At 36.4% G+C, this 288358-nt stretch overlaps 11 protein-coding genes and 1 long non-coding RNA gene across 34 annotated transcripts; 7 read left to right on the top strand and 5 right to left on the bottom strand.

Annotated features, from left to right (window-relative positions):
- The first annotated feature begins 1910 nt into the window (after window positions 1-1910).
- Window positions 1911-6122, top strand: LOC135156649 (uncharacterized). Its single transcript, XR_010295708.1, has 3 exons — window positions 1911-2002; window positions 5314-5436; window positions 6045-6122. It is a non-coding gene; the product is annotated as an uncharacterized LOC135156649 (long non-coding RNA).
- Window positions 6123-28012: 21890 nt separating this feature from the next.
- LOC129276859 (G-protein coupled receptor 52-like) lies at window positions 28013-29026 on the top strand. Its single transcript, XM_054913258.2, has one exon. It carries the CDS (start codon window positions 28013-28015, stop codon window positions 29024-29026), a length of 1014 nt encoding a protein of 337 aa, XP_054769233.2.
- Window positions 29027-43461: 14435 nt separating this feature from the next.
- LOC129276848 (uncharacterized) lies at window positions 43462-44475 on the top strand. The gene has a single exon (XM_054913248.2). It carries the CDS (start codon window positions 43462-43464, stop codon window positions 44473-44475), a length of 1014 nt encoding a protein of 337 aa, XP_054769223.2.
- A 7579-nt stretch (window positions 44476-52054) lies between these two features.
- Window positions 52055-58893, bottom strand: LOC129275642 (proton-associated sugar transporter A-like). Its single transcript, XM_054912149.2, has 6 exons — window positions 58133-58893; window positions 57272-57424; window positions 55332-56231; window positions 54854-54964; window positions 54109-54317; window positions 52055-53515 (listed from the first exon to the last, which is right to left on the bottom strand). Exons 1-6 carry the CDS (start codon window positions 58509-58511, stop codon window positions 53303-53305), a joined length of 1965 nt encoding a protein of 654 aa, XP_054768124.2. The 5' UTR covers window positions 58512-58893; the 3' UTR covers window positions 52055-53302.
- An 8259-nt stretch (window positions 58894-67152) lies between these two features.
- On the bottom strand, window positions 67153-68127 carry LOC129276849 (alpha-1A adrenergic receptor-like). Its single transcript, XM_054913250.2, has one exon. It carries the CDS (start codon window positions 68125-68127, stop codon window positions 67153-67155), a length of 975 nt encoding a protein of 324 aa, XP_054769225.2.
- A 1363-nt stretch (window positions 68128-69490) lies between these two features.
- LOC129276850 (rhodopsin, GQ-coupled-like) lies at window positions 69491-70597 on the bottom strand. The gene has a single exon (XM_054913251.2). The coding sequence runs from the start codon at window positions 70595-70597 to the stop codon at window positions 69491-69493; it is 1107 nt and encodes a 368-aa protein (XP_054769226.2).
- Window positions 70598-85846: 15249 nt separating this feature from the next.
- Window positions 85847-89772, top strand: LOC129276862 (uncharacterized). Its single transcript, XM_054913262.2, has 2 exons — window positions 85847-87592; window positions 88832-89772. Exons 1-2 carry the CDS (start codon window positions 85860-85862, stop codon window positions 88926-88928), a joined length of 1830 nt encoding a protein of 609 aa, XP_054769237.2. The 5' UTR covers window positions 85847-85859; the 3' UTR covers window positions 88929-89772.
- Window positions 89773-107775: 18003 nt separating this feature from the next.
- Window positions 107776-117805, top strand: LOC129276407 (tetratricopeptide repeat protein 36 homolog). Of its 2 annotated transcripts, XR_010295693.1 has the most exons (4): window positions 107804-108003; window positions 112654-112833; window positions 113570-114089; window positions 115186-117805. XR_010295693.1 is itself a non-coding variant. In XM_064109451.1 (3 exons), the coding sequence occupies exons 1-3, from the start codon at window positions 107883-107885 to the stop codon at window positions 113830-113832; spliced, it is 564 nt and encodes a 187-aa protein (XP_063965521.1). In that variant the 5' UTR covers window positions 107776-107882; the 3' UTR covers window positions 113833-117805. The 2 variants fall into 2 exon arrangements, 1 of the variants encoding a protein (XP_063965521.1); XM_064109451.1 differs by having other exon boundaries at window positions 107776-108003; window positions 113570-117805.
- A 944-nt stretch (window positions 117806-118749) lies between these two features.
- Window positions 118750-146623, top strand: LOC129276408 (ER membrane protein complex subunit 1-like). 3 transcript variants are annotated; one of them, XR_010295624.1, is made up of 24 exons: window positions 118750-118891; window positions 120942-121132; window positions 121964-122075; window positions 123670-123795; window positions 124554-124689; window positions 125035-125181; window positions 125983-126144; window positions 128173-128241; window positions 128479-128574; window positions 129298-129391; window positions 129841-129966; window positions 131125-131180; window positions 132767-132970; window positions 133863-134027; window positions 134571-134741; window positions 135323-135542; window positions 135997-136107; window positions 138112-138224; window positions 139356-139435; window positions 140663-140793; window positions 141278-141435; window positions 141775-141850; window positions 142448-144410; window positions 144773-146623. XR_010295624.1 is itself a non-coding variant. In XM_064109061.1 (23 exons), exons 1-23 carry the CDS (start codon window positions 118788-118790, stop codon window positions 142606-142608), a joined length of 3009 nt encoding a protein of 1002 aa, XP_063965131.1. In that variant the 5' UTR covers window positions 118750-118787; the 3' UTR covers window positions 142609-146623. The 3 variants fall into 3 exon arrangements, 1 of the variants encoding a protein (XP_063965131.1); XR_010295623.1 differs by having other exon boundaries at window positions 142448-144416; XM_064109061.1 differs by having other exon boundaries at window positions 142448-146623.
- A 1685-nt stretch (window positions 146624-148308) lies between these two features.
- LOC129276866 (E3 ubiquitin-protein ligase TRAIP-like) lies at window positions 148309-165607 on the bottom strand. Of its 2 annotated transcripts, none has more exons than XM_064109547.1 (11): window positions 165502-165607; window positions 160951-161131; window positions 159235-159367; window positions 158415-158582; window positions 156925-157019; window positions 156268-156381; window positions 155734-155821; window positions 154629-154807; window positions 153305-153503; window positions 151829-151984; window positions 148309-151076 (listed from the first exon to the last, which is right to left on the bottom strand). In XM_064109547.1, the coding sequence occupies exons 2-11, from the start codon at window positions 161043-161045 to the stop codon at window positions 150963-150965; spliced, it is 1341 nt and encodes a 446-aa protein (XP_063965617.1). In that variant the 5' UTR covers window positions 161046-161131; window positions 165502-165607; the 3' UTR covers window positions 148309-150962. The 2 variants fall into 2 exon arrangements, with proteins under 2 accessions (XP_063965617.1, XP_063965618.1); XM_064109548.1 differs by having other exon boundaries at window positions 160951-161085; window positions 165502-165571.
- A 5637-nt stretch (window positions 165608-171244) lies between these two features.
- Window positions 171245-232080, top strand: LOC129276867 (protein ELYS-like). 4 transcript variants are annotated; one of them, XM_064109858.1, is made up of 39 exons: window positions 171245-171325; window positions 179144-179300; window positions 180784-181037; window positions 182102-182375; window positions 183242-183265; window positions 186370-186550; window positions 187475-187600; window positions 190539-190629; window positions 191477-191642; window positions 193545-193686; window positions 194074-194161; window positions 195209-195364; window positions 196228-196359; window positions 197354-197444; window positions 198176-198262; window positions 199555-199695; window positions 201574-201678; window positions 202005-202104; window positions 202947-203073; window positions 203837-203950; window positions 204271-204372; window positions 204570-204760; window positions 206759-206853; window positions 207832-208016; window positions 208826-208973; window positions 209360-209507; window positions 210126-210206; window positions 211080-211235; window positions 212332-212395; window positions 214646-214778; window positions 216481-216537; window positions 217574-217673; window positions 219355-219725; window positions 222377-222658; window positions 223748-224037; window positions 224552-224879; window positions 226398-226562; window positions 227204-227501; window positions 228016-232080. In XM_064109858.1, the coding sequence occupies exons 2-39, from the start codon at window positions 179180-179182 to the stop codon at window positions 228221-228223; spliced, it is 5922 nt and encodes a 1973-aa protein (XP_063965928.1). In that variant the 5' UTR covers window positions 171245-171325; window positions 179144-179179; the 3' UTR covers window positions 228224-232080. The 4 variants fall into 4 exon arrangements, with proteins under 4 accessions (XP_063965928.1, XP_063965927.1, XP_063965930.1 ...); XM_064109857.1 differs by having other exon boundaries at window positions 217571-217673; XM_064109860.1 differs by lacking the exon at window positions 183242-183265.
- Window positions 232081-235662: 3582 nt separating this feature from the next.
- LOC129276409 (NAD kinase-like) lies at window positions 235663-273852 on the bottom strand. Of its 16 annotated transcripts, XM_064109253.1 has the most exons (12): window positions 268147-268218; window positions 267325-267480; window positions 266809-267151; window positions 260375-260461; window positions 256239-256368; window positions 254063-254171; window positions 250779-250967; window positions 249891-250042; window positions 248044-248143; window positions 245305-245462; window positions 244837-244919; window positions 235663-243438 (listed from the first exon to the last, which is right to left on the bottom strand). In XM_064109253.1, the coding sequence occupies exons 3-12, from the start codon at window positions 266943-266945 to the stop codon at window positions 243228-243230; spliced, it is 1356 nt and encodes a 451-aa protein (XP_063965323.1). In that variant the 5' UTR covers window positions 266946-267151; window positions 267325-267480; window positions 268147-268218; the 3' UTR covers window positions 235663-243227. The 16 variants fall into 16 exon arrangements, with proteins under 16 accessions (XP_063965323.1, XP_063965320.1, XP_063965327.1 ...); XM_064109250.1 differs by lacking the exons at window positions 267325-267480; window positions 268147-268218 and adding an exon at window positions 273663-273852; XM_064109257.1 differs by lacking the exons at window positions 267325-267480; window positions 268147-268218 and adding an exon at window positions 273754-273852.
- Between the last annotated feature and the right edge of the window lie 14506 nt (window positions 273853-288358).

The following is a 288358-nucleotide window of genomic DNA, read 5'->3' as shown; positions in this document are numbered from 1 at the left end:
AGCATAGATACCAGAGTAACTCTCTGCAAAAATTTGGTGAAAATGACATGGACTTCATTTTAAATGTGGAACGTCCTTAAAGCGGAGGCCTTATTTCTTCTTGAGGGATGGGCTTTCCGCTATTTCCCAAATGACTTCCTTGATTCCACATTCAAACCACCTGGATTCCTTGTCCAATTGTTACGATACTGCAACAAATAACAATGAAAATTTAGTTTTGAATTTGATTTCCTCTTTTTATTACAGGAAATATATCAACCAACAAAACAAAAAATCTAAATTAAATTAAATTAAATCTAAATAAAATCCAAGTTAGTTAACGAAGATTAATTTAATTAAATTTCACAATCTGGCGATGATCTACTCATCCTTAATCTTGCCTTATTTAAACTATGGGATTCTTATTTGGGGTGATACCCATCAATATTTATTAGATAAATTGTTGCTTTTGCAAAAGAAAGCACTTCGTATTATTCATAGTACATGTTTCCGTTCTCATACGGACCCACTTTTTCTAGAAAGTAAACTGTTGAAAGTCAAAGACCTGAATTTACTACAGTTAGGGCACTTCATGTATAGTTATAATAATAATGCACTTCCCCATATTTTTGATGCCATGTTCCCTAAAAATCAATTTTATCATAACTACCCCACGAGACACTCTGATGAACTTCACATTCCACTTTACAGAACTTTACTGGCCAAAAATTATTCTGGAACTCACTCGCTAATAATGTTAAAGACAGTGTCTCCTTGAATTCATTCAAACGTAAACTCAAACTAATCCTGCTTAACTCCTATAATTCTTCGCAACGGAACTAACACTTCATTATCTTGATTATAATCCTTACATTTTTCACTTTTATTGTTTTATCTTTTTTCATCTGATATTGTCCAGTTATATCTTTTGTTATTTCACCAGATCAAGCAGGTTCATGGTCAGCCTTTTCCCATTCTTAGTTTTACTCCTTTTTAAAAAATAGTTGTCTTGTACTGTCCTGTCTCTTGTTTTGTCTTGTCTTCTATGTCTTGTCATCCCTCTCTCTGTTTTTTTTTCTTCTATTTTGCGCAACATATCCTTTACAACGAAGACCTCTTTGTGTGAAAAGCTTTGCATTTGTTCAGTAATTATGTTTCCATCAATATGATTTCTTTTTTCTCTTTTTCTTTCCTGTAAAACATGCATGTACGCATATAATAAGTCGACTATAATTTCTTCATTTCCAAGGGGGATCCACACTTTACAAGCTTTGCTTTTTAGTGGATCCCCCTCATTTCCATTTATGCTCTATATTATACTGGGGTTTTTTTGTCTGTTTTACGAAGTAAGAATGCCCTTCTGTAAAATTGTATTTGATTTGTATTGTTTTATATTACTTTGTATTATGTTTTGAATGGAAATGAAATAAAAGAATTGAATTGAATTGAAAATGATGAAATTGATGTTGAAGCACGATGAATAACAATAGTCACCGTAACGAGTTGAAATGTCTGTGAAGGCAATGTTGATGATGACAAATAATCAATTTCAGCAATCCATGGGATGAAAAGCGTTCATGAAAACAGGTTGATGATCTCGATAAGAACTTAGAATTCCTCTCTCAAAGTAACTGCAAACAGTTCATTGATGGCTTGCAAATAATTCCACAGGAGATAAATGTTGTTTTCCAGTTGGAAATAAACTATGCTCTGACATAAAGTCTGGCGTGAAACTCTGAGTTCTGGGCCCTGTTGCAAAAAAATTTATGTCATTATGACATAAATTTCGATCATGACATAAAAGCATGCATAGCTTATGCCGTTGACATAAATTCTGTTGCATAAAAATATTTATGTATTGTTTTAGCTTATGACGCGATTTAATCATCATTACATAAACTGAATAGTCATGAACGAGCCTGTTGACATAAACTTGGCATAAGTTGTCATTTTTCAGCCGCAGCAAGTTCTTGCGAAAAAGGATCATCGGCTTCCCATTTTGACGGGATAGAGGCATATTTTGGTATGTATCCAATTTCATTGTTATATATCATAGATAATAGATCTATCTCACGTTCTGACTAAAAATTAAAGTTTCTTAGTATAAAGAGATATTTTAAATTAATCATTATCGCCGTCAATTTTATGCAATGATTGCTTGTAAACTCTCCGGCTGCTTTTAGCCGTACAACGCCGGCAGTGCTAGCCGGAGGTTCCGGCGTCTGACACAGACAAATAATGCATAGAATCAACACCGTCAGAAAACAGTTTTAAATGATCTTCACGACATTGGACATTGTTTTTAAGGTTCCTGTGTCGGATGAACATGCGTGTCGGATGAACATGCATGTCGGATGAACATGCGTGGAATGAACACCGACAGAAAACAGTTTTAATTCATCTTCACGACATATTAGACATTGATTTTTAAGGGTTTTTTTAGAGCACCCCCGCCCTTTCTGGAAAATTCTAAATCTAGTCAGTATATTGGTAGTCTTTCTAGAGTCTAAATTATAACGTTAACAAGTTAGATCTAGTCTAGGCCTAATGTTAGATTCGACTAGACTAGTCTAGACCCTCTAGTTAGGGCCTAGACTAGAGTCTATCCAGCTCTGTCACTCACTGACCGTCGCGTCAGAGCCAGGCCCTAGACTTTCTAGCCCTCAGTAAAGTCTAAGACAAACTAAGTAAGAATAAGTTAGGGCCTAGCCAGGCCAGACCTATAATAAGTTATAACAGAGCCTATGTTAGTAGATAAAAAAGAATTAGGCTAGAGAGTAGAGCCTAGGTATGGCCTACCTCAAGCGAGGGTTCGTACATGTATAGGCTCCACTATAGATAGTACGTACTTCACTACCGCTACCGTCCGCTCCACTATCAGATACAAATGAGATAGGTTGAGTGGAGGGTAGCGGTAGTAAAGTGTATTGGAGCCTATAGTATACGAGCCCTCGCCTGAGGTAGACAGGGCCAGGCCCAAAGCCTATATTAGCTATATTAGCTTGGCCCCTTTTAAGTTCTAGTCTAGATCTGCAGTAGTCAGTAGATATATTCTGATCTAGTTTTCTATCTAGGGTCTTAGTTAGACTTAGACTAGTCACTAGACCTCCCAGGTCTAGATCTAGATCTAAGAAATTTTAATTTGTCTTGGTTAGCCGAGCTGGCTCTACCATTGTATTACTGCTTTACTAGATCTACATGTAGGCCTACCCCGGTTTGGGCCTTGGTTCTGGCCAGGGAATGAGGTGGTGCAGCCCTGCCCCTGGACCGGGTCTGGCTTGGGTTCCTTCCATTCATGCTTTTATTATAGATCAAAATCGAGACCTAATTCGGGACCCAATCTAGTTTAGCAATACAAGAGATCTGAAATAGATGTAGCTCAGGCAGAACGAGCGATTGCTTGTAATTTATTTGTATATTCTAGGGCCCAAAATTGAAACTGTCTTTGCATCATTAGTAAGCTAATCATTTGTAGGGCCTATCTATCATAGATTATCTAACACTATGGATCTACTAGAACTACAAATGTTACTCTAGATCCATTCTATGTCTAATCTTAAGCCTGGCTTCTTAACTCTGACATTAAAATTCAAATTGAGTCTAGTACTGTAGGTTCTAACTTAGACCTTTGGAAGGCGGGGCCTCTGCTGCCTACGCTACGGTGGTGGAGCCCCCTGGGTTTATGATAGAGCTATGGAATAGGGTAGTCTAGCTCTAATATTGTTTTCTAATGACAGGGGTAGAGGCCTAGATCTAGTCAAGATTCATCAGTTGGAAGATGTGCACTACAATAACATGTAGAGTATTAGACCCTAGCCCTAGGAGCGAGTTGGGGGGGGGGGTCCCTCTCTGTTAAGCAAAAAAAAACTGAAATGATTGGTGTGTATTGTGATAAAATAATATAGAAAACCCTGGGACACCCTCTGTGTTAACAAAGACTGGAGACTACTGAACAGGATGGGAAAGAAGGGGGGGGGGAGAAGAATTACGCACTGAACTAATTAATTCAAACACTGAACTGAAAAGACATGTAATTTCACAAAAAAACTTGTCTGATGAGACTGATGACTACATTGTATGTTGATATCTAATATAGATATTAATGTACATCTTCGATTTATATTTTAGACTCTTCCAATTTTAACAAAAGCAATGAGTTGAACATGCAGTCAAAAAAAGAGATCTACATGTATGTATCCTCTGTGTTTTCTGATTTGAATATATGCTCTGCAAGCTGGCTGCTGGCCTGTATACAAGCTACCTGTTTGCTAAGTTTAATACACTTCTAAGGATATAGTGCACATTTTAGTTCTTTGATTTGTTTAACAGGTTAAAAACCTTATCAAATGCCTTTTCTATAAATTTTAAACCAATGCACAAGTAATATGTTTGGATAAAAGGCATTTCCATTACCGGTAACTACAAGATTTGGTTTCTGATCTGTGGATAAAAATAACCATGATAATTGAAATTCTCTTGGTGACTGTTATCAATAATTTTTTATACTATTTTCTATTTCCTTTACCTATTTACTCTAAAGGATTTTTCAGATAAATTATTAAAGGGGTGCTTTTTTTTAGAAAAAAAAAACCTTGGCAATTTGAATTTTTAAAAATCCCAAATTTTTGTATAAATAATAGAATTATAAGGCCTACAATTTTCTTACCTATCAAAACCTATCTTCATTAGAAGTATTCACATATTGCGTGTGTAAATCATTTTTCTAACATATTTTTCTAACAGAAAAAAGGAATTTGAAGCCTTAATGAAACACTTGTACTCTCCTTGCAATATTGCATCCTAAGTGATAAAGGTGCAAAAATTGACCTTGTCATTATTGTTTGCACCCAGAAATGTTCGTTTGCACAATAAAAGGGGCAACATTTTACCTTTTAAGGTGCATAATAATATTACTTAAACATTAAAAATGTTCAAATCTTTTAACCTTTATTACATGGTTCAAATCTGCTACACCCATAAAGGTGCACAAATGAGCATAATTGCGCTCATTGGCACTCCTTATTGTACCAACCCCTAAGGTTCAAATTTGAACCTTCTTAGTGTTTTCATCAAACCATTTCAAGGTTGAATGACTAGACCTTATTTGCCTTTGATTAGTATTCTCAATGCACTCATGGATAGAATTCATTTTTACACAGTTCTGAAAATAGCCAGTGAAACTGTCCCAACACCCCTGTCAAATATATTTGACAAAATCTGTAATGATTAAAATATTTTTTTTAAAGAAGGAACTTCAGTTGTTTATTCAAAATGTAAATATGAATTCATTCTCATATGTCACTATTAAAAAATTTGTATTCACTTTCCTAACAGTTGAACCACACAAACGGTGAGAAGAGGTAGAAATAAAGAGGGGGATTGCAACTGGAAGGAGATGGAAGTCCAGACACTCTGCCACTGTGTGCCATTGAACAAGAAATCTCTTTTAGTATGAAGGTAAGTTTTTATATAAAGGTGTGTTTATTGAATATTCTACTTGTAAATACAAGTATACTATACGGTAATATTTATTCTAATTTATTTTATTGTTTTTAAGAGCGGTTGTAAATGTGATGTACTGTTATATATCATTCATTTTCAAATATGAATCTCTTTTACAATTCATCTCATACAATTCATCTCAACAAAGAGACTAACAATGTGAGCTTACAAGCATAAACACAATATAAGTGCATTTAGGAATAAAATAGTGGTAGGAGTAGAAGGGAGAGGTCGCAAGTTGATAACATAAACATGACCTTGACCTCAATTTTGTGTTGTTGTATTTTTTCGCCAAATATGAACATTTTCTCCAATGACTTGATTGAAATGAAATATATTCTTACAACCATATAAGGGTATACAAAATAATATTCGGAGACTATTAACCCATTTTTTATTTTACATTATATACATTTTTGTTATTTAAGCCTGTGATTGCAATCTCAAAAGGCTCTTTCATAATCTTGAAGAGATACATCATACATGCACATGTATGTGAACACTCTACTATTATAAAGTTGAGTTGCTAAAGTTGTTTTCACTTATTATTCTTATAATTTCAGATTATTCAAGAGTCAAGACTGTTGAAGACGTGACGACATGGACCTGGTTGCACATGGCAAGGGAACTATCTGGTTGTACCCTGAAGTATTCGCTTTAAGATTTGAAAATTAGCAAAAGTACTAATTTTCATTTTTTCAGAGATAATAATCATTATATTGACATTGTGGATATCTTTTTATGATTGTTATCATAAATTATTATAATGTTAATGATGATAGGTCATAATAATACAAATGAATTATAAGTAGAAAAGAAGACAACCAAAAATGAGGAGGAAAAGAAGAAGATGAAGAAGAAAAAGAAGAGGAGGGGTGGAAGAGGAGAAAAGGAGAAGAATAAATAACATCACTGTGAGTTCCTCTTCATGATATTACATAAATATTTGTCTCTTTTAAATGAAAATATTTATTAAGCATAAAAATAGGATTTAGTTATTCTTGTTTTTTAAGACGTATTATTATGTATCATGTTTGTAGTTGTACACTTGATTGAGGTACATGTATTGTATTCATTTAGGATATAAATAATATGTTTTATTTGAATCCATGTACCTCTTTAAAGGACAAGTCCACCCCAACAAAAAGTTGATTTGAATAAAAAGAGAAAAATCCAACAAGCATAACACTGAAAATTTCATCAAAATCGGATGTAAAATAAGAAAGTAATGACATTTTAAAGTTTTGCTTAATTTCACAAAACAGTTATATGCACATTCTGGTGGGTATGCAAATGAGGTGACTGATGACGTCATCCACTCACTATTTCTTTGGTATTTTATAATATGAAATATGGAATATTCAATTTTTCTCCTCATTGTCAAGTGAAAGAACGATTAATTCCTCCCTGAACATGTGGAATGAGCATTGTTTAATACTATATGATCAGTCAAGTTGTTCCTTATTGTCAAATCTATAAAAAAAAAAGAAATATAGTATAATTCAAACAATGAAAAACAAAAGAAATAGTGAGTTAGGGACATCATCGACTGTCTCGTTTGAGTTGTGCATACAATGTTTTGTGAAAAATAAGCAAAACTTTAAAATGTCATAACTTTCTTATTTTACATCCGATTTTGATGAAATTTTCAGCGTTTTGCTAGTTTGATTTTTCTCTTTTTATTCAAATCAACATTTTCTGGGGTGGATTTGACCTTTGAATCATATCTATACAGTCATGATTAAAGGACATGGGACAGGTAACAAGATTACATTGTTTTACAAATTTTAGTGTGATTTTATTTTAAAAGTAATAAATTTACATAAAATGTCATTCTTTTTGCTTCATCTCTTTGTTCGTTTTTTTTTATTGAATCGGGAGGGGGTGGAGTGTGGTAAAAATATGATTTGCCCCTCAGAACACACTTGTTTCCCTCCTAAAAATAGTAATTAATATTTGTAGAAAATTGTATGATTGTTTTTTTATGAACTCTGAATATTGTCCCATAAATTGTCAAATTAGGAAAATAATTGATTGAGATGAAGATTTGAAGTAGGAAGGGCGAGAAATTAAAAGGAAATTCATATAAAAGTGAGAAAGATCCAGAGATGCAAAGATATATATATATATAGGGAATAATGAGAGGGGGGGCGAGGTGAAGTAGAATGGGAAAGGGAAAGAAAAAAGTACTATAAATGTGAAGGAGTCATTAACAGAGATAGATGTATTGAGAATTGAAGAGATAAGTTCCGAGAATGATAGTGGGCCAATCTCGGAGGGAGGATGATAATGAAAGGGGAAAAGAGGATAAAGCATTTTTTTTTGGGGGGGATTACATTTGATGAGAGAGAGATAGACAGAAAATGGCCAGGTGCTCAAAGATGAAAAAATATAAATGATGGGTGACAGTGGTATTGACATATTATATAATGTTACCATGGCAACACGATTTCCGACACATGTAAAAAAATGTCCTGTATTTGTCTTTACCTCGAGACCAATGTGTGAGCCAAATTTCATGAGAATTGGTTGAAAACTAATCAAGTAGTTGGAACCAATATATTTTTACCCAATTTGGGGCTTATAATATGTTGTAACCATGGCAACACAACTTCCAACACACACAAAATATGTGTCTCTCACACCTTTACCTCTCACTCAATGTGTGAACCAAATTCCAAGAGAATTGGTTGAAAATTTATGAAGAAATTAAAACTGAAAGTATTTTACCAATTTTTTGTCATATAATATGCCGTTACCATGGCAACATGATTTCTAACACACAAAATAGGTTTTGGAGCTAGGGGAAGCAATCGCAATTCCAACACCAACGCCAACACCGGACTTGAAGTCATCCAATGTGTGTACCAAATTTCTTGTTTAATCACATCTGAATTAAGCACAAAAGGGGCGATTCTAGACTGAAAGTCAAAGTTATTATCATTATTTCGGGAGGGAGGGGTGGTGCTTGAAAAACATGAGACGTTGATATATTAAATTATAATATTATTCTAAGGAAAATGTCCTATCCTAAAAAAATAAGCACAATAACTTTTATGCTTAGGCCTAGCTTTGCTTATAAAAATAAGGGAAATATTTACGATAATTATATTTTTTAATATTGAAAGAATACATCTTAGGCTATCCAATGACACAAACATTATTTCGAAACTCCAAGTAAAACTCAATATATCATCAAAATTACAAAGGGCATAATTATAAAAAATAATCCTAAAATTACCCTTAAGTCACTTATTGCAGGAAGCCGCAGGTTATGTCTTGATTTTAATCACGACATAAATTTATGTCATTCAAATGGATTTATGTCATGATGTTATGTCGTGATTTATGACATAAAGCTTTATGCAACGGATTTATGTCAATATTTGTGTTTATGTCATGATTTATGCTGTATGACATAAATCGTGACATAAATCATGACATAAATCAATACATAAACTTTTTTGCAACAGGGCCCAGGGCCCTGTTGCAAAAAAATTTATGTCATTATGACATAAATTTCGATCATGACATAAAATCATGCATAGCTTATGCCGTTGACATAAATTCCGTTGCATACAAATATTTATGTATTGTTTTAGCTTATGACGCGATTTAATCATCATTACATAAACTGAATAGTCATGAACGAGCCTGTTGACATAAACTTGGCATAAGTTGTCATTTTTCAGCCGCAGCAAGTTCTTGCGAAAAAGGGTCATCGGCTTCCCAATTTGACGGGATAGAGGCATATTTTGGTATGTATCCAATTTTCATTGTTATATATCATAGATAATACATCTATCTCACGTTCTGACTAAAGATTAAAGTTTCTAAGTATAAAGAGATATTTTAAATTAATTATTATCGCCGTCAATTTTATGCAATGATTGCTTGTAAACTCTCCGGCTGCTTTTAGCCGTACAACGCCGGCAGTGCTAGCCGGAGGTTCCGGCGTTTGACACAGACAAATAATGCATGGAATCAACACCGTCAGAAAACAGTTTTAAATAATCTTCACGACATTGGACATTGTTTTTAAGGTTCCTGTGTCGGATGAACATGAATAATGCGTGGAATGAACACCGACAGAAAACAGTTTTAATTCATCTTCACGACATAGACCTATTGGACATTGATTTTTAAGGTTTTTTTTAGAATTAGACTTTTAGAGCACCCCCGCCCTTTCTGGAGTCTAAATTCTAACGTGAACAAGTTAGATCTAGTCTAGGCCTAGCGTTAGATTCGACTAGACTAGACCCTCTAGTTAGGGCCTAGAGTCTATCCAGCTCTGTCACTCACTCACTGACCGTCGCGTCAGAACCAGGCGCTAGACTTTCTAGCCCTCACTTCTCAGTAACTAAGACAAACTAAGTAAGAATAAGTTAAGGCCTAGCCCAGGCCAGACCTATATATTATAAGTTATAACAGAGCCTATGTTAGTAGATAAAAAAAAATTAGGCTAGAGAGTAGAGCCGAGGTATGGCCTACCTCAAGCGAGTGTTCTTACATGTATAGGCTCCACTAGGACTAGGTGGAGCGGAGGGTAGCGGTAGTGAAGTGTATTGGAGCCTATACGAGCCCTCGTCTGAGGTAGGCAGGGCCATGCAGGCCCTAGACCAAAAGCTTCAGTCTCTGTATTTTGGTTGTTCCGCTGAACTGCGTTGGCTCACTGGGGATTACAGTAAAATGTCAGAAATTGTTGAATAAATCCCCAGAAACGACGGTTATTCCTGTCTATGCAGGCCCTAGCTATATTAGCTATATTAGCTTGGCCCCTTTTAAGTTCTAGTCTAGATCTGCAGTAGTCAGTAGGCCTAGATCTATTCTGATCTAGTTTTCTATCTAGGGTCTAAGTTAGACTAGTCACTAGACCTCCCAGGTCTAGATCTAGATTTAAGAAATTTAAATTTGTCTTGGTTAGCTAAGCTGGCCCTACCATTGTATTACTACTTTACTAGATCTACATGTAGGCCTACCCCGGCTTGGGCCTTGGTTCTGGCCAGGGAATGAGGTGGTGCAGCCCTGGACTGGGTCTGGCTTGGGTTCCTTCCATTCTAACCCAGGGAACTCCCGCCCGCTGCGCGGGCGGGAGCCCAGGAGCTTACCGTGTATTTGACCATACTCACGGGACTATGGTGATTTATGGTCTAAATATTTCTCAAAATGAATTGTGAAAACACAAATTATGCACTTACCACGATTATATGGATGAAGGTCTAACGAGTGGCAGTTTCCTGACATCTGGGCACAGACTGGAACCTCAAAAAACGAAAAGTTCTCTCCTTCTACCCCCGTCTCGATCGGCCATTTTTGTTATGAATTGTAACAAAATGGCCGATCGAGACTGGGGTAGAAGGAGAGAACTCTCCCTAGGTTACTTCCATTCATGCTTTTATTATAGATCAAATTCGATACCTAATTCGGGACCCAATTTAGTTTAGCAATACAAGAGATCTTAAATAGATGTAGCTCAGGCAGAACGAGCGATCGCTTGTAATTTATTTGTATATTCTAGGGCCCAAAATTTAAACTCTTTGCATCATAAGTAAGCTAATCATTTGTAGGGCCTATCTACCATAGATTATCTAACATTATGGATCTACTAGAACTACAAATGTTACTCTAGATCCATTCTATGTCTAATCTTTAGCCTGGCTTCTTAACTCTGACATTAAAATTCAAATTGAGTCTAGTACTGTAGGTTCTAACTTTTTGGAAGGCGGGGCCTCTGCTGCCTATGCTACGGTAGTAGAGCCCCCTGGGTTTATGATAGAGCTATGGAATAGGGTAGTCTAGCTCTAATATTGTTTTCTAATGTCAGGGGTAGAGGCCTAGATCTAGTCAAGATTCATCAGTTGGAAGATGTGCACTACAATAACATGTAGAGGATAAGACCCTAGGAGCGAGTTGGGGGAGTCCCTCTCTGTTAAGGAAAAAAAACTGAAGTGATTGGTGTGTAATAAAGGTGATAAAATAATCTAGAAAACCCTGGGACACCCTCTGTGTTAACAAAGACTGGAGACTACTGAACAGGAAGGGAAAAAAAGGGGGGGGGAGAAGAATTACACAATGAACTAATTAAGTTAAACACTGAACTGAAAAGACATGTAATTTCACAAAAAACTTGTCTGATGAGACTGATGACTACATTGTATGTTGATATCTAATATAGATATTAATGTACATCTTCGATTGATATTTTAGACTCTTCCAATTTTTAACAAAAGCAATGAGTTGAACATGCAGTCAACAACAAAAAATAGATCTACATGTATGTATCCTCTGTGTTTTCCGATTTGAATATATTCTCTGCAAGCTGGCTGCTGGCCTGTAGACAAGCTACCTGTTTGATAAGTTTAATACACTTCTGAGGATATAGTGCACATTTTAGTTCTTTGATTTGTTTAACAGGTTAAAAACCTTATCAAATGCCTTTTCTATTAATTTTAAACCAATGCACAAGTAATATGCTAGGAGAAAAGGCATTTCCATTACCGGTAACTACAAGATTTGGTTTCTGATCTGTGGATAAAAATAACCATGATAATTGAAATTCTCTCGGTGACTGTTATCAAGAATTTTTTATACTATATTCTATTTCTTTTACCTATTTACTCTAAAGGGTTTTTAGATAAATTATTAATGGGGTGCTTTTTTTTTGAAAAAAAAGCTTGGCAATTTGATTTTTTTTTAAATCCCTAATTTTTTATATAAATAATAGAATTATAAGGCCTACAATTTTCTTACCTATCAAAACCTTTCTTCATTAGAAGTATTCATATATTGCGTGTGTAAATCAATTTTCTAACATATTTTTCTAACAGAAAAAAGGAATTTGAAGCCTTAATGAAACACTTGTACTCTCCTTGCAATATTGCACCCTAAGTGATAAAAGGTGCAAAAATTGACCTTGTCATTATTGTTTGCACCCAGAAATGTTTGTTTGCACAATAAAAGGGGCAACATTTTACCTTTTAAGGTGCATAATAGTATTACTTAAACATTAAAAATGTTCAAATCTTTTAACCTTTATTACATGGTTCAAATCTGCTACACCCATAAAGGTGCACAAATGAGCATAATTGCTCTCATTGGCACTCAGACCATTTCAAGGTTGAATGACTAGACCTTATTTGCCTTTGATTAGTATTCTCAATGCACTCATGGATAGAATTCATTTTTACACAGTTCTGAAAATAGCCAGTGAAACTGTCCCAACACCCCTGTCAAAATATATTTGACAAAATCTGTAATGATTAAAATATTTTTTTAAAAGAAGGGACTTCAGTTTATTCAAAATGTAAATATGAATTCATTCTCATCTGTTACTATTAAAAAATTTGGTATTCACTTTCCTAACAGTTGAACCACACACACGGTGAGAAGAGGTAGAAATAAAGAAGGGGATTGCAACTGGAAGGAGATGGAAGTCCAGACACTCTGCCACTGTGTGCCATTGAACAAGAAATCTCTTTTAGTATGAAGGTGAGTTTTTATATAAAGTTGTGTTTATTGAATATTCTACTTGTAAATACAAGTATACTGTACGGTAATGTTTATTCTAATTTATTTTATTGTTTTTAAGAGCGGTTGTAAATGTGATGTACTGTTATATATCATTCATTTTCAAATATGAATCTCTTTTACAATTCATCCACATCTTGTAATAATTTCATCTTAAATTTACTCACAAAAATGGATGATATCAATCTCATTAATTTTTTTTGGAAAGTCAAGTTTCAATTGACAACTGAGCTCTCTTAATATTTCAATTAATGACAATATAATTATGGAATGCATTCTCAAAAATATGTAAGAGCAAAAACAATGTAACACGTCAAAATTAAAACAAAATCTAGGAAGACTATAGGATCCATTCTATTGTAACAATTATTTTCCACTCAACTTTTGCAAGAGATTCAGATTCAGTTGATTTATATTTTTCATTAGAATCTCAACAAAGAGACTAACAATGTGAGCTTACAAGCATAAACACAATATAAGTGCATTAAAGAATAAAATAGTGGTAGGAGTAGAAGGGAGAGGTGGCAAGTTGATAACATAAACATGACCTTGACCTCAATTTTGTGTTGTATTTTTTCGCCACATATGAACATTTTCTCCAATGACTTGATTGAAATAAAATATATTATTATAACCATATAAGGGTATAACAAATAATATTCGGAGATTATTAACCCATTTTTTATTTTCCATTGTATAATTTTTTTATCTAAGCCTGTCATTGCAATCTCAAAAGGCTCTTTCATAATCTTGAAGAGATACATCATAAATGCACATGTATGTGAACACTCTTCTATTATAAAGTTGAGTTGCTAAAGTTGTTTTCACTGATTATTCTAATTTCAGATTGTTCAAGAGTCAAGACTGTTGAAGACGTGACGTCATGGACCTGGTTGCACATGGCAAGGGAAATATCTGGCTGTACCCTGAAGTATTCTCTTTAAGATTTGAAAATCAACAAAAGTACTAATTTTCATTTTTTCAGAGATAATAATCATATTGCCATTGTGGATATCTTTTTATGATTGTTATCATAAAATTATTATAATGTTAATGATGATAGGTCATAATAATACAAATGAACAATAAGTAGAAAAGAAGACAACCAAAAAGGAGGAAAAGAAGAAGATGTATCATGTTTGTAGTTGTACACTTGATTTAGGTACATGTATTGTATTAATTTAGGATATAAACAATATGTTTTATTTGAATCCATGTACCTCTTTAAAGGACAAGTCCACCCCCAACAAAAAGTTGATTTGAATAAAAAGAGAAAAATCCAACAAGCATAACACTGAAAATTTCATCAAAATCGGATGTAAAATAAGAAAGTAATGACATTTTTAAGTTTTGCTTAATTTCACAAAACAGTTATATGCACATTCTGGTGGATATGCAAATGAGGTGACTGATGACGTCATGCACTCACTATTTCTTTGGTATTTTATAGTATGATATATGGAATATTCAATTTTTCTCCTCATTGTCAAGTGAAAGAACGATTAATTCCTCCCTGAACATGTGGAATGAGCATTGTTTAATACTATATGATCAGTCAAGTTGGTCCTTATTGTCAAATCTATTAAAAAAATGAAATATTGTATAATTCAAACAATGAAAAACAAAATAAATAGTGAGTAAGGGACATCATCGACTGTCTCGTTTGAGTTGTGCATATGTTTTGTGAAAAATAAGCAAAACTTTAAAATGTCATAACTTTCTTATTTTACATCCGATTTTGATGAAATTTTCAGCATTTTGCTAGTTTGATTTTTCTCTTTTTATTCAAATCAACATTTTTCTGGGGTGGACTTGACCTTTCAATCATATTTATACAGTCATGATTAAAGGACATGGGACAGGTAACAAGATTACATTGTTTCACAAATTTTAGTGTGTATTTATTTTAAAAGTAATAAATTTACATAAAATGTCATTCTTTTTGCTTCATCTCTTTGTTCGTTTTTTTTTTATTGAATCGGGAGGGGTGGGGTGTGGTTAAAATATGATTTGCCCCTCAGAACATACTTGTTTCCCTACTAAAAATAGTAATTAATATTTGTAGAAAATTGTATGATTATTTTTTATGAACTCTGAATATTGTCCCATAAATTGTCAAATTAGGAAAATAATTGAGATGAAGATTTGAAGTAGGAAGGGCGAGAAATTAAAAGAAAATTTCATATAAAAGTGAGAAAGATCCAGAGATGCAAAGATTACACTGTATAAGGAATAATGAGAGAGGGGGGCGAGGTGAATTAGAATGGGAACAGGGAAAGAAAAAGTACTATAAATGTGAAGGAGTCATTAACAGAGATAGATGTATTGAGAATTGGAGAGATAAGTTCCAAGAATGATAGTGGGCCAATCTCGGAGGGAGGACGATAATGAAAGGGGACAAGAGGATAAAGCATTTTTTTTTTGGGGGGGGGATTACATTTGATGAGAGAGAGATAGGAAGAAAATGGCCAGATGCTCAAAGAAAAAAAAAAAATAAATGATGGGTGATAGAGGTTTGGATCAAGGGATACAGGTGACATGAACATGCCCCAATTTAGGAACAAAGCTTTGATGAGTAGTGACCCCTCATGTTCACTCCTCTTGGAATTTGGACAATAAGTGGGCATTTTTTTTAAGTGCCCCCCCCCCCCCCCCCCCCCGCTTACTCGCTCCATCTCCAATTGCCAGTTTTGGGCAAGAAAAAACCATCTCTTTTATTTTATCTTGGCAAAAAAACCCAAACCATCTGATTAGATTTTTGGTCGGAAATGAAAAAAAAAAAATATTTAGGCCTATTTATCTATTTATTTTTTCTGTCAAATATTTTCTTGACGAAATTACCCCATTGTGCTTTCAAATTTGTAACCCTTGCCCCAACTGCACTGGCAAGAGGGTTCCATGACACGCTTATAAAATAGACAATTGAAATTATAAAGAAATAAAAAATAATGAATAAATTATTACAGGGATATAAGCATGGTTGTCATTCGGTGTTCATGGTTTGGGGATGACTGACAAATATTGTTCTCTGTGAAGGAGTTTTCTTTAGGTATAGGGGATGGCTTTAGAAATTTAAATTTCTATGGGGCAGACATGGCGTAAATGGCAAATTTCTAAAAACTGCGAGCGAGCAAAACTTTTGGGTAAATTAAACTAGAACTATCAATGAAGGTGATTAATACCCCTGCCCTACGCCGTTACCATGACAACAGTTTCCAACACATGGGAAAAAATATGTCTTGTCCATCTTTACCCAAGACCTACATGTATGTGTGAGCAAATCATGAGGATTACTGATGAAGTAGTTTGAACCATACAATTTTTGCCTAATTTTTGACATATTATATACTGTTACCACGGCAACACGATTTCCGACACATGCAAAACAAGTCCTGTATATATCTTTACCTCGAGACCAATGTGTGAGCCAAATTTCATGAGCATTGGTTGAAAACTAATCAATTAGTTGGAACTAATAGATTTTTACCCAATTTGGGGCTTATAATATGTTGTAACCATGGCAACACAACTTCTAACACACACAAAATATGTGTCTCTCACACCTTTACCTCTCACTTAATGTGTGAACCAAATTCCAAGAGAATTGGTTGAAAATTGATGAAGAAATTGAAACTGAAAGTATATAACCAATTTTTTGTCATATAATATGCCGTTACCATGGCAACATGATTTCTAACACACAAACTAGGTTTTAGAGCTAGGGGAAGCAATCGCAATTCCAACACCAACGCCAACACCGGACTTGAAGTCATCCAATGTGTGTACCAAATTTCTTGTTTAATCACATCTGAATTAAGCACAAAAGGGGCGATTCTAGACTGAAAGTCAAAGTTATTATCATTATTTCGGGAGGGAGGGGTGGTGCTTGAAAAACATGTGACGTTGATATATTAAATTGTTATATTAAGGAAAATGTCCTATCCTCAAAAATTAAGCACAATAACTTTTATGCTTAGGCCTAGCTTTGCTTATACAAATAAGGGAAATATTTACGATTATTATTTTTTTTAATATTGAAAGAATACATCTTAGGCTATCCAATGACACAAACATTATTTCGAAACTCCAAGTAAAACTCAAAATATCATCAAATTACAGAGGGCATCATTAAAAAAAAAATCGTAAAATTAACCTTAAGTCACTTCTTGCGGAAAGCCGCAGTTTATGTCTTGATTTTAATCACGACATAAATTTATGTCATTCAAAGGGATTTATGTCATGATTTTATGTCGTGATTTATGACATAAAGCTTTATGCAACGGATTTATGTCAATATTTGTGTTTATGTCATGATTTATGCTGTATGACATAAATCGTGACATAAATCATGACATAAATCAATACATAAACTTTTTTGCAACAGGGCCCAGGGCCCTGTTGCAAAAAAATTTATGTCATTATGACATAAATTTCGATCATGACATAAAATCATGCATAGCTTATGCCGTTGACATAAATTCCGTTGCATACAAATATTTATGTATTGTTTTAGCTTATGACGCGATTTAATCATCATTACATAAACTGAATAGTCATGAACGAGCCTGTTGACATAAACTTGGCATAAGTTGTCATTTTTCAGCCGCAGCAAGTTCTTGCGAAAAAGGGTCATCGGCTTCCCAATTTGACGGGATAGAGGCATATTTTGGTATGTATCCAATTTTCATTGTTATATATCATAGATAATACATCTATCTCACGTTCTGACTAAAGATTAAAGTTTCTAAGTATAAAGAGATATTTTAAATTAATTATTATCGCCGTCAATTTTATGCAATGATTGCTTGTAAACTCTCCGGCTGCTTTTAGCCGTACAACGCCGGCAGTGCTAGCCGGAGGTTCCGGCGTCTGACACAGACAAATAATGCATAGAATCAACACCGTCAGAAAACAGTTTTAAATAATCTTCACGCCATTGGACATTGTTTTTAAGGTTCCTGTGTCGGATGAACATGAATAATGCGTGGAATGAACACCGACAGAAAATAGTTTTAATTCATCTTCACGACATATTGGACATTGATTTTTAAGGTTTTTTTTACTTAGAGCACCCCCGCCCTTTCTGGAAAATTCTAAATCTAACTTTTAGTCAGTATATTGGTAGTCTTTCTACTTTTTCTAGAGTCTAAATTCTAACGTTAACAAGTTAGATCTAGTCTAGGCCTAACGTTGGATTCGACTAGACTAGTCTAGACCCTCTAGTTAGGGCCTAACTTAGAGTCTATCCAGCTCTGTCTGTCAGTCACTCACTGACCGTCGCGTCAGAGCCAGGCCCTAGACTTTCTAGCCCTCAGTAAAGTCTAAGACAAACTAAGTAAGAATAAGTTAGGGCCTAGCCCAGGCCAGACCTATATAAGTTATAACAGAGCCTATGTTAGTAGGCCCTAGATAAAAAAAAAAATTAGGCTAGAGAGTAGAGCCTACCTCAAACGAGGGTTCGTACATGTATAGGCTCCACTATAGATAGTACGTACTTCACTACCGCTACCGTCCGCTCCACTATCAGATACAAATGAGATAGGTGGAGCGGAGGGTAGCGGTAGTGAAGTGTATTGGAGCCTACTATAGTATACGAGCCCTCGCCTGAGGTAGGCAGGGCGAGGCCCAAAGCCTATATTAGCTATATTAGCTTGGCCCCTTTTAAGTTCTAGTCTAGATCTGCAGTAGTCAGTAGATCTGATCTAGTTTTCTATCTAGGGTCTTAGTTAGACTTAGACTAGTCACTAGACCTCCCAGGTCTAGATATAGATCTAAGAAATTTAAATTTGTCTTGGTTAGCTGAGCTGGCTCTACCATTGTATTACTGATAGATCTACATGTAGGCCTACCCCGGTTTGGGCCTTGGTTCTGGCCAGGGAATGAGGTGGTGCAGCCCTGCCCCTGGACCGGGTCTGGCTTGGGTTCCTTCCATTCATGCTTTTATTATAGATCAAAATCGAGACCTAATTCGGGACCCAATCTAGTTTAGCAATACAATAGATCTGAAATAGATGTAGCTCAAGCAGAACGAGCGATCGCTTGTAATTTATTTGTATATTCTAGGGCCCAAAATTGAAACTGTCTTTGCATCATTAGTAAGCTAATCATTTGTAGGGCCTATCTATCATAGATTATCTAACACTATGGATCTACTAGAACTACAAATGTTACTCTAGATCCATTCTATGTCTAATCTTTAGCCTGGCTTCTTAACTCTGACATTGCAATTCAAATTGAGTCTAGTACTGTAGGTTCTAACTTAGACCTTTGGAAGGCTGGGCCTCTGCTGCCTACGCTACGGTGGTGGAGCCCCCTGGGTTTATGATAGAGCTATGGAATAGGGTAGTCTAGCTCTAATATTGTTTTCTAATGACAGGGGTAGAGGCCTAGATCTAGTCAAGATTCATCAGTTGGAAGATGTGCACTACAATAACATGTAGAGTTCAGGGGCCGCGGAACGGTTTTCAAAGGGGGGGGGGGCTGAGCCAAAAGTGGGGGGACTGACCATGCTAAAAATCACAATCATATGGTCATTTTTACGTTTTTGTACACGGTTTTGGGAAAAAGTGGGGGGGGGGGGCTGAAGCCCCCCAGCCCCCCCCCCCCCCCCGCTTCCGCGGCCCCTGGAGTTGAAGAGGGGGGGGGGTCCCTCTCTGTTAAGCAAAAAAACTGAAATGATTGGTGTGTATTGTGATAAAATAATCTAGAAAACCCTGGGACACCCTCTGTGTTAACAAAGACTGGAGACTACTGAACAGGATGGGAAAGAAGGGGGGGGGAGAAGAATTACGCACTGAACTAATTAAGTTAAACACTGAACTGAAAAGACATGTAATTTCACAAAAAACTTGTCTGATGAGACTGATGACTACATTGTATGTTGATATCTAATTTAGATATTAATGTACATCTTCGATTTATATTTTAGACTCTTCCAATTTTTAACAAAAGCAATGAGTTGAACATGCAGTCAAAAAAAAAATAGATCTACATGTATGTATCCTCTGTGTTTTCTGATTTGAATATATTCTATGCGAGCTGGCTGCTGGCCTGTAGACAAGCTACCTGTTTGATAAGTTTAATACACTTCTGAGGATATAGTGCACATTTTAGTTCTTTGATTTGTTTAACAGGTTAAAAACCTTATCAAATGCCTTTTCTATTAATTTTAAACCAATGCACAAGTAATATGCTTGGAGAAAAGGCATTTCCATTACCGGTAACTACAAGATTTGGTTTCTCATCTGTGGATAAAAATAACCATGATAATTGAAATTCTCTTGGTGACTGTTATCAATAATTTTTTATACTATATTCTATTTCTTTTACCTATTTACTCTAAAGGATTTTTCAGATAAATTATTAAAGGGGTGCTTTTTTTAGAAAAAAAAAAAACCTTGGCAATTTGAATTTTTAAAAATCCCAAATTTTTGTATAAATAATAGAATTATAAGGCCTACAATTTTCTTACCTATCAAAACCTATCTTCATTAGAAGTATTCATATATTGCGTGTGTAAATAATTTTTCGAACATATTTTTCTAACAAAAAAAGGAATTTGAAGCCTTATAATGAAACACTTGTACTCTCCTTGCAATATTGCATCCTAAGTGATAAAAGGTGCAGAAATTGACCTTGTCATTATTGTTTGCACCCAGAAATGTTCGTTTGCACAATAAAAGGGGCAACATTTTACCTTTTAAGGTGCATAATAGTATTACTTAAACATTAAAAATGTTCAAATCTTTTAACCTTTATTACATGGTTCAAATCTGCTACACCCATAAAGGTGCACAAATGAGCATAATTGCTCTCATTGGCACTCCTTATTGTACCAACCCCTAAGGTTCAAATTTGAACCTTCTTAGTGTTTTCATCAAACCATTTCAAGGTTGAATGACTAGACCTTATTTGCCTTCGATTAGTATTCTCAATGCACTCATGGATAGAATTAATTTTTACACAGTTCTGAAAATAGCCAGTGAAACTGTCCCAACACCCCTGTCAAATATATTTGACAAAATCTGTAATGATTAAAATATTTTTTTTAAAGAAGGAACTTCAGTTGTTTATTCAAAATGTAAATATGAATTCATTCTCATCTGTTACTATTAAAAAATTTGTATTCACTTTCCTAACAGTTGAACCATACAAACGGTGAGAAGAGGAAGAAATAAAGAGGGGGATTGCAACTGGAAGGAGATGGAAGTCCAGACACTCTGCCACTGTGTGCCATTGAACAAGAAATCTCTTTTAGTATGAAGGTGAGTTTTTATATAAAGTTGTGTTTACTGAATATTCTACTTGTAAATACAAGTATACTGTACGGTAATATTTATTCTAATTTATTTTATTGTTTTTAAGAGCGGTTGTAAATGTGATGTACTGTTATATATCATTCATTTTCAAATATGAATCTCTTTTACAATTCATCTCATACAATTCATCTCAACAAAGAGACTAACAATGTGAGCTTACAAGCATAAACACAATATAAGTGCATTTAAGAATAAAATAGTGGTAGGAGTAGAAGGGAGAGGTCGCAAGTTGATAACATAAACATGACCTTGACCTCAATTTTGTGTTGTATTTTTTCGCCACATATGAACATTTTCTCCAATGACTTGATTCTTACAACCATATATGGGTATAAAAAATAATATTCGGAGACTATTAACCCATTTTTTATTTTACATTATATACATTTTTTTATTTAAGCCTGTGATTGCAATCTCAAAAGGCTCTTTCATAATCTTGAAGAGATACATCGTACATGCACATGTATGTGAACACTCTACTATTATAAAGTTGAGTTGCTAAAGTTGTTTTCACTGATTATTCTTATAATTTCAGATTGTTCAAGAGTCAAGACTGTTGAAGACGTGATGTCATGGACCTGGTTGCACATGGCAAGGGAACTATCTGGCTGTACCCTGAAGTATTCTCTTTAAGATTTGAAAATTAACAAAAGTACTAATTTTCATTTTTTCAGAGATAATAATCATTATATTGACATTGTGGATATCTTTTTATGATTGTTATCATAAAATTATTATAATGTTAATGATGATAGGTCATAATAATACAAATGAATTATAAGTAGAAAAGAAGACAACCAAAAAGGAGGAGGAAAAGAAGAAGATGAAGAAGAAAAAGAAGAGGAGGGGTGGAAGAGGAGAAAAGGAGAAGAAGAATAAATAACATCACTGTGAGTTCCTCTTCATGATATTACATAAATATTTGTCTCTTTTAAGTGAAAATATTTATTAAGCATAAAAATAGGATTTAGTTATTCTTGTTTTTTAAGATGTATTATTATGTATCATGTTTGTAGTTGTACACTTGATTGAGGTACATGTATTGTATTCATTTAGGATATAAATAATATGTTTTATTTGAATCCATGTACCTCTTTAAAGGACAAGTCCACCCAAAAAAAAGTTGATTTGAATAAAAAGAGAAAAATCCAACAAGCATAACACTGAAAATTTCATCAAAATCGGATGTAAAATAAGAAAGTAATGACATTTTAAAGTTTTGCTTAATTTCACAAAACAGTTATATGCACATTCTGGTGGGTATGCAAATGAGGTGACTGATGACGTCATCCACTCACTATTTCTTTGGTATTTTATAATATGAAATATGGAATATTCAATTTTTCTCCTCATTGTCAAGTGAAAGAACGATTAATTCCTCCCTGAACATGTGGAATGAGCATTGTTTAATACTATATGATCAGTCAAGTTGTTCCTTATTGTCAAATCTATTTAAAAAAAAAGAAATATAGTATAATTCAAACAATGAAAAACTAAAGAAATAGTGAGTGAGGGACATCATCGACTGTCTCGTTTGAGTTGTGCATACAATGTTTTGTGAAAAATAAGCAAAACTTTAAAATGTCATAACTTTCTTATTTTACATCCGATTTTGATGAAATTTTCAGCGTTTTGCTAGTTTGATTTTTCTCTTTTTATTCAAATCAACATTTTCTGGGGTGGATTTGACCTTTAAATCATATTTATACAGTCATGATTAAAGGACATGGAACAGGTAACAAGATTACATTGTTTTACAAATTTTAGTGTGAATTTATTTTAAAAGTAATAAATTTACATAAAATGTCATTCTTTTTGCTTCATCTCTTTGTTCGTTTTTTTTATTGAATCGGGAGGGGTGGGGTGTGGTTAAAATATGATTTTCCCCTCAGAACACACTTGTTTCCCTACTAAAAATAGTAATTAATATTTGTAGAAAATTGTATGATTGTTTTTTTTTTATGAACTCTGAATATTGTCCCATAATTAGGAAAATAATTGATTGAGATGAAGATTTGAAGTAGGAAGGGCGAGAAATCAAAAGGAAATTTCATATAAAAGTGAGAAAGATCCAGAGATGCAAAGATTACACTGTATAGGGAATAATGAGAGAGAGAGGGGGGGGGGCGAGGTGAAGTAGAATGGGAAAAGGAAAAGAAAAAGTACGATAAATGTGAAGGAGTCATTAACAGAGATAGATGTACTGAGAATTGGAGAGACAAGTTCCGAGAATGATAGTGGACCAATCTCGGAGGGAGGATGATAATGAAAGGGGAAAAGAGGATAAAGCATTTTTCTTGGGGGGGGGGGGGGTTACATTTGATGAGAGAGAGATAGAAAGAAAATGGCCAGGTGCTCAAAGATGAAAAAATATAAATGATGGGTGACAGAGGTATTGACATATTATATAATGTTACCATGGCAACACGATTTCCGACACATGCAAAAAAAACGTCCTGTATTTGTCTTTACCTCGAGACCAATGTGTGAGCCAAATTTCATGAGAATTGGTTGAAAACTAATCAAGTAGTTGGAACCAATATATTTTTACCCAATTTGGGGCTTATAATATGTTGTAACCATGGCAACACAACTTCCAACACACACAAAATATGTGTCTCTCACACCTTTACCTCTCACTCAATGTGTGAACCAAATTCCAAGAGAATTGGTTGAAAATTGATGAAGAAATTAAAACTGAAAGTATTTTGCCAATTTTTTGTCATATAATATGCCGTTACCATGGCAACATGATTTCTAACACACAAAATATGTTTTGGAGCTAGGGGAAGCAATTGCAATTCCAACTCCAACGCCAGCACCGGACTTGAAGTCATGCAATGTGTGTACCAAATTTCTTGTTTAATCACATCTGAATTAAGCACAAAAGGGGCGATTCTAGACTGAAAGTCAAAGTTATTATCATTATTTCGGGAGGGAGGGGTGGTGCTTGAAAAACATGTGACGTTGATATATTAAATTATAATATTATTCTAAGGAAAATGTCCTATCCTCACGAATTAAGCACAGTAACTTTTATGCTTAGGCCTAGCTTTGCTTATAAAAATAAGGGAAATATTTACGATAATTATTTTTTTTTATATTGAAAGAATACATCTTAGGCTATCCAATGACACAAAAAATTATTTTGAAACTCCAAGTAAAACTCAAAATATCATCAAATTACAAAGGGCATAATTATAAAAAATAATCCTAAAATTACCCTTAAGTCACTTATTGCAGAAAGCCGCAGTTTATGTCTTGATTTTAATCACGACATAAATTTATGTCATTCAAATGGATTTATGTCATGATGTTATGTCGTGATTTATGACATAAAGCTTTATGCAACGGATTTACGTCAATATTTGTGTTTATGTCATGATTTATGCTGTATGACATAAATCGTGACATAAATCATGACATAAATCAATACATAAACTTTTTTGCAACAGGGCCCTGATCTGATATAATGATGTCCTTGAAGAAACTGCCAGCTGATATACATAAATTTTCACTATTCTGCAATCTTCTATTATTGTCTACAAAAAGAACATTCTGCCAATTTCTAAAGCAGTCTAATTTTAGAACTTTCTTGAATGACCTCAGTGAAATTAACAATGTAAACAACATAGCTAATTCTATTTGCCATTTCACTGCCACAAGCAGTATATCTTAGTACATTCCAGAAATAACAAAGATCATTCTGTCTCATTAAATAGCATGCCTATCAAAGCTTTACTGAGACATTCTGGAATATTCTTAATCATTATATGCTATGAATATCCTTTAAGAGGAGATAACTAAATACATGAATGTAATTTCTCTTACAATTCTTGTATACAGTGCGTCCCAGAAAAAACGAAACCTAGATTAAGCGATGATTTATCATGAATTAATCAGAAAACAATAGACAAATGACCTACCAATGTAAAGCTTAGAATCTCCTCCCTTTCATCTGATATTACTTAGATTATTCCTTATTAACCCATGGGTGAGCAAAAACAATTTGAAGAAAGGATACCAAAAACTCATTTTGCGGGGGTATCTGAATTTCAAAAGGAAAATCACATGCCTAAAAAGTTCAATATCTGCTCTTGTATTTAATACCTTAATCACAAAAAATGGTCAAGAAGTAAAAAAGTTATGTTCGCTCGAAAGAATGCTTGTATTTCCATAATTTCATGAATTAAACGTGTTTTCACCGGTTTCCAACAGAAGCTATCGCATGAATAGCAAAAGACTAAGGCTGCGTTTATGCGACCTAAAGCCAGAATCATGATTTGAATCATGATTTGAATCATGATTCAAAACACAAACATGAATCACAATATCACAGAATCAGCGTTTAGACGACCTTCATTCCAATGCTGTTTCTCCTGAGATTCGGGCCAATCCAGTGCGCATCACTAGTGCGCAGTTTGACAGAGAAAGTTTTTCGCACGTGTTTCGGCTCTCGAAAAATATTTTGCTTCCAGAATTCAGTCTATACCTCATTTTGTTTACTTCTATCATATGGGGTCCATATGCTTCTATTCATCTTGTTAGTTTATCCAAAATGGTGTTCGGAAGTGAATTTCAGCGTAGATCCAATTTAATATTGATACTGTATACTCAACAACAACTGAGATCATTGTCTGTCCAGTTAATTCATTTACTAGAACTTGAAGTTGAAGACATGACCAAAAAATTAACAGTAGTGGACGATGCGATGACCAACACAGAACTTGAAAATGACAAGAAATGCATGCATAGTAAATAATCATGTACATACAATGATCATATAGAGCGCCTTGAGCTTGGTAATAGTCAAACCGAAAGTAGCCTTACACCGTGAGGTCATACAGAATCATGATTCAAATCACGATATCGTTTATTCGAACATTTTCGTACGTGATTCTGCAGAAACGTCTTTCCAAACGCCCCTTTTTATCGTGTTTCATGTTTGTGATTCTAATCATGATTATATTCAATTTCGACTAAACGCAATCGTGATTCTGCAGAATCATGATTTGAATCATGATTCAGATCATGATTCTAGGGTAAAAAAGTGGCGGATAAACGCACCCTTTATGCATGGCTGATCGTCAACAAACGGAGTGTCAAGTGAGTTTGAACTCTTGCCTGTAGAACCTCTTAATTTTATGAAATTATTGAAATTCAAGCCTTTATTTTAAATAACCAGAACTGTGTCATTTCTTGACCATTTTCTGTAATTGAGGTATCAAATTAAAGAGCATATATTGAACTTTTTAAAATGTGGTTTTCCTTTGGAAACCCAGATACAGCCCGCCAAATGAATTTTTGGCATCCCCTTTTCAAATTGTTTTTGCTTACTCATGCGTGAATGATAAATAATCTAGGTAATTTCAACTGAAAGAAGAGATTCAAAGCTTTACAACGGTAGGTCATTTGTCTATTGTATTTGTGATTAAGTTATGATAAATCATCGATAATTTCGGTTTCATTTTTTGTGGGACGCACTGTATAACACAATATAATAACTTCCAGTTTTTTTTTAATTTAATTTCTCATATTGACCACGACTGGAAAAATGAGAAGAATTTACATCAGTTCATACGAAGTCAGAAATTGTTGCCCGAATTGGTTATCCAGTTATCCGAATTTTACATGAATTCAGTTTGTGGGTTTATCTAAAACGGTGCCCCCCCCCCCCCCCCATGATTGTTCAAGTGAATAAAGGGACAAGGTGGAGGTGAATACAAAGAAAAAGAAAAAAAGGAAGAATGGAGACAGAATAGCAGGGCAATAGGAACGATTTTTACCGGGGGTGCTAATGTAAATTTGAAAAGCAAAAGAAAAAAAGTTTCCACAACAAAATGGAGAATCAAACTGGTCCCGAGAACTTTGAAGAGCAAATAACATAAATGAAAAAGTTCACTTCGAAATGAAGGTCATTTTGGTTACATTTTTACAAACCTTCCAGAATGCCTGGGGATGGAGCGCTTCAGCACCCTCAGCACCCCCCCCCCCCCCCCGCTTCCCAGGGCCATGCAAAAAAAGAATCAAGAGAGATTTCATTGAATTGACAAAAATTACGTCATCTTTAGGTCGTCTTTCTCCCTCAACCTACCACAATATCATGGAACCTTTTAGCATATAAAGCCACCACTGAACACTATTATTATCGAGTAATATACCTTTATACGGGTTTTCACTACCTTTCACATTTTTTCAGAACCAGATAAGAATCCGATTTGCTGCAGATTAATATTCATAGATATTACTCAATTAATGCGCATTTTTCAAAATAAAGAGAGCATGATTTTCATTTCAATATCACCATCTCATTGATCCGATCCTCTTACCTACATATCACAGCGTGTGTTATAAAAGAAATAATAGTTTTCAGCGAGAGAGATAATGAACTTGTGAGTCGCCTTGTCCATTAATCACTTTGTATCTAGGCGAAGCCACGATTCGATTGAACGGCCGATTATTATTTGCCTTTCATTATCAATCTCTTATGCTTACAGATGCCTTGAGCATATCCGGTGCCACAAGTTTATTTCGCAATTCTGTGAAGTCATCATTCTGTCAAATTATCGTAATTTTTTTGCCATTAGTGTAACGACACTTCCTTCACTTATTCAGTCACCAATGGTGGTAATTCGTAGCAAGTACGGCTGTTGGATACCTCAGTTGAAGGTCTGAGTATGAGCACGATGGCGTCTTCTAATTCTAGCTCTGAATATATTGAGACGTATTCCACGCTCTTTTACCTTAATGTAGCACAACTTCCATTGTCTGTCCTTGCAAACGCCTTTACATACTGCATTCTTCGCCATTCAACAACTGGCTTCGACTCTGTGACCAAAATGCTTCTCAAGGCACTGACCTTATGTTATGCGGCCTACGGGGTTGGTCAGGCGATTACATCACTCCTCCAGATTGTTCCCATGTCTGCCAATGCCAGATTTGCCATCTGCGTCTACCAAGGTGTGTTGACTTTTCCTTGGTTCTTCGTGACATTAACTGTTACCTGTCTTCTTAATCTGAACCGATATATAATGGTTGCAAAACCCCTTCGGTACCATCACATAGTTACTGATCGAAGGGCCGTTGTAGTCATGTCCTTGGCCATAACTTCCTCGATTCTTCTGGCCATTGTGGGATTGCCTATACCCAAGACACCTTCTGGAGACTTCATGATGAACTTCTGTAAATCAAATATGGATGCACTCAAAGGCGATTTCGTCCTGATTTTCTGCGTTTTCTTCTTGCTTATGGCGATGTTCACGTCAATCGTTACAACATCGAGCTTGCTGGTCATTGCCCGAAAGCAATCGAAGGCGATTGCAGATGGGGAGATCGCGGTGACTGCAGCGGTTAGCACGGTTAATCAGCGCAAGGACCGCAACGACACCTCAGCTTATGCTGGAGAGGAAATGGCAGCGACTAGGAGACAGCGTAAGAGCAACAGAAGAGCACTTTTGACCATCTTTTTCCTGAACGTTGTCGTCTTTTTCTCTTGGTTACCTCTCGCCATCTTCTTTGTCTTGTTAGGCGTAGGTGTCAATCTTCCTCCAGTCTTTGGAAGTGTGTATATGTTTCTGTCTATGTCTACATCGTGGTGGCATTGCCTCGTTTACCTTATCACAAATAGGATGTTCCGGGAGACAGCCAAAGATGTCTTTAAGAAAACACTCAGAATATACTGCTCAAATACCACAAATTAATATAGATTTATTAATGCTTCGAATGACATCATTTCTTTCTGTTATAGTGCTATTTTTCTGTGAGGAGAATTTTGACCCTTGAGAAAGTAATCCCTTAATTAATCGTAACTTAATCAATTTCAATTTTAGTGGTTCGTGATGAGTTATTTTTTTACTTTCTTTTTAGGAGTGGATGTGAAATGATTTGTTTATTGATATACTGAAGGTACAATAAAAAAGCACATTTATAATATTCTGAGAAAATGACATTTCATTGACTTTTACCATATACGATATGTAGTAAAGCTGCTCGCATCTGAAATCACAAATCAAACAATAAAAATTCTAATAATTTTTTATTCTTTGATGGATTTTCTTTAAACCTTCGCCAATAATTGTTATTGTTTTTCTGCCATTGTTTACAATGAACTTTTTGGTCTTATTAACTTTCCCTTTAAGTATTATGGCAAAATGTATCACAAAGTGAGATTTTATTTCTTTCAAATGGAAAAACTAATTTACATGAGCGATGTTACCTCCGTCTCCTATTTTTTTATTTTTTTATTATTATTATGATTATTTGGGGGGAGGCTCATTACACGCCTCATGTCACCTCTAGACGGAATATTTCCTCAACCCATTCTTTCAGCATGTTGAGTTTTTCCCATATATTGTAAGAAACTTCTCTACAAAACTACATGTAGATATATTAAATGACCCGTGCAGTGGTGATTATTTGTCATACCTAATAAGTTTCCCAGTTGTATATATGTCTGAAAACCTTCCTTTAAAACTGTTATTGTTTCCTTGACCAGCAAATACTATGATACAAAAGGCTCAATGTATTAGACGACTCCAGGACTCCACCCTCCCGGAAGTGAGATCTTTATCATCTGAAAACTTAAAACCCACATTTTTGTCTCACTTGGTTACACGGGCCTAATTACAACTGGCAGGCAAAAGATATTTATTCGATCTATCACCACTTTGGTGTAATGAGTTTGTGATCTAATTCTAGTGGATTCAACTTTTTTCATCAAATTTCCTCTTTTTTAGTAAAGTCGGAAAAGAAATCGTTATAGTCAATTAAGTCCCTTAATTTAAGATTATGGTAACTTTCACAATGTTAGCAGGGCTCATCACCAGGCGATATTTTGAAAACCGTGTCAACAAGAAAATGCCGTTAGCTTTAACACAAAATGGTATTCTAATATCTTGAGCTGTAAGAACGATATAAGTACCGAAATAATGCCATTATTCTGTTCGTTCGGGCAGAAGCCGTGATACAGAATACAAATATGGTAATTTGGGAGCAAATGAAGTTAACGAGTTCAGCCTGCTTAAAAATCACCATTTGCATGGGAGAAGTAATGCTGCGTTTGATTTAGTCATTAATTTCATTTCAATCTGACCTCTCCTCAGAAAATGAAAGTATTTCAATCGAAATAGAGGGATATATGTTTCAGACAGGCAAGTATATATACATTTTCCAACTCATTTTTGTAAACATACCATGTAATTCAATGATACCCCTATTGAATTTCACAAGATATTATATAACGACGTGGACAACCAATTTGAAATAAAAATATTATAATTCAGTTTACGGGATGGGGTTGTCATTTTGGCACGTCGGACAAAGCTTTTTGATTTCAATGTTTTTCAATAAGCGTATAAAATCGCACAGAACGTGTTTTGGTGATAGGTATAGGCTAAAATTATTCAGGGCCTTTGCTTTCATAAACTATGAACGTAAGGAAAAGAAGATTTGTCAAATAATGAGTTTTATTATGCGAGGATTGAGTTGGCAGACAATATAAATTCAGATAAGAAGCACCACAAAATAATCACTTAACCAGTGCACTCTTAAAAATTTGGGTAATAAATTTGCTCAGATAATAATTGCCCAGAATATATATATATATATATATATATATATATATATATATATATATATATATATATATATATATATATATATATATATTATATTATATTACCAATATATATACCTAACACAGTGGGCAGTATGTTGCCCAACATTAAAATGCACAATAGAGAAACGAGTAGAATATTGACTAAAACGAAATATATTATTCAATATGCCATGTATGTGATAAATGCTGTATTTTGATATTCAAAATGGCCGCCAAAGGCCCTAAAAGTATTATGTACAATGAGAGAGGACCAAAGAAATCACAAGAGTGAGGACTGAAATACATTTATTTGTGATGAATAAATGGGATACTGTCTAAGACACACGGTTTTTAACGGTTTTTTAAATATATCATTCAGGTTTAAAGTTTGTGTTTAATACTGTATTTTGACTTTCAAAATGGCCGCCATAGACATTGATTGTATTATGTACAATGCGCACTAGGAAATAATTTTTCACATGAGTGAGCACCATAAATGCACGTAATTGTGATCTTTGGGTAAAATATTGTCTGAAAGCATAATTTCTAACAAGATTTATCAGTTCTTCTGCCAGGTAGGTGATAAATACTGTATTTTAAAAGTCAAAATGGCCGCTACAGGCCCCAATAGTATTATGTACAATGTGAATGGGGACAAATGATTTTAACATATTTTGGCTTTGCCTGACTAAATGGTGTTGTATGAGTGAAATATTGTCTGAAAACATGATTACTAACGAAATATATCATCTAAAATTTAGGTGATAAATGTTATATTTCAAAATTCAAAATGGTCGACATAATTTTATGCCCTTTTGTGAAAATTATCTGTCCTCGTTCAACTTGTACATAATACAATAAGGGCCCATAGCGGCCATTTTCCATTTCAGAATGCTGCATTTATCACCATAAATGCACCAGATATGATGGGGGCATCCCGATAGTCCGCGGGTCCGATAGTCCGCGGGTCCGTTAGTCCGCAGGTCCGATAGTCTGCGGGTCCGATAGTCTGCGGGTCCGTTAGTCCGTAGGTCCGATAGTCCGCGGGTCCGTTAGTCCGCGGGTCCGATAGTCCGCAGTGTGTGTAAAATTATGATCAGATTTATCAAATGTCATCGAGAGGTCCAAAGGTCAAATGATACGAGACCATGGGGTTTTATCAGGTGCGGATCCATAGGGGGGCGAGGGGGCCTTGCCTCAACCCCCCCCCCCCCCCAGCTCAAAAAAAGAGATGGAAAGAGGGGGAAAGGGAGAGAATTAAAAAAGAGAGAGGAAGAGGGAGAAAGGAAGAGAAGAAAAAAAAAAAACAAGAGAAAAAAGAGGGCTAGCTGTGCTGCTTTTGAATGCGAATTTACCCACCGTTAATTGCATCGAAAAGTTACATGGCAAATGTTTTTTTTTCTTTATATTTTTAAGGGGAATCAACTCTCATTTCCTTGAGAAGGTATGCACATATCCCCCCCCCCCCCAGAAGGTCACACTTCTTTTGTGACAAAAACATGGGGGGACATTTGATATTGTGTCCCCATGAAAAAATCAGCTCGCGCTCTGCTATTGATTTTCATGATGAAAAATGAATTGTATTCAAAATGCCCAGATTCTGTCTATCTCTAAGGCACGCGCACGCATGTTTTTTTAGATAAGCAGCTTGATCTGATTACAAACGTGCTAAAATTATCCAGTTTCAGATCAGAATATCAAAAAATTTCTGCTTGCGCTTTGCGCTCGCATTATTAATGTAGGAAGATACCAAAAATTACCCATCCTTTTTCATGATTGACAAAACATGAATCGAGTGTCCCGTTGGGGGGTTTGAAATCTCATCTTTTTAGATTGGAATATCAAAAATGTTCTGCTTGCGCTTCGCGCTCACATTATTTAATCGTTGATATATGCATCGTCGTAATGGCTAACTGCAAAACGTACTTAACAGGTCCCTTTCGACCAGGCCAGAACGCATATTTAACATTTCTGCCCGCGCTTGGTAATTATCTAGTTACATACGCGTCCTGTTCAGGTTTAAAAACATTGCCCAGAATGTTCAATTTACAGGACTAAATACATGAAATTTCATTTTTTTAGCTTGCATAGGACTTATGAGATTATTACACATTTATGTTGTTTATAAAGTAAAGCTAGGAAATGACTGTTAGGACATGGGCGTCCCCCCCCCAAAAAAAAAAAAAAAAGAATCACGAGCAAGAAAAAAAGGAAAAGGGATTAGGATGAAATATAATATTATTTTCGAAATATTATGTCAAAATCTATCACAACCTTGTATTTTTGTAATAAAAATGTCAGCATATATGCTTGCTCACTTCGTTCACTGGCAACTTCTTATTAATTTTATGCGATACGCCATATCGAGCCCCCTCAAATTTGTTGGCTCATTACACCACTGGGACAACCCCTTCAAAGAAACAAAAACAAAATCAACTTTGAGCGGCCAAGCGGGGAAATATGGGTGAAAAAATTGACCCCCCCCCCTCCCTATTGGCGGAAGCTGGGTCCGCCCTTGACTTAGGCTTTCAGGATAAAATAAATGAAAATTTTAAAAAAATCAGATCGCGCTTCGCGTTCTCATTTTTTATTTAGGCTTTGTGAGAAACCTCAATGTGTTTTTAAGAATAAAATCTCAGATTTTCTTGAACTTCTCCCCCCCCCCCCCATTTCATTTATCTTGGTGCCCTGTACAAAAGTTCAACAAGCCCCCCCCCCCCCCATGCACCCATGCTGAATAAATACGCCACTGATGAGGAGAATGAGTCGATTGCTTCGAGGTTGCATTATTCCCAAGAGGTTATCATTAATATCATTAAAGGCTATTCTAAAAACAGTAAAGGAACTACAGCTCCCGTCCACACAATATTCTACTAGGGCCTACTCTGGTGAGAAGTTAAACCAAATTGAAACCCCCCCCCCCCCCCAAATTCGCTCGCGCTTCGCGCTCCCATTGATATTGCATTATATATTCATGGATTTTCTTCAAGAAAACATTAAAAAATTGGCCTTTAATTGCCTTTTTTTTAATGTGCTTATAAGATAATTCAAAATCCATTCAAGGCACTTCAGTTAGCCTGGCCGGGAGGGTGTGGGCGCCATTTTTCGAAAAGTACACATGGGCGCCAAAAATCAAGTCAAATTTGGGCCCCCTCCCCACGAAATCCTGGATCCACGCCTGGGTTCCATAACAATAACCAAATCAGGGCAATCACCCCCTGACAACTACTTCAAGGAAAATATTATCCCCATATTATTACCGCCGGGGACTGTTACCCCCCGGAAATTTACCCTCCAGACAATTACCCCTATTACGGAGCCTTGAAAATGCCATCGACATGACGACATAGCGTGATACTTTTTCTTGCCATGTCTAATTAACATGATTAATATATTAATTCGACATGGGGATATATTCTATCTTGTCAAGTCGATATGTCGACATGGCGAGGTATGAAGTGTACAAGTCCCGGTGTCGGAGGCGAAAACGTCCGACCAGTTTAATCCGTCTGCGCGGATGAAAAATCCTAGAGTATTTCAGGGGTTTTTGTCCGCGGGCAAAAAGACCGTGCTGAGTGGACGAATTCTCCACCGAGGGGCGGACGTTTTCTCCATGCGTAGTCTTTGTTTTAAAGTCGTCATAACACATAAGGCTTCATGTTTTGCACAGCCTGTCAGCCTCTCCGTATATTGGACCGCGTATTGGCGTACCTGGAGGCCGTTTCATAAAGCTGATCGTAAGTTAAGAGCGACTTTAAGAACGACTGGTGATCCTTTTCTTGTGGTAAGTGACGGTTCACCATTATGTTCATTAGTGATTATTTAGCGCGTAAGAAAGGTTCACCAGTCGTTCTTAAAGTCGCTCTTAACTTACGAACAGCTTTATGAAACACCCACCAGGAAAATTATACCCCCAATAGGGTTAGGTGGTTACTTTAGGGGAGTTAGGGGTAAATTTATTATCAGGCAAGAAGGCGATCCTCATGTATATTTATGAATGTGGTGCTAGTGTTAGGATGATTCAGCCGTTTTGGGGATCCTTGAGAATTATGCTTTACATACACAACAAACAGTTGCATATTTAAAGGTCATAATGAGATCACTCATTATCAGGCAAACATTTTACTATTTGCCCCCAAAATCACGTTTTTAGAACTTCGAACTGTCTAAAAAAAACAGTGATGTACTGTAACTCAGCTGGATGTTATACATAGGCGGATCCAGGGGGCGAGGTCCCTACTGGCGGAGCAAAAAAAGGGAGAAACAAAGAAAAAAAGAAAATGAAGGGGAAAGAAAGGAGAAAAAAAGAAGAGGAAAAATAGGAGGAGGGAGACGAATTAATAAAATAAGGTCAGGGGAAGACTTGGAAAATGATTTAAGATATATATTTCATGTCACTTTATTAAATTTTCGCTCGCGCTTCGCGCACGCATAGCCTGTTTGATGAGATGCATATCTTGCTCAATAGGCTGATATGTATTAGGCTCAAAATATCAAGTTATGAAGTCAATATATAAAACATATTTCAGCTCGGACATCGAGCTTTTATTATTTTGTTTGATTTACAAATTTATTTTTCTTTAAGTGCTATGTAAAATGCCCGTATAATGGTGTGAATATCATTTGCAGCTTTTTGCGCTGTGTGCTCGCATTTAATGATTTACCAAGAATGCCTATACATATTGTCTTTGTTTATTCTATAAGATTCTTTATGTATTAATTCTGTAACAAACTACTTAAAATCCCCCTTTAATGACAGTTTAAAAAAAAATCGTCTCGCGATTTGCGCTCGCATAGATAGTTAAAAACATATCAACTCATAAATCCTATTCCTAATTAAAAAAGTGCTTAAATATCCAGTTTTACGACCTCAAATTTCAACAAATTTCACTAACTCATTAGGCTTATTACATTAATTATATGATAATAAAATTGTCATGAATTCCTAATAACCTAACCTTACAATTTACGGGCGTAGACACGAATTCCTTTCTTTTGTGAGTAAGGGGGTGGAGTATTCTTAATCGGTCGAGTGGGACGTAATTCTTTTAAGGGGGTGCAATTTCATAGTATAGATATATGGACTGCTTTGAGAGGCATGGTTGTTTCTAGAGGCTCAAGGGGACTGCAACGCTACTATGCCCGAGGGCATGGTCTGGCCGGTGCAGTACCCGCGAGCCGAAAGAAACAACCATGTCTGGAATATAAAAGCAGTCCATATATATTTTATGAACCGAATTAAACGTTAGATCTAGTCTAGGTCTAGGCTAGATCTTAAACCAGTTAAGCCTAAAACTAAAGCCCTAGCCCATGCTAACGTTAGGCCCAACATGTTGTTACTTAATGTTAGGCCCTAACTCAGCTCTGACGTTAGGTCTCGAAGTCGAATATCAAAGCAGTCCGTAGAATGGCGGTAGGCCTAGATATTTTAGGAACCAAATAAGGGTCTCAAATAGATCTAGATTCTACAGTAAGCCTACGTCTTAAAATAAATCTGCAATAGAGTCTAACTTTAGATCTACGTCAGATCTACGATTAACATTAGGTCTAACTTAGTGAGATCTAACAGAGTCTACTCTAAGAGTCTAACTTCTGAGCCGGTTCTAAGCTAACGTAGGCCTAACGTTAGACCTTACGCCCCAACCTAGCTTAACGTTGTCGTTTGTCATACCTGGCTATAAAGTGCAATGACCGTCTTATCTTTTCAGCCGACTCACCTTTTGCGAGCATGCATTTGATTTTGAATGAACAGCTGCAGCAAAACTTGATGATTGATACATCCGTTATGTCCTTAATAAGTTAATCTTCTTTTCATTAATGCCATATTTTTTAAACAGGAATAAACAAGCAAAACTCAGAGATCAGCATCGTTCCATCGATATGTCATATCCGTTGCGCGCACTTGCGCAATAAGCGCGTAAATGTGCGAATTGTCTAAAACTTTCGATCAAATCGCGCGGATATTTATGGTACCCGCAATCACCGCAGGAAACAACATTTTGCACGCAATCAAATGGAGATCTCAGCCAAATTTTGCCATGCCCGTCGTTAAGGGGCGTATCAGGGGGCCACGGGCAGAAATCTTGTTAACTATGCCCGTTGCCCTTGGTAACCACCTTAGTTTGTTGTTTTTCAGGCATGGTTGATTACATGACCTCAATTTCGACCAATCAGAGGAACGGATTATTCGACATTCTTAAAGAGAGGTTTATAATTTGTTATACATACACTCTAAAAAAAAGTTTACCCAATATTAGGTAAAATGGGAACTGGGAACATGCATGTTGGTTGGGTAAAAAGATACCCAATATTTGGTAAATTTTACACAATGTTGCGTTGAAATAGCCCAATATGGGGTAAAAAATACCCAGCAAACATGCATGTTCCCTTTTTACTCAATATTGGGTAAAATTTTACTCAGTAAAATAATAGCAATCTTGTAAATAATATGGGATAGCAACCACACCATAAATAGGGAAGTTCACCCTGACAAAAGTTGATGTAAAAATAGCAAAAAAAAAATAATAAAACAATATTGTCAAAGGTCTAAGAAAAATTCCATCAAAGGAAAAAAGTTATTATAATTTTTATTATTTGATTTGTGACGTCATATGTGAGGAGCTTTCCTGCATAATCGAATGGTAAGAAATAAATGAAATGTCATATTCTCAGAAAATTGAAACCGGTTTTATTGTATCACCAGTACATCAATAGACAAATTATTTTACACCCTTTCCTAAAACGAAAAGAAAAAATAACTTATTACGAGCCATCAAAAAATTAAAATTTCAGTGCATTTTCTAATACATAACATAATAGTCCAACTGCTCGTTTATGACGTCAAAATCCGAAACTTAAAATCCTAATAACTTAAAGTTTTTCCTCAAACCTTCACTAATATTTTGTATTATTCTTTCAGCTATTTTACAACAAATTTTTCTTAAGGGATCTCCTTTGAAATATACACTGCACACACAAATTGTGTTCTTAATTATTTGAAGGCTATGCATGTTATGACACGATTGTTATTGTGATGACACCATTGTCACGGGGGGTTCTTATTTTTATTTGGCAACCAGTCAAATTTGACTATTTTCGCCAACATAAATATTATATTATTAACGTTTGTTTTCTTTGAAAAAAAGTAAATGAATAGAGTAAAATTCAAATACAGTATTTATTTCTTTTTCCTTTCTTTTTTCTTTATCTTTTTTATGTCTTTTTTATAGGATATCTACTAGGATTTAAAGTCGAGTAGGTGTGCCTCACAATTTAAAACCAGGGCTTTTACTGAAAATATGTTATATAGGCCTACTAGTATCCAAGTAAAACCTAGGATGGAGATGACAGAGAAAGAAATGAGGAAAATCATAGCTCCAATCCTACGGACACCATTGTCAGATAGCCTGTGATTCAGACACCCTAAAAAATCGTAGCTTGCGATCCAGTCGCCGAAAAAATCGTAGCCTGTACTCCAGTCGCTGAAAAAATATGCGGGCGTAATCTCCGGAAAACACGGACCTTTTCAGTGGGCAAAACGTTTTTTACGTCCGGGCGGACGGAAATGCCTGAACAACATCAGGTTTTTTGTCCTTCGCATTTGCAGGCGTTTTCACCGCACGGGCATAAAAACTTGCTACACCGGCGTGAATCCCGATATATCGCCATTTTGACCTATAACTTGTTACAAGTTGACTTGGCAAGATAAAATATCTCGCCATGTTGACATAAAAGTTTTTATAAGTGTACTTGGTAGGATTAAGGATCTCGCCATGCGGACATAATAAACCTATTTAGTCGACATGGCAAGATAAAGTATCTCACCATGTCGTCAAGTCGATTGCATTTTAAAGGCTCCGTACTAGGGATAACTGGCGTCTCGAGGGTAAATTTTCGGGAGGGGGGTAACAGTCCCCGACGATAAAAATATGGGGATAATATTTTCCTTGAAGTAGTTGTCAGGGGGCAATTAATTGTCCTTTGGGGCATCGTTATAGAACCCCATCGACTCGTATCATTGGCCTTTTGACCTGTTGATCACATTGGATATCACCATAATTTTACACACACCGCGGACTATCGGACCCGCGGTCTATCGAACCCGCGGACTAACGGACCCGCGGACTAACGGACCCACGGACTATCGGGCTGTAACCGATATGATATAGCTCGTTAGGAAGCATGGTTGTAGACAATATTTCACTCTTACATCACAATTACATGCAATACTTTAGTCAAGCAAAGCCAAATTCTGTCACAATTATATGTCCCAAATTACAATGTACATAATAGTACTTTTAGGACCTATGGCAGCCATTTTGAATTTCAAAGTACAACATTTGTTACCACCATGACCAATATGTGATGTACTTATTTAGAAATCATGTTTAAGACAATATTTTTACTCATACATCACAGCTACATGCATTTTATGATTCTCACTCTTGTAAAAAGTAGATTCCCTATACGCATGTAATATAATTTAGTTGGGGCTTGTATCAGTTATTTTGAATGTCATAATACAGTATTTATCACTTACATGGCAGAAGAAATGCTATATCTCATAATAATCATGTTTTCAACTAATGTTTTATCATACAACAGGGCTTAAGGGATTTCATAGTCAAGTAAATCCAAATTCTTACAAAATTATATGTCACAATTTACATTGTAGATAATACTGTTAGGGCCTAAAGGGGCCATTTTGAATTTCACAATACAGCATTTATCTCATGCATTACAAAAGAAATGACATGTTTTGCTAGAAAACATGTTTTCAGACTGAGTATTTCAGACATTATTTTACTCGGTGATCAAAATTACATGCATTTTATAGTTCTCACTCGTGTGAAAATTAATTTCTCCAATCGCATTGTACATAATGTATAATGGGCCTATGGCGGCCATTTTGAATGTCAAAATACAGCATTTATCACATAAATTGCATTTATATTTCGTAAAAATTATGTTTTTAGCCAGTATTCCATTCGCTTATCTTAATACTAGTAATATGCATTTAAGCACTCACCCTTGTGATTTTTTTCCCCCCATAAACTGTCAGGGCATTTGGTGGCTTTTTGAACAGTAAAATGCGTCATTTATTACATACATGACATAACAAAAGATACATTTCGTTAGCAATCATGTTTTCATCCATTATTTCACTAAAAATCACACTTACTCGCATTTAGTGCTCACTTTTGTGAAATTTAGTTTTCCCCCATTAATATTGTAGATAATATAAAATACAGGGGTCTATTGCGGCCATTTTGAATATCTAAAAATAATTTTTGTCAAAATTTATTTTTTCAGAGAGTATTTCACTCCTGCAACACATATACATACATTTTATAACCAATGTGCGGGAAATTTTATGATTTTCATGGGTAATTTGCATATTTTGGCGGCCATATTGTATTTTACCAATTTGCTGAATATGCTTAAGGTTACACGAGTGAAATCATTCAGATTCGTAATCAGCAACCTCGAAATGACAAGAAACCATAAAAAAATTATTGTATATATGAAAAAACAAGGTTAGGTCAATTTTCTATGGGGCCTATCCTGGACTGGAGGCCTTCTTTTTTGTTGAAGGATGGGCTTTCCACTATTTCCCATGAAGGTGGCTTTCTTGATTCCGCATTCAAACCACCTGGATTCCTTGTCCAATAATCATAATAAATTCCAGGGTTTTTTTTTTGTTTGTTTTTTATTACTTACCTTGACCACGACTGGGTAAATGAGAAGAATTTACATCAGTTCATACGAAGTAAGGAATTGTTGCCCGAATTGGTTATCCGGTTATCCGAATTTTCTATGAATTCAGTTTGTGAGTTTATTTTTCTCAAAGCGTATGATTCCTTAAAGAATACTGAAAAGTTCGAATCTATACACAATTCTTTAATTTAAAACGGTGCCCCCCCCCCCCCGATTGTTGAAGTGAATAAGGGGATAAGGTGGAGGTGAATAAAAAGGGGAAAAAAGAATGAAGAAAGAATAACAGGGCTATGGAAAGGATTTCTACTGTTGGAGTTGATGTAAATTTGAAAAGCAAAGAAATAATGATAAAGGTTTCCACTACAAAATGGAGAATCAAATTGCTCCCAAGAGATTTGAAGAGCAAATAAAAAAAAAATAATAATAAAAAAGGGGAGGTTCACTTCAAAATGAAGGCCATTTCGGTTAAATTTTTACAAATCTCCCGGGATGCCCGGGGATGGAGAATGACACATGCAGCACCCCCAAGGAAATTTTTTTGAGTGCTTCAGCACCCTAGCTTCCCAGGACCCTTCAAAAATGAATTAACCAAAAAATGACGTCATCTTTAAGTCGTCTTTCTCCCTCACCCTACCACAATATCATGGAACCTTTTAGGATATAAAGCACCACTGAACACTATTATTATCGAGTAATATAATTCAATATAGGATTCAGTGGTACAGACAATCCTTAATTTTATCCTTAATTTATAAGAATCATTTTTTTTCAATGTTTAACTTAATAGTTGCATTTGACAAGGTCATAAAAACTGTGCATCTTTTGTGGGATCCCACTGGTTCCAATTTTTTCCTGACTTATGATTTTCATTACAGATCGAGCATGCAATCTTAAACACATAGGAGTAATGCCGACATTTTTTTCACAAATTATTATTACCTCCTATTAAAGCCTCTTTATTTATTATGTATGTATTGTTTAGCACCCACATGCGTTATTGTGATTCTTTGTTTCTTATTGAAAAAAAAAAAGTACAAAAGAGCTGGAGATCTACTTACCAAATTTTCTGTTCCAGATTCACAATTAGTTGAATCTTTAATCACACACAAACTTGAATATTCCTTGTACTATTTCTCTAAGGATTTCGCCGTTATGTTTTTTCTTATTTTTTCTCCCTTCTCACAAGTTATGATACTACGAAGACCGAATTCCTCTTCGAAAAATCAACAACATGAACGATAGGTATTGAATGTGTTAAATATTATTTTTGCATATTAAAATTGAGCTAATGGCAGGTGTCTTGTTTTTTTCTTTTGTTCATGTATTCTATTTATCGAAAAGAGTTCAAAGTCAAAGTGTGGGGGTGTTCTTCATTTATCCTAAGAAGTATTCAAACCCGCAAAAAGACCCAGCCGGAATTAAAAAAAAGGGAAAACATGATCATTTAGGCTTGACAGATATCCACCTTTCTATAGGTTATCAACTATCTATTTGTAACGTGAAAAGAAATAATAACCATACAATCAGAAGACTCATTTTTAATTGCAATATCATATTTTTTTACAGTTACTGAGTGTCGCGTGCCACTAAATTCAGAACACAAAAGTTTTCATTGCCCGTGCTCGAAGATGATGTCTATACACGAAATATTATTCCTTCCAATATTAATTAATAATTTAAATCGGTAAAGGTTTAAAGCATAGATAAGCAATTATTTGAGCACGAACCAAGTGCTGACTGCACTTTTTTAATTAGGAAAGACCTGACAAGTTCTTTTTCAGAATTATCGGAAGCCAACAAATCTTTTTTCAGTGGTTGGTTTCTACTTCATACATCAGTCATATGTTTAATATAATTTTTTAAAAGCCAATCTAAAGCTTTTGTATAGAGTCGTTAATGTCCGTCATACTCAGGTATCATCAAATATTCTAATCTTACAAAATTGTCTTGGCCATGGAATATTCTGTCAACCTTTTAAATTCAAATTTGAAATTTTGACATATCTAGCAACGTCTCTCAGTAATCAGTAATTTTTATGTTACAAATAACACTTTAAGCATATGCCTCTTAAAGAAAGTAATTGGATACTCAAAAGTTACACATAATTACAGCCCATTCATCTTAAGAAGTGGGTTCATATACTATAAAAACAATAAACTGATATTTTGTCCAAAATGTTTTTACAATAGCGTTGAAAACAAAATTACAGTCATATTCTCAAGCACTAAAAGAAATATGCTTCTTGATCATCTGAGATGCTCAGGTAGATTTTCAAACCTTTATACGGGTTTTCACTACCTTTCACACTTTTTTTCAGAACCAGATAAGAATCCGATTTGCTATAGATTAATTGCAATTTCGATAAGTACTCAATTCAATGCGTATTTTTTTTCAAAATGAAGAGAGCATGATTGTCATTTCATTGTCACCATCTCAGTAATCTGATACGCTGACCTACATATTTTAACGTGTATTATAAAAGAACCAATATTTGTCAGCGAGAGATAGTGGACATGTGAGTCGCCTGACCCATTAACCACTTTGTGTCAAGGCAAAGCCATGAAGCGATTGAACCGCCTTTTATTGTGCCTTTCATCATTAACATCTTATGCTTACAGATGCCTTGAGAATATCCGGTGCCACAAGTTCATTTCGCAATTCTGTGAAGTCATCATTCTGTCAAATTATCATGATTTTTTTTTTGCCAATAGCGTAAGCAACATTATCGACGGCACTCCCTTTACTTAATCAGTTACCAATGGTGGTAATTTGTATGAAGTTCGGCTCTTGGATATCTCAGTTGAAGGTTTGAGTATGAGCACGATGGCGTCTTCTAATTCTAGCTCTGAATACCTTGAAACGTATTCCACGCCGTTTTACCTTAATGTATCACAACTTCCTTTGTCTGTCCTTGCAAACGCCTTTACATACGGCATTCTCCGCTATTCAACAAGTGGTTTCGACGTTGTAACCAAAATGTTTCTCAAAGCACTGACTGTATGGTATGCAGCCTACGGGATTGGTCAGGCGATTACATCACTCCTCCAGATTGTCCCCATGTCTGCCAATGCCAGATTTACCATCTGCATCTACCAAGGTGTATTGATTTGTCCTTGCTTCTTTGTGACATTAACGCTTACCTGTCTTCTTAATCTGAACCGATATATAATGGTTGCAAAACCCCTTCGGTATCATCATATAGTTACTGATCGAAGGGCCGTTGTAGTCATGTCCGTGGCCATAACTTCATCCATTCGTCTGACCATTGTGGGATTGCCTATACCCAAGACACCTTCAGGAGACTTCATGATGAACATATGTGAATTTAATGTGGATGCACTCAAAGGCAATTTCGTCTTGATTTTCTGCGTTTCCTTCTTGCTGATGGCGGCTTTCACATCAGTCGTTTCAACAGTGAGCTTGCTGGTCATTTCCCGAAAACAATCGAGGGCGATAGCAGATGGGGAAATCACGATGACTGCAACGGTTAGCACGGTTAATCAGCGCAAGTACCGCGATGACACCTCAGCTTATGCTAGAGAGGAAACGGCAACGACTAGGAGACAGCGTAAGAGCAACAGAAGGGCACTTTTGACCATCTTTCTCCTAAACGTTGTTGTCTTTGTCTCTTGGTTACCTCTCACCATCTTCTATGTCTTGTTAGGCGTTGGTGTTAATTTTCCTCCAGTCTTTGGAAGTGTGGTTGTGTTCCTTTCCATGTCTGCAACGTGGTGGCATTGCCTAGTGTACCTGATCACAAATAAGATGTTCCGGGAGACAGCCAAAGATGTCTTTAAGAAAAAGCTCAGAATATACTGCTCAGATACCACAAAATAATGTAAATGCTTCAAATGACATCACTTTCTTTTGTTACTGTGTTTTTTTTTCTGTGACGTTGAATTTATTTGAGAATTCGATTCTGGAATTTGGACCCTTGAAAAAGTAATCCCTCAATTAAGCATAACTCTCCGTGGATTTCAACATTTTTTTAACATACATGGGGTTCGAACACTCTGATGGAAGGATGGACAACCTCCAAGAAGCTAACAACTGTTGGAAGCAGTAACCGCAATAGCTGGTAGATATAGTCCCGAGTGTAAATACTTCGGAAATGATATGAGAATCTGTACGCACCAATCATTGATTCAGGCACAGAGGGTTTAAGCATTCTGCCAACGTATGGAGTCAGGGCTTAAATTGAAGAAGTTGGATATTCGCCAGCTGATGATGTGATCGATAGAGAATGGTACTTTGTGCAAGGAGACGACGTATTTGGCCAGCTACTCTCATCCACACATTGAAATGAGTAAATTGCCAATTCGTCCACTACCAACTCGTCCACTCACCACATGACCTACCTTCATTTAGTCTAATGCCATTCCGTCCACCAACATTTCGTCTAACAACCATTTGGTCTAATAACCATTTTGGTCCAATCATCACTTAGTCTAGTCTCCATTTCGTCTATTACCATTTCGTCTAATAACCAGTTGGTCTAATACCCATTTTCTTTTCATTCATTTTGCACAATTAACACTTTACTTTAATTATTAAACAAATGGTATATGGACCAAATGGCAATTGGACCAACTGGTTATTAGACGGAATGGCATTAGACAAAATGAAAGTAGACTATGTGGTGAGTAGACGAACTGATGATGGACCAAATGGTAGTAGACGAGTTGGCAATTGGACGAATTGGCATTAGACGAATATGAAATAAACCATTGCTACAAGCCCCCAGCATCATACGTAAGATAACATGGATACTGTGAAGTATTGCAAGCAGTAGAAGACAGGCTGTCTATCTGATATTGGCAGAGGAGAAAGTTTTTTTTTAACATTATTCTTAAGAACTAACAAATGCCTGGACAAACGATTAGAATAATTTATAAGAACTTATGTGCCAAGACATAATATTCAGTAATAGTTCTTGTTTGTGTTTTTTTGTTTGTAAGATCTTCGGCCCGTTGCATTTGAACGCAATTTTTTTTTTTATAATTTCAAAATAGGTACAAATATGAGCTTCTGATTGGTTGTAAATCAGGGGACATCCCGATAGACCGCGGGTCCGATAGACCGCGGGTCCGTTAGACCGCGGGTCCGATAGACCGCGGGTCCGATAGACCGCGGGTCCGTTAGACCGCGGGTCCTATAGACCGCAGGTCCGATAGTCCGCGGGTCCGATAGACCGCGGGTCCGATAGTCCGCAGTGTGTGTAAAATTATGATCAGATATATCAAATGTCATCGAGAGGTCCAAAGGTCAAATGATACGAGGCCATGGGGTTCTATCAGGTGCAGATCCATGGGGGGCCGAGGGGGAACAGCCTCACCCCCCCCCCCCCACCCCCAGCTCAAAAAAAGAGGGGGGAAGAGGGGGGAAGAGGGGAAAAGAGAGAGAATAAAAAAAGAGAGAGGAAGATGGGAAAAGAAGAGAATAGAAAAGAGAGTAAGAAGGAGAAAGTAAGAGAAGAAGAGAAGAAAAAGGGGAAAGGAAAGACAAGAAAAAAAGGGATAAAAAACAGGGGAAAGAAGAGGAAAAAAGAGGAGGGAAAAGAAGAGAAGAAAAGAAAGGAGAAAGGAAAAGGAGGAAAAAGAAGAAAAAAAAAGAGGAAGGAAGAGAAGAATATTTAAATAGAGGAAGATGGGAAGAAAGATAAGAAAAAAGAGAGAGAGAGAGAGAGGAAGAGGGGAAAAGAAGAGAAGAAAGAGGGAGAGAAGAAAAAAAATTAAAAGAGAAAAAAGGGGGAAAGGAAAGAAAAAGAAAGGGAGAAGTAAAGGGGAAAAGAGAAAAAAGTGGAAGAGGGAAAAGAAAGAAAAGAAAAGAATAACGAAAAGGGGGAAAAGAAGAAAAAAAAAGAGGAAGGAAGAGAATAATATTTAAAGAGAGAGGAAGATGGGAAGAAAGATAAGAGAAGAGAGAGAGAGAGGAAGAGAGGAAAAGAGAAGAAAAAAAGAGAGAGTAAGGGGGGAAGAGAGGAAAACGAGAAAAGAGAGATTAAAAAGAGGAAAAGAAAAGACAGAAAAGGAGAAGAAAAGGGGGAAAGAAAAGATGGGGGAAAAGAGAAGAAAAGGGGGAAAAGAGAAGAAAAGGGGGAAAAGAATAGGGGGAAAGAAAGAGAGAAAGAAAGAGAAAGGAAGGAAGGGGAATGAGGATAAGAGAAAGAAAAAAGAATGAAAGGGAGATGGGAAACGGAAGAGGGAGATGTTGACCTGGGGAGCGTTTCATCAACATTTTTGTCCGACAAGTTGTCAGATCTGATATCTTTCCTTAATTTTGATTGGCTGAGAGTCACTGTTTCTATGGTAACTGTCGGATAAAAGGGGACTTGTCGGATAAAACGTCCGACAAGTCCTTTCATGAAACGCTCCCCTGGACGTCGATTTGATGGCGCCAAAATGACGTTCGAACTATGGGGCGCCGAATTGATGTTCGATCTAGCGGGGCACCGAATTGATGTTCGAACTAGGGGAGCGCTAATTTGAATTTTGACCATAATGCGACAAATACATGTTTTAGAGAGGGGGAGGGAGGGCAAAGTTATTTTTCACATGGGGCCGCCAAGTTTATGTTCAACCGGGGGCGCCAAATTGACCTTGAACTTAGAGGGCTTCATGCAAATTCATTTTCGACCGGGGGCGCAACATTGCTCGTATTGCCTGTTTATAGTAAAATATATGTCCTGCCCAAAAAACTTAAATTAATGCGGCTGAATTAAAATATCCCGTTTTTACGATAACAGAAAAAACAATGTTTTCGAGTTTTAAGTCTGTTTAGCGAGATAGATACCCTGTTCAGGGTAACAAAAAAGGGTTATTATCAAATTCAGCTCGCGCTACGCGCTCGCAATATTTGATTAATGAGTTATGCATCCTCTGCTTCAATCCCACATGTAAGTGTTAGTGGTTTTCAAGTCAACATACATAGGCCGATCCAAGGGGCAAAGATTTTGCCCCCCCCCCCCATGGTGACGCAAAAAAGGGGGTATGAAACAGAAAAAAGGAAGAGAAAAAGGACAAGCAATTAGAATAGGAACTATACCTTAGTCCTTCCTATTAAAGTCAGTATATACAAAATTGAGCTCGCGCTTCGCGCTGGCATCAATAAATTGTTTAGTCATATACGCATCCCGACCTTACAGGGTTTTTTTATGCGAACGAGCAGCACAAGCTGAAAATATTTGATATTCTAACCTGACAACTGAAAATGTATTTTTCATTTCATCATTATAAAAGTTTTCATCTAGCGCTTCGCGGTCGCATTCATTTCTTAATAGATATGCATCGTGTTCATCATAACAACTACTAACATAGGCGGATCGAGGCCGCCCGAGGGCACACTCCCCCCTATTGACAGAGCAAATAAATTGTGAAAAACGGGGAAAGAAAAAAAGGGGGAAAGAAAGGGGAAAAAAGAAGACGAAACATAAAAGGAGGAAGACGAGTGAATAAAATAAGGTCAGGAGAAGACTTGGAAAACAATTTTTTTTAAATATTTAATGTCACTATATTAAAGTTTCGCCCGCGCATCGCGCTTGCATTGCCTGTTCGATGAGATACATATCTTGCTCAATAGGCTGATATGTAGTTTAAAATATCAAGTTTTGATATCAATATACAAAACATAATTCAGCTCGGACATCGATCTTTCATTATTTTGTTTTATTTACCAATTTATGTTTTTAAGTGCTCTGGAAAATGTCCGTTTTATGGTTTGAATCAACATTTTGTGCGCTCGCACTATTTGCCAAGTAGGCCTACCTATTGTCTTTTTGTAGTTCATATAAGATTCTCTAAATATACCTTTTCAGGTGTCTCGATTGTAAAAAAAAAATAATAAAGGCCTATGAGCTAGCGCTGTGCGCTCGCATTTTGATTGGTGAGTTATGTATACCTATATATTAATTCTATTTAAAAAAAAAATCCGGATCGCAATTTGCGCTCGCATTATTTGCTAAAAATATATCAATCAATGAATCCTATTCATGATTACAAAAATACTTAAAATATCTAGTTTTCAGGCCTCATGAACTGTCAACAAATTTCACACACTCATTAGGCTTAACAGATTAATAAATATGAAATAAAATTTGTATGAATTCATAATTGTCCCTTTTTCAGAAATGAATATCAACAAGTTTTAGGAAAAGAAATAGAAGATAGTCACCATTCATGATGACAAAATGTCCTTAGGCCTAAAATGTCTCGATCCTAGGTCAAATAAATAATAAAATATCAGCTCGCGCTTCGCGTTCACATTATTTATATAGTGCTATCAAATTTCCCTATATACACAGTGCTGTAAACAGTGCTTAAATTGACCCTTTTCATATCGGAATTTCAAATATTATTTTCAGCTCGGGCTCTGCGCTTTCATTATTGATTTTTATGATGGAAAATGAAATGTATTCAGATTGCCAGGATTCTGTCTAACTCTAAAACACGCGCGCGCATGTTTTTGAGATACAAAGCTTGATCTTATTCAAAACGTGCTAAAATTATCCAGTATGGAATCAGAATATCAAAAATTTTCTGCTCGTGCTTTGCGCTCGCATTATTATTGTAGGAAGATACCAAAAATTACCCATCCTTTTTCATGATTGACAAACATGAATCGAATGTCCCATTGGGGGATTTGAAATCTCATCTTTTTAGGTTGGAATATCAAAAAATGTTCAGCTCGCGCTTCGCGCTTGCATTATTTAATCGTTAAAATATGTATCGTCTTAATGGCTAACTGCAAAACATCCTTAACAGGACCCTATTTGACCAGGCCAGAACGAATATTTAACATTTCTGCTCGCGCTTCGCGCTCGTGGTAATTATCTAGTTACATACGCGTCCTGTTCAGGTTCACAAACATTGCCCAAAATGTTCAATTTTCAGGACAAAATACATGAAATTTCATTTTTAGATAACATAGGGCTTAAAAGATTATTACACATTTATATTGCTTATAAAGTAAAGCTAGGAAATGACTGTTAGGACATGGGCGTTTTGCCCCCCCCCCCCAAAAAAAAAAAAAAAAAGAGAGAGAGAATCAAGACTTAGAAAAAATAGAGAGAAAAGGAAAGGGATTAGGATGAAATATAATATTATTTTCCAAATATTATGTCAAAATCTACCACAACCTTGTATTTTTGTAATAAAAATGTAATAAAAATATCTCGCCATGTTGACATATTACTTTTTATAAGTGGCAGAATAACGTATCGCGCCATGCGGACATAATAAGCTTATTTAGTCGACATGGCAAGATAAAGTATCTCGCCATGTCGTCAAGTCGATGGCATTTTAGAGGCTCCGTATGGCGTCTATAGAGGGTAAATTTCCGGTGGGGGGGGGGGGGGTAACAGTCCCTGACGATAAAAATATGGGGATAATATTTTCCTTGAAGTAGATGTCAGGGGGCGATTGTCCTTAGGGTCATCGTTATAGAACCCCATGGACTCGTATCATTGGCCTTTTGACCTCTTGATGGCATTGGATCTCACTATATCCTGATCATAATTTTACACACACCGCGGACTATCGGACCCGCGGTCTATCGGACCCGCGGTCTATCGGACCCGCGGTCTATCGGACCCGCGGACTATCGGACCCGCGGACTATCGGACCCGCGGTCTATCGGACCCGCGGTCTATCGGGCTGTAACCGTAAATCAAGTTGCATTTGATTTCTTGAGTTTTATTCCATTTAAATCTTTCTACAAAGAGTCTTATGAAATGTTACATTACAAAACGACCAAATATATTTGTATTGCACGTTCGTAATTTTTAGGGAGAAGAAAGTACTTAAAACTTTTGCTTGGCCAAGTGCCATGACGGTCCACTGTGCGTTCAAGAAGTACATAATAATTTCTTTCTTATTATCAGTGATCACTTCTGAAAGAATTCTCAATCGGTAAAATTTAAAGAAAAATAATACATCACACTAACCATGTTAACCATGGTGACTACAGCCATGTGTTTTTTACATAATTTTACATAAGACTATGTAAATATTAAGTATAATAATGTATTTTTATGAGCATTATAGCAATGATACAGATTGTATGTTAAAATTATTTTTATGTGATATGAAAGAACGCTTGTATGGGTAATGTTTGAAGTCATATTTGATTATAATTATGCCTCAATAAATTTTGATAAAGTTGTCAAGAGAGATACTGACAACAAATATATATTCTATATGAAGACGGTAACCATGACAACCAAATTCACCATAACCTGGCACATTTTAGTGGTACACTTTACAATGAAATAATATATAGAACTCAACGCACCTCATATTTGTTGTTTCTAAAGGCTTTCAACTGTCAATATGTGTCAATGATCGTCCCTGACAAACTGTCGGGTCTCATACTTGCAATATTTTGATGATTGATTTCATTTTTTTCATGGGAACTATGCTCTTATAAAGATTCTCGTAAGAACGTTTATTTCAGGAAATAGAGATTGTGTAACATACTCCTTTTCCCTTTGGCATAAAACAATAGCAATAAAACTGTTAGCGATGACAAAATTATTAGGGGGAAAAACTATTCAATTTCAAAATCGATTTTAGCGCACGAAATTCGGCTTTGTAGGGGGATTTTGTATCATTCTGCAAGTGTTATACATTTCGATATTAAAAGGTAATCAATAAATCCACTTTCATGATAATAGAGTTCTCTAATCTATGATCTTGAATTTTCTGACCCGACCATAATCTGACAGTAGACGTTATGCATATGACGTCACAATTTCGAATCGTCCTCCACAGAGAATAGATAGTTTTTGCATTACCTTCGGAGCCGCTCTCTACAACGCACAAATTCCTTTGAAAATGCAAGTTAAATCACAATGGAGAGCTGAGAGTCTTTTGTCGAAAGTTGGTGCACCGGGAAAGCAGCGTGGTCTCTTTCTTTTGGAAAATCCTGAATCCGCCCCTGCTCTGGAAAACCAAATATTGCAATTGTTCGTCCGGTGCAAATCTTCGGATGATCTGCTGCGCCGGTCCACCAACTTTCGACAAATCCTCAACTATCAATTGTGAGTTGACTTGCCTTTTCAAAGGAAATGGTGCGTTGTCGAGAGCGGCTCCGAAGTAAATGCGAAAACACTTTATAGATGCACCAGCTGAAGGTCGTCAACGCATGCCAGGCAAATGGCTTCACCCTCGAAGATGACGGCGCGAGGACGTTAATGCGCAAGGTCAATGCTCATATTGTCGATCGGCGTGTGCACTGTTTTCTAAATGTGTTGTTGTTGTTATGGTATTGTTTTTTTTTCTTTCCCTAACTCTCTCTCTCTCTCTTTCTCCTACTTCTCTTTCTCCGGTCCTCCGCCCTTCATTTAAAAGAAAACAACACAGCATGCGCAATATACGACATCAACATACTGAAATAATAATTTAGACAACCATACGAGTCATTAATTCATTGAAGAGTATATTCCCAAAAAATATTTTATGCATGTTGTATTCAACTCTCATTTTGCCTTACTTGAATTATTGCATCCTTGCCTGGGGTAACGCTGCTAAAGTTCATTTAGATGGGCTATTGAAAGTCCAGAAAAGGGTAATTAGACTAGTTTGTGGAGTAAGTTCACGATCTCACACTAATATTTTGTTTTATGAAAACAAGTTCCTAAAATTTACATGACATATTTGATCTCAACCTCGGTTGCATTATGTATCATTTGAATAAACGAGAACTTCCACTTGCCCTTGATTCATTATGTGTTAGAAATTACCAAATCCATTCTTACTTTACAAGACAAGTTTCTTTTCTCCACTTGCCATTGGTCAAAGCTAGTTTTCGGCTAATATACATTTGTTTATTCAGGGCCAAAATTATGGAACTCCCTTCCTTCTTCATTGAAGCAATCAGTTAGCCTTAGTGTTTTTAGAAACAAGTTAAAGACAGATTTACTGAAGAAATATTTAGATCAGTAAACGAATGCCTGCTTGTTATATCTCGTCTAACTTTATAAATTGTATTCTTCCCACAATTATCTATGCAAAAATAGAGCTCTGCGTATTTTCTTTATTTTTTCCTCTTTTCTTTCTTCTTTTCGAATTTCAGATTTTTATACTCTAGGTCTTATAGAATGTTTGCATTTCACTTTTTTGTTACTTTTAGTGTATCTTTTGTAAATATGTATATCTGTACTTTGGTTATTTACTCCAATTTCTTGTTTGCTTGTTCTATGATGTTTTAAATGATTGCTAATGTAAGTTTTTAACATTCTGGTGGCCTATGGCCCACAAGCTAAGCTTCTTAGTAGGTCACCACGTTTCATTTCCATAAAAAGCAGTGCATGTATTATGTATATTATCCTGTAATTATTTTACTTTTGTTCTTTCCTATTTACTTGTATCGAAATAATTTACTGTTGTTATTGTTGTTGTTTGATATCGGAATTGAAACGAAATAAAGATTCATTCATTCATTCATTCATTATTATTCCAATAAAGTAAAATAAAGTGAATTCACACAATCTCTTACTTTGTCCAAACCGACAAAAATGACTTTGTCCCATTATATTCACCGATAGTGATTATTTCTTTTATTTTGATGATTAACGGCGACTCGAGTAAAATGTTTAAAATGCAATAACTATATCTTCACAGCTATGCTGAAAATGTCTAGCTCTCTCCACCAAAACACTGTTCGAGAATCATAACTCGTAACTTAAAAAACAAGCTGAGAGGATAGACGAAATAAAGGCTGTAGATGAAGCAAAGACGACGAGGGCGAGTCGAGTACCGGTCGAATGGATGATGGGGCCGAGCAGCGTGGAGACCGTGATTTGCGCGAATAGGACCTGACTTCCCAGACCAGCCAGATCACCCGACGTACTGCGAACCAAGCCACCATCAGGATTTTTAAACTGAAAAAAAGAATAACAGTATAAACCTGTGAAATCAATTGAATAAGAAACACAAGACTGGTAAAAGGGCAAAATTAAATCAGTTGACTTGCCTTGATTGACTCGAATTGAAAATGATAAACATGATATTGGGGAGAAATAAAATTCATTTGATTTGTTTGTGTACTTCGGTTTTAGGGCAATAAAATATGAAGAGGATCTTTGTTGCCTTGAAGAGGATGAAAACTGACGAATACTTGAGTACGGGGTAGCGGAATGCGGAGTAACGTTGGGAGTACAACCCACCCCCTCCCCCTTCAATAAACCAACAAAACTACACGTTATCATCTGATTTCGTTTTTGTACGGTCAGCCATCTCTCCACCTTCATCTCAACATCCCCCGCCCTAAAAGATAAACTTTTCAGTGACCACTGGTAATTGTTCTCGGGGCAACACTGTTAGTAAACTTCTGGCAGATCAGTGCTGAAAACTCAACGTCAAAAATGAACATGATGAAGACGCAGATCGAGTTAAAAAGCATTTTCCACTTAATTTTTAAATCTCTACGCAGCCTTTCTTCCTTTGAAAATGAAATTAGTGTTAAAAACTGTACCTTATCAGAGCGATGATAGGCTGCGATGATACATTCTGGTATCCTTGTGATTACAGCTAACTTGATTCCGAACGTCACGCATAGAGAGATGGTCACGAATGGGTAACTGATTGTCAGGAACATCGACCCAATACCGACGGCGTAAATGAGTTGACCAAACACGTAAATTGTTCGCAGGCTCCAGCGTTTTTCGAGAAATTTGAGCACAACTGTAGATTGTTAGGGGAATGTAAACAAACAAAAAATTAAAAACGTTGAAAAGCTTTTTAATATTTGACGTATATTAAGGTAACGAATGTATGTTTTTTTTCTAAAGTGCAGGATGATGATGATGATGGTGATGACGACGACGATCATGATGATGTTGATGGTGATGATGAATATGATGATGACAAAGGTGATGATTGTGATGATGATAACAATGATTTATAAATGTATATACATGTATATATATATATATATATATATATATATATATATATGTATATGTAATTGTGACGAAAATTATCCTTGAAATAAAAGTTTATATTCAGGAATGTTGGAAAAACTTATAATAATGAGATCATTTCGTAATTAATAAAAAAAGAATAAAGAATATATCAAGGTACATATCATGGCCCCCAAAACATAATAACAACATAATAAAATGATAATGGAAACATTGATAATGAGATCGGTTTGTAAGTTGTTTTTTTTTATAAAAGAAAAAAAAATCATTTTGAACGAGGATGAAATAAATACGTACGGCTAGAAATAGCAGCGGAAAATGAGAATACACACAGCCCCCAACATCCCATCTGTACACCATGTTGATATCTGGAGTAAGCTGTGGAGTTTGAAGAGGCGCTGGGATCACCTGGAAATAGAAATCAGATTGATGGTGGGTGTTTAATAAAAAAGTTGTTCGTAAGATATTAAGACTGGTGATCATTTTATATGCTAAAGGATATATCCTTGTCACCTAGCACCTAAGAACATGGTCCAATGGTGCGTAACGCTTCCAAAAAAACGTGTCGGACCTTCATAATAAAATTGTTATTTTTCAAAGCAATATTTTTGGAGTGAGATTTTTTTCTGGCTACATTTTAAAAACAGTCGATTTTCTCAGACAAATTATTTTTTTACATTACACATACATGTTAAGGAAACAATAAAAATGGAGTTGAATAGAACCGAAGTAGTGACCTGAATTTGATCTAAACAAATCACATAGATTTCCTTACCAAGATATACAGTACAGCCCATGAAATCGGTGAAGTATAGAAGCATCGTTAAGAAGGCTATCCAAGAGATGTAATTGCAGAACATCAACTTTCGGAGATCACATGGCATGAATATGGCTGACATCATCAAATGTTTGACGGAAATTGATTCTTTCTCATCCGATGACCACATTCTCTCGTCATCAGAAGCAATACTGCTTTGAGCCACAACGCTAATTCCATGGCTGGATGCATTACTGTGTGTTGTCGATGTCACGGGTAAGATCGCAGCCGGACTTCTGGCGATGGAAAAACGATCCGTACGGACGTCGCAATTGACATCGACGTTGAGTCCGTTATCTGTGCTCGATGCTGACACCCTGGAGGGACCTCCAGCGCAGTTTTCGTGTATTTGAGCGTCATTGCTGTCTACATTGGGGAAGAACTCTAAATGAGATGGCTCGGGATTTCTTGCAGCCGATTTCTTAAACCGATCCACATCATATCCACGCATACTGTGATCCCTTACCGTTTTTCTAGATCGTGCGTTCCTTTTTAGGGGACATTCAGGTGGGGGTAGATCAGACTGAGCTACGTTGTTTCTTTCGCCAAGTAAAGGCTGTCTTTCATCTACATTTATGTTAACATGTATGGATGTATTTCGAATTGACGATGGTTGTGAGTGTTCGTCGTCGTTATATTCATAAGAAGTGTATGAAGCCGGCGTAGATATCATTGACGTGTTCGTTTGTTGTTCGTGTGCCACCTCGGGAATGCTGAAGAGTGTAAGTGCCAGGCTGATCGTCAGGAAGGCGACGTTGAACAGGCAGATGACGCGTAGTTGACTACCCAGAGCTCCCCCGACAGATGTCGACATCCAATCGATGGCTACGAAGATGTATCCGACCCCGCCACCAAGACCTGAAATGGGAGGAAAGACGTGCTTGTAAATATTCAGAGAGAAAATATGTTTCATATACGCTCTAAAAAAAGGTTTACCCAATAGTGGGTAAAATGGGAACATGCATGTTGGTTGGGTAAAAAGATGCTGCAATGTTGTGTAGAAAAAGCACAATATTGGGGTAAAAAAAATACCCAGCAAACATGCATGTTCCTTTTCTACCCAATATTGGGTAAAATTGTATTGAATGTTTTTAGAGTGTAGACTGAGAGCCGGCTAAAAATCAAAACGCCCTTATACCTAAAATATAACTGTACGAGAGATTGAGACCTTAGGCAAACATTATGTAAGGTTCTTGTTTACAAATATCTCCATGGTTTTACTGTACGTCTGTAACCAAACCTACACTGTTTCGGGTCATACACCAAAAAGAGGTAAATATTTCGATAATTAAACTATGGACAGCCTATTATTTGACATGAAATTCCCTGTAGAAATAGGCTCTAAGTTGTTTGAACACCATCATGATGAACAACACAATAAATTAATCCTCTATCTTTATGGTCTCATGAGAGCAGTCTTTTTTACATGCGTCGTTCCTATGTATTCGATGTAAATACTCGAATAATTTAATACGAACATTAGAACATTTTATTGAATGACTCATAAGAAAAATTGTACAGTTCGCCTTGATGTGTGAACCACTATAATTCTTCAGCCATAAGTTTAAGGTATATTAATCATTTTGATTCTTTGTGTGCTTAAGTTACCAATTGACAATCGCGTTTAGCTGCTACTATTCCTGTTTTATATTGAAGACAGTGATACATAGGGAGAACAGGAAGCAGAACAGAAGAAAGTGCTAAAGGAGATCAATGTTGAAGCAATCAGAAGTAAACCCGACCCTCATTTGCTTATAAAATGATCATTGCCATGTTTAGTGCATGTACAACAGAATTAGAATCTTGCATGTTGCATAAAGTAAAATCAGATTAAAGATTTGATCATTTAGACTACATTTGATTCCTTTATGCATGTTAAGAGTTTATATAATGTATACCTGAAAAGATTATTCGGATGTTGATTCCTGTGATGACGTCGTCCTGGTTACATACGTCGACTAGGTAGGCCTTTGATGGTATGTCACTGGCGTTGCTGCAGAAGTCCACGAGCACAAGACCAAAGACAGTCAGAAAAATACAAGCCAATCTGTCTGTAGACGATTGATTAAAAAGGTGAAACGATTATCCATGGAGCTAGAGAAGCTTACTGTAACTTTAAAGTATAATTATAAAGAAAACTTGTCTTGATTTATCTATTTGGGTCTGCTATAAGCATCTAAAGGATGGTCCTCTTGAAAGATCTACTGCACGAGGATTTTTGACTTTCTATGACAATTTCACCTAAAAGTGGTTTCGGCTCCCTGGGTAGATGCATACATGAGGGATGCGTAATGTGTCTTAAGTTGTTTATTACCCTTGGAAGAAAATCGTGGTCTGATAAGATGATTGCTACATTCAACGTAACGAAATCATCACCAAACCAGCCGGTGTGATATCATTGGAAATAACGTAAAATGTTTCGTCAGTCTGGAGTAGGTTTGACCGATGTCAATGTAGCTGTTAGTTCCAAACCGATAAAGTGTATCGGACCAGAAAAATATGAACATGCCCTCGCTACATTATTTGTCTCTACATGTAAATCGTATATATTGTAGTGTTCAAAGAAGTGACCCTTCATATAGCCGTAAGTAAAGTCAAATAATAAGATAGTTTTCAAGTAAAATGAAATATTGTAGAATTAGTAACACCGCTAAATCGGGAATAAGCTGTTAAGCCAAATCGATGGTAGACGACTCAGCATGGGGAAGAATCAGCAGGTTTTAGGGGGGGAAATAATTGGACCATATAATGCAGCATACCTTGTGTGTCGTCAGTGATGATGAATCCAATGTCTCTTCCGTTCAGGAAGAGGACAACCCCGACGATGAGACCCATACCAAGAACAAGAAGAAACGGTCTCCTGCGTCCCCAACTGCTCCTGCATCTCTCACTGGTAGCCATGATGATAGGGGAGATGAAGCACCCCATGACTGGTCCTCCAAGCCATCCAATCCCGAACAACTGGTTCGAGAGACCAAGGGAAAGGAGCAGAGGAGTAGCGAGGGATGTTGCAACTGCATATCCGAAGGCTACACCGAAGACAGCTGCGTTGAGACGCAGTAGTTGCCATAGTGTTTTCTTTGGTTTTCTGCGTCTCAGGTACTGGGAGCCATGAGGGTGTTGCTCGTCTACGTCCATACCTGCGACGTTGCCAATTAGCTCAATTCCTTAGTCATATTTGTCTCGGTATTGTTTATCGCTAACACGGCTAGAAACAAGAAATACATCTCAAATTTTACTCATTTTGTGAAGGTTGTGAAAAATCGTTGATACTGCGGTACGTGACTTGATATCATTTTTTTTCCAAACGATGTTACACTGACTACCACTCAAGCACAAGACTGTAAAACGTATTGTAGCAATTGGATGCTGTTCTTTCTTTTTATCAAAGGCGTCTAATACCTCGGTCACATTTGTTCTACGGCGGCCGTACGGCGAGTCGAAAACAGTCGTTTTAACATTGTTTTGTACCAGCTAAATATAGATGGTTTGAATAAAATTGAATAAAACGGCTGTTTTCAACTCGCCGTACGGCCGCCGTAGAGCAAATGTGACCAAGGTATTAGTGCGTAAACATGGGAGCTTTACTCTGTACACAAACCTTCCTAGGTCTCTACCTCGACAGCCTAATCACTTTGTTTAAATATTAACCCAAAACATTACCTTAGCGATGTTTGTCTACCGCAATTGCAAACTGTACTGATATGTCCTAATAAACATCAATAAACATGATCAGTGCATGATGTGAAAAATCTCTTTCACTCTTGGAATGTATAAACGTAGAGACGTTCGTATATTCTAAAAATGCTTACAGACCTGTAAAAAGAGGTGTACGATTAACTTAAGAGAAAGCAATAAATGTCATTATATAATTACATGTGTTGGGAATTTATCCTGTGCTTTCGTTTTGTACAATATCTAGAAGGAGAAATGAATATATCATCGACAATATCCAGAATCATTCATATCGACAATATTGTGATCCCTCAAACATGTCAAACTGGTTGCAACAACCTTGAAACCATCCAATTTGAACTGAAAATCTCTCTCAAACAACTGTGTGTATAATGTGTTGTATTTATAGGAATCGGTGCCTTTGAATGTTTTTCACAGATAAATGGAGCTATAAAAATGCTGTTGATCATCAACATAGGCGGCGGAAGCGGGGGGGACCTGTCCCCCCCCCCCCCTAAATTTGAGGAGGGGGGACGATCCCCCCTAAATTTTTAGTTGATAACCTTTTTTTTTTTTTTTTTTTTTTTTTTTTTTTTTTTTTTTTTTTTGGCTTGTCAAAATTTTTGGTTGGTCCCCCCTAAAATTTTGGTTGATAACCTTTTTTTTTTTTGCTTGTCAAAAATTTTGGTGGTCCCCCCTAAATTGTTTGGCTTCCGCCGCTACTGATCATCAACATCATCATAATGGATATTTTACCAGAAGTCTACATGTATAGCGGAACGGCCCCCATATTGTAAACACACAACAAATAGAAATACACTATAATAATGTTAATTGAATGTTACAAAAACATGGGAGTCACATTCTTAAATAATGCTTGAATTTTTTTTTTCAGAAGGGTCAAATTTTGAACCGCACTATCACAGTTTCTTCACGCTTTCTTCCTCTTTCCATCTCTCTCATCACCTCTCTTGCTCCATCTATTCACTACATAATAACTCACGCGCATACATGCATCCCCTGTCCTTCTCTCTCTCTCTCTCTCTCTCCCTCTTTCACTTTACATGTTTCATTCAATTTGAAATAAAGATTATCAGTTAAACCTCATTTTGTTTTCCTTTTCTTTTTTTTTTTGCTCAAAACTATTCAAAAATGTAATTCACAAAGTGCCAGTGCATTTTAATTAGGGTTCCAAATTGTTACAATAATACTTCTGACGTGTAATATTGATTACTTGGTAATGTTAGATTTTCAAGATGAAATAATGGGCCTTTTTATGATAAAGAAATGCACAATTTCTTTAACTAGTTTACTATAAGCCATTCAAATGGAATGATTTCAGAAGCTTTAGACCACTACAAAAATTGTGTTATAATGACAGGTTTTATAAGATAGTCCCAGAATTTATTTGAAGTCTATCTACCGATTTTGTTTTGAAAAAAACACGATACAATCTACTTTTCATCATTAATCATTTATTTAACATCTATCAAGCAAACATAATTACCCAAGAATGATAGAATAAACAGACTTGATCACGATTATATATAGCATATACAGTACTTGACCAAGGAAATATAATCACGATACGCGTAGCTGATGTGGCCCTATATGGAAAGCCATTTGATAAGTCAAAGCCGGTTCCATTCCATACTACCTAACTGTATGTTAAATATAAAGCGTACAACAGTATAAACAAATTGACATCATGTGTACAATTAGAAAACGATAACATCTTGAAATTACACCCCTTTTCCTTTCTTCTAGAATAGTCAGTCTGGCACATCCAAAGATAATTGGAGAGTTTTTTTAGTTTCAATATACGTTTTATAAACATAAAAGTAAAACGTTTGTGCCATTAGATAATTCGTTCCATATACCCGGCCTTTTAAAACGAAATGTTCTGAAAAACACAAAAGCCAAGCATGGGGCATATATGTTATTCAATTCTTGTTAGGAAAAAGTTTAAACAACTATCAGTCATCAGAGTAATGAGCCAAGATACAAATGGTATAAGGGTTTTTTTTTTCCTTTTTATTCCAGAGAATAAAAAAGAACCTTTATTTCATAATATAAACAAAACAATAACGAATCTAATTATTTTACATAACTCTTTTACATACAATATTTTACATACATTCATTCTTTTTACATCTTGTCCACATAACGCACACTATTTTATATAAAGAGTACTAGTGATGCCTACTTCATGAAATAATTTAAAAATAACGACCACTTCTGATGGAATTTCTCACATTGATTGTTTTTCATAAAAAGGTAGATTAAAATTAGGTTATTTAATATTCATTATCATTTTATATATATATGAAAGCGAGAAATTAATAGAATGGTATTAAAAGCACAAGGAATAAATGATATAATTCCAAATAAACACAATTCTCGATCAAGCTGTAAATTAATAAAATGGTATTAGGTTGATGTTGTAGCGTGCCCCTGTAATCCAAGTTATGTGGGAAAGTTACAAATGCAGAGGTTAGCGGTTCGAGCTCTGGTCACGCCTTTCGGATGGTGAAGTTAAAGGTCGGTCCCAGACGTAGATCATCATATCTGATTGATACACGTTTGACAAAACTCAATATTAAAACACACTATCAGGAGCGTTTTGTTAAGTCGAATGTTGTAACATCCCACATTTCAGATCCCTCAAATCCCTTGACAATAATTTCTTAATCACATCACACATTAGTGTTAAGAAATGTTGGTATTAGATTTCAAATTACCAAATCAATGATAACGATAATACTAATAAACAATATAAATGATGCGGATTTACAAAGCACACACACATCGTTTAAAGACATTCATGGTGCTTGCCCAGCAATAGTTCTCCTGCAAAGCTTCAAATTATACAAAATCTAAAAATTAATCCTAAATATCATGATGAAAAGGTTAGAAGCGTTTGCTAGTTATGTACAGTTTTTAAACACTGGCAGAATTCCTAGCTACCTCCTGGTGGCATCCGGTGCCCTCCTGATTGCTGCTGCATTCACCAACAATTTAAGAGACAAGTCAGGTCGAATCAATACTAACCATTCTAACATGTTTCATTACAGGAGCTCTAACAACTGAAGACACTAGTCCCCAACAGGAAACCAATTAGATCAATGAGTGATGAAAAACAAGATCAAGATGTGTGTAATATACAAAACATTTATTTCTTTAACGATGGCATGTAGGCCCTACTGTAGGACTAGGACAGCGAAGTGACCGGGGGAGTAGATTCCAAATAATGGCCGCGGTATACGAGAAGGACACAATTGGGACCTTTCGCAAACCTCACGGACGCTAATATTAGGGTCCTCTAACACAAAAGTTGACGCTTAATCATACACTTGATTTTTAAGATTGATTGTACATTATAAATTATTGAATCAAACGTAGAAAACTGCTCTACAATCAATGCTAAGCTTTGTGTTACAGGGGGGTTACAGGCCCTACAGATCTGCTTTTCGTGTGCAAAATTCTTTCCTGCGACACCTGCACCATACATGCACGTATTACGACTGATAGTCATCATCGTATAGATTATGACATATGGATAAGAAAGTGGTTTTCAAACAAATCGAGTACGTATTGAGTGAGGAAAAGTTACTGAATTGAGGCTTAGATATAGATCATTACAGTCCATCGAATCGATTTTGCATTTAATGTGGATTATTGGTGGATCACTGGCAATTGATTCCATGGGTCAGATCACCTCTCCAGCCGAAACATTTCGCATGCGTTGATATGTACACAGCATGCAGTATGCCAAATTCGTCTGAACTTCAGTCGATTTTGCGGGTTTTTTTCTTTTTTCACTCCTTCTACACAAACGATATGCCTCTAGCACACAATGTAATGGGCATTACGTTTTACTTTCCCCAGATATGGGGGATTAGATTCAAATTCCCGGGGGGACCACTTCCATTGATAAGTGGATACCAGGCGCGACCATGGGGTTTCGAAAATCACCCTAAACAAGGGAAGCAAGTCTTTTCCAGATTATGAAAATGCATCTCTTAACAAGCATTTAGCTTGTAAAACCATACAAGTTTTGGAAATATATCCCCCTTTTCAGTATTTTAAACATCGTTTTTCGACACCCTTATAACGTTACATAGGCCTATACGTAACGTACTTGACCACTCTTTCCCTTTTTACGCGAGGTCGCGCCTGGTATCCACTCTTCAATGGAAGTGGGCCCCCCGGGCGGCCTCTCGAGCTCTGGGCGGAATCAAATGTGGCTCTAAATCGGATATATCGCTGTTACCATAGTAGCAACCAGAATGTTGCACACGGAACGCAGATTGAATGTTTCCGTTCCAGATGCAAAACGAAAAAAAACATCATGTCACACAATTTGCATTGCAGGACAGAGTTTTACGACCATGACGACGGGCCCAAAAGTCTCTTCCAAAATCAACTACCGTTGTAAATAAGCGTTCGCGTTCTCGAACTAAAGGTCGGGAATATCCCCTTAGAACGTATATGACGTATACCTTGGTCACATTTGTTCTACGGCGGCCGTACGGCCAGTCGAAAACAGCCGTTTTAACATTTTGTGTACCAACTACATATAGGTGGTTTGAATTAAAATTAATAAAACGGCTGTTTTTGACTCGCCGTACGATCGCCGTAGATCAAATGTGACCAAGGTATTAATATTATGTTTAGCTAATAAACCGTTTAATCACACCTTTTTCTAGTTAAACTTACAAAAAATTGCGCTTTCGGGCACCCCAGTTGAAAAACACGTTGACTAAATATTATGCTTCCGAGCTAATAAACCGATAATCACTTTTTTTCTCTTTGAACCCAAAACAATTTTCGCCTTGCAGCACCCTAATTGAAAACCACAATACCTTTCGAGTCCAAACCATAAGCGCATAAATAAAACTCAATGTTGTGATTGGTGCCAACGTTTACCAATTGGCACAGACCGAGATGAAAGTGCAAGGTGGTTTTATTACTCTGTATTTATACATCGGCGGATCCAGGGGGTGGCGCAGGGGGCGCGCGCCCCCCCTAATATTTGAGCGGCGCCGCTCAAAAAAAAAAAATAATAATAATAATCGGCGTCATCTGGTTATAAATCGGCGCAAGTCAAGAAAAATCGACACTGCCAGAACCGGCGCCAATCAAGGATAATCAGCGCCAACTAAATCGAAATTGGCGCCGGGCAAGAATTATCAGCGCTATTTGGTTATAAATCGGCGCCAGTCAAGAAAAATCGGCACTGCCAGAGTCTTAACCGGCCGGCACCAATCAAGGATAATCAGCGCCACCTAAATCTAAATCGGCGCCGGACAAGAATAATCGGCGCCATCTGGTTATAAATCGGCGCCGGTAAAGAAAAATCGACGCTGCCTGAGTTCTTAACCGGCGCCGATCAAGGATAATCAGCTCCACCTAAATCCAAATCGGCGCCAGTCAAGAATAATCGGCGCCTCCTGGTTCTAAATCGGCGCCAGTCGATTATGAATTGCCGCTGCCTGAATCTTACGTGACGTCTGTAAAAATAATCAGCACTACTTGTTTAAATCGGCGCCGGTCAAGACAAATCGGCGCTGCCTTTGTCTTAACCGGCGCCACCTAAATTTAAATCGGCGCCGGTCAAGAATGATCAGCGTCCCCTGGTTCCAATAAATAGGCGCCGGTAGAATAATGAAGAAGGGCCTATTGCCAACCAAATCTAGATCGGCGCCGGTCAAGAATGATCAGCGGCACCTAGCTGGTTATACATTTTATTGTTAAATGGTCATAACGAATAACAAAGCTTATCGCATGCCCTTACAGAGTGGACTGGGGCGGGACAGTTGCCCACAGATGTCATGAAATCTTTAATTTGTTATATTAAGAAATCCCAGAATCATACAAAAATGTAGAGCAAATCCTTTAATTTTGATCTTATTTTCCAATGCTTTAGTAAAAAAAGGTCAGTCACTTTTTTTCTTTACACATTCCACATTGTGCCACCTCTATGGCCTTTAGTGTAAGACAGCTACTCTAGTGTTTTATGAAGATGATTCGATATTTTAGTCTAAAACGTTGCTTATACTGGGAGTGTCTAATTACGCAACCATGCAGACGTATATTAGTTAGACCTTAAACCACTAAACATCATTTTCAATGTAAAAATACAGTTTGTCAATACCTTTGTTTTAACGTTTAAATGTTTACGCCACAAAATTTGATTTATTTTCATCTTCCATTAAGTTAAATATTATTCATCTGATCACTCAGGAAGAAGTTTGAAACAAAAATAACGATACCTATAAAACTGGAGAACTTTTTCCAAAGCTCTGTCTTGAAAGATCTCTTTCTGAATTCAGCTCATAAGCATTATATCCAGGTTCATCAAAGTAATTAGATACAAATTACTCATCATTACAAATTGCATTAGATTTGATGAAAAGCATCACAATATATAAGTCTGTATATAGGCCTAAACATCATGTACATGAAAATTGAATGATAATATATAAACCTGGATTGGTGATGTATTACAAATATTTCATGATGACTTGTAGTATCATTGTATATGCAGTGGCGTCGATCCGGGGGACAGGGGCGATCGCCCCACCAATGAAAATATTGGGTTTGGGGGGCAAACATATCGTTTTGCCCTCCCCCAATAGTTCCGCATGTGCAAAAATAAAATAAGATGGTAATGTTACACAGAAATCAGCAAGTGAGATCGAGCTACACAACTCGTTCTTTATTTAAAATCATGCAAATTGTCCGCTTTTAAGATTGGAATATAAAAGTTTTTAGCTCGCGCTTCGCGCTCACATCATTTCTGTAGCAAAACCCCATACTTTTCATCATAAAATATATGTGAATAGAATGTCCCGTTTTCAGTTCTAATCAGAAGAACTCCCGCTTCGATTTGCAATAATCTTTTGTTGGATATAATCTTGTTCTCTATTAAAAACGTCCATTAAACTGTCATTTTTTCAGATCGAAATATCAAAATTTTAAGCTCGCGCTTCGCGCTCGCATCTATTGTTTTTTTTAGATACCCATCTTAATCATTGGTACCAAAATGCTTAGAATATAAACCTTTCTGGTCAGAATATAAAGAAATTTTAGCTCGCCCTCGGCACTCGCATTATCTGTGTAGTGAGATATGTATCCTCATGAGTTACTACAAACAGCCCTAAACAGACACCTTTTTTTCCTTTTTTCAGGTCAGTATACTATAAAAATTTCAGCTCGCGCTTCGCGCTCGCATTAATTTGTTGGTGAGATATGTGTCTCTATCTCATGAGTCATATAGATATGTATATATATATATATATATATATACACCTTATTCTTTTATGGCGCCGGTGAAGTGCAAAAATTTGTGCGCCGCTCCGCAGTGCGCCCCCCCCCCCCCTTTCGCAAAAAGCTGGATCCGCCTATGTTATATATAAATCACTCGGATGTCGATGAAGATGGGAATTCGAGCTCATTTCAGCGGACTTGAGTGTATCTCGAAATGCGAAACCTCCGGGTGGACACGGTGCATGCCAGCAGCATATTCCAGCTATCTAATCCACCTTTCAAGGTAGGTTGTGTTATTATAAGAAGCTATCGAATCCGCCAGCATGAATTTGACTTTGGATTATCCGAATGAACATGGCGCTAATTCGAGAGGTTTCTATATAAACACACTCTTTCTACCTTGACGGGCAAAAAAAGTCGGCGTATGCTTGTCAGTATAAGCCGTGTGCTGAATTCGAGGGGACTGACATCCCTTCGAATCAACCGGAATGACCTCGAATTTGGATCCTCAGTATAAACACGACTAATGACCGTCAAACCAGTAACAATCATTAGTCAACATTCGGGAACACGAAACTTCTTCTTCTTTTTTTTATCTAGATTTGAACAAACTAGGCGATTATATCGGTCTTTATAGAGATAAATGTCCATTTTGATGTGGCTAAATATTCATTACATATTACTACTTTAAACATTTCAAGATGAAAGAAAGAAAAATTGAAAGAAAGAAATAAAAAAACAAGAAAGACAGAAAAGAAAAATATAGGAAGGAAGAAAGGGTAGAAGAAATGAAGGAAGAAAGAATGAATTATCAGAACGAGAAATGAGCTCCCTAGCGCTGGGATAATCTGGCCCAGAATTTCTGAAGGATAGCCAAGGCTGTTTCACGAAACAACTTGTTAGTTGTGATATAAACGAGCCAATGCCAGCAAGTTGTTGACATGATGGATATCATCATAACGCACTTCAAGATTGGTGACACCTTGACACCGCTAAAGGCAAGGCTGTAGAAGATAGTCAGAGGGATCCATGAGACAATGACCACAATGTTCAATATAAATATGGTCAAGAAGGCTCTCCTATTACGAGAATGCTGTCTCTTCGTGATTGCAGCCACTCTGTCACTCCCATCCGATTTGGAATTAGCAGCCGATGTGTTGACGGTCTGAAGGCTCTGGTGGGTGACATGGGTCTCTCCTGAACTACTGGAGGCTCCTTTAAAGGTGTGTTCTTGAAAACCTGCAATGGCTTTCGACTGCCTTCTGGAAATACACAACAACCTGACTGTCGAGGTTATTGTTATACCAGCCACTAGGATCACGTAGGCAATCAAGAACATGAGATAGTAACTGCCTTTTACTTTTTCTTCGTCCTGCGAGCACAAGTGTCTGTGAAACTGTTCCGCGGGAGTTCCTGGAAATGGTGCTATGATTGTGGTTAGAAGTAGGGATTCCACTATTGCTATTCCAATAGCCACTGATACTCTGTGATCAGTTACTATCAAGTGATATCTTAGGGGTCTTGTGACCGTGATATAACGAATGACGTTCAGGAGACAAGTTAAAGATAGTATAAAAAAGAAACACAGATAAAGGAATGGGCCATGGTAAAGGCAGACAATGTCTCTCTTCGCGTCCGTTGAGAGGTGAAGCTGTGCCTGCGATACCAGTGCTTCTCCGATCCCGAGGACAATGTTCGCTATCGTAAATGACTTCAGAATTTGTTTCGTAACATCGTCAAAACCACTCGTCTCTCTGCTTAGGACGCTGAAGGTAAATCCATTTCCTAGTACTGAAACAGGAGCCATCACCAAAAGGCAATAATATAAGGAGACAATTTCTGGATCGTATGTCGGAATTACCAAACCAGGGTTGGTACCCGTACTTGTAATGTTTACGCTATTTGCAAAACTTCTGGTGTTACGCATGATCATCATTGACACAAATAAGAAAGGCTGCATAGAACTCAAAATAGACCTCCACTTATTAGGATCAGCTAGTTCTGCGAGTGAGAAGGAGATTCAAGCGCGGTTGGAGATATATTGAAGCAGCCACACGAATGTATAGCGAGCCTTATCATCCATTATGTTCACCGTCAATCATAATGTTTATTTTTAATATGTGAGAGATTGATCAAATGGGGATAAGCAAACTGAAATGAATTTGCAACCCTTTTATTGACCGTCCTAAAGAAAAGAAAGCAAGTTCATTACGATGGGTTAGCAACCTAATTACTTTATGGCGATTTCACGTCAAACTATCGGTATCATTTTAAATTGCTCGAATTTCGAATGTTGATCGAATCTTCAATGTTCAACGGACTTGAAAGAGAGACAGAAAAATACAACTTATACCTAATTAGCTTCCAGTAGTCAAAGAAGAACGGGGGCACTTGGTTCATTGAAGGTAAAAGGAAACTGATTATTACATTAAAAAGGTGAAGCTTTGCTCCGCGATAAGTACCCAGTCAAACATGAATGTGGCTAATGTGGGGAGCACATTTTTTTCTCTTCTTACAGAAATACACTGGCGCAGCCGCTGACTTTTTATATTCTGCTGCAGATTGAAGCGTCAGGAGAAGAAAGCAGCCGTGCCCCCTCTCACACCGTCCAGCTCATGGTCATATGAGACGATGTATATGTTGCATCATGGAGCTAGTAGCTCCATGGTTGTAATAAAAAAAATTAAATAGCAGTAGTAGTATCATCATTATTGTCATCATTATCATCATCGTGATTATTAAGCAGGGCCCTTGGAAGGATTCCTTTAGTGGGGGTGCTGAAGAAAAGTTGACAAGCACAAAAAAGGGGTTTCACTACAAAGTGAAGGCAGTTTTGGTGCCAAGAAATTTGACCAAAAAAGGAAAAACATAGGTAAAACTAAAAGATTTTGGTCATTTTCCTTATATTTATCAAATTTGCCACACCTAATTCATGGGGGTGCTGGCTATGGAGAATAATACACGCAGCACCCCTGGGAAAATCTTTCGAGGTGCTTCAGCACCCCTAGCATCCCGCTTCCCAGGGCCATGTTGTTAAGTGAAAATAATTCAGACGCCAAAAAATGCCCCATATGTCCCGTATATATGTATACAAACATGTACGTCGTACGATAGGAGAACTTTTTTTTTTACTGACACACCAACGAAAACAACCGATTCCTACGTCTGTACTACCAGGATAGATTGGCCCGGAACTTCTTGAGGATGGACAGGGTTGTTTCACGAAACACCTTGTTGGTCGTGATATAAATCAGCCAATGCCAGCATGTTGTTGACATGATAGAGATCATCATAATGCACTTCAAGATTGGTGAAACCTTGACACCACCAAAGGCAAGGATGTAGAAGATAATCAAAGGGATCCATGAGAAAATGACCACAATATTTAGGGTGAAGATGGTCAAGAAAGCTCTCCTGTTTCGAGAATGCTGCTTCTTCGTGATATTAGCCACTTCGTCGCTTCCATCTGAGTTTGAATTACTAGCTGATGTGTTGACGGTCTGTATGCTCTGGCCGGTGACTTTGGTTCCTCCCGAACTGGAGACCACATTACCAGTATGTTTGCGAAAACCTGCAATGGCTTTCGACTGCCTTCTGGAAATACCCAACAGCCGGACTGTCGAGATGATTGTTACACCAGCGCCTAGGACTACGTAGGCAATCAAGAATATAAGATAGTAACTGCCCTTAGTACCGTCCTCATTCTGCATACAGGAGTGTCTCTGAAGTTGTTCTGCGGGAGTTCCTGGAAACGGTGTCATGGGGATGGTCAAGAGCACCGATTTCGCTATGACCACTCCAATCATTACTGATGCTCTCCGATCTGTTACTATCAGGTGATGTCGAAGGGGTCTTGTGACCGTGATGTAACGATTAATGTTCAGGAGACAGGTTAAGCTTATAGTCAAAAAGAGACACATATAGATCAGTGGCGCTTGGTACATACACACCTTTTCTTTCACGTTCAGGTCTAAAGGGGCAATCTGTAATAGAGACACCAGTGCTTCCCCTATGGCGAAAACAGCATAGGATGCGGTTAACGAGTTCAACATCTTTTTCATGACATCATCAAAGCCACTCCTGTCATCCCGAAGTATTTTGTATGTTAGTCCATTTCCCACAACTGCAACAGGGGCGATCGCTAGAAGAATGTAATACAAGGCTGCAAGACTTGGGTCGTATGTCGGGATTTGCACTTCGTAAGGCATGTCCATCGTATTATCTACCATGTCTACATCGCTACTGCTACTTGCCAAACTTCCAATTCCTGCATCCATGCTACGTGACAAGCTTTCATTTTTGAACAACTTGCTACTTGCCGAAATTTCCGGACTTTCACTTCCGAAATCCATCATTTCATTTTTAACATTTGTCTCTAGCAATGTCAAATGCTCCTCTTGGTTTTATCGAGGACCAAAACAGGCTCTTTGAAGCTCATCTCGGCTCATGCCGATCCGCTCAAGCAATCTACGTTAAAGATTTTTTTTGTAAAATCTTCCTCTAAAAAGGTTGCATAGAACTCAAAATAGACCTCCACTTATTAGGATCAGCTACTTCTGCGAGTGAGAAGGAGAGTCAAGCGCGGTTGGAGATATACTGAAGCAGTCACACGAATGTATTGTATAGCTTGCCTTATCATCCATCATGTTGAACGTCAATCATAATGGTTATTTTTAATCTGTGAGAGATTGATCAAATGGGTGTAATCAAACTGAAATAAATTTTCAACCCGTCTGTTGAAGCTCAACTTAGCTCATGCCGAACCGCTCAAGCAATCTACGGTAAAGATTTTTTGTAGACTGCATCAACGGTATAAATAAATACAGATTTATATAGCTTTCTCCACCTATGAAAATCATTCTGATTCTATATAACCCTGATGAAATATGCAAAATCCAATCAAGGTGTATTAAAAATAAATACTACTACAGAGTAAAATAAATAATTCATGATGGACGACCGCATTTTCATCGCGATGGGATGTCAACTGCCACAATTATCCCCGTCATATCGGGTTAGCTATAAAAGCACCACTTTTAAGTGGTGCTTAAAAGCCTACAATCGCTTTCTAGCTAGCTTTCAGATGGCATTCTAAGCGGCACCACTTTACTTGAAATTGAATGATTTCGTCTGAATCACGCATCGTACGCAGAAAGCAGGGCCCCATTTCACAAAGACTTTTTATGATAACAAACGCACATTTGCTATCACAAATTTACTATCAGCCAATCGGATTGAAGGATTTCAGTAGGTTTTAACCGTTATTATACCATCAAACTTTGATAAAGCCCCATTCTAAATGCGAGCCAACATTGAAGGGGTGGTGGTTCTTAAGCCATCCTACCAAACTATACGTCATTACCCTCTGTGAAATGTCAGAAAATCGAGCTCAAGTTTTCTGTAAAAAGAGAATTAATGGGTTTAGCAACAGTATACAATATATATAACGTTGACTAGGCCGGATGTGGAGCTCTACAGTTATGATATCCAATTCAAAACAAAATAGTTCATATACTATATTCTGGCAAAATGTATTGAGAAGAACGATTTTCAACTTAGTGGGAACGGAACAACGTACTGGCACGGCTTATAGATGTACACTCTAAAAAGATGTTGGGTACAAGTGCTCCATGAGGGTAGTTATGTGTCCAACCGAAATTGGCAATTTCTTTGGGCATTTTTATTTATCCAGTGTGATGAAAATTTTGCCCATTCTAAAGTAATTACTGCTTAATTTTTAACCTTACTGGACAATTATGCTTCCCGCATTGGGTAAAATACTGCCGCAAATTGGTTGGACACATAATTGCCCTCGTAGTGGTACAAATTTTACCCAATATTTTTACAGTGTAGTTGAGAATGGTCTGGGGAGGGTTTGGATGTGAAGGATAGTTTATAATATTATATCATATATAAGCATATTTGTTCAAGGTATCCCCACTCAGTGTTTCAGACAAATTCTGGCCATCACATAGCGCTAATACTTTTTTAATAGAAAACCGTACACAATAATACACGATAAAATGTTCAAATGTACTAAGTTAAATATCAACTAAGCAATTCAATATTGTAAGCATCTTCAGAAAGGAATCGTCTGATCTGTTTCATTTTCTACCAGTTTCAGACCCAATTAGGACAAGCTGTCTTGGATATGATTATCAATAAGTGAACGTTATTTTTAAGTGCTGATTTATTGTGGGGGTTAAAAACACTATTGATGAAGGTAGATCACTCGTTCTTGAATATAATATTTGGAAAACGTCACAAGCGACATTCATTAATGTTGAATCAAATGGAAAGAGAGACACAAAGAAAATCTATTCCATTAGCACTTAGGCAGGGCGGTGCTACAGGGGGGCGTGCAGAGGGCGACCACCCTCCCTATTTTTTAGTAAAAATAAAAGAAGAGAATAGTAGGGAGGAACGAGGTCCGTCTGTGAGTGCTGGGGCTGGTTTCTGGAGACCTTTAATCTCTCTTTTTCTTATTTCCTTTTCTATTTCAATTTCCCCTATTTCCTTTAAATTTAACTGGTTCATGCTCAAGTTGTTATTTTGATTTTTATATGCTATGCAACTACAAGAATATTTATTAGGAGGCTGCACTCTACAAGCTCCGCTTTTTAGCAGCCTCCTCCATATCCAACCTGATATGTAATAATCTTGAATATAATTTTTGTACAGGAATACTTGAAATATGTTTTGTTATTTATATGTTAAAATGTACAAAATAAACTGTAATTGTTGAAAATGGAAATAAACGAAATGAAATGAAATGAAATGAAATGAAATGAAATAAAAGAAAATTTATAAGAGAGGATTTAGTCCTTTAATTTTATATTACCTCTATATTATCCTTGTAATCTTGTAATCTTATCACGGCCCACCCTTCCCCCCCCCCCAAAAAAAAAAGTATATATATACTGGAGCCCCCCCCCCCCCCTATACCTAGGTAGCCAAATTCGCCATCAGCATCGTGAAAGGAATAAGGATAAATAAGCGATGCGCTTTTTATGATTTTGGTTAGGAAGTAAGGAATGAGCATGGTGCTTATAATTTAATAGACTTTCTATATTCAATGGAATTTCGATAAAGGTACTCATCTCAATGGCTAGAATCGAATTACTGTCCAAACTTAACAATTCATTAATAATTTTATAATCCAATCCAAATAAAAACTTGTTTTTAGAGGAAAAAGAAAAATGAGACAAGCTAATAAGTGAAAATTTGAACAATTTCTGAACTTCTAAAACTTGTTTAAAAAAAAATAGTAATCATTATACCCATGGATACTTCAAATTGGTCATATATGTTAGGCAAGGACTACTTTTCCATGTACTCCAATACATAAAATGGCTAAAATGTCGGGGGTTCAAAGGTTTTACTTCATATTACTTTTTTTTTCATGAGGACATAAAACAATATTCTACCTTGGTTATATTTAGATTACTGCCCCAGGAGAATGGGTAGTCAAATTACTCGTTTTTCTTCAATTTTCCGAACATCAGGGGGGCAACTGCTACGACGGGGGGCGAATACCCCAATGCCCCTTTGTGTAATGAGTGTGGAAATAGCGCCCAAAGATGTATAGTAAACCTTTCGCAGAAGGAAAAAAACATCTTCACCCACTCTGTTGCAAATTTATAAGAAATGAAATTAAACGACACCGTAAAAAATATTTAAAACAATATTATTTGTTGTTCGGTTACTATAGCAACCAATGAAATGAGTTTTAATAAAATAAAAATAATCTCTGATTCTCATGCATTCAAAATGCGGTTACTTTTGTGTTACTTCCCCGTCTTTTTTCAGAATTATGCATATGGTCTTGAAGACTTGTTGACCGGGACGTCCCCGGCTGTATAGGACGTCCCTAGTTGGTCAGTAAAAAAGTTTTAAAAAATTTATCAGAAGTAGGATATTACAGGTTTACGAACCCTTACACACACATACATGAAATTGGAGCGTTCCTTCTGAGTGCAAAGAGGTGTGCGTTCCATTGGTGCGCGTGTGAGTAAATGTGCTCTGCGAGTGTGCGTGCGTGCGAGGATGATTTCGCAGACGCATTACAATCAAATATGTAATCCATAGTTTTTTTATGATTCCGGGGTAGCTTCACTCATTTCAAAGTCATTCATCATCCAAACAGATAAAATACCCAGTTTGAATCAGAAACCATGACAGTCGACTTTCTGATTACATTCGATAAAGTTGATTCCGAAATAGACTTGTCAGCTTTCTTATGGTGTATTTATGAAGACGCAACAACGGACTACAGTCAATCGGAGTCAGTCCCTGCAACATTTATTGGTTCCAGCTTTTTAAGTTTACATCTGTCTCAGATAAACGAATGGATTTAGGAGTCGGTCACTGTGAAGGTTTTGCTTAGAGCTTTTTCAAGAGTTTCTTTACCAAGATTACTGCCTCCGCTTAAAGCAATAATACTTATTTGATGAGTCGGTTACTGCGAAAGACTTTCTTTGAACAGTTTCACGAAAAGATAACTATTGACCCGGTTAAACAAACCGAAGTGACTAAGGAGTTGGTCACTGCGAAAGTTATTAATTCGAGTTTCTTTACGAATAATACCTCTAATTCGGTCAAAAAAAAAGACTTACACTATTCGCCCTGTCAAAATCTGTCTGTGCAATTTATAGGTAAGTATAATCTGTTAAAAAGTTATAAAGATAATGATTAAAAAAAACATTAGGATCGAACACATCGTATATATATATATATATATATATATTTGGGAGGTCATTGTCACCTCCTTTTATCGAAAATTATTTTCTTGATATGTAAGCCTTTATCCTTTCTATTCTTGCACTTTCATAATTGTGGTGACGTCATAACAAGTGATTGTGACATAACAATGATGTCCTCACTTGCGCGATATTTTTTTTACCGCCTGCGCCTCCAGTATGTTTTTTTTTTTTTTGTCATGATGGTGATGCTGTTTTGTGCGCGGTTCCATGACCACCATAATCATGAATGTTATTATTTCAATTCTTGTCACTGTGAGCTTTATTGTATCCCTGGAGAAGACGTGTGTTTAACGTCGAAAATTTGGACTTCAAAATAAACTCTGTTGGAACTAAGTACAATGCATAATACCACTTTGCCTCTTTTATCTCATCTATGTCCAACACGCGGAATGTAATATCGTTATATATATATATATATATACTTAAGCCAGCTTTTCATTTTGACATTGGAAAGAAACAAGTCTTGTTATTTATAAAGTACTACTTTTGATAAGCTACACTGTAAACATATTGGGCAAAATTTTAACCGACACGAGGGTAATTATGTTTCCAACCAATTTGGGGCAGTATTTTACCCAATGCAAGAAGCATAGTGTCTAGTAAGGTTAAAACATAGGCAGCAATTACTTTAGAATGAGCAAAATTTTAATCACACTGGACAAATAAAAAAGCCCATAGGAAATGCCAAATGTTGGTTGAACATATAATTACCATCATGGAGCACTTTTACCCAATATTTTATAATATAAATGTATATTTTTAATTTGGGCAGATCTACTTTAGAGTCAGTGAAATATAAATAGGCCTTAAGTTATCCTCTTACTTTAAAACATCACAATTATAATAATAATATGCATTTATATAGCGCAAAACTATTTCTATATATTCTATTGCGCTGCAAGAGCTTCCCAGATCCTTACATACTACTGGAATAGATGAGTTTTTAATTTTAATTTGAAATTATGTAAATTTGTTGAATTCCTAATGCCGAGGGGAAGTTTGTTCCATAATTGTGGGGCTGATATAAGAAATCGCCTAGTGTTGCTTTAGTCTTGTGTGAGGGTACTTGCAGTGTGAGTGTATCTTGTGAGCTACGAAGCTGATGGTCATGAGATCGGGATTTTGATTTCAAGAGGTCTGAGATACAACGAGGGGCCTGACCATTAAGACCTTTGAAGACAATCATTTTTTTTTTCCATATTTTGGAATGCGCAATTTCATTTATTATGAATGAGAAGTTACACGTAAAAACAGATGTCTAAAATATGGAAGTAATATCCATTATTGAAATTAGTGATATTCTGATTCATTGTAAACGCAATTATTTTGTCATTCATAATATAAAGGTATAACTTTCATTTAAACATTAATTCATATTACCTTTTATATTTTTTAAGAATAAACAAATACTGTTGTTCAACAGTAGCGATTTTTTTTTCTCGAGAACAATACAGCATTTTATTTTCTTCATAACCATGGTAACAAAAATGTAAATTGTGAGTAAAAATGAGGATGATATCACTTTTCTACCTTAAATCCAAATTTTCACTGAAAATATCCCCCCTCCCACCAAAAAAATAATAATAAAATAAGAATTAAAAATTTTAAAAAATGTAAAAAAAAATTATTGATTATGTTACCATTCTCCAGTCCACAAATGTGCTACATATCTTAAATAATTTATGTTACTGTCACATCAACGAAACTGACTCCAAATAGACCAATGGATTGTTAGTGGTAATAAAATTGTAGATTTTGTCGATTTGTAATCGGTTTCGTAGGTGTAACTGTAGAATGAGCAACTGCCACAAAAAGATCAAAAAAGCTTCAGTCCAATCCACATGACTAAAGCTCACGATGGTCAGATTGAACTATACTATTCACACCAGTTTTGTTTATGAGCACTATAGAGATAATCAGGTCGACCTAACTACCACATTCATTTAATAATTGAACACTTACTGCAAGTGAAATCTGAATGATTAATGTCCCCCATTGCATGTTCAAAAGCAATACAATCAGGTTTTTTAGAGATTAACGGATCCAACATGCAGGGGGAAGCAATACTAATATTAATATTGTCCTTTTTTCTAACGCACATCTCATCCACACTCAAAAAGCACATTTACTCACAAACGCACCAATGGCACACACACTACTTTGCAATAAGAAGGAACGCTCCAATTACATGTATGCGTGTGTAAGGGTGTTTGTAAAACTGTATTATCCTGCTTCTACTGACCAATTAGGGACGTCCTATACAACCGGGGACGTCCCCGGTCCGCAAGTCTTCAAGACCATATATATAATTCTGAAAAAGACGGGGAAGTAACATAAAAGACAAAAGTAACAGCATTTTGAATGTGTGAGAATCAGAGATTTTTTTATTTTTTTAATTCAAAACTCATTTAATTGGTTGCCATAGTAACCGAAAAACATATATTTTGTTTATAGTGTCCTTTATTCTTAATTTTTATTTTTATAAATGTGCAAAAGGGTGGTTTATGTACATTTAAGGAGTTTATATTGTAATAATAATTTAAAAAAACACACACACCAAGATCACAGAATACCAGTGATCCTTACTGGAAGGATTATGAACATCAGTACGCAAAAAAATGGGCCCAACATTTGAAGCATTCCATTAGGGGGCGAGGTGAGGAGGGTCTTTTCTGCGTTGATCATACAGGCCATAAATCAAACAAACAAGTAATGAAATTTATTGATGTTATCATCGATATTATTGTTTTTATTACATGGATAGTCGTTACCATGATAATACATTAAACATATCAGACTTCTGTGTTTTCATAATAATTATAGCTGTGATTGTGTCCACTTAGGTTGATTAAGCTGGTTATAAAGCTTCATAATTCCAAAATGCAATTGTAGATATATTTTTTTTATTTAAATACCCAGCAATTTTGGAGGTTAGCGAAACCCTTTTTAAATATATACCATTAATATTAATAAACAAAAATTATGCATTGAAACTTTACAGAATGTAGTTTTACCAAAATGTAAATCTTTATAATCTATCATTATTCCAATGAGGTGGTTTAGATTAGTACATTACATTTCATTCTTGAAGGATGGGTTTTGGTTAGAGCAAAGTTGGAGTAATCATTTTTAATTCAACAATGACTTCAAAAAACATACTGAGTGATCCAAATCGATGAGAAATACATGTTTGAGGGAATAAGTGCGTAATAATAATAATAATAGCCAGTTTTTATATAGCGCTTTTCCCAAATACAGCTCAAAGTGCTTTCCAGCATATTATTACACCTGTCATTGGATTCATTTCAATCCCGCAAGAAAGTGCACAATTTCCACTTGCATTCATCGCAGCCTCAAAAGGCGCTAGCAAATTCAAACATACAGTAGCTTTCGCATCCTGCCGGGTACCCAATTAACACCTGGGTGGAGAGTGGCAAATGCAAATCAACGTCTTGCCAAAGGACGCTAGCGTCGGTTGGGATTCGAACCCACGACCCTCTGATTGAAAGGCGAGAGTCAGAACCGCGACACCACCACACCTCGCGTACCACTCATACGTGAATATTTACACCTATAAATGATTATTTATTATCTTTGTGATTAGGAAATGATGGACGGGTTATCATCGCACGGCTGTATTTGCAATTCGTTTAGATTTTGACAGGCTGCTCATAACAAATTGTTAATTAAAAGAAATATTTTTGGCCAACCTGGTGCAGTACTTTGAACGAGTTTACCTGCTTGCGCTTGCTTTCAAAGAAATAATATTCAATTGCACATTAACTCCTAATTCAGTCTAAATTCACTTCTTCCTTTTTTATTATTTTTTTTTTTTTTTTGGGGGGGGGCTCATCGGTATTATAATATGCTTACTAATATTTGCATAATGGAAGATTTTTCATACGATGAATAAGAAGGTTCAAGATGGTATAGGCATTTCATTCTCAGCCAATATCCATGCTCCTCCTCTAAAATATCAATAGTTTTACGTCACCACGGTAAAAGACCTATCATCATAATCAGGTTCCATTTTTTCTGCCGGCCTACAGGTAAAGAGTAAATAAATCTTCGGTTAAACGATCTCGATTTAGGATGTATATCAATTGACCATATTTATCTAAGAGTGAACAGTGAAAGCTAATATTAATTCAGCTCGGTGGATATATCAACAAATTCAGATGAATGCTGTGGACAACGGGAAAGTACTATGGAATCTATATATTATGAGATTAAGATGTTTCCGAACTCATTAAGAGTTGACCGCCTGCTGGGAATCATTAAATCATTGCTTAGTTCAAGGTTTTTTTTTCATCGATTTAAATTGTGTAGGGGCGGTGTTCTGAGGTAGGGTCGATCGCCCCCCCCCCCTCCCCCCCCCCCCCCTCCATGATTTCCAAATAGTGAAAGATAACTGGAAAAGAGCAAAAATATAGAAAAAGGGAGAAAGAGGTAAATAGATTGTGTAACACAACAGTACTATTCAATTGCCACCCCCTGCCATAATACCCCGGCGCCGCCCCTACCCTTGTGCTTACCTTATTCCTTATTTGCTAGTTTGCCATTCTCCACCAAGGTGATGTATGTATATCTGGCCCCCGTCTTACATAGAGTTACGATTGATCCGAACAATCACATGTATATTCATGCATTCATTGTTTTCTTGAAAATTCACTGCGCTTCTCTTTGTTGACAAAGGACATTGTGCAAATTTCCTGTATAAAAAATTATGACACTGTTGATTAGATCAATCGTAACTCTTTGTAAGACGTGCCCCAGGTTTCACTGTCATATAGATGGACCCCCAGACGTTTCTCCACTAAGAAAAAAAAGAGAAAAAGAAAAGGAAAGAGAAAAGAGTGAAATGCGATATCATTTTCTGAATATTCATATGTAAAATCTATCACGGAATAATTTTTTGTATGAAAAAGGTCAAATGAAAATGCCTGTACGCATGTCTGGCCCCCTATTTATTATTTATTTTTTTTGCTCATTAGGCCACTGTCCGGTTTGAAGAATATGAAGGCAGCTTAACATTTTAAATGCCCTACATACCAGTCTGGAGTGACATTTCCTGTCTGTAAAAAAATTATTTTGTCAATTAAACTTACTTTAAAACACGTCAATGTATTTCCAAAATACTTTACCTTTATCTGAATCTTGCATAGCGTTCCCCTCAGAAGTAGGACATACTGTGTAAATACAAATTTTATTTACCCCTCTCCTGGAGCAGAAAAGTATGTGATATTTCGAACTTAATCCGGGGCATCATGCAATATAAAATGCATTTTGCATCGTAAACATTTTCCCAATTATTGGGTCTGTTTATCCGAAGCCCCCCCCCCCCAAAAAAAAAAGGGTAGGCCGAATTGCCCTATGAGAAAAATAAAACCGATAGGATGTTTTCCATTTCATCTAAATCTGTTACAAAAATAAATAAATATATATATAATTAGATACATAGATAAATGAATAAATGAAAACAGCAAAACCCTGTCAAAATAATGATAAATATAATGTAACAATAATAGAAATATTGAAAATATTAAAGACTTTCGTCTGAAAATCCCCTTAAGCTATCAATTTCATGATCATCTTGGGGGATTTTCGCTGACAGATTTAACTGGAAATAATGCGATATATGATATCATCCCGCATTATGTTTCGAAGGACCTTGTAACCCCCTAAAAAAAAAATCCCTTTATTACATTTATTGATATTTTAGGTTATAATGTGTGAACTATCCGTATGTGCATGCCTCGATTATCATATTTCCTGGTACCATTGATTGCGGATATTTGTCTTTCTCAAATAATACATCATCCGGGTAAAGTCGGATGTATAACATTGTAATTTATCATGAAAAGCTGATATGTTTATCTTTTTTTAAACTTCCACCCCATATAGTCTTGTATCTGTCTGATGCCCATTTAGTGATAAAGCGTGTAAAAAGAGCTATATAGGGTATAACAATTTGAAATAGATTTTTTGACTGTTGATATACATGTAGGCATTTTGTAGTAATGTAACACAAAAAGGTGTAGGGGAGTGTGCACGCGCCTGTGTGTGTGAACGTGAGCGTATTTGAGGGTGTGTTTTGTGCTGAATGATAGATAAATTGATTTATGAATACGGTTGTGTGTGTCTGAGGGTGTATCGGTATGAGAGAAAGGGTAGTTTTTGTGGGGGTGTGTGTGCGTGTGTGGGGGGCATAATGTCTTATGTAGGTAATATCTAGAAGCCAGTTGGAATGGGGGGCTAACATGGAGGATGTATGAATATTTTGAAAGTGCCCAGGTTCAGGGAGTGTGTGTGGATGTGGGTGATGGATTTGTAAGTATTTTGCGAGTGCGGCGTTCATGATCGTTTGTTGGAAAGTGAGTGTGTGGGGGGCTATGCGTGTGTGTCGTGTGTAAATTATGTACCGTGTGTCTTAATTTTTCACCAACGCACTCCCGCATATGGAATTATAAGTATACGCTAAGATCGTTGTCTATGCATCATATCAAATTATAATGTGTGTGGTGGCCATCAGTATTAAAATAGGCCTATTTATTTTATACACCCATAACGTTCCAAGAGACCAACTTTAAAGAGAGATTATGAATGATCGCATCTCCAAAATGTTTTATTGACTTATAATTATATCATCATGCGGTATAGACATAAATGATACCCAATATTATATGAAAGAGGCTGGGCGGTACATGACTCCCAAATGATCCACTGACGAATAGAAAGCAAGAAAAAAGAGAGAAGAAAATAATAGAATAGAATAGAATAGAAAAGAAAAGAAAGGAAAGGAAAAGAAAGGAAAAGGGGTTCAATTGGATATTAGGAGTTTTTCAAAGATTTGTAAATTTTGCCCCCATAAGCTGTCTTCGGCCCACTAAAAAAATTGGTCTTAACGATGCTGCTTTTTATACCAATGAACCCTTTGATTTAATGTGTAAGTGGGGGGAACTATTATTCGTTGGTCCTAATTGTTTAAAACTTGATCATTGTTTCATTTTAATCCCAGTCAGTATATCTTGATGATTTAATTTAATATTTCTCTAAATAAATATATAAATGTCAGTATAAAAATATACATATCTTTACTTTCAAATTGGTATTTTCATGATACCGCCAACTTGTATGGACAGATTATTTCTAGAGGTAACTAGCATAAATTCAGATAGTTACATCATACTTAACTTATAAACTTTAATTGTTGATGCCGTAATTGTTGCATCAGTACAGCACTACTGTTAATTATCCTCTTTATTTCTTTACTATTTCTTCTCATTATTGGTAATATTTCTCTTCATTTGCACAGCATTGTGAATAATATTATAATTGTAATTAGTACATTTGTTATTCATGTTATTGTTGTAGCGTATCAAATCATAAATAAAATACAATGGTTTTGTCATAATTGCTCACAGGAAGGTTTCATAAATACATATCTACCGTTCTCCCTGAATGCTTTACATTTACACATTGATTCCCATTAGGTTTTCCCTAAACAGCAGTTAGTCTACATCGAATTGGCATTTATTACGAAGACAAAACTCGACTAATGAGTTTGTCAATAACAATACATCCCAAACTATTTCTTTCATCCTGTGGGTTTTTTCATAGAAAATCCATCTCATTCTGTGAGAATGCGGAATAACTTGCCATTGTTCTGAGGAGCCTTTTTGTACAAATCCTGTAATTAATGTTATCCTTCAGAACCTTTCTTCTCGCATAAAAGTAATTTACTCTATTGTTCAACTACAAGGTTTTGGTGATTATATCTCCTCTCTTTGTACGAGCATTATATTATTTTAATAAGTTAATTATAATCCACTCCCTTTTTTCTTTATCAATTTCTGCTACAATGCGCAAAGGAAATCATAGGAGTGTGTGTGTGTGGGTGTATGTGTTTGTGGGAAGTGTATGTGAAGGTAAAACTTCTCTGTGAAATAGCATTGAGGGTGAAAGCGACTTCTGAAACATTGGAAAAAGAAAAGTAAACTTTGGGGAGAATAGGGGCATTTATTAAGCAAACAAAAAAAATCGGCTGATGAGTTTGTAATATTACAGTACCTTGTCAATAGCAATAGATCCCAAGCTTGCCAATGAAAGCCTGTGAGAAAATGGAAAGAAATTCCATTATTCTGATGAGCCTTTAAACAAATCCCTTAATTAATGTTTTCCTTCAGAACCTCTCTTCTCGCATGATATTATACTGTTTAGCTACAAGGTTTTTATTTTGTTATCTTATTAGTATATCTCCCCTCTTAATACGAGCATTATATTAATGTTATTATTAGTAATCCTATCAATAATTATAACCCGCTCCTTAGTTCTTTATTTCCTGCAACAACGCACAAAGAAATTTATAGCGGGTCTATGCAGGAGGTGTATGAGGAGGTATAGTAAACTTGTCTGAAAAATAACATGGAGGCTGAAAGCGACTTTCGCAATATTGAACAAGGGAATGGAATTTTTTTAAAGAAAGGGGTTATAGTTTTACCAGCAAGGCATCATGTTTCCATATTCTACTTTTCCCGACTTTCTTTATATTTCTTCTATCATTTGTTTCATCAAAAATCAAAAGGGCGATCGCCCTTTTGTCCCTGCCCCCTGTAGGATACATGTATAATATGCTAGTCTTCCCACGATTTGATTTCACTCATATAGTTCTATCACCCTTCAGTCCAGAGAAAACACATTTGACGTCTTTCTTTCTTTATTGATTAATTTTATATTGTTAATAAGAGTAAATAAAGATTAATTCCACCCCCGCAATATTCCCCATTCTTCTTCATACTATTAGTGGAAAAATTAGTGAAAATGCTCTTTAAAATATAGGTTAGTGATGATCGTACTTTAATTGATCAAGAAGCTGTACCACTATCAGTTTCTGAGGTTTCATTAGTAGAGTCGGAGTTTTTAAAATAGAATATGCCGTATAATGTTGACTGAAATGGTTAGCATAAAACCTTCATTTGAACATTGGGTTAATAAGTCAGTAGTTTCGTCCTTGTGCACTATTTCTTTTTTACTTGAAGTATGAGTAAACACCTCAAATGTGTATGTTTAAAAAAATATTGATTGATACAGTATAGGATGGTAAATTTTCACGTACTTTGAAATATGAAATACGACCTCTGTTTCATTGGAATTTCGAATCAATTCGCTTTATCATGTTTATGGGAATAAAACGCACAATTTAGCTGTACCTTATTACATATTGCCGATCCGATTCTTTTTTTTAGTCCAGAGCTTTCGGTCTTAATTGGAATTAAAACCTATTATGCAAAGTTAATTAAGCAATCGTTGATCATTCGTATGAGCAATCGATCGATAAAGTAAACGGAACAATTATCGACTGATTTCAAGCGCGGGAAGAATACCGCAATGTTTGATAATCACCAAGGTATGGAATGCATATTCAATTAAGCTTCTTGGCCTTTCACGCCACAGTCATACGGGACCAACTCCAGACCGATCACAGCTTACGTTCTTATCAATGACATACCATTCCATGATGTAAAAAAAATAATCGTTTTTGTTGGTGTAACTGTGCATCTATCGGTAGATCCATATCGCTTATTGTCATTCATCAAAATCTGCTGATAGGAGTAACGTTTAACACAGTGTGGCATTTTAGTGGTTCATGGAAAACATTTTCATTATGATGTCCATCGTTTCCAAAAATATATTTATGTGTTAAAACAAAAATCATTCAATGTTCTGTCGGTATTGAAACTAAATGAGGCAATCTCGAAATTAATTAGGCCCACTGTTCATATGATGTAATTTTGTAGATATAATTAAATAATTATCATCTATATTTATTTATTTATTTATTTATTTCTGATATTTTGACAGGGTAGCCCATTCACCAATAAGTAGTGGTCTTCCATGGGGCCCTGAATAACAATAAACATATTTACAAAATGCATAACGTATGTACAGAATGTTACGGCATTAAAATTCACATTAGGATTTGAATGTAAAACGAAACATTAACAAACTTAGCAGCAAACAAAACGCAGACGGACACTCGTTTGACGTATAATCAAATATCAATAAATCAAATTAACTAAGAATGACATCTTGAAAATACTAATGATATACACCAAATCATCAAGGTCATGCTAACACAAAATACGCACAACAGTGGATGTTCCGCAAGTTATTTATAAATTGCAAGTTCTTTTAAACATTCTCTTAAATGAAATGACAGAAGGAGCTGTTTTAATTGAATTATCGAGCTTATTCCATTCAAATATTGAAGAAACAATTGGACTACACTTATAACAATCAGTGCGAAGCTTGGGCACGCGTAAATATCCACTGTCTCTCTGTCTGGTATGATGTTCATGTACATCATTTGGATTGGTTAAGTTTACCTGAAGGTAAGAAGGTGCTGTATTATGAACACATTTATATATCATCAAAACGCGACTGAGCTCAAATCGTTTGTCTAGTGTCATCCATTTAAGACTTGCGAACAAATCAGCCGACGTATATAAGTATTTTTTTCTGTTAACCAATGCAGTAGAGCGTTTCATCAACAGTTATAGTCCGTCATGTTGTCAGATCTGACAACTTTCCTTGATTTTGACGGCCAATCAGAAACACAGTTCCTACAGTGTACGGTCAGCTGAAACATTCGTCGCCTGACATCTGAAAAGTCCTTTCATGAAACGCTCTCCAGGTTTTCATTTACATTTTTCTTTTATAAAAAATATTTGCCTATTCGATTGGTTCAACGTCTGTTTGTTTGTTTTTATAGTACGTAATGGCTGAGCCAGAACCGGAAATCAACGTTGAGCCAGAAACCCATGTTGAGCCTGAGCCGACCGTTGAACCTGAACCCAACATAGAACCAGAACCCAGCGCAGAGCCTGGAATGTTTGGAGAACCAGAACCCAACACAGAGCCTGAAATCTTTGGAGAGCCAGGTCCCAGCACAGAGCCTGAAATCTTTGGAGAGCCAGGTCCTGAAGTCAACGATTATGGACCAAATGGTCATCTCTTTGGAAACCAGACACCAGATGCCGAACCGCAGTATGACTTTTCCAGCACCTTTGGAATCTGGTGGGATCTTCATTGCTATGGACTAGGGGCAATCTTCTTGTTGATTGCCATCTTCGCTGTCAGATCAACCATCCTCATGCTGTGCAGAAAGCAGGGCAGAGTATCCAACACCAAACCGTTCCTCCTGTTTGTCAATATCCTTGTGGTTATTTTATGTCTGCTCAGGGCGCTCTATCTCTTTGTAAATCCCTACAATGTGTCGGGATTCTTTCCAGTTGTAGTGAACAATATCCTCTTCAATATCCCGTTCCCATGTATGACGACTTGCTTCGCGATGATCCTGTGGGTGCTTCGTGAAGTCGGACAGGTCAAACTGACGGTGCAATCCCGCAGCAGGAGCTTGAGGGCGCTTTTCACCATAGCCGTCACTCACCTAGGTTTGGTGATCATCGTCAGCGCAATAATCGAACTTACGCGAAATGAGATCTTGTTGATTGTGATGTGCCATGGGTTCTTCGTCGTCTGGGAAATATTTCTCTGCTGTTCTGCAATCGTCCTGATGTACAGGATCAGCAAGGCGATCAGGGAGACGGGGAAAACTCTGGTCAGTATTTCAACAAGAGGACGTTCGCCAGCTCGCAAAGACAACAAGAATGATGAGAACATGAACATACGTAAAGTGGAAGAGTCAATGGATGAAAACTGTGACAAATCGTCTTCTGATCGAACACTTGGCAATACTTACGACAAAATCAGCAACACACAACTTACAAATCCTTATATTAGGCCTATTGATGGCAAACCCGATGATCTTGAAAAGCTTGATTATAAAGTCAGTAAAACCTCCTCTCAGCAACAGCTCGATCCTGCTTTCTTGGATGTCGGGACAAAGGAAGAAATCACAAAAAACACGAATACTAACGGAAATTGCGACGGCATGACTTCTCCTGCTTCGGGTCCTGGTAAGCCTATTCGGTCAACAGTGTTCGGTGTTGCAAGAAACTTTCTTTCTTCCCTCTCTCGATATGGCAGCAGCCGAGCCAAGATGGAAATGAATGACACCAAAGGACTCTCCGTCGTGTCATCTGAATACTTTGCCACTTCAAAAGATGGCGACTCCATTAAAACTACGGATCACCGACCAACTAGTTACAATTGTGACTCCAAGAATACAATGGACATGAAAATACACCAGGACTCAGGTCACAAGCTGTCCTTCAACCGGAGACAGAGCATCAAAACCAAGCAAACTGGACCTCCGGGACAACCGAAGCATCCTCAACGAGGCAACAGTCGTTCAGCTCATTCTACCTCGACAGACATGGGCAAGAGAGCGAGACTGACGAGGAAGGTCACCCGAATCACGGTGGTTACTACTTTGACCAGTTGCATCGCAGCCATCCTCAACCTTCTCTTCGTCTTGTCTGTGTTTCCCGGTACCCACATCCTAAAGAATTCTGAATATTGGCTGTTTGTTTTCTATAACTGCTTCAGGTAAGTGCAATCTCTGTTGAAATATTTTTTTTTCAAAAAAAAAAAAAAAAAAAGAGGGAAAACCTTTTTTTCAATCAAATGAAACGGTCGTGTTGCCCTCTTCGCCTCCACCTTTCCAAACCCAAACCTCTGTCAAATTCCCTGGCGCCTTTATGATTATAGTGCACATAATTTTTTTATAAAAAATATAATATTATAGCAAAAGAGCCGGCACAATTGTTTTTAAGAAACATTTATTTTTAAGTAACAACATTTAATTTTAAGAGAAAAAAAGGAAAGGGAAGACAAAAAAGGGTAAATCAAACTAACAAAAAAGCACTTTGATGTAGATAAGGAAAACGAGTGTGTTTATGGGAATAAGAAATTGATCATATTTAGCACTTGTAAAGAATACTAGTATGCCTATTATCACATTCTCCTCCTATTTGTCTTCATTTTGGCATTACTTGAAATATCGTATTAGGCGGTCACCAACTGTCCCCTATCGCCTATGGCATGTATGGCACCGAACCTTTTGGTGGCAAATATCATCTCAATTCCGATACGGAAATTAGCTCATGAATAAAACAAAGTCATTTTAACGATGGAGAAAGCACTTCAGGCTATTAAAAATTATCGCATTTTTTTCAAAAGTAGGCCCTATGGTGCGATTTAAAATACGTTAATAACACGCTTTTGATTTAAGAAATCTAAGAAGAATAAAATCCTTAATAAGCTTGTGTGGAAAACAGACAAATCAAGGGGTATAAAGATCGTTGACAGTTTGAGAGCCACCCACATCCATGACATTAGACAAACGATAAGAAAGTTATGAGATTTTTACGAGTTGAGATTTTATGGAGATTGCCCCTTTGGCAAGGCAATGATCAAAATGTTTGATGTCACACATCATTGCAACTCATTAATTTGTACACTGATAATATATTCCAAAACATCTAATGTATTTGGAAAAAAACATCTGAAAAGTGGGTGTTTAAGTAAAAATATAATGAATTATTTAAGTGTGTCATGACATATCGCATTGCCAATGTGAGGATGCCCATAACGCATTGTGATTTCAATATTCAAAAGCTCATAAACTTTCTTATATTTCCTCCAATTGTTCTCAAACTTTCGTTCCTCTTATTCGATTATTTTTTCTTATAAAAGCAAACTTGATTCTAGAATTTCATTTTCCTTTAAGCATGTTAAGCCAATTTATCACGCTGCATCTATTTTTATGTCTCTCATTCTTTGCAGGGTCACTGAGATTGCTATGGCTTGTGTCATACTTTACTTTGTAGCTCAACCCATGCCCAAATCAAGGACACAGGCAAGATCAACGGTGAAAAAATAACTTGTAAAGGGGGTGAAGCAATGTTAGGGCCACCGCACACCTTACGACTGGTCCACGGACCGATTTTCGAACGAATTGCATTTCGCTCATTTTCTGAAAATGTGAATGAAAAAGTATATCTTTATTTGAAGTTCAAATTAACTGAAAGAATATTGATAAAACAAATTTGGATGATTGGAAGCCTATATTTTGGAGTAAAGACCAAATTAGTTTCAAATCGATCCAATCGTACGATTGATATGACGTCAATTCGACTAGATATTAAATTCTTTTTTATTTTAATGATAATGATAGCATAGTCACATATTTGAGCATAGGTATTTGTTAGATGATTTAGAATATTACACAGTGCGATATTCCGTGTCTCAATATGAGCATTAAATTACGTTCTATTCCAAAATCGGGTGGCAGACCAATCGTAAGGTGTGCAGTGGCCTTAAGATACATCTCTCAGCGTGTCATAAACATATGGAACGATTCATATCCAGACGTCATCACTATCACCTTTAGATTTAGATTTAGATTTAGATTTATTCATTTTCCGTTCACAAAGCACAACAAAATCAAATACATAGTCAAAATTTACAGTAGTACAACATAAATCAGAATAAGGTATAAACAATGAGAACTAATGCAAACTAAAGTAACTTTGACTATAATAACTATATAAAACAGAACGGAGGGGCTTGCCAAGAAAAGCGAAGCTTGTATGGGAGGCAAGCCCCCGTAACTTAGTTTCAATACGTATATTACAAAACTATAGTATAAAGGAGAGACGGAAGACAGTTTAAAAGGAGGTTATACAAAATATCGAAAGTAACAAAGAAAGAGTGAACCAAATTAGAAAAAAATGATAATAGTAATAACAATAATAATAATAAAAAAATAACATTATGGTTACAATAATTGTGATTATGAGGGAGGAACAGAGAGGCAAATGTAGGGAGAGAGGGGGTGCAGGTACAATTGGAGGTGCAAGGAACATGGCAGGTACGAAAACAGGTCGGCAGGCAAGTTGTATGCTGGGAGGTAAAAAAAAGTTTTTTTATATAGTTTTGGTTATATGGTAGATTGACTTGTTTGTGTAAAGTATTGGCAAATAAGCATCTTTTTAAGGTTATGTTTAAAAATTGTGATACTTGGGGATTCCTTAAAGGCGTTGGGCAAGGAATTCCAATATACGGGACCAGAAAAGACAAAAGAATTTTTTGCAAGTAAAGTTCGGGTTGGAGGTAGGTGATAAGAGTTTTGTTGTCTTGTAGGATAATCGTGTACAGAGGAGTTTTTGCAGAACATAAATGAAAAAATTGCGGGGAGATCATCTTTATTTAGTTTGTACATAAATTGGCCGAGTTGGAACAGATATATATCATTAACTTTAAGGATTTTGTTTTCAAAAAATAATTTATCTGTGTGACATCTGAAATGTGTATGAAATATTATCCTAAGTGCTTTTTTCTGTAACAAGAGTATCCTATGTAATTGTGTTTGAATTGCACAACCCCATGCCAAAATACCGTAATTAATGTATGGTAATATTAAGGTGTGATATAGTGTAAGTAGTGTACGAGATGGAAGAAAAAATTTGAGCTTGTTGATAATTCCAATATTTCTTGAAATTGTTTTGCATATATTGTCGATGTGTGGTTTCCATGATAATTTATTATCAATAAGTACACCCAAGAATTTTGTTTCAGAGACATTTTCAAGGACAGTGTTTTCAAAAATGAGATTGTCGGGCAAACTATTTATTCTATTACTAAATAACATGTAATTGGTCTTTTGTAAGTTAAGTGAGAGTTTATTTGCCTTGATCCATTCAGTCACATGCATGAGTTCAGAGTTAACAATCCTAATAAGTTGGTTTATGTTATCATGAGAAAAGAAAATGTTGGAATCATCAGCAAAAAGTATGAATGAAAGTAAATTTGAAGTTTTGTGGATGTCATTGATGTATGTGATAAAAAGAAGAGGGCCAAGTAAGCTACCCTGTGGTACCCCGCATGTAATTGGAAGGTTGGATGAATTGTGATTATTTATTGATACAAACTGAGTCCTATCTGTAAGGTAGCTCTTGAACCACTCCAAGGCCTTCCCCCTAATACCGTAGTGAGATAGTTTATGCAAAAGGATTTCGTGGTTAATGGTGTCGAAGGCCTTGGAGAAGTCCAGGAAAATACCGACAGTATGACAGCCTTTATCAGTGGAAGTAGTGATTTTGTTAATGAAAGATAAAATTGCATGCGAGGTGCTGTGATTTTCGCGAAACCCAAACTGAAAGTCCGAAAAGATATTGTTTTTTTTAAAGAACGTACTAGTTCGTGTATGGACAAGTTTTTCAAGAATTTTCGATAATGAGGTGAGCAATGATATGGGACGGTAGTTGGAGACTAGCTGATTATCTCCTTTTTTAAAAAGAGGGACTACTTTTGCGATTTTCATAAGATTGGGTACCTTTCCTGTGTTCAAAGAAATATTAAAAGTATGCACCAAAGGATCGACGATAGCCAAAATAATTTTCTTAAGTAGGAAGTTGGAAATACCGTCAAATCCCGGGCACTTTTTGGACTGCAGACTGTTAACAATATTTATAATTTCTCTTGAACTTGTAGGATTAAAAAATATGGAGTTTGGGTTTGGGTTGTCGAGAAAATTGTTGTAAGATTTATTCGTTTGAGGAATTTTGCTTGCTAAATTGTTGCCAACTTGTGAAAAATATGAATTAAACTCTCTTGCTATTATTTTATTGTCATCAGTGATGGTATTGTTTGATTTTATTTTTGTAATTGTAGAACTCTTCTTTTTATTGTTTAATGCCCCATTGATGATTTTCCATGTGTTCTTCATATCATTTTTGTATAAATCGAGTTGAGAAGTGTAATATTCTTTTTTCGCAATACGGAGTAAAGATGTAAGAGTGTTTTTATATGAAGTGTACTTGTAGCGAGATGTATCACTTGGTTTAGTTATGTATTTATAATATAAATTGTTCTTGCGGTTGATGGATCTTAAGAGTGATTTAGTAATCCAAGGGTGGATAGGGATCTTTTTATAATTTGATCTTCTGTTAGTTGTAAGGGGAACATGGGTATCTAGAGAAGATGTTAGTATGGTAATAAAACAGTTGTATGCATCGTCAGCGTCCGATGAGTCATATACAGTAGACCAGTCTGTTATGTTTAAATCATTAATCAAATTGGTTATGTTGTCGTCAGTTATCTTTCGGAATGTAGGATTAAATGTTTCTTTATTGACACTTTTGTTCGTAGATAATTTAGCAAAAATTGGAAAGTGATCAGAGATGTCACTAAGAATAATACCAGCTTTATGATTTTGTCGAATTGTATTACTGAAAATGTTGTCTATTATAGTGGCTGAGTTATTCGTCACTCTTGTCGGCTTAGTAATAAGGGGCAAAAAAGAATGTGATAGAAACATTTCAAGAAACTCTTGCGAGGTGCTATTAGTGTTGCAATTTACTAAGTTAATATTGAAGTCACCCATAAAAAAACAATCTTTATTTTTCAAAAGAGGATTTAGTAGAATTTCATTCAGGGTTTCTAAAAAAGCATTGGCATTTGAATGTGGAGGTCTATAAAATACACCTAGCATAAAGTTTTTACCCCTTGGATTTATGATTTCAACAAAAAGTGTTTCTAAAACATCGTTAGATATTGTCATGTTAGCTATAAGAGTATAATCGTATTGTTGCGGTATGTAAAGTGCGACGCCACCCCCTGGTCTTCCTGTTCTATTATTAACAATCAAATTAGAATTGGGGAGTGAGAAGAGGGAACATGGATTGTCCGAGAACCACGTTTCAGTTAAACCAATGAATGACGATTGCGGAAACTGGTTGTTATCTAGAAATAACTTAAGTTTATCAAAATTTTTGCTGGCACTGCGAATGTTTAAATGGAGAAGAAAGGGGTTTTCCTCCGCTTTATCTGACGTAACGAATGATCTGAAATGTTGTTCTGTGAAATATTGTGATGTAACGAGCTGCCCGCATTGATCATTGGAATCGAAAGTGTAATTAAGATTAGCGGTATTGTTATTCATAAAATTTCGTATGTGTGTATCGTAGTTGGAATTTTCATGATTATCTAATGTTTGAGTAGTGCCACGTTGCGCCGAGAGAGACAACAAGTCATCATTGTTCAAGAAACTAAATGGAAACTTAGTTAAGTCGGTCATTAAAATGGGAGGAATTAAACAATAGTACCTAACGAATAGAATACACTATGCCATATACTTAACTACCTTTAAATAGTTTACAAAAAAACAAAAACAAACAGACAAACACAAAAACAAAAAGACAAACAAAAAACAAACAAAAAATGAAAAAAAGAAAGAAAGCAAAACGTAAGTGAACAAAATAAGAAAATAATATAGACAACAAAATGTTCATCCTGTATCCGTCTCTCCTGTAAAATTATGACATAATAAAATCAAGTGAGGATACATCAGTACAAATTAGAAAACCGTATACTAGTAACCAAATACAAGATTTAAGCCTAAATGATCAGGAGAAAGCAAAATAGATCGATCAACCATCAAGCGAACCGAGACTACAGATATATTGGTCTCTATACTGTAAATTTATATATATAAAAAACAAAAAAATACCGAAGATAATCGATTGGAAACAAATTAAATTTTTTTTTTTCCATTTGCAAACCATACTTTTTAAAACAATATAAATAGCACGATTCCGTTACTCGAACAGACGGTATGAGGTTGCGTAAGCTAGGTCGACGCAGAAAAATACATATTTTCAAGATAATAATTTGAGAAAACAATTAGTTATGATTCTGAAAGTAAACAGCTGGGTGTTTCAGAAGGCTAGACGGAGCTACGAACGGCGTACGCACGACTGACTACCCTTTATTGAGAAAATCAGCAATTATGAGGGGTATAAATGAATAAATAATAAATAAAGGGGTATAGATGAATAAATAAATAATGAGGGGTATATCCGTAGAGTTGCCCTGTGGGTATATCTAGAAGAAACGTGAAGATAGTGCCACCAGTCGCGCGCGCAGCCGCGAGCAGCCCACGAACAGCCTTATGAAATGGCTCCCTGAAACGAAAAAAAAAAAAAAAAAAAAAAAAAAAAAAAAAAAAAAAGGTAGTTCAGTTAGGCGAAAACGCCGAACGTGAAAGAATCCACGTGTACAATATTGACTAACTGCATTCAACCAGCACAACCGTAGAACTTTGATCTAAAAAAATTACTCAAACTTCAGAATGAGTATTAATATATAAATATATTGATATGACATCCAAGGTAGCATCTCCGGAAATAAGGATTTATAAGTATGAGTGCGCCTAGTCAGAAACTTGTGCTTTTTTGTTTGTTTGGATGGGCAATGATAAATGTTCTCAAGCTGAGAGGGTTGGACTCACTCATGCGTCAACATGATAGGAGATGTGTTTACAAATGACATTATAGATGTGTATACAAATCACATTATAATAATTATGCAGGTAAACCCGGTACTTTTTCAATAACCTTGTTTGTTTAGATACGCAATGATAAATTTTCCCAAGCTCAGAGGGTTGGACTCACTCATGCGTCAATTACAAATGACATCATAAAAAATTGTGCAGGAACATCCGGTACTTGCTCAATAACAGGTAAAAAGTTTTGATTTGGACAGTCATTGAATGAAATCGGATTAACCGACAAAGTGCGACTTCATTCCGATCACTGTACAATAAGTATATTTCCAAAGACAGAATATTTAGAACCAAAAAGCATCACGGAATGATCACGGAACATAAGGCACGATGTATACCAGACCCTGTACTCACGCTTGTAAATTTGTGAACTCAATTCCTTGTCAATCGGCAAACATATTGTTATGCGAAGAGATAAAATGAGAATAAATACGCAAAACGTATATATGTCTATGCACATTACTACCAGGGAAATTTTAGTAAAACTAGAAACATCAAGTTTTTACATTTAGTCTAAATGCCAGAGCCACTGCTTAATTGGTAGCTAATTACTCTATCAGGAAAAAATTGGGACATTTTCATTAACTAAAGGCGAAACATTGTGGAAAAGCATCCCTATAATATGAACCACTCTCTGGTCGACTTTGCTTACAAAAAACATTGACAATTACATGAGAGAGAACCGGAATATGAAGCAAGCATAACATGAAAACGTGACTGAATTTGCAATTGAACCTAGCGTTGAATTCAAGGGGTTGATAACAGATAAATTAAAATGAATAAAGTTCAGTACCTCAAGCTGAGGATTATGAGGTCGAGTATGAATGATTGCTGTACACAAAAATATCTTTGTGGAAAGCTATAAGAGTACGTTGAAGTCAACAGTGCAACGTGGAACCCTTAACATTCGAAAACGGACTCCCAAAAACAAATAAAACAAAAAACTGTTTGCAACATGCCAATGGCTGTTACCATTTACTAAATAAACTAAAGTAACATGATGATAACCCAAGAAAGTGTTGCATGCCGCTCATCTCACAACTGAGATCTCTGAGCCCACGAACAGCCCGAGGAAATGCCCCCCCCCCCGAAATACAATTTAAAGGGGAAATATGTGCTAAATTAGAGGAGATCGCCGAACGTTCATGGTTCCACATGTACAAGGTTGACAGGATTAATTCAACATGACAACTACAATTCTGACATGTCCGATCGCAATGTCGTTCGAAGAATAATGTACAAAAATGGAGTGCGTCCAACCGGAAACATAAAAACATAGCTCTCTAGATGCACATTCGCTAAGAGGGAAGTATGTCGGGTTGGACTCACTCATGCATAGGCAGCAACAAATGAAAAGTGTTTTAAAGAGACAACACTACCAAATGTGAAAAAGTAAAAGTTTTCATTTGAACTGTCACAAGCATCAAATTGACTGGTAAAACCTTTTCTTTCTAATGACTTTATAATACATTAATAAAGAACCATAAAGGATCAAGGAACATGGAAAGTAAGGCACGGTGTACCAAACCAAAATCGTTGTAAAATAAAAACAGTCACTCAATTTGTTATATATCCAGGTACAGTATGATTATGCAAGGATAATAAATAAAGATCAATCATCCCCAAACTGCATCATGTAGCAGTAGAAGATTGGTACTGTAAAGTCAGCAACTGAAAATTTAATGCTTAACGCTATGACCCGAGGTAAATGTGTTTTAAAGGAATTATGTCGTATGATGCGTTTTCATTGACAGGAAATTAAATGGAAAAATGAATGTCAAGGTCAGTGCTTATACATGGGAACAGTCATGTTTGTTGAGTAAGATTAATTCGAAGGTGTGTAATTTATACGAAGTGTGTAAAAGAACAAAATTAGTACATCTTTTATATCTTTCCACCAGCAAACAGGCGTGTTTATACTTTACTAACCCGATAATGGGTCAATTTTTATTCATAATGTTTGGTGAGCGAGTGTGAAATGTCAGGTTGTAAAATGCACTTTAAGTTGTTATATTTTATGTTTGCAATAGATCAGTAGTCACAGAAGCTATAGGTACCTCACTACTATTCCGGAAACGAGATGCTGAATTGCCGACGGTATACATTGATTCTATATGTTCTAACATCAAAATTAATAAGATATTTTGTCAGTCAATCGCTCCCTCCGCTCTGCTAGTAAATACTAAATCACATTCTGCGGATATGCTGTTTAAAATAATATGATCGAGGAATATCTTCACTCGCTACTGTCGCTCGTATAATACTTTATTGTAGATGTAGTATATTTTTAATCAACAGGATTCAGAGAGCATGTTTAAGGAATAGTATTAGGCCTAATTGTATATTCTGATGATAACCCCATTATGATAGGGGTGGTGGTTTTGGGGAGCAGATGAAACAATCCTTCCTTCCAGAAAAGATTCCTATTTGTCCTCGATCGCTTTGACCACTATAGTATTAATGTTTATTGTACGACCTACTCTACGATGATTTTGGAAAGCGAAGAATCTACATGGTGAGGTATAAATCTCCTCTCTAGTAACAACAACAACAACAATAATAATAATTCTATAGTAATAATGATAATTAATTTGATAATTAATACTCAGTGGTAAATTGATGGTTAATCTATTAGGTAACTTATTGATTTATTTATAAATTGATTGATAAAATCAATAGATGAATAAAGACATATTGGACAAATAGAATCAAAACAACTAATAATGATAAAATTGAACAATAACTTTAAAAATCTTAAAGAGAAAAGTGGTCTACAACCTGTCCATCTTCGCTACCCGATACGCTCTGTTAACATGGTTAACCATTTGTGCTATAGGCCTCTAATAATGTTTTTAAAGTGTAAGTGCCAGTTCGAAACGATATGTTGTTTTTTGTATCAAAAAGTTTTTATTGACAACTTCAATTCATATACAAAATAAAAGACATATAACAAATAGAAGTTTGATGTCTTTACAAATTGATAAATACCTTGACAACTCATAAATTTAACACCATTTTTCTTCCCTTAAGTGTTACAATAAAACAAAATGTCAGACATCTTCCAATTCATAATTAAAAATAACATTGATGATAATGATATGAATTAAGAATAAAACTTCTACAATAAATTCAACATATTGAATTTTTTCCATTGTCAAATATTAACATAAAAAAGAGATTTTTCAAATACACAAAAATAAATCATTGATAAAACCTAAACAATTGAAGCAATCAGCTTGAATCATTTAATCAATTATGTATGGAAGATCAAATTCATGTGCAATTATGTTGCAGGGAGAATTACAAATGTTTAACAGAGAAAATTTTGAACAACTTGCAAAAATATTTGAAACTGGCCCATCCCGATTGTTTTCTAAGTGTTATCTTAATATATTTCTATGTCTCAAACATGATTTCTGGTGTAACTCATTTATTGATTTGGTTTGATCGAAACGCCAATAAGATTGGTTTATTGTGTGGTAAAGTAAAACGGAAAACAAGTGAGAAACAAGGCAGAGATTCTAGAAAGAAAGAAAGAAAGAATGCAGGAGAAAAGAAGTTAACATAAACAAGTAAGAGGGAGGAAGAAAGAAATAATTAAAGAAAAGGATAGAGAGAAAGAATGGAAGGAAGAAAGAATAAAGAGAGAAAGACGGAGAGAGAGAGAGGGGGGAGAAAGAAAGAAATTGAGAGATAGAAAGAAAGAAAGTCTTGCTTTTGTGTAACTGTTCTTCACATTCAATTCCACTTTTCTTTCCTTAACTATGGCTGTTAACACCAATGCTCCATTTCACTATTTGGATAATGATAAAATATATGACGCTTTTCAGTCCGATCTAGATACTAATTTCAATGAAAATTCAAATAAAGCTTTTCACAATTCCATTGCCCAGTCCATGAACTCCCTAAACAATAATCTTGATTCTTCTCCGATCCAAATATCAGCATGCTCCTTCCTTTAATTATTCAGAAAGTCAAGTTGCAACTCAACATTTAAACGACACTAAAAATTGTTTTTTTAATGCTACATTGCAATATTCGCAGTGTCAATAATTTTTTGATGCTTTGCATTCCCTTTTACTTTAATTCGAAACTCAACTGTTCGGTTATAGGCTTGTCAAAAACCTGGATTTCTTCTGAAACTGATTTAACATTTTTCTCACTTCCCATTATGCTCAATAAGAACTGCTTTTTACTAGGTGATTTTAATGCAGACCTCTTAAAATATGATTCAGATGCATTCATACAAAAATTCATGGATTTATTCCTTACTGTGGGCTTTTTACCATCAATTACTAAACCTACCAGAATTTCTACCAACTCGGCTAGTCTTCTTGATAATGTCTTTACGAATGTACGACTTGCGCTGTCATCTGGCATTATTTCCCTCCGATCTATCAGATCATTTTCAAATATTCCTCCATTTCCAACTCAATGATAATTTCTCGGCGAACTCGAATTCTTTTAATATACAATGTGATTTTCTGAAAACAATGTAGAACACTTCATGCAAGAGCTAGAAAACATAGACTGGTCTGGAATCTACACTATAGAAAATGCAAATGATGCCTTTGAATCATTCATGAGCCGAGTAATAATATCTTCAAAGATGGATCATTGTTGTCCTTAAATCCGAAAAAAAAATCTAACTACAAAAAGATTCCAAGATCCTAATGGAGTTTCAATGGTATTTTGCGATCCATTAACAGGAAGTTTGAATTGTAAATTTATTTCAACAGTACTTGATTCATTTTTCTAAGTCATGAGTAATTGAAATTGATAACGCAATTCAGGATATAAACAATGAAAACAATAGAAAAACCAAACAAATGAGTGTCTCATGTGTAATAACATTCGGGGTTTTACAGGAGGCAGATAAAATGAGTTGAATCTATAGAAAGGGAATGAGAAAGGGAGGAAGGAGAAAAGAGAGAGAGCGGGGAGCAGGGGGAGGGGGGATGAGCAAAATGATAAAGAATGAGAGTTTAATAAATTATGATATTCATCATGATCCACAGTAATGGTTCAGTAGTATACGAGAAGGGGACATTAATTTATTGCTGGTCAATGCGTAATTTTCATCAATCTGTCACCATATCAAGTGTCAGGGGCTGCGGAAGCGGGAGGGCTGGGGGGGCTTCAGCCCCCCCCCCCCACTATTTTCCAAAACCGTGTACAAAAACGTTAAAATGACCATATGATTGTGATTTTTTGCATGGTCAGCCCCCCCCCCCCCCCCCCACTTTGAAAACCGTTCATGTACATGAAAATTGAATGATAATATATAAACCTGGATTGGTGATGTATTCCAAATGATTCATGATGTAGTATCATTGTATATACAGAGGCGTCGATCCTGGGGGGGGGGGCAGGGGGGCGATCACCCCACCAATGAAAATATTGGGGGGCAAACATATCGTTTTGCCCCCCCCCCCCCCAATGATTCCGCATGTGCAAAAATAAAATAAGATGGTAATGTTACACAGAAATCAGCAAGCGAGATTGAGCCACACAATTCGTTCTTTATTTAAAATCATGCTCAAATTGTCCGCTTTTCAGATTGGAATATAAAAATTTTCAGCTCGCGCTTCGCGCTCGCATCATTTCTGTAGCAAAACCCCATACTTTTCTTGATTAAATAGGTGAATAAAATGTCCCGTTTTCAGTTCTAAACCTCAAAAGAACTCCCGCTTCGATTTGCAATAATCTTTTGTTGGATATAATCCTGTTCTTTATTAAAAACTTCCATTAAACTGTCATTTTTTTTCAGATCGAAATATCAAAATTTTAAGCTCGCGCTTCGCGCTCGCATCTATTGTTTTTTAGATACCCATCTTAATCATTGGTACCAAAAATGCTTAGAATATCAAGCTTTCTGGTCAGAATATAAAGAAATTTCAGCTCGCCCTCGGCATTCGCATTATCTGTGTAGTGAGATATGTATCCTCCTCATGAGTAACTACAAACAGGCACCTTTTTCCTGTTTTCAGGTCAGTATACTAAAAAATTTCAGCTCGCGCTCGCATTAATTTGTTGGTGAGATATGTGTCTCTATCTCATGAGTCATATAAATAAATAAATACACATGTATATATATGTATGCATATGTGTGTGTGCGTTTTTGTGTGTGAGTTTGTTTGTTTTGTGTGATCGAGCGCCTTTGGAAAGTTGATTCATGATTTTGCCCCCCCCCCAATCTGAAAAAAGGATCGACGCCCCTGTGTATATATATATATATATATATATATATAAAGTATAAAAAAATTGTATCTCAATCAATATACAAAAGCATTGGCCTCATCGCAATAAAAGGGTTAGTACGCGAGATTTTGAAATCGCACATAACATGCATAATTTGTGTTACTTTTTGCTTGTTTCTTTTTTTAATAAGTTTTTCAATCTCTCTCTATATGTGTTTTAGAAAGATTATATGTTTAAGGACGTTCCACAGTTAAAATGAAGTCCATGTCATTTTCACCAAATTTTGCAGAGAGTTACTTTGGTATCTATGCATTATGAAAATGCAAACAATAATATAGATTCATGTGCTTATTTTTTTTCTACGGGTCTTTAAAGTCGCCGTAGTTGAATGATATGCAATCTTGCGCAATCAAGAGAATTTTGCCTCTCTTAGACCTCACGAATTCACCAAATGAGTTTAAATCATCTTTACATAGTGGATATCGCATCAAACTTCATCAAATTTTCAAGATATATAACAAAAGTGTATACCAAAGTAAAAGAAAGCCTTTTGATTGGTAAAACTATATCTATTTGGAGTCAGCAGCGCTTTCATTTGGCAAGAATGGTGCAAAAACTCGGAAAAAGCAAATCTTCAAAGACGTGAATCTACTCAAAAATTTAAAAAGTATTTTGTAAACTGCACTTTTTTCAAAATCCATGTCATTTTCATCAAATTCTGCTAATTTGTAGAGGAATGCATATCGAAGGTGTAGGGAAGTTAAAAATATCGGGTCCATGTGCTCGTTGTTTAACTATGAGTGTCCAAAATGATGCGAGTTGGCATGAAAATCGCCGAAAATGCGCCCAAAACGTGCAAAAGTCTAATAATATCGTCTAAAATGCGAATGGTTCCGTAGTTTTGCCCCCGAACATTCAAAATCCATGTCATTTTCATCATACTCTCTAGATTTGTAGAAGAATATATTCTGAAGACATTAAAATATTAAAAATATGGGGTCTATGTGCTCGTTTTTAAACTATCGGTGTCCCAAATGTTGCAAATTGGCTTGAAAATCGCCTAAAAAGCGCCGAAAGCATGCAAAAGTCTCTAAGTAATACCCTCTAAAATGCAGATGGTTCCATATTTCGCTCCCAAACATTCAAAATCCATGTCATTTTCATCATACTTTGCACATAGATACTTTAGCACCTGAATATTTCAAATATACAAAAATTTACATGGGTCCATGTGCTTGATTTTTTGCTATAGAGCTTCAAAGTTAACCCAAAATGGATGATGTTCTTAAGAATTGCGCATCCAAAAGAATTTGGCATTTTTAGACCTCACGAGATCGCAACAATGAGTTGAAAGCTCTATTAATCAGTCAAAATTAATCTATAAAGATTTCATCAAATTTTGCAATATGATTAATAATTGTATCCGTAAGATGGATAATTGATTTATATTGCTGTCAATTGTTTGCTCATTGAAGTCTAACAACACTCTCACTTCTTAGAAATTGCGGGAAAGTTACTTAACCTAAAAAATTTCGAATTTCAATAACAAACTTGAGAAGTAAAAGAAATGCTGCACTTTAGTCAAAACCCATGTCATTTTCACCAAACTTTGCAAAGTTGTAGAGGAAGGTATACCTAAGAGGTGCAAACATTAAAAAATATGGGTTCATGTGCTTGTTTTCAAACTATCAGCACTCTTAATAGAGCAAATTTGCTTCTTAAAACACCCGAAAACGCGCCAAAAGCTTTGTATCTATGTGAGGAAAAATTCCGAACCACTTTTCCATTTATTCAAACTCGGGGTCATATTCATCATACTTTGCGACACTACAGAGAAACTATTTTGAAATTGTAGAGGAATAAAAAAAAATGGTCCATGGAATATTTCCAGTTTATTAGCTTCATAAAATAACACATCTGATCTGCAGTTAGTGCAGATAAGGAGAAAAATCAGCTCACATTACCTACAGCTGATTAATCACCAGTTCATCCATTGTGACGTCAGCGCGCAGAGTGTAAAATATGCGCAGATCATGATGCGCACAAACATAACTGTGGAACGTCCTTAAATTGATGTATATTTTCTGTTATAATGAGATATGTTTAAGTGGACTTCACGGAATGGTCGTACACAGCAAGGGGGAGGGGGGCAAATTCCCGATCAGCTGTTGTGAAAACGCATTTTTTTTTTCCCCGTAACATTTCATGAAAACTATGAAAAATGTGCAGATGTGAGATGTGCACCAAATACTTTTATTACACAAAAAATAATCGCCCCATTGAGCAGCTCGGTCCGTTTACTCTATCGTTTTTATTTTATTTTTTTAAATAAGTTCGAGTCTTGCCCCCCCCCCCCCCCGGAAATATTATCTGCGTGTGGTCATGCAAAATGGCATGACTGGAAATCCTACATTTTGAAAAGAGCATTTGACAGGGTCAGACTTTATACCCTTTTTCAACATTTTCTCTTATGGCGCCGGTGAAGTGCAAAAATATGTGCGCCGCTCGGCAGTGCGCCCCCCCCCCCTTTCGCCAAAAGCTGGATCCGCCTATGTGTATACATTTGGTGAAATATATAGCGTGAGAAATGACCCGCGGACAGAACGTCGGTGCCATATATACTTCAATGATCAGTGAAAAAAAATGACAATGACTTAATAACTTTATTGCGCCAAGCTTAGATGATCGTAAGAAGCTACGCGACCAGTTTTGAGTCGTCGTAAATAAAATATATATATACACCTGTGTGTGTGTGTGTTTGCTTATGTCAGCACCAAAAAGCCCCCCCCCCCCCCGAGTTTAAGGTCAATTTGGCGGCCCCTCATTTATACAGGTCAATTTGATGCCCCCTAAGTAATTTAATGTCAATTTGCCCCCCCCCCCCCCCCAATGTAAAACATGAATGCGCCCCGCCCGCCCGCGAAATTATTTTTCCCACCGAGTTCTGGACCGACATATGAATATTCATGACTTGCGTCTTCGGATTGAGAGTACGCATGCGCGTGGACTTGGCCTCGACCAGTGCCGATCGTAAGCATTCACGTTGCTCAGAATGAATTAGCATCGTCAAATTACCGGTACCCTTACATAGTTACATAGGCCTTATAGGCTTAGATCTATATATATACATCCAATTCTTAAACACTTATCAAACTAGCTGCCATTAATGGCAAGACATGTGCTAGGGTAGGGCTAGCTTAGGCTATAGCGCGTTAACTTTACATCAAATCTGGACCTGTCTAATGCCTAATACTAATAGGAATAGCCGACTAACGCCATGGTTAACTTCGAACTTGTTAGGTTTGGACCAATATTAGCTTATTTACCATGGTTTAATGTCTAGTCCGTATACAGAACCAGTCCTAGATCTAAAAAAAATATCTTAGTTCTAGTCTAGTCTCTAGATCTAGACTCTGATCTACGCGCTATCAGCATGGAACCACTAGTGTACCAAAGGGGGGGGGGGCAGACTGCCCCCCTGACGAGTCACAACTGACTCCCAGGGGACGTGCCCCCCCCTTGAGAAGCCAAATTAATAATTTGTAATGTCAAAATGCAACGAAAAAAGACGTATGTCCCCTCTTTTTAACGTGAAGATCTTTTTTTTTTTCTTGTTAAATTTTTTTCAGCTACGAAATCCTTAATTTTGGGTGAAGACGGGGATCAAGATCACTGACGTTAATTTGTGCCTGACGTTAGAATACGTTCCATGCACGCACTGGTGTACCTACGATTTTCCAAAAGGGGGGCAAATTTTTTAGAGGATATTTCGTCCGCGAAAAAATGTGACAAGCCCCCCCCCAAAAAAAAAAAAATAAACGGTCTCCACCCCAAATTATGGATTTCTTAGCTGAAAAAAAAATTGACAAGCAAAAAAAAAAAAAGAAGATCTTCACGTTAAAAAAAGGGGACATACGTCTTTTTCATTGCATTTTTACATTACAAATTATTAATTTGGCTTCTCAAAGGGGGCACGTCCCCTGAATCAGTTGTGACTCGTCAGAGGGACAGTCTCCCCCCCCCCCCCCCCCCCTTGGTACACTAGTGGTTCCATGCTGATACAGGCATACAGCGTAGATCAGAGTCTAGATATAGAGACTAGACTAGAACTAAGATAAATTTTTTTTAGATCTAGGACTGGTTTTGTATACGGACTAGACATATTAAACCATGGCAAATAAGCTAATATTTGTCTAAACCTAATTAAACGTGAAGTTCGGAATTAACCAGTTCGAAGTTAACCATGGCATTAGTCGGCTATTCAGTGTTGTAGTCAAGGCTCAAACCTCCAAGGCCAAGGCTTCAATACCAAAGGCCAAGGCCAAGGCATGGAAACCCAAGGCCAAGGCCTGAAAACCTCAAGGCCAAGGCATTTCAAACTTACGATATACAGAACAATGAACTAACAATACTTAGGCGGCAGACATCACACATGGTAAAATGTAAGTGAGCGAGGGGACTGAGCGAGAAAAAAAATTAACCTTTGTACATTTAAAACAAAAATAATTTCATGATAGAGACATATTAAAATAATGATATAGTTACCTGTGTACACATAATCCATAATTTTTCTATAGGCGATTTACATTGCAATAATTATTATTACCACGGTCATCTGATCCTGGCATTCTCAACGTATGTTTTTCTCCACTCCCTGGGACAGGGGCAGCAGAAAATTATTATGGGGGGGGGGGTCAACACCAAAAAGGCACCCATTTATCAAAATGAGTTTTTTTGTGCAAACAGATACATGTATTTTCAAAATGAGATTATGAACTGCGTGAAGTAACTTGTGTGTTTTATAGAAATTAAGTTGAGCAAAGGCTTTCTAAAGTGATTTTTAATTATAAGATAGATATTTTGCTTTAGGTTTTACTTCTCAGCGAGAAAGCATAGCGAGCAAGCGGTTTTGAAAAAAAAATCAATTCTGATGTTGTAAAACTTGATTTATGGTCAATTATGGGGCTAATCATTGTTGAAATTTCATTGCGCGATGTTGCCAGCGCGAATCACCAGCTCAAACTTCTTGACATGTCGTGTAATAAGACATGGAAATTATTTTATTCTGAGCTGGCTTTGTAATCATGAAAAAGATGTGTATCTAACTAAAAAATAACTTTGCGCTCGCTAATTCTTTTTATATACTGACCAGTAAAGGAAGCAGATAATTAAGCAGTTAATTACTGCATTTTAAATAAGATACATAACTCACCAATAAAAAATAATGCGAGCGCAAAGCGCGAGCTCAAAAATTTGTGATATTCCAACCTGAAAACTGGACATTCTAAGCATTTTTTGTGAACGGGAAGAGATCGAGTACAATAATTGATGCGAGTGCAGGAAGCGAGCCAAATATTTGTGACATTTCAACCATAAAGCAACATTCTATACATTTTTGTAACCATTAGCAGTACTGTACTAAACAATAATTGATGCAAGCACGATTCAAAATCTGTGATTTTCGAACCTAAAATGTATTATGTTTTATTATAAAAGAAGGTATTTCTTTTTTAAAAGGGCATATTTCATTTGGAAAAACAAATCCTACAGGGATTTTTTTTTTTTTGGGGGGGGGGGCAAGAGAGCACAAAGCGCAAGCTAAATTTTTAAATGCTTAAACTGAAAATGAGTCATTTTTAGGACTCTTGTCAGTTTTCATATTTTTTTCTGCTTACAACCACTTTTATCAAACAGTTAATTAATCATTAATTATTAATACTTATTGATAATAATAATTATTAATTATTAAATTATTTTTTGTTAATTATTATTTCTTGAAACCATATTGACACAAAAACAAATACGTTGTTTATTTCCTTGAAACTGTAGAGAAATGAGATTCAATGTTGAACGATATATGATTAAAAAGAAGTAAACATTTTTTCCCCTTTGTTTTGTCAATCTGACCCAAAACAAATATAAAATTTAGAAGAGAGATAGAGAGAAGAAGAAGTCCCACCACCAAGAATAAACTTAGACAAGGGGGGAAAGGGAAAGGAAAATATGGAGTAAATGTGATATTATTTTTTAAACAATCTATTGCAAAATTAGCTTTTCTTATAGAAAGAGGGGGGCAAATTTTGTTCACTCGCTCGCTTCAATCGCTTTCTTCTTTTTTTTTTGACAGAAATTTTGCTCTATATATGCCATGCTTGGCCCCTCAAAGTTTCTGGCTCATCATGCCATTGACATAACCCATTTGGATATGACAAAATTGGAGACTGTGTTCAAGTTTACCAAATCTTTTCAGAATATCATTAAGACTTAAAACATTCTTGTTGGCCAAAGAAAATAATACAAGGAAAATCCTAATGGAATAGAAATCAACCTTGTTATCGTTCTTTAGAGTTAGCTATGTTTAAAGTATGAAAATTGTTGTCAAAATTGCAGTCAGATGTAAAAATTATTTTTGTCATCAAAGCACTATTATCTTGATCATGACCATTATTATTTACTGTCATTATCATCATATGATTACAACACATTACCAATACATAATGCTATTTTTCATAACTGATGTATTCTTTGTTTGAATTTCTTGATAATGGTGACAATTACAATTGATGACACTGCTAGTACACTTACTACTGCTGCTGCTACTGTTACTGGTGATTGGTAGTATTGACCATTAGTGTTATTAAATATATATTAAAAAAAACAATTGAAACATTTATAATTACTTATTTAAAACAAATGAAAGTACAAAATACAAAATGCCTTGAAAATGCCTTAAAATTTCAAGGCTCAAAATCCTCAAGGCCAAGGCCCTCTCAAGGCCAAGGCTTTGAAAAAGTAGCTAGGCATTAAGGCGCCTTAAGGCCAAGGCCGAGCATCAAGGTACTACAACACTGATTAGTACTAGGCATTAATTAGACAGGTCCAGATTTGAGGTAAAGTTAATGCGCTAGCCCTACCCTAGCACATGTCTTGCCATTAATGGCAGCTAGTTTATTAAGTGTTTAAGAATTGGATATACCATATATAGATCTAAGCCTATAAGGCCTATGTAACTATGTAAGGGTACCGGTAATTTGACGATGCTAAGTCATTCTGAGCAACGTGAATGCGTACGATCGGCACTGGTCGAGGCCAAGTCCACGCGCATGCGTACTCTCAATCCGAAGACGCAAGTCATGAATATTCATATGTTGGTCCAGAACTCGGTGGGAAAAATAATTTCGCCGCCCGCCCGCCCTCTTTTCAATCCGATCCCCCATATATGCATGCTGCATTGCGGTTCTAATTTGCGAAACCTTGTTTACGTGCTAAAATTCTCAAAAATACTTCAAAATGTCAAGACAAAGTGCCCATGATGCTGCTGTCCTCGATGTGATTTTCAATCCTCTTCTGCCAGCAGGTCAAGAAATTCCCAAAGAACGTCCAGAAGATACCGTCGAGGCTGAATTTCAGGGTAAGTTGTGACTAGCTTCTCTGAAATCTGAATGAGTTTTCGCCACAGCAGCCACATCAGCGAGCTCAGCTCAGTAGATGCCGGTACGGTATGGTAGCTGTGCAGTGGATGAGTGATCGCCCGAAAGTTCCCGGTGCGCGGTGTGACATTCTGAAAACCTGGTCCACGTCCGGCGACTTTACTGCCGTTATGATGGGGGCCTAAACTTAAGGACGTTCCACAGTTAAAGTGAAATCCATGTCATTTTCACCAAACTTTGCACATAGATACCTTAGAACCTTAATATTCGAAATATGCAAAAATTAACATAGGTCCATGTGCTTGATTTTTTGCTATAGAGCTTCAAAGTTCACCCAAATTGATGTTCTTAAGAATTGCGCATTCAAAAGAATTTAGCCTTTTTAGACCTCGCAAGATTACTACAATGAATTTAAACCTCTATTACTCAGTCAAAATACATGAAAAAGCCATCAAATTTCGCAAGAGAGTTAATAATTGTATCGTTAGACGGGATAATCTATTTATAGTGCTATTTGTTTGCAATTTTAAGTCTAACAGCACTGTCAGTTCTTAGAAATGGTGTAAAAGATAACAAAAACCCGATCTCAAAAATGTGAAATTTCAATTACAAACTACAAAAGTACAATAAATGCTGCACTTTATTCAAAATCCATGTCATTTTCACCAAAATTTGCAAAGTTGTAGAGGAAGGTATACCTAAGAGGTACAAACATTAAAAAATAGGAGTTCATGTGCTTGTTTTCAAACTATCAGCATTTTTATTAGAGCAAATGTGCTTTTTAAAACACCAAAAATGCGCCGAATGCTTTGTATCTATGTGAAGAAAAAATCAAAACCACTCTACCATTTATTCAAACTCGGGGTCATATTCGTGATTCTTGGCAGCACTGCAGAGTAAAGTATTTTTCAAATTGTAGAGATATTTTTTAAAATGGTCCATGGAATAACTCCATTTTCTTAGCTTCATAAAATAACGCATCGGATCTGCAGTTAAAGTGCAGATGATGAGAAAAATCAGCTCATACCCACAGCTAATTAATCACTTGTTCATCCATTGTGACGTCAGCGCGCGGAATTTAAAATATGCGCAGATCATAATGCGCACAAACATAACTGTGGAACGTCCTTAAGCTACACACTTGTTTTCAAACGATGAAAACTATGCAAATTTTAATATTTGAACAAATTATCTGTCAGTAACTTGTAATAAATATTCTAAGTTAAGTTACGGTACCAGGCCAAGCCAAGGGAATATAGGGACAGTCAGACAGTGATTTTCCGTTTCAAAAAATTGCCTTTTCCGTTTCAGAAAATCTCAAATTCCGTTTCAGCATGTCAGAAAACGGAAATTCCGTTTCCCCATAGACTTTGTACACACGGAAAAGTGACAATTCCGTTTACACATTGAATAGCAAAATCACAAGTTAACAACATATACTCGCACTGGTCAAAATTTGTATCTGCCACTGTACCAACAACAAGTCAATAGAATCTGTTCTAATCGGATCTAGGCCTATGCGGTTGCATAAAATATTTTTACAAATTATTTATTTTTACAAACCCATTTAGCATGCATACATCCTCACCTTTCACATTATTAGCATTATTTCACGGTGAAATATTTCATCGATAATTTGGGGTTTTTTTGGACATCGTTATCATCAGTCAACGGCTTTAGCCAATCCGCCATCTTGGATTTTAAGACCACGATATCATGCTGTTACATCTTCAAAACGTAGAGGGCAGCAACACACGACCGTGTAGTTGAACGATATGTGTGCATGTGAAGCCCAACAACCCGGCCGGCCGGGTACGGGGTACAATCGAGTGTGCTGATGTCGAGTGCAGTCACGATGTGTGAATTGTCATGATAGTAGCGAAGTGAGATCGTGTTTTCTAGGGTTTTGTGGCCATTTAATATTCTCATTTTGTTGAGATTTTGGAGTAATTTCTGTTGCTATTCTGTGTATTTTGAGGGAAAATACGTTTTCCGTGATTTTCCGTTTGAAATGCCACTTTCCGTTTCAAAAGGCCCTTTCCGTGAATTCCGTCCGTTTTCCGCGATCGCGGAAAACCACTGTCCCTACAAGGGCCAAGAAAATATCACGATCACAATTACGAAAATCCTGCCCTGTTTTTAGCACCAGTATCTAAGGCTAAGCAAATAGTACCTAGCACTAGTAGCAGCTCATCAACCTTGTGACAAACACACTGAGAGTATACCGAGGAGATCATTTGGGTGTGGAAACGACCCACAAAGAACAACGTCAACAACAACAACAACAACCGTGTTTTCCAAACACCTCTTCACTTCAGTCTTCTCTTGACTTGAGTCTTGCTTCATTTCGCCATCCGCGAAGAGGTCCTAAATCTACGCACTCAATTTATGCAAAAGATAATATTTCCTGTGCCTTGATTTCTAAAATACACTGTACCTAAATGAAAAACATAACTTTAGATCTAACGTTAGACTCTCACTCTATCCACATGATCCAACATGCAACAATTTATCAGAAAGGCAGTAGAGTAGAGGTGCTTGTCAGGAAATTGGGATTGTCCCAGTTTACAGCCAATACAGGGACTGTCTCAGTTTTCAAGGATTTCTCCACACAAGAAATCTAGGGAAGTTCATTCACCTGTCAATTGCCAACACCAAGTGCGCTAGTCAATTATCAGGTTTCATAACAACTTGATTATTGGAAGACAGCAATTTGTGAAGAATAGACGATGAACTGGGGGGAATCTAGGTCACTGAATCTATTTTTAGCACTCTCAATCATTGTAATTTCCGTCCATGTTCTGCAGGGGTAAATGAAAAAAAAACTGTTCCCATAATTGACAATCTCAATATATCAAGACGTGATTTTTCTTGGTTTCTGAGGATATCCTTGTTTTCAGGGACAATCCCAATTTTTGGACCAGCACCTCTACTGAAAGGGGGGGAAATAAAAGAAGTCAAAATATTTTCTGACAAGCGAAAAAGGGGTCATCAAATACAAGGGGAGCTCAAATCATCTCACCCAAATTGAAAAATAGATAGAGGTCTAAAAGATTGTTTCAGAATTATAAAAATTGATTTTTGATTAGAATATGTTATGGTTAAAGGACAAGTCCACCCCAACTAAAAGTTGATTTGAAAAAAAGGAGAAAAATCCAACAAGCAAAACACTGAAAATTTCATCAAAATCGGATGTAAAATAAGAAAGTTATGACATTTTAAAGTTTCGCTTAATTTCACAAAACAGTTATATGCACATCCTGGTCGGTATTCAATTTGGCAAACTGATGACGTCACCCGCTCACTATTTCTTTTGTATTTTATTATATGAAATATGAAATATTCAAATTTTCTCCCCTTTGTCAAGTGAAACAAAGTTTTATTTCTCCCTGAACATGTGGAATTACCATTATTTTAACAGTTTATGGTTAAGTTAAGTTGGTCCTTATTGTCAAATCTGTAAAAATCAAAATATTGTATTATTCAAACAATAAAAACAAAAGAAATAGTGAGTGATGGACATCATCGACTCTCTCATTTGCTTATCGCTGAGTTGTGCATTAACTGTTTTGTGAAAAATAAGCGAAACTTGAAAATGTCATAACTATCTTATTTTACATCCGATTTCGATGAAATTTGCAGCGTTATGTTTGTTTGATTTTTCTATATCGATTCAAATCAACAATTTTCTGGGGTGGACTTGAACTTTAATGGTTATACAAGACTACACTTGTGTTGATATGTCAGTGGATCGTATTACTGAACCCTTTTCATAAATTCATCCATAAAACTTCTACCATAGATAAACAAATACCTACAAAATATGAAAATGTGGGCGCATCGTGGTCTAGTGGTTCTGACTCTCACCTTTCAAATAGAGGGTCGTTGGTTCAAATCCTAGCTATGGCATGTTTTCCTTCAGCAAGAAATGTATACACTGCTACACTCGACCCAGGATAAATTCCTTGAATGCATGAGCGCTGAGAGGCTGCTCGAGCTAAAGCTGGGGTAATAATGATAATAACAATGCACCTCGGAATAGATTATTTCTAGATAGATGGCGCTATATAAATGCCTATTATTATTAAAGATGTAAAAAATTTGCCAAGATCAGCTTGCGATCACACCCGCTGCGGATGTGAAATATTTTTGTCACTTGAAAATGGTATCGTATTACTGGACTTGCGTTTTCTGGGGGAAATAATGGAAAATTACTAATCGGCTATTTTGACTATATTTTGTTGTTTTGAGAAAATAGGGACCTTCAAATGAGTTGTGGCCCTTTTTCATTGTATTTATATTCAAATTCCATTTGGAAGAATATTACAAAGTTTTAATGATTTTTTAATCATCTCCTAGATACCATCAGTCATCACTTTCTTAAATTTATTTGCCCCCTCCACCCTCCTATGATTTTTTTCAAGTATTGACAAGGGGGTAAGGCCTAAGGGAATAAAGGAGAGGTCTAGGTAGTTTAGCTCTAAAATACCCCTATATTTGTAGAAAAATGTGACATCACTCTTACGTCATCTTGCCCCTTCCCCTTACAAAGCATCTAGGCCCCCCCCCCCCCATAAATATTGATCATTTTCAACTTTGGCTTGTATTCTTTTGTCCTTCAATCCATTTAGATAATTCAGATGAGGCTAATAGAGCAAAAGAGCTTGAGCTTGAGGGAGTCAAAAGTGCGGAGGCCAATGATTTTGACGCTGCATTGAACTATTTCAACCAAGCAGTATCCCTTGCTCCTAACCGGGCTTCATGCTACAACAACAGGGCACAAGCACTCCGCTTACGTGGAGATGTGGATGGTAGGTGCTTTGTTTGGTTTGTATCCACTTGGTCTACTAGCAGATTATCTAGTTCTTATATTGTTTAACACCATCCTGGCTAAACCCACTTGGTCTACCGGCAGATGGTCTGATTATTGTCTAACACGTTCTTGGCTAAACCTGGTTGGTCTACCAGCAGATGTTGTTGATTATTGTCTATAAACACCATCATGTTTAATCCCAGTAGGTGTACGAGCATGGCTTAACCCACAAGGTCTGCTATCAATATGATCTAATTATTATTTGGGTCCCAAGTATTACTGTACCTACACATGATTTACTCACTTCGTAGGAATCATCTCTTATAAGTGTAAGCAGGGGCCTTTTCTTTCACATGCCTGGAATTTAGTGCCAATACATAAGGCTGGGTTGTTGTTTTTATTTTTTTTTCTAAAAGTAAACAGTGTATTACATAATTACAAAGTAGGACTGTACCTCAAATTTTATCTTCATATTTTTTCTGCATATGGTAATGACAAAGATGTTAATAAATTTTGAAAGCTTTTGGTAAGGCGCCTTTAGGTATTAGGCTTCAAGTATTGGGGATCAGTTCATGAAAGAAATACCGAGAGATTTTACTGACTATTATAAGCTACTGAAAACTTTGCATCTGATTGGCTCAGAGCAGATTTGTCATTGATAATCCATAACAAGATACTTTGTGAAGCACTCCCTAACTCCCTAAGCTCTTATTTTGATACACCTACATGTACAGGAGCCCTTGAGGATTTGAACAAGGCGATCGAGCTAAGCCAGGGGACTGGTAAAGCAGCCTGTCAAGCTTACACCCAACGAGGGCTCATCTACAGACTGGAGAAGAAAGACGACGAGGCGTTAGCCGATTTCAAACGTGCCGCCAACCTCGGGAGCCCCTTCGCACGCACGCAGGTGATTCAGATGAACCCTTACGCTGCCATGTGCAACCAGATGTTGACTGAGGTCATGGGTCGTCTTAGAGAAGGAAAGTGCCAGGAGTGAAAGGGTTAATGGACTGCCTTTGGGGAAACCGATGAATACAGCTGCATGCAACAGCGTTGGTATAAAAATACCATGACATTGAAGCTACATGTACAATGAATTGACTTATTGCATGCATCAAGTATCACCTTTCACAATGTTGTAAGAGGTGAGGGTTTTACTGTTTCAAACAGTGCTGTGAGAAAAGGCTATACAAACAGCCATTGACCCCAACACCCTGATCTTACTCACCAGAGGGGTGTTTCACAAAGATTTAAGTATGACTTAAATCGCACTTAAGGACGTTCCACAGTTATGTTTGTGCGCATTATGATCTGCGCATATTTACACTCTGCGCGCTGACGTCACAATGGATGAACAAGCGATTAATTAGCTGTGGTTACGTTATGAGCTGATTTTTCTCATCATCTGCATGCTAACTACAGATCCGAATCCGATGCGTTATTTTATAAAGCTAAAAACTGGAATTATTCCATGGACCATTTTTTAAAATATGTCTACAATTTTGAAATACTTTACTTTGCGATGCTGCCAAGAATCACGAATCTGACCCCGGGTTTGAATAAATGGTAGAGTGGTTTTGTTTTTTGTCTTCACACAGATACAAAGCATTTGGCGCATTTTTGGTGTTTTAGAAAGCACATTTGCTCTAATAAAAATACTGATAGTTTGAAAACAAGCACATGAACCCCTATTTTTTAATGTTTGCACCTCTTATGTATACCTTCCTCTACAAATTTGCAAATTTTGGTGAAAATGACATGGATTTTAAATAAAGTGCAGCATTTTTTGTACTTTTGTAGTTCGTTATTGAAATTTCACATTTTTGAGATTGGGTTTTGTTATCTCTTACGCCATTTTTAAGAACTGACAGTGCTGTTAGACTTAAAATTGCAAACAAATAGCACTATAAATAGATTCTCCATTCTAACAATACAATGATTAACTCTCTTTCAAAATTTGATGACTTTTTCATGTATCTTGACTGAGTAATATAGGTTTAAACTCATTGTAGTGATATTGCGAGGTCTAAAATAGCCAAATTCTTTTGAATGCGCAATTCTTTATATAAGAGCATCCATTTAGGTGAACTTTGAAGCTCTGTAGCAAAAAATCAAGCACATGGACCTATGTTAATTTTTACATATTTCGAATATTCAGGTTCTAAAGTATCTATGTGCAAAGTTTGGTGAAAATGACATGGATTTCACTTTAACTGTGGAACGTCCTTAAATGATGACACATATCTGAAATGCAACGCGCAATCTAATTGATCAATACGCAGTAGTGCGCGTCCTCTTTGCATGATCTGACCAATGCGGTCATGGCTAGTTATATACCGTGGGCAACGAGGCATTTTAGTTTGACTCTAAGTCATACTTAAATCTTTGTGAAACACCCCCCTTGTTCTAAAAAGAAAGATGAGATTTAAGTGTTCATCCTCAGTCTCACCAACTTTTTCTCCCATTCATTGTACCTGGGGTTGTTTCATGAAGCAGCACATATTGAAAGATTTTACTGACAAGTTTGCTCTGAGCCAATCAGATGCATGTATTTCATGACAAAATTGTTTTGATAAAGAGCTGGTTATATATATTTTTTTTCAATACCTAATTGTGCAATGTTATGCAGCCCTGCCAATGAATATACGGTAAGGGAATAACCTTGCATTTGGTCCTTGCCTTATTCTGTTTATGAAGGAGAATTTAATAGTCCTTCACATGTAGGTAACATGGTCATTTTAAAAGTGCACTTGAAATGAATCAAGGATATTATTAGGCTTTTGATCAAGGTTTCATGAGGGTTTCGGGTAAAGGTTATATTAATGAGGGTTATTTTCAAAGGGTTTAAAGTGGGTTTGGATTAATGTTTCCATGTACTGAGAGAATGTGGTATTACTTGAGATCAAAGTAATTTATTTTAGGGTTGTTATGAAGATTTCCGAGGAGAAGGTATGAGTTGCAAAAGGGGGTTTCAATTTACTATTCAGGGTTTGGATAATATAATAGAACTAATATTCTGCTATTATAAAGCGCTGAATACATCGGAATAAGGCGTCAGTGGTTAGGGTTACCCTGGAGACTGGATCCTCGCTTGCCTGCGTACAATGTGTGCACCTTCTCCTCTCCTCTCCTTGAGGAGCATTCCAACATTAATTTCCAAACTCAATTGCATGTGGAGGAGCCGTGTTGTAGTGGTTCTGACTGTCACCTTGTAAACAGAGGGTCGTGTGTTCGAACCCCACCGCGGTCTGGCGTCCTTTGGCAAGGCGTTAATCCACACTTTTCCACTCTTGACCCAGGTGCTTAATGGCTACTCAGTAGGATGTGAAAGTCATTGTAGCTTGTCCAGTACTGTGTGCACCTCACCGGTGACTGACTGGACTACTCCCAAGGGAGTGGAAAATGTTTGTGTGGGAATGACTGATTGAATCCTGATGACCGGGGTTATAATATATCTGTAAAGCGCTTAGACACGTCGTACCGATGTATTAAGCGCTATATAAAAGCGGACTATTATTATTAATTGCTAGGTACATGTATACTATGTAAAGTTTTATTCAGTTTCATGTGGAGGAGTAGTGTGAGATTAGATTATTGGTTTGATAGGGTTCATACGTTTAGCTAGTGCTTCTTTGGTCTTACCAACGAAACCAAGCAAAAATATCATTGAAATAGAGCTGACCATTTTAGTCAGTGCCGACAAAAAAACTTCCTTGAAATGCGCCCAGAAGCATGGATCATGATTGTTAGGAAATGCCTTCACATCATTGGAACCGAGGTTTGGTATTTTGTGCAATACACTGTAAATAGTTTTTTGGTTGGAAATTAAAGTTAATGAATTGAAACATAATGTTACTTCAGAATTTGAAAGTGATGTTTTCATATACATGTAACTGCTATAAATCATGGATTTTAGTGAAACTCAGTGTTGAGAGTTTACGTCTTCAAGGAATTTTTTTTTAATATGGTAAATCATAAAGTTTTCCATAACCTCCTAAATGATGTAGATGATGATTTCAAGTATATATGTGTATTTTTTTTTAAATCTACATTTGGTGCGTGCTTGGTAATTGTCTCTCTCTTCCTTTGGCAATTTTATATTATTGTTAATATTTTAAAGAATAAGCTATTTATTGTTCCAAGAGCTCTGAATTTTGTGTTTGTAAGATATTTTTGTTTGATAAACCATTTCAATTCTTTTCATAATTACCTTATTTGACGTTTGATATATACACCATTTCTATTTTCATGCCATTTTATTGTGGTTATTCAAAATATCAATTTCCAATTGTTTGAAAATTGTGACCTTATGCTGTGAATTCAAATTTGTTTATGTTCTCTTGCATGCTTTTGGCACAGAAAATATTCATGAAAATGAAGCAATTTCATATACTCATTTTGATTATGTTGTAAATTTCTATACAGCCATTACTATTATTTGAGTTTTAGTAGCCATACCATACCACATTTTACCTACAGATTTTACCTTATCAGAATTTTATTGAATTTATTTTACCTGATTTACGTGGCAGCTGCTTGAATGTGACATCACTGATTCAAAACTTTTTAATGAAAAATTATAACTCTTTATTGCTTAATATTCTTTGATGGATTTTCCTAAAACCCTCTTTGATTTGTTTCTCTCACTGTTTTCTATTGGAAAGAGTGATTAATTAATTGATTCCAATATCAGATCGGACTTTGCGTTTATTAATTTATAGCGTGGAAGAAAATTGACATTTTGAATTACATGCAGTGTTAGGTATCTCAAGATCAATATAAATTATTGAGTGTATGTTATTTGATATTTCAAGGATTTCAAAGGGCTGAAAATACATCTCCAAGTGAATTTTAAGATTTGTTGAATGATAATGTTAGTGTATGTACTGTGTACAATTTCATACAAATAGTAGAGTTAGCGGACTAGAAGTTCAAGAAAAAAAAATTGTATATATATTAAATTATATTTGAAAAAAAAATGTTGATCTTTCTTTCGAGTTTTCACATATTCATTTGACAGTGATATACTAGTAGTTGGTTGTGCTAATTGCTAATGATGATGGGAGATTTATAGTAGGTGAAGGGGAAGGGGAAAACAAAAGGAGCTGAAGAAAATGGAGGACATTATAAAAAAAAGAAGATGGAGGAGAGGGAGAATTGAAGAGTGAGAAGGAAGAGGAGAAGAATTAAGATTGAAGGAGAGGAAGAATAAAAAGTGGAGAAAGTGATGTTTGAAATGTGATGAATGAGATGAACATGTGATAATGGTGGTGGCAGTGGTTTAGATGGTGTTACATGATTTAGGGTGATGATGTTGATGACAATGATGATGAGATGATGATGATGATATAATGATGATGCTGGTGATGGTAATGACGATATTGATAATGGTGATGATGGTGGTGATAATGATGATGATGATGAAGATGATGATAATGGCAGTAGTGGTGGTGATGATGAGGGGAAGGATCATGATGGTCATGATGATGATGATGAGATGGTGATGATTATGATGATGTATGATGATGATAATGGCAGTAGTGGTGGTGATGATGATTATGGTGATGATTATGATGTATGATGATAATGATGAGATGGAGATGATCGATGCATGATAATAGTGGTGATGACAATGATATTGATGATGGTGATGGAGATGATGGGATATGGTGATGATGGTGAGGATATGATGATGAAGATGATGATGTCCCGGGGATGATGTATGATGATGATGGCAGTATAGTGGTGGTCCCGGTGGTGGTGATGATGAGGAGGATGATGATGACCCGATGATGATGATAGTGGTGGTGATGATGGTGATGATTAAGAAAATATTGAATTCTTAAAGGATAATCTAAAAGAATGACCCCCCCCCCCCCCCCCCTCCTAAAAAAAAACGATAATCATAATTGGCCTTGCTGACGTAGATGGCGTCCATTTTCAAGAATAAGGATGGCGACTTGCATGGCTCCCGCGACTCTGGGAGCTCTCGTTCTCCTCACTGGTCTTCAATTTTCATCTGCTCTGTTTGAAGATCAGATAGGAAAGTTCGATTGGTAGGCATTTGTCTCTGTTAAATATTTGCTGATATATTTGATTAAAGTAAATAAATTTGACTTCTAGTTTATGTTGAATTGTCACGCTTGTAATGAATGAATGGGGCATTGCCCGATGCTTTTTCTTTGGCATTGCCATTGATCGAGTGAACACTGGCGCGTGCGATTTATTTGCACGCACGAATTGGGGCATTAGCACGTTTCCGTGTTGCGTGTGTCCGGATGGCATGTTTCATGAGACGAGAGTTCAAAGCTTATGAAAAACAAAGATATTTTCCCAGTCATAATTCGAGTTAGACACAATTAAGTTAGAAATAAGATAGAACGGGTTATGTTAATGATCTATTGTCAGAATGAGTTGACTGAGTGATCGATGACGATGATCGATTTTGTCTTGAGAAAAAAGACATTTGATTTTGACTTTTGAGGAGCCTTTTCCTTTTTAGTTTTATTTGAAAACCAAATTATCAGAGCACTTTTTTGCGCCTACCATTCACCCAACAGGGGATTGGACTGTATCACTACCAGACGTACTGAAAATTACATTTGTCCTAGTTTAATGCTGGTACAGTGGTAGGCTAAACTTCCTAAAGCTATAAAGTAAAGATTAAGAGTTTGACTTACCCCCTGCCCTTTCCTTCTGAACCAAACAGATTTTCCTTCCCCTGTAGTCCTAGTTTCACTTGGAATTCATGAAATATTTTTATTTATTGCCAGACTTCTTCAAAATTCGTCAAAAAATATCAGGAAATTTGTCATTTTCCTCCTCTGTCCATAGACCTGATACTAGACACTCCTACGTACCATGCCGTAACGCCCTCTTGTACTCGATAAAAGAAAGCTAGCGACCACACCGCTGACCACACAGGATAAATGCTTCTCACCACAGATACCTGTTTCCGGTGAAGCCTGTATTTGAAAGCTCCAAAATCCAGTGATAGTCTCTTTCTCCCCTGACACTCAATATTTTTTAACAATTTTTTTATATTAGAATAATTGTAGCAGAATGTAGCAAAATGACAAAATTTTAAGAAAGAGGAAAGGGCGGAAGAAAGAAAGGTGAAGGAAGAAAGAAAAAAGGAATGAATAAAAGGAAAAAAGAAGGAAGAAATAAATAGATTACAAATGATAAAGAGAGGAAGAAAAAGAGAAAGAAAGAAAGAAAAAAAGGGAAAGAAAATTTTTAAAAGAGAAAACAAGAAAAATAAATGAAATATAAAGATTAAAAAGGATGATAAAGGGGGAAAAGTTTATAAAAAATGAACAAATGAAAGAAAGAAATAAAGACCGAAAGAGGAGCTAAAAAAAAGAAAAAGTGAAGGAAGAAGGAAAAAAGGGCAACGAATTAAAGAGAGAGAAAAGACGAAAGAAAGAAAACTAAAAGAAAAAGAACGAAAATGGAAAATAAAAATGAAAGGAAGAAATTAATAAAAATATTTTTAGATAGGAAGAAAGAAAAACAAACAACTAAGAACTTAGGAGAAGCAGAGAAGAGAAGGGAAAAAATAAGGTAAGAAAAATGCAAGAAGCCAATTGATTTTTAGGTCAAAAAGTAAAGTCACCACCTTTCACTTTTCTTGCATGACCAATAACTCAATTTTCTGTTTTACAGGCAGCGTATTATGTGCTCGCCCTAGCGATACTCTTGTTCCTTTTTTCTGTTACATTCCCTTAAAATATTAATCTACCTCTGACGTTAGATCTAGTGAGATTAGTTAGTAATCCTTAAGGCGAGGGATGGGGAGGAAAAATAGCAATTAAAATTTTGTTTAGTGCACGGTATGCTGCCGAGAACGAGGCTACATTGCCTAGGCTATATACACTGTAACCTCATTCCTGGATGAGTGCATCAGGGTGAACTTCTCTATACAACACATTTAAGCGTATACCTGGGGGCTGGGCATAAATTGAAAATTATAAAGTGGGCAAAAATGAGCCAAAACTTAGTTTGTTAAAAAAAGTTAAATGGAAATTTGGGATGGCTGTGGAAGTCTATTAGCACCAATGATATGTATTACACATTTTACTTCTCTTTCTTTTGATTGTACAGGAGACATCAGTATGTTGGGAGCGTCAAGTTTTCCGCCTTTGAGCAGAGCAAGCATAGACGTCAGCTCTACGTAGCTACCGAGTCCAATGTCCTTGCTAGCATCAATCTAGCCGGTCAGCTGAACTGGAGGCACATATTTCAGAGTGGTCACTCGGGGGTCATCAATTCCATGCTGTATTCCTCTGCTGATGGTAAGAGGGTTGATCTGAATTGGACATGTTCTGTTATAATAATTAATGAGGGTGCAATCCAAGGGGTAAAACAGTTTTGATAAGAGTAGAAATGTGGAACCTCTTTCCATCAACATTAGCTTTACAGGTAGTTACAATGGTGCAAGAAAGTTAGTGAACCCCATCACAAAATGCACTCCTTTATGCCGAGTGTTGAATATAGACGACAACCATACAATGTTGGGCAACAGGGCAAGCCCAGAGAGACAAACTTTATTGAATATAATCTTTTATCACCTAACCTAATTTCACAATCAATTATCTATAACATGGAAGAACTTGAACACTTAATATTGTTAAGTTAATGAATATGTTCATTTTCTGGTGGGGTTCACAAACTTTTTAGCACCACTGTATATGTCCAACACTGGGCATTTCTAAAATTGGATAAACCTTCACCTTCATTTTCTTCAACTTACACCCCCCCCCCTCCTCTTGAAAACAAAACATGTTGATTATGTGAAATATCCATATTGTGATTTGTTTTTTACTTGTTCACTTCCCCCCCCCCCCTTCATCACATCTTACACATTTATAACCCAGCCCCCATTTTCGAAAAACATTTTTGTGGCTCTTTTGTTTCCTATAGTGAATCATATTTTCCCAATTATGTCTCAAAGAGTACAGTAGCTTGTTTATTTGGGGGGTTTTCTGTTAATTTGAGCCTTATTGAGCTTACAAATAGGATAAATAGCAAGGAAAAAAATGTTATTGAGCATGTTTATGACTGTACTTGTCATTCATAATCCAGGTGCGTTAGATATAACTTTTGTAATACTCTTTGATTTTCAGCTGGTATTATTACACTATCTGGCGGAGGAAGGCTTCTCCGTTTGTGGAATGCGACCACCGGCTACCTGAAATGGGAATCCCCTGTTACCCCGGAAACGGATGGCCTCAGCAGGTATAGATGTCATTGTTGTAATTTGAACATTGGTGCTTATTTTATTGATAGATGAAAGGATGTGGTTTTCAGATTTAAAAAGTGCCAAGTTGATAAGTTTTGTGGGTCCATCTGAAAACAAAAATGTGTTTGAGAAGAAATTCTGATGCAAAAGAAAAAATAATAAAGCTAATGATTAGACCAAGGGTTCTCAATAAGCTTGTGGAGGTGGTACATCTGTCACCAGAAATTGATACTGCTCCACTTTTAAATAGACAGCAAGCAAAGCTTGGATGATGGTTCAAAGAGCATCTGGTTTGCATTGAAGGAGAATGAAACTCTTGGAGCAAGTTAGCTTTTGTGAAAGCAGAAAAATCAAAGAATAAGATCAACAAAAGTTTGAGTAAAATAGGACTAGCAATAGAAGAGTTATGAGCATTTGAATGTCGAGATCACTAATGCTATGGAGATCCTCCCATTGGCAATGCGACCAAGATCTATGATGTCACAGATGAACAACTCTCCCCTTTTTGACACTGAAAATATACCCCAAAACATCTCTTTTTGCTCATTCTAATCATGTGACAAACGATTCATCAATGATATAATGTTGTGAAACCTCTGTACTTGTCCTCTCATATAAAGAGAAAACCTCACCTTGTGATAGACTCTATAAAAGTGAGAATATAAGTGAAATAAGTACTAAAGTAATGAGGGAGTTGTACGTGTGTGACATCACAGATCTTGGTCGCATTGCCAATGGGAGGAACTACATGGCATTGGTGATCTCAATATTCAAATGCTCGTAACTTTCTTATTATTCATTCAATCTTCCTCAAACTTTCAACAATATGTTTCTTTGATTTTTCTCTTTGATATGGATTCAGCTGGTTTCAAGGGTTTCATTCTCCTTTAAGTCAAAAGCTTAGGGGCAATTCCATAAAATATGTACGTCCGACCTCTATATGTGGGACCTTCATGAAATATTCTATCTCTGATTTCTTGTTCTTTTGAATGTGGACAGTCTGTAATGCTCTCAAATGACCATGAATTGGTCAGTATATGAAGTGAAGTAAAACTTGAGATAAGTGGGGGTCGGATGTACAAAAAGGTTGATTCTTTTATGGAATTGCCCTTAGTTGATCTAAGTGTATGATTAGTCTGCAGGTGCAGACTTTGATTTGAAATTTCAGGGAACAAGTGGGTCATGAGACAAGACTAGTACAAATACAACTTGTGAAATGCCACACAATACTTAGTTTGATAAAGCCCTTTGTAGATTTAGACCACTTTATATGTGTTTTGATATGTGCCTGCTAGCTAGTCTACATGACGGTATGATAACAATTACCAGAATCAATAAACCTCTCTTTCCTTGTCATGATACGGTCACAATGTATTGATCCTCGAAGTGTCCCAAACCATCTCAGAGCCTGAAATCACTGTGATTTCATCCTGATTCCAGATGGAAGTACAGTAGTTCAGTCCTTGTAGGATAAAAATTTAGACCACTTTAGTGTGTTTTGATATGTGCCTGCAAGTGCTATATCAATTTTATGAGGATTGGAAGCTGTTATTTTCTATTTCATTTGTTTCTCTTTGTCTCTTTCTGTAGCACTGAAGCTAAAGCTATCCAAGTCAACAGTGAATCCAAGAATGTCATTGTAGCTGTCAAGAACCATGTCTTCAGTTATGCCTTCAAGTCTGGGCGTAGAGCTTGGATGTATGCCGATCAGGACAGGTGAGAATGCATGTGTTGAAGGTAATATCATTGTAGCAATTATAGGTGTTGTGGCTGAGTAGATAAGTCTCAAGACTTTAAACCAAAAGGTCCAGGGTTCGAATCTCACCCCAGCACTCACTTCCTTTGGCAAGGCATTCATCTTTGATTGCCATACTCCACCCAGGTGTAGTAATTGAGTACCCAGTATTTAGATATTCCTTGAATGCTTGAGCACCTGATCAGAGTAGCCATGTTAAAGCCGGGTAATAGTATGCAGCACTTACCAGCATTGTATCACGCACTGTATAAATGTTGCATACTATTATGATAATGCCGTTTAAGCAATGTGGTAGTAAGGAAGTAATGCAATGTTCATAAGGTTTATGTTTCGCCATGTGGCTTGTCCTGAAAAACGACTGTTGTCATTAAATGGATTGAAGAGAGATTTACGAGAAATGAAAATGAAAGAGATTCTATTAGAACGCGAGAAAGAGACAGATGAGAGAGGAGAGTAAATTTAACATCTATTACAAATTATGTACAAAAAATCACAATCAGTTGCAAATATCTATCTTATGCTTTATGCTACTGGGCCCAGTAGTGATAATTCCTATTCAATTGAATGAATAAGGTACAATTGATTTCACCTTTACGTCTATTGCAAATGTACAAGCAGTTACAACCAATTGCAAATATCTATCTTATCGCTCTATGTTCCTGCGTCCAGTAGCGATTATTCCTATTTAGCTCATTCTTTAATTCTATTTTATTTTTAGCGAGACATTAAGCTTCCAGTGGATACACTACAGCAAAGAAGACCCTGATTCTCCCATATACGTCATAGGTGTGGTCGAAGGCTCTCATTTTGTTATCACGGCACTGGATGCACAAAGTGGAGATCTTATTAGTCAGGTAATGTACACAGGATATGTCTTGCACTTTTGTACTCCATGGAGATAACTGAAAGGGAGTTATTATTTTAGTTTCGTAATGTGTTTCACCGAGTTCAAGAAAATCATCCTATCACTTCTTTTGTGACATAGATGATGTTGTACATGGCATGCATCAGCTGAACTGTATTGTAGCATTCTGGCTGCACCTAAAAATATAGTCCCCTGTCAGAGTAAATGTACCACAATTTTGATGCAATATTGTGGTATTGGTTTATGTTAAAGGTAATTTAGACCTCAAATAGATATTGGATTAATATTGATCCAATAAAAAATCCTTGCCTTTTTATTTTACGCTCTTTTCTAGACTCCTATCTCGGCTGTGTGGGCAAGCAAAGCCCCCAACTGTGTTGTCATCTCCGGCGGCCATTTTGTTTGTTCGGAGCCTTCCTCTAGTACCCTACAGTATGTAACCATTGGTGAGCAGGGGAGCTTCTCAGCAACATCTCCAGCTGTGAGTAAACATTACGCCAATCAGGGGCCCGTAACACAAAGCTAAGCAATGATCGTAGAACATTTTTCTACGATTGATTGCATTGACTACAATGTGCAATCAATCGTAAAAAATCAAGCATACGATTAATCGCTCACCTTTGTGTTACGGGACCCAGGGCCCCATAACACAAAGGTTTGCAATGAATTGCAAATATGAAAGAACCGCACTGATTGGTTCGTGGTCAGTATTGTAAACAGAGTGCGCATACAACAATGATCTTGATTGGTCAATGGTATTTAGCGATTGATTGCAAACCTTTGTGTTACGGAGCCCTGGTCTTTGTTCAATTTATTCGGAAAGTTATCCTTGGCAATTTCAGTAATTGTGACAGCATGTACCATACCGTGTGTGATTCATCGTATAACTATAGCATAACAAACAATTGTGTTTTACTGTTAATGTTTTGGACTGTAAATGTCATGATTTTAACTGGCTTTTTAATGATGATATAGAAATCAATAAAATTAAAGTTCTTGAATAGCACATGTCAGATGCAAACTAACATCGAAGGGACTTTAGATTTTCTTACCCTTGCTTTAGCCCAGCAAGCCTTTTACATGTACAGCACTCAAGCATTTCTAGGAATGAATTCCTGTTGGGTACCTATTTTCCTCACCTGGGCTGAGTCCAGCACAAATATGGATCAATTTCTTGCCAAAAGCGAAATGACGCCATGGCTGCGATTGGAACTCATGACCTTGTGATTCAAGTCAGGAGACTAATCCTCTGGGCCACTCCTTCTTTTCAATTAATTTACAGGGACTTGGGCTGGTGCAGCTTTCCGAGCAGCAACTCGCCATCGATGAACTCTTCCCGTCGGCATCGGGACCTCCTGTATTCGTCCTTCGGCTAGGCAGCAACCATCATGCATTGCTGGAGGTCAAGGGTCAAAGTATCATCCTCGATAAAGACCTTCCCAAGGTATTCCAGTCTTTCTTCTTCCATTCATTTTTAGCCTGATCAGTAAATGAGTGTGTAGTTTTCTGTCCATGATAGCTGTGGCATCTTTTGTTGAGAAAAAGTAACAAATTTTATTTATATTTCAAATTGTTGGGACATAGACTATTCCTTAAGACCTTCCGGGTTAGAGATTTACTGTTTTCCATGTTGCCACACAGTCAATCTAAGCTTGTTGTGGCAATCCCTGCAATGTTCTTGAATTGATATGTTATTGAAAAAAAAATTCCAGAGGTCGTGGGTTCGTATCTCACCCGTTCTGCCTATTATTTTTTTTTCATAGGCAGTCATCACACAGCAGTTGCTGTGTTACCCTTGTGGTTTTGTTGGAGAAACATAAAGAACTTATTAGAAAAAATTGTACATGGTTTTGATTGTTGGATATTTTTTACGTACTCTATGTATCATTAGGCACACCCTGCTTGTTCATGTAATACGGGAAATATCTTCGTTCTGGTTCCATAGCCCATGAGGCCAGAGGCCGAATGGGCTATGGAACCAGCACGTAGATATTTCCCTATTTTGTAAGAACAAGCAGGGTGTAACGATTTTATCTCTTTAAGTGTATCCTTATATTATTGCAGAATAGGAGAAATCAATATAGTAGAACAAAAAAAATGTAAATCCTGCATTTTTAGAGTGATTTTGGAAAGAAAGTCATTCATGACATCACAATGATCACAGTAAAAAGAATGCGCATTTTGCCTTTGAAATTGATGCGCAAATAGTAGTGCGCAGCGCGATGCTTGAAGGACAAGTCCACCCTGACAAAAAATTGCTTTGAATAAAAAGAGAAAAATCCAACAAGCATAACACTGAAAATTTCATAAAAATCGGATGTAAAATAAGAAAGTTAGGACATTTTAAAGTTTCGCTTAATTTCACAAAACAGTTATATGCACATCCTGGTCGGTATGCAAATGAGGAGACTGATGACGTCATCCACTCTCTATTTCTGTTGTATTTTATTATATGAGATTGTCAAGTGAAACAGTGATTGATTCCTCCCTGAACATGTGGAATTAGCATTGTTTGATACTATATGGCTCAGTCAAGTCGGTCCCTATGGTCAAATCTGTAAAAAATGAAATATTGTATAATTCAAACAATAAAATACAAAAGAAATAGTGAGTGATGGACATCATCGACTGACTCATTTGCATGTCACTAAGTTGTGCATATCACTGTTTTGTGAAAAATAAGCGAAACTTTAAAATGCCATAACTTTCTTATTTTACATCCGATTTTGATGAAATTAACAGCGTTATGCTAGTTTTATTTTTCTCTACTCATTTCGAATCAATATTTTGCTGGGGTGGACTTGACCTTTGAATACACACGTAATACGGGTTCTTATTACTGTACGTGGTTGAAATCAGCACTGGACATGCGCGTAACAATTAAAACAACATTAAAACAACAACAGGTTAAAAATCAAACAGGTAATACAGGCTCATATTACCTGCTTGATCTTTGTGACCAAGTAAAATAGATAAATACAGGTTTGTCTCACAAACAAATCAACCAATCAAGATTATAGAATTCATGAGAAATATGGCCCACTAAGAGATAGTGTATGTTCTTTGTTAATTTGTTTATGAAAAAGTTACAGAAATCAATAAATGAAATTAAATGAGTGAAACTCAGACCAAACTACATGTATTTTCAATGGGGATGATGACCCCCAAAATGAAAATTTCAGAAAAAAATGTCCATCTGTATCACACTTTTTTTCCACCGTAGATGGTTGCCAGGAGATCAGCTTTAAACTTGGCACAAGTATGTAGTTTAAGTGATGGGGATGAGATTGGTTTTGTGGTATCAAGGTCAGAGGTCAAAGGTCAATTCTGTCCTCTAGAAAAGGTGCTCTATATAGTGACCTAATTATTATTATTATTTTAATAATGTTTTATATGTTAGTGCTTATAGCAACTAGTCGAGTGTGGTTTTAATCTCCTTTAAATTTAACCTCCATATGTTTTCTCTTCTCAGGTAACAGCTGTCAGTGGTAACATAGTAGGAGAGAGATATGTTGTCACCACGGCTAGTAGCAACAATGAGGTGAGTTCACACATGGTTTTAAATCCAGACCGAAAATTTATAATAAAAAATTAGATTTCAGGCAAAAAGTAGAAGTATCCTTGGTTACCTATTTTTTTAATCTTAATTTTGAATGCATTGATGTTAATTTTTCTCACTAAAATGAGGATCGTTGCACAATTCCTACTTTCCATCTCATTTAAGTGCCATTGCTGCCATCTTGTGATGATTTAGACTGTTTTGTTATTTCTTGATTAGGTGATTGAGTTACGTTCCTCATACTTTGAAGGAGAAGATGAAGAGCTTTACAGCAATGACATCGTTCTGCCAGGCAGTCATGGTATAGCAGATCAGGTAGGTGTTTAATGATAACAAATACTACATTCATTGTAGTGTTCATTAGGGCTGAGTCAAAGGGGGATGGTCTATCAGTGACTGACCAATGCTTTCGATCACTGGTGCAATTTCTTTCAGACTAATGGACTGCTAAAATTATAGGAATACATAAGAAGTTCGCCGTCACCAAAGACTGAGAATATTACCATTTTAAGACCTAAATTTCCTTATCTAGTTCAATTTATTATTTTTTTTTTTTTGCTTAAATTTATCTGCCCATAATGTAATGATCCCAGTGCAGGGCACTGCCGTTTTGTTCTGTTTGCAACATTTAGTTATTCTGCTGCAATCCTGCAGAAAAATTACAGTTCATGCAAACCATGTTTCAACCATCAAATCCTAAACACAATCTTCAAGACTACAAATTAATAGACAAGCTGAACATTCCATCCACTCTCAGTTTCTAGATACAAAAAAGGATTACCAACAAGCATGTTATGATGGTTAATGATATGTGTAAAAACTATTTTGCATATTCAAGTACTAGTGCAGTGCGCTCCTTACCCATCCATATTATTTTGCTTACAAAATGTCATTGGCTATTTGATATACAGTTCAAACAGTGAATTTTTGTACTAGTTTTTTAAATGAACCTAAATAGTTGTATGGAGCTATACAAACACTGTGAGTCATGTCGTCATATTATTTGAATTTTTCGTTTTCTTTTCTCTCCTGGTGCAGATATGTGTCGATCTGTATGAACTCAGAGATAAGAAAATAAATGGGAGAGTCTTGATTAAGACCACAGATGAAGCAATTTCATTGGTTGTTGGCTGTAAGTATTTGAATGATTCAATGAACGAACGTACATATAAACGAGTGAGTGAGAGTATCAATGAGTGAGTATTCAGTGAGTAAATTTCAAATGAGTGAGTGAGTGAATGAGTAAGTATCAATGAGTGAGTAATAAAAGAGTGAATGAGAGAGTGAACAAGTTAGAGTATCAAGAGAATTGGTATTAAATGAATATCAAGTGAGTGAGTCTCAACATATAGAGCATATTGAATTTCACTGTGTGGTACTGTATTTGTCATTTTAGCACATTTATTTTTTAATAATTAGTGAAGGTAAAATTCTTCATGCAATTGCCCTTGAAAAAAAATAATTCTTTATAAAAAGTCACTTGCTGTAAAATGAATTGTTTTCTATTTCATGACAACCATAAAGGCTGCTTGAACATATGTCATGTTCATGAATTCTATTTTTTCCCTTCTTTTTTGACAGCTGAGAAAGAGGTGCTTTGGTTGAGGGATGAGTCGTTAGCCACTGCTGTCTCAATCGAGCTGGTAGATCTACCCGTCTCAGACACTGAAGCTAGGTTTGAAGATGAGTTTGGAGGCAAGCAAGGAGGTAAGCACCGGTCTTAAAGGAGGAACTCAGCCTTCATCAAAAATGTTGTGTTGGAAAGGAGAAAAATAAAGAAAACGGAATGGTGAAAATTTGAAAGAAATCGGACAAGCGATAAGAAAGTTATGGCTGCTTTAAAATTGAGATCCCTAAGACTATGTAGATTTCAAATTGGCAACTGGGTAAGTAAATTATGACAAGGGGCAAGGACAACTTTCCCATAGGCCGTGTACTTTATAATCAGGGATTTGTGGTTTTCTCCTTGATACCCATTCCCCCTTGGGCAGTAATCTAAATATAACCCAGGTAGTATTTTGGTTTATGTCTTCATGAAAGAAAAATATAATGTAGAGTATAACTTATGAAAAAAATGACATTTTAGCCATTTTTTGTATTGGAGTACATGGAAGAGTAGCCCTTGCCTTACATCACTATGACATCACATATGTGGCCAATTTGAAGTCTCCATGGGTATAGTGATTACCAATTTTGACACCTTTTAATAACTTTCTTATTGTTTGCCCGATATTGTTCAAACTTTCACCTATCAACTTGTCTGATTTTTCTTTTTCCTCTAAAAATAAGTTTTTATTTGGGTTGGATTCCCCTTTAATGATTGGTCAGTGTGAATCAACCCATGCCTGTGTATGTCTAAATATCATATCAATCATGTTTCTTTGACACAGTGGCCCGTATTCTGAAGTCAGGTTTAACTTAGACCATGGTCTAACTCTGTGCTAAAATTATGGGAAGCTAAAAGTGTCAAAAATTTTCTTAAGTTGTATTTTCTTATGTTTACTGTGATCTTTCCCGATTCATCGATGGTGAAGACACAAAAAATCTATTTATACTTCCTAGACAATTGTGAATGATTTGAGAGCCAAATGAGCTGAAATATGATATCTGTACCGTTAGTGATTTATGTAACAATTGGCTAACCATACTTAAACCACAACTTGAAACCCGACTTCAGAATACGGGCCAGTAGGTTTGAAGATGAATTTGGGAGGAAGTAAGCACTAATCTCTTGATTAGAGTCACTGTACAAAAAAAAGAATCCCCTCATCCACCTTCCCACTTGAAAAATTATTTTAAGATCCAGTTATATGCTTGTATAGATAATTTAACTCATGTTTTTACAATGTTTCGTCCAATTTTCAGAGAATATCTTTAACATGTTCGCCAAGAGGCTAACAACACAGTTTACCCAGTTTCAGGTGAGATATGTTGATTTTTTTTTGCTTTGTTAAATTTCCATTTTTGACTTGAAAAAGGGAAAGTAATGTTGTTCTGGATGTTGGCACCATCCATTACCTGTCTTTGTTATCATTACCAATGTTATCTTTATATTCCTGTATGCAATTTTATTGTCATCATTATTTTTGTCACTATCACAGTCACCACCATCGTCCACATCATCATCGTCATCACCATCTTCATCATCACCACCATCATCATAATCATCATCATCACCACCATCATCATCGCCATCATTATCATCATCATCACCACCATCATCATCGCCATCATTATCATCATCATCACCACCATCATCATCTCACCATCATTATCATCATCATCACCACCATCGCCATCAATATCATCATCACCACCATCGCCATCAATATCATCATCATCATCGCCATCATCATCACACCATCATCACCACCATCACCATCATTATCATCTCCACCATCATCATCATTATCACACCATCATTATCATCATCACCACCATCATCATCATCATCACCACCTTCATCAAAACCATCATCATCATCACCAACACCATAATTACCATCATCATGACCATCACTACCACAAGCTATCACCATAATGATGCCATATTATTGTCAGTTTCATAATGAATTTGACACCATTTAGATGGCAATCGCCCTGAGTAGAATGATATTTATGACCCATAGACGTTATGTAATGAAACTGAAAATTGCCTTATAATCAAGTAATTATCTCACTCTTCCCTGGCCTGATAGTTGCCCAGGGCTAAGCAGCTTAGCCAAAGAATTTCTCGCAGGGAAAGTTGAATTTGCTTTTCCCAAAAGAAGTCCCTATTGCGAAGATTTTCAATGCTTATCACAAAGTCTGGGGTCAGCAAATGATTATCTGCTCCCAATGAAAGCCGATGTCCATGACTTCTGCATCATTGTAGTCGTCATCATCTCCAGCACTATCGCCACCAGAGAAAAAAATTCCATGGGGGGCTTGGGCCATTTCGAAATGCTCAAAGAAGCCCTGGAAACCAAAAAAGGATGCCTTGAAAATCCCAATTCATAGCCATGTTAAAGCTGTATTCAATGTTGTAGAATTCGCAGTAAACTGTCCAAAGTAGCCTTTAGAAATAAGAAAATTACTTTTTTGCCATATCGACACTAGCTCTAACATCACCTCACGTATACCATCCATAACCATATTGTGTTTGTGGAGCATTGTGGCCCAGTGGATTAGTCTTCTGACTTTGAAACATACGGTCGTGGGTTCAAATCCCAGCAATGGTGTAATTTCCTTCAGCAAGAAATTCATCCACATTGTGCTGCACTCAACCCAGGTGAGATGAATGGGTACCTGGCAGGAATTTATTCCTTGAAATGCCACCCCGCTGTAAAAGGCTGCGAGGCTAAAGCCAGGGTAATAATATCCAAGTCCTTTGGAAGCACATAGGGACGTTATGACATAATGTGATATGCGCTATACAAGAACTGTGTTATTATTATTATTTTTATTACTATTATTGTTATTATTGTAAACATCATTTATCAGTATTTTCCCTAATCATTTTCATCTAGGCCTATGCAGCACACCTGAAGAAGAAATTAGAGAACCTCCACGACTCTCATCATGGAGATCATAAAGTTGATGCTGCCATCACCCATGCCAGTCAGAGATTACTCGAAAAGGACAATGAGGGAGAGGAAGATGACGATGATTATCTCATCAGGGATGAATTCAACCTTCACAAAGTTATCGTGATCGCCACAAAGTCTGGCAAGGTATGATCGATTAGTTTTTGTCACTTCACTATTTCAAAATCGTGAAATGTTCACAATTCTGATTCTGATGTTCACAGTTCTGATGCTGCTTGAAAGGAACGTTAAGCATCCTCATCTTATCCACTATTCGTTTCACTTCTTATCTCATGTGGATTACAATCCTTTTTTAGAACTCCGCCTGATCTCACAAATACCACCACCTAGCGCTGTCTCCCCTCTTTCAACTTCTTTCATTCTCATTTGATCTCTTCAGTCCATTAAACGGTCCGACGGTCCCAAACCGGTACAAATTGCTGTCGGGCCAGTAACTTTTCAGAAATATCCAAATATACTGGTCCGACATGACCAGTAAACAATATATCAAACTAATACAAATTATGTTTTCTTATCTAAATTATAAAAATGACTCTCATGAGTTTTATGTAGTGTGTGTGTACTGTTCGTTTGTTTGAGTATTTTTTCGGGGGGGGGGAACAATAAGCAATAAAAAACAGCGAAATAAATTAAAAGAATGTTTTTATGTTTTTCTTTATTTTTTTGAACCAGTCAATTTTAGGTTCGGACCAGTAAAAAATTGAAAAACTGGATATCTACTGATCTGACATGATCAGGTTGGACCAGTACAAAAAAGGGTTAGTGTGGGGCCCTGTTAACAGTAGCCTCTTCTACATTGTGAAAGGTTATATTGATTGTAACTTTGATTGATTATTCAGAACACAATAACACAATAAAACTCAAATAATAGCTTATGCAAGACTCCTTTGGAAATAAGCAGCAAAAAAATAGGCAGATTTATGTGTAAAATATCTGTAAATTTGATTCAATCAAATTCTTCTAATATTATGAATTAGTACGACTAAATTTCTCATGTCAACTTTTTTCATTCCATCAGATTTTCGGTCTTGATTCCAATGAGGGAACCATAGTGTGGGACCATTTCCTACCTGACCTAGCACCATTTGAAAGCTCAGGCAAGCTCTCCATGCCCCTGTTTGTACAGAGAACCACAGCTCACTTCCCCAACCCTCCTCAATGCAACCTAGTTGGACAAAGCAAGGTAATGATATGCTGCTTTTTTTTTTCAAAATGAGCAATGACTTAAAATCTTGTATGATATTTTGATAAATGTAAATTTATTTACTTTTAATGTTTGAATCCATTGTTCGATGAAATAAAAAAAATATATGAAACACATATTGTGATGAAAAAAAACTAAAATCTAATATTTATGGATAAACTTACATTAAATATGTCTAAATAAAAAAGGTGGGTCACAGACTTTTTTACAAATAAGGAAACATATATTTCAGTTTCATTTTAGATAAGTTCTCTTTAGTTTTTATATTAATTATTCTTCACAAGCATTAAACAAATAACAATAAGCATGTAAAGAATGGAAAATATAAATATAGGAAAAATGGATACTACAAGAAAATTTATGAAAACTTGAAATATGTAGTTCACAACCAAAGAATAGTCCATGCTACACGTGTAGCTGATAAATAGTGGTAATAATAGAAGCAGATAAAACTGTTTACTACAAACCACTAACCTTCAACGAGCACTCGTGTATAATGATTTTGTATATTATTTGTTTCAGACTACAGGTCAGGCCATGTCATTCACCTTCAACCCCATTACCGGTAAACCTACGTCTGACAGCAGTACACTCGGCACAGAGCTACCTTACAAGGTCAAGCAGGTCACCATGCTTAATCTCATGACAGATCACTTCCTGAAGGTCATGCTTTATCTTGACACTGACTACAATGTAAGTGGAGATATGGAATTGCATGCTGGGAATTTGTTGAGCACCAATATCAAAATGTTAATTTTAAGCTGTAGCAAACGGTACTTTTAAGTCTTAAATGACACCATGCTTAATGTCATGACGAGTTATTCCTTAATCCTATATGGCCCACGCTATTTAGAAATTGCATAGCCATTATAGGCCATGTTTATCGGCATGCACATTAGCCACAAAGTTATAATTTTTTTAATGTTCCCCAGGGGGTGGAGAAAACATGTACATTTTGTGCGGATAAGCCATAATCTGATGACGGGGTAATAATATATCTGGAAAGTCCTTACGCATATCATTCTGATATACTAAGTGCTACAGTTTATTAAAGCAAAATTATTATTATATTAATGTTAGTAGTTGCAGTAGTAGTAGTATTAGTAGTAGTAGTAGTAGCAGTAGTAGTAGTAGTAGTAGTAGCAGTAGCAGTAGCAGTGGTAGTAGTAGTAGTATTAGTGGTAGCAGTAGTAGCAGTAGTAGTAGTAGTAGCAGCAGCAGTAGTAATAGTAGTAGTAATTGTGAATCTCTTTTTATTCTTTATTTCTTATGAGGTACATGTTGTCCCGTCATCAGCCACCTCATTGGTCAAGGAACATTCCTCTAGCATATATCTCTTCACTGCCGATTCAGATTCAGGCAAACTCGCAGGATACAGACTCACATCCAGCCAAGAGGTCACGACCTCTGACCTTGCAGCCGAGGTGGTGTGGGATGTTCAGCTCCCAACGGCTCTCCAAAAGATCACCCATGTGGTGGGGAGAAGAAATATTGGTAAGTTATCCTTAAATTTCTCATTTTATGATTGCATGTCTTAATTGCTTTAAAACGTTTGCTTGCATAATGGTACCAATGTTTATTTTTTGTATACTAGTAGCACATAACATATAAAGGCACTTCTAAAGGACTTGGATATTATTACACTGGTTTTATACCAGCCAGCCTTTTACAGCACAAAAACATTTCAAGGAATTAATTCCTGCCAAGTACCCATTCATCTCACATGGATTTAGTGCAGCACAATTTGGATCAATTTCTTGCTGAAGGAAATTACCCCATGACTGACTTTTCTTCCTTCTTCCCCACTTCTCTTCCTCCTCCCCATCTTCCCCCCCCCCCCCTTCTGATATTTCTCCTCACCCTTCTCTCCCTTCTTCCCTCCTCTCCTCATCCTCCCCCCCCCCCTCATCCTGTTCCGTTTCCTCATATTTCTTCTTCATCCATACAGAACATGTACACTCCCAAGGTCGAGTGCTTGGAGATCGATCTGTTCTTTATAAGTATCTCAATCCAAACCTGGTTGCTGTTGTCACAGAGGGAGAAGAAATAGGAAGCAAACGTGAGTATATATATATATATAATAATAATAATAGGAATTTGTATAGCGCCATCTATCTCGAAATATTTTATTCCGAGGCGCATTGTTATTATTATTACTCCGGCTTTAGCTCAAGCTGCCTTTCAGCACTCATGCATTCAAGGAATTAATCCTGCCGGGTACCCATTCACCTCACCTGGGTTGAGTGCAGCACAATGTGGATAAATTTCTTGCTGAAGGAAATTACGCCATGGGCTGGGATTCGAACCCACGACCCTCTGTTTCAAAGTCAGAAGACAACTCCACTGGGCCACAACACTCCACATCATCATCAACTATTTTAAAGCAGATACAAACCAATAGCGCCATCTTGAGTCCTCAACTACTCATCATGGTTACATTTCCTTACCCATAATGCTAGTGTAGTCTATATCATCACAAGTGGTATTTTCTTTTCATACAAAAGATATTCAACACCCAAAACAGTGATTCATGTGTTTATTTTTTATTTTGTCATTATTCAATAAATGAACAATGAACACTTTGAAAATGACAAACAATAAAATCTCATTAGTTTATCTCCATCCCAACCAAACTTCTTTTCTAATTGGAAGAATTGGCCTATATTCTGAACTTGGTATAAACTTTTGTATTTTTAACTATGGATGGCCAGTTTTGACTTATTTCTTGTAGAGTACTTGTTCGGTTGATCAGCTCATCGACAATGAAATCGTTCATAATTGTCTGGGAATGGGAATTTACATTGTAAACATAAGAAATGTACAATAAAAATTTGTTGTTTTTTGAATTTTTTTGTTTCCACCTTTCCATAAATTCATGACAGAGTAAGAAAATTATTGCCTGAGTTTAACTGAACTTCAGAATATTGGCCATTCAGTTGTGTTTTTAATATTTTTTCCTCTGTTATCCAGCTCATAATAGAGTTTATCTGATTGACATGGTAACTTGGGCCATTGAGATGTGAGCATTGAGTTGTGTTCTAACAATTACTTTCCTTTTTTTCCTGCTCATATCAGCGTTTATCTGATTGCCATGGTAACTTGGGCCATTGAGCTGTGTTCGAACTATTACTTTCCTTTTTTTTTTCCTGCTCATATCAGTTTTTATCTGATTGACATTGTAACTTGGGACATTGAGCTGTGAGCATTGAGTTGTGTTCTAACAATTACTTTCTTTTTTTTTTCCTGCTTATATCAGCGTTTATCTGATTGCCATGGTAACTTTGGCCATTGAGCTGTGAGCATTGAGTTATGTTCAAACAATTACTTTCCTTTTTTACCTGCTCATATCAGCATTTATCTGATTGCCATGGTAACTTGGGCCATTGAGCTGTGTCGAACTATTACTTTCCTTTTTTTTCCTGCTCATATCAGTTTTTATCTGATTGACATTGTAACTTGGGACATTGAGCTGTGAGCATTGAGTTGTGTTCTAACAATTACTTTCCTTTTTTACCTGCTCATATCAGCGTTTATCTGATTCCCATTGTAACTTGGGCCATTGACCTGTGAGCATTGAGTTGTGTTCTAACAATTACTTTCCTTTTTTACCTGCTCATATCAGCGTTTATCTGATTGCCATGGTAACTTGGGCCATTGAGCTGTGTTCGAACTATTACTTTCCTTTTTTTTTTCCTGCTCATATCAGTTTTTATCTGATTGACATTGTAACTTGGGACATTGAGCTGTGAGCATTGAGTTGTGTTCTAACAATTACTTTCTTCTTTTTTTCCTGCTTATATCAGCGTTTATCTGATTGCCATGGTAACTTTGGCCATTGAGCTGTGAGCATTGAGTTATGTTCAAACAATTACTTTCCTTTTTTTCCTGCTCATATCAGCATTTATCTGCTTGACATGGTAACTGGGGCCATTGAGCTCGGAGCATTGAGTTGTGTTCTAACAATTACTTTCCTTTTTCCTACTCATATCAGTGCTTTTCTGATTGACATGGTAACTTGGGCCATTGAGTTGTGTTCTAATAATTATTTTCTTTTTCTTTCCAGCTCACATCAGCATTTACCTTATTGACGTGATCACTGGGGCCATCATCTTTAGTGCAGATCATAAGAAAGTTCAAGGTCCAGTTCATATTGTGCACACTGAAAACTGGGTTGTGGTGAGTTGCCAACATGTTTTGCTAAGTCTCAGATAGTCTCACACTAACCTGGCTAAACCCACTTAATGTCTGGCTGCCGAGCCCACAATCAATTGAGCAAATGACTTTTCAGATTATTTTTTATTCTCAGATTTCTATTTCTGTCTGGCTGTCATTTAATTTAGTGCCTAGATGATCTTGTTTCCACTTCATATACTTATTATTTGTACTTTGTCAAATGGAAATTTGTTCCATATACAATTTATTTAATCAAATTTTCATTTGACAATCTGCAAAATAATAAGTAGATGATTTGAAATTAGATAATCTCGGCAGTAGACTAAATCACAGTTAAACCATGTGATGATTGGACCAAATAATAATGAGACCAAAGTGATCACAGACTAAGTAAGTCTAGCAATGATTGTGTTAAATGATCTGAGAATTAGACCATCTGCTTATGGACAAAGCAGATTCAACACTTTTTCGATGCCTCATACCTCTTTCATTTTGTACGCAGATGTTGGTAAGCTTGGTCAGACTAATGGGGCGTTGCAAGAAACCTGCAATTGATCGCAAGTCATTTTCAGGTCTAAAAGTCAATTGAAAATTTGCAATTGGACCCTTGTCTGCTTCTTGCATCAAATTCAAATTCATGTTTTAGTTAAAATTGATCTATCACTTGTATATTTGCATCTGAAATTTGCAATTGATTGCAAATATGTTCTCGCAACACCCCCTACGTATGAACATGCATTTATTCAACTTTCCTTCTTCCTAAGTACTCAGAATTCATTCTTTTTATGGTTTCTTTTCTATTAAGCTTAACAAAGGCTGGTTTTCTTTCTTTCATTTTTTTTTTGGGGGGGGGGTATGTATTTTCATGAATTTGTTTATATTTCTTGTAAGAAACAAATGTTCCTTCAACACCTGGGTCCCGTAACACAAAGGTTAGTGATTAATTTTACTCTTGATTGTTACGATTGATTGTAAATTGTAGTCAATGGAATCATTCATAGACAGACAAAATGTTCTACGATCATTGCTAAGCTTTGCTAAGGTCATATTTCTTTTCTTTTTTCAATCAAGAATTTGGTGGGTAATACTATTATGTAGAGTAACTCAATTTTGTTCTTTTTCATGATGTTTCAGTATCAATATTGGAATCAGAGATTGCGAAGAAATGAAATCACAGTTCTAGAATTGTTTGAAGGAAAAGAACAGAAAAATAGGTAAGTACGTGGATCTGTAATTTTATCTGGGGGTTTTTGCACATGATTAATTTTTCTTTTAAATTGAAATCTAATAATTACTATTAATGTCTGCAACTGTATAATGTGTAATTCAAGCTATTATTTGTACAAATTTATATGCCCATTTGCCTGTCTGTAATTTCGATTTCAGGTTATTATGCCCCCGCAGACGAAGTCTGGAGGGGGCATTAAGCATTGCCCCTGTCCACCCCCCCCCCCACTTGGTTTCCGCGCAATAACTTGAAAAATATGTAATGGATTTTATAATGTTTGGTGTATAGGTAGATGACACCAAAATACAGGCTAAATTTCAATTCGGAGTCCGCAGGTTAAAGGTCCAGCTCATTAAATATGCGAGTTGGTTTCCTAGCAATAACTCAAAAAAATGTTAAGTGGATTTTAACATTTTTTGGTGTGTAGGTAGATGACACCAATATACAGGCTAAGTTCGAATTTGGAGTTCAAAGGTCACAGCTCATTAAATATGCGAGTTGGTTTCCGCGCGATATTACTCGAAAAATATTTAATGGATTTTAAAAAAAATTTGGTGTGTAGGTAGATGACACCAAAATGCAGGCTAAATTTGAATTCGGAGTACAAAGGTCAGCTCATTAAATATGCGAGTTGGTTTCCGCGCAATAACTCAAAAAATATTTCATGGATTTTTAAAATTTTTGGTGTGTAGGTACATGAGACCAAAATACAGGCTCAGTTCAAATTCGGAGACCGCAGGTCAAAGGTCACAGCTCATTAAATATGCAAGTTGGTTCAAAGGTCTAAATTATATTGGTTTCTGCACGATATTAAGCTTAATTGTATTGAATGAATTTCTGATCGCGTTAAGCGGGGGCATCTGTGTCCCTTGGACACATCAAATTTCTAGTTCATAAAAATGTAATCCCGATCTAACGATTGGAACGTAAGTTGTAACCGCGAACATACATCTAACGGGTATACAATCTTGTGCTTGGGTCTGATCAGCTGGGATTATGAATATTAAGTACCGATAACTTATTACAGAGTTGCAGAAGTCATGGTCATTGAGAACATTACAGACTGTCAAAGAACAAGTAATCAGAGATATATACATACACTGTATTTGATGGAATTTCCCATTTACATTCTACATGTATCTCCAAAATTCCTTATTCAGGTAATAATACATACATGAAGTGTTATTATGAGGAACATTTATTTCTTCTACAGTACTCTGTTTTCATCTCTGGACCCACCCAACTTGCCACTGGTAGAAAGGCAGTCCTATGTGCTGCCCTCTGGTGTTCAAGCTTTGTCAGCTACGTATACGGAAAAGGGCATTACTGCAAGGCACCTTCTGAGTGAGTGTCCATCTCTGATTTCTTTTTAAGAATGTACTTTGAACAATTCTTGCTTCTGTAAGTACATGTGACAATCATATTATATAAATATACCAAGCTCTGAGATAGTATCGCAGTAAATATCTATACGAAATTGAACTGATAATTGCTATCCTAACCGAGGATGAATATTTCCCTCTATACTTGTCTGGTATATGTTTTTTTATCAATTCCTTAAGCTAAAACAATAGGTCTTAGTAATCTAGTCCTAATTGATCCGTCCCCAATTCAGGCCTGAATCTAGATTTAGCTCTGCAGTTATTACGAGATACTAGTAGATAGCTTGGGGAAGTGTGGTAGCTTAGTTGGTAGAGCTCTTACCAAGTGAGCTAGCACATTTCCTCCAGCTACCATTGTTATGATATCACTACAGCGTCAGCAAGAAATGTGATTTTGATTTGGAATCTTTAAAAAAATTATTTCTTTAATATTTTTTATCCCCCAGTGTCCCTCTCATCCGGAGGCCTCCTGTCCTTCCCTAAGCGGTTCCTGGACCCTCGTCGTCCCATAGAACTAAAACCAGAGCACAAAGAGGAGGGGCTAATTCCCTACCTACCAGAACTGCCCATAGCCCATCAATCTATGGTCAACTATAATCAATCGGTAAGTACTGTTCTTACTCATATGTATTAGGGAATTGTAATTGATTGTAAAGTACTGCACTTGCTTGCAACTGATTGTAAATACCAACTATAATCAATCAGTAAGTACTGCACTTGCTTGCATATATTAGGGAATTGAAATTTATCGTAAATAGCAACCATAATCAATCAGTTAGTACTGCACTTGTATGTCTGAGGTAAAATCAATGAATGAAATTGCTTGAATGCACTGTACATGTATGTCTCTACCTGAATTTTGTTCGCACATGCTACCCAAAAGGTAGGGAATTGCGATTGATTGTAAATACTAAATTTATTATCATGTTTGTTGTTCCTCTAGATATTTGGAGTAGCGGGTATACAAACAGCACCAGCTGGTCTAGAATCTACATGTTTAGTTCTTACATATGGATTAGGTGAGTAGTGTTGATACATGCAGCTTAATGTATTTTTCATTCCTGACTTGAAATACATTTGTTAACATTAAAAACGTCTTCTTTTTTTTTTTAATGATGAGTTTCGATAAGTGTTGCATTTAATATTGATCGATTTAAAAAAAACACCCAGGGGGGGAATAAAAATCTACTTCATGCAGACATTTTTAAAACATCTGGAACTGATAAATCATTTAATTGTGATGTTTTAGATTATAATTGCAACAAATGTAGTGTATGGAATAAGATTGCGATGTTGTTTCTGGTCACTTTACTATTTTTAGTTTTCACATTGCAATGGCAAAGGTAGAAACTTTTGCCAACACAGTTGGGAATCCATCCAGTTTAATTTTTAAGAATTGTTGTATACAAATATACCAATGGAAATGTACTCACACAAGGAACTATTCATCTGTATCACGTGGGTAGCCTTCTTTTGTATAGTAAATGTAATGGCGGGTCATCCCAAAGCAGACTCTCCCCACCCCCTCCCCCCCCCCCACTTCTCCCCTGGATCTGCCAGTACCCCTAATACCTAATTATACTTACTTTTTTCATGTATTTCTTTTATCCTTACAGATTATTACTTCACCCGGGTGATGCCTTCAAATCTGTTTGACGTCTTGAAAGAAGACTTCGATTACATGTTCATCCTGACTGTTTTAATAGGCCTGGTCGTAGCAGCTCTTACCACCAGGCGATTAGCGTCTCTCAAAGCCCTTAGACAAGCTTGGAGATAACCTTAGCTTTTCAAATGTAGTTTCACTCGCCCGTATTCTCAAGTCTGGTTTATCTTAGTCCATGGTCTAAGACTGTACCTAAATTATGGAACGCCAAAAATGTTCAAACTGTGTGCACATTTCTTATGTTTAATGTGTTCTTTCCTAGTACTTCAGTGGTAAAGAAAATTATTTTAGGTATAATTTCCAAACAGTCATTGTTGGTTTGACTAGTGTCAAATTTGCTGATGAATTGAGTCTCTACTGTTAAAAGATTTATGACGTTTGGCTGTCCAGAGTTAAATCATTACTGTAGACCATAGTTTAAATCAAAAGTGAGTTCAGAATACGGGCCATTAGGTTTGAGGTTATAGAATTAACTAGTGTCAATACTCATCCGGCATGTTTCTACAGAGAATCGTTAAACGATATAACCAGAATCGTTAGTATCCAGAATGCCAGAAAACTTCCCTGTAGAAACAGAGGCGATGCTGTTTATTGATAAACCGCATTGCGCAAAATACGGTTTCTCATACCCACCTCTGGGAGGTGGTTATTGCTATTTTAATCCGTTTAACTTTTCTGTAGAAACGCACGGCAAAAAGCGTATCATGTCTGGCGGAAGTGCATTTTCGCAGTATATTTGCACGTTTTGGCCTTTTCGATCTCGCCAGCTGACATACCCCAATGCATTTCGAGGTCATAGGTTGAAATTTTCAATTGACGCGGTATTTGCGATGCGGTATGTGAGTTAATCGGATTATTCACTCTGTAGAAACAGGTTGGTTTGAGACCAATCCCGTTTTTCGATTCTCTGTAGATACAGGCCGATTGAGACAAAATGGCCTGTAATGTGAAGTCAGGTTTAACTTGACAATGGTCTATATCAGTGTTAAATTGTGAGAAGCTAAATGTGCTGAAATTGTATTAATATTATACTTTTGTCATATTTATTGTTTTCATTTGCAAGTTTAAATGGTGACAAAAAATATTTTAGTTACCATTCCCAGACAGTCATTTATGGTTTGAGTGCCAAAGGTGCTGATAAATTGAGTCTGTACTGTTATGAGATTGGTGTTACGTTTGGCTGTCTGTAGCTAAACCATAACTTTAGACCAGTGTTTGAATTAAACCCGAGTTTAGAATACGGGCCAGTAGGTTTGAGGTTGTAATAAAACTTTTATGTGTACTCACAGAATTCAGAATATGATTTGTAGTATGCTATTGCCGTTGGTTTTTCTTATGATAATTAATGTTTAGTCAAAAGTCGATTTAATACACTATTTGGCTATTAGAAATTAACTATCATGAAAATAGGTGAAACTGAATAAATTCTGATATGATTATTCTAATAGATTCTGATAAAAAATAAATTCTAATATGATTACTGTGTATTGATTTCATGTTACAATCATTGTCAACAAGTCCAACTTTTAGATTTTTTTTTTCAGGAAATTCACAGAAGTGTAGTCGACAAGGATTTTGTAAAATCTGTTTCTTATTTATGAAATTGAACAGAGAGAAGGGGTAGAAAATAATTATTTTGTAGAGAATTGTAATTGTCCTAGATGTATGACAAAATAAAATTCAGTCAATATTATTATTGATTGTACAACTGGTAATTGATATTTGACAATTGATTATTCCCAAGTCCGTTGCAAACCATGTACAAAAATGCAATCAATGGCAAATATATTGATTATATCTCTTTAGTAGTGTAACAGATCCTAGGACCACTCAATGGTATGACCGATTCAAATTGATCTTATTCAGAAATCACAAACATACAGTGATTACAAGTTAATAGTTGTTTATACATAAAGGCCACCGCGCACCTTACGACCCGAGACAGGTCTACGACTGGTCTGCGACCGAGTGATGGGAGATAAATCGTAAGGTAGTCATAAGCCTCAACACTGCACACCTTGTGATCCGACTACCATGCTGTCTGCAACTCACGCATGCGCTTTTTGCCAAAGTAACTGCGTATGCGCGTTGCATGTCATGTACGCGTCGGTAGTTAAATGCGACCCTGCTGTCTGATTGGGGGGAACTTGGATTGAGCTTGTGATTCAGTTGTAAGGAATTGACATGTCATATCCTTACGATTTTCCTCGGATCTCTGAACAGTCTGCGACTCAAGCTGACAAGCTATGATGTCACATTTCCCTTCACTTAGTCGCAGACCAGTCGTAGACCGGACTGATCGTAAGGTGTGCAGTGGCCTTTAGTGTGTTCCTTATTTGTGATCGATATAGATCATGACGTTCATAATGAAATAATCTTACTGTATATCCGTATGAAGGTTATACATGTTCATGCATTTCCTACTTCTGTTTATTCCAACCAAATTGTAGTTTCTAATAGTAATGATAATAGTATTAGATAACAGGTCAAATCCTGAACGTCCTGAAATATGGTCAAGAGAATATACTTCAGGCAAGAAATAAGGACAAATAAAAATAAGAAGCATTCAATAGGCAGGTCTTAAAATTCAAATCGATAGAGCGGTCGCATATATAAATAGGTAAATTAGTTTTAGTGTATGTGTCACTAGCAAAATTCGTAAATTCGTGTCAATTCTGTGTTCTGAATTTGAATTGATCTTTTTCCATTCACTAGTATCTGTTTTGCAAGAAAATGACAATGAACTGCAAGTCAATTTCAGGTCCTTAAATCAATCGCATGTCTTGCTGTAATTGTTTACAAAATTAAAACTAATTGCTGGTCTGGATTTTTTTCTTACATGAGAAAGTAATAAATACTTTGCTAGTTTGCTTTAATTGTAATTGATCTTTCAAATGCAAATTTAATTTAAATTGTCAATCAATTGCGATAGACACTTGCAATTGATTTTAAAGAGGTTTGTTTCAACTCCCTCTCATTGTAGATATACATGTATGTGTGGGTAAATATTGTTATTGTAATTTTCTTCTACCATGTATAGGTGAAATTTGAAGAATTCTTTGAATGAAATGTGGCAATAATGATATCATGGATATGTATATTTGGTAACAATATGTGGTGTCCTTAAACAATGTGATATGTGTATCTCACAGAGTATGTTGTGTTAAGAGCACTAATGTGTTCATTGAATGTAAATGTCCGTTTTTCTATGATTGGTGCAAAAAATAGTATACAGTAAGCGAGTGTATTTTATGCAAGAAATTTGACCTCATCATCATTAACCAATAGGAATAATGATTTAGTCCAACACCAGATGGGCTAATTTCCATTTGGTCTACACATCTCTCGGCCTAATACCTACTTAGTCTTATTCTCATGTATATATTTCAAAGCCCAGTTGGTCTAATTTCCACTTCAGTATATATTTGAAATTCGATTCATAACGAGCTCATCTAACCATATAGACTAAATGGTGCTAGACCAAGTGGAGACAAAATGGGTGTGGTCTACTGGAATGAATGGGTTATATGGTAATTAGACCAAATGGTCTGTAGACCAGGGCCCCGTCTTTCAAAGAGTTACGATTGATCCAATCAATCGTAACTATGGAAATCCATCAGTGTCATAATTTTTTCTACAGGAAATTTGCAAAATGTCCTTTGTAAACAAGGGAGATCACACCAGATTGTCAAGAAATCAATGAATTTATTGATATACATTCATATCTAGAATTTTTTTTAACATAAACATGCATTTTATGTTGACTTTGCTGGCTTTCCATAGTTGCGATTGATCGGATCAATCATAACTCTTTGTAAGACGGCCCAGCTGGTTGTAGACGACCCAGGATTACCGGGTTAGACCATGGGGGATGAGACCAAATGGAAGGTAGACCAAATGGTAGTATAATGAGAAGCAGGGCCCATTTGCATGAAACTTGCCACCTGATCATGACCTTATCATTGTTCATTACTATGGCAACATCACCCTACAACCAATCAAATTAAGGTTTCAGTAGAAGTTACAACAGTATTAATGACAGAGTTACACTCCTTGTTAATTGATATTGCTCTGATTAAATGTAAGTGATACATTCTTATGAAATAAAGTATGCACAAATGTAAATTAATGTATTGAAGAATGGTGTGAATCCTGTTTTTGTTTTTCCTTGTTTTTTTTATTTTGTAAGTAAATAATGAAGACCCAAAGTTAACCCTTTGAACCCGAAGTTATTTGGGACAGTCTTGACCCTCACCCGAATTATTTGCAGATATCAAGCATATCGGCAAAATGAAAAAATAAGTGACATTTGAAATATTTATCCTCATGATTTGAGCCCAGCCATGCCAGTGGTTCCTTAAATACTTCGGTGATACACAACCTGGCCCGGCTGATGTTCTGTAGCTTCCCGTATTAACGATTATCTCAAATTTAGTCTCAAAATCACTGCTTGACGGAAGTAAAATTCACCGATAACTTAACGCATAGTCCCTATACGACTCGCCGAGTATTATTGCACAAGCCTCCTTGGTAGGGTAGTAAATTTTGACATTTTTTATGCTAAACCCTTCAAATAAAAACCATTTATTGATGAGTTTGTAAACTGAAGTTATCGACTAAATATCTCCAAGATTATGTCATATTAAAAGGTCACCCGACATCTTAAAACCCTCGCTTTTCGAGTCACATGACTTGAAGCCTGTATTCCGGCTTTTCGGGTTCAAAGGGTTAAAGAAGTACCCATATTGTATGAACAGGGTATGTGGGGGAATCCCCAGTTTTGACCACCAAGAGCAAGTGTTTTGAAACCAAGGAACTAGCCTTGCAGCTGCAGCTACAGGTAGTTTGTAAGTGATAGCATACTTTCAACTGAACTGTAGCAAATCAGTTAAAATTTATTTTGCATTAAAGGGATGGTCCAGGCTGGAGATAATTATATCTTAAAAAATAGAGTAAAATTCTCAGAGCAAAATGCTGAAAATTTGATCAAAATCGGATCACAAATAACAAACTTATTGAATTTTAAAGATTTGCATTATTCCGGTGAAACAGTTCTACATGTAGGCATGTCTTCATGAATATTCATTAGGTGGGCTGATGTCATATCCCCACTTGTTCTTTTGCATTTTATGATATGAAATTAGGTTTATTAAAAAAATTTCTACCAAAAACTAAAACAATTGGAATGACAACTGATTGGGTGCATTAGTTACTTATTGCTGCAACTTATTTCATCATAATGGAGACACATCATTTACACATGTAGGAAAAAATGAAACAATTAGGACTTCATGTAATAATATAAGAAAAAGGAGAGTGGGGATATGACATTAGCCCACGTAATCAATATTCATGACAATGTGCATATAACTAAATCACAAAATATTGATCAACTTTAAAATTCAATAACTTTTGTTATCCTATTTTGATGAAATTTTCAGCATGTTGATCTGTGTATTTTACTCTATTTATTTAGATATAAATATTTTCAGCCCGGACCATCCCTTTAAGACCACCTATGAATTGCAAAGACTTATGATTGATTTGAGACCCCAAGTGTCTTGCACTGCCCTCTTCTTGAGATGTGACAAATCTCTCTCCATTTATTACCTCCTCTCTCTACTCTCTTTCCTATAATGTCGTACAAAAACAAGTAAGCTCACTCGCTGCACTCGCTCACAGGTGTTCCAAATATAGTCTTTGCTAGCTCTCTTTCTCTCTTCTCTTTCCCCACCCTCGCCCCCTTCTCTCTATAACACATATTCTTCCTGATTCGAATAAAAATACAGCAAACAATAACACTGAACATTGTAATTAAAATAAATAAAAAACTGAATCATCTGGGTTTTTTCTTTCTTTTTGCAAAACTTTCATTCAGATTTATGTTCTTTATACAATAATACATTTATTTACAAGATACATGTACCATACATTCAATATCAATTAACATCCAGAAAGATTTTCAATTTAATCTCTAATATTGCTTTTATCTCAATATTTGGTCAAAGTGAAATTTTGTAATTTATCTTCCCTATACCATCTTGCAAAAGGGTCATTCCATCTGGATTCACCCAGTGGTTGCACCCGACCGTCTCAGAATTCGTTGTAAATTGGTTCAGCAATATTGTTCAGCAATATATGTCATATATATACATATATATATATATATATATATTCTTGTTAGTAAAGTGTTTACTTTTATCATCAAATTGTTGAGTATATGCCTATTTACTAACAAGAATATATATATATATATATGTATATATATGACATATATTGCTGAACATCAAATTGCCTAAACAGATACCTATTCATGAGCATAAATGTTTAATGTTTCATTTGTGAACTGATGAGCTTAATTTCTTTTCATGTGCATGCATACTGTAACTTAAGATTGGAAGAAATCATGTAAATGGTTAACACTTTACTAACATGAATATCAGTATGTAGGACTAGAGTGAAATTTCATGGTATCTTTGGAAGAGTTTTAAAAGGTGAAGAAATAAAATATCATCATTGATTTTAACATATTTTGTCAATATCATACTAATAATTAACATACATGAAAATCAAGTAAAAAAATTATTTGTCCGGGGGTCAAACTCAAGGTCAAAGTAAAGGTCAAAGGTCACGACCTTATAAATTGCTCCAATACATTATTTGATGCATGTTTTGGATTCCTCTCTGAATTTCCTAATAAATGGTACCTGTTTCATGAAAATTGGTTAACACGTTACGACGCAGTGGCCATTGAAAGTTGAGGGTCACGCCCATTTTTGTCAAAACAAGGAGAAAAGGGCGGGCCGTAGCGCGAGAACCGACGGACCAATTGGACTAATTTTTTTTGTTTTGTGCGTGGGAAATGGTGAATTTTATGTGTACCAATTTACAACGAATTCCGAGAGGGTCGGGTGCAAAATTGCACATTCATTGGGTGAATTGGCATGGTATGACCCAAAAATCAATTTATCTATGATTTTGAAAATCTTAACATTGCACTTACAATAGAAAGGTAAACTGCCGCATGAAGTATCGAGTGCCAAAATAATTGAAAATTAGAGAAAAGTTGAATTTACGTAAGTTAACCTTCCATAAGTCAAATTATTGCCCGAATTGAAGCAATATTTCAGACAACATTATGCAAATCATGTTTTATATAGTAAGTCATGAGGTCCCAAAAGATTTTACTTATTATCATTAAAAAGCAAAGTTATCTCTGGTTCAAAGACCTAAAAATGTGTGGATTTGTAAAGTGCATAGTAGTAGCATCTTTCACCACGATGAACCTCTTCCACATCATAGTAGCATCTTGATGTGCTTTCAAGAGAAAATAATTAGATTTTCAATAGAGTAAGTGAACGCAAGGAGTGAGACCACTTCATAATGCTGCGTGAGAGCGCGGCCTCTAGTTACATCACCAGCGCTTCTGTCACTCGTAAATGACCCGGGTATGAATATTGTCAAACATTGAAGTTTCAAAATTTCAAGCTGCATTTCTGAGATACGACATAATGAGAAACTGGTCTTGAACTAGTGTGAGTATTAAATTCACAAGGAACTGCTCTAATTTCTCTTTCATAAGTAGTGATACGACCACTGGTGGAAAGAGAAAAATGCCCGAGTTTGGAAAATGTAACCGATGCAATTCTATGACAGTTTCTATGTAAAGTTGCTTGGACATTTCCTTCAAAGTGCTCTATGTACCCTCAAAAGTTTCTTAGAAATCTCCTTCAAAGTTCCTTGAAAGTTTCCTTACCAATTCCTGAGATGTTCCCTTGAATACTTAAAGGGTTCATTGAAGTATCCTAGAAATTTCTGATGAAGTTCCATTAAATCTTTCAAGTTTCTTTGAATGATCTCAGTGGTTTCCTCCATAGTTTTTTGGAAGTCAGTTTCCTTCCAACTTCCTCAGATGTTTCCTCAAAACTTGGTTGAGGGTTTGTTGGAAGTTTCTGGAAAGTCAGTTCCTTGCAGGTTTCCTACCAACTTCCTCAGATGTTTCCTCAAAACTTGGTTGAAGGTCTCCGTTAAAGATCCTGTGAAGTTTCCTCCAATATTTCCCAAAGTTTCTTTGAACGATGTAGAATGTTTCTTTCAAAGTATCTTGGAAGTCTCCTTCAAACGTCCTCAGACGTTTACTTCAAAGCTACTTTAAGGTTCTTGGAAGTCTCTTTGAATGTTCCTAGGATGTTTCCTTGATGGATCCTCCATATCATAAGCTGATAATGGATCTGTCTATGAATAAGGGTTTAACTCATCAAAGGAAGTTAGGAAATGATGACGACACAGTTCCTTTAAACATCTTCTGGACACATCCTTCAGTTTTCTCGAAGGTCATCTTTCAATGTCCTATCAAAGAGATCCTCTTCAAAAGAACTTGTAAAAAGGTGTGGACACAGTTCCTTTTAACATACTCTGCACACATCCTTGAGTTTTCTCCTCTCAATGGAGCAAACCTTGAGAGTTGTTCAAGAGGGTAAGAACCTGTCCAACGTCGGTAGTGGTTGTGAACAAGGTTTCCCTGAAGGTTTTCTCTTTACTCCTCGAGGTGCTTTCTTCATGTTTGGTCTGATGATAATGGGCTGATAAACAAATTAATTAAGGCATAACAAAATCCCATCAATAAAACAAATATATATCAAATACTTTCATTTGCTTTTTCTCAATAAGATAAAAGGTATCAGTTCATTATGCCTGAAAAAACAGGTATTATCAGGTACAAAATATTCTCACAATCAGCAAAGAAATCATAGAGTCATGCAAATTAAAGCTAAGTTTGAGTTCTGGTATAGATATCTAATTTTTGACAGGAAATGGTTGGAAGCAATCTGTAAAGTGTTTACCGGTACCTTATATCAGAATGCCTATTTAGAACAAAACAATTTAATTAAAATAATTCTAATTTGCTTGAAATCATCATTACCACATTCTTTTCTTGGTGTAGCTATTAAATACAAGGAACATGTGGGAACACACTATAAACAAACAGGCATTTTCCAGTTATTTTTCTGATCTTCATTTGCTCATTACTCTGTACTTATGCATTTTGCTGAAAAATCGTTTGACGGTTATCCTTCATTTATAAATATTTTTTATAATTCTGTGTAAGTTTTGTTAAATTCTGTGAACAGTTAGTTATGTGTACCAGAGCTTAACTTTTAACACTATCCAATGTTTGCTCTGAGGGCATATTGTATCGACAGCATTTTGTGATATTCATACAGGTTATCTAAAAAAAGACAATTTTGAAATGGCTGCAAAATTGGTGAATCATATCCTAAAACTCTCTCTCTCTCTCTCAAATTACAAAAAATGAATAAGTGAAAAAGGATACATCAGTGTCAATAAATCTATCATGGCCGCCCATGCCGTCATAACCTTTCCTAAGGCTGCTCTCGTTTCGACCAGAGAGGGCTCTTCTCTTGTTGAAGAGACTAGACGAAGCTAATGTGTTCTTCCATATCGATGACTCTGACACACTATTTTCGGGCTGGGAAAAGCAGAAAGGTAGGAGCGATGAAAAACAATGACTCTTAAAACTTAAAGCAAATACAAACAAGTACCCTTGCATAACGCCACCTCAAGTCCACCACTACTCCAATCTGGACAGGTTCCTGTCCCATAATGCAACATTCTGAGCAGTGTAGTCTTGTAATTAAGGCCCACTCGAATGATAACATACCAATCCACTACTCAGTACATTCATAACGCAATCATCATATAAGTAGATGAGCAAGAACTTTTCCTCTCAAAACATGTCTGTTTCTCAACACAATTAAATCATATGCAAATTTATTCTCTGTATTATTCATTTTCATCTCAAAAGGCTTATTAATACTAGCTATTTATTACACACAGTCAATGAGAGACCACACAACATTGGTCAGTTCGTTCACCTTTAAACATTTGGATGAATAATCAACTTTGTATTCATAAGAATCAAGAATATACCTGGCCCCGTCTTACAAAGAGTTACAATTGATTCGATCGACCTCAAGTATATGGAAATCCATCAATGTCATAATTTTTATTCAGGAAATTTGCACAATGGCCTTTGAAAGCAAAGAGAAGCAAACTGAATTTTCATGAAAAATATGAATATTAGAATATACATCATATCTAGAAAATATTCTAAACAAACATATATTTGAGATGTTGTCGTTGCTGACTTTCCATAGATGTGGTTGATTGGATCAATCCCAAGAGTTGTGATTGATCCGATCAATTGCAACTATGGAAAGACAGCAAAGTCAACATATAAAATGCATGTTTGTTCAAATTTTTTTCTAGATATGAAAGTACATCCATAAATTAATTGATTTCTTGACAATTTGGTGTGTTCTCCTTTGTTTACAGAGAACATTTTTCAAATTTCCTGTAGATAAAATTATGGCACTGATGGATTTCCATATAGTTACAATTGATTGGTTCAACTTACCTCTTTGTAAGACGGGGGCCCAGATCTCACTTATTGCAAGGTTAGCACGTACTGCACATAATTATCTATGTAATTAAGCATAAATTCAGCCCTGTGATGAAGCACCAAGCTTCAGGGCCCAAAAAAATTCACTCATAACCAACAAAAAAATTGTCAATTACTCACTCTCTTTACCTTTGAAGTCAGTGAGGTAGTTTTCACAAAACTAATACCAAGCTCATTGCCAATAGAATTCCTAACAAACAGAAAACTGTCAATCACTCACCCTCTTCATCTTGGAAGCCAGTGAGGTGGTTTTCACAAAACGAATACCAAGCTCATTGCCAATATAATTCATAACGAACAGAAAACAAAAAACTGTCAATCACTCACCCTCTTCATCTTGGAAGCCAGTGAGGTGGTTTTCACAAAACGAATACCCAGCTCTCTGCAGGTGTTCCGCTCTTCCAAGCTAGGACTAGGTGCAACGATGTCTGGTGTTTCAGGGTTCCCCGGTTCTACAAGGATGATGCTGTCATCCTCGTTCTCATCAGGGCCGCTCAGTCTCGGCTTCTTGGTCATGTTACTGGGCCTGGCAATACCAAACACAAGTTCTTCACATATCAAAAGTGATAAATGATAATAATATTGCGAAATCAAAAAGGGCGCATACCCACTCTGCAGAGTGCTCAAGGCTATAATTGTCATTAATTCGGCTGTAACCAGCTACTTCTACGACTAGTACTTTCAAGGCCCGCAAGTGCTCAAAAGAATGAAGAAGCGAGGTACCCATTAAAAAATAGCTTGTGAATCACATTCTCTAAAGCATAAATCAAAGGCATTATGAACATGATAAATAATCTTAAATTAGTGTGCAGATCAAATTAACAAAGTTGTGATGAAGATCTGCGAGCAACAAGTGCATAAATAGTGAAAAAAAAATCTTGATTAACCCTAAATATGCCCGGAGGGGGGTTGAATCAACCCCTCCCCCTCGACATTTTCAGCGACCATTCCTCTGCACAAAACTTTTTGACCGCGCGGCCCGCTGACTTTTTAATTTGAAGTCTTGCCCACCTTTTGAGACCAAATTTACAACGCCCGGGTATGCGGTTTAAAAATTACGCAACATTACATAAGTGCATGTCAGACCCAAAATTGGTTCAAAAGGTGATTTTGTGTACAAAGTAAATGTAAATTGAGTTTTCTCGATTCATAAAGATGTGATTATTTTTTCTTTCATCAGCTAAAATTAATTGATTTTAGCATAATAATGCTTCAAAAAGGTTCAGCTATAAATTTGGTGGAAAAAAACAAAGAAAAACAGATGTAAAAAAAGAGAAATACATTAGAAATTAATTAAACAATAAAATACATATGAAATTTTTTTTCAAACTAGGATTTTTTTTATTTGTAATTGTTATCAATGGTATTAAGAATATTTACACCCAAATTAGCATTCTAGCTTTTTTAGTGAATTATAGCAAAAAGTATGATTTATATGCATAAATTAGCATAATTAATTCATCTATTTTGGGGGGAAAAATTAACCATGCAGCCTTGTAGATTACATCCCACACTATTATCATGCAAATTTCCACGGCGTTCGCGCTATCGGCAGCCGAGATCTCAGGGGGGGGGTGATTCAACCCTCCCCCCGTTTTCTAGAACACAAAAAAGCCTGGTCTGGTGTGGGTTAAAATGATAATGAACTTACGTAAAGACTTGCTTGAGGGATGCTGACTTGGCACCATCCACCGGTGAGTTGAGAGCTGTTTGTAGGATCTCATTGCGCTCTTTGAGTTCTTTCTTCTCCTTCTCTAAGCTCTGGACGTCATCTTGTAATGACATGAGAGAATGCTGTACAGCTTCTAAATCTTTAGACTTGATGTCAAGCTGTTGATATGATTAGAATGAGGATGAAGATAAAAGTAATGGCAATGTATGACGATCCCTGGCTTTCTCCTATGGCAATCATTACTATCTTAACTTCTGAAGTAATTTGCCAATTAGTCTGTAGCCAACTCATCCACTCATCACATAGTCTACCTTCATTTAGTCTAATGTCATTACATCCATCAACATTTCGTCTAACAACCATTTGGTCCAGTCATCACTTCGTCTAATCACCAGTTCGTCTATGACCATTTCGTCTTGTAACCAGTCGGTCTAATATCCATTTCATTTTCATTCATTTTGCCTAATTAACTCTTAGTCATATTAGACCAATTTGAATATGGACCAAATGGCTACCGGACCAACTGTTTATTAGACGAAATGCTTAGTGGACGAAATGGCAATTAGAAAATGTGGATAGTGGATGAACTGATGGTAGACCAAATGATAGTAGACTAGTTGGTAATTGCACAAATTGGCATTAGACCAATTGAAAATAAACCACTTCTATTAGGACAAAAAAGGGCCCATTGTTTAGAATAATGATAATAATAATATGATTTGTAAAGTGCTTCAGACATTACAACATATCTAAGTTCTTTACAGATGTATTATTACTCTGGTCATCGGATCCTGTGATGCAATATGCACCTTCTCCACTCCCAGGGGTGCATTCCAAAAATTTCAAGACTCAATTGCTTCACACCTGGGTGGAGAGCAGAAAAGGGTGGATTGAAGCTTGCCAAGGAACGTTAAGCAGCAGTGGGATTTATAACGTGGAGGTGTGACGTCACACTAAGTCAGCAACTTGCATGCAAGTATCATGAAACGCACAATTAATGACACTGCTGGCTTTCGATAGTTGAGATTGACTGAATCAATTACAAAGTTTTGTGAGAAGCGGCTCAGGTCTAAATGTATCTTACCACTCTTGTTTTTTGGTTCAGGTCTTTCCTCAAACTACTGTTCTCCTCTTTCAGCTGCTTCCTAGAGTCCTTAATGTTCTCAAATTCTCTGTAGAAAAAATAAGTGTATGTTAAGTACACAAATACTGAAAAGACACAAGGAGCATGTGGCAGAAATAGGCAAGGCCTCTTGAAACAAGAACAATCTAATAATTGCATTCACAAAGGGGAAAGACAACATCAAGTAGGCAATGAATATTTCCAAAAGAAATATACAAAAAGGAAGTACCTCAGAATTGCAAATTGTACAAGTACATGTATCAAAAATTATTTTCAATTGTCTAACCAGAAACTACATGAATCTCAACGGAACAGTGGCTCCTACAGCCTTGGGATCTCAAGACCCAAGATTTGTTGTTTAATGTTAAACTGGCACAATACTCAAATGGCAAAAAACAACAATGCTGACATACATGTATTTCATGCCATTCTAAAGCCTTGGAACTTGTTCGATGATGTAAAATATATTGAACGAATAACAGTGATGACTTTTACCTTTTCAAAGACGCACAGTATGTAGCGAGCTCTCTTGCCGATTTGGGTCCTTCTCCAAACTCCCGCAGCATATTGTCCACCATGTCAGCATTCATGGACATTACAAGCTCAAATCTGAGGGATGAGAGAGCAAGAGAGAGAGATTAACAGAGAGAGTGGGCGATTGAGGAGGAGAGATAGAGTGAGAAGAGTGGAAAGGGAGTGGAGAGGGAACAGGAAAAGAGAGAGGAAAGGATACAAATAGAGTGGAGTGAGAGAGAAACAGAGAGTGGGTAAGTGAGGAGGAGAGATAGAATGAGAAGAGGGGAGAGCGAGTGGAGAGGGGACAGGAAGAGAGAGATGGGGAGGATATACAAATAGAATGGAGCGAGACAGAAACAGAGAGAGAGGGGAGAAAGATAAAGAACATCTCATGAGCATAAAACAGGAGAGGAAGCTGGTAAGAGAAATGAATACACATGAAATGAATATTTTAAAATGCAAAATGGTGTCGGAACTCAAAATTTCCATTTTGCTACTTATGACGTCATCATAGTTATGCAAATTTGACTCTAACTCCTTAAATATTGGTCAATTTTCGCTCAGTTTTTTATATGTTGTAGCTGAGGACATACTCTTTCTAAAATATGGTATACTGAAAAAGAATCTTTGCCTCACCTCTCCAAAAATTTGAGTTTCTCCCTGAGCCTCTTTGCCTCTCGCTTGGCTTCTTTTGCCTCGTCCATTCTGAAACTCATTACATCAAGTTGTTTCTGTTTTCAAAAATAGAAAGAATAATAACAATAAACACAACCTTTATTTTGCACATTCTAGTGAACTATCATAAAGTTCAGAGGATTTAAAAAATAAGAGGAGTTTAAGAATTAGAGATAATTTATAATGTGTGGGTGAATGTATACAAATGATCCTTGGGTAATACCACATATATGTGTGTTCATAAGGATGATAAGGTCAAAGGTCATCTAGGGGTCAAAAGATCATGTTGCGTATTTTTGTTATCACGAAGTCCCATGGTTCACGAACCAAACAATATTAAAACAAGGCGGTTCGCGAACCATGAGATTTCGTGATCAATGAAATATGCAATACATGATCTTTTGACCCCTAGATGACCTGTGACCTTATCATCCTCATGAACACCCATGTATGTGGTATTACCCAAGGATCATTTCTACCAAGTTTAAACACAATTGATACAGAAATAAAAAATGAAAGGAAGTTGAATAAAAATTTTAAAAAAAGATGGACAAGAACTCATATCATCATACTTTTCAAATGTTTCAAGCAATGAAAATTTGTATGTACAAGAGTAAATCATGAAAAGAAATAAAATAAATAGGGAGCATATCAATCATGAAACAGGGATTTCCACTGAGAGCTGTCATAAGCTATTGAAATCCTTGCATACCGGTGTGTAGTGGCTCAGTTGGTGGAGCGTGCGCCTCGCAACCGGGAGGTCGGGGGTTCAAGCCCTTGCTGCAAAAGATGGGAGTTGCTGCCACCCTGTTTTGCATTCAACGATTTGAGGGATAGGGTAACGTGGATCTGCTGCTGTTCAGTGGCTGCAGGGCCCACGATCAACTGGCAAAATCAAGTTTCGGAAGATTTCTTATCTTCTTTCTACTTCAAATACCGGTAATTAAATGTGGATTATCGGATGGGTCAGAGTAAATCAGTCATCGAGAATTAATGACACCGTATATGGGCTTAATGGCAAATAGATCAAAGGGTTAGTAGACAAACTGGTTGAGAATCAGACCATGTTGGATGAGACCCATCAGAAAGTAGACAAAGTGGCCCGTATTCTGGAGTCAGGTTTAACTTTATAGACCACTGTCTAACTCTGTGCTAAAATTATGGGAAGCCAAATATTTCAAAATTTTGTTTACAGTGAATGCTTATGTTAACTGTGTTTTTACTAATTCTTTAATGGTAAAGACAACTGTCATACTTATCCTTCCCAGGCAGTAAATGATGTTTTGGGAGTCAAATGAGCTAATACATTGAACCTCTACTGTTAGATATTTATGTAACAACTGGCTTTCCATAGTTAAACCACAACTTTAAACCAGGGTTTAAGTTAAACCCAACTTCAGAATACGGGCCAGTGGGTTTAGATCAATCTACATGTTACCCAGTACACTCACCTTAAGTGCTTCATTTGTAGACTGTTCATCGGAGAGTTTCTTGGTGACTTTCTTGATGTTTTTATTCAACGTTACAACCCTCTCGCTGTTATGTGCACTCTCTGCAACCAGATCAGCTATCTCCTTCTTCTTCCTGCAAATTTCAGCTTGCAGTTCGCCAACTTCATTCTGAAATGAAATAATTAAACACACACAAAGCCGTCAATTTAAGAAATATCACTGATGGTCATTCATATCTAGTCTGCTGTGCAAATCCTACACTCAAGTTAAATGGTCTGAATATGCAACATAAAATGACTCATATACTGAAGGTCTTTGAAATCAAAATAGCTAGTTTTATGTGTGCTAGTCTTGTGTGAAGACCCACTTTAGGATCAAAGTTTCAATCAGCTCCACCATATTTATCAAATTTTAGCAAATGAGATGCCATTATCATGGCAACACAGTGCCCAACATATTTGAAATGATATGCTCCTTGCACATCTTCATTCCTAAACCAATGTGTGAGTGATAATTGGGCCCCCAAAAAAAAGTATATCGCCCCACAAGATTTCTTCATAACTGATAAGTTTGGAGCTTTGCTCTTTCCAAATGATGAATTGAATATCATCCCTTGTCCCTGTAATAAGAGCAGGCAAAAAAGTGTAAATTTTTACTTTCGGGGGCTACCTCTCAAAACCTTAATCTGCTACACGAGATAAGCTTTAACATGGCAGCTCTTGTTTTCCCTTTTTTCCAAGGGCTCTTTTGAACATTTCCAAGAGCAAGTCGCCCGACCCGCGTATAACTTTTTTCCCTGGTTAAAAGCATAAAAACAGACCTTGAGCGAGGTTGCGTCCACTTCCCCATCTTCAGGTTGCTGTATTTCAAAGAACAACCTTATGAGCTTCCTAGACGTGGTATGACGTCTGCATTGAGGGCACGTCGTAGAGCTCTCCAGCCACTGCAACAAGCTACATAAACGAGGATACATCAATGTCATCCAAACATTCTACAAATCGCGAAGTATTTCATTTGAAATCAAACATGTTGGTTGCAAAAAATTATAAGTAAATACTAGATTTGTACTAGTAATCCTACTTTAAGATTACAACAGCATGTATACATAATGTAGACAAATTAACAAATGTAGACAAAACATGTATGGCCAACTCAGTAGGGTGCAAATTATGTGCATGTAATTTAATTTTTTTTAAGTAACATATAATACAGGTGGTAATTAATATTATTAAATATTATTATTTGTTTGGTGTCACATGTGCCTGGGAGGCGAAAAGCAAACTGAATCACTGTGACCCGCAGGCCTCTCCGCCCTTTTAATTCACAATTAAAAGGGCTAAAAATCAATACAAAAGTAAAACATTATTGCTCTTAGGCTCAATACCATTCTAGTAACTGATTCACTGAAGGCATTGTATCAATAGGAAATTTAGAAGCACTATTAAAACCCATCTAAAGATTAAATGGTCAGTAATGTGTTCAGGGTCAAAGAATATGAAGTAATCTATCATGCACACTATATGCCAAAACAGTCATTGGTCATTTTCTCTATAAAGGGATATTAACACTTATCTTTCAAATTTATTGATTTGATTTTGAAAGCTACAGACAAAAGTAACATTCTGAACTTTTCTACTTGTATAGCAATTATTTGAAGAAAAAAAATCATGGCTTTATAAATTATAATTATATATTCTCACATGAATCACTACAGTGAGAAAAATGAAGTACTTACAAAACTAATTGAAGTTTAAATTTTGATATTATCAGATCTATAATGTATGGGTATCAATGCTACTGTTCATTAAAAAGACTTGTACTAATGATGAGATGATGATGATGATGATGATGATGATGACAATGATGGCGATGATGATGGATGTGATTATGATGATGATGATGATCATGATGGTGGTCATGACGATGACAATGATGATGATGATGATGATGGTCATGACAATGATAATGATGCTGCTGATATTGCTGCTGATGATGATGGTGGTGGTGATAAAAATGATGATCATGATGATGATAATGATGATGATGATAATAATGATGATGATGATAATGATGACGATGATGATGATGATGATAATGATGATGATGGTGGTGGTGGTGGTGGTAAAAATGATGATCATAATGATAATGATAATGATAAATGATGATGAAGATGAAGAATTTGTAGGATTAATACATCATGTATCTCTCATTTCTAACATCTCCTGATCAAGGGAGGTCAAGTAATATTACTAACAACGTTGCTTCTGTTATGGTGATGATGATGATGGTGATGATGATGATGATGATGGTGAAGGTGAAGATGATGATGATGATGATGATGATAATGACGACGATGATGATGATATTGCTGATGATGATGATGATGATGATGACGAAGATGAAGATAAAGTTGAAGAATTTGTAGGATTAATACATCATGTATTTCTCATTTCTAAGCACACAATTATTTTTGTCACACACAATGAAAGAAACTCTCCTAATCAAGGGAGGGCAATTAATATAACTAACAACGTACCAGTGCTCATGGAAGACATGTCCACAAGGGCAGGAGACAACAGTCTGTTCAGACTCAAAATAGTCGGCACAGATTGAACATATTGCAGGTATCATGATGTTCAGAAAAGTTGATGAAGTCCGCTCATCATCATAGCTGAGAAATATTGAGACACATGTTGTTATGGGAATCGGGATAATATCTAGGGTAAGAAGTAAAAGAAATGATTAAAATGTTACGGTCAGTGAGGAAGGATACATAGAATAGCTGTGTGGTGTAGTCGATTGTGTAAATGATACAACAGATTCAATGAAATTTTTATGATTTTGCCTGCAGTTTCATTGTAATTGCTAGCAGCAGTCACCAAATTGACTGACATAACATGAACTAATTATCGCATAAGACAATTTTGTGTATGTTTGCATTTGTACAAAAGAGGAGCAGAACTCTTTCACATTACTGATGCCAAAGTAGGAATTACATTTTAAAAAATTAATTAAAAACTAATCAGGTTCAACTGTCGGATTGTGTTGAAAGAAACAGAGACAAAAACCTTAAAATAATCCTTGACATTCTCATGATTTTAGAATTTGGGGTCATCGTTCAGCACAAACTTGGTCATGTTGGAGAAATCCGACTGTGACAGTGTTGTGCCTGTGGTCTCCCTGGATCTACATAAAATCCCTGGAAACCCTTCCCTTACATTGTACTTAAAGCTAATCTACCTTACTTTTCGACCACACATCTCAGGCTCAGCTCAGTGACTTTTTTTCTTTCAAATCTCGCTCATCTTTCGAGACCAAATTTACATCGCCCGGTCACGCAGTTCCAAAATTATCCAACATTTTGTAAGTGCATGTCGGACCAAAAATTGCTCAAAACTTGATTCCTTGTAAAAAAAAGTCATTTGAAGTCAATACTCTGAGAGTCTGACAATCACAATGGCAATGCTGAATGCAAATTGTGTTTTCAACCAAAAATTGCAAATAATCATAACTAGATCTAGGCCTAAAGTAGGCTAAATAAAAAATGATAAATTAGAACTCTAGTCTAGTCTAGATAAGTAGATTTGTATTTATTTTTTTTTTTACGTTTTAATTTAATTGACATTTTTATTTTAAATGCATTTTAAATGGGTTACCGTTAAGAATAAGAGGCGCTAGTGTAGTTTCGCACCTCCCCGTTTAATGGTTTTCAAACATGTACAATCTCACCCTAAATAATTCACACCCTAACATACTTGCATCTGAGCCTCCAAAGTCCAGTAGAAGTTGAATATTTGCCGTTTTGACACTTTTTTACAAAGTTTTACACCTATTTCGGAATCACTCGGTCGCTTGATCAAGCTCAGCGCTGCACATAAGCAGTCGGTACGCGTACAGTACGTACCACCTAGTGAAGTGCAAGAAGAGCGAGTTTTTCTATGGTATCTTCAAAAAGGTTTTTCCCCTCTTTCAGCTTGCACCAAGTATTACGGTAGTGGTTGTGCAGAGTGGTTGATGTTTGTTGTGTGAAGGTATGTGTGTGGGGTGTGCGTGTGTGTGATTTTTTGAATGAAATAAGAAATGTGAAAATGTGAATACACGTAGATTTAGCGATGAAATAAGAAATAATAATGTAGTGCCTTGTTTTGAACTCTAGGTCAGAGAACTTTCCTTCAGTTTACAACTGTATGCTATGTTGATTGTATGCTATGTTGATTTCATGCTAGTAGATTACATTTTTCAATTTTTCACACGCCGTACCATCTCCATCCATACCACCTGGGACATGCAATGAACATTTCATCCTTTTGTTTGCATGCGCATACACTCACTACATGCAGGGAGGTTATCATATTACGTGTATGTCATTACTCTCAGAGTTCAAAAGAAGGCTGTACATTTAGTGCTGCAAGTCAGGCGCCATGTTCGGGTTCGGTTCGGTTCGGCAAGGTTCGGCAGAAATTTGCCGAACATTGGTTCGGTTCGGGGTTCGGTAATGATAGGCTGATAAAGCTATAGTTCATTCAGCTCAGGTATACGTAGCGTACCGGTAGACAATTTGTACTTGATTGACTGCATGTGCTCGCGTGTACCTCTGTCACATCAAACCATTTTATCTCTATCTTGTTGACATGAAACTATGAAAGTTATAGCGCTCAACGAATTTGATTATCTGATGACAGATTTATTGGGTATCTCACAGTTCTAAAATGGCGACTCTTCCTAGTCGTCCATACCTGGACCACACTTTGGATACTTGCCAAACGCTCGCACTCGTACCAGCTAGCGCTAGGCTAGGCCAGCGCATGCAGCTCAGTCCCCTTGGCCTTGTAGCGGCACTCTGAGCTCATGAATATTTATACAGTCCGGCCAAACGTGATTGGCAATTGCATCACATACGAGGCGGCCAGCGCCAGTGCACTGAACTGTAGACATAGTAGGGCCAGGGGCGTGTCGAAGAAAGCGTGCTTATGTAATGCGCCTTTCGCTAATTGGCTCGATGGGTGAACTAAACCACCAATCGCATGTCGCTGATTGTCGCATCGGTACATACAGCCACGTGCTTTGTCTGCTCGCGAAACTCAGCTCACTGATTGAAGAGCAATTCCCGAGATTTCTATGATTTCATTGGTCAGATTTCATTCGACCATGAACATACAGACCAAGTGGGATGCAAAGTTTTACGACTGCAATGGGACAGGGGGAGTAGAGTGATCATCGCATTGTTTATGGTTAATTTGAGAAGTTGATAAGAAAGGAAAAAAAAGTAAAGATTGGGGGTCATTTTCCCCCAAGAGATGAATGTTTCCGCATGGCTTTATCTACATTCAACTTGTCAACGAGGGGAAGGGGATCTTGCTATATGCTATACCGTAATCATTCATGAGTGTTTGATTTTTATTTTCATCTGATTGTTAATAATAAAAAAGATAACTTCACCTCATCTCATTTCTATATTATTTGTTTTGCGTCTCTCCTTTCCATCTCTAACAGTCACTCACTTTATTTCCCACTTTCACTGGATCTCCCGTTTTCAAAACTCTTTACTTCTCTCTAAAATCATGAAAACTAGACAGTAGCGAGCCGACACCTCAATAATAATGTCAATCACCTCAATCAGATCTTTATTCTCCGCCGCAACAATACACGAGTTACGATCTTAATCACATCGTATCGTAATTCGTAATATTAATGGTACTTCATCTTTCACTTTCAGTTTATTGAGCTCGTTCATTCAAAATACTTTGAAGATTTTCAAACAAGAATCTTGTTCGCCACCTAAAAACAACAATATTTTAGATAATTAGATTTAACCAATGAACACTCATACAGTTTTGGTTTTCTTTACCATGCTTCGGCGATTCGGCCACAGAGCGAGAGATGATGAAAGCCAGTAAAATGATAATAGCGCAAGCTCGCGCAACATCGTTCATCGGATCTCCTTTCTTAATCAGGGCCGTAAAAACCACAATGTCAACATGAAAATGAAAACAAAATCTAGTAACCGCAAAATAAGCGCATACTTCCAACATACAATTGCAAAGAAGATTAAATAGAGAATGCGCAAATATGATGATTAGAAAGGGTGTAAACTTATAAATTTATAAGCTGAAAGCCGTTTTTTTTTTTTTTTTTGCCGAACTTCCGAACCAAGTCTTAGTGTTCGGTTCGGTTCTGTTCGGTTCGGAAGTGCCATGTTCGGCGAACTACCGTTCGGTTCGGCGGTTCGGCTACAGCACTATGTACATTCTTATTTCATCGCTAAATCTAGTACGTGTATTCACACTTTTCACATTTCTTATTTCATTCAAACAATCACACACACGCACACCCCACACACACCTTCACACAAAAAACATCAACCACTCTGCACAACCACTACCGTAATACTTGGTGCAAGCTGAAAGAGGGGAAAAAATCTTTTTGAAGATACCATAGAAAAACTCGCTCTTCTTGCACTTCACTAGGTGGTACGTACTGTACGCGTACCGACTGCTTATGTGCAGCGCTGAGCTTCAAGCGACCGAGTGATTCCAAAATAGGTGTAAAACTTTGTAAAAAAAAGTGTCAAAACGGCAAATATTCAACTTCTACTGGACTTTGGAGGCTCAGATGCAAGTATTTTAGGTTGTGAATTATTTAGGGTGAGATTGTACATGTTTGAAAACCATTAAACGGGGAGGTGCGAAACTACACTAGCGCCGAATAAGATCTTCTAAACTCTACTAGTTCTCGATCATGTATTGTCTCAGTATTTATGATTATGATCGCAAAAGGCATGAAAGGTTCCCTGACTTAGTCCATCGAAAAACAAAAGAAAACAAAACAAAGCCAGTTTTGATTCGAAAAACAGAAATGATTGGCGCCTCGATCGAACGCGCGATATTATTTGACTTAGCACCGCCTGAGCTGCCGCGGCCGCGGCGACCCGAGCCCGAGCCGCCCGCGACGGGCTCGAACTCAACTTGCTCGTCTGTCATCCCTGTCTGTTGCATCTTTATATGGCCTTGTCCTTGTCTTATTATATGTGTTCATTGCAATTTTTATCCTCTAAAACAAAATAACTTGATCCTAGACCTATACTTACCGGTTCTTTCGTCTAATTTTTGCCTAATATTTCGCCGCCGATCAAACAAGACTCAAATTTGGTGGGCAAATAATGACCGTAGAGGGCGTTGATTACTTACGTAAAAAATAAAATGGCAAAATTTCAAACGTCATCGCATCAGAGAGAGGGGGGGTCGATAAAAATATATAGAAAGGGGGGGGGGAATATTGGATAAACATAGCAGCATAGGGTCGCCAATTTGATCTTAACCTCTGTAAGGGAGCCAAGTTGGTGTTCAACTTGGGGTGGGAGGGAGGCGCCACTGATATTTACCACATATTGGGTCGATGCCCCCGGGATGACGATTGATGGGCAAAACCAAGTTTCAAATTATTAGGGGATAATTAAGATTAAATATTATAGGTCTATTTCAAATTCATGACAGATTACGAAACTATAAGTGTGTAAGTATTAACCAAGAACCCTTAAGGCCCTTAAAGGTCGATCAAGTCCACTCCATAAAAAAATGTTGATTTTAATCAATGGAGAAAAATCAAACAAATTTCTCTTAAAATTTATCTTATTTTTCACCAAAAAAAAGTTATAATTAACAAGTGATATGTAAATGAGAGAGTCAATGATCACTAACTGGGACCATTTCTTTTGGGTTTTTTTATTGTTCTTTCTAAACAATCAGTGGCGTAACTACGGGGGGGGCATGGGGGCACGTGCCCCCCCCCCCCCCCCCCCCCCGAATCGGCTGGCCCCCCCAAAAAAAAAAACGGGTAAAAAAGAAAAAGAGGGAGAAAGGGATAGAAAAGTAGTGGGGTAAGAAGAAATTATTGTTAATTATAATGTTAAATTATATTATAATTATGTTATGTTATATTACATTCAAATATCATAACTTTATGAAACAAAATTTGCGTAGGGCCTATGTCTTCATTGTTCCTGGTGCTCGCATTGTCTGTTTTACAAGATATATAATCCTGTTTTACTATAAAACCTCCCGTTTTCAAGTCAATATACACCAAATATATTTCCTCGCACTTCGAATTATTATCGTTTTATGTAGTGACATATGCTTCTTTTTCATGGCTACTTAAAGTGATTGCCCCATTTTAAAGGACAAGTCCACCCCAACAAAAAGTTAATTTGAATAAAAAGAGAAAAATTAAACAAGCATAACACTGAAAATTTCATCAAAATCGGATGCAAAATAAGAAAGTTACGACATTTTTAATTTTTGCTTAATTTCACAAAACAGTTATATGCACATCCTGGTCGGTATGCAAATGAGGAGACTGATGACATCATCCACTCACTATTTCTTTTGTATTTCATTTTATGAAATATGAAATATTCTAATGTTCTCTTCATCGTCAAGGGAAACAACAATTAATTCCTCCCTGAACATATGGAATTAGCATTGTTTAATACTATATAGTTCAGTCAAGGTGGTCCTCATCAAATACGTAAAATATGAAATATTGTATAATTCAAACAATACAAAACAAAAGAAATAGTGAGTGATGGACATCATCGACTGACCCATTTGCATGTCACTGAGTTGTGCACATCACTGTTTTGTGAAAAATAAGCGAAACTTCAAAATGCCGTAACTTTTTTAATTTTACATCCGATTTTGATGAAATTTTCAGCATTATGTTTGTTTGATTTTTCTCTATTTTTTCAAATCAACATTTTTCTGGGGTGGACTTGACCTTTAAGGTCTTAATATAAACCATTTCCTGTCCGTGCTTACGTTTGCATTCGTGGATTGGTGAGATATGCATGTCTGTTCTTCATGAATTCCTAAAATCAGTCCTTAAAATGTCCCTTTTCATCTGAATATCAACATTTTTCAGCTTGCGTTTCGCGCTCGCATCATTTGGTTAGTGAAATACGCATGGTCTTCGTGAATTCCTACAAGCAGGCCTTAAAATGCATAGTTTGATTGGAGCTTCGATATGTCCTTTCTTCTATTCTTTCTATTTCTTTTATCTCTTCCTATTCTCCTCTTCTTGTTGTTATTGTCGTCACATTTATGCTGTTGTTCTTCTCCTTATTTATTTCCCTTCGTTATCAGTTTCTTCCGTCTCCTTCTACTCCTCGTCCCCTCTCTTCTTCTGTTCCTCCTCTTCCTTCTCCTTCTTTTCTTCTTCTTCTTCGTTATATTCTTGTATATATCTTATTTATTATCTATATATCTTATTTATTGGAAATAGTAAATTCTGATTTTTTTTTTCTTCATTTTTAATATGTAAATAGTATAATTTTAACATTTTATTATCTTAATTCTGTATATTGAGGACCCCACTGGAAATAAGCTTTCGAGCTTTCGTGGGTCATCCTGTGCAAGCCTGTTGTTTTAATGCTACTGTATATGTTATGGTGACTTGCCAAATAAAATCAATCAATCAATCAATCAAAATGTCTCTTTTCAGATCTGATTTTCCTAAATTTCAGCTCGCGTATCGCGCTCGCAATGTTTGATTAGTGAGATGCGTATGTTTATCATGATTACAATGACTACAAGTGCTTCAGATGTATATAGCAATCGCTTGGCACTCGCATTAGATGACTATGGTGAGATATGAAGAAATATTAAGATATACTCTTAATGGATTCCTAAAATATAGTCCTTAAAATGTCCCTGTTTGGGGTCAAAGATATACAAAAATTTCAGCTCCTGCTTCGCGCTCGCATTGTTTGTTTAGCGAGACAGGTATGTATTATGATTACAAAGATTTGCTTATAATGTCCCTTTTTAGGTCTGAATATCAACAATCTTCAGTGCGCGCTTCGCGCTCACATTATTATATCAGCGAGATTGGCACTCGCATTAGATAAATATGTATACTCTTAATTGTTTCCTACTATAGTCCTTTAAATGTCCCTGTTTGGAGCCAATATATACAAATATTTCAGCTCGCGCTTCGCGCTCGTATTGTTTAGCGAGACAGGTATGTATCATGATAACAAAAATTTGCTTGTAATGTCCCCTTTTAGGTCTGAATATTAAAAATCTTCAGCGCGCGCTTCGCGCTCACATTATTTGATCAGTGAGATACATATCCGTTTAATGACACTGTCCTTAAAAATAATGTCTCTATTACACAGTAAAAAAAATAACACGTTGTTTAAGCCTGTCACTCTAACAACAGGTTGTTTAAACTGTTTTGTAATTGTTTAAACTTTTTAAACAACTTGTTTAAAAAGTTTAAAAAGTTTAAACAGTTGTTTAAAAGTCTAAACATTTGTTTTAAAAGTTTATACAGTAGTTGTTAGAGTGACGGGCTTAAACAACGTGCTAAAAATTTTAAACAGCGTTTTTAGTTTTTACAGTGTAGGTCAGTATACCTGGCAACTGAACGCGCTTCGCGCGCTCAGTAAAGTGACTCAACATTTTTGCTGGTGCTCCCCAATGCCGTGACCTACGCCACTGTGAATAGTGGTATAACAGCTTATGATATGCTGATGCCATTACTTGCCTCTATTAGACAAATGTATATGCTTATTATAATTTTAAAAGCTGGAGTTTTTTTAGCTTCAGGACATTAATCCATTATCTCAACTGTAGGCCTAATTATCAAATTTTCTAAACTTTGCTACGCTAGAAATATTTTGAGCTTTCTGTGGTTTAATAGCCAACGATGTGATGATGTCGTTACTTTGATTTTTTTTTTTTTTATCATATGTAAATTTTGATTATATTTTTGAAGCTTCAGGGTACTATTTCAACCATAATTATCAAATTATTTTAATGCTAAAATTTGCACTCTTTTTAATTGAATTTGTCTAAAATGTACTCTAAATAATTTGTAAATTACTTGATGAAATACTATTGATGATTTTTTTTTCATTTGTATGATTGTTTCCCACTTTCTCAAATACCCACTTTATGGGTGACATGGGAATAAATGTCATTTTTATTGTCATTGTCATTGCTAAGACAACTGATCGAACCTAACCTCGAGAGTAGATCGAGGGAAGGTGAGCACAGAGTCAGAGAAAATTATTGAGTAAAAGGAGTAAAACAAGAGGAACAAATTGACAAGTTTCATCAAAATTGGTTGTGAAGTAAGCAAGTTATGGACGTTTAAAAAGTCTTGTTGTACTTTCTATGGGATCCTCAAATTGGCAAACGTGCTTCAAAATGGCTGATTTTGTGGACAATTCTCCATTTGTTTTATTGTACACAATTTTTTAAAGATTTTCCCCATTATCTTTCAAATTGCATATTGCCTCATTCTGAGCATAATATATGTCATGGGAAAATATAATTCACACCACATATGTCTAGATCAGGAGAAAATGATGTGAAATGTGGAAAATAAAGGGGAAAATCTGAAAATTTGTGTACAAAGCAAATGGAGGGTTGTCCACAATTAAAATCAGCCTTTTTGAAGCATGTTGGCCAATTTGAGGATCCCCATAAAAAGTACAGTAAGACTTTTTAAACGGCCATAACTTGCCTATTTCATAACCGATTTTGATGAAACTTATTTTAAATTGTTCCTCTTGTTTTACTCCTTCCAATAAGTTTGCTTCTCTTCTTGGGTTTTGGTTTCCTTTAAATGCCTGTACGTACGGAAATTGTGAGGAGCGCTTTTAATATGAAAGGAATTGATAAAGTGAAGCAATGGAGAAAATTTTGTTTGGGAGGACAATAAGGAGAAAATCAGAATATTTCATATTTCAAAATACAAAAGAAATAGTGAGTGGGTGACCTCATCTATCATCTCATAATTTGCATATCGACCACGGGCATACCAACCAGGATGTGCATATATAACCATGATAACTGTTTTGTGAAATTAAGCGAAACTTAAAAATGTCATAACTTTCTAGTTTTACATCCGATTTTGATAAAATTTTCAGTGCTATGATTATTGGATTTTTCTCTTTTTATTAAAGACAACGTATTTGGGGGGGGGGGGGGACTAGACTTTTCCTTTAAAGGGGAAGTTCGCTCCGAAAAATGTTTCATGTAAAAATAACAGAAAAATTACTAAAAATATTGCCCGAATTGTTGTTAGTTAAAGAGAGATATAGCCCCGGATATAGCTAGTATGCTTTGGAAATAAAGAGGGTTTAAAAAAGGCAAGGCATGGCTGATGTGAATATTGTTTTCTTGTTGTTCTCAATATGTGACAGCCCATTTGAATCAAGGATTTCAGGGAAGTAGTAACTTTTATGCAACGGGGCCGAGGTTTACTATCATCATTGCCTCGATTGATTGTCTACGAGCATTGGCGGCGGAAGCCAAAAAAATTACCAAAAACATTATCAAAATCGATCCACCTGAAATTTTGGGATGGACACAGGTAAAAAATTTGACAAGCAAAAAAAAAAAAAAGGTTATCAGCGAAAATTTGGGGAGGACCACCGAAATCTTTTGACAAGTCAAGCAAAAAAAAATGATTATCAACAAAAAATTTAGGGGGATCGTCCCCCACCTCAATTTAGGGACCCCCCCCCCCCCCCCCCAGCTTCCGCCGCCTATGTCTACGAGTGCAGTTTTCTTATGTTTAACTTGTTAGTCATGCCCGGTAGTCATGTCAACGTGTGTAATTTTCCGTTGATTTTCTATGAAAAAGACAGCGGATGAAATATTTCCTTGTTTTATTAGAGGCTAATAAATTGAAATTGAATTGAATTGGGAGGGGGAAGAAACTAGAAAAAAAAACTTTCAGCGGCTCTTCTTCGTTGCATGAAAATACGTACACTGTACTATTACCGGTACGTATTTCGAGTTCCTTGGGCTGCGCCCTCTCTCGGTTAATCTATTTAAACTTGTTCGGTGCATGCTCGCTCGTCTCGATCGCGGGAATTTCTGATAAGACTGTAAAAATCGAAGGTATGACTAGTATTAATTTAGAATTTCATTGTCTTAAATACTTTTAGTTTTATCGGTTACACTTAATCTATTAATAAGACTTGTTTATTTAGACTGTGTGTGGGCTTTTTTATCTCGATGTTGTCAGTTTGCTTCCTTGATCAAGATCAAACTCAAAGTCAAAAGTTGTTTCACACAGTCCCACATTATCAAAATTACGTTTGAAGTTTATTATATTATGGAGATCTTTTCTGTCGTGTCCACGGAAATGAAAGGAAGGGTAAGGCTTATAGTACCGCCCACAATGCACGCACCAGTCTGTTGCCAATTCAATAGCCCTACTCTTCGCTTGAGTGCACTGAGCGCCATCTTGCTAGTCCCCAGCTCACTCAGTTTGTCGGATCGTTTTCGTAGTACGGTGCATGCACGTTTTTGTCGTAGCTCGGAATTCAGCGCATAGAAAACGGTTATAAAATCACTCCTAGTAGTACCAATGAGGTCCAAACATTACATGTATGGACCTCATAGGCGACATCACTAGTATTTTTGGTTAGAAATCTCTGAGAACAGGATATTTCTATTAATATTATATCACAAGTACAAGCTATATTCCTTTCTCTAGTCTTATTTAAATTATAATTTTATACTTTTATAGTGTAAATGCATCGTTAGCAACAACAAAAAAAAGAAAGAAATGAAGGGGAACTTACATTTTCACGGCTTTTTCCTGATTTTCTGGGCAGTTGCTCTTCACTTCTGACTCGCGATCGAAGCTGATATGAAGATCACGTGATTCGCGTTCTCGTCAGCTGATCGGTTGATTATTCTTTTCGTCAGACGTTAATAATATATATTTTATAATAGGGTGTCTGGAGAAAAATATTATTTTTCTTATTTCAAGAAAATATCACATTTTCTTTGTGAATTTGAAGAGAAATGACCTTCAGACTGACAGAAATGTAACATTTTTGAAAAAAATCTGATTATTGGCTGCAAAAAAGAAGAATGAAATTAGGTCAATTTTCAGCATTTCTCTGCCATAGACTGTGTAGTTAAGAAATGGACACACACAAATCCAAATTTTTAGCTTCTGAGAGCTGTTATAAATTTATTATTAATGCCAAAAACTTGTCCATAAAGAGTCGAATAGGATTTTTTATGCTCTTTCTGATGGTATGATTTTTATAAAGATTTGGAAACCAGATCACAATGAAAAATTGCGACAAAGTGAAAAAAATTGTGCAAAACAGAAATTTCATTTTCCCATAGAAAACGCATGGGGAAATGGCAATCTCAACACACACAAAAATAAGGGTTTGCAATTTATCTCTAAATCCTTATTTAAAATGATCATATAAACTTGTCCTTACTGTCAAAAGAAGCCCCTGAATTTTCTCTTTCCATACATGCCAAACACAAGTTAATAATCAATTCAGATCACATTTTTCTAGTAGCCTGAACTTCCCAAAAAAAACGTGCCATATTTTCCTCTAAATCAGCCTCTCTTATGCTGACACTTTTCAGTGTGGCTTCAGACACCCTATTTATAATGCTAGCATTCATCGCTAATTTAGGTGAAAGAGATTGAAGTTAAAACAGCGCCAGGTCGGAATCATAATTATTTTGGAAGAGTGTATTTATAAATTATACACTCGATCTCATACCTGACGTAGACGGCGCTATTCAACAAATGCACAATCTTCAATATAAAAAATAAAACAGAAAGAACGCCTTGAACACAGGCCAAAATGCCTAACGATTTCTCCGCGGCATTAACAACTATCGTAAAGGGCGCTCCATTTATTAATAAAGATGGACGTATAGCTGTCTATGGCGACAAAATTTACCGCAAATATTTACGAAGAATTGTGAGAAATGGTCTGAGAACCGGTGAGTACCGATTAAACATTATCAATTTATTTAATAGAACATATTTTATGACTAGAGTTTAACAATTTCTAGATAATATTGCTTAGTTCTAACCTAGGGCGGCCCAAATGCGCGTGGGTGGAGTCCCAGTTTATTAACGCGGGTAAGTATTGGGGTGTCGCCTAGAGTGTATAAAACAGTGAGTCCCGAGCGAAGAATTCTTATTTCATACATTTTCTTTCGTTAAAATATTTTATTTATCACTGAAAATTTTTAATTAGATCCCTGACTTTGTTTTACCTTACCTTACCTTACCGCAAATACTGGAAGAATGCTGAATTAGCAGTCGAGCTTCCAGGTCTATCTTCTAATTTTGTCAGCTTCCTTCATGCTTCAATAAGTTTCAATAAGTTTAAGGAGGCAGTGGGGCAAGTTGGTGAAAATTGACTTCTCATATCCAGTTAAGAGTAGTGGGAATCATAATGCTTATCTTTCCAGTGTCGGTCTAGCCTGATTTTGAAGGTGTCTACTGTGGGAGCTTCAACTACCTCAGCTGGGAGAGAGTTCCAATCATTGACTACTCGGTGACTAAAAGCTTGCTTTCTCACATTTGTTCTGCATCTTGGCTTTACAAGTTTGAACCTATGACCTCTTGTAGTACTGTCAGCTAGCTGAAAAAAGTGGTCTGGGTTAAGCCTGTCGACTTCATGAGTGATCTTATACACTTGAATCATGTCACCTCTCTTTCTTCTGTACTCCAAGGATGGTAAGTTCAGGTGTTTAAGCCTTTCCTTGTATGGAAGATGTTTGATCCTGGAGATTACTTTCGTTGCTCTCTTCTGAACTCTCTCGACAGCCTTAGCATCAGCAATGTACTGTGGTGACCAGATGACATTTCCATATTCCAGGAGTGGCCGCACTAACCCTTTAAATAGTTTGGGGATAGTGGTCGAATCAAGACACTGGAAAGTACGTCTGATGCTGATTAGTACCCTGTTTGCCTTATTGACAGCATTTGACACTTGCTTGTGGAATTTTAGATCGTCGTCAATGATGATCCCTAAATCCTTTTCTTCTCTAACTGCATTCAGTGCTGTACTCCCGATGTTGTAGTGCTCTCTTTGGTCACCTGATCCAAGATGCAAAACACTGCACTTGTCAGTGTTGAATTGAAGTTGCCACTTTGAGGACCAGTCCATCAGTGAGTGCAAACTTGCTTGAAAAACTTCACATTGATTTGGAGAGGAGACAGAAGAGAAGGCCTTAGTGTCGTCTGCATAGATCCTTACAGTGGATTCCATAACATCAGAAAGATCATTGATGTACAACACAAACAATGTCGGGCCGAGCACGCTACCCTGGGGCACCCCGCTCTTTACCGTGCACCACTGAGATCTGGCATTGTTTACAACTACCCTCTGGGTTCGGCCACTGAGAAAATCAGCAATCCAAGTTTTGAAGCTCCCTTGAATGTTGTATGCATCTAGTTTTGCCACAAGACGTTGATGGGGTACACTGTCAAAGGCCTTTCTAAAATCTAGGTAGACAACATCAACCTTTTCACCTTTATCCAGTAAGGACGTCCAGTCCTCTAGTGTCTGGAGCAGCTGTGTAACAGTTGATCTACCTGGGACAAATCCATGTTGGGAATCGCTGATTAGTTCATTCTCCATCAGATGATCAACGATCTTGTCTCTGATCAGCGACTCCATGATCTTACAGGGTACTGAAGTCAAACTTATTGGTCGATAATTAGTGGCTTCAGACTTGTTTCCCTTCTTGTAAACTGGAACAACGTGACTTGCTTTCCATGCTGAAGGAAGCTTGCCTTCTTTGAACGACTTAGTGTAGATGATGGCCAATGGTGTACACACTGAAGGTGCCGTTTCCCGTAAAATGCAAGGATGGATACCATCCGGTCCAGCACTCTTAAATTTGGAAAGCAGATCAAGTTTGCGATGTACATCCTCTGGGGTTATGTCTAGAGCAGATAAGCATCCAGCTGACTGTCTGCGTTCAAGCTGTGGGATGGAAGAAGTGTCCTCTTCAGTAAATGTTGTCTCAAAGAAAGCATTCAAGATTTCGGCTTTCTCTTCATCTGTTGAAGTGAAGGTACCATCCGTCTTTTTGAGATCAGGAAGCCCCTTTCTGGTCTTTAGATTATCAGATGCATATCTCCAGAATGCTTTTGGATCCGTCTTCACATTCTTCGCAAGGTCCTTTTTGAAGTTACTTTGCAGATCTCTTGTGAGGCATTGAAGAGCCTTTGCTAGTCTCCTAGCTCTAGCAATGTCAGTTGGGTGTTTAGTGACTTGGGCTTGTTGCCATGCACGATGCTTTTGTCCATGCAGTCTGAGTGCTTGATTGTTCATCCATCTATGCTTTTTCTTACGTCGCCGTGATGAAGAACACGGTATGTGTTTCTTCATAATGTCTGTCAAGATTGTATGGAAGAATGACCAGGACTGTTCAGTATCCATGTCCTTCATTGACTGTTCCCACTCAACTTTATCAAGCTCCTCACATATGTCATGGTATTGTCCAAGACTGAACTGAAGTTTGGGAAACTGTGTTTCTTTTTCTGGGGCTGAGAGCGTAATGGTCAAAATAAGCCCAAGATGGTCGCTCAATCCAAGAGGAGGCAGTGATTCAATATCATCAATCAAATGGTCATTATTAGTGAACACTAAATCCAGGGTGCTGTCATTTTGTCCTACTCTATGTCTTGTTGGGAAATGGACATGCTGGTGTAGGAAGCAGTCGGCAATGGTGTCTATGAACTCTATATCTGTGTTGCTTCTTCCAGTGCAGGATTCCCAGTCTATGTGAGGATAGTTGAAATCCCCGGTTTTAGATCCCTTACTTTGTTTGTTTTAAATTGTGAGCTAATTAGTAATTAGAATTTAGAAGACAAACATGCATGCATCATGACTGTGCATAACAAAGGTTAACTTCTCATTTACGTTGTTGGTGGAGCTTTAGTTTTGGAACTTTGAACATTCTCTGTTTATACTATTTATGCACTGTTAAATATGTTCATTACTATGGTCGTAATTCTCTTGGATTTATCATGTATTTTTTGTTGATTATATGCTTTATTTTCAATGAATATGTAATTTTAAAAAAGGTGCTCGAGCACAGTACAAGATACTGCTAATGAATAATAAATATATCAAGCCAGTTCCATGAACCCTATTTGTATTTCTGTCTGTGCCTTACTGTTATACTGAAAGAATTGATTTTTTTTACAGGGGTTGTCACTATGTCTACGCCTTTTTTGTTTCTGTTTTTTCTCACTTATGCAAGTCTGATTTATAGTGTACAGTACATCCCTGAACAACTGATATTACAATTTTAAATAAATTATTTACACTTTACTTGGGGTGGGCTAAAGTTTTTTGTAAAAATCTAAAATTCTGGGCGCATGCTCAAACTTTTTCGCGCGCCATAAAAAAAGACAATTTTGTATATTTATGGTACTTTCCACTTCCCCCTAAACATAATTATCTTTACGTAGCATATAGGCCTATCATAAATTGACAAAATGTGGAAATCACTTCTTTTTTTTGGGGGGGGGGGTGGAAATCAATGTTTGCCTCCAATATTTTCAGTTGGGCATCATCCCCTGCATGCCCCCGGGTTGATTCCTCTGATGGTAATGAAATAATATAAGGCTTATATCACTGCATAGATATCGGTCATGTTACTAAAATATGAATGAAATTATTATTCATAGTAAAAGGCTTAACGCCATATGGGTTATGTATTTGTCACGTTACTTCATATTTCCATAAAATATGTATTGATCTCACTGGATTATATTTTTACATCTCTGGATTTATTTCAGTTTAAGTTTTATTTCATATTTAGCTTTTGCAAATTAAGGAGCAGATCGATCGATCCATGGTAATGAAAACAATAATGATAATAAACTCCTCTAAACAAACGATTTCAGCATTGTGCCCAAAGATCTGCAAAAAAAATAAATTCATCAACATATCGGGTATGAGATTGTATTTAGGCCTACCCTGCATATTTCCTGCTGCAAAACAAATATTTTCTTAAATACATTTAATACTACCTTTTCGCACTAAGATTAATAGAGAAATAAGTTCCCTTCTGATTCATGAAATCGTAAGGAACAATACGATTATCGTTAGTGGACAATAATTTTGGAATGATTTCCAAATTAACCTAACCTTAAAAAATTCACTTACATTTACACATCCTTAAAAAAGGGGGCACATTTTCCCGAAGAAAATTTGACAATTTGACAAGCAAAATAAAAGGTTTTCACCTAAAATGGTCTGGAAGGAAATTTCGTCCATGTAAAATTTGAAAAGCAAAAAAAAAAAAAAAAAAGGTCCTCACTTGTGTATGAAAGACATATTACTAATAAAAAAATGTATGCTGTGACTTTCAAAAGGCGGGCACACTCGTGTAAAACGGCATATTTACAATAAATATTTTTATTGTGGCCGGGGCACGAGCCAGATAGCCAAAGTAGGGATGCCACCCCGAAAATCGAAGTGTTGTATATCAAGAGTATAGTGAGACCACCACATATCGACCACCTCTTTTGAAACCGACCACCTTGCGCGCATTAAAATTATTGCGTATTACAAACGATACGCGCGGGAGAGTAGGCGTAGTGTCCATAGGAACAATAAGAATCGATTTTACGAGAGAAAAAGGTAAAAATTTAGTAGAATTTATCAAAATTGTTTTGACTAGACCCGAACCCGCCCCGTTTCCGATAGGAAACGGCTTTAGAACAAATATCCGTCGTCAGTCGTCGAATCATGTGCAGGAGCTCGCAGTGGAAGTAGTGCGATGATCATTTAGCATGTTGACATCATAGAACTGATTTGGAAGCATCAAAACTTAGTGTATCGCGGGTGGTCGGTTTCAAAAGGGTGCAAATGAGCAATTGTAAAACGGTTGTATTGGTTGTTCGCCGATATATACGCGAATTGAATCTCAATCAGAGTCGCCGATCGAAACATGGGAATCTGATCTGTTCAAATTTCTGCACAAATGAGACACAAACAAGGTAAAACTGATAAATATTTTCGCAGATATGATGCTTAGAAAATTAGGTGGTCGATGTAGCGGGACAGCTTTGCGAGACGGCCGGTGGCCGCCCACCGTCTTGCGCTGCCCACGTATAAAGAAAGACGGAGTCGAGAAATGACAAGTTCGAATGAAGAGATGAAGTAAAGTTGTACGTAATATGTTTATTTTGAATCAGTATCAAATCAATAAGCTGGTGTAGTATAATAACATATTGCATCTCTGGACTGGACGACCGACAATGGGGTATAAATAAACCAACATAGCCTGCAGCAGCAAAACAAATCGTGAACGAAAAGAACTACCCCACCCTACCTAGCACACGCCCTTTTTTTATACTTCTTGGCTCAACCACCACATGGCAAAAAACCCTTCCCCAAATCGGTCCTATCACTTTTCGTGCAATGCGCCAAATGAAATTAATGCCTGTAATATACCTGTAATATCAGTGTATAAAATGGAACTAATCAATGTGCGTACTGTGATTCCAAATTCAAGTTCTTCGGCTTTCCATTATTCTTCCATCTTATGTAACTCTCTCTTCACCACTCCCCCAACTGCTCTCTTGATCAACCTTTTTCCCCTCTACAGCTCTCACACTTTAACCACTCCCACTACAGCTCTTTCAGCCACTCTCTCACTCAATTCTCTCGTTCTACGACTCTCGTGTCTTACAACTCAGTTATCTCTCCCACCTGTTCATTCAAACATGTTGGTATTATTATTATTATCATTTGTCATTTTGAAGATACGATCCTAAATGCACAAGAAAGTTAAAAAACTCTGATCATACCACAGATTTGTTTGTTAATGATAGATCCTCAACTGTCAAAGATTTCCCCTTTAAAAAAAAAAGAACTTTTTAAAAATTGATTTCTCTTGAATTGCCTTTTTTAGATATTAACCAAATGTACTCGCTGATGACTGTACAAGATGGAGAACTGCATCATTGAGCCTCACAGCATTGCTGCTCCAATAGGAATAGTCTCATCAGAGTTGACTTCCTTCTCAAATAAGACAGGAGGGGTCAATATATTTGGAGGTTTCAGTAAAGGTAAGAAGTGTCTGCTTCAAAGTTTAGTTCAAACCCCAAAATTTGAAGGGTAACGATCCATTTTGAGAAATATGGCAATTGTTTTCTTAAAAAAAGTCTCCTAATTCCTAAAGGGAACTCCTAGGTAAAAGATATGCGTATGTTATGACTCTAAAGTCAAAGTTTTTCGTAGCCATTTTCAAAATTTGTACATTTGGAGATACAGGTATGAGCCCAGCGGCCAGCAATGATGTTAAATACACCATAACTCACATTAATGTCCATTATCATAGAATTTTATGTTACTAAAAAACATGAACGTGGTGAACTCTTTAAAGTGTTGAATATCTGATCCACTGATCCACAGTGTGCTGCACTCCATCCAGGTGAGGTAAATGGGTACCGGTAGGAAGTAATTCCTTAAAAAGCTGTGTGCGCTATGAACGCCTAGCTTAGCCGGGTAATATAGGAGCGCCTTGAGCACCTAACAAGGTGGATATGTGCGCAATATAAATACCCTATATTATTATTATCTTTAAAAAGTGTGATAAAATTGTCTTAATGTCTAATGTCACATAGATATTGGCCGATATATATATACATATATATATTCAAGTTATCACAAGAACCAAGCAGTGTATTTTCTTCTCTTGTAAATAGATATAAAGCTGCATTAAACTTTAAAGTTTAACTTCTTTCATACTCATCATCTGCTTTTACAGATTCCATCCTTCAAAACAAAAGTAACACTAGGTGATCGAGCATTTGCTTGTGTAGTCCCCAAGCTCTGGAATAGTTTACCCTGGAAGTTAGGAAAGCAGCATCCGTAAACAACTTTAAATCAAAGCTCAAAACACATCTATTTAATTAATATCAAGCATTTTAGGAGTCCCATAAAGCGCAGTAGAATATATACTTTATGGAATAGTTTCTGGGCTCTATAAATTTATATATTATTATTATAGCAGGTTTGCATTGTGCAAATTTTGGTGTGTGCAAATTTAATGCAATTTTTTTTATTCATGCAGATGCTTGTAATATGATTGAATTGAAATTGAATTGGAATAATGTGAGATTTGAATTTAAGATTTTAAAAAGGAGAGTTTTCAATGTGTTTCATTCATTTCATCAAAATGACCTGGCTTTATATCAAAGATATTGAGAAATTGAAATTTCGTTTTCAGCACACTTGGAAATTTGCGTCAAAATTCCTTGTTGATACATTTCCCTAAAAAAAGACCAGGGGTCCGTTTCATAAAGGACTAGCAACTGTTGTAACTTTGCCATAATGGCAACTACCATGGTAACAGGGCTCAGCAGCCAATCATAATTGTGGTTTCCATGGTAGTTGCCATAATGGCAAAGTTACAACAGTTGCAAGTCCTTTATGAAATGGGGCCCCTGGCCTGGGTGCTACCTACTTCTGAATATCTTCTGAAATATTGTTAACTGCCATGATATGAGTTCATTTTCAATCAACGAAATAATTCCATTTGTTTTGTAGATGGTAAAAGAGGATGGGTGGCCACGGACAGCTTCTTGGACGTGATCTGCACCAGGTCTGGCAACCGGCTGGCATCTTTCAACTTCAGCCAGGTGGCGGGGTCCTCGGCAACGATCACCTGTGTCAGAGACTACCCCTGTCATAGATCGTACCAGCTCCTGGTCGGGCTTCAGACCGCATCCAAGAAGGGCATGGTGTGTCGTTTCAGGCCACACTCGTCGAAACTCCTCACTGTCGTCAACTTTTCACATGTGGTAAGTGGAGATTTGTTATATTGTAAAAAAATCATGTTCAATTTTCAGGGGCCAGACTGGCTAAAAGATCAACGATTTGTAGGTGTCATAAGCCCAGTGCTTACTATGCTACAAGAGGGCGGTTGCACTAAGATCCGATTGCAGCAAAATCGCAGAGTGTGCCCCGGCCTACAATGTGCTGCTACTGTGACCCGCTTTGTTTTTGAAGAATCGTAGACCAAATTTAAGACGTTTGGCATGTCAAATTTTTCTGCAATGTTGCTTATTTCAGCCAATCAGATTTATCCACCATGACCAATTTGCTGCGCAGCTGCAGGGCTGACAACATACACGCAAAAGGCGCCATGGCATGGAGATGCAGTGTGTTTCAGGGCTGTTGCAATGTGTGCGCTGACCTGCGATGCTATCGCACAGAGATGCAATTGGCAACTTTTTGCCATCGGATCTACATGTAAGTGCAGTCGCATCGTAGTGTGTGCTGGGCTGTACTCCTACATGTGTGAAAGTTTTGTCCTTTTTGTGATGTCACTCCTAGGCTTCGTCTTACAGAGAGTTACGATTGATCTGATCAGTCTCAAGTATGTAGAAATCCATCAATGTCATAATTTTTTCTTTAGGAAATTAGCCCAATGTCCTTTTAAAACAGAGAGAAGCAAACTGAATGGTCAAGAAAACCGTGAATGTATGAATATACGTCATTCCTAGAAAATATTTTGGACAAACATGCATTTTAGATGTTGACGTTTCTGGCTTTCCATAGTTGTTATTGATCGGATCAATCATAACTCTTTGTAAGACGGGCCCCTGTTATCCTGAAAACTTGACATGCATGTATCCCAGTGTTTCTCTTACAAAGAGATTATAATCTTCATTTAACCCTTATTATACTGAGGGGGGGGGGTCAATTTGAACCCCCCTCCACAAATTTTTTTTTTGACCGCGCTGTTCTCTGACTTTTTACTTTCAAGTCTTGCTCATCTTTTGAGACCAAATTGCAATGCCTGGGTACGCAGTTCCGAAATTACCTATATTATTATTATTACTATCTTCCTCCTGCTACTCAGGTGACAGCTATTGACTGCGTGACATCTGTTGGTGGTGTAGAATCCCCAAACTTTGCCCTCAGTGATGAACTCCGACGTTTCTTTGGCATCGTTGCTGTGGGAACCAAAGGTGGCCATGTGTACATGCTGGACATGAAGCTGGATGAAGATGTTGAATTCTGGGATATGACGAGAGGACGCCCTGCTCAGATCATAGCCCCAGGAATCCCGGACATTGATCAGAGACGCCTGAAGGCTGCTGCAAAAGGAGAACATCTTTGCCTTGATCTAAATAGTGAGTTTGAATCTAGTAATAAAAGTGATGACATAAAAAAAGTGTAATTGCATATCAGGGTTTTGAATACCGTGTTTCAGTAGAGTACCTGAAACTTCCTCAGCCTAAACAGAAGCTCGCAGGTCATGATTATTCAGCTAGCCTTTCCCAATGTTAGATAGCCCCATCAAATCTATTTCAGGCCTTTTTCTCTCATACTCTTCTTGAGATTTCATTGTTAATTATCTACAGATTAAGATATCCTTTGCTTTTTCCCCTTTAATTTGTAAACCTCCATGAATTATTTTTTTTAAATATTATTCCTAATTACTCCGATGATAGTAGGTGATATAGATAGGAATTAATTCTGTGTATAAGACAAAGTAATCCAAAGTGAAAAACTGCATGCTTTTGTATCAAAAAGATTTTTTAATTAGTTTCACTTGTTCATGATTAAAAGGTTTTCTAAATGACATAATGATACATAAAATTTTCTTAGATGCATGTTTAATAGTCAATTGATTAAAAAACTAGACTGATACAAATTATAACACCTCATGTAGAAGAAGAAATTAAAGGGATAGTCCGGTCTGAAAATATTTATATCTAAATAAATTGAGTAAAATTCACAAAGCAAAATAATGAAAATTTCATCAAAATCGGATAACAAATAACAGTCATTGAATTTTAAAGTTTAACAATATTTTGTGAAAACAGTTAAATGCACAATTTTGATAAAAATTTTCAGTATTTTTCTTTGTGAATTTTACTCTATTTATTGAGATATAAATATCTCCAGCCTGGACCATCCCTTTAACATAATTCAGAATATCAATTTTGCACCATGCTGAAAACATATTTATTTTGATTGTATGAATGCATGCCAGATGCAAGCCCTGCAAGTTTAACTGGTGAGTGCATCGATTAGACCCCATTCACACTCAGTCTCCTGAACTGGTTCGAACTAAAGTAGATTCAGTGGGATTGGTTCACCGTGACTGAGAATGCTCGAAACAATCTTAAAAGTGATCTAAGAAATTGGTTCATATGACCGGTTCCATGACAATTCCTCTGGCGACAATTGCTTCAATATAAATTCCACATGTTAATTCAACCCTGGATTTAACACTATACCCTCGCCTAAACCTGACATAAAACCCTATTAAAACCCCAACCCGACATCTAAGATGAAATAAAGCCTGGAACAAATGTTTTGTTACCCACTTGACCACTTAACACTGTTTTCAAGTTTATTCACTAATGGTGAACGGGACCTTTCCAGGAAGCGATCTTCACCTGGGACCTGCCTCATAAAGGATTAAAAACTCTTGTAACTTTGCCATCATGGTAACTACATGTACCATTGTAACAGGGCTCATCAGCAAATTACAGTCAAGGTTTCCATGGTAGTTGCCATAATCGTAAACTTACTATTGTTGCTCTGTTTGAAGCAGGCCCCTGGATGTATTAATAGTGTGTTGCACAGGATTGAAGTAGTTGTGATATTGAATGGCTTGACAAAGATCTAGGCCCGAATTCACAAAGGTGGTTTTTTAAAAGCATCGGTTGAACCCATGGTTTATGCAGATTTCCTGTATAAATTACGCTTATTTTAATACTGTGTATATAACAAAATGTCCAATGCTGTTGCGCGCTTTTGTCACTGTGTGCCTATTTGACGCCTTTTACCATAGTTACGTATGTTATTTTATTCATGAGTCCACTCTTTGAAGAGTGGACTCATTAATTCAAGACAGTGGACTTATAAGTAAATAGGGTACACAACCATGGCAACAGGCCTCAATTTGGCGCACTATGAAAAAAGCGAGCATCAGCATTGGACATTCTTTTAGTATACGCGGTAATGAGGCGTAATGTATACAGGAAATCTGCATAAACCATGGGTTCAACCAATGTTTCAAAAACCACCTTTGTGAATTCGGGCCCCAAAGTTTTTAATTGCATTTGAACCTTTGACCCTCTGCCCATCATTGATCAGGGTCATGTTTCATGAAAACAAATGGACAATTTCTATTACAAATTTACCATCAGCCAATCAGATTGAATGATTTCAGTAGCTTTTAAATGTTATTGTAAACAAGGTTTATGAAACGTACCTCAGAGTAATTCTCTCACAAAAAGGTCATACATGTAGATGGTCCGACTGTGAACACAAATAATTTGACCCGATGAACTGGTTCAGTGTGAATCTGGTCAGGATATCAACTGTGAATGGGGTCTTAATGTCATTCTTTGGGTTGCAGTTCTGTTTCCTCTGATCACTTTTAAATACATTTTTATAACCTCATGGCCCGTATTCTGAAGTCAGGTTTAACTTAGACCATGGTCTAACTCTGTGCTAAAATTATGGCAAGCCAAAAGTGTCAAAATTTGTATTAAGTTGTATGTTTCTTATGTTTGCTGTGCTCTTTCCTGATTCATTGATGGTGAAGACAATCATCTATTTATACTTCCAAGACAAACTTTTATGAATGATTTGAGAGCCAAATTAGCTGAAATATGATATATATACTGTTAGAAATTTATGTAACAATTGGATATCCATACTTAAAACCACAACTTTAAACCTGAGTTTAAGTTAAACCCGACTTCAGAATACGGGCTCATGATTTTAGCCAGAGTGCTAGTGGTGTATTAGATTTTTTTATGCTGGAGTTTAGGCATTCCATTTCTTTCTCTCCTTTGCTCCTTGTCAGACACTCCTGACTCAAAATCAATTTTTTATTCAACCAACTGTTTGTAATTGTATTTGTTGTGAGATAGATATTCTTTGTTGATTTCTCCTTTTCCATCTCTGTCTGTCTCTCCCCCCCCCCTCTCTCTCTCTCATTTCTAAATTGCTTTTTTTTTTTCATTTTTGACTGATATGTAATAGCCTTGATTAGCCTAGTTACATAAGGTTTGCTGTGCTTTGCAGTGATTTGCCTTTTGCTCCTTTGTATGGTAACTGGCATGTTTTGCAAAGTGCTTTCAAGAGATATTTGGATCAGATTATATCCAATCTGTTAACTTTATTTTTGCATGCGAATTTTGCCATTTTTTATCACTTCTGTAGTATTTGAATTAATTTTGCCGTTCATCTCACTGTTGGATGATTTCGCTTTGTATACATATTGGCAATGAGTTCTTAACAGCTCCCCTATTTCATTTCATAAAGAAATATTTAAGGTACTTTTTTTCTTTTTATTGAAATTGAAAGATGGAAAGTTAGTGGGATTTCCTTTTGAACTCTTTAGTTGCATGTGAACTTTTTGGAGACCAAATCAATTTTTCATTCTTGCGACCCACTGATTAGGCCAAGGTGATAGCTATCATACTGTGTAGTTCTCCACTGCCTATACTAGTTTTGTCCTATTTTCCTTGTGGACTATCTGATCATCTCAGGTTTCCCACAGTCATGGAAAATCCTGGAAAATTTTGTGGTCATGGAAAGTTAGGGAAAAGTCAGGAAATTTGGAAAATTTGTGAAAAGTTATGGAAAGGGGATTTTGGTCATGGAAAAGTCATGGCATTGCATTAACCTCTTGGCTATGGCTATGGTACCCTGGTCAGAAACATCCCATATACTAATAATAATAGATTTACATGTCATGAGTAAGATAGTGGGTGGAACGGATGGCTGTGAGGGGAGGTGGAGGCCATCATAACGTGTCTGATTTTGGAAACCGTGCCAGAAAGGAAGTCATGGAAAGCAGCAATTTAGTCATGGAAAAGTCATGCAATTCTGTTTTCAAATTTCTATGGGAACCTTACATCTACTTTTTAATAGCATTTTATTTTTGAAAAGTAGAAAAGAAAAAGGTTGTTTTGATAAATTGACATTAATGATACAAAGCTTCTTGAATGCAATTAATTATTTTGCCTCCATTTTATTTATGCAGTCACATCATATTTCCAATATGGTGTGTGAGTTACCACAGCTTTTCAAAGTATAACCTAAATCTTTTTATGAATTAATATCCTCTTATCATTTTTTCTCTTTGATATTCTCTAGGCGATGCCTTCAGCTATTACTCCTTCAATTACTGCAAACCTGATGGTAAAATCTTCAAGACATTCCCCATCAGTGACGTCTCGGTGACCTCACTGACCTACATCCCTCAAATCGGCTCACTCGCCGTCGGGTTCAACTTTGGATCTTTCCAGCTATGGAGATTGGCCGACACTTCTCTAGAGTAAGTACAAATTATAATTATTAATGTTACATGGGGGAAAATTGCCATTGTCATTTAAGAAAGAGTGTCCCTCCCTAGAGAAAGACAAGTTAAAATCATTAATTATACATGGGGGAAATTGTCACCATAAATTCAATAAGAGCCCCACCCATTATTAAACAATTTCTGTACTGTAGTGGTGTTAGGTTGGGTCACTTGCAGTTGGGTTCAACTTTGGATCTTTCCAGCTCTCTAGAGTAAGGAAAAATTATAAGTATTTAGATGGGGAATGTTCCTCAGGTTAATTCAGGAATAAGGTAGGCCTATATAAAATTCATGTTCAGAATCTTATTTTGGCAATGGAACCATTAGTATTTTACTTCCGGAAAATCCATCCAAATTGAAAAAGAAAATTCATCTTTTCTTGTTCGAAATACAAATCTGAAATCCGAAAATAATTTTGCTCAATTGATTGTGGGCCCGGCAGCCACTGTGTAGCAGTAGAAATGTTGAACTCCAAATGGGGTATCAGCAATTCCCATCTTTTTATGTCTTTTGGTCTGGCGGGGCCGGGGTTTGAACCCCCGTGAACCCCCGACCTCCCGGTTGTGAGTTGGACGCACTACCAACTGGGACAATACAGCGGTTTCATCGCTACATTTTTCCTTTCAAAAATTGTGTATTAGAAATAAGTGGATAATATATTTGCATAAAAACCCAGTCAACAGTAATGTTGATTTATCCATCACCTTACCAATTTGAGGATTTTAAACCTTTTTGGGTGGGAGGAGGGAGCTTGGCCTCCACAGCCTCTGATAGTATTTAGCAAAACATTTATTCAAGGTAAAGGAAATACAATGTATAGAATCTTTTACTTTCTTTTCCACTGCATTATTTTTTAATTGCAAAATGTGCCAACTGTATATCGTTTAATTTCTGTTACAGTTACAGCGGTCCTTTGAGCCGTCACCCATCGCCTGTCACTCACTTCGCCTACCAGGAACCAGAGGATGATCCTCAGAACTTCTGCTACCTCTGGGTCGCTAGGGGTCCTGTGATCTCAGATTCAAAGTAAGTATCAACTTTCTTTAAATCCCCCCGTTCCACAGAGGGGAGACCATTGAAGGACCTTTTGAAAGACCAAAAATTGTCACTGAAATTTGTCATCTCTGTGGAATGGCTCAGAAAGACCCCTCAAATAACTCCAAAAAGTGATTGGTACTTCTTGTCTTTCTGGGCTTAGACTAGTCCTATAGAGATCTTTCAATGGTCTTTCAGAAATCTTTTATGCAATAAGTGATTTTCGCAAAAATCTTGAGAGACTGTCGAAAGATCATGGAAAGACTAATGAGACCTGTGAAAGTTCATCGAAAGACCATTTTCCTTTAAAACCCCCATTCCACAGAGAACAAGACCGCTTAGGCCCCCATTCCACAGAACGGAGACCGTTGAAAGACCACTGAAAGACTCAAAATTGGTGAGGTCTTACAGCGGTCTTCAAGATCACTGAAATTTGTCATCTCTGTGGAATGGCTCAGAAAGACCCCTCAAAGAACTCTGAAAGACTGATGGATATTTCTTGTCTTACTGGTCTTAGACTAGTCCTATAGAGATCTTTCAATGGTCTTTCAGAGATCTTTTATGCAACAAGTGATCTTTCAGAATTCTTTCCATGGACTTTGCCTGGTCTTTAAATGATCTCTCATGAGTCTTACAGTGATCTCCGCAAAAATCTTGAGAGACTGCCGAAAGATCATTGAAAGACTATGAAGACCTTTGAAAGTTCATCGAAAGACTGCTGAAAGACCACTCAAAGACCATTTTCTTGTAAGACTGTTTTGAACCGTTTCAAAAAGTTTTGGAGCCCATGAAGACCACGAAGACCGCTGAAAGATTGGTCAGGACTTGTGTAAGACCTCAAAGACCATTGTAGGTTCATTGAGAGACCATTGTAGGTTCATTGAGAGACCTCTGTAAGATCGACCAAAATTCATGGTCTTTGAAAGGTCTTTCAGCGGTCTTGCTCTCTGTGGAATGGCCCCTTAAAAGACCTTTGAAAGACCATGAATTCTGGTTGATCTTTCAGAGGTCTCTCAATGAACCTACAATGGTCTTTGAGGTCTTTCACGAGTCTTGACCAATCTTTCAGTGGTCTTCATGGGCTCCAAAACTTTTTGAAACGGTTCAAAACAGTCTTACAACGGTCTTACAAGAAAATGGTCTTTCAGTGGTCTTTCAGCAGTCTTTCAGCGGTCTTCTGATGAACTTTCAAAGGTCTTAACCGTCTTTCAATGATCTTTCGGCAGTCTCTCAAGATTTTTGCAAAGATCACTGTAAGACTCTTGAGAGATCATTGAAAGATCATTCAAAGATCATTGAAAGACCAGGCAAAGTCCATGGAAAGAATTCTGAAAGATCACTTGTTATATAAAGATCTCTGAAAGACCATTGAAAGATCTCTATAGGACCAGTAAGACAAGAAATATCCATCAGTCTTTCAGAGTTCTTTGAGGGGTCTTTCTGAGCCATTCCACAGAGATGACAAATTTCAGTGATCTTGAAGATCACTGTAAGACCTCACCAATTTTAAGTCTTTCTAAGGTCTCCGTTCTGTGGAATGGGGGTCTAAGACAGCTGAAAGACTGTTTTGAACCGTTTCAAAAAGTTTTGGAGACCACGAAGACCTCTGAAAGATCCATCAGGAATCGTGAAAGACCTCGGAGATCTTTGAAAGTTCGTTGGAAGACCTTTGAAAGATCAAGCAAGTTTCATGGTCTTACAGCAATCTTTTAGAGGTCTAGGATTCTGTGGAATGGGGGGTTTAGGCACCTTGTCAGAAGTCAAAGTCAATTGTTTCTTACTTGAATCCTGCCAGTGCCTTTTCATTACTAATCTTCACACTTCACGAGAGACAAAGTAATGGGGAATGCGGGGAAAGCTGCATTGAAAAGACACATAGCACCCTTCTAGCGGGAATTTCCGCTAAAAGACATGACAGACTTTTGACAAGTTGCCTTATATATAACTCTCTTTTTTTTTTTCACCTATACAGGGTGTCCCTTAAAAAGAGCATTATAATTGATTTTGTCTACTTTGCCTTCAAAATATTTAATTTTTGTTTGCATCACCGGTTAAGCACTGTTTCAATGAAGAGAATGATGCGAAGTTCATTGAAATAGTGTTCTCAGAAATCCTACCAATTACAAATTTTATATATACTTCTCTATTACCAACTAAGAGAGGACACAACAATCTCCATTACTGAAAGAAGGGACATCAAGGCCAGTCAACAAAGCATCCAAGGCCAGGGTTTTATTTAAAGGGGAAGTGAACTGTGTGTGGTCTCTCATTGACTATGTGTTATGAATACATTTAAAGAAATATATATATACGTTTTCAGATATATACTAATACTACAGAGAATATATTGACCTATAATTGTATTTGTATAGAGAAACTAAAATGTTCATTTTGTTCATTTCGTTTATTTCCATTTTCAACAATTACAGTTTGTTTTGTACATTTTGACATATAAATAACAAAACATATTTCAAGTATCCCTGTACAAAAATTATATTCAAGATTTTTACATATCAGGTTGGAAATGGAGGAGGCTGCTAAAAAGCGGAGCTTGTAGACTGCAGCCTCCTGATAAATATTCTTGTAGTTACATAGCATATAAAAATGTTTTGAGAGGAAAAGTAATTGTTTTGCTACTTGGTAACATGATGATTGCGGTATAAATGTATTGAGTAGTTAATTAGCATGTTATCATTCAGGTGGGTCTATATTACTAGACTACACTAGCATTATTGGTCAGGAAACTGGCCAGGTATGAGTAGTTGAGGACTCGAGATGGCGCTATTGGTTAGTATCTGCTTTAAGCTCTGCTGTTGTTCTGATAAAGCTAATATGAATAAAAATATGCTTTGCATCAAGAGAGATGGATTATTTTTTCACTTAATACTAGTTCATGATACCTTTTAAAATTTATTTTTCTATGAAACAGGGATGACCAGGAGACTCTAACAGACATTCATCTATTCCAGCTCGCCTACGAGAAGAAAATACAACACCCCAAGCACGGACATATGTTCAAGGTATGGTCTTTTTATCAGGGCTCTTAAAAAAAAAAAAAAAAGGGTTTGCATTCAACCTCAAAGTAAAAAAAAAAATCTTATTTGTTTCTTGTCATTCTTTTAGGCGTACACCCCCCTCCCCATATACCATAGTTGTTAGTTGCCTAGACGAAATCCTGACATGGTTATGACTTTATGTCATGACTTTATTTATGCAACTTTGTGCAAAGATCTTGAATTTTGTGCAGGGAATAATTTTGCTTTACAAATTTGAATAGCATATTTGGTCATAAGATAAAAGCTCTCAACTAAGTAATGTACAGTCCTATGTAAACAATATGCTATACAAAAGACTTTATGCATAGCAGTCTTTCAAAAATGTGGAGCCAATTGCGATGCGATACCAGGAAAATTATTCCCCGTCGTGCTATCCTTTTCAAATTTGGTCCGCAACTTATTTTTATCCAAGTCACGCTAAAACATGTTTTCTGCGTTTGTAACTCCCTATTTCTACTGTACCTCATATTTCATTGAATTTTAAAATGCTGGCAAGCTGTTAATGGGTGTATGACCATTGAGGTATTGGAATTTCCAAATTGGTGATAAATGTACTTAAATCTGCTGACAGTCATATGCACTGCACACACACAAAAAAAAGATTGCATGGAACTTCAAGTAGTGTCTTTCCTGACTATTTCATAGATTTTTTTTTTTCAAGAGCTTTTTGAGAACATTTTCTGTTGACATCAAACATGTTATTCTCATAGAACGTCTAAAAAAATAATAAAATAATTGACAATAGATTTTGCTTCTTTCCCACAACTATATTTTGATGATTCACTCAAGTCTCTCTTTTAACCTGGCCTAGGATCTTGTTGACTGCATCGGTAGGTTTGAGCACTACTTGACCGCTAACCCCTTGGACAGCAATGATGTGGTCTCTCTGGGCAGTCGTCTACTTGCCTGCTATACCCTGGACAGGGCGTTGCCCCAAGGGTTTAAGATTCATGATGATTCCACCGCAGAGGAAGAGGGTGAGATGGCGATTTCTAACAAATTAAAATAATTAAAAAAGGACAAGTCCATCCCAACAAAAAGTTGATTTGAATAAAGAGAGAAAAATCCAACAATTACAACGCTGAAACCTTCACAAAATCGGATGTAAAATAACAAAGTTATGACATTTTAAAGTTTCGCTTAATTTCACAAAACAGTGAGATGCACATACCAGTTGGTATGCAAATGAGGGAACCGATGTGACATCACTCACTCACTATTTCTTTTGTATTTTATGATATGAAATATGATATGTTCTAATTTTCTCCTCATTGTCTCGTCCTGTGAAACAAAGTTTTATTTCTCCCTGAACATGTGGTATTACCATTATTATAACATTGTATGGTACAGTTAACCCTCAATCTCCCGGGGTATTTTGATTCTTGTCATTCCCGGGGGGGGGGGCCATTATGGCCCCCCCTTAAGATCTCAGCCGTGGATTGCGCGATCACAACAAAAATTTGCATGATGGTAGAGAATGACGTAATCTACGCAGTTGCATTGGTATATTTCACTGAATTCATATATTTTTATTTTATATGAATTAATTATGCTAATTTATTCATGAAATCATACTTTTTGCTCTGATTCACTAAATAAAGCTCCTAGAAAGCTATTTTTTGGTGAAAATATTCTTTATAGCATTCCTAACAATTGTGAATGAAAAAAATTCTGGTACAAAGACCGATTTCTTATGTATTTTATTGTTTTTTAAATTTCTTATGTATTTCTTTGTTTTTTTACTTTTTGTTTTTTTTTGATTTTTCAATGGAAATAGTTCCAGACTTAACTCTGATCATAAACAAGGCAAAATTAATTAAGTTTAATCATTAAAAGTAGAAATAATGATACATTTATGAATTTTGGCCAAATACACAATTTGCATTGGATTTGTACATGAAATCACGTTTATGAGCAATTTTGGGTCTGACATGCACTTACATAATGTTGCGTAATGTCGTAACCACGTACCCGGGCGTCACAAATTTGGTCTCAAAATTTGCGCGAGACTTGAAAGTAAAAAGTCAGTGAGCGGCGAGGTCAAAAAAATTTGCGCAGCAGATATATCGCGAAAATTGTCGAGGGGGGGGGGGCCATAATGGCCCCCCCCCCCCCCCCCCGGGAGAATTAGGGTTAAGTTGGTCCATATTGTCAAATTGGTAAAAATTGAAATATTGTACAATTCAAACAATAAAAAAACAAAAGAAACAGTGAGTGGCCGACATCATCGATTCTCTCATTTGCACGTGACTAAATTGTGCATATAACTGTTTTGTTAAAAATAAGTGAAACTTCGAAATATCATAACTTTCTTATTTTACATTCGATTTTGATGAAATTTTCAGCGTTTTGCTAGTTTGATTTTTCTCTATTGATTCAAATCAACAATTTTCTGAGGTGGACTTTACCTTTTTAAAAAAAAACTGAGTTTGGAGGATGAAGTTTGATTCAGGGATTGCTTTACAAAAAGTTAATGTGAAGTACTATTCATTCATGAGTGCTAATGCACATATATGTAACCATAATGATACTATGTAGATTCCTCGGTAAGCCTGAGGAGCGTCTAATTTAACTGCTCATAAAGTAACATGGCTTTGGAAAATGAAGTGCCAAAAATGTGATTCAAAAATTTTTTCTAATGCTTAGAATTTTTTTTTTTTTTTTTAATTGTAATATGTTCTAAACTTTCGGTAAGGAAGTTATCAAACTTCATAAATCAAATTTGGCTTCAATATCCAATATTTTTTTGAGAGAGACCCATTCATCATGGGTCTCATCATATTCCAATTGTTTGTAAAGTTGTTTAAGTGATCTTTGAACACCCATGGAAGAATTGCCAATTCATTTATCTTTTTTTTGTGTGTGATTTGATTGTACAGTGAACCCAAAGGATTTGAGTCTAGCAGTATTTGTGTGGGAAGGTTGCCCTGCCAATATGGAAACTCAAGAAACCACAAACCATTTCATTGCCCTCTTTGATCTTGACCGTTATTACCAGGCTCAGATGCCCTCATTCATCAAGTAAGTGGTTTATAATAATGACTATTGACTGATTTGAAGGGCAGTGGTTTCATATATTGCATACCTGACATGTTTTTAATAGGAGAGTTGTTCCTGTCAACACAGAAATCCAGGACACCGCAAATCATTCTCTGCCCTCTTTGATCTTTATTGCTACTTTTTTACCTACTGATTATATTTTTGTTTATATGACAGGTAATCGTTGCATTCATTGCATACTAGTCATATTTCTCATGTGTATAGGGGACTTCATCCATTTTTCCCTCAAAGTACGAAAGTCCATCCTCTATAATATTCGCAAAATTCTGGAGGCATAATATATGGAGAGCAGAAAACGTTATTTTGAAAAAATGACCTTTGAACTTTAGCTCTTGTTCATGTTTTCAGGTGTGATGAGCTCACCGAGCCCCCTCCTTACTTCTCCTTCTACAACCTGGAAGCAGTGATAGATGCAGCATCTCCAGATTTTGCTCTGGTAAATAATTTGTATTTCTAGTATTGTCTCTATATATTTCAATTTCACTTTCAGCTCATTTAGCAATAGTTACCACTTTGCATACACACTTGTGTCATTGAGGGCAACAAGTTAAAAATCAGTTTGTACAATATTTACAAGAAACTGAATTGCATGTAGGTGATAATATACAAAACAAATTGATTTAATAAATATGAAAATAGTACTGAAAGTAGAGAACATGATGAAATATGAAACACTTTACAAAAGCAGTGTTCCGTTCAATATGAATACAACTGCAACAGATTTGGTCCCCAGTTGAACCTAAATGGTCACGTTAAGGCTAAGGTCACAACTCCAAAAATTAGCCTGCTCAGCGACTGGGCGGCAAGTTGTCAATCAATTTGGGTCGGTCACCGAGCGGTGGCCGCTCAGGCACCTTTGGTTTTAGGGGTCATCGCTCAAGATTTAGCACGAAGTTAAAATTCTGGCGGCGCCTGTTCACTTTTCACTCGCCGCCCTAAATACGCTCGTTGCCCGGGCGGTCGCCTTCCTGCCGCCGATGTAATCGAGTGGTCGGCGTCGAACGATTTAGGTAAAAAATTGAACTTGTTGGATCAACGGCTGTCGAGCGGTCATCGGCCTGCCGCTTGCCGGTCAGAGATATGTCGATGATCTCGCAGCAAATTCAAGAACAGCCAGGCGATTACCTAAAAATAAGCCGGTGGCCTGTGGGAGACCGCCCGAGAATTGGTGGGTCATCAGCCGATGACTGCTTGGACGTCAAACATAAAAGTTCCCTGATTTGACCCAGAATTGGCCTCGAGTAATGGGTAATCGACCGGGAACTGCTCAGCCACCGCTAAGTATTTTTACAGCCCGCTCGACTTTTACAAAAATAGTTTGAGTTTGGCAATGCCTAAATTCCAGCGGCTCCCGAGCAGGCTACTAATCGGTCGGTCGCCACTCTGAGTTGTGACCTTAAGCATGGTTGGTTGATTGATTAGATTGTTGCTTTCTTTACTTTTCTTTTTTTTTTCACTTTTCTTAATCATCTCTTTTCATCAGAATGTTCACCTGGATAAGGGCAGTTTAACAAAGTATCAATCAACTTGCCAGTCAGTACCTGAATCACACCTTCACCCGTCATCCCTTAGCTTCAATGTGGTCTGCCTCGCTGAAGGGAGTCTCGTCCATGCAGGCTTCCTGGGAATGCAAAGAAAGGTAAAGTTCCTTTTAGGCATGAATTAATTTCATACTAGAAATATTTGCATGTGATGAGAGGTATACTCTTCCAAGGGTACGATCAACAATTCTGGACCTTTTAGGCAAACGACTTTAACTTAACTTAAAAATGCTGATAATCAAGTTTCACCTTACATTTTACTTGAGAGCTCCCAGCTCACACACCTTATGGTCGACCCAGCATAGCAGCATGTGTCGTACATGTACAGGCCACGACTGTCGGAAGAATTTTCATTGTATGGCTGTACTGTTTTTGTGAAACCATAGATATCTTAGTGAAAGGACCATTCACCAGATTATGTCAACAAAATTCGTAATGGGGTTTGATGATTTACTTATACCCCGCCAAACAAAGTTTGAATGGGGTATATAGGAATCAGTGTACAGTCAGGTGGTTGGTCTAAGGCAAGTGTTGCTAATCAAACTACTTCCTTAGTTTTAATCAATTCTCATCAAATTTTGCACACATATTAATTAGTCTTGAGGTTAGGATGTGCAATACATATTTTTAGCATGAGTTGGAAACTGCGTTACTATAATATTATGCCAATACTCTTGCGCTTAGAACTGCCTTCTCAGTGTTTGATTGCTGCATATTAAATTTTGTGCAAACATTGGTCTTGTGGTAAAGACATGCAAGATCTATTGTTCCAAATGTGTTGGATTTTGTATTGCCATGGTAATGGCACGAGGCAGGTGCATTAATCACCTTCAGTGATATTTCTAGTTGATGGTTGCTTTAAAAATTCACAGCTTTAAACTTTTATTGTACTTCTGTCCAACTTTCACAGTCATGATCACCATATTTCTACACATGTCTTATCTTCTGTTATTCTTTACAGATTTTGGCCGATATGTGTAACCAGGGCCCCACCCTCCTCAGGGAGCCACGCCCATTTTACCTGCGATGCTGGAATGCCCACCTCATCCCCAGGCGAAGCTTTGCTGAACAGATACCTAGCAGTATTAGTCAGGTTAGGTTTTAACTAATTACGACGTTTTATTCCTATTTTCTACCATTTTTCTCTTCACCTTTTGGAAATAATCTGCCATGCAATTCCCACCCCCTCCCCTCTTTCAAACAGAAAGATAATAACCTTACCTTTTGTGATAGATTATGATAGAAATAAAGTTAAAAAAAGAATAGTCTTGGGACTTCAAGGCCCATATTCTTAAAATAGGTTTCAATTATACCATTGTACAAAATCATGGTCTGCACAGATATTTGTACATAATTACGTTATTTCATCGTGTGCACTATAATATAAAAAATTAATTGCATGATTTGGTCAAAGGGCACTCAGAAGGAAGCGCAATAGTACAACAAATTTGCGTAGGCCATGGTTTTGTACCATGGTACAATTGAAACCTCTTGTGAATATGGGCCAAACGATGGGTCAAGAACTTTGTACCTCTCATCTTAGAGGCTTCTTCTGCATAAATAATAGTCACAATTTTCATTTTTTTCAATACAATTAGTTCAATTTATTTATTTTCTCACCAATATAAAAAAACAATATTCAATATGTACAAGAATGAAAATTACATGTCTAAGAGAAAAACGGAAACTACTGAAAAGTTCATAAGAACTTGTGAGTTGTAGCTCCCAGTAAAATAATATAAAATACATCTGAAAATCAAATGAAAAATATACACACAGCATCAGCAATCATCAGCATACATACAAGGGGATGGGGGACAGTCGGGGTAAGTGTAGAAGTAGGCAGAAAAAAATTATTGTGACTATTCACTGATATACAGGTTTTTAACTTGGCTTTAAATGAAGTTAATATAGTTGAACACTTGATATTATCAGAAAGATTGTTACATATACGAGGGCCACGATGCCTTAATGAATTAAGTAGTATTTGGGTTTTAACTTGGGGATAATGAAATTTTTTTACAAAAAGTCTTTTCTGACCAGACTGTATGCTCTAGAATAATTAAAGCTATTATAATTCTTATCAGGTACAACAAAGAGAAGATCTTCTCACCCTGGCCCTGGAACACAATCAGCTAGGGTTTCTGGTTGCCTGTATATCAAGTTGGAGTCAAGGAGGTATGTAACGTTTGCATCAGACTTAGGGCTGTGTGAGATTTCAATGATATCGAAATTATGTAGTAATGACAAAATACTGAATATTCATTAATGGTTTTTGATTATGTTGATATATCACGATGACACAATATGACCATAATCTTGCCGAATATTTATTGACCAAAATGCTGCTCTGTATTGCTTTGAACAAGGTCAGAACTTCAAATTTGAAGTTGGAACCCAAATACCCACTTTTCATGGACAAGCATTGATGAAAGCCTTACTTTAATTTCCCCCTTTCCTGCTCTCTCTGAATTGCAGCTCATAATGAACGTATACTTATAATGAATTTTCAGACTTGGCAATATATTGCATTATTGTCAATATTTCACTGGCGATAATCAACTAACATTGAAATTCGAATATTAATCAGCACTAATCAGACTTCATTAGTCAGTTTGAATGGAGCCTTTGAGCAATATCAGCAAGTTTTTCTTGTTGACTGTATCAGGCTTGCATTGAGTCTCTCAGTTTGCACTTGTGTTGATCAATTATTTCAACTGTGGTCTTTAAACAATATCAGCAAGTATTTCTTGTTTACTATATCAGGCTTGCATTGAATCTATTAGTTTGCATATATTTAGATCAATTACTTTAACTCAATTCAACTCACTTCATGTCTTTGAGTGGTTTCACCAAAGTTTTTTTTATATTTAGATTACATACTGTCTTCTCTATTCGTATTCATTCAGACTTTACATCCGGTATGAACCTCCGTTCGATATTGGAATGGTCGTGGGGTAAAGTGGCGAGTATCAAACAGACTGTGGATGAAATATGTGAGTATGATAGAAACAAATGTTTTACTTACTTCTTGTCTTTGTCATGTCTTTCCGTTAATGCCCACAATCATTATATTGATTATTATGACATATGAACGTCAAGATTGACTTGGCCTGAATTTTGGCCGGGACCGGCGAGGTGCAATACATCGGGTAACACCCTACTATTGAATAATGTATTGGTTTTAACGTGCATAGGTTGTGACTCTCCTATACACGGGACCAACATTTGCGTCCTTTCCGATGGACGGAGTGTTTTCCAACTGCATTCACACCTGCACTGAATACAGTGGTGAGGCACGCTGACACAATGCTATAGCATCAGATTTTTTGTAAGACGCGTTTCGGCATGAGCTGGACTTGAACCCCTCACGTTGATATCTACGATCTTATCCGAAACATGCGCTCTAACTGACTGAGTCACGCCGCCTCCTTCTTACTGATCAAAAAGGATCTTTTATCTATGTATATAATATCAGTATCATTTGAAGCCATCTTATTCATGAGAATGGTTGGGTAAATCAACTGCAGTCTGACCTCTCTTGTCGGGATCTTTCTATTATCCGGACGCACACTTGCCGAGATTTTTTTTTTTTTTTTATCTAGTACGTGGGCAAATGAGATTTCAATCTAAAATCAGAATTCCTACACTAACTCACTTTGATTGCATACATTTTCCAATATAGTCTACCTACAACCACATTATTTTTTATGAAAATATCTTACCCAATTTCCCAAAAGATCTTGAGACAGGATAATTTTCCAGTAAATCAGGGCACAGCGCAACCATTTTGTCTTGTTCTTTTTTTTTTTGAAAAAAACAACAACACATGTAGCTCGCTAGGCGTAGGCCTCGTCTTGCATTACGGCAGCGCCATCTATCATTTTTGAGCCTACAGTCAGTATAACAATGGCTGACTTTGCGAAGCTGCGATGCCCGCTGTGATGATCCAATTTTCAAACTTAGTTTCATCGAGTCATTCTCTTTCTTTTGAGGTATGCTCGATGTATTCCACAATCATTTCAGCAGGTAAATAATCCAAGAGTGTACTAATATATTATTATTATTTTTTATTTAATCCAAGAGTTTTTACAACCGATCGATTTCATTTATGTGATGTGTTAGTCTACAGGTATCTGTTTAACTGATATTATTTTTAACCTGCCAATTCTTTTCAAATAAAATGTTGGTGTCAATTCATGCAATTTTCCCTTTTTTAGAGGTTAACAGACCTGTATTAATAGATGTTAGATATAAATTTTATCCATGTATTTTCCCAAAAAATTAGGCGTCCCGCTGTATGATGGCTATGGGACGACGTTAGACTCCCATTCTTACAAACTACTCAAGACCTGTTCTACTCAGCTGTGTCACATGATAGATCTCTTCCAAGCTTTACTCGACCAATCAGGAACCACGACAGATCAAGGTAAACTATCAAGTATTAAACTTTTAAAATGTACAATACAAATAATGCACTGATTTTTAGTGTGTTAGTGGTGATCCAGCGCATTTGAGGATGTTACAATGTGCAATAAGCATGAGGGATTTGCACTGACTGTTTTTTGCATAATAATGTGAATACCCGAGATGACTGCATCGACACTAATATCACAAATTGTAAATGTGCATTATTTGTTTTATGAAATGGGTTGTCAGTATGAAACGAATTGAAATTGATCACACAGTCAAAGAAGCCATGCTTGCTTTCATTTATGACATCACAAGAGTAGCCAGTATGATGCATGCCTGAGTGCATTGTCCCTTTCTTATAGCCATTTAGAAGCCATTAGCCCTTTTGAAAAATAGCTAGAAAATGTAGTTTGTCCATTTATATTTCTGCATAGGGATTAGCTTATGAAACTTGCTCAAAAAGAGGGCATTTTGTCAATTTTGCACACATTAGCATACTTGCCAACCATCCCGATTTTGGCGGAATCATCCCGATTTTTTATTGCCAATTCCGCATTACGAATATCAACCCCATAATTCTGATTTTCATTAATTTTTACATTGATAATATTGAAAAAACGGCTGGAGCGAAGGTTAGACAAAACTGAAGCGGGCACCTGGATATCGCGATAACCCAAATAGCAGTATTTTTCCACCAACTGAACACACTCTTGTATGTAGTTTTTCACTTTGCCTATCTCACATGGCGCGCACATTGCATAAGCGCGTGCAAACACAGCTAGAGCGACAACACGTGTAAATACAATGCATGCTGCGACGTCGCCGGACGTCACGATACCGCGCTGCATGCATTAAATAAGTGCATAATACGTGTGCAAACGTAAGATCCAGCTCAACGATCGTCGGTCTAATGCTAATGGCCAAAGGATATAGTTTTTCCGTGGAATTTTAAAGCCAAAAATTACAAATTTAGTGTGTGGAAAGTGGATACCGTCGCCAATGCATCGTTTGGATTGTGACCGTGATTCCGATCGTTATACAGACAGTGCAGTGGGCAGTACAACACAGTGACAGTGTAAACCCCGGGAGATCCGGCACACTTCGCGGCCGCGGTCCGCTTCGCGGGCCGGAGCTCCCTTTAATGACAGCGAGTGAGTACCGTACCGGTGCATTTGCAATTGCAAAGATTCTAAGTTCATGTGTAAGTTACAATGTACATGTGCATTTAGACTGTTACTAGTAGTCTGTTTTCGTGAAATAAAGTAAAAAATGAGCAAACCCAAAATTAATCAGAAATACAAGAAGGAGTATTCTTAGAAATATCCAGTTATTTCACTTCTATCAATCTCATCCAAATTTTCATTCAGGATATATCCAGTTAGTACAATATTGTAATGGAAATAGATCTACATGTTTTTGAAGTCTAAAAATTTGGTACAATTTCATGAAAGGAATCCTGTTGATTTTCCTGTTTCATTACACGGGGACAAAATTAAGATTTTTTTTCTTTGTGGACAGGTAAAAGGCACTTCAAAAGTGAAGGAAAACCCCCATTCACGTTCTAAAATTCCAAAAATTTCTAACCGTGGGCGTGGCAGGGGGGTAACCCCACACCCTTTCCCCCGCAAAATGTCACACGCTCGTTACTCTGAAAAATTGATTCCTCTTTTTTTTTCTCTAAAGTCGGCAAGTATGCATTAGTTCACCATGTATGATTCAGGGAAGCCTCATTTCATACCATAGTCTGAATTCAGACTCTTTCAACTTCGTTTCAGACATTGAAAACACATTGTGTGTACGAAATGGCTCATTCCAGATGATTTTCAAACTTTATCAATTCTAAGTGGAATGCCTTGTGATTTATGACTTTTTCTTGAATTGTGCTCTCTTCTAGGTGTGAAGGATTTGGAGACCAAGTTGGGCGTGGTCACTCTACTCTCCCAACACCTCCAGATGGTGCTGTGGTTCAGTCATAGTGGCCTACTACCAGAATGTGGAGGTAGGATGACGATGATGAGGATGATGATGATGGTGATGATGGTGATGATGTTGATGATGATGATGATGTTGATGATGATGATGATGATGATGATGATGACGATGATGAAGATGATGATGATGATGATGCTGATAGTGATATGATGATGATCACCACGACGATTATGACCATGACGACGATGATGATTATGATGATGATGATGACAATGATGATGATGATGACTATGATGGCAATGATTTTGATGATTATCACAAGGCAATTATGATGTTACTGAAGACAGTATGTAGTTTGAATCATTTACAAGATATTTATAATTTTATTTTCAGATGACCTTGGATCACCTCTTCATGGCCAATTCTGCTACCCATCCTCCCTCCTACGTCAGACATATGCCCAGCGAAGAGCAGAGCTTTCCAGAATGTGCAGGTATATATAAATTTTTTTATTGTACCAAACGTAAAAGATTCAAGTGATCATCTGAGAACCTTATTTTGTGAGTTCCATAACTTTGTAGTCGGGTTTTATGCCTCTGCCCATCAAGGGTGTTGCCAGAACCATTGGCCCGTATTCTGAAGTCGGTTTAATTTAAACTCGGGTTTAAAGTTGTGGTTTAACGATGGATAGCCAATTGTTACATAAATCACTAACAGTAGGGATATCATATTTCAGCTCATTTGACTCAAATCATTCATAATCATCTAAGAAGTATAAATAGATGATTGTCTTCACCATTGAAGAATCAGGAAAGAGCACAGTGAATATAAGAAACAAACAACTTAATAAAAATTTTGACACTTTTGGCTTCCCATAATTTTAGCACAGTTAGACCATGGTCTAAGTTAAACCTGACTTCAGAATACGGGCCATTATATTCTTTGGTTGCCCATCAGTTCGTCCAACTCTAAGACATGTATGCATATCAGAGTGGCGATGATCAAACTTTGCCCATGTATGCTTATAGGGGTGTGAAGATAAAGTTAATTGTTTGGAGGTCACAAGGTCATAGAGGTCATGGCTCTTTTTGTGTTTAATATCTGATAGATAAATTTGACCACAGTCAAACAGCAGTTTATTTTTCTTGAGTTACTGAGTGTTGGTATTTTACCATTTTGGTAACCCTGTGGGGAACTAAATACCTTCCAGAACACATTATTGATATTAATCCTTATAATATGATCAATTATTAACATTAAATTTGTAAATGTTGTGAGCATACATGTAGGTCATTGGAATGCTAATTGATCTTAATGTTTTATCCTGATCATTAGGAATAGCGGAAACAGTGACATCATGCTGATTGATGGCCTTGTATCCGAGGCGGGGCCTTCTCTCACCTCTCTCTGGGATCGGAAGGATCATGGGGGTACAGGAGCGTACCCCCCTCCAAGCCTTCATGTGAGTTGAACTCTGCATTTATAGTTGTGCTCCCATCGGACATTAAGTCTTGCCAGTCGAGAGAGCTATTCCACAACAAATTGAAGACTTACCTCATGAAGGAAGTATTTCCTTAATTGTTGTGGGATCTGGCCTACTTGTTATTTTGACGACCAACTGTAACTGATTGTGTTTTTTTTTTTCTTGTTAATTTGTTCAATTTCTGTGTATGTATTCATCTCATTTTCTGTATTGTATAAGTAGTTGATTGTGCGCCTTGAGTGTCATCAACAGATACATGTATGTGCGCTACACAAATCTTTTATTATAATTATCATAACTGGGCATGTCATGGTCTAGTGGTTCTGACTCTCATCTTTCAATCAAAGGGTCATGGAATCAAGTCCCGTCCATGGCATGTTTCCTTCAGCAAGAAATTTACTCCCATTGTGCTGCACTCTGAAAATTTTAACCTGGGTTTGACCACAGGCTAAACAAGAATTTAGTCCCCTCTTTTTTGTAATATTAGATTTCAGCAGCCTTATTCAACATGCATTAAAGTGTTAATGTATCTTAGACTTCATTGAAATTAATTGTCTTCTCGTAATACCTTTTCAGAAAAAGGTAATGGCCCAAATAATCGGCTACTGGCACTCCATAAAAGTGTGGTCTTTGTTAACCTCTGTTTAACCAAATCAATGCTATGGATATTTTCCTGAGTGTCTGGTTTATTAGTTTTATGACTTACAAAACCTCTTTGTCTGTTTTTTTTTTACTTTTTCAGGCACTTCTTGACATGTTCCTTTTGGAGAATGTTCCCTTGGCAACCAAGCATTGCATTGTGGGATATCTTCTCCTCGACATCATATCAGTCAGCCATGATGCCAAACATTCTGAGGTTAGTATAAGCCTTGTTGATCTAAGACATTTTTTTTTCATCTCTGTATCTTGTTATTGAATATTTATTTGCAACAAGAGGGAGGGGGTGGGGTTATCCTGCACCTGTATAATATAGCTTATGATCAAGTTAGTACATTATGCATGTATATAGATTAATTTTATCGTTAATTCATAGATTCAAATTTTTAATTTGTGTGCACAGTCACTGTGATGTATGTGTGGGGTTTTTTTTTGGGGGGGGGAGTGGTAGTTAGTGTAAGGGATCTTTACCTTTTAAAAATATTTTATGTATGTATTTGTTGCATTGTTTTTATACAGATGGTTGAGGATATTGAAAAATTCCATCAAGTGTTCAGCCTCCCTCTTGGTCTGACAAAGCTGCTACAAGCATTCTGGCTTCTTGATCACAGAGATTATGAGGTGAGTCTTCCATTTGGCTTTTATTTTTTATTCCTTCTATTTCTGTTTTTTTTTCATCTTACTCTATTTCTTATTGTGTTTTTATTTAATAGGAACATTCCCTTTTTTGGGGGAACGATTTGGGTAAGGACCCACATATTTTATGGAATTACCCTTCTACCCCTATATGATTTCTCCTTATCTGAATGTATGAACAGGAGGCTCTCGCCATGCTGCTTGACCCCAACACAAACAACGATCTGTTGTCATGGCAACACACTCGCATTATCAAGACCTTTCTGTACCATGGCCAGGCTAAGATGGCGCTGCATTACGTGCGGTGTGTTCGGCCTGCCCTGGACACCCCAGACGACATCAAGCTCCACCTTACCGTGCTCCTGGCAAATGGGTAAGCAATGGTTGATGAGAGGATAGCACTGTCTGTACTATATATATTTATGTTGATAATCTGGTTAAGGCCATTGGACTTAATCAGTCGTTCCCAAACACATATACATATGCTCCATTCTCTGGGGAGTATTCCAGCCAGTTGCTATGTGAGGCACTCGCAGAGATGCCAACCGTTACGGATTCGCCGTATTTGTTCCGATTTTATTCCTCCAATTACGGTGTTACGGCAACAATAAAAAGGTTACGGAAATAAACAACTACAATACATGTGTATTGTGTATTGCTTTGCTGTGCATGTGTATATAGTATATGCGTGTATTGTGTATTGTGCATGTATATGCGTGTATTGTGTATACATATATCGTGCATGCAGCGTGTGTGTGGCCAACGGTAAACCAACGGGAGTTTCTCTACTATAATTTATAAACGCGCGCACTGCCTACTACGTTCATTGAGTTATGCTTTTATCAAGGCTTTCTGATTAGAATTATCGATATCCTGGCCAATCAATGCGAGCGACAAGTTCCGAACGCACGCACATAGACAAGCACAAATCAGCGGCACGAATCGCGGTATAATAGCGACTGGTAAATACGACTGTAAAGATGATGACGTCATCCAAGATGGCAACTTACGATGACCAACGAAGGAATCGAGGATGACTAAGTTTTGATCATCATTTGAAAGGAATTAGCGGTAACTGCGGTCTAAGGTACGATGTTTCTGAATTTTATATATTTTCTCGTAAGTTTGGATGTAATTATTTTTTCATAATGTGACATTTGATGTACCAAAAACGATCCGAAAATCGGGTTTCCGCCGAATGTTAGATCTAACGTTACTGCTGCATGCTGATACGGAACTCAGGGAGCTCCGGCCCGAAAAGCGGGCCGGAGCTCCTTGGGTTACGTACGTATCAGCTAGCCCAGAGCTCCCTGGGTTAGCTGATACGTTGTCTTAATGTACGGGCCAACAACTCTTCAGTCTATGTATTGGTGAGTGGAGCCAACGCGGTTCAGCTGAACAACCAAAATACAGAGACTGAAGCTTTTGGTCTAGCGTTCTATGAGAAACACACAACTAACTACCGTCAGTTTTTCAAACCTAATCATGCTAATTGACTTCAAAGTCATCAATCACAACAAGGTAAGAAGCCACTTGGTCCTCCCCCCCCCCCCCTCCCCTAAATTTGAGGTGGGGGCAGACCCCCCCTCCTAATTTTTTTTTTTTTTTTTTTTTTTTTTTTTTTTTTTTTTGCTTGTCCAATTTTTTACCTGTGACATGTGTCCATCCCAAAATTAAAGGTGGACCCCCCTAATTTTTTTTTTCTTGGACACTGTCCCGGCCCGAGATGAGTTTCAGTATTTTTGGAGGACACCTAGTGGCATCCCTGTATAAACGATGCTACTTCGCGGGATGTTCCTGAGAAACTCCCATTTGTTCCTGACAAATATGGTAAATGTTCCTGACAACCATCCCTTTAGGTTGGCATCTCTGCACTCGCAATGCTAGAGAAGCTACAGTGACTTCCACATCATACCGCATACACATTACGCACCTGGGTGGAGAGTGGCACAGTGTGGATTGACGCCTTGCCACTGCTAAGCCACGGTGGTTTCAAGCACATAACCCACTCATTACAAGGCTAGATAAAAAAAACACGACACAGCACCTTCATGAATTTTGTAAGTTAGTATAATTCACTTCATGATTAGGGAAAATAATAACATTTCTGAAAGGGGGACCATGTTTTCTACTTCTGTTAGTGGCTAATGGCTCTCATTTAATAATCCCAATAGCAGCTTGCATAAACCGTTCTACAATATTTCTGAGAACTCTTCCTGGAAAAATCTGGACATCGATAGTAACGATAAAATGATTCCTACTGAATCAGTTTCAGTGGCTGGTTAGGACAGTTTTCGTTTCAGAAAGTGATTGTGAATGATGAATGAGGTTCAATGTATCGTGCATGTATTTTCATTTCATAATTTTGAAGGTTAACTGCTGAAGCGTTTCAGTTCCAACGAGAGTACCGAGACCCGTCAACCATGGATGAACTTCTGTATCACATCTTCCTCGGCTCCCAACAAAGTGAGTATAGCATACTGGGCTACTTGTATAACACATGGTTATTCCTTTCCCAAGTTTTGTAGAGATTCCCTGTCTGTTTTGTATCCCACTTTCCTTTTTACCATTTAATGCGAGGAAAATATGGTTTGTTCTTTTCCCTGAACTCTTTCATTCCAACAATTTTCAATTTGCATTTGTGATATTGTGGTATTTTACCATGTTAATGGGATTACCAGAATTACCGAGATTACCTCATGAAATCCTTCTCTTTTTATCAATGAAGACAATGGATTGGCTTCTCTGGTTACCTTTTGATGAAATTGAAGATTCTTGAATGTTAAAGGCTTCCTGGAGAATCTTTATTATATTGAAAATACCATTTATTTTCTGGATGAAAGCCATGAATTGTATTTTTGATATATTGAAAAGTCTGTTTTGGAGCAATTTCTTCTGTCACAAATATGTTAATGCCTCCCATTATTATTCTTGATTCTTCTATATGACCAACCGAAACAATAGACCAACTACTCATACTGACACTTGATGAAATCTTGTAGTCTATCGTGAAATAATTTTTGTCTTGAATATGTAAATACCTCTCATTTTAATTCTTGATTATATTTGACCAGCTAAGATAAAGAACCAGCTACTCAGGATCCCCTTTGATAACATTGAAGAGTCTTATAGTCTATTCTTGAAATAATTCCTTGTCCGAAATATATTTCTGGCTCTGATTTTAATTCTCAATTCTTCTATTTGACGGACCAAAACAATGGACGGACTCACGCTGCCATTGGATGAAATCTAATAGTCTGTTCTTGAAAGAATTCATGTCTTGAATATGTCAATGCCTGTCATCATATCATATTTCACGAGCTAAAATGATGGACAACCACTCAAGCTACCTTTCGATGACATCAAAGAGTCTGTCCTTGACAGAATTCCTTCTCCCGAATTTATCAATACCTCTCATTATTCTAAATTCTTCTATTCAACCAGCCAAGACAATGGACCAGCTACTCCGTCTCCCCTTTGATGACATCGAAGAGTCTGTCCTTGAGCGCTATCTCCTGGAGACGACAGAACCCAACTCCAAGGAGCTTCTAGTGATGCACTACCTCCAAAGGACCAGGTTTGTGGATGCGGTCCGACTGAATGAGACCCTCAAACAACAAGCTCTTATGGTAAGGACTTACTGGAGAAGATGATGCGTGCTAAACATTCATAATGGTTTTTTTGGTAGTTGTTTTGGTAGTTGTTTTGGTGGATAATCCTCACATGAAGCCAATTATAAAACCTAACCCCAACCGTGAACTCTGAAGAAGCACTCTCCCCAAAAAAACCTGGATGCTGTCCTGGCGAGGGTTGTGTTGTGTCAGTTGTTGCTGGTGTGCCACATGATGTGATGATGCCGTGATGGTATTCTTGGTGCACTAAATACAGTACGACAGGTGCAGTGTATTTATTTGTCTTTGTATGCACGGGTGCTTGTGAGTCCCTTTCTTAGAGCGTCTTAACTTGAGGGGGAGGCAGCATGCCTTGAATGACAGGCAAGTTTGCCCCCCTAGAGGCCAAACCTATCCTTACGGTATTCATAACAATTGCATAGCACAAACCCGTCTTACAAGACATGAGTAGCTGTCATAGGATCGAATGTCGGGTCATCAAGATGCTTTCTTGTCCTCTCATTCTTTCTTATATTTTGTAATTATTGGCTATATGTAGTTTTCTTCTTCTGTTATCATTTAACTCCCAAACTTCTCTCCTTTTTTATTTACAGTATCCCTCTCCATTTCTTCTTCCTTTTCACGTCTTGTGTTCCCTGCCTTTAATTGCTTTACATATATTTCCAACAAGATAAGTTTGATTCAAACGTAAATCGCAGCTTTGGAAATGATTTAAAAAATTAATTCTACAAATTGACCACTAAGATTTTGTATTCGTAAATTGCGAGTCATTGTTTTCACACTTTTCTATTGGTTTACACTCACAGGGTGATAACGACCCCTTAGCCAGGGAGAGGACCTCGGCAAGAAACATCATCACAGAGAGCTATGTCAATGTGCTTCCGAGGGTTCAGAGACGATTAGCCTTCGACTCCGACTCCAGACAGAAGAAAACAGTCGGAATAAGGAGAGAAGGTAAAAACAACTCACGTATTTTTTTGTCTTACCTGAGCTGTAATAAAAATCTGGAGCATAAGCATTGGTCTCACACTTTCATCTTGAGCTTTGTTCTTTGAGCATTAATCTGACACTTTGCTCATTAGTGCTCTCTGAATATTCCCCTATAATTAGCGAGAAGGAACTACAATCTGAGATATATAATTTTTTCCAAAATATAAAATGTAATAAGTTAATAAAAATAATGATTAAAAGTATTTTTTATCACTATTCCAATGATCATGCTACTTTCAACCTAAAATGCTGTTCCATGATGCACTGGGATTCAAGAACATCAAATGCATGCAGTCGCAACCAAATATGATGTACATAATATTGCGTTCTTTAATGTTTTCTATTTTCAGTTCCGCGCCCCAAGCCCCTGTCGACCATCATCAACCCTGCCAAGTCTTCCAAGGTCATATCTCATGCCCTGCTTCTCAATGCAGTCCTTGATAGGATCGCAGAGGCTAGGGATGTCATGAAGGCTGATCAAACACCTACTCAACTACAGTAAGTAAAATAGGCCAAGGTCAAATTAAGGTCACAGAGGTCAAATGATATGTATGTAGATTATGAAAGATATAATTAAGTCACGAAGGTTAATGACCTACATGTATTTTTTTGCCTCTCAATGCAATCATGGACAGGATTGTAGAGGCTAAGAATGTCATGAAGGCCTACTAAAATACAATAAGATACAAGAAAAAAATCAAATTAAGGTTACAAATAGTCAATGATCTTCATGTCTGTTTAAGATGTTTCACAATTTAGATTTGTGAATTGAATGGTGAAGATCATTTCCAACAAATCGCACATCGGCCTTTTATGATCCTCCCACCAAAGATATTTTTGTTACCTTGCTTGTTTGTATAATTCAATGTATGTATGAAATGTTTTTATTTTGAAGTGGAAATAAGTTAAATTAAATGTAAAGAAAAGATGATGCTTAATGCATAACATCCTCAGAGATATTTAATAATGATATCATGTGACTTCCATTGAAAATTTCAATTTTTTAAACTTGAGTAACTAATCAAGGTATTGATAGCTTGCTTGATTGTTTTATTGATTGATTCATTCAATTATTAATTGAATGCTGGTATTAAATCTGCTATTACTTTTTTTCAGGGATGACTCTTATGACAGCTCACCGTGTATTGAACCCTTCGTTGGTACACCGATGACCCCTCGCAACAGAACAGCCAGGAGGTGAGTTCCGTCTCTTCGATATTGGAAATCATATACCAAATGCTGCCTTGTTCAAAAAAAGGAGAAAAAAAAACATGTATTTGAATTCCTAATCGTTTGATTAAGTTAAGTATGTAAATATATTTTCAGCTTGGAGTAAGTGATTCACTAGTGGTTAGACTAGTTGGTCTGTAGCACAGTTCATTCTTATCATTGTAACCTTAATTTGATTCGGGAGATGATTCGGGAGCATTGTTGGCTCAGTGGGAGCGTTGTTGGCTCAGTCGGTAAAGCAGAAAAAACTCTGTCCCTCGGATAGGACGTTAATGGAAGCCCCGTGTAGAGGAGACTCACCACCTTTGCACGTTTAAGAACCCACTGCACTATTCGTATGAGAGTAGGGGGAAACCTCGGTGCACTCCGCCCCATCAGTTATATCGGGAGGAGAGACTTGTGAGTCATAGTGATTCAGTTCGCTTTTCGCCTCCCAGGCACAGGCGATGCCAAACAAATAATAATAATAATAATTCTTATCTTGTCTGATATAAAATATCAACATGCTATGTAATGCCTTTATATTAGCTGCCAATGCAGATTTCTTCTCTACTACACCCATGCTTTGGAACAAACTCCCTCTTCTAAAATCATCACCAAACTTGGATCAATACGAGTAAAACTTTACCTACGTTTTTGTTATATCCTGATCATGTCTGCACTTAAGTTGCAATGTTATGAATACTGTCAGGTCATTTCCTGGTAATTACTATCTATTTTTAATCCTATGCTGACCAGGGATGACATCTCAAACTCAAGCGCTGTGTACCTCTTTGAAAAGGCGCTACAGAAATATCAAGTGTTATAAAAATTATTGACCATTGTACCATTTTTTTTCAGTGCTGACGTGAGCGTTGTTTATCCTGAAACACTTGAAGCTGAGGACACCGCCCCCTATCATCCATTTTCGACCAGTCTAAATGCAAGCATTAACCAATCGTTGAGGGGACTTGGAGGCATGGAGACGCCAAAGGTTCTCAAGGAGTCCTTCAAAAGGTAAGGCTGGTTCGACAAAATAGAAACATTTTGTTTTAAAACGCCTCTAAATGATTTAAAGGGGAATCCAATCTTTGGGAATAAATAAAAATAAATAGAATGGTGAAAGTTTGAAAGAAATTGGACAAGGAATAAGAAAGTTTTGAATGTTTGAAAAAAAGAGACCACTAGAATAGCAAGGCTTCTTAGATCACTGAAAAGGTTCATCTAATTCGTGTGTAGACATGAGAAAAAGTACTTTATTACAGGCTGGCATGACATTTTCTCAATTGCGGTAATTGCTCTGGGCTTTATTTCGTCTGAAGATGTAGGGTTAAGGTTGGAACAGGGTTTTATTTTAGGTTTAGGGTAGAGTATAAACCCAGGATTGAAGTTGGTCGTTCGATTAGTGTGTCAAATTTAGAGCAGAGCAATTGTCGCCAGAGCAAAAGTCATGGAACTAATTACACAATCACTGGTGCAGCATGACAAAGAATGTTCTCAAGACTACCTAGATTTCAAATGGGCAATTCGATGAGTAGATTCTGACATGTGGTAGGAACGATTCTCCATTTTGGCATGCACTGAATAATCAGAAATTAATGTGTTTCTCCAAACCCCCATTTACTCTCAGGCCTTAAGTGTTAAATATCCCCATAAAAGAAAAATATTCCCAGGATAACTTTTGGAAAAATATAATTTTTGTCATTTTGTGTATTGAAGCAAATGGAGGAGTTTCAACGTTATGTCACAACGGTAAGGCAAGGATGTGCTTTTCCACACATGAAATAAAAAATAAAGGTTCCATGACATTGGCTCTGGCAACAATTGCTCCACTACAAATTCCACACATTAATTGTATGACTAACTTCAACCCTGGATTTAACACTACACCCTATCCCAAACCTCAACATAAACCTACCATAACACCCTATTGCAATCCTAACCTCATATCTTACATAAAATAAATCCCAGAGCAAATATCATGTCACCATAATAACATTTTTCTTCGTAGAATGTTCACTATACATGCCAATAGAAGTCAATTTCCATGCTGTCATTGAGTACTGATGTCAAAGAAAGTGTCATTGAAGTTTTATCTAATTTTCTCGTACAGACCTCCTTTAGATTATTCAGGAGCAGAAGCCTTGTCTCTCCTACAGACACCACCAGTGAAAAGGGTCAGTAGTTGATTTCATTTGATGATGATGATGATGATGGTGGTGGTGGTGGTGGTGGTGATAATGATGCTGATTATGATATTGATGGCGATGATGAAAATGATGGTGACAATGACGATGATGGTGACAATGACGATGATGGTGACGCTGACAATGGTGGTGGTGGTGGTGGTGTTGATGATGATGATGATGATGCTGATATTTCATTATTGCCCATATTTTCAAAAATATTAGAACGATGTATGTATAACCGGATCTTAAATTTTATAAATAAACACAACATATTATATTGCAATCAATTCGGATTTAGACCACAACATTCAACTTCATCTGCCCTTATAGAATTTATTCATTATGTATCTAATGCTATTGACACCAAACAAACAACTATTAGCTTATTTCTCGATTTATCAAAAGCCTTTGACTGTCTTGACCATAAATTATTATTGTATAAACTTAACTGCTATGGAATAAGAGGTACAGCTTTAAAATGGGTTAACAGCTATCTGTCGGGGCGTAAACAATATACTACATATAAGAAGCATAATTCTGAATCTAAGATCATAATGCATGGTGTTCCTCAAGGGTCAATCTTAGGTCCCCTTCTATTTTTAATATATATAGATGATATCAGATTTACTTCCAAAAAATTGCATTTTACAATATTTGCTGATGATACAACAATTTCCTTGTCAAATGATAATGTAAATAAATTATGTGAAAATCTCAATCAAGAATTAGTTCATGTAGAAGAATGGTTAGTCAAGAATAAACTCATAATAAATATTTCTAAAACAACATCAGTTATATTTTCAAATCGCCACTTCAATCCCAACGATGTTAATATATATCTCAGCAGTAAGGAAATTCAACACACATCTTATACAAAATTTCTTGGCATCCAACTTGACGATAAACTCTCCTGGTCCAATCACTTTAATTATTTATGTTCGATTATTTCAAGAAATATAGGTGTAATGAATAAATTAAATTTCCTTCCCCAAAACATATTAATCAACCTTTATTATTCAATGGTTTATCCCTATTTAACTTATTGTAATGTTGTATGGGCCACCGCAGCCAACAATAACCTAAATATGTTAAGATTATTTAAATTACAGAAAAGAGCAGTAAGAATAATATGTAAGACTTCATTTAATGCTCACACCAGTGTCCTATTTAAAAGATTAAAATTCCTGAGTGTATTTGACCTTTATAAACTATCCCTTGGATCATTTATGTATTCTTGTCACAAAAAGATAATTCCTGAATCATTAAGCAGATATTTTTGTCTTAATATTGCTACCCACTCTCACCAAACTCGTAGACAATTTGATTTTCACATGCCCTCCGTCCGTACTACTTTTACCCAAAAAACTATAATGTATTCAGGTCCCAAATTATGGAACTCTCTCCCCCCTACCCTTAAAAATAGTTTATCCCTGAATAGTTTTCAACGTCAGTACAAAGAAATTCTGTTAACAACATTCGCATCCAATAACTAAGTAATTGTAACATGACTATAATTTCTGTGTTTGCCTTTCTCCTACACTTATTCTCCCTAATTTCACCTGTCGATTTTCTGTGACCCTCCACATACGCTAGTCCTTTACCTTTTTTCTATCATTTTCCTCGAAAGGCAAACACTTCATTTTAACTTTATTAATGTTTGTTTTCCCTTGTATTATTTTGTCTTTGTATGTTCTATTTTGTATCCCTTCTTTTTCTTTCTTTACTGGGCTGGAACTTCTAAGATCTAATCGATCTTTAATGCCAGTCCACACTCGAAGCCTGCTCTGTACGCTATTTACTGTATTATCACTTTTGTTATTTTGTTTTGTTCTTGCCATTATGTATTTCTTATTTACCTGTATGTATGTTATTTTTATCGAGTGAAATAAATGAATTGAATTGAATTGAATGATATGATGATGATGGTGATGATGATGACGATGATGATAATGATATTGATGATGAAAATGATGTTGATGATGACGATGATGGTGGTGGTGGTGGTGATGATGATGATGATAATGATATTGATGGTGATGATGAAAATGATGGTGATGACGACGATGATGATAATGGTGGTGGTTGTGGTGGTGATGATGATGATGATTACAGTGATATCGACAATGGTGTGGTGTGAAGTCTAATGATGGAGATAATAACGATCATGACATGTGCAATTGTGCACAATGACTTTTTTAATCAAAGTATATAATTTTTAAAATTTTCATTAATTACCAGAGAACACCAGCTGTCCATCAAGAGCCCCAGGTCGCCCCACCCACACCCCAGTCTATTCTCAAAGTCAGGAAGGTCATTAGAAGGTCACCTAGTCCTCCCAAGGTCGTCACAGAAAGGGCGAGGGGATTCGCAGGTGAATGAAAAACTTTGTGCGGGGTGTTCATTTTCTTGCTCAATCGCATCTCTCCTCTTTTTTCATGGTTCTATCTTCATCTCTGCTGGTCTCCCAAGGAATAGTAACAAAAGGGAGAACTTTCTTTTCTCTCTAATCAGGGTTCCCTCAGTCATGGAAAATTCTGGAAAATCCTGGAAGAATTTATGGTCATGGAAAGTCAGGGAATTTGGAAAATTTGTGAAAAGTCATAGAATTGCATTTACCCCTTGGCTATGGCAGCTTTCCAGTTTGCCGTGTCTCTCATTTCTGTGTGATCATACTCTGCTATTATAATTGGCGTTCATGATTTCAAGTTTTCCCAGTTTTGTGACATCCCAAATTCTACATAACTCCCGGGAAGTCAAGGAAAGCAGCAACTTAGTCATGGAAAAGTCATGGAATTCTGTTTTCAAATTTCTGTGGGAACCCTGTTTTTAATGTCTTTGTCATATGTCAGACGAATGATCAGAATTATTTTCTATACGAAGGTCTGGCCTTCTCTTACAACCTTTTTACAATTGACCACACATGATAATCATGCAATCAATCATAGAATTGCCTCCAAATTAATCGCTAAGCTACATGTATGTTTTGGCACCCTGAGACCCGTTGCATAAAACTTTGCCATTAAAAAAAAAAGAATAATAATGCCAATGAAAATTGCACACTAACAAAATCTGGCAAAAAATTTGCCAGATTTTTTTATGGCAACATTTTTATGCAACGGGCCCCTGGAGTGAGTTTCCTCGATATGAATTGTATTGGAAAGAGGGTATGGATCGAGGCTTTTGAGTCAAGTGTTTAAAAAAAAGGTGTTCATACTCATACTTGGATGGAGGAGCTGATTATCAATTTTCAAATTTCATTAGGAAAATTCTCATTTAAACTATCAACACCCATGACACCCCAATTTCCAGTTCCTGACCAGATCACAAACCCCTCCCCCATCAGCAATCCTTAAACAGACACACACTCGCCCAGATGTAATCCATCTTTCCCCCTTCGGAGGAGTGACCCTCATTGCCTGGCAGCACTGGCAGGGAGAGAGAAAGAGAGACATGCAATAGTCCTGAACTTCTTTTGTTCTGCTTATTCTAATTTCGCCAATTGTGGGTCATTTTGCATCGTTCAGACTTCGATTTTGATCTTCATCTAAATTTAGAATTGTTTTTGGATATGCCAATGTCCTAAAACAAATAGATTACAAATTAATTATTCCTAGATTTCCGTCAGCCAGGAAGGGCCAGGAAGCTCTTAAAAGTTTGTTTATACTATTACGTAAGATGGACAGCTGCAATCCAACTTCATCCGCTGTGGTCATCATTGGTTGCTGTGTATTATCAGCTGTCAGTCCACCCCTCCCCAGTTTAAACAAGAGAAATGAACACTTTCCCAAAAACTAAAAGTGGGGTGGTAAATACCCCACTTTAGCTCCCATTGACATAACACGCAGGGCAATGGGGTTCCTGTGTTATAAGCTGGTGGGGTATTTTTTAAACGGAGAAAACATGTCATGTGCAGTAGGCCCCTCCTCACATTTACTTTCAATGGTGGTTTTGAGCTGCAGTAGCGTCATTTTCTATGTATAAATGAAATGTATACATTGTGCTAATCATTGTTCATCTCTTTTGTGATCACTACTTGTTTTTCATTTCCTCTTCATACAATCATCCAACCTCAGCTGTAGACATTACGCTACCCACGCCTCCTCAATTCCATCGCAAAACGCTTTCATTTGGTAAGTGGACTCCACCACCTTGTAATTCACTGTGAAATTATTAAAAGAGCACTCAATGCATTTAATATGTTGATCTACACCCCCTCGTTATTCTTTATTCTATATTTGTCTGTTTCATTTTGGCATTCTTTTGTGTCCAACTGCCATTGTTCAAATGAAAGCTACTTTGTATACATCCTTGATAACATTGTGGTGATGCCAGTGATTCTGTTACCTGATAGAAAAAGGATGCATGCTTGTAAGCAAGCAACCAGAGGACTGACGGCTTAAGGTCCTCTTTGAGGGACCTGGTAATGAGGATTAATGCCTTACCAAAGGGCACTAGTGCACCAAGTGGGAATCGAACCTTGGCCACGAAATTTTGAAACCACTGCTCAACCCACAGCGCTATTATGCCTCCTCACAAATGTGAGAAAATATGACAAGTGTGTTACATCAACTCGATTCTGCTTTGTTAACTCCCATATCTCATACATGTACATGCAGTTTGTGGTTAGTGCAAAGTATGTATGTGTGAAGTTATTGTAATTCAAGTCCATGATTTCAAAATCTAAGTGATAACTTGAATATCAAGTCATCATAGCTTCTTACATTCTTGTTTTATGTACATGTACTTTTTATGAATCTTTGCAGAAGTATTTTTGTATGCTTTTGTACTCTTTCATTGTGCAATGTTATGGTTTGTACAATTTTGCATTTGTTTCAATCCATATGATATATCTTGTTTTGTGAAAATATTGCAAAAAATCAAATAGGGCAATATGAATTAAAGCCTTGGTATGTCATATTTTTCACTTAATCTATGTAATAAGTATAGTTTACTCCCTTTTACGATAGCGATAGATATCAAATTATATAGATATAAGCTTACATTTTCATTAGTATTGTTTTCAGACCATAGTTGAGTACAGTGTAGCACGTTCTCGTTGATATTCATACATGTACATCCCAATCACTTCATTGCTTGCATCTCATAGACTTTATTCGTGAAACATTTTGTAAACGTATCCAAAACTGATTTTTCTCTCTTTAGCAGAGGAAGAATCTGAGAAGACCAAAGAAGCGACGCCTGCCAGGCACATCCGCTTTTCAGACGACACAATCTTACAGGACTCGCCATCTCCTGACATCAATGAGTAAATACACTGTAGATTCTGTAGAGCACTGTACCATGAAGCTTAGCGATTGATCATAGGGTTTGTTTTTTTACGATTGATCATACACAATAATCAATGCAATTAATCGTAGGAATCAGCCTATGATCAATTGCTAAGCTTTATGTTAACCCTACATTGTAAAAGGCCCGGGGCGGCGGATTTTGCCCCCCCTCTTCATTTTTCATGATAAATCCGCCGCACGAGATTTTTCAACCGCGCCGCTCGCTGACATTTTACTGTCAAATCTAGCACAACTTTTGAGACCAAATTTGCGATGCTCAAAAACGTGAATTCATGTACAAATCCAATGCAAATTGTGTATTAGCCAAAATTCATACATGTATCATTATTTCATCTTTTACTGATTAATTAATTTGTCTTGTTTATGATCAGAATTATATCTGCAACAATTTCCAACAATAAAAAACAAAAGTCGAAAAACAAAGAAATACATAAGAAATTAAACAATAATATACATTTAAAAAGATTGCGTCACCAAATTTTTTGTGACGTACATTTGATCGGGATCCTACAAAGAGTCTGGGAATAAAAAATTAGCAGTTTTGGGGCCGTATGCTATTCGATTAGAGCAGGTGTTTTATTTCATGCATAACTTAGCATGATTAATTCATTAAATGAAAAATCTTATTATTAAAAAAAAATGAACCATACACCCTTGTAGATTTTATCGCACACTACCACTGTGAACATTTTGGCGGCGATCCCCCCCCCCCCCTGTGAGATGGGTCCAAGTAACCCGGCTCTTTTAGGGTTAAGGGAGCCAAGAGTTTATATCCACTCTTAGCAACAATCGTAATAACAATTTTAAACTTATTGGCCGGAATTCATCCAGGGGTTTTGAAGCTGTCATCTGAAACCATTAGTTTATGTATGGAAGATTCTATGCATTAATTATCAATCAGTGCCTATATTGACAAAGCATCCAATATCATTGGTATATATTTCGTATTTTTTCAAACATCTCAGGAATTGAAAGATATTTCTATATGATGTGATATTCGGAAACATTAATGTAAGTGTTCGTTGGAACTACATAAATTATTTGATCAATTATTTGAGTCATTCGATATTTTAATAGTTAGATGTTGATTTTATAATTATCCAGTTATAGAATAGTTCTCTTTGTAGTATTTGATACTGTTACTGCAAACAGGAAGTATAGTAATCAGGGTGCTACATAAGCACTTGCCCGATTGCCCGGGGCGAGTAAAAGTTAGAGTCGGGCAAGTGTTTTGAAGTAAAGACCAAAACTACTTGCCCGAATTGGGCAAGCAAAATTCACACAGTAGAAAGCAAAATTCTCACAGTAGAATGGCCAAAGTTAGGGTCGATATGATATATTGACCCTAATGTTGGTTATAGCAGGCAAGATAAAATCACTTTGGAAAAAGAAATGCAATAACAAGGCAGATCAGTTCATATCAAAAGAGAAAAAAGGGTCAATGGTTTATAAAACCGCAAAACTTTCTTTTGAAGAGGTAAAACTCTTTTTTTCAAGGATTTTTTCGGGCAAGTGAAATAGATTTTTAGGCAAGTATATTCCAACTATTTAAAAATTTGCCCTGAGTAAGCAGCATCTCTGAAAACTGATACATATTTTTATAGTATCCACTTACCTTTTATGATATTGCAAATCCAGACTGGTACCAGAACCCCCGTCATTCATCCCCGGGCGAAACACACCCTCACCGAATGTTGAGCAGCAGGCATGGGCCACCCCGCCCCTCAGCCCCCAGATCTCCCCCACCAAGGAGGCAGCCGAGACCCCACCCTTCCAGTCTCCCATGGAAGGCATACCACCAGAGCAAGCCCGGGACTCGTCCGTCAGCCCCGCCCGCGGCTCGCCGCCCGGTCCGACTCGGATGGAGGAGCAGGTGACGGAGCGGGCGGGGCATCTAATATTGACCCCGAAGATGAAGCCGCCGACGCCTCAACGCAGTCGTATCATTACCCCGAAAGAAAAGCCGCCTAGTGTGAGACGTCCCTCTCCTCTCCGCCAGCCATCAGAAGGTAGGTTTGCTATAGAATATAGTTCAGATCTTCAACATGAATATCTTGATAATGATGTTGATGATGATGATAATAATTATAGCAATAATTATAATAACAATAACAACAATAATAATGTTTTATATTACCTAGGGTAGCCACTTCAGACATGCCAAGCGTTCCCTTTTTAGAGTATTTGTTCCTCTATTTTGCTATAAATACACCAATACTTTTTTTGTATGATTTGTTACTTCGTTTTAAAATTTCTGATCATGGAGTATGTTTTATACACAGCGCGTTTCACTAGCACTGGTCCGATAGTCCCAGGCCAATAAAAATCACTGTCGGGCCAGTAACTTGTTGCATGAAAAGAACAAGTAAATTCTTGACTATGAGCACATGTGAATTATTCAAGGGTGAATTATCAAGTTTTCAAGTAGAGTCATTTGACATGTTTTTTCACCGATCTTACTACAACAGGCTGGCGATTGTTACGTTGAGACAAATTCTTAAAAATACTCTTTTGTAAAAAATACACTTTTTTTTCCTTATAAGAATACTTTTTTTGGTTGTAGAAGGTTGGCAGGTCTGCCACTTCAGTTATGAAGCTGCTCTATCAGAAGGCCCTGCATAAGGTGATATCTTTCTATTACCCTTCTCAGATCTTTGAGCGCCTATAGCATACCTGCCAACCATTCCGATTTTGGCGGAATTATACCGATTTTTTAGCCTCCATTCCGAATTCCGAATTTTTAAACCAAAATTCCGATTTTTAGGTCAATCAATATAGTGTTGAAATTATTGAAACGGCTGTATGATGCGACTAACGCATAAGCGGCTGTAACATACGACTAACGCATAAACAACTGGGGCGCACGGCTAAGTGCTAAGTGCACAGTTCCATTGCAATTGCATGTGAAAATTACGAGCAGCGGCCACAGCGGCGCGGCCGATATTAGCGTTGACTTCCGGAACAAAATGGCGGCTGACATCGGCTCGCGAAAGTGCCAGTTTTCAGTGAGGACACGTTTTCAAAATCCACGAACATCGGAAAAACCGTGAAAAATTCACTTTTTTAGACCCCTTGTTTCCTAACTACGATGTATAGAATTAAGGATGGTGATATTTTTGACGCGAAATATGGTGATTTAGTAAGAAAATTTCACTTTTTATTCGAGGTTTTGCTCTTTTCGCCGGATGATTTTGTATTGTGGAATGAGTTAGTGAATGAGTCGTGTACTGGTGTCTAGAGTGTGTTGGTAATATCATTGATGAGTCTGCTTACCGGCGCCTGCTTACCCGGCCGATCGGCCGCGCCGTGCACATCGGGAGGCTCTGCCGTAGTTACTCAAGTTTATCCCTACGCAATGTTAAATTGATCTGTACTTTATTTTTTCGAATAATTGTCAAATTTGTGAGAAAGAAAGCGGCAATTATCAACTTTCGAGTCAAGTTGATCCATCGGAGCCGAACGCCAAATCTACTTGCTTCGCTTGCCTAAACTCCCGGCGCCCGAGTTGCAGCGCCTCAGCCTCCCAGTCTCATCGGCGCACCGCAAGTGCAGTGGTGGGTGCGGGTCGGGCGTATTCCGCCGTATTACTTCGGCTCCGTTTTTGTCATGGCTGAAAATATGCTTTCTTATGCCAACAAGCACTTATCTAATAAAGGTTATGATATAACCTTGTCCTCAGTCACTACTCCTGTGTGGTGAAATATAAACATGAATAAGATGACAATGTTTGGCTTATTTTGATGCATATGATAGACTTGATATAATTATAAATGATAAATAAATGTTCTGGATCTGGATGTATACGATGCAGGGCCCTCCTGGGCATAAACGCATCGGGTGAGAGAGGGCGGGGTGAGGATTAGAAAGCTCTGTCAATGGCCTTCTTGAATGAGCTTGTCGATGTTGAGTTGATGACAGCGTCACTCAAGTGATTCCATCACTTGTTAGATTTTTTTGCACTCAGTTTTTAATACAGTAGGCTAGGCCAACTTGAATCTGAATTAATGATACAAAATATCCCTTGGCCCAAAACTCAATTGAATTCTTGAAATTAGTTTTTTTCTGATTAAAAAGAGAATCTTTCCAGAAACTTTCCAACAATAGAGGGCCTTACAAAAATATGCTCAAAATCAAATTATTCCTAAATCTATATAGATTTCAATGAAAACAAATCACACCTGAATGAAACTGGGTGTATTTTTTTGTCACAAACGTGATATCTTAAAGACCCTTGTTTTAATGTTTGATTGATAAATGATATTATATTACATATAAGTAGACTAACGTTACATGTAGGTCATCCTGTGGTATGGTTAAGAGGGTAAATTTGCTTTAAAAAGGGTAGGGAAATGCTACTTTTACATGCAGAAAATGCAGAGTCCCTACCATGGGAGGGGGAAACCATCTCGCGCGCGACCCGCTCGGCGCCCTCGTGACTTTGATACTGATTTTTTATTATCAAAGGTTGGCAGGTATGCTATAGCTAAAAGGCTCCATTTTAAAATTCTTTTGTATGACCCTGCAAGGGATTGAACCCACGACCTCCCATTCATGAGGCGGGATATCTACTACTGAGCTACCATGATCTCTTCACATTTGCATTGAAGTATAGATTTTAGTGTTTGTGAAGCCCCCTTTTGTATATTTCTTGTATTTCCAGAGAACGAACAAGTACTGCAGCTCTTGTACCAAGATGACGACTCCCAGACCCCGCCCATTCCAGAAGGGATGGTACTGAACCTGGATAACGTCCTTCACCATGGCGACCAGACTGGACAGGAGGAGGAGGACGGGGAAGAGGATGAAGAAATCACTTTCAATTTCAGTCTGAGGCATGCGGGAACTCCCGCTTCGGCTGAGGTACAGCAGGAGAGGGAGGAGCCTGTTCCCATGGCGATGGAGGATGTGGAAATGGATGCGGATGAGCAGATGGATACTGAAGGTATGTGGGGTTTCTTTTAGCTCATGTAGAATAGCCAACATCGATTTGATGGCATCCAGCAAAGTATTTGGTGAAAGGCTCAAAGCGTGTCAAACGTTGATGACTCTTGAAAATCCTCATCCTCCATATGGCACGCACAGAATGTATCTTGTGTGACATCACATCGTAATCTACTAAACAACAGATGATTAGAATAAATCTTCAGGATAATTACTAGCGTCTAGTTGATGTATGATTTGGCCAAAGTTGCTTATGGGCTATTCCACGGTTACCCACGTTACATTTGGAGACACCTTGACTCATACTTGGAGCTGTAACTCCATTATTATTGATAGGAACTAAACATCTCTTTATCACAACATAGAATGCAGTCTGACTATCCTTTGTATAAAAACAAAACTTGGGAAATTTCATTATGCTCCTGGCAAATCTTTGAAATGTGTCGGTTACTCATGTTACATGATTTGGACATGCATAAAATGAAAAGTGGACATTAGTGAAAAGTGTCCTCATACAAGGCTTTTATGAAAGTTGATTATATCCATTTCAAAGAAGTATATTAGGGAGACAAATTTGTATATAATTCAAAAAATAAAGAACACATGGTTTTTACTAGGGGTGCAGATAAAGTGGTTACTCACGTTACGATTCAGATGGGCTATATGTACAAAGACACATTGAGCTCATGTCCACCAACCTATGGAATTGCCCTTATCGGTTCACTTCTCATGCAGTTTTCAGGGTTTATGCAAACCCTTTGAGTTGTTATTTTCAAACAATTCAACAATGATGATGATAATGGTTATAAATATGTTAAAGGGTTAAGAACAAACAGCACTATAGCACTTACAATACATGAATATACATTAACAATAAACAGTCATAATCAGTTCTTCAAGAAAAGATAAAGAAATTGATTATTGAGGAAAAAGGTAAGTTTCTAGGGCATATTTGAAGACAAGGATACAGGGAGCCTTATTGGAAGAGGAATTCAATACAAAGTTTATTACAATCAGTCAACCATAAAATACAGATATATACATTTCCACCAAGGATTTTCCTTATCTTTATTTATGTTTGCCTGTTAAGGACCTAGCGCACAACGGGAACCTTCACCCGCGAAGCCTCCTGAATTCATCTTCCAGCCGTCACCACGGAGACCCATCCACTCCCTGGCCCCATTCCAGTTCCAGGAGATCACTGCCCGAAGCCCCTCATCAGTTCCTCTTCCAACACCCCCAAGGGAGTCAAGAGACTTTGACGTTGAGCAGGCCTTCTTGGACAAGGGTCCCCCTGTATCGGAAGATTGGCAGCTGACCTTTGATGCGGAAGACACAGAAGATGAGGATGAGGCAGCCGTTGGAGAGGGAGAGCCGAAGGTGAGGTTTGGGGATGGCGGTGATAGTTGAGAGTGATTGTGGTGGTATTGGTGACAGCATTGATGATGGTGGTGTTAATGGAGGAAGTTGTGGTTCTTGTGGTGGTGGGTTGTTGATGTTGTTGATGATGACGATGATGATGATGAAGATGGTGATGTCAATGCCAATGATGATGACATTAAAAATGGCTGTCACAACAACGATAATGTGATGATGATGGTGGTGGTGGTAGTGGTGGTGGTTGTGGTGATGATGATGTTGGTGATGATAAATGTTTGTTTTGGTGATGACGACAACGACAGTGATGAGGAGGAGGAGGGCAGTGGTGATGATGGTGATTTTTATGATGATCGTGATCTTCTATGGTGCAGGTGATTATCAGTTATGGTGAAGAATATATGATAGATATGGTTATGATGATTTTGTTATTAAGGTTGATGGCCCATCGAATCATACCAAGTGGATAAGCTTATTCTGACTCTGCTACTACATGTATGTCTTTCCTCAAATCCAGGTGCGGTTCGGAGAAAAAGAAGTCTTCGAGATTCCCGCAGTGCCTAAACACGTCCGGGAGAGCGTTCACATCCAGACCTCGCCAATGTCCGGAGCAACCTTTGACCTCTCCCAGCAGCCTATCGGGAAAGCCGACGTCCAGGAGATGTCTGTGCAGACCACTCCGGGTCTTGCCCTCAGGACGCGGGAAGTGGAGAAGACTCCCCCTAGAGTTCCGTTCAGTGAAACCCTGAAGGACAGAGAAGGGACGCAACGTAAGGAGGATCAGGAAGTAACGGAGAGCCCTAGAGATTCTGGCAAGCTGGATTCTCCCATGGATGTTCAAGCAGGTATAGATGCATGTATAAAACCTTGAGGCCTTTATTCAGAAGTCCAGTTTTACTTAGGCCCTGGTCAACCTGAGTGCTAAATTTATGGGAAGCCAAAAATGTCAGTAATTTATTGATATTGTAAGGTTCTTATGTTTACTGTGTTCTTTCATCAAACTTTAACCCTGACTGATTTACCCCCCCCCCCCCTTGACATTTTCTTTGATAAATTCGCCGCGCAAAATTTTTGACCACGTCGCTCACTGACTTTTTACTTTCATGTCCCAAATTGTGTACCGTGTACCCGCGGGTACACGGTTCCGAAATTACGCAACATTCTGTAAGTGCATGCAGACCCAAAATTGCTCCAAAAAAATATGAATTTGTGTACAAATCCAATGCAAATAGTGTTTTTAGCCTAAATTTATATAAATGTATCATTATTTTTCCTATTACTGATTAAAATAAATTTATTCTATCTTCTTTTTGGTCAAAATAAAGTCCCCGACAATTTCCATTGAAAAAAAACAATGAAAAACAATGAAAAACAAAGAAATACAAAAATCTAGAAAACAATAAAGTACATTAGTAAATAAATGTGATGTTGAAATGCTTTTAAAGCACATTTGATCAGATCCTCATAAAGAGTCTGTGTAACAAAAATTAGCAATTTAGGGGCATTATTTAGTTAATTAGAGCAATCTTTTGATTTTATGCATAAATTAGCATGATTAGTTTGCAATGAGATTTTCTGCAGGATTGATCTTATAGTTTTGTAGATTATGCCATGGGTAACACGCATGCCAATTTTCATCGCGATCAACGGACCCATAAGGGGGGGCTGAATCATCCCCCCACCCCGTCTTCTTAGGCGTTGAAATAGCTCAGTCTATTTAGGGTTGATGGTCATGAAAACTACTTTGATGTTGAGTGTCAAATGAACTAATAATAAATTGAACCTGAACTGTTTGAGAGTTATGTCACAACTGGCTTTTCATAGTAAGACCATAACTTAAGACCAGAGTTCAGAAAACAGGCCTTAATATAGGACCAGAAGCTGCTGTGGCTGCTACATACTAACAACAACTGAAAAGCCTGGCCTTGATTGGGTAGAAATGAAGTGAAATAGATAATTATACAATTATCTCTTAATGTCCCAGTGATTTGATTGAATCCTTGATAACCATACGCTTGAATATTTTTCACTGATATTTGATAAACCTAAAGAATAGGGTAGGTTGATTAAAATCAGAGTATTTGAAGCTTACTAAATCTATACACCTATAACTGTTATGCCAATAGAGCTTGTGATTAAAGGCAGATATCAATTTAGTGAGTATACAGTTTTAAAAAAATATAATAAATTCACGACAAGATACTGGTATGTATTCGGATAGCCTTGTATAATCTAAAATCTTTGAAACCAACTCGGAGTTATATAAAATTCTTTAGCGAGGTTACAAACAGACATTTGTGGTATATTATGTCCCCAGCACAGACATGCAGAGTATATTCTTCCTCTCTCTCTTAATTGCTCAGATATACCGGTAATATCACCTCCTAAGCCTCCCAGTCTGATGATACCAAGCCAGGAAGACGTGAAGGAATCCCCTAGAAGATCACCAAGATCTCCAGTTACCAGATCCATGACGACACCGTCAAGATCCAGTCCAAGAACCAAAACGAGACAGGAACAAAAGAAAGGTGATGTCTTCTTTAGTCAGTCAATGCATGTATGTTTCAAAATACATGCTGTAAGCAGAGCTGCCAAGTAGTACGATTTTTCCGTATTTAGTACGTTTTTGCAACCAAAATGCGGCAGTACGTTTTTTCTTTAAAAAATACGTTTTTTGTATTAAAAAAAAAAATAATAATAATAATAATCTCTATATGTCTCTATTTCATAAAACATACACAAATATGGTTATTAGATCAATGTAATTTCAGGTAACTTGTTTTTTTTCAATCATTTTGTAAAAACCAGGGTGAGATATACACAAGTTTCAATGTTTTTTTTTTTTCATCTGCAAGAGCAGTGCACATTTTAGCTTGCATGCAGCTTGAGCGCCGTGATGGGCGAGTGCGCCAAGCATTTTATTATGAAATACACTTTTTTGGGGAAAAATACAAAATATTTATCTCACACGGTAAAAATACTGATTTTTTTGTCAAAATACTGATTTTGGGGGATAAGAATACTGAAAATGCAAAATACAACTTGGCAGCTCTGTGTAAGCATGTAGATTTATTTTGAATGAGCCACTATTTTTAAACATTGTAGGTACATTGTGCTTCAACAACATCTTAGCACCTTGTAATAACTGGATTGTTATCATTATCCACAGAAGAGCCAACAACACCTGCCCAGCCCTCCTTCATCTTCTCCCCACCCCTCACACGATCAAGAGGGCGTCGTTCGGCCGTCAAGATCATCACCAAGGAAACGGCCCCACCCGTCCCTCCGTCCTTCAGCCAGACCGCCTCAGAGACCGTCCTGACCGTCCCCTCACCGCTCCCTGGGGAGTCGATGGTGATGGCATCTGGAGGTAGGGGGACCAGGAGCGTCAGGAGGGGGCGAGAAGGGAATGCCTCCATGACGCAGATCAAAGACAAACCTGCTATCACACCTGTTAGGGGCTCAAGGTAAGAATGGCTTCCATGTCAGATTTATTTACTTCTTTTTTTTTCAGACCAAAGACTTGTGATTACACAAAATACTGTAAAAGCAGGACAATCAAAGCCAAATCCAATTAAACGAAACAATACATCAGTGGAAAATCTGCCAACTAAACCAGTTTGTAGCGTTGAGCATCTGACTGTCAAGCTCTATTTCCTTAACTACAGAGTGTGTATATAAAGTAAACTGACATTATTCTAGGATTTTAAACTGTTTATGATATTGCTTTATCATATGTTTTGTAATAAATATGTAGTAAATGGGTACCTAGTAGGCATAAATAGCTTGAATGCTAATCTGGTTAGCCATACTAAAGTCAGGGCAAATAGTGTAGCTAGGACAGTAGTATTCAGTGCTTAGAAACGTAATATCAAGCGCTATCTAAATGTTGCATATTATTGTAATGATTCTTATCATTCTCTTTCTCAGACGCTATTTAAATGTTGCATATTATTGTAATGATTCTTATCATTCTCTTAGACGTTCATTGGCCGTCTCTCACGTCCCGTCCCCATCGGAAGCAGACTCCGTCGTCCTGCTCTCCCCGGCCACCACCGAACTGGAGTCCGATGCACAGGATAAGTCAATGAGGCGTAACCCTCGTCGTGCGGTGCGCGTGGCGCCTCACTCCATGACCCTAAGAACCCCTCAGGAGAAGAAGAAAGTCCGCAAGCTGAAGGCATGGTAGTGCAGGTGGATTTGTGTAGTTCTCGTAAAGAAATTCTTGGAATTTTACATTTTTCTTCCTTCACCTTACCTTAGAATTTTCTTTGGAAGTAGACACAAAGGCCCGTATTCTGAAGTCAGGTTTAACTTAGACCATGGTTTAACTCTGTGCTAGAATTATGGGAAGCCAAACGTTTCAAAATTTTGTTTACAGTGATTGCTTCTCATGTTGCTCATGTTTACTGTGCTCATTACTAATTCTTATCCTTCCCAGGCAGTTGATAATATGTTGGGAGTCAAATGAGCTGATACATTGAACCTCTACTGTTTGAGATTTATGTAACAACTGGCTTTTCATAGTTCAACCACAACTTAAAACCAGAGTTTAATTTAAACCCGAGTTCAGAATACGGGCCATTGTATACACACTACCTGTAAATCTGCCTAAGTCAAACCACTTGAGATCACAGAAAGTTGTTTCGACTTTTGAGAAATTTGAATTACAGAAGGTAAATATAGACCTGCCAACCGTCCTGATATTCAACTTTCAACATGCCCCTAAATCAGGACTTCTTGATTTCTGAAATTTCATGTAAGAAAAAAAAAGTTTGGTATATCGCCAAAGACCCATTCATGTCTCCAGTCCTTAATACACATCTCAAATACCCCAGTCCTTTTTGGGTTAAAGTTGCTACAATCCAGGAGTTTCAGGGGGCAATGGCTTCTTGAATCCTGCTTGAGACTCTGCCCCTGGACCCGTCAGGAGGCTTATTCGGCCCCCGTACCCCTGGCCATTGGTTGTGCTGATTTGGCATTTCTAAATGTTGGCTGGCATGTAAATAACACGTTTTACATAATCTAGTTTCAGAAATGCTTCAGCTTTGCGATTATTTGACTTAAGTAGGTTAACTTATGCAGTGTTGACAGTACTTACATGTATTTGCCCCTCTGCATCCCAAAGTTTGTACCTTCCTCTTAAAAATCTAAATTTGACCTTGCAAAAGTTCATTTTATATGCGAAATTTCTCTGAAGTAAAGGTCAAGCCCACCTCAAACATTTGCCGAGTCTAAATTATATGGTGAATTCTAATGAGGGAAAATTCAACTCGCATCCAAAGCGGATTAATAAGAAATAGGAATATGGCATATATGTGAACATTTCATTTAATGATTATGTTCTTGGATGCTAACTATGCTAAATGATTATTGGAAGGATAATGACATTAAAAGCCTTGGGCCTTTGATGTCATAAGATATAAGGTGTTTAAGAAATCCCAGACATATATCATTTTTATCAAAGATGGAAGAATATTTCAATCATACAGTATAAAAATATGACAAGAAAATAATGTGTTGTTAAGTCTGTCTAATTGTTCTAATTTTATTTTATAAGTCGTGAAATAACCATCAATGTGTATTATATTACTCCTTTGAAAGGAAGAAAAAAAAAGTATATTTTTCAAGAAAGTATTGTCCCTTGATAATTCACCCGTGTCGATGCCATCTGTGCTGTATTATGTATTGTCTGCCGTAATTAATTTCTTGATGACTTGTAATTTGTCTGTTGTGTCGATAAACTTAAAGGGTGCCTGCCTTTCAAGTTAATTTGCTCACATAAATTTAAAATTGAGACCTTATGGCCTATTTTATAAGTTGTTGGTGCGTTGCCCATATCTTATCACATGACTGGTGGCCCTTATTGGGTCTTCTATCGGATTTCTCATTATTATTATTATACTGCGCTTTTCCTATAAGCAGTGTTGCCGACCATTCAGTTTTTAACTCAACTGTTCATTTTTTGAAGTTTTTATTTCGTTAGAAAACTGAATGCTCAGATTTGGGAATTTTGTGAGTATGGATTTGGGTGAATATTTATAAGTGTGTCAATTATCAATATTATTTTATGGGTTTTTTGAAATATATCCAATTGTCCATTTCTGTATTCTGGTTGACCAAATCATAACACACCCAGATACAGTCATTCTTGAGGCTGAATCTTCTCTCAAGGTCTGCACCATATTGCACAATTGGAAGTGCAAATATGCAAAATCCCCCTCCCATACCCAACCCCTTGGACGCTCTGCACCCTCGGGCATGGTCGCTTCGTTCCCTCGCAGTAATTGGTTCAAATTTTGCATTGGCAAGTCTGTATTAGGCCCAAAGCACTTGCAATCAGTTAATTGAATTGTGTTATATAATCTTAGAACTACAAACTATGGAAAAGATGGGTTTTTAATGCTTTTCTGAAAATTGCGAGTGATGGAGACTGTCTTTTTGCAAGTGGCAAATCATTCAAGTATTTTGAAGCGGACACAGTTAAAGTTCTATTGTCGGATAATGTACGAGTTAATGGAAATGTGAGGCGAAGAAGGTCACTAGCTGACCTGTGTTCTACATTTAGTTGGCGTTTACAGAGTAAAGCAGTTATTTAAAGGAGAATGAAACCTTTGGAACAAGTTAGCTTGTGTGAAAACATAAAAATCAAAGAAACAGATCAACGAAAGTTTGAGAAAAATCGGACAAATAATAAGAAAGTTATGAGCATTTGAATATTGCGATCACTAATGCTATGGAGTTCCTTAAAGGACAAGTCCACCCCAACAAAACGTTGATTTGAAAAAAGGAGAAAAATCCAACAAGCAAAACACTGAAAATTTCATCAAAATCGGATGTAAAATAAGAAAGTTATGACATTTTAAAATTTTGCTTAATTTCACAAAACAGTAATATGCACATCCTGGTCAGTATGCAAATTGGCAGACTGATGACGTCACCCATTCACTCTCTTTTTATTTTGTATTTTATTATATGAAATATGAAATATTCTAATTTTCTCCTTGTCAAGTGAAAAGAAGTTTTATTTCTCCCTGAACATGTGGAATTACCATCATTTTCACTGTTGTTCAGTAATTTGAGACATTAGTCACTGTTTCAAAGGAAGCCAGTGTAATGAATTTAAGAGTGGCTGGGATGGATGATCTCGAGAAACCTGTAAAATTAATCCTGCTGCCCAATTTTGTAGTCATTGAATACGAATTATTTGATGAGAGTGAATTGTAGAAGGAAGCCCATTGCAATAAACAATATAAGATAAAACTAATCACTTTTATTCTCATCAATTTCAGTTGAAGTCTAATCTCGGTAGATTAAAGTGTTTATTTTGAATAAGTATCTGAATGGAACGTTCAATTCCCTTAAAGTTTTTATCAGGTTTATGGGAAATACATTCCCATAATGTTGAAACAAGGAAAATATGGGGCATCTTTCTGAGAAAAAAGAAAGGTTCACTAGTGGTACGTAAAGCTTAAACGTACCTCAGCTTTATCAAGTAGCCCTTGGAGTAACACTCATTGGCCCGTATTCTGAAGTCAGGTTTAACTTAGACCATGGTCTAACTCTGTGCTAAGATTATGGGCAGCCAAAAACTCAAAAAATTCTGCTTAAATTGTTTATTTCTTGTATTTACAATTAGTTTCCCTTTGCTTTCATAATGAAGCAAATATTTCAGTTATCTTTCTGAGACAGTTATAAATGATTTGAGTGTCATAAGAGTTAATGCATTGAAAATGGGCTAATAGAGATTTGTGCTGCAATTGGCTGTCCAGAGTTACACTACAACTTTAACGAAGGTTTAATTTAAACCGGAGTTCAACATACGGGCCGTTGTAAATTATGATTTTTACAGTAACTTGCTTTGTGAAACTGGCAAACATTTTTATTTTAACTTGTTTTGTTTTGTGTCTGTGCTTTCCTGTGTCTTAATATATGATTTTGAAAACTTGAGCTTAAATCGACTATGTGATCTGTACAGAATGAAAGATGAACAAAAGACTTTTTGAAATTTAAATGTATGAATAAAATTGTTGTATATGAAAAGAAGTCTTCAGAGCCTCCTTATTTTCTTTTCATGGGGAGAAAGGTACAAGTCGTATAGTTTTAGGGAGTTCCATAACATACAGCAGTGGACGAAATTATCTAAATCATTTTAGTAGTTTTCATTCTGTTGACCAATGAGATACCTATGAAATGGTTGGAATGTCTACAGAATCCTTGACTATGCTTTAAATACAATAAAATATATAGTCATTTATTTCGAACTCGCTCTAAGCCACCAAATGAAAAATATAATCTTGAACCTGTCGGGATAAAAGTGTCGTGTAAAAGAAAAAAATACCATTTTCTGAAAGGATGGTTGAGATTATATAAATTTTGTATCAGATGGTGCCCAAGACCCTACAGTGTATACTAAAAATCATGAAAGCTTTTGACGCATAATACCCTCAAACTTACTTCGGCGACCGTGACTGCACATAAATGTACAGTTTTGAATCCCATAAACTTTGTGTGGCATTGGGTGTTCTAATAATTGTTGCCACAATTGCATGTTCATATTCAAAACGTTTACACATCCAAAACTTTTGAGCCAATTTCAACCCCATCTAGGCTGGGGTATTTTGGTAGTTCATATGGCTGGGGGGGGCCTCCCAGGCCCCCCCCTTGAGATCTCGGCCGTTGGCCGCGCGATCGGGCCGAATATTGGCTCGCAGGTTATCTTGGACATAATCTACAAATGAGTATAGTAATTTATTTCATGCAAATTGCTATAAAGTGATTATGCTAATTTATGCGTAATTAGTATGCAAAATTATACTTTCCCCTCTAACTCCTTAAATAAAGCTCCAAATGTTCTAATTTTTGGTTTGGAAACTCTTTGTGGTGTTCTTGGCAAGTGTACATGAAAAAAATTGTGATATCAGATCAATTTCTTATGTATTATATTGTTTTTGCAATTTCTTATGTATTTCTTTGTTTTTCATTGTTTTTTGAATGAAATTTGTTGGGGACTCTTCTGAGATCATAATCAGCATAAAATAAATACATTTGGACCAGCAAAACTAAAAAAAATCATACATTTATGATTTTTGGTTGAAAACACAATTTGCATTGATTTTGTACACAAAATCACGTTTTTGAGCAATTTTTGGTCTGACATGCTCTTACATAATTTTGCATAATTTCAGAACCGCGTACCCGGGTGATGCGAAACTTGTCTCAAAAGTTGCGCAAGACTTGAAAGTAAAAAGTCAGCGAGCGGCGCGGTCATTTTGCGCGAATCGTTGGGGGGCCTCATTAGTTTGGTTATAGAAAGCATAATGAACAAAAAAGTACAATTCTTCTAAATGAGGTGAATCAAATCAACTTTATCACAACTGATCCTTACAGTTGAGGCCAAAAGTTTACATACACCCATGGAATTCAGTGAAATTTGTTTGCTTGCCAAACATTGTAGAATTTACTAAACTCCTCAAAAAATTTTGGAAATCTGAATTGTATCAATAATCCCTCCTCAGTTTTAGTGAATATTAAAGGTCAAGTCCACCCCCGAAAAAAGTTTATTTGAATAAATAGAGAAAAATCAAACATGAACAACGCTGAAAACTTCATCAAAATTGGATGTAAAATAAGGAATTTATGACATTTTAAAGTTTCGCTTATTTTCCACAAAACAGATCTATGTTCAACTCAGTGATATGCAAATGAGAGAGTTGGTGATGTCACTCACTCACTATTTCTCTTGTTTTTTATTGTTTGAATTATACAATATTTCAATTTTTTACGAATTTGAAAATTAGGAACCCCTTGCTGGAACCACAAAATGTTAATTGATTGATTGATAACAAAATTAACGACACTATCAACACATGCGTGTCATATACGTGTCGGACAGTTAATCTGGAAAGGTTACTATAATACAGTACAAATTACCCTAATGCAACTTTACAAAGGAACAGGATTATAAATAAGTGATTATCAGTAATAAATTAATACGTTAACTACTTCCCCGGGATAACTTCCCTACTCTTTACGAAAAGAGGAGTAGGTTTTTTAACACAAAATGTTAAAATAATGGAATACCACGTGTTCAGGGAGGAATGAAACTTTGTTTCTCATGACAATGACAAGAAAATCAAAATATTTCATATTTCATATAATAAAATACAAAAGAAATAGTGAGTGGGTGATGTCATCGGTCCCCTCATTTGCATACCAAACAGGATGTGCATATAACTAGTTTGAGAAAGTAAGCGAAACTTCAAAATATTATAACTTTCTTATTTTACATCCGATTTTGATGAAATTTTCAGTGTCATGCTTGTTTGATTTTTCTCTTTCTATTCAAATCAGCTTTTTGTTGGGGTGGACTTGTCCTTTAATGTGTGATTGATACCAATGAATAGATCATTTGATTTTTAATGATACCCTACATTATATGATTATGGTTCACATGGAGGTGCAGTGCCTTGAAATGTGGGACAAGGTCAAAGTTCAAAGTTGCAAAATGACACAATATTGAGTCACTGTTTTTTACCCCCGTGGTGATGAGTGAGTTCCTCAGCGGTTTCTTTTGTTTTCATGCACCTTAACATCAACACAAGCAAACACGTAACAAACATGCATGGGTATTTCAAACCATGTTATCTCACATAACCATCACTACATAAACCAAAACAAAAACATTAGCAGAAGCAGGGGCTTGATTTGAATGGATTTTCATCTCTATTGACACACAAAAGAATCAGGTTCTTTATTGACCCTTCATGACTATTTCTGCTCGTTATGCAGCTTTTCAATTCAGACCTCATCCAACACTTTTGTAGCCTGCTCTTTTTGTGATGGCATGATCATAACAAGCATGGTATCATTTTAAAGATAATTAAATGATCTTTTGAATATCAATATCATATATGTATTGTGTAAAATTGGGAGAAATTAATGGCCAAACTCAGATTTCCAAACTTTTATTTGAGGGGTTTATATCTTCAGAAATATAAATACTACCATGACGAATTTGTATGGTATCAAATTAAAGAGCTCTTTCACATGATTGGGATGCCGTTGGGATTAAAATATAGTTCAGGTGGAATTTTCTTAGAAGAAAAAAGTAATATTCGTGCCAAATGTATTCTTTTGTCTGTTATTATATTTTCAATCATCGTTTCATAGAAACATATGTCAAATGATTTATATTTGTTATCATATGTCACTCCTGAATAAAGTGTCGTCTGAAATGTTTGTGTTAAGGAGTACCGAGCACAAATATGAAATGCTTTTGACAAGTTTTTATTTTAAATTTGTCTAAAATATAAAGATTTGGGGGAAAAATGACATCTAAATGATTTTCAGCTCCTGATGACAAAGCAATGTGATGAAGGGGCATCATACTCATTTGTTTGATATCAAATTCGTCATGATAGCACAAATATTTTATAGGATACAGTCAATTTTATGTTTCAACAGGGTCAACTTTTCTTTGAATTTCCTGGGTGTATGTAAACTTCTTGCCTTAACTGTATGTAATTATAATAAAGGGTTAATTCTTTGTCAACAAAACGGCAACTTTATGAAAATGGTGAAGAATACATAGTAGTACTCAAAATAAAAACACTTGACACTCAGGTATCTTATGCATTTCTATTATTTTAGTCTGTATTTGTTCTTTTAAAAAATCTCTGCCCTTTGAATATATACAAATATTAACATTTCTTCTGCTGTACATTTCAATTTCTATCAAAATCTTACAAATAGGAAAGACTTGAATTTTTTTCTCTCTCTTTCTCATTATTCACAAATTGCATAATAATAAAACGAAAAAATGACCCATCATAATTGATCAATATATGTGAGTACATACTATCCTCGATTTAAGCAACACAGATTTTTCAAATGACACAGTACAACGTTGATGGAATTACAAGCAAATTTTCTTATCAGACAAAAGCGACTGAAACTACGTAAATTAATTATTACAATGTAGGAGAAAAAATTTAAATCTGCGTAGTGTGTCACAATAGAGACCTTTTTTGAAAACGCACTGAAGGTCATCCAGGATAGATAAAAATTAATGTACACATGCTTGGTCCGTAATTTCCTCAGGACCCTTTCACATAAAGCTTTGGAATTGATTGTACAGCTGTCTTTCATGATTGATCATGCATAATAATGCAATCAATTGTTGATATCAACTCCAGAATCAATTGCTAAGCTTTTATGCTACCGGACCCAGTACTGAGCAAGCAGTTTTTATCGACATCAGGGCCCCGTTTAACAAAGAGTTGCGATTGATCCGATCAATCACAACTATGGATGGCCAGCAACGTCAACATCTATTATGCATGTTTGTTCAAAATATTTTCTATGTATATTCATCGTTTTCTTGAAAATTTGCTGTGCTTCTCTTTGTTAACAAAGGACATTGTGCAAATTTCCTGTAGAAAAAAAATTATGACACTGATGGATTTCCATAGAGTTACGATTGATAATTGCATCAATCGTAACTCTTTGTAAGAAGGGGCCCTGATATCCTCTTAGCCTTCCATTGTCATTTCAAAAGCTCGGTAATATCTAATTTTGTGATAAATGCATCATAATGGTTAAATGATATTTCATTTTTTTATCTTGTATCTTAGAATGAGAGATGACATTGCAACTATCACTGAATGACATAAAAAGAAATTACATTTGTCATATTAAGAGTTGATAAACATGGGGTTGCTAAACAGTGATTTACATGTACATGAGTGAAATTTAACAAAATACTTAATCTATTATGGAAACCTGATAAAAGATAAACCAAGATACATAATTTTCTATAAAGCGGATGAACACGACTATGTCCAGATATTAAGTAAAGTGATAAATTTCAACCTTGACATATACACAACAATCCTAGAATTTCTCCTAGTTGGTAGGTAAAGCAAAGAAAATATCAGTTTGATATTTATAAACTATATTTCATACCTGCCAACCCAAACAGTAACAAATATAGAGAAAACTATGAAGAAATTTCAAGAAATAGGACCATTCAATACTACACACACAAAACCCCCAAACAAATAGGAACACAAGTTAAAATGGTAATAATCTTTCCCCCCAAAACAGGAATACACCCTATTCATATTTTAAAGGAACCCTTGGCAGGTAAGGTTATTTGTCTTCAAAGTAGTCTTTGGGAGAAATACTACTGTAGGCATTCCAATTTCCTGTTTACCAAAATACAACTTTCATTAATTGTTGATATTTGGGCAAAATAAAAATAAATAAAAATTATGGCAGATAAATATACCAATAATGTAAAAATGAAGAAATGAAGGCAAAACTGTACTACGTCCATTTTTTTCTGTTGGTTTGATGCAGGAAATCTGACAAACGAAAATCTTTCAAATTGGCAATATTGTGAAAGATTCAATAATCGTAAATTATTTTGTTATTTGACATGACAAAAGCTTCTTGCCAGTGTCCTTATACAGCTGCATTTATATTCTTAATGTATGGAGACAATAATGTTTATCAAGAACTTAGCTTCTTGTCAGTGTCCTTATACAGCATTTATATTCTTAATGTATGGAGACAATAATGTTTATTAAGAACTTAAGCAACGTGAAAAAAAAAATCATTATCCAGGGAATAAGGGGGTGTCCTGGATGGGTATAATCTGCATTAACAAACATTACACCTGAATAAAATTATAAAATGACATAAAAACTACAAGAATAAATCATATCAAATTTGCTAAGTGCATTTTATGTCTAAATTTGTGTAGCCATTCACCATTTTATTTCCCATGGATAATGAATTATAAAGCCACTTTCTAAAGGGCGATAGAACTAGTGCAAAAGTATGTTTTTTAAAATATAGTTCAGCTCATGAGCACTAATACTTCTCTAATTTCTCGCAATTTAAAGATTTAGCTGGCTTCTGCCTATTATAGTACTGTAAAAATATTATCAACATGTACATGTAGAACTAGAGAGATGACTTGCTCTTAATACTTAGAAACATTAAAAAAAAAACAGTTGAAGCTATTTTCGCATAAAGTCCTACATATTCATTTCTGTGTGCAGTACTGATCACAGCTCACTTGCACTTACAAAGATATCAATGTTTTTTTTTTTACTTCAATCATTTTGAAAGCTCCCAGACAGACAATTACTTATCATCCACCTCATGATCTACAGTAGCTTCTTCGATCAATTTCTCAACATTGCAAGTCTCGTTTATGACGACAAAAAATCAAATTAATCTCAACACATTACATTCAAAATTCTATTTCTATCAAAGTGTGCTGTCTAGCACTCAAGAAATATACAAAATCAAAATTGCCAATTCATCTTAAACTGTCAAATACATGTCCATTGGTCCCACTGTGACATCAAAAAAAGTTGTTAGAAAATAATATGCACAAATAAATAGATAATAGGATATACTGACATATAAATTTGCAATGACAAAGAAAATGACCGATCACAAGTACGTTGTACCCTGTGAAATGAAATTAATCATAATTTTTGACATATTCATTCAATATATTTTGCATTTGTTTACAAGAGCATACATATAATAAATGATACACCACTATATAGTTTAATTAGTCTCCACTACAATACATGTAAGGCCATTTTGCTAATGAAAATGTCAGGCTTTGAGTAATACTAAATCTTTTTTCAAAATACATAAATATTGAACTGAAATATTGAACTAAAAGCATGTAAATGTACTCTAAACTCGTGAAGAACTTAGCTCCACATTTCCACGATAAACAAAACAAAATATTAACTCCGGAAATAGGCAACATTGCTTTTGATGGGAGGGAAGATGTTGGTCATCATGGTAGTAGAAATCGCTTAAGGAGTTGATCAGGCCCCCGTCTTACAAAGAGTTATGATTGATCCATTGATCAATCATAACTCAATGGAAATCCATCAGTGTCATAATTTTTTCTACAGGAAATTTGCAAAATGTCCTTTGTAAACAAAGGAAAACGCATCAAACTGTCAAGAAATCAATGACTTTATGGATATACATTCATATCTAGAGCAATTTTTGAACAAACATGCATTTCATATGTTGACTTTGCTGGCTTTCCATAGTTGCAATTGATCGGATCAATCGCAACTCTTTGTAAGACAGGCCCCTGTTGTCTCACGATAAAGCATACTGACAAACACTAGCAGGTGCAGTCGAAACGTCGCAATGACAATTTGTTTTAACGTGAGACAACAGATCAACTCCTTTAGCGACCGCTTTTGATAATTTCATCCTTATGGGTATATTCATACTTGTTTTATATCTCTGCTATTGTTTTTAATCAATTTGTATTGTATTTATTTGATGATTTTGAACTGTAAAGGACCAAATGGTAAAACAGTTTCTATGATTCTTGTTATCCTGAATAAACATGCTTTGATTTAAAAAATAAAATTTAAAGAAAATGCAAGAGCAATGCTTTCCTCACTAATAGTTCGCAATAGTTTTTGACTTGCATGCATCAATGTCTAAATGCAATAATGCCCTAAAAATCGTGACTTGCACTTGCATAACACATACGCAATTCATGGATACATTATTGTTCTGCATCAACATCAACACAAATTAAGAAACAAGCTTGCACAGACCCGACAACCAAAATGGCATGAAACTCAAAAGAGAAACAAAGTTGCCATGTTGACGATGAAATCAAATTCATCGATTCTTTTGATTATCTTTCTTTTTGATAAGCACAGACTACGCAGAAAGGAGTACAGATCTAGTGGTACATGTAGGTACATGTACGTCGTCAGAGGAGCAAGCAAGATTATTATCCTTTCTTTACAATGGCCATTGCACTTGAGTTTATATTTGCAAGAATGACATTTCAAATGGAACACAAACTTCTAGATGATCACGACGAGGTACATGTACAGGTACTTCCCCAGTATCAGTAAATGGTATATTCCACTTATTCTTAAATTTGTGCATTACATTACAATCAGCTTCAATGTGAAACCCCACCCAACAATGGCAGATACAGCCACAGATTCAGAAATTATAATCAAAAGAAAAAGGAAATACCAAAACTGCCTTCAGAATTCAAAATAATTATTTTTTATATTATAAAACTTTGTAAAAAAAAAAAAAAATTGCGCCAAATTCAAATTTTGGGGCTGTTAAGCGCCACCACGCGGCAGTTTGAGCTACTGGACGCCACTAGGCACCTTTTTTTGTGAAACTAGGTGCCACAGCTGCTTTGCAATGGCGCGAACTGGTGCAAACTGGCGACAGCCCAGTGGAATCCTAACCTTAAAAAAAAGATATGACATACAGTAGGTAATGTGCATAAGAAATTCAGAAAAGAAAAATATTATTGCAAATTCACATATGAACAAATGCGATAAATTCATACATCACAACAAATTGCGTCCTAAAATTATTAAAAAACAATCATTTTGACAAAGAAGGTAAAAATGCGATGACTTTAACTTGACAGATTCTAAAAGGAATAAGAAAATTAAATACCCACACCATTTACTTCCGTACATTACTATTAGCTAGTGTACATTTCACACCTAAAATACAAGTACATGAGTTTCAACTTAAAACATACAAAAGAACAATTTATAGAAACTTGATCCATAAACTTTGTGCATTATAGCGCTGATAGTCACAGAATACGAGACAGGTACTTTATTTTGGAAAACGATTACATCCATTTGCATACTGATTGTGTCTAGCACCCAGTCTCACTTAGTATTAATCATTAATTAAATCATCAAAGTCCATTACAGTTTCCAATCTACAAAAATATTTCAAGAAATATGAGGCAAATATCAAAATAACTTTCCAGAAATGTTACTTTCATTCAAACAACTTGTATGAATGTATATGTCGTTTTACATTAAGATGTCATGTCAAAACTGGGTTTAGAAAATAACAGAGAGCAGAAGAAAATTGAAAAATAAAACAATTCTTGGTTAAAAACATTTCACCGTGAGGTTGAAAAGACATCACATTCCTGTTCAAACAAAAGTAGAAAGGGCAAAATTCAGGTATTATAGTGATGTCCAGAAAAAAAAAAAACCTTCTCACAGACAATATCTGGAATGTATTGTGAACCTCTTAATTTAGCAAGTTGGCACACCTTTTCTCCATGGTCATGTGTTCCAAATGGACACTAAAAACATTTACCAATTATAAACTTCCACTGTCATTTAACCAATCAATCACACACACACTGTAAGTATCATCGTGAGGTCTTTTATTTGAATTTTTGGCATTTAATTGGTTCTTTCACTGATGAACTGCGTCACAGGGTAACAGGCAAATATATATTTCTCTACATCTGTGTTTAAGGCGAATTTTTTCGTCTTCTTTCAATGTTCGTAATGCGCCTTAATGCCCTCTACCTTCGTCTTTAACGTCTAAATGTGTATTATGATGGAATAAACCCATTCATAGACTTCGCCCTTTCGTTGGATGTAGGCATATATATATATATACTTTTTTAATTTGGGGGCTACTTTTCACAACTGATTGCCTAACTCTCCAACATTGGATAAGCTTAACATTGCAGTGAAAGGGAATTTCTGAGCTATTTTTTATTCTTTTTTCCACGGCTCTTTTGTGCATTTCGGTGGCAAAATCACCCGAAGCCCCCGTGTAAATATTTGTTTCCCTACAACATAATAAATGGAAGGCTACAGCTATTAAAAGAACCTTTTCTTTCTCCCTCTCTTTTAAATTCTTGCCATGAAGAGGAACCCTAAATTACACTGTTAGATTCATAATGGGTGATTACAGGTTCGGTGTTGATCTTTTGGTGTTGAGTTGACGTCTACATCAGCACAGCACCAGACTAAGTTAAAGACGGTCCTCAGACAAACCTCACTAGGTGTTGAGCTTCCAATGTGATTTCGATCATTTTTTTCAACATCAAAATTATGGTATCAGCTTCGTCGAATTTTGGTGTTGTCGGTGTGAGAGTCACATAATTTTGAACGAGAGAGGCAAGAACTCGTTAAAGTGCTATGAAATCCTTCTCCCCTTGTTACCTTCCATTCTTGACCAATATAGGTACAATCACTGAAAAGGACATTCTTATATGGTGAGTTATTACAAGGTGCTTCCAAAAAAATATCTGCAAATCTCTATCTTCTGAGCACTTGAAATGACTCTACCTTGTGGAAACACTGAAAATTCTGACGCACGATCCTTGCATACCTTCCATTCTTGAACAATATAGTGACAATCGCTGATGAAGACATTCTTAATGGTGAGTTACTACAGGGTGCTCCAAGAAAAACCCATCTGCCAATCCCTAGGTCTTGTGAGAACAAGCACCAAGTCAACCTTTGCTTGCCTTGATTGATTCTGCCTTTTGACTCCTTTTGTTGACTCATCCTGCCAGGTGCTGATATTCAACTCTGAAGTTTTATTGCAACTATTGGTATTATCCAATGCTCACTGATTTTGTTACCATGGAGAAAAGATGCATCTCTTTACTGCACAGAGCATAAGTAGATTCCTGGAAATCCATTTGCAGAAACAATAGCCTACACTGATCCTGATTCCGTAACAAAGTCCAACATGTACCTTCTCCTTCATTCACATTCAAGGGTTTTCTTAAAAGTGATCTCCTGGTAAGTTTCATGCAGTTGTGAACCTGCAATTACATCTTCTAGGCATACTCCCCATTCATTCAAACCAGGGCAAAAGTACACAGTCTCAAGGGGAAATTTTGCATTCATGAAAAAAAATGCATAAAATATAAAGGAGTAAAAATTGAAGTTACATCTGTATTTTCACAATCTGGACTGTCTTCATTCGCTTCAATCAAGGCCGAAGTAGGTCCTTCGTGGTAAAGAAAAATTACAAATTAGAAATATGTCTATCCTTGCTTGGGGGCTTGGTGTAGATCTGATGTGGCCATTACATGGTTGCAAACTTACTCCCTCCCACTTACATATACGGCCAAAGAGGGTCCTTCATGGTAAAGAATAAGTACAGAATTCTATTCTTGGTTGGCGCAGATCCGATCCTGCCATTACATGACATAAACTTACTCCCCGACACTCACGGCCAAAGTAGGTCCTTAAAAGTCAAGTGAAAAGTAGAAAACTGGAGGTTGATTGACGGATCATTTACGACTTTAGTTAAAAGCAGCTGGAACCATCGCCGTTTCTTATGCTGTTGTTTGATGATTGACAGATCTATTACGATTCTAGGTCCGGGCTGCTGGAGCCGCTGCCGTTCTGTTTGTTGTTGTTGTTGTTGGACGTCCTGTCCTTGTCTTTTTGTCTAAATGACTTCTGTGTTTGTCTTGCGTTCCAATGGAGGCACTCTACCAGACTGTCAAACCAATCACAGATCTGATCTATACTGCATACTGAGGCCACAGGGTATACAGATGTTGTGATCCTCAAGCTGGGGATTAAAAAAAAAAGATTTATATTGTCAGATCAAATAGGCCTCTTTGCTCCACAGCCATTCACATGCACCAAGGTATCTATCAAACTTGTGAGTAATAAAGAAACTACAATACCCAGGTGGTGTTTCACAAAACTGTTTGTAAGTTCTGAATGACTTTAGGTACAACTGGTGATCCTTTCTTGTGCTAAATCAGATCGTCAATAAATTGTAATGTATACCCATCAGCAAATGTTCAAATTTGGTCTTTTTAGATTAAAGTTAAAACAGTTCATTATTTATCAAGACTTGGCTAGAATTATAGAAAGCTGAATCCAATTATTAAAGTTGAGAATAGGAAAAAAAATTGGGACATCTCACTTACATGTAGCAATAGAAAGATTCAACAGTTGTTTGTTAAGTCTTAACTTTATAATGTACAGCTATATGAAAAGGACCCAAGTTTACATACATGTGCAATGTACATAACTTACTCGATGCTATGACTGGAAAGCAATCTTTCAAGCTTCCAAGTTGTGAAGAATAAACTTTGTTTAGAAAGTACATGACTGCAAAACTGTGAGTAAATAGGTCTATTGTCACTCTGGCGTGACCATACCTCCTCCATCTATATATACATGTAGGTATAGACTTATTGCAGTTATTCCACTTGTTAATTACAATTGTAACTACACAGATATTAGAGAAGAGCATGTAAAGATGTCTACTTCTTTATCTAACCAAGTTGACTTGCCTTAACAATCATGATTGATTCAATCTTAATAGAGTAAATATTGACATCACAGTTTTCTCAAAATCAAGTTTCAATAGCGATAACCTTGATTGGTTGACGGATCCTACCCAGGGGGATGGCTATACAATTTCCTGTCTTCGTGGTGTGTTTATAAAACAAACAAGACCATTTTGTATCTTTCTGTTGATATAATCGAAGAATTAATTAGTGGCCAGCTTTATATCATTCACAACCTTCCTGGGACCGTTTCATAAATAAAATTTGTTATAATAACACTGTTGTAACAACCGTTCAAAGCTACTGAAATCGATAAACTTGATTGGTCGATAGTGAACTTGTTAATATGTCAAGTCTTTATGAAACAGGAACCATGTAACTATGTTTTTCTTAATTCAAGGCAACACAGACTCCTTCACACACTCTCTCCCCCTCTTTCACTTTCTTTCTTTTTCTCTATCTTTCTCTTTCTCTCTTTCCCTCTCTCTTTCTCTTTTCCTGTTCAAAATTACCATCATAATATAACTTACCAGAATCCTTTCTTGAGTTCCTGTCTATTCCTTCCATCAAATGAAGCACAGGCTGTATGTCTTGCATCTCTTTCTCTCTTTCCCTCTCCCTCTTTCTCTTTTCCTGTTCAAAATTACCATCATAATAGAACTTACCAGAATCCTTTCTTGAGTTCCTGTCTATTCCTTCCATCAAATGAAGCCCAGGCTGTATGTCTTGCATCAGGAGACACAGAAACCTAAAAAAAAGGAAAAATACATTAAAAAATGAAAATTTAGTCCATAGCTTCTCCAACTTGAAAATATTGATAATAATAATGATGATATTCCAATTTCATGTAGGGCTTAATTCACCACAAGATCTCTACATGTAAGAGCTTTACACATTTGTTATAAGCTCAAGACATAAAATAATATTTCTTCTAATATTTTTTAGTGATATGTTAGGCAAGACATATTAAAGTCGCCTTAAGTCTATGCAGATGACAGATACATTCCACGCTTTGAAAGAAAAGGCCACTTCTGTAATTCATTCCTTCGCCTTGGTAGGCCGCAATATATACTAAGATATTCCCTCACATCAAAATATTCTCAACACCCCTATTTCAGACAATGGTACATTACCTTGAGTTCAACTCCAGCAGGTACTACAATAGGCCTGAAGGACAGTGTATGCGGGCAGATGGGGGTGATTAGTATTGCAGGGACGTTGGGGTGTACCATTGCTGCTCCTGCTGCAGCTGCGTAGGCTGTACTGCCAGTAGGAGTGGAGATTATTAAACCTGTAGAAAAGATAATGATAATTTTAATGGTTAAAAATAAATGTCATTCGGAATAACAATCTAAAAATTAGTTTCAAACAGAATCCAATAAAACAACTATCCAAGTGTTTGTGATTAAAAAAAAGTATCAAATGACTCTGGTAGAAAAAATTTCCCAAATAGTTTAAACTATACATCGTAGCAAAATTTGAAACAAAAAATTGTTAGCAGTCTGTTGAATGTCAGTTTAAATATTTTTACTCAGGCCTAGAATGTCATGTAGTTCAAAGTATTTCTACAACTTAATTTATGGCTAAAATTCTTTCTTAAAAGAAGAAGCAAACATTGTAGGTCCACTCGAGCCTGTAAAAAACATTGTTGTTCATAGACATAAAACCAATTTGTAAAAAATGAATCTCGTACATGTACAGAGTAACATGCTACTGTTTCATTTACATGTAGTTAACATTTAAATGACCACTTTAAAAAACTTACATTTAGGGGAAAAACATTTAAAACAATTAAGAATTACAATTTAACAAAACATGTGTAAAACAGTTAGCATATCTACATGTATACACAAAGTTTCACAAAAGATATAGTCAACATTTACTAACAATACAAATCATAAGTCTGTGATAAACTCGTGTCCTACGAAGTTAAATTCATTACACAATTCATTTACACATCCATATGGACAAGGACACTATTCTGGCAACAAAAGCTAGTTTAAATGACATTTGGCCCCCTTCAACCTTTTTGTTCAACTACATGTATCTTTAATAGAAAATTCTCTATTGAAAGCCAGGATGTCATGAATACAATAACTGATCATCCTTGTTGTGTATTTGCCTTTCTGGTTGATTGATCACAGGGTTGAAAAACACAATGGTCCTTTTCATCAAATGAAATAAAACATACAGAATAAAATGCTGGGAAAAGAACTGCACCCATGCATTTATCTAATAACAATATGCTGATGGGTTATCATTTATACAGGATACGCTAGGGGATATCACAATTGGGCGTTTGATTGATGACAATTCATTGCAAAATACCTGCAGAATTCACTACCAATTATCGTGCCCCTAAAATGAATAATAAGTGTATCATGGCCAGAAGTTTACATGCACCCAGGAAATCCAAAGAAAAGTTGACACTTGCCAAACATTATAAAATTTAATGTATCTTATAAAATATTTGTGCTATCATGACGAATTTGGTATCAAACAAATGAGTATGTCATGCCCCTTCATCACATTGCTTTGTCATCAGAAGCTGAAAAATATTGAAGTGTCATTTTTCTCCCAAAACTCTTCATATTTTAGACAAATTAAAAATAAAAACTTGACAAAAACATTTCATATATGTGCTAGTTACTTCTCAACACAAACATTTCAGAATACACTTTTTTTGTTCAGTGGTGACATATCATTATAGAAAATGATCATAGATTTGACATTTATATATTTCTATGAAACGATGTTTAAAAATGTAATAACAATAGAATACCTTTTGCACGAATAATAATTTTTTTCTTCAAAGAAAATTCTAACTGAAATATACTTTAATCCCAACGGCATCTCAATCATGTGAAAGAGCTTTAATACACTCTTTCATTTGATACCAAATTCGTCATGGTAGTATCTATATTTCTGAAGATAAAGTAAATTTTACGATGTTTGGCAAGTGAACAAATTTCACTGCATTCCATGGGTGTATGTAAACTTTTGGCCTCAACTGTATATATATATATATATATATATATATATATATATATATATCTATATATTTGTTGCAACTGTGCCAGATCAAAATCAATTTCATAGCACAAGATGTATTCTCAAAATACTCTCCAAAAAAATTATATACTGCTATACATGTTTTCTCTTCATTTAGCAATACAAATGGAGGACAAAGCAATGACTTCAAACAAGTCATTTATTCTCATTTCTAAGATTGATATCTGGTGCTTGTTGCACAATAGTTTACTGTAATAGTAAATTGCAGGTATGTTATATTAATTGGTTCATTTTCTTATCTGAATTAGGGTAGTTTTCTATGAATGGGATCGCCATTATTTAAAGCTTTTTTCGCCAGTGAGCACAAGACATCTCTATGCAGTCGTTCCACTGATCTGTGCAGAGAGATTTCTCTCTCTTCAAGACAGAACAGCGTTCACGTTTATGACATCCATCTATCGGGATACCTATTTCCAACTAGTTGGACGCCACTAGAGTCTAGAAAGAATATTTTGAACATGACTCGGCCCCACAATGACACAGAATCCAACATGGGCGCGTCGTGGTCTAGTGGTTCTGACTCTTGCCTTTCAGAGGGTCGTGGGTTCGAATCCTAGCCATGGCGTGTTTTCCTTCAGCAAGAAATTTATCCACACTGTGCTGCACTCGACCCAAGTGAAGTGAATGGGTACCCGGCAGGATTATTTCCTTGAATGCACTGAGCGCCAGTGATGGTAGCTCGAGCTAAAGCCGGGGTCATAATAGCAGCGCTTTGTATCCTCAGGCAAAAAGCGCTTGAAAAACCCAGCTTTTATAATTATTATTATTATTATTTCTCAGTATGAAGTAGATATACTCACCATCTCCTTGAACTGTTGTTACATGTCGACCATCGATGAACAGATCCAAGTTTGACAGGTACGGAGAAGGCCCTCTGTCGATGACGACGTCATTCATTGCCTGGAAAATACAAAAAACACAATTTTAGAAACGTGACTTGGAGCATTAAAATCTAAATTCATGCATTAAAGTGACATTGCACGTAGATAAGCATAATTAGAAAAAACATACTGTTTAGGAATAAGATTGTGATATTGCACTCATCTATGATTCATGCATTATTGGCCCTAACTCGTGGAATATCTCTGGTAGCCCATTCTGAGCCATCCAATATCATACACATATTTCATAAGGAGGACCTGGGAATAAGGATGGGGCTTATTTAAAACTGATAGACCCAGTAATCTTTATCACCTGGAAATCGTCATCAAGGTTGGTTAAATTGGGTTTTTAGCTAGGCTTAAACGCATTGGCCCATATTTTGAAGTCGGGTTTAACTTAAACTCAGGTTTAAAGTTGTGGTTTAAGTATGGATAGCCAATTGTTACATAAATCACTAACAGTAGAGATATCATACTTCAGCTCATTTGGCTCTCGAATCATTCATAATTGTCTAGAAAGTATAAATAGATGATTGTCTTCACGATCGATGAATCAGGAAAGAGCACAGTAAACATATTAAGAAACATACAACTTAATAAAATTTTTGATACTTTTGGCCTCCCATACTTAAACCACAACTTTAAACCTGAGTTTAAGTTAAACCCGACTTCAGAATACGGGCCATTATCTCCATCCACTTCCAAATTGCTTTGGATATCATTACAAAGACTCTCGGCCGAAGTGCCAGACCTCGTTCAGATACGGAATGACATCGCTCAGTAACGTTTTCTGTAGTGTTCACACTTGGTGAGGTGAATACCCCCCCATGTACTAATCGATGTGCATTACATGTAACGAGGATATTGTCCAAACTCATAACATCAAAGTGATTTTATTATCAAGTCACGACTGATGGTATACAATGTCATAATGATTTCAATATAATCTGACACCTGTCATCACATATAAGTCACAAGTTCATCTGGACAGACTCTAAAAAATCATTTTGCACAACATTTAAGCTGTTGTCGTCGATTGGCAATCCCTTTAATTGGTACAGTTTTCTGTTTCCTTGTGACCCCAAAAAGTCTCTTGCATGCGCACTACTATGACGCCTCATACACAATGACTTTGCACACAGCAAGTTGAGCATCTTTGCACGTCTGAACGAGCCTCTCGTCTGTGAATTTGACACTTAGCAGACACCGAGTTGTTACACAAGAGGACATAGGATATGTAGTTTCACCGCACCACCAAACTTTAGAACAGGTACTTATCAAGCTTGAAGTTTGATAATGGGAAGTCTTAGCTGGTTGTAACCAGTGGTCCCCAAATGGTTATTCAGGTACATGTTAGAAGTTCAGAACCAGATGTGACCAGTTAAGACCAGTTAAGTTGTCTTTTTATACAAAACTGAACGACTTGATCTAAAGTTTGTCAGTGCAATAAAAACCATATTATCCTCATAAAATAATACATTTTTCTAACCTGGAATTTAAATTTGAGGTAAGTTGGATCTGATTTATTGCTGGTAAGAACAAGGGCTAATAACATGTGAAGTTTGATAACTGGAACTCTTAACTGGTTATAACTGGTCACAACTGGTTTTTTCAATCGGAATCGAAATAACATGATACTTGTCACCAGGAATTTTAATTTGAAGTTTGGTGGATCTGGTTACTTGCTAATTAGAACAAGAAATTACGGTTAAAATTTGATAACTGAAACTCTTAACTGGTTTTAACTGGTCACATCCGGTTCTCACCTGGAATTTGAATTTGAGGTTTGGTGGATCCGGTTTCTTGCTGGCAGGCTTCAGGGAATCACTGTTGTTGCTATCTTCAAGGCCATTGGGAATCTCAGAGTTTTCAAAGATGAGACACTTCAGTCGACTTCTTAACGTGACAGCTGCATTACCTGGAGGTTGTACAAGAGGTTGAGTCCACATAAGAGTAATGTGATTCTAATGGGCAATTCCATGAAGCCATTGATGTTTCTGTATGTCGAACATTCATTTCCTCCATTCTTACTTCACTGCCCATGTCATGATCATTTAAAAATATTACATATTTTCATCAGAATTGGAAAACGGTGAAAAATAATTTTGGGAAGGACCCAAATAAAGGGGGTCAGACGCACATATTTTATGGCATTGCCATTATGTGCCGTTACCACAGCAACACAGTTTGTGACGCGTTAAAAATATGTCTTGCAAGTATAAGACCAATGTGAGTGCCAAGATGCACTGGCACTGGGAGAAAACTGAAAAAGTGGTTTGATTCAAAAGATTTGCAATGGACTGACCGCCCAGCCAACCAACTATATGCTGATTCTTATACATGTACATGTATACTCCTTCAACTTTCCTCTTGGATATCCTTTATAATGAGAAGATTACTCCAGAATGTCAAAATTAATCTACATTGATCTTTTCCATCTGTCGGATTATGACATTATACATGTAGGTCGGGAATTATACATGTTAATGTCTGTAAAAATATAAAAAAAACAATTTCACAGTAAATCTGTGTAATTTCATTTAGAGTTGTCACCTCCAGTCTCCCGTATATTGGAACCTATACAAATGTGAATGTTGTAATGGGAATAACGCTTTGGAAATAAACATTGAATTGAATTGGCAACCAATACATACCTTCAAGGAAGACATTGACAGATTCTTTGAAATCTTCAAACTCAAACGGCGTGAGGAATCCGAGGGATCCTAAGTGATATGCCATGACGGGAGGAACACTCCCTTCCTGGAACAATGAAGATGCCCACAGGAGGGTGCCATCCCCACCAAGACAGATGATGAAGTCTATCCTATCGCTCAGGTCGTCACCTAGGTAACACAAACAGTAAACAAGGTCAAAGTTAATTACGATACAGATATGCTCTTAGGTGGTCAATTAAATTTGATATGATAAAAAGGATGTCAAACAATTAAACAACTGTCAATCAGAAAGACATCGCCTCCAAGACAGAAAAAAAGACAGATGATGGAATCCATCCTATCACTCAGGTCGTCACCTAGGTAACATATATAACAAATGAGGTCAAAGTTAATAGAAGTATATTTTTGAGGACCATAATGGATAAGAGGATTTAGGTTTGATAATGAGTATATCAAAGAAAAGAACATCATCTCCACCAAGACAGAAGACCATCAGCACCAGGTTAGCGAATTTGGAAGTCAGGCCCTCTATGTTAGCTTTGGGAGAGGTATCTTACCTCAATCAACACCCAATCTGGACTACAGAGATAATGAAGACTATTCTATTTCTTCGGTCATCACCTAGGTAACATACAAAGTTAAGATACAGGTGCTGAGGTGCGCAATTGGTAAAAGAAGATTTGAAATAATTAATGAAGATATCAAACATTTTTACAACTGGACAGTCTCTCTACTAAGACAGATGATGATGTCTATCCTATCACTCAGGTCGTCACCTAGGTAACACAAACAATAAACAATGTCAAAGTTAATTATGATACAGAGGAGTATGTTTTTAGGTGAAAAAAATAAATTTGATTTGATAAAAAGGATGTCAAAAATCTTAAAAAGCAAAAGGATATTGCCTCCACCAAGACAGTACTGAAGTCCATTCTATCGCTCAGGTTGTCACCGAATCAACACAAAACAATCTAGAAGTTAAAGTTGAAATGGAGAATATTTTTAGATGCTGAAGTTCAAAGAAGATTTGATAATGAAGATGACATACATGTTCATATAAATCATACCAGAAAGACAGAGACAAGAAAAATCACACATTTTGATTTTCTAAATGTTCAACTGGAATTCCAAGACAATAATTTCAGCCATAAATGCCTCTCTTTTTAATATGAACCTCTACATCTGCACATTTCTAATTTCAATCTCAGAACTGTATGGAAAAGCAATCCATGTTATGATTCCAAACAAAGGACTTTGACTTCATCTCCAGTATTACTCGCAGGGTGCAGACAAAAGTCAATATCAGTTCCTCCTAATACATCTATTGCCCTGAGCTGTTGAGGTGATCCGAATAAAAACATTCAGACTCTGTCAACACAATGCACTATACAGTGCCTAGTGACTATCCCCTTCAAATCTTATTTTGAATGGTCAGAGAGAATATATGCTCTTGATGAATGTTGGAGCAGAGAGCGATCTTAGATTCTTTGGACTAAAGTAACTGGGCCCGTTGCATAAAAGTTACTATCGTGGTAACTTTGCCATATAATGGTAACTTCCAAGGAATCCTCGATCTTGATTGGCTGATGAGCACCGTTATCATGGTAGTTACCATTGGATGGCAAAATCAACATATTAATTAGTAACTTTTATGCAATGGGACCCTGATAGCGCAAAGTCATTTTCACCGAAATGTTTGCATACAAAATTACGCGAACAGTGACTATAACACAGTGCCATGTCAAAAATCAGCCATTCTCAGTGGAGAAGAGAGAGTCAAAGATGTCAAGATGACATCCATTTCATAAAGAGTTACAATTGTTGTAACTTTGCCATTATGGCAATTATCATGGAAACCTTGATTATATGATTGGCTGCTGAGCCCTGTTGCCATGGTAGTTGCCTCAATGGCACAGATACAACATGGGCCCAAGATTTCTAATAACTGTCTCCAGTTATAGTCTGAATGCAGACTTTGGTGTAGGACTTCTGACAGTCTTTATTGCAGCACATTTCAGTCACATCATCAAGACCAACTACAAACTAAGGGTGCTACATAAGCACTTGCCCGATTGCCCGGAGCAAGTAAAAGTTAGAGTCGGGCAAGTGTTTTGAAGTAAAGACCAAAACTACTTGCCCGAATTGGGAAAGCAAAATTCTCACAGTGGAATGACCAAAATTAGGGTCGATATTTTTTACATGATATCGACCCTAGTTATGGTCATAGCGGGCAAGATAAAATCACTTTGGAAAAGACATGCAATAACCAGGTACATCAGTTCATGTCAAAAGAGAGAAAAGAAGTTCAATGGTTTATAAAAACACAATACTTTCTTTTGAAGAGGTAAAACTTTTCTTTCAAGGATTTTTTTCGGGCAAGTGAAATATATTTTTGGGCATGTATATTCCAACTATTTAAACATTTACTTGCCCAACCGGGAAGGTGCTTCTAAAAAGTTATTTAGCACCCTGAAACTGATCAAAGCTATTACAGTATTTTCAATGACATATCATCTCCTTCTGTATCCTTCCTCTGCTGTATCGGATATCCGCAGATTAATACTGCATAATTAGTGTTAAATATTTTGACGTGAGAGTAAGGTAGAGCGAGAGAGGTGAATCTAATGCAAGAAATTTAAAACAAGTAGGTTGAGGTCGTTTTTGGAGGAATCTGTTAATTCGACGTTGGGTAGAAACAGGACGGAAATGGTAAATTGTTGAGGTTCCTGATCATTGACATGCTCAGAAAAATACTGCCGTTCCTCGTCTTCTTTTATTAAGTTTAGAAGTGTTTTCCTGTGCGTGCTAAACGCTGGGCATTCTCCAACAAAATGTATAACACTTTCCAATCCGGAGTGGCAGAACTTGCAGGACTTTGTGGTACTTTGATTCAGAGAGAATAATCTTCTATTCGTTGGGTATGTACTGCAGGATAATTGAGCTCTGATGGATATAGCTTCCCTCGGGAGAGGGCTGGAGACTTGTTTTGGGTAGTAATTCTTCTTATCACGTTGGATCATGCCCGACCATAGACTTAGAGAAGATTTTTTAGCAATTGCATTTTCAAGGGCAGCATAGTGGTTTTTATAAATGTTTCCCAGTGCTAGCTTCTTCCATACTTTATATGGAATGCGATCTCTGAGGAGGTTAGTGAGACTTGGAAGGTAATAAGTATTGAGAATTTTTATCATCAGTCAGTTTGGATTCGGTTTCATTGGTGTGGCTGTACGGTAAATGGAAGGTAAATGGAAGAGCTTACTCACCTTCTTTAAACGTTTTGAATTTCTTCATGAGAGATGAAAACTCCTTGTTGGCTAAAAGATCTTCATCTTCTTGCACTTTGCCTTCTACATAGATCACAAGGTTCTTTTCCTGTAAAACAAAAAAAAGAAAGATTAGGAATGCAATTGTTTTGATATTGTAGGGCATTTGGCACAACATGGTTTTCTTGTGAACAGCAAGCACATGATATGAGGGCATGTGTTTACTCTACCAATAAACTACCAATGGAACAGAACACAACTTTGTGTAAGACTATTTTTAAATGGAAGTCTTTTTTCAAAAGCAAAACAAAAAAATGTATAAAACATACTCTTCAGAATTTCTTTGTGCAATTTGTATAATTAGGAAGGGGGGGGGTTGTTGATTAAGCTCCTGCATTGTTACAGTATGTACAAGTATCTTCTGAAAAAAAGACAATTGCTGTATATATCGCCCGTTTGGACATACATTCATATTACAAGTAATCACAAGCAACTTAACTCTGTTTTCATTATAATCAGGACTACCACAATCCCTGCAACCATAGGCGGTGCTGAACCAGCCTGAGTTTGCTCAATCTTGAGATTTTTAATAGCCCGATCGGCCCTCTTCGCGATTAATTTTGAGATTCAAGAAACCCCGTCTCCACCATCGCAAGAAGAGCGATTCCTGCTTGAGCGAGGCATCGATGCATTATGGTCTGACGCCGTGAAATAAATAATCCCAAGTGCGTCTGCACCTTCGAATTAGCGGGATAATTCGTAAAATAGCGTGCTATTTTGCAAATAATCTTAAGTTGACTTGGGATTGCAATCTCGAGAATAATCCGGCGAACTAGCGCAATAATTGTGTCTTGATTACAAATAATCTCGAGATTGTTCAGATCGGGATAATTTGCCAGATCAGAAATAGCGCGCTGATTTGAAACCTCGGGCTGTGCAGACAGCCCTCCTGAGAACACACAATACTGATTAGACTTGTTGATACGATACCAGCATCAAATTAATAAGTGTGCAATAGATTAATTAGTACTGCAATGGCAATGATAAAGATAAGCTAATCAAACTGATTAAATCCTGGTGGGATTGAAAGAGTGGCTTGCTTTATTGGTGCAATTTAATTTGGTCAGCAAGTTACCCAGGGCAAGAATTGTAATTGATACTAAGAGAATATCCGTCTTAGTATGAAATTTTTCAACAATATCCTTGCAAACAACTCTAACTTTGGAAAATATGGGTAAAGACTAAAACCAATACCACGATAATAACCAAATCAAGTTTTCTTTTCTCTACTCACTCAAAGCAAACTGTTATTGTGGTTCTGGAAGGTTCAATAATAATAATATATAGCATTTGTGAGGCGCCGATTTATCTAGTTTCCTATTCAATGGCGCACTATATATTACCCTGGCTGTAGCTCCAGCTGCTAAAGGCGCTTGGTGCATTCAAGGAATTAATCCTGCCGGGTACCCATTCACCTCACCTGGGTTGAGTACAGCACAATGGTGATAAATTTCTTGCTGAAGGAAAACATGCCGTGGCTGAGATTCAAACCCATGTCCCTCTCATTGAAAGACGAGATTCGTAACCATTAGACCATGATGCCCCCACATATAAGGTTTCTTATATTATTGAAACTGTATTGAATATCTGCCCCAAATTTGGTACCTGTAGCATATTTTGGTTCACAGCTGGGTTGAGGCATGTTAAGGTTTATTAATTTATTGACTATTAAAACAAATGTCATTACTAGCAGAGATAGAGTATTCACTGACAGATTAAACGCCAATGTCGCCAAAAGTTGATTTAAAAAACAGGACATGAGTGGATTTGAGCCTTGAATCTATGGCCGAACAACTTAAATGCCTTTTTTCACGTTATTAACTGATCATCTGCAGTTGTACTACTAGGCTCACTCCCCAGCCGTTTTTCTGCCAAAGTGCTAGGCTCACTCCCCAGCTGTTTAATCCTAAAATACCTCAACCCAGTGTGTACCAACAGATGGAAATAAACAGGTTCTGGCCAGTCAAAAAGCTTCATCTAAATATTTGAGAGCCAAAACGCTATTACTGTGACAAGGGCATAAGTATATATAGGTGAAAATTAGCTGTGACCCCTTCACAACTGGAGCAAGAGGGGTAAGTGACCTTCTGTGTATGGAATGCCATTTGTTCCTTACCTGTGAAAGCCATTTGGTCATCTCTTTGAAGGGTCCTAAGACAGATGTGTCAAAGATTTTCTTAATAATGAGTACTGAGAGGGGCGTGGCTTTCCATACAAGGCGCTGGCTCGAGGGATCTGTCACATGCCTGAAGGTAGAAAGATATAAAGATTTTTGTCATATTTCTAGTGATATTATTAAATGTTTAATAATATCTCATACCTGAACATTGTCTCTAAACACAAGGAACCTGTAAGTATTTCCCAGTTGATTCATGATTCAATTATTAAAGATTTTTTTAAACAAATAAACCATTGTCATCTTTGATTCAATAAATTTCCTTGTTCAAATGAACCTAGGAATTGCCACTATGAAAAGGGGCAATATGTAAAAATAATTTACATAATATTAGCATCATCATTTGAAAACATATTTCTTTTTTATTGTTGGTACAATGCAGCACAAATATTTTTGCAAAATGGTATCTGTGAATGAGAAAGAAAGAGGAAGAAAAAGAGGGAGTCAGAAAGAAAGGAGAAAGAGAAAAAGAGAAAATTAAAAATGATGAAAAAGTGGAGAAGAGAGGGCCAAGGAAGAGAGGAGAGTGGAGAGAGGAGGAAAGAAAAATAGAGGGAAAGAGATAGAAAGTGAGGTACACATGTACAAAGAGGTGAAACAGACTATAAAAGAAAAAGATTGACAGAACATACATGGATAAAAAATCTATATGCATGAATTAATAAGCCATATGTTAGGAAACAGAACTGTCATAACAAGTCACTTCAATATTACCTGGAAATACAATTATTTCCATACCCTGGACGTACAAGCCTTTAATAACCCTGACAACTTTGGTATTCAGCCTAACAGTCACCCTAATTAAACAATTTTACGCCAGACAGTGGGCTTTTCATCTCATTCCGTTTAATCATGTCAATCCATCACCTTTTTAATGAAATCTAAACCCCTTCATTGATTCATTGATCAAAAGATGTATTCACACTCGCCAAAACAAGAAAATCATCATAAATTACAAAATCAGGTTCATACCTCCATGGACCCTATACATAAACTTGATTATCTCTTTTTCGCATTCACACCTGCCTCTACCAGTAAAATTTATCAAAGTTAGAAGCCCTGTAACAAGAAAATTATATTCTTCTTGCCTTACATCAAATCTTCTCCCTAAGACCATGGAAAAAAGCTCTTAAGGTTCTTATGTTTTAAAAGTACAGTGTAGAAAAATATATACTAACTTGTTGGTATTTATTTTCAGTGAGTATTTAAAGTACTTTGCTTTCACAAAGGCAAAATATCTGGTATTTTTCTCATAAAGAGAGGTCAATTCCCAATTCTATTCTGACTAGTATGCAGGTAATGTAAAAGAGTGATTTTTTTAATAGCTTATTATAATTATATTACATTAAGTGATTTACTTTCTTGCTAAGTTGAATTAAAGTATTTATTTATCTAATAATTAAACCATTAATTCATTCCATTCTTTGTCAAATTATTAATCATTTATTTACAATCATAAATCAATTAATTTATTCATAAATCTGTTTCTCTACATTCGTTCGTCCATCCCTCCACCTATTACTCCTCTGAAAAGCAATAACAATTATTGAGCAGACGTCTGCTTGACCTCGAGGGGAATGTTAAATGTCCTTCTTGCGCTAATCAGAAAAATTCATTAGGAGCAGCTGGTCCCAAATTAGATCAGGAGACACTGTAGGACACCGGTGACACTGAGGTCGGATTAATATCTTCTTTGTGCTTGTACTTGGAATACCGGTATTCTAAATGAAGATCTTAATAAAGGGATCATTTAAAGTCAGAGTGACTGACTCTATTTACTTGACATAAATTCATATCACATGGTTTAACAACAAGTTCTTAATCCTAGCCTTATTATTTACTATAAAAGCAAAATGATAAATATCATCACTTGAAAAGGACAAGGAATAGCATTTTCAAAAAGGAGAAATCAGACTTCATTGGCTTAATTCCAGCATTTTCATAATATTCAGTGTTTTGTGGTCAATCTGCCCTTTTCAATGATTTAACATTTTGGTATTTAGATTGTACATGGACATATGAAAATCCAATTTTAGTATAAAAAAAATTGGAGTGAAAAGGAGATCTGCACTGTGACTCCATGCACTGGCCGATCCAGGGGGGGGGGCACAGCAGGCACGTGCTCCCCCTTTTGAGAAGCAAAATTAAAATTTGTAATGTAAAAATGCCATTAAAACCGAGGTGTGCCCCCTCTTTTGAAATTGAAGACCTTTTTTTTTTTTTGCTTGTCAATTTTTTTCGGGTATGAAATAATTTGTGATTGAAAACCTACAAAATATCCTTCATTGTGGTTGATTTTTTTTTTTTTTTTTTTTTGCATGTCATAATAAATTTGCCCCCCCCCCTTTGGAAAATCCTGGATCCGCCCCTGACTGCATACCCCCTTCCAATCAAATCAAATTGAACTACATTGTCAATTTTCCCATCCAATTGAGAGGTGGATTATTCATGAAAATTGAAAGTGCGTATCCTATAACCCACCATTTTGTCCACTTCGATTGAAAGTATGTTGGATGATAAGGTTTTAAAGGGGAATTTCACCCTGAAGAAAAGTTTCTTGCAAGAATAGCAGAAAAAAATGATGAAAAACATTGGTGAAGGAAAATCCATCAAAGTTTATTAAGAAAGTCATTAGAATTTTAAGATTTGGATTTGTGACGTCACTAACGAGCAGCTGCCCCATATGTTATGTAATATAAAATGCATAAATTTCAATTCCTTAATGATTCAAGATGACTTATTTTTGTTTTCTCTCTAGGAACGGGTGTGAAATAGTTTGTCTATTGATATACTGAAGGTACAGTAAAAACCATTTTCAATTTTCTAAGAAAATGACATTTCATTGATTTTTTTACCATACAATATGTAGGAAAGCTGCTCGCATTATGACATCACAAATCAAATAATTAAGATTCTAATAACTTTTTTATTCTTTGATGGATTTTTTTCAAACATTCGGCAATGTATTTCATAATTTTTTCTGCTATCTTTACAATAAAATTTTTGTCAGGGTGAACTTCGCCTTTAAAGGATGCTGGGAAATATTGTAAAAGGGAATAAAGTCATATGCAAGAACCAGCATGTACCGTCTTCCTATTAGATGGAAATTTCTTTGATACATGACAGAAGAGTTCAAATACATGTATGAAAGCGTTGGTTTCAATATTTTAAGATGGAATCAATTCACTCTAGAGATTTTTTTTTAAAAGCTTCTAGTAAAAGTGAAGGGAGAATATTACTTTTGAATTCTTTATCATCAAGAGGTTTTTAGAAACCTATTCCATTAGGGAGTCATGGGACACTAGCAGCTAATGGAACAAGCACAACGGTGTAACCTTATTTGTTGATGGGCCCTCCAATAAGAAGTTTCTGCCAGTAATTGCATCAGCTGCGCAATTAGCTGGGTAATTACATAAACATATTCCTCCACATCAATTTTCAAGTAAAGATAACAAACTAGATAGTAGATAGGCTACAGGCATGTATGCAAGGGCATCTATTTGGTAATAATTGTAAACGTACCTAACGGGTGGAGAATTCTCCAAAATATCTTCCAACCAAATATATTTTCAAATTCTATTTATAAAAGTACAAATAAAGAAATGATCCAGATGAAAGTTATTGAAATTAAATTGTTACATGAATTACAGTTACACCCAAATGTCCTACAGTGTACCAAATTCATTGTAAAAACAGGTATTGAAATATCAATGACCCTATCAGATCAATTATGCAGGACCCAGTTAACATTGCCTTCTCAACAAAAGTGACCTAGCTTTTTCAAAGTGTGACGGAAAGGCTGACCGGACCAGCCCTCCTAATAACATTTTATTGCATATCAGGCACCCCTTCAAACCCTCACAATACACATATAATGCACCTTGAAGGAGTACATGTAGTTAATTTTGGTGTTAAATTTTAACTAAATTTTTTTATAAAAGTAGTATTAACAAAAGAAACAGATAAAAGTAACACGGGTCTGAATAACTTAAGTTTATAACCTTCTTAAGAATTAAGTAGTAACTTAAGTAATAAGTTGAGTAAAATTACTTAAGTACTGAGCAAGGGATACTTACATTATCTGTGAGACCGGGACCCTCTTGAGCATGGCCTTCGGACCGAAGGATGGTGACGGGACCGGCGCATTGATGGATCGTGTCCTCCTGAAGATCAAAAGAAAAAAACAGCGACAGAATTAAAAACAAATACAAATAAAAGTATCCAATAAGCAATGTGTAATCTATAGAGATATGACTTAGAACGTCCCTTGCGTCCATCATCTCCCAAAGGAATGGCAGATGTCCGACGAGGTTGTTTTGGCTTTGTTGCTCCTTGATGTTGGGGCAACGAAGAGGGTCAACATGGTTTACTGGTATCCAATCAGCTGTGACCAAGCTCAAGAGTACTTATGATCTAACTCCACTATAACCAAGCAAAAAATAAATTAATCTTTTACATTTCGGGATCTACTTTTTTACAACCTCTGTAGCAATAAATAAGCTTTAATACTGCAGAGAATGGGAATTTTCCAGGGCTCTTATTTTATTTCCTAAGGCTCTTTTTGAGCATTTCTGGGGTGAAATCGCCCAACGCCCCTCTGTATTTTTCCCCTGACTTGAACAATATAAGGGTCAACCAGTGATGGATGCCACTCACCCGGGTATAGGGTGGCAAATTTAAATGTATAAGAAAACATAAAAGGGTACAACACAAATTTCATACATGTACAACTCAAATTTGAATCAGAAATTAGTTACATGTACATGTATAAATAAACTTAAATATTAACTATGGCATTGAGCGAGAATAAACTTAATATAATTTCAGCAACTAAAAAAGAAGCTTTGAAGCAAGTCACAATCGCCAACACCGCTGATTTCTAGGCATTTTTTTTAACCTTCATTTTATCACCTTTATATGTATACTACAAACTTTTCAATACGGTAATTCTATATCTTTCTCTGTATCATCATCATTTTCATTTCTCTATAATTTCTCTCTCCTAAACTTTTCTCCCCCATCCCCTTCTCCCTCCATAACCTCTTTCTTTTCCCTTTCCACTTCTCTCCCCCCTCTTCTTCCTCTTTCTTTCTCGCTCTCATCTCCCCTCTCTTTCTTTTGTTCCTTCTTATGCCATCTCTCCCACAGTCTACCCTTTCTTTCCCTCTCCTACTTCCTTTCCCACCTTTTCCCTCTCTCCCATCTTTCGGATTCGGAGCAAAATAGTAAATTCCCTGTTGAAAGGGACATTGCTGCAAACGTCCCATGGGACCCACCGACCAACCTACATGAGTGGGATTCCTGTATTGACTTTGATGTTGAAGCAGACAAGAATGCATTTACTCCGAGCGGGCGGGTATGTGACTATTGAATCCCTCCATCCTGGCACATTCATGGGAAATAGACCTGTGCTATTTGCCCAGGGCGCAGGCATTCGGACAGGGGAAGTAGACCTGGAGAGCATTTCACAAAACAAATAATCAGTGATGTTCAGTGATTATTGTTATAAGCTACGGAAATCCTTGCTTCTGATTGGCTCAGAGCGAATTTGTCAGTGAAAATCACTACCATGAAACAAGACCCTGGTGGTGGGAGAGGTGACTTGTACTTCTCTGTTCATGAAGGCAGAGTACTGTCAACCAGTTTCAAGTGTAATTTTGAAGTGGTTGAGTCGATATTGCCTAAAATATCAAAAGTTCAATCAAAATATCCAATCCTTTACGAGTGTTGGAAAAAGGTTGAAGTACATGTACATGGGGATGTACCAATAAAATTGCCGTTATGTTCTGTTTCTCCAGGGTATGGATCAGAAAGAGAAGAAAATTAAATAATTGGCTGAATACTGAGGTGTACAGGAAAAGGGTGGATAGGTATATAATAAAACCCTACATGTATGAAAATAAGATAATTTTTATAAGCAACTGTTTACAAAGGGAAATATTTACTTCACAGAATAATATACTGTGCATGCGCATGTATATATATATTTTTAAGTAATGTTAGTATTAAGAAGGACATTTGATTCCTCTTCTTTTATTAAAAACTAATCCCATTCTGAGTGAAGTCGGACTTGTAAATAGTATGTTCACATCTAAAGCTGATGCCCCAGCGATATCTACAGAATACAGAACCATCGACAAACTCACAGAAAAACATATTAAATTTCAAATCCTTAAGATTTAAATAAAAATCCAGTGAAAAGCTGGTCATAACCACAGCTGATCTGGATTCATTTCAAATCAAAAGAAATTTATAATGTATCTCTCCTTCTTTATCCTGCATCTCTTACATGTATGAACATCATCACTTCTCAAGTACAAAGCAAACCTCATCATCTACATCACATGTAATGAGTTCATTCCGATCAAACAACCCATGTCATTAATCTTCCTACCACAAACATAACAATGTGCATTCATAATGAATGATAAATTAACCGTCACTGATTAATAACTCATCATTTGTCTTTATAACCACTGTACGATCTATGATTAGTTTCTCATCTGGAGAGGGTTTCATGAAAAGCTTTGTGTGATTTTTTCACTGATTAATTTGCTCTAAGCCAATTAGATGCAAAGATTTGCAGTTGCTTGTAACAATTGTCAGTGAAAATCACAGACTTGTTTTATGACAAGCTCCCCTCTTTAACATCAGGTTACCAAAGAATGGAAATGCAAATGGTCTAATGAAAAAGTGGTATAATGAAATAAAGAAATATATCAATCATTATACTGCTTAAAAGGATGAATTCATATCCCTTCAATAGTTTCTAAAGGATAATCAACTGCATTACAAATAATTGAGATTAAAAAAAAATCAAACTATGAAATAACATTAGCCTACCACAAAAACATTGTTTGTAATTTTTGTATAAAACTTTGTATATAATTTTTCATCATTCAACTATAAAACTATTAGGGGAGGACTTGACCTTCACAATAAAAAGAGAGGACTTTTCATAAACTTTCACATTATAGGAGAATTATTCAAAGGACAAAAAATATATTGGAATTTACATACAATAAATTTTGAAAAATATGATTGACACAAACCAATGGAAAGCTTCATCTTCAAATTCATAGGAAATAAGAAAAAATCATAAATAATCATAAATAAATGATAGTGTGTGTGTGTGTGTGTGTGACATCACATCATTATAACTGATTTGTGAAACTAACCCTCCATACATCAGGTTTTGATGAAATTTTCAGTTTTACGCTTGCTTGATTTTTCTCTATTCATCATTCAACTATAAAACTATTAGGGGAGGACTTGACCTTCACAATAAAAAAAAGAGGATTCTCTCCCTAGCTGCTGACCCATAGCATGCAAAACAGAGCTTCAATAGTTTTTTTTTTCAAATGAAAGCAACAAACAATACATATCCTTGAGGGATGAGAGCAATTGTTGCTATTGATACAAGGTTCAGCTTTTAATGTTCTCTATAAAACTAGGTCAAAGAAAAGTACACGTACGGCATGGGAATCTCCAAACAGATAAATCTGCCCTATTGTAAACAATAGGCGTTATCATGAATCTTCATATAGATTCTAACTTTACCATCGAACGATAGATTCCATAAATTCTTGATTTTGATTGGATTTTGAGAATCGTTACACCTCATTTCCACTGTCAAGCAATCTTTTACGAAAACCACGATTGGCCTTTCGCAACTGATCACAAACATTTTTTAACCATTCAAAATTTGTCTATGATCAACACGGTAGATCACTACAAGTACTCCACGCGGCCATCAGATGGTAAAACGGTCTATCTCGAAAATCGCTGTTCTGAGAAAAATGACTTTAAAGGTAAATTCTAGTTTTGGTAACGATATCAAAATGAGTTCGTACAGAATCCAATGAAATGACCACCAAAGTGTCTGTTTGTATAAATAAAACGCATGTGCCAAAGGATTCTGGAAGAAATTGTGTAATTGCTGAGAAATCAGCAAATAAGCACAGGATTCGGGTAGAGCGTCGGGCCCGACGCTCAAAGCAATAATTATACACTGTCCCACGTGCGCTTATCTGTGTTGGGGAAGTTCAGTCTGAATATTATTCAGCGTAGATTTCAAGATTTCACAAAGTTCAGTTTATGTAACTGTACCAGATCTAGATCTTCGATGATATACTGACAATTAAGCCTGGTTTTACAGACTTTCTCATGAAATCAGTGTTTACTGCAACTACTGGAATTTCTCTTTTAAGTTTAGAGGTTTGAGCTTTTTTATGAGATGGAAACAATGCAATTTTAGCAATGGGAAAAGAAGAAGCACAATAAACACTAGTAATAACTGAAGAATTTTTAGCTTATTTGGGGTTTTAATTATGAAATAAATGAGATTTTTGTGTAGATAGACTGTTTAACCACATCACATGTATACACTCATACTACACATCATAAGATGGTAAAATCTTCTAGATAGACCATTTTACCATCTTACCACAATGCCCAACATTCTTCAGCGATTTTCGAGATAGACCGTTTTACCATCTGACGGCCGTGTGACGTGGCGGTAAACTGGTGACTCGAAGATAGACCATTTTACCATCTGACAGTTATGATTAAAAAATCTCAATTAAGAAGGTTAAAAGGTTTTAGTTAAAGATTTTACCTCCAAACGATATTACCAACAATGGGCTAACTCAAACATAGACCATTTTACCATCAAATCTGAAGGAAAAATTTAAAAAAGTACAAAGATAGCGGAAATTATCTCTAAATCAAGACATGATGGGATTTTCTCGATAGCTCCATTGGAAAGAGTGCCCTCACATTACAAGGAAAGTGTATTTACCTCAAAATTTTTCGAGTTTTACCATTTTACCATCTGACGGCCGCACGGTCACTGGCGGATCCAGCCGGCTCGTCCCCCCCCCCCTTTTGAGAGGCACAATTAAGATTTGTAATGTAAAAATGCTGTTAAAACACAACTGTGCCCCGCCCCTTTAAAAAGTGAGGACTTTTTTTTTTGCTTCTCAAATTTTGGAAAATCCTGGATCCACCCGTCCACAAATCGTGATAGTGGGAACTACGTATAACCCTAGTACTTGTAGCTACAAATGAATGATAAATTCACCATATTTATGTAATGTTATATGCTATGCTATGGACCCATACCACCTAAATGTACAGTCTGTCAGCGTAGCCAATATCATCAATCGATTCCTTTTTTTGTTTATCTTCCCATTATACTGCATAAACTGGAATACAGGTCAAGTCCACCCAAACAAATAGTTGATTTGACTACAAAGAGGAAAACAAATGCATAATGCTCATTCATATGAGAAAAAATATTGTGAAACTTCATCAATACCAGGTGCATACATGTATAGATATAAAAAATGTTATGATATTTCAAAGTTTTTTTTACTTTCACTAAACAGTCATATCCACATGCAACTGAGAGTTGATTATGTCACATATTCATTATTTCTTTTTTTTTAATGTGAGTAATAGAATATGAAATATCTCAATTTTTAGCAGATTTGACAAACAGGAAGCTCTATCGAATTCCAAATGGTTACAATAATGTCCAGTCTTTGACTTCCTCCTGGGTTCGTATTTGGCAACAGAACGAGCCAGGATTTTCTTTTCAGATAACAACCCACATCATAATAGTTTCAGGACTTGTATGATGGGGGGACCTAAAGATATGCACTTTGTTTACAAACAATACAAACTATGACAATTTTTATATTTGTACAGATTGTTGTACCCTAATTTGTGGTAAATATATGTATTCTAAAGATAATTAATCATGAAGAAAATACCACAAAACTTACTGAAACGAAAATCCTGCAGTATTTCCTGAACACCTCTTTCGCCACCCGATGTAGAAGGGGTCCTAGACCTACGCACTCGATTTATTATGCAAAAAATAGTATTTCTTGTGCCTCAATTTCTAAACTATATGTTAATCTTATCATAGGAAAATATGAAATTAAAGTGAATATAACTCTAAAATTCCAAACAGTTGCAGGTTTTTCTAAGCTTTAAGTGATTAAATGCAGCCTCTGTAGAAAAATTGAATAGAAATGTTTCATCATACTTCCACACACTGAGTGCGCATTTTGCCATTGAAATCGCTTGCACGATGAGTGGTGCGTAGCTTTAGGACCCCCTACCATATTATATAGATAGTGGCGAATACTTTCAGGGGTTTGAGACTCATCTTAAGGTTTCAAATTCTTAAGCTTTAAAAGGAACTTCATCAAGGGCCATTCTCATTTGCTTGTTGACAAGTCAGTCTAACACGAGAGGAATCCACAGATTAATGTGTTTAATTTTTCAATGGAATCCTGCTGTCATGACTTTATGAAGATATCTATAGGTTAGTTTAATCCCTTTCGGCCAGAACCTTGAAAGATTTAATCCCCTAGAGAAGTAACTATAATTCCACTAATGCCACAAATACCCTAAGCATTTTTTTTAATCAGCGAGCAATACATACTGTTGCACTAAAGCTTGAGCGTGAAGTCTGCCTGTAATTTAATAATAAACATACCAGTAATCGTCGCTACACAGTCCCGGCGGAGAGCTGGTCGGAGACTCTTGGGGCACGGATATGCGCCTCGGGCTCCTGGAAAGGAGCATCCAGTCGCTGTCATCCTGCAATGGGTACAGCGTGTCTATCTTCAGCATGGTTGCCAATTTAACGATTGTATCCACCACACAGATCAGGCGATCAAAGTTCTGAGCATTTTGGTCAAGTTTATCATCAAATCACACACGGTAGTCAGTGCAAAGTTAAGCATTGTTTCCTCATCGCTGAGGATATGCATTTTCTTTGAAGTCTTCACAAGTTTGCATCATCCATGTAAGTCTTTACAAAGTTGCCAATATGAAACCTGTGTCATTTATACCAAGTCAAACAAGATCATAATAGTTGATAATCTGATCGGTCACACTCCTTTTGAAAAGATCCATAAAACTTTTTAAAAACCTTTTAATTATAAGAAGCACAAGTAATCAAGTTTGGACACAAAAAAGATATACATGTAGGTACACATACAATACAGACCTAAGTTTGTGAATCATCACATAGCTGAAAGGCGGCTTGTTTCTATCGTTGTCTACTTTTTATTACGCACACAGTATTAGATCAGCAATAGTATTTTTAAAAACCATCACATTTTGCTGGTAGACCAAAACCTTGCCGGCAATATTATTAATGTCCCTGAACACATAATATCAATGAAGAGAGGTTTAATCGAAGTCAACAGGGCCAAGGACAACAATTGTCAATGCAAATATATGAATCATTTGAAGAAATATTAAAAAGTCAAATCATCTACATGTAGTATACAAAATGAAATTGCTTCATCATTCTTTCTACATTAAACTAGATGTGATAAAATAGACAAGATTAACAAGAGATAATCTTCCATCTTATACCTTTATACAGATACTTGCAGTACCTGTTAAAGATTAATGACCAATCAGGAAGAAGCACAAACATCTAGTCATTTCCATCAAAACAAGATAATCTTCAATCTTTTTCTTTTTCCTAGGATGTGAGATTTAACAGCCAAGGAGTTCGCACTCAAAACACTCCATTAAGAACAAATGACCCTTGATGAATGCAAACTCGTAATTTTCACTCCGTATTGTTACTTTCGTGGTGATAAACATAAAAACGTTCTATTCTGCACGATTTCATATCTAATTTAACAGAGTCAAGATCAACCCACATCCAGTTTTTATAAGTTACATCCACTTGACCCAATACAGAGAATAATTTTGCTTTACAAATTTGAATAGCATTTTTGGTCACAAGAGAAAAGCTCTCAACTAAGTTTTGTACAGTCCTATGTAAAAATATGCTATACAAAAGACTACATGCATAGCTCAGTCTTTCAAAAATGTAGAGCAAATTGCGATGCGATGCGATACCAGGAAAATTATTCCCTGCAATATTACAGTCCAGAGTTCCAACTCACTTGCAGCATTGATTTGTAGATCATGATCATACATATACATGTAGCCAATCAACAATAAAGTATCCCAATTCGCATGAGAAAAGAAATCAAAACACTTTGCAGGTCTCTACTGCAGATGGGTTGTACAGTGTCCTTTCAGGAACATCGCTCAAAATCAAATGAATGTAAGAGCGCAGTGGACTTAACCAGATTTGGAATGCAACAATACAATGAACAATTCAAATAGAATTTTACTTTACATTCACTCAACCAAAGCAAATCTGCCAACGGATGAATACCGGTAGGCACAGACTAGACATTCTTGGAAAATAAACCTAACTTTCATGCCTAACCCCTTTTCCAATAAATGGATGCAGGGATGAATCAAATTCAATAATGGAAAGGCAAAGATCAAATGACAAAAATATGCCCAGGGTGAGAGAGAGATGTTTTAATTTACAATGCATATATGTACATGTCATCTCATACGATTGAAAATATTCATATTTACAAGTATTGATTTTGCAATTTTCCAAATGGCATTTACTGAATTGGTGTAAATGGGTGGGGGAAAAAATTATTTATAGAAATAAGCAAGTGAGTATATTATTGATCACCATGAGTGCTTAAAGGAGAATGAAACTCTTGAAGCAAGTTAGCTTTTGTGAAAGCAGAAAAATCAAAGAATAAGATCAACAAAAGTTTGAGTAAAATAGGACTAGCAATAGAAGAGTTATGAGCATTTGAATGTCGAGATCACTAATGCTATGGAGATCCTCCCATTGGCAATGCAACCAAGATCTATGATATCACAGATGAACAACTCTCCCCTTTTGGACACTGAAAATATACCCCAAAACATATCTTTTTGCTCATTCTAATCATATGACAAACGATTCATCAATGATATAATGTTGTGAAACCTCTGTACTTGTCCTCTCATAAAGAGAACACCTCACCTTGTGATAGATTCTATAAAAGTGAGAATATAAGTGAAATAAGTACTAAAGTAATGAGGGAGTTGTACGTGTGTGACATCACAGATTTTGGTCGCATTGCCAATGGGAGGATCTACATGGCATTAGTGATCTCAATATTCAAATGCTCATAACTTTCTTATTATTCATTCAATCTTCCTCAAACTTTCAACAATATGTTTCTTTGATTTTTCTCTTTGATATGGTTTCAGCTGGTTTCAAGGGTTTCATTCTCCTTTAACTTGATGCTGACTATTAAAATAATGATAGCGGTCTTGAGGTACATGTACATGTAAGAATTCATCAGGCTTGAAAATGATATTTCTTGACTCTTGGCAAGGAGAATCTCCTAGCTCTTGGTAAATCTAATTTGTTCACAGCTGCCAGAAATGACTTAACAAAAAAACAGAATATTGAAATATGGCTACAGATGTTAAACATATTTATGTCACCATATTATTATAATCATGACTATTTGTAGTTACTTATTGCAAAGTATAAAGAAACGTGATGATGAACTACAATGGAATGCAAGTACTTAATGGGTCATTGAAATGTTACTTAGCAAACAAGCCCATGGCATACTTTGCAGGCTGCTCAAAGCACAATGTTTAAAGACAAAAGAAAAATGTTAAAAGTAAAAAATGACAAAGACAAAATGACAATCCAGAATGAATCTAAGGAAGGATTGCACAGAGGTGCATTCATTACAATGTCCTGCCAAGACAGAAAACTTTTGAGGCCCAATATACAATTAATATTTTATGTCAAATATCCTCAAAAATATTCCATGGAAACTTGTAAAAAATTATTTTCTCCCATAAAGAAGGTCTCATGATAAAACATTTTCAAGCACTTAACTGCAAAATGTGTATACTAAAAGCAAGGAGTACTTTACAATATGTTGACTTACTTCACAACACACTTTGTGAAACCCAAACATTGATGGGAACAATATTAACTGAACAAGTGGCTCAGTGGTAGAGCGCCTGCCTCATGAATGGAAGGTCATGCGTTCGATACCACAACTGAGTCATACCATGGATCTACATACCAAAGATTTAAAGACGGGACCTTCTGCTTTCTTGTCAGATGCTTATGTTTCATACAATGAAGAAGGGCAATAACATTGTTTAAATGCAGGGCCCATTTAGAGAACAGTTCATAAGAGCTGGAGTGGCTACCCTGAATAAATCAAGAATCATTATGATTTTCATATCAAACTAGCACCAGCTACTCACATGAAATGCAGAGTTGGCATCACCAGAAATTCAACTCCACCATAGAAAATCACTGCTCCCCTGACTGCTTCAAAAACATATTGAAGGAAATCACAAACTCAAGCACAAGCCGACTACAAAGTTTTCTTTCCAAGGAACTTTGATAGAATAAGAAAGAACTGAAGGCACAAGATGACAGTTTCAAAGCAATAAAATCCTCTGAGAAAATAGACAGACATACATGTACAATACATGTACATGTACATGTAAGTGCAGGATCTGGTTGAAAGAAGTCTCTTGGTTTTACTAGAACAAAGTACTGAAGCGAAGCAGACACCATAAATACAAGATGGACCAAGTTAATTTTTAATTTATGTGTACTTCAGTAACTAGTGCATTAGGTTTCAACTTCCTTTGCAGTGTTTCCCAACTTGCATTTATTGCTTCACCTGGATTCTACATACTGGTGCCTTCCTCAACATGTCACACCACGGTGTAATACAGTACATGAGCATTGTTGCAATCCTTTGAAAGAATGAGGAAATAATTTGAGAAAAAAAATAACGGAGACAAGCTACTTGCAGGAAACATTGTAAGAGAGACAATAAGAGAAAGAGAATTGCAAAAGAGAAAGAAAGAGGGGAAAAGAGGGAAAGATACTCCATATAAGGTAAATGACAAAGTCCTACCCATGTTCAGATCATTAATAAAAATGTTGTTGAGTCATATCACATATTAAACCTTTGATAACGGAACTGGAGCTTCAGCGGACTCGATAATGAATGATGTTTTATAGGTGGTTGCTATGATAGTTTACTATGGCAACTAATAAATGGTACATGTATGTGTAAAGGTTTTAGGGTATGTTTTTAATCACATAGTGACATATCTCAGGTTAGAATCACACACACGAGAACCTTGGAAGCGCTAACACAAAACATGGTCATTTCATGGGAGCATTTATCCGCACAGTTTCCCCCTTTTTTTAAAGACCACCCACCACATATCGCAGATTGGTTAGTTTGACCTCTGAAGTAAAGGTCAAGCAAAGGTCTATAGTTGCATTATAATCAAGGCCCTTGTGCATTTATTTGAACGTCAAAACATATCTTTTAGAGCATTTCAAGTTTGCATTTTGAAAGATGTTTATTTCTACAAATGAACCCTCCCCCCACAAAAAATAATGAATAAATAAATAAATAAACATAACTAAATAAATGAATAAATATTGTAAATAAAGAAATAAATAAACATAAAACTGTATTTATACTAAGCATCATAATTGGCAAAATTAATCCTAGGGAGAAAATGTTTTATTAAAGGACAAGAAAAATCCAACAAACACAACACTGAAAATTTCATCAAAATCGGATGTAAAATAAGAAAGTTATGATGAGAAGACTGATGACGTCATCCACTCACTATTTCTTTCGTATTTCATTATATGAAATATTCTAATTTTCTCCTCATTGTCAAGTGAAACGGTGATTAATTCCTCCCTGAACATGTGGAATTAGCATTGTTTAATACTATATGTGACAATCAAGTCGGTCCTATGGTCAAATCTGTAAAAAATGAAATATTGTATAATTCGAACAATAAAAAACAAAAGAAATAGTGAGTGATGGACATCATCGACTGACTCATTTGCATGTCACTGAGTTGTGCATATCACTGTTTTGTGAAAAATAAGCGAAACTTCAAAATGCCATAACTTTCTTATTTCACATCCGATTTTGATGAAATTTTCAGTGTTATGCTAGTTTAATTTTTCTTTATTTATTGAAATCAACATTTTGCTGGGGTGGACTTGACCTTTAAAGATAACCTTTTTTTAGTATTATGGGTTCATGATAAAAGGCAAAAGGGGGCGCAATTTAGACCATTTATAATTTAAAAAAACCTTTCTCATGAGAATATATATTTGCAAGAGCTGGCAAACTATTTGTAATGTGATACATTTCTTGTTTGAAATCTTAATTCAAGAATAAGCATCTCAATTCTGAATTAGCAGATAGAGAGAAAAAACACAAAAAGACAATAAAAGAGGACAAAGGTATCTCAAAACAACCCAACCAAATCATCTTCTTTGTATTTGATGAAATACCCAACTACCCCGAGGCATAAATCTGCAAGGGAAATCCCACTTCCCTGCACCTACATTTTATGCCCATCCTACAATAGTATGCTTTTTACACTGCACTTTTTTCCCTTAACCCCAGGAAATTGGTGGGGCTAATTTGCCAAGTACCTACTATTTAGTGGGTATTTTCTTTTGGGGATATTACGCGTAATTTGCTTTCACAATGCCAATATTACCTGGTATTTTCTGATCGGGTAAATTTCCCGATCAGAAAATACCTGGAACTGACGAACTTCGAGGCGGTCTGAAACCACCTATCAACACAACTAGAATGGTGTATCGCATTGTCCTCTTGCTTAATTTTGACACACCACAAGACCTATCACCCAAGACATTGCAAATCTTTCAAAAGGCCTTAAAGAGCAATCTTTATAAGCACAGAAATTGTCTTGAACTCGAAAACCTGATAATCTTCCAGTCAAATACATAAACTGATAAATACAGTTCTACAGTAAACTGCCATATATATGGAAAAAATACGTTTCTTGAAGTGCCATCAGCGAGCCTGGCACCAAGCTCGCTCAGATAGACCAAAATTCTGAGTAGACGTAACTTTTGATGACAATCCACATCATGGCCATCACCTAATTCCTATAAACTTGAAATGACAAAACAGGTCAAATAGACTTGAAAATGAAATATCACAAATTAGAATTTGAATAAGTTGCGACAATAAACTGCAATAAAAGTAATAGAACTATAAAGACCTAAGTGGTGATCTAAGATACATTTCAAAAGACATGAAGGTTCTGAGGTAAAAGTCACAGAATTAATCAAAGACCGATCGGCAGAACTGCTACGAGACAATAGTGTTATCACTGTATTTCGGTAGATGTCTTGAGACAATATTTGCTGGTATTCAACAATGCATATATCACCCAGGGAGCACAGCCTGCCTCTTCAAGTTCCCAAGTCCAAAGCGCTCTAAATCGTGAAGAAAATTTTGTTCAGGTCAACGTCTCATAAAGAAGAATCACACAAGAATTGAAGAAGATGCCACAAAGCTTTAAAATCCAGTATTTCCATCTCAGAATATGAAATGGTACATTCTGTTCCGTGGTATAGCGCTTTCGAAAAATCATATCATTTTGAGGACCTACATGTATCAACAGAACTGATACCGACTTGCTCAGTCGCATGAAGGTAGATAGATAGGTGACGATCTGCTGATCTCCCTCATCCTGCACCTGCCTGTATACACTCCTGGAAAATCCTCAGCAATGTATCCTGCCCCTGTATGAGCTCTCGCTAGAAACGGGTCCGAACAAGGAGAGCACTTCTCATAAAGTCAACCTTCTTCTGCTTCACCCCTGGCCTCTATCATGATAAAGGAGGCACCTCATGCCTCAATGCCTAACAATGGCAAACAATCTACAGAAATCTTTTTAAGAGATTCACCTAGTTTATGTGTCTCTTTTTTTTAGTATTACCTTGAGTTAGACACCGTTCTCATTATGCTTTCTAAAACTAGTTTATTGGAAATCGGTTCAGGAAACTAGTTTGGAAGATCGCTTTGCTAGCATTCCCATTTGATCACCCGAAAGTGGTTTTCAAAACCATGTCACATAAAGCGGTCTTGTTGCTATGGGAACACTCTCAATGGGGTGACATGTTTCGCGCAGAATTTGAAACCGCAGCATACATGTAGGCACTCCACATACAGTGTGTGGATTAGCGCGCTCGAAATGTGTGAAGATCGCTTCCCAGTTTAATGAGGCAAAGCGATCTTCAAAAACTACATCACGAGGTGGTTTTCAGGACCGGTTTGGAAGATCGCTTCCTAGACCGCTTCAACCGTTCTCATTACACGTTAAACTAGTTTCCAGTAAAAATTTAGGACGGTAGTGAGAACGGTGTCTGAAAGTACACACATCAATGTCATTCTGTCCCTCACTTGGAGGTTATATTTATTGTTATTCCTTTTGCAGCCATTCTTTTTTTACGGAAATCTACCAAAACAAATTTGACAATAAGAAGGTGATATGAACAACACAACACTGTCTGTGTTGTGTTGCCTTGTGGATAGAAGGGCAAGGAATTTCCCAGGAAGTACCCCCCCCTACATAATCATTTATCTTTCATCTTGAATTTATTTATTGCAAAAGTTTATTCAACAATAATAAAAAGAAAGGGAGTCAAGGGTCAGCTAATTGGTACAGGGATAACAAATTAAGGCCCTTAAAAATCAATTCATTAGCGTAAACACAAAAATGACTACTTGTCAATCCCAATCAGAAACCTGCAAAATATGAAGAAAAAAGGAGATTGAGATTGACAGTAAAATATGTCGGGGGTGAAGGTATGAAAATCTGGGCTGCGTAACACGAAGGTTTGCAATCAATCGCTAAATACCATTGACCAATCAAGATCATTGTTGTATGCGTGATCTGTTTAAAATACTGACCGGGAACCAATCAGTGCGGTTCTTTCATATTTGCAATTCATCGCAAACCTTTGTGTTACGGAGCCCTGGTGACGCGATATTTGCTCCTGCGTCATTTGCTCCGCCCTTGATATCTCAGAGGACATAGGGTTAGAGTTAGGATTGTAATAGAGTTTTTATTTCAGAATAATGTAAAGATAAGGATTAGGGTTTATTTAGTTTCGGAGGTTAGGTTTCATGTTTAACTAAATTGGCAGATTTTCTATCGGAGCAATTGTCGCCAGAGCAAATGTCATGGAACCGAAAATCTTCAAGGACTTCACTTGTTTTGAAATGTACAAGTTAAATTGCTTTCACATAATATTACAATTAGTACATCACATGACTGATAACCATGTGACCTGAAGTTTGGGCTACATCAATCGGTTTATTTCCAGTTGGTCTAATGCCACTTTGTCCAATTACCAACTTGTCTACTATCATTTGGTCTACCATCAGACATCAGTTCGTCCACTATCCATATGGTCTACTTGCCATTTTGTCTAATAACCAGCTGTTCCAAAAGCCATTTACATGTAGTCCATATACCATTTTGGTCTAATTGGACTAAGTGTTAATTGGGCGAAATAAATGAAAATAATAGGGTAGTATACCAACTGGTTACAAGACGAAATGGTCAAAGACAAACTCGTGATTAGACAAAATGATGATTGGAGTCTTTGGACCAAATGGCTGTTAGAGGAAATGTTGATGGAAGGAATGGCATTAGACTAAATGAAGATAGACCATGTGATGAGTTGACGAGCTGGCAATAGTGAGATTGGCAATTTACCCATCAATCTGCAGTTGCCAAACTGAACCCAGGTGGTTCTGTATTCCTTGAAATGCGATATCTGTGGACTCGTGGAGAGTGCGCCTGCCTCCCTGGTAGCACAGGCCCATTTACTGTTTTAATGAAGTGTCGCAAAAAGCTAAACAGTGATGAGATATCAAATATTGATCCCCCCTGCAATTTCACTTTATAATACAACAATTTCAGATAAACATTACACAATTAGATTAACCTCAACAATTTCCATGCTTTTATATTCCTTCAAATCCCTATCAATCAAGCATGAAATGAAAATTCAATCATTCCAGATATATACTTTATGATAGACATCTCTCTATTGTTGATGTATAATTTGTGCCAGTTTTTCGTAACTCGCTATTCAACATTAAAGGGGGCCTTCCTCCACCCGTACATGTACATGCACAATAAAAAAGTATTTAAAATGATACTCATAAAGGGTAATGAATAAAATATTTTTGAAGACCATGATGTTTTTTTAAGTGTAAAATAAATGCCGCACTTCTTCTGATCAAAGACTTCAATAAGGACAAAACAACAACTCGTCAACTACTCAGATATCCATCCTTCTAAAATTTCAAAATAAGAAATATGCATACAAGAACGGGAAAAAGGCTTGCGCGACATGAATCTTTCATCGGCCAATTATTGGAAGAGCTTTTAATCTACCAGGATGGGCATATCCAAATACCTGTCGAGACAGAACAAACCAGAGGTGTATTGATGCACCATCATTAGAAGTGGGGGGGGGGAGGACTTGATGAATTGGGGCGGATTAACACCGGCCAGATCAGAAAAAAAACACCGGGTATTTTCTTAGGTTTATTTTTCACTTGGTATACTAGCAATTTGGTCTAATTGGTGATTGGTCTACACGTCATTCAGGTCATCAGCCATCCATCTAATAGGTCATGTGTAATATACAAGTTTAATACAGCTTAAGGAAAGTGAAGCATCCATCCTCCGTAACTTTAGATAATGAGGCAAAAAGAATGCCCCTATTTTCCTTGGAAATGGGAACATCTTGTTGGACACTCGTAAACTATCACAATTTTATCCGATTCAGGCTGGTGTGAAAGCATAAATAATCAACAGGCATTTGATATTTGGGGCCTGAATGAGTTCTCATATTAAACTTATGTCAGGTATTTTTCCTGATTGAGCAGGTGTAAATACCCCCATTTGAGAACAAAAAGGAAAAATCACCAAGAAAGCATTGGCAAGTGTATGGTATAGGTGCAGGTTGACTTTCCTTACTGCCGTCTTGAATTGCAAAATGAGAAACAATGATTGCTTCCAATCATCAAAATGGGGTGGTTTTCGATCAGGCTCAGGTATAACTAGTTGTTCATTATTTTTCAAAAGAGACCCAATTTCTTAGAAGTTCAAATATCTAAGAAAAAAATCATATAACATTTTAGAATTAGGGCTGTGTCTGCTATACTTCATGTATGATTTCTAGCTCCACCCCTCAGTCTAAATTATTTTTGAAAATATTTTTATTAGTTCCTTTATTTCAGGTTTTACTACTCCTTCAATTGACTATTGCTCTGCATCAGAGTGTGAGCATGAAGGTCTGATATAGTAAAAACAAATACATTTCATTCAACCTGGTTTCCAACAAATACAAACTTATTGTCATTCTTGAATTTAATAAGAGTTTTAAAAGAGAGTTTAATCAAATGTATCAAATAATTACCGGTAAACAATGTTCTACTAGTAATTTTAGGCAATAAATATGAGAATTAAACACTGCTATTCAAATTTTGTTTAAATAACTCCAAACAATAGCTGATCAGTTCATAAGCCGCATCTAGGCTTTACCTGCTAGTTCATACATGTACATGTAGCAGAGCGCAGTGTTTTGAATAGAACACCTTAATTTTGATCTGAACATAGTGAACAAGTCTACTTGATGTAAATGCAGAGCTACAAACTTGTACATGTATACAATGTAGGCACACAATGAATCAGCACTTTATGATGTACAGTATATAGTACATGAACATACTGCAAAATGAATACTGAAGATTATAATCTGGTCGCCATGGAACCAGAACTTATCGCTACCCACATCTTTCATACAATGTAGCACAATTATGAATACAATGAACACAATGTATTGCAAACATGCATGTACTTGTAGCTTGATATATTTGCTCTTTGACTGTACGTGCACGTATGCCCAACTGTAGAAATAGAAGGGGCAGTTATACCCCCCCCCCCCAAAAAAAAAGGAGGATTCCTTTTTGCTGATTTTTGTTTCATTAGTATCTAAAATACACCAATTATGCCCAAAATCCTTAAATTTCAAATGCAAAAGTGCCATTATAATTTATATACATGTGAAGAGCTCACTTGAAAAATGGGCTTAGGTCCATTTTTCATCAAATTTGATTTTTTTGGTCTCAATGTATAGATTTTTAGTAGCTCTATAAGATGATACCAAAGAAAAGTTGAAATTCCTATTTAAAAGTGATCAAAAATGGCAAAGAAAAAACACTTTTTTTTCAAAAGGGGTAAGGTCCATTTCAGTTTACATGTAGTTGCAAAAGGGATTAGGTCCACACCGAATTTTTTTGGAAAAGAATATTTAAAAAATATGAGTAAAGGTAGATTTCTTTTATACCCAATTTTATGTTGTCATGGTAGGGAATTTTGAAAAATTAGTTTCGCATAAGAATATGCAATATAGGAGAATTAAAAAAAAAGGTTTTCTTGGAGTGGACCTAACCCCTTTTGCAAACAAACTCTTCTGAAGAGCTCATTTGTCAAAAGGGGTTAGGTCCATTATTCATAAATTTTATTGTTTTCTGTCTCAAAACCTCAAAAGTTTTAGTCGCTTTGATGAAAACAAAGAAAATTTGAAATTAATATGAAAACGTGAAAAAAGTGGCAAAGAAAAATCACTTTTTTAATCAAAATAGATTGGATTCATTTCAGTTTACTTGGGCTTAGGTCCACAATGATAATTTTTAAAAGAATTTATAGAAAAAAATTGAAGACGGGTAGATTTCTTTTATACCCAATTTTATGTTCACATGATAGGGTAGTACATCATGACAATTAAGTTTCTCATAAGAATACTGCAGTAAGTGAGAATAAAAAACATGGGTTTTCTCAGAATGGTCCAAAGTGGACCTAAGCCCTTTTGCAACTAAACTCTTCATGTATTCCTTGGACGCTTTGCTCCCTCACTGTCAAGTTTCTTTTTAAAAAATATATTAGGCGTCTCTCCCTATCTCCTGAAAAAAGTTTTGTGTACGGCCATAGGTGCTGCCAAAAATTGTGACATGCACCCTCCCAAAGAAAAAGGCAAGCCCCTCCCTGGGACACCCCGCCCCCTCCTCTTCCCAACTACCCTGATTCAATACATCAGGAACGTCTCCCTCTCGCGTCCCTCAATACATGTGGCTTCCTCGGACTCCCAGTATACCGTACCTTTTTTCTTTTCTTTATTCTGAGACATTGTAAGCACAAATCACTTCACATGTAAAGTCTAATCTCTTGTAAAAACAAGCAGATTAAAACCCTTTACAGTGAACAGTTAGTTAAATATTGGAAAAATTTCGGCCACTACATACATTCCCTATTACACAAGCAGGCCGTCCCAGCATATATCATTCTGTAGATCCATGTTAAACATCCCATACATGTATATCAATGCAAACTTGGTCTTGACTTTAGAAGGCTTTTGAAAACCAGCCGAACACCAGATACCCATGAATTGTGAGAACTTGTTCAAGCCTCAAAATACCAGATAATAATATTTGTACGTACATACCCACCTCAACCAGTTACTAGTCTGCTTTGCAAACCCTTCACTCGAGTAAAGGGTCTGAATTGCAGCCTACTCATTGCCTTGTGTACTGTTTTGTATGTGCTTGTCTTTGCGTGGAGACACACTTGTTGATCAAAGTTTCAATCAGGGTCTGTGCCTGCAGACTAACCAGATACCGTTCCTATAGTTATTAGCCAGATATAAGATTCTTGACAGCAGATATTATTCTTGGCAACTCAGTTCTTGTATTTTGCCTTCACACTGCAAAAACCCTGCAAGACTTCTTGTATTTTGAAATGTACAGTACTTTTTCAGTCAGGGATATAACAAGTTATTTTGTCACACTTGGCAAAATATTTGGCATGGTTTCCAGATCTGAGTAGAATTCCTAATCAAGATGTTTAGCTATTGAGTACATGTAGGTATGAACAAACATATTAATTAAATGCATCCTATTCAACAGCCTCTAACAAAGTCCATGTAGGCCTAAATAAAATAATTGACTTCCTGACTTCTTGCATTGAATCCACTTTCCCACCATAAATCTGTATCATTGAACGAAGGGACTATTTTTTAATCATTTTATTTTTCTTTTCATTCCTTTTCAGTGTACAAGAAAATCTGAAATTAAGTGTAGACCTGTAGGTACTTGTTTGTTTGTTTTTTTTTACATTGAAGGATAGCCTGTTATTTTTGGCAAAGGCTGCATGTCTGCTCTGCGAGTATTGTTGCATTTACATAAATGACACATTTGTGGCCCATAACACAAAGGTTAGCAATGATCATAGAAAAACAAATAAAGATTGATTGCAAATCAAGGGTACGATCAATCGCTAACGTTCGTGTTACGGGACCCTGATGCGGCAAGACAACGAACACAGCCTATACCATCTCATCGATACAGTGGCAATTTTTCACACAAACCAATTCTACACAAAATCATATTGGCCTACATGTATATATATTTGCACTGTACTTTAAAGACCAAAGTAAGATGGGAGGACATACTCTTGTAGGTGATGGGTGCTTTGTACCTACTGTCATCTCGCTATATCAATATTATCAGACGCATCGCTTTAATAATACAATGTACATGTACATTAATATATCGTCGTGTCAGTGCAGGAACGCCCTTCGCATCACACTTCCGCACACCTCACCGGTGCAAAAAAGCCCTTACATGTACTCAATGCCCTTGTGCGCACTACTAGGGGCGTTTCTGCGCACACATGCAATCCGCACAAGTGTGGTGCTAAGGGCGTTCCTGCACCGACACAACGATATGTAGCCTCCACCTACATGTAGATTGTAGGCGAACCACTGCACTGGATTATCGGTCCGTTTCATTTTTCTTGCACGTCGGCCTATTAACGGCTGTGCCTAAATCTATTACTTTTCTACAACTTAGACTCTGCATGGCCATCACCACAATCACCCTTCATCATTGGAACACTTACATGTACGCTGTATGCATCATGGAACAAGCAGTGGACTGGACGCCATTGCACAATCCCTCTTCCGTCATCGTGCCCGTATGTTCAGGACTCTTCTTGCACGCAAGTTTCTTGAGCATGGTGAAATCACCAAGTCCGTCAAGAGTCTAAAATGCACCTTGCGGCTCAATTGAGTCAAAAAACAAAACCCTGACAGTTCCAAGTCGGTCCCAATCTAAATGACGTCACTTGCCAGCTCCAGGGCTTTTATTGTAATATAATCCTTGTTTCTCGATCTTGCCTGTATTACACACTCTAGCATGACTGTACATTGAAGCAAAGAGAAAAGAAAATCTTGGCAGGAGAGTCTATAAAATCAATCAAGAATTCCATTGAGCACAGCAATGTTGAAAATGAAAGTCAAATTCACCATGGCATGTCGTCAACTGAGGCAGACGGCTCTTGCGATGACCGAATAAGAAATTACAACATCCACGAGTTTAGTAATTTCTGGAGAGGCGATTGAGTGAGGGAGTCCCCATGTGTTTGACTGCGGAGGCGTGAGGAAAATAACTCCATGGATTTAGTCATCAAGCAATAGAATAGTGCACGACGATGTCCCAGCATGTATGCACAGTGGTAGTGCGTGTGTGCTTCCCTTCTCCATAGGAATAGCATACCAGCTGATGTGAGCAGGAACAATGACCTTTAAACGTTACTAGTCTCAACACCAGACATACCAAAGTTTAGGCTTATCTGTTATTCATCCATTGGAAACTAACCATACAAATTATTCAGGAGTAAATTGAGGAATCTCATTCTGTGTATTCTCATTGGTTTTGCTTAAATGCTGAATAAACTGATTCATTATTTTGAAATTGACCATACAAATTACTCACCATACAAATCACTCATTTAAGTTGAATATTCTCATTCTATGCTGAATAAAATAATGATAATACATGTAATACCATGTATTAATACTATGGTGAAGAAAAATAAAGTAAATTTCAGGATGTCGGCCCTGTATTTGCTGTGATTGAAAAAGTTATGAAAATACATAGGGCCACCCATAGTGAGGTATTATCTTAAAAAAATAAAAACAGCTTAAAGGAGAATGAAACTCTTGGAGCAAGTTAGCTTTTGTGAAAGCAGCAAAATCAAAGAATAAGATCAACAAAACTTTGAGTAAAATAGGACTAGCAATAAAAGAGTTATGAGCATTTGAATGTCGAGATCACTAATGCTATGGAGATCCTCCCATTGGCAATGCGACCAAGATCTGTGATGTCACACACGTACAACTCTCCCATTTGGACACTGAAAATATACCCCAAAACATCTCTTTTTGCTCATTCTAATCATATGACAAACGATCCATCAATGATATAATGTTGTGAAACCTCTGTACTTGTCATCTCATAAAGAAAACACCTCACCTTGTGATAGACTCTATAAAAGTGAGAATATAAGTTAAATAAGTACTAAAGTAATGAGGGAGTTGTACGTGTGTGATATCACAGATCTTGGTCGCATTGCCGTTGGGAGGATCTACATGGCACTAGTGATCTCAATATTCGAATGCTCATAACTTTCTTATTATTCATTCAATCTTCCTCAAACTTTCAACAATATGTTTCTTTGATTTTTCTCTTTGATATGGATTCAGCTGGTTTCAAGGGTTTCATTCTCCTTTAAAAGTCATCCCCTTTGATTTTGGAAGAAAAGTTGAAATTTCTCATTAATGCTGTAAATGTGATGCTTCTGCTTTGTATTAGTAATATGGTAGAATGTGTCATCAAAACGTGGAGGTTCTACCCTCATAATTATGTTCAGAGTCCCTACAAATACACTGTCCTGTTATTTTAATGTTAAATTATTGTTTTGATTTGATGATAATCCTTGAATGTCACGATTCATAGCAATAAAGTTTGAGTTTGGACAAGTGTTACAGTGTTTACTTTACATACATGTACATGAAGGTATGGGGGGTTTTTTTGGGGGGGAAGAAGTGATAACCCAAGGAGTTACTAACCCATATTAAAGAACAAGCACATCATGTGTACAAAAATATACATATTATTTCATAGAAAATCACCAATCTCTACTTTTACCTGGAGATACTTGTTTGAAAATCTCAAAAATACACTGCAAACTAGCGCACAGAAAACGCATGATGGAAGTGAATCAAATGTAATCAAAAGAGCAACCTTAACACATTCTGAGAAGCAACCAATAATAAGGTTTATGGGGATAGACTAGCAATATTTACAATCAATGGCGCGACTGGATCACGATGCCGTAGTAAACATATGACTGACTAATTTTCCCAGAACAAGTATTTCACAATTAACTGGCATGTACAACAACACAAGAGGGCACTATTCACGATACATTTTCCACAGCTCTGATCAACTTGCAGCATGGATCCTAGTAGGATCAATGCTTGCAGATACTTCCATGGTATGTCTTTAACAAAGAAAACTCTTTTTTTTTTTAGTCAGCCCCCCCCCCCCTAAACTGAAAGATACAAGAAGGGATAGATATAAAGATAGAAAGAAAAAACAAACAAACCATAGAATGGAATAATGACATGCAGATCGGTGTAAGAGGGGAAGTTTATTGTAAAAATAGAAAAAAAATAATAGAAAATATTGGTGAAGGTTTGAGGAAAATCTATCAAAGATTGATAAAGTTATTATAATTTTAATTTTTCATTTGCGAAGTCATACATGTACACATATACGAGCAGCTGCCTCATTTGTTATGTAATATGAAATGAATAAATTTCGATTTTTAATGATTCATGATTCTGACTAAAAAATTAAAATATTTTTCTTTCAGAAGCAGGAGTGAAATAATTTGTCTGTTGACTCTAAAGGTACAATAAAATCCATTCTAATATTTTTTTTTTAATTACATTGGTTTTGATTCATGATACATGTGAAGCTGCTCGAATAGACCATCACAAATTAAAAAAAATTATAATTTTAATAACTTTCTAAATCTTTGATGTATTTGCCTCAAACATTCAATATTTTTTATTGTCTTTTCTGCTATTTTTTACAATATTAATATTTTTTCAGGGTGAACTTCTAACATTCAAAGTCCATAAAATTCTAGTTACATAATCGAGTTTATGTGAAATATACTCCCATGTCAAAAAATCCAATCCAGATTCTTTGTGAAAATGTGTCACTTATATTTTCAAACATCTATAATCTCTGCAATGTTTTCATTCTATCTTTAAAAAGGGTATTTTTGAGCACTTTACATGTTAAATTGGATATCAGTAAATCACAAACAAAAAATTATGGAGATATCTTAAAATTTTCTGCCCATTCCAGGTAAAGAAAGTCAAGAAAAAGTCATTCATATCACAAAAATATTCATTTTGATCGGGCACAGGTCTACAAAATCAGATTAAAATTCACAATCTAAATAAATTGGAAGGGTGACCTACTCTTACGGGGCATTTTTTATACCAAAACTTTAAATAGGCTTAAAAAGCCATTCATAAAACACTGTGTCTTCAGAAACCACCGATCAATAGTGATCCCTTTCTCCTCCACCCCCCCCCCCCCCCCATCGTAGCTTCTTTCAGGGAATACACTAATCCTGCACAAAATAATCTATTGAATAAAAAAAAGAGGGAACATTATTATTCAAATAATCTGTGACATCTCAATGACTCCCAAAACCATGATAGTGTTTTTGTGATATGGTTCTGTGCACACCCATTCTCACTCTCTCTTTATATGTTCCATATCTTTTGTTAAAAGATGATCCAGTTGAGTAGACTTACTAGAATGGGGCCTGGCCTCTAAAGCCTATACAATTTCTTTCTTCTTTTACCTTGTAATTTGATTGTCTGCCTTTCTTTGGAGCAACCAACCCCTTTCATAATCCCCTTTTTTTTTCAATTGCTACTTCTTGGTATCAGCCCTTGTTTTTTGTGTTTTTCTTTTCATTCCTCACCCCCCCCCCCTTTATCTCTCTCCCCTCTCTCTCTCTCCATCTGTCTGTGGGTAGTTCTAATCTTCATTTATATGTATGTTTTAAAATGCTCATCGTCGTTACACTTGTACACAAAGTATCAATTCTTCCTTATTTTTCAAGGCAAATTTGAATAATAGACTAATCGTGTTGAGAAAACTCCTTTTTAAATGAAAAAAAGGTGGGGGGACAAGATACATGTAATGTTATTTTGTGATCTTATTCAAACCAGAAATGCAAGTCTGATTTGAGCATGAAAATAACATAATAAAGTAACTATTCTGCTACCTGTGTCTTTTTTTTTTCTTGAATTCAAGTCTTTATTGAATTTCAAGTGCTTATTATTTCTATGAATCTTGCAACCCTGTGTTTCTGTGTCAGCGTTTTTTTAAGCGGGCAGAGAACTTCCCCATTTCAAAACCTATCAACAAATATTTGATATTAGCACGATGATGTACATTAATTTCTCTTGACTCTTCACCACATCAGGATGTAATGAACAAATGCAAACACAGCCATAAAAAGTTAACGATGCTGAATTACCAGAATATTTGAAGTAAAATAACTTCTACAAACATCCCGATTGTTGATTTTATCATGAACTCTACTTTTCAAAGCAAACAGAGATCTGGCACTGCTGCAGTGTGGATTGTCGAGTACAAGGAGTTAAATGTAAAGACATAGTAAAATTGGTATTGATTTTGCTACTCACTTCCTTCAAAATTTCAACTACCAAATATGAAAGGGATATCCCCTCTCGAAAAAAGAGTGAAATATCTCCATTTCAATTAAAATGTTGCACTGTGTCCTTTTCTTTCCACTTTTTTCTGTTGCAATATGGAACTCAAAATCGTGAACCTTTTCTAAACCTCATTATCAGCTCTTATTGGACCAACCTCATCTACAATGAAGGTCTCATGAAGCTTGCAGCTTTGCAAGTACAAGCTTATATCACAAACAGATCTATATTAAAGGGGGTTCAGGCTGGAAATATTTATACCTCAATAAATAGAGTAAAATTCACAGAACAAAATGGTGAAAATTTGATCAAAATCGGATAACAAATAACAGAGATATTGAATTTTATGCATTATTCTGGTGAAACAGTTCTAGGCATATCTTTATGAATATTCATTAGGTGGGCTGATGATGTCATATCCCCACTTGTTCTTTTGTATTTTATATGAAATGAGGTTTATTCTAAATTTTTTTACGAAGAACTAAAACAATTGGATTGACAACTGATTATTGTGCATTAGTTATTTATTGCCGCAACTTATTTCATCATAATGGAGACATGTCATTTACAAATGTATGAAAAAATGAAACATTTATTATTTCATGTAATAACATAAGAAAAAGGAAAGTGGGGATGTGACATCATCAGCCCACCTAATGAACATTCATGACGATGTGCATATAATGTAACTGTTTTCACAAAATATTGATAAACTTTAAATTCAATAACTTCGTTATTTGTTATCCGATTTTGATTTTGCTCTGTAAATTTTACTCTATTTATTTAGATATAAATATTTTTAGCCCAGACCATCCCTTTATTAAAAGGAAACCAAATTCCAAGAAAGGAATCAATTTTTAATGGAAAGAGTAAAATGAGACAATGAGAGGAACAATTTAAAACAGGTTTTATCAAAATAAGTTATGAAATAGGCAAGGTATTGTTTTAAAACTCTTGTTGTACCTTCCATGGGGATCCTCAAATTGGCCACCATGCACGTTTTGTGGACAACTCTCTATTTGTTTTGTAAACAAATTGTCAGATTTTCTGCATTTGTGAAATATGTAAAATGAAAGGGAAAATCTGAAAATGTGTGTACAAAACAAAAAGGGAGAGTTTTGCACAAATCAGCCATCTTGAAGCATGTTTGCCAATTTGAGGATCCCCATAGAAAGTACAAGACTTTTCAAACTTCCATAACTTGCTTTATTCTATAACCGATTTTGATGAAACAAGTTTTAGATTGCTTCTCTTATTTCATTCTTTCTGATAAGATGGATTCTCTCCTTGTATTTTGGTTTCCTTAATGATTGTGAAAAAAAATGCTTTCTTATCATTGTGTAGTGTACATGTACTTCAGTGAAGGCCACCCTTAAAACCAAAATCAACAACAACACTGAACACATCAATATACACAAGCCCTGTTCAGTTCCTTTTTAAGGTTGCAAATCAAAACTGCTTTCCACAAACTTGGGGGTGTGCCAGCAAGTTCGGAACATAATTTTTTTTTATGGGGGGGGGGTCAAAAAGGTTTTTGTTTTTGTTTTCTAAAACTGCCCTTGGTCCTTTCAGCGCACATCCCACACATTATTGACTTTACAGATTTGGACTGAAAACAGGAGCCTGGCCTTCAAGTATGGTTTAAATGTAGGCCTATTCATTTTTTTATAATTCTTTGAAAATATTAAATAAAGAAAAATAATTTAATAATTTAATTTAAAAAATCATTTAGGCATCTAAAAAAAGCATAATTTCATGTGTCTAAAACATTTGACAGATTTTTTTTTCATTAACCTTTATTAAACTGTTTGTCAATTCTAAAAAGTTAATTGAACTGATTTTGCAAATAAAAATCTTCAAAATGCCCCTCCCTAAATGTTACCTTTGGAGAGTAAAAACAGCTGCAATGACATTGTATCGAATTGCTATCTAGTCTTCTATTTCGTGTGTACTGGTAGGCCTACTGGTTTCCTTTCTGAAATCCATAATGTGTTTAGACAGGGCGTACAGGACATTGTTTGATGGGTTATCAAGTCATTAAAGATAGAAGGTTGCTTCCCTTAAACTTTGAGATACAAAGACCAGAATAAATCACCCTACTGGGTGATTCCATATGTGTCGTACGGGACATTTAGAGAACATTTTAGTTTTTTGACAAGAAAAACAAAAAATATTTCAGTAACTAAAGGTGATCATCAAGTACTACCAGAGTGTTAGGAAAACCAAGACTTAACATGACTTGAATTCACATCCTGTATAATACATATTTAAAATAGTAATGTGTCGTAGGGACGCAGAAAAAGTGGCTTTTCTAGAAACCTGAAGTTTGTACTCTTAGGTCTGTGAGTTGGACAGATAATTTTCATTGAAACTGAACTCAAATTGATATTAAATTACCCGAGAACAAACACATCTATGAAAGAAAGCAAAATAAACATTCATGAATAAATAAAGCAAATTACAATTTTCAAGAACATTGTGGCTACGGGACACTCAAAATGTATATACGGAACATCTCTAAATTAAAGCCAAACTTTCTTAGTTTATGTCTCTTTGACTTCTTCAATCACTTGATTTGGCTGATGATAATGATAATCCTAAAAGACATTCATTA

Source organism: Lytechinus pictus, chromosome 14 (assembly GCF_037042905.1).
Source record: "Lytechinus pictus isolate F3 Inbred chromosome 14, Lp3.0, whole genome shotgun sequence".
Taxonomy (NCBI): Eukaryota; Metazoa; Echinodermata; class Echinoidea; order Temnopleuroida; family Toxopneustidae; genus Lytechinus; species Lytechinus pictus.
The sequence above is the reverse complement of the archived record's forward strand: the minus strand, read 5'-3'. Positions and strand labels throughout refer to the sequence as shown.

Excerpts from the sequence above, each read along its gene's own strand:
- LOC129276866 (XM_064109547.1), bottom strand. The coding sequence starts at position 161,045 with ATGATACCTGCAATATGTTCAATCTGTGCCGACTATTTTGAGTCTGAA. Across the intron at positions 157,020-158,414 it reads CTACAAATGAAGCACTTAAG|AAACAACTTGATGTAATGAG; the intron begins GTGAGTGTACTG and ends TTTTGAAAACAG. Across the intron at positions 153,504-154,628 it reads TCCCTCAAGCAAGTCTTTAC|GCCCAGTAACATGACCAAGA; the intron begins GTAAGTTCATTA and ends TGGTATTGCCAG.
- LOC129276848 (XM_054913248.2), top strand. The coding sequence starts at position 43,462 with ATGGCGTCTTCTAATTCTAGCTCTGAATACCTTGAAACGTATTCCACG.
- LOC129276849 (XM_054913250.2), bottom strand. The coding sequence starts at position 68,127 with ATGGCTCCTGTTTCAGTACTAGGAAATGGATTTACCTTCAGCGTCCTA.
- LOC129276862 (XM_054913262.2), top strand. The coding sequence starts at position 85,860 with ATGGCTGAGCCAGAACCGGAAATCAACGTTGAGCCAGAAACCCATGTT. Across the intron at positions 87,593-88,831 it reads GTTTTCTATAACTGCTTCAG|GGTCACTGAGATTGCTATGG; the intron begins GTAAGTGCAATC and ends CATTCTTTGCAG.
- LOC129276408 (XM_064109061.1), top strand. The coding sequence starts at position 118,788 with ATGGCGACTTGCATGGCTCCCGCGACTCTGGGAGCTCTCGTTCTCCTC. Across the intron at positions 121,133-121,963 it reads GCTGTATTCCTCTGCTGATG|CTGGTATTATTACACTATCT; the intron begins GTAAGAGGGTTG and ends TTTGATTTTCAG. Across the intron at positions 134,028-134,570 it reads ACCTAGTTGGACAAAGCAAG|ACTACAGGTCAGGCCATGTC; the intron begins GTAATGATATGC and ends TATTTGTTTCAG.
- LOC129276407 (XM_064109451.1), top strand. The coding sequence starts at position 107,883 with ATGTCAAGACAAAGTGCCCATGATGCTGCTGTCCTCGATGTGATTTTC. Across the intron at positions 108,004-112,653 it reads CGTCGAGGCTGAATTTCAGG|ATAATTCAGATGAGGCTAAT; the intron begins GTAAGTTGTGAC and ends CAATCCATTTAG. Across the intron at positions 112,834-113,569 it reads CTTACGTGGAGATGTGGATG|GAGCCCTTGAGGATTTGAAC; the intron begins GTAGGTGCTTTG and ends CTACATGTACAG.
- LOC129275642 (XM_054912149.2), bottom strand. The coding sequence starts at position 58,511 with ATGGACGTAGACGAGCAACACCCTCATGGCTCCCAGTACCTGAGACGC. Across the intron at positions 56,232-57,271 it reads CATCCGAATAATCTTTTCAG|GTCTTGGTGGCGGGGTCGGA; the intron begins GTATACATTATA and ends CTCCCATTTCAG. Across the intron at positions 54,318-54,853 it reads TTCCGCTGCTATTTCTAGCC|TTGTGCTCAAATTTCTCGAA; the intron begins GTACGTATTTAT and ends AACAATCTACAG.
- LOC129276850 (XM_054913251.2), bottom strand. The coding sequence starts at position 70,597 with ATGGATGCAGGAATTGGAAGTTTGGCAAGTAGCAGTAGCGATGTAGAC.
- LOC129276867 (XM_064109857.1), top strand. The coding sequence starts at position 179,180 with ATGGAGAACTGCATCATTGAGCCTCACAGCATTGCTGCTCCAATAGGA. Across the intron at positions 181,038-182,101 it reads TCGTCAACTTTTCACATGTG|GTGACAGCTATTGACTGCGT; the intron begins GTAAGTGGAGAT and ends CCTGCTACTCAG. Across the intron at positions 183,266-186,369 it reads AAGCCCTGCAAGTTTAACTG|GCGATGCCTTCAGCTATTAC; the intron begins GTGAGTGCATCG and ends GATATTCTCTAG.
- LOC129276409 (XM_064109244.1), bottom strand. The coding sequence starts at position 261,732 with ATGCCTGCGCCCTGGGCAAATAGCACAGGTCTATTTCCCATGAATGTG. Across the intron at positions 254,172-256,238 it reads TGACCAAATGGCTTTCACAG|GAAAAGAACCTTGTGATCTA; the intron begins GTAAGGAACAAA and ends TTTGTTTTACAG. Across the intron at positions 250,043-250,778 it reads TGTCAATGTCTTCCTTGAAG|GTAATGCAGCTGTCACGTTA; the intron begins GTATGTATTGGT and ends TACAACCTCCAG.
- LOC129276859 (XM_054913258.2), top strand. The coding sequence starts at position 28,013 with ATGGCGTCTTCTAATTCTAGCTCTGAATATATTGAGACGTATTCCACG.